The 216115-nt window shown below is 47.9% G+C and overlaps 4 protein-coding genes and 1 non-coding gene across 7 annotated transcripts; 1 reads left to right on the top strand and 4 right to left on the bottom strand.

The window, feature by feature from the left end:
• Nucleotides 1-1940: 1940 nt before the first annotated feature.
• Nucleotides 1941-155286, bottom strand: DTD1 (D-aminoacyl-tRNA deacylase 1). 3 transcript variants are annotated; one of them, XM_062202256.1, is made up of 6 exons: nucleotides 155143-155286; nucleotides 149983-150073; nucleotides 147492-147727; nucleotides 121189-121295; nucleotides 13733-13890; nucleotides 1941-2454 (listed from the first exon to the last, which is right to left on the bottom strand). In XM_062202256.1, the coding sequence occupies exons 1-5, from the start codon at nucleotides 155183-155185 to the stop codon at nucleotides 13738-13740; spliced, it is 630 nt and encodes a 209-aa protein (XP_062058240.1). In that variant the 5' UTR covers nucleotides 155186-155286; the 3' UTR covers nucleotides 1941-2454; nucleotides 13733-13737. The 3 variants fall into 3 exon arrangements, with proteins under 3 accessions (XP_062058240.1, XP_062058239.1, XP_062058241.1); XM_062202255.1 differs by having other exon boundaries at nucleotides 13738-13890; nucleotides 155143-155284; XM_062202257.1 differs by lacking the exon at nucleotides 155143-155286 and adding an exon at nucleotides 153357-153423 and having other exon boundaries at nucleotides 13738-13890.
• Nucleotides 84355-84458, top strand: LOC133769224 (U6 spliceosomal RNA). The gene has a single exon (XR_009867126.1). It is a non-coding gene; the product is annotated as a U6 spliceosomal RNA (small nuclear RNA).
• A 7993-nt stretch (nucleotides 155287-163279) lies between the features above and the next one.
• On the bottom strand, nucleotides 163280-164673 carry SMIM26 (small integral membrane protein 26). Its single transcript, XM_062202258.1, has 2 exons — nucleotides 164514-164673; nucleotides 163280-163631 (listed from the first exon to the last, which is right to left on the bottom strand). Exons 1-2 carry the CDS (start codon nucleotides 164626-164628, stop codon nucleotides 163444-163446), a joined length of 303 nt encoding a protein of 100 aa, XP_062058242.1. The 5' UTR covers nucleotides 164629-164673; the 3' UTR covers nucleotides 163280-163443.
• Nucleotides 164674-168587: 3914 nt separating this feature from the next.
• On the bottom strand, nucleotides 168588-169155 carry LOC133767817 (large ribosomal subunit protein uL23-like). The gene has a single exon (XM_062202259.1). It carries the CDS (start codon nucleotides 169123-169125, stop codon nucleotides 168658-168660), a length of 468 nt encoding a protein of 155 aa, XP_062058243.1. The 5' UTR covers nucleotides 169126-169155; the 3' UTR covers nucleotides 168588-168657.
• A 2560-nt stretch (nucleotides 169156-171715) lies between these two features.
• SEC23B (SEC23 homolog B, COPII coat complex component) lies at nucleotides 171716-209113 on the bottom strand. The gene is made up of 20 exons (XM_062203808.1): nucleotides 208701-209113; nucleotides 206546-206780; nucleotides 204362-204419; nucleotides 201854-201940; nucleotides 200764-201000; nucleotides 200573-200658; nucleotides 199529-199673; nucleotides 198975-199133; nucleotides 198540-198655; nucleotides 192612-192735; nucleotides 191091-191171; nucleotides 187829-187918; nucleotides 186597-186703; nucleotides 185309-185462; nucleotides 181210-181287; nucleotides 178600-178761; nucleotides 177695-177781; nucleotides 175611-175766; nucleotides 174828-174893; nucleotides 171716-172163 (listed from the first exon to the last, which is right to left on the bottom strand). The coding sequence occupies exons 2-20, from the start codon at nucleotides 206764-206766 to the stop codon at nucleotides 172074-172076; spliced, it is 2304 nt and encodes a 767-aa protein (XP_062059792.1). The 5' UTR covers nucleotides 206767-206780; nucleotides 208701-209113; the 3' UTR covers nucleotides 171716-172073.
• Between the last annotated feature and the right edge of the window lie 7002 nt (nucleotides 209114-216115).

The raw sequence follows: 216115 nt of genomic DNA on the forward strand, positions 1-216115 counted from the left end.
GCACCCGAAAACCTAATTTTAGCCCCACAGAAAGAGTTGGAAATGACCTTCAAGGGGAAAGTAACCCCCATCTGCGTCTGGCTGTGGGTGTGCAGAGGGTCTTCCTGAGCTGTCGCTGTCTCTCCATCACCTTGCCCTGTGTCCAGACGGAACCCCTAGAGCCAGTCTTCAATGTATTCCCTGCGGCTTCTCTGATCCTGAGAACTGGAGTGATCTCCAGGACGATGAAGAGCCTACTTCACGCCAGTGCTACCAACGTCTTCTGACATCTGCCTTGTTCCCTGCATACTGGGAGGGAGGGAAGATTTTTAAATTAGTCCACACAAAAGAGTACCCCCTCCATACACAGACTCAGAACTCCTGCTCCAACGCTAAGACTCCCAACATCACAGCCCACTTTGGTAGAAAAGTCATTGTCTAGAATGCAACTTATATCCATTGCTCCGATTTTTGTTCCAGGGCCAAGGGTCTCTTCCGTATCTGGTAGAAAGTGGTAGAAAGTCAACTGGTAGAAAGTGAGAGTCTAGAATGCAACTTATACCCATTGCTCTGATTTTTGTTTCAGGGCCAAGGGTCTCTTCCGTATCTTTCAAGTATTCAGAGGTTTTTTTTTTTTTTTTTTTTTCCCTCCAGAGCAGAGTGTCAGTTCCTTCAGCTCTTTTCTGCCTTAATGGTGGTCAGACTCTTCAGCAATGTTGACCACGTGCTGCTGCTCACACTGAGGGTCCCTGTCCCACTGAAACAGGATGTAGGCACTGGGCTGGGAGCACAGAGGGTCTTTATCACATCACCCCCACCCAGGCAGCAAGCATGTTAGCTCTTTACCCATGCAGTCCTCGTTACCCCTGTCCACAGCTGCTCTGCAAACATCAACTGGAGGTGATTAAATGCCACGGCAGGAAAATATATGACAAATCTGTTCAGGCCGAGCCCTGTAGCTGAGTTTATAAACGCATGGATTCCAGCCATTTCAGAGTGAACTTGCATTCGCTCTGTAAAACCCTACTTAGAGAACTCAGGCGGGAAAATCTCTTGGGCCTCACTGACCACAGAGCTGGGGAGCTGAGTGGGCTTCGTGTCTGGGGTGTGGAGCTTTCAGACCTATACAGATTGAAGCCACTGTGTGTGACACTGAGCCATCGGCACTGGTTCAGAATCTCTGTGATCTCCGCACCCTTTTTGAACTCTGTATTCCAAGTACTTGAACAGGCATTGGAGATTTGACTTGATCTTTTGGTTTTTGTTTTTTTCTCACATTTTCTAATGTTTTCATTTGAAGTAGACCACGGGGAAGACTAGAGGGACTCGGGAGTTATTGTAAAGGTCAGAGGTAGCCAGAGTTTCACACTGCAAAACTGCCAAGTAAGGCTGTCCCTTCTATGGCTGAGTAAGAAATATTTTAAGAGGAAGAACTGCTTATGTGAGCATGAATATTTTATATAGAAAACTGTTAACATGATGTCTGTCAAAAATAGCCACTGTGGATGCACCATTAATAGATAAAGCTTCACCGACTGAGAAACTCCTCCTGCAGCACTTCTTCACACAGCTCCGGGAGGAGAGACGGCCGTGCAGCTACAGGAGAAGCAGCTTTCTAACACGCTGGGCCTTCCTCCCACCTCCCGGAGATGGGCAAACCGGACGTGGCAGCCACACTTGGTCCCAGTCAGCACAGTCCGACCATTCTGAAACTGGACTCCCTTCCCAGTTATACTCCCCTGGCCGCCTACCTCACCTCCAAGTCAAATGTCATGGCTGTAAGTTACCACATACAGGCTCTCACTGCGCAATCAGAGGCCGAGTGGGCCACCCAGCACGGTCCCCTGAAAAGCAGTGTATGTATATCTAGGAAGGGGCCGATGTGTTGCATTTCTACAGATAACATCATTAAGCAGAAACACAGCAGGATTCATTTGATAATAAAGTGGTGCTTTTGAGACGTGGGTTTTATTATTTATTTTTAGAAAAGAGAGAAAGTTTACAAGATGCGAAGGTCTCCCAGGATACATCATCAGTGACGGTTGCTTTCCTGACACCGTGACACAGGCCCTGGTTATGAGCCAGTGTGGAAAAGAGCACGGACAGCGTGGAGGTGTTAGAGACCCGTGACACACATGCAGAATACACCACAGTGGACTGGGTGACAGAAGGTGGCCAACCTGTTCCAAAAGCAAGCCAAGGCATGGCAGGAGCCAACTGAGCCTTCCTGTGGGGATGGCACAGGCGTGGGCCTGCCGCCACACCCACTCCTCCACCAGAGCAGCAACCACGGCCTCGCCCACATGGCAGCAGCAGAAGATGGCAACGGGTCCTTGGGTGTCTTCTGCAGGGATTTCAGGGTCCCAATTTCTTATTTCTGTTTCCTTTTTCACGATTCAGTTCCAAATTCTTAAAGCAGTGTAGGGCTTAGCATCTTGAATTTTTCAGGAATGACTCTTGCCCAGTGACCATGCACTGAAAACAGTAAAGAGAAGACACATTACTAAGAAGGACTGCCAAAATGCGCCCTCAAATTCTGTAGACACAGGCATTCGGGACAACAAAACAGCTCAGGGTGTCCCTTCAAGCTCATACAACAGTCATGGAATGACAATGTTTTACATCACTGTGGAAAAACTGCCATCTTACCATGCATAAGCCCAAATCACCTTCTCATCACAGGGTGTCTAGTCTGTTATAACCCCATTCTTACGTCTCAAAGACACTAAGCCAAAGATCTGAACACACTTCTAAAAGGCTTCTGCGTCAGTGAGAAGTCACAAAACAAATTAAAAAATATTTTGAAGCAAACAAAAATGAAAGTACAACATATTAACCTCTGTGATATTCATATAAGACAGTGCTTAGAGAGAAATTCATAGCATTAAGTTAGAAAAGTGGAAAAAACTGTCAAATCAATAATCAGAGTTTCCACCCTAAGAAACTAAAAGAATAAAAGCAAAGTAACAAGCAGAAGCATATAGAAACTTGAAATGGAAAAAGGAAAGAGAAAATAAATGAAAAACATTTTGCCAGACTTACCAAGAAAAAACAGAGAAGGCATAAAGTTATCGGCATCAGGAATCAAAGAGGGAACATCAGACATTACAGACATTAAAAAGATAAAAAAGAATATATCACAAGTAGCTAATGCTCACACATTAGACAACACAGACGCAATGGACAAATGCCTTAAAAATAAACATAAAAGTCTCATGGCCAAATCCTCTTACCAGGGTGTGTGGGGGAGGGGTGGGAGTTAAGGAAAGCCCACAGAAGACTGAACACTGCTCTTGGGATATTGTCAATGCTACCCAAGGATGCCTGGTTCTCTGGTAGAAACTGCCCCAAGTGGCCCAGGTTTCCCTACGTAATTCTGAGGCTACAACACAGAAACCAGCTGACGGTGCCAAGACTGGTGAGGAGGCATCTGCCACCCAAGAGTTGAACTAAATCCTGAGCTTATCAGAATAGCTCCTCCCCCTTGGGTCTAACTTCTAACCGGCCAAGCTTCCATGAAAACGGAAGACACTGCCAACAGCAGGGACGCCTCGGCGGTGTCACTTCCGTGGAAGTGCTCTGGGTAAAAAGATGTATTATTTATTTGAAAGGCCATTATGGGGAGGAGAGAGAGACACACACACACACAACTTCCATCCACTGGTTCACTCCCCAAATGGCTATGAGGACCAGAGCTGGGTCAGGCTGAAAGCAGAAGCCCGGACTCCATCTGGGTCTCCAACATGGGTGGTAGAGGACAAAGCACTTGGGCCATCTTCTGCTGCTTTCCCAGGAGCATTAGCAGGGGGCTGGATTGGAAATGGAGCAGCCAGGACTCTAATTGGTGCTCACATGGGATGCTGGTGTTACAAGCAATATCTTAACAGGCTGTGCTAGAATGCTGGCCCCAGAACCTTTGTTTTTAAACTTAAGAAGATGAGCTTTCAGATCTTGGTTGAATGTATTTATCCTTTGTATTTACTTCAATTAAATATTCTACATTCTTAATTACTTTGGGATAACATGCTTATGCTCCAAATGATGTGCAGAAAGAATTTATGAAGTTTGCTATAGAAGAATAAATGGCCTAGAAATGTGTTATGATATTCTGTTAAATGATAAAAGCAAGTGGCATTTTATGTAAAGTAGATCTTCAGCTCTGTCAAATTAGAGAAATATAAAAATTACCTGTTTAGGAGAAACATTACAAAAGCATTAAGTCAATGATGGCTATCTTAGAATGATATTTTCTGTGTTAATTTTGTAATTAAAAATGGTTTTCAGAAGAAATTGAGGGGCTTGTGCTGTGGCATAGTAGGTTAAGCATCTGCCTGTGGTGCTGGCATCCCATATGGGCTCTGGTTCAAGTTCTGGCTGCTCCACTTCCAATTCAGCTCTCTGCTATGGCCTGGAGAAGTAATGGAAGATGGCCCAAATCCTTGGGCCCTTGCACCCACATGGGACACCCAGAAGAAGCTCCCAGCTCTTGGCTTCAGATTGGCCTAGCTCCAGCTGCTGTGGCCATCTAGGGAGTGAACCACTGGATGGAAGACCTCTCTCTTTGCTTCTCCCTCTCTGTATCTGTAACAAAGAAGAAGAAGAAAAGGAAGAAGAGGAGGAGGAAGAAGAAAATGAGTAAAAGGTGGAAGAAGAAGAGGAGGAAGAGGAAGAAAAGGAAGGAGAGGATGAAGAAGGAGAAGGAGAAAGAGAAGGAGAAGGAGCAATTGAATGAAAGAAAGTCAGTTTAGGAGACCAAGTTCCCTACTGGGGAAACAGAGAATTGGACAGGAGCCCGAGAAGTTGCAGCCCAGGCATTCCCAGAGGTTGTAGGTAAACTCAGGTGCAGGGACTTGATAAAAGAGCTTACAACTAAGTATGACTTCAGAATTAACTGTGCTACCTCTGGGAGTCCTAAGAGGTCTAAGCATTGCACTGATGTTAGATCATGAGTGATTAGCTCCCAGAATGTACCCCAGGAGTAGACCAAATTCCAGCTAAAAGCCACTGCCCACCATGATCCACCAAGCAGTTAACAGACGCTACTTCTAATCTCACTTGTTTAAAATGTTCCTTCTCATTCTTTTGAACATAATTATTAAACCAAAAACAAACAAACAAAAACACCTAGCATCCAGGTTGCTGATCTGGCTGGGAGTAGCTGAAATATCTGGGAGCTCACAGAGCTGAAAGCAAGAAGAGGGAGGTGGGAGTGAGCTAGCTGTCTGCAAAGTCCGTTTGCCAGATCAGAAGTGGAAGTGCGGGGCAGGAAGGCTGTGATCCCTCTGTGTCTCTCTGGTTCTTGGTTCACCATGTGATCATGATCAGCCCTCCAGCATCCTACAGCTTCCCCAGATGCCTGAACCTCCAAAACTGTAAGTGGAAATAAACTTTCTTCCAGAAGGAGGAGGAGGAGGAGCAACCCTGGGCAGAAGTAGTGTTGAAGCTGATAAACACTGATTCTCTAGAAAATGGTGAACCACTGAGGCCTGGAGTTTAGAAACCCTGGATAATGGGTAATGTGGCACCTGCTAAGAGCTGCCAAGAGGATGGGGTCTACTCCAAATGCTGCCTGAAGGCACATGGGACCCGCAGGCTGGAGGCACCTGCCTCCAGTAGTGTCACAATATCTCAGCCTTAAGATGGAAACTAGGGGGACTGCCAGCTCGCTCAGCTGTGGGCGTGGTTCTCCCTTACTGCCTTCAAGTGTCAGGGACAGTGGGGACCAGAAGCAAGGAATCCCTCCGTAGTCTGTTTAAACACTGAGTCTCAAAGATGCTCACTTCCAGTTTCAGGCTTCAGGCCAGTCAAGTAATCACAAAATATAAGACTTAGGACAGACACCACAGGTTTGCTCTCAAAATCGCTGTCAAAAGAACCAAGCTTTTATTTATTTCAGGTCACAGCTGGGAATCTCATCAGAATTCATTTACCTAGAAAATTAGGGCTGTTCTATACAAAAAAAACATGAGCATCACTGGGAAGTCTATGTTATCAAAGAAGGGTGCACGCTGGTCTGCTGGCACTGTTGGAGACCCCGGGAGCCCCTGCTGAGTGTCAAAGCAGACTCTCTTTGCTGGGTGCTGATGCTCCTGATTAACTGATGACAGGGGTGATTCCATTTCCTAATTAACAGTGGAAAGCTTGGTGCGGTGCAATTAACAAGACCCTGATGGTACCGGAAAGTGGAAGGAACAAACTCCGACAGCCTTTGGTTTTTATTTTCTGACTTCAGTCCTTGCCCTGTGCGTTTCTCACATAAATCTCTATGTATTCAATGCCGTCAGTCTTAGAGAACTTAAAGTGGTTCAGACAGTGGTCTGAAAAATAGTCATAACCTGATCCCTCTAGGTTAGTGCAAAGACAGAAACCTGCTGTACTGGCACTGTCCATTCGAGGTGGCAGCCACTAGCCAGGTGTGGCTCCTGAGCACTTGAAATGTGGCTCCTGTGACTGAAGCACTGAATATTAAATTTTGTTTTAGTTAATTTACATTTAAATATGCACATGTACTTAATAGCTACCATATTAAGTGGCACACTCTGGGTTTTTAGTAAGCTTAGCTCTGGACTCAACAATACACAGAATCGCTAATCACAATCAGCTTCTTGTCACCTCATTTTCTCATAAATGAGGCAACTGCTGGAGGTGGAGAGAATCCAGCCCCCCTGCTGGTAAGGAAAGGGATGCGATGTGCCTCCTCTGCGCCAGTGGGCGCGGAAGGCCAGCTCAGACAGTACCAGGAGCCCCTGCAGGTCTGCAAGCGGTGACCTCCTCCAGATGAAGAGAGGAGGGAGCAGAAAAAACACCTGAAGAGGTCCTACTTAAAATGTCCCAAATGAAGTGAAACATTTATGACTATGGATTCCAAAGTGGTCACTGGAATGAGACTCGGATATGGCACAGATGCTGGAATTATCAGACTGGGAATTTAAAACACTAGGATTAACATGTGAAGGGCTCCAATGGAAAAGGGCATTTGTAAGAACAGATAGGTGATTTGAGCAGGAAGATGGAAACTCTGAGCAGGAAACAAAATGAATAACAGAAATCAAAAACATTAACAGAAACTAAGGACCCCCTTGATGGGCTCATCCATAAACCAGACTCAGCCAAGGCAGCGGATTAGTGGGCTTGGAAGACAGGTCAGCAGAAACGTTCCAAACAAAATGCAAAGAGAAAAAGGACGGGGCAGGGAACAGACTATGCAAAACCCTAGGGCAACTGCACAGGGTATAAGATACACACTACTGGAATACTGAAGAAGAAGAAGGAGAAAACAAATATTTGAGGTTGTAATGGCCAAGAACTTTCCAAATTCAACAAAACACACCAAACCACAAATCTAGGAAGCTCAGAGGACATCCAGGAATATCTTATTCAAACTAAAGAAAACCAAAGAGAAAATGACAGGGAGGTGGGTTGGGAAAAATCCAACTTACCTCAAAGAAGCAAGGATGAGAATTACAGAAGACCTCTCAGAAGAAACCGTGCAAGCAACAAGAGACTGGAAGGCAATATTTAAATACTAAAAAAAAAACACCATTCTAGAATTCTTTTTTTATTCAATCTAAAAAAAATTTTTTTTAATTTTCATTTTCTTTGAAAGGCTGAGAGATAGAGAGAGCTTCCATCCACAGATTCATCCCCAAATGCCTGTAACAGCCAGGGCTAGGCCAGGATGAACCCAGGAGTGTGGAACTCAATCCATAAATACCAGTGAAATTATTCTTCAAAAGCAAAACAGAGCGGCCAGCATTGTGGCACAGCAAGCTAAGCTGCTCCCTGCAACGCTGGCATCCCATATCAGGGCTTTAGTTTGAGTTCTGGCTGCTCTGCTTCTAGTCCAGCTCCCTGCTAATGTGCCCAGGAAAGCACTGGAAGATGGTGGAAGCACTTGGGCCACTGCCACTGACATGGGAGACCCAGATAGAGTTTTAGGCTCCTGGCTTTGGCCTAGCCAACCCCAGACATTGTGGCCATTTTGGGAGTGAACTAGCAAATAGAAGAAGATTCATTCTCTCTCTCTCTCTCGTCCATCTCTATCTCTCCCATTCACTCACTCCCTCCCCTTAAAATCTTTCAAATAAAGAAAAAGAAAAATTAAGACTTCTCAAATGTCTGCTGTAGAAGAAATGCAATGTATGTCAGAAACTCTGATTCACATACTGAAAGGAAGAGCTGATGCCAGAGAATAAATGAAAGTAAAATAAAATATTTCCTTTTTCTTAATGCTAATTCATCCTGAAAAAAGTAATTTGAAGTGCTAATGTGACTGCGTACTTGGTGACTACAGCACATGGAAAGCGACACTACTGACAGCAAGTCACAGGTCAGAGAGAGGAACTGCGAATACGTGGTTACTGGAAGGCACCTGCGCTACAGGTGAGCTGGGACAGCATTACTAAAAGGTGAACTTACCTAAGTTAAAAATGTATACTGTTGGGGGTGGCACTGTGGCATAGCGGGCAAAGTCACCGCTGTGGCATAGCAGGCAAAGCTGCCGCCTGCAGTGCCGGCATCCCATATGGGCACAGGTTCAAGTCCCGGTTGCTCCACTTCTGATCCAGCTCTCTGCTATGGCCTGGGAAAACAGTAGAAGATGGCCCAAGTCCTTGTGCCCCTGCACCTACGAGAGACCCAGAAGAAGCTCCTGGCTCCTGGCTTCAGATTGGCACAGCTCCGGCCATTGTGGCCAACTGGGGTGTAAACCAGTGGATGGAAGACTCACACTCTCTCTCTCTCTCTCTCTCTCTGCCTCTGCCTCTCCTTCTCTAACTCTTTCAAGTAAATAATTTAAAAAAACTCTAGGGCCACCACTAGGAAAAATGACAACTGTTTTAAATTAAAAATAAATAAAAATACCGCTTCAGAGACACAGCTAGTTTAATACCATGAGTTACCAGCACATGGACTTGGAAAACTGATGTAAACATGACACAGGAAAGCAAAGACCTAGGAGTGAAGGAGATCCACCTTATAGATGGAAACAGTGGAAAGGGATCAAATACCCTTCAATAGAACATTCACACAAATACACACATACACACACTCACACATACATAGAGTACACACTCATACACACACATGCACTCACACATACACAGAGTACACACTCATACACACACATACACTCCCACATATAGAATATAAACTCATACACAGATATACACTCATATACTCACACATACACAGAGTACATACACTCATACTGAGTACACACACATACACAGTGTACATATGTACACACATACACACACTGAGTACACACACATACACTCATACACAGAATACATACTCATACATACACACACACTCACATATAGAGTACATACACACACTCACACACACATACACATACACTTATACAGAGTACATACATATACACACATACATACACAGAGTATACACACATGCACTCATACATAAAGTATACACTCATACACACATACATACACACTCATATAGAGTACACACACATACATACACACACACGCACTCACAGAGTACACACTCATACACACATAATATACACACATATATACAGAGTATACACACATGCACTCATAAAGTATACACTCATACACACATACATACACACTCATATAGAGTACATACATACATACACACATACACACACATGCACTCACAGAGTACACACTCATACACACATATACACACTCACAGAGTATACACACATGCACTCATACATAAAGTATACACTCATACACACATATATACACACTCATAGAGTACACACACATACATACACACACATGCACTCACAAAGTACACACTCATACACACATACATATACACACACTCACATACACACACAACTCATGCTCACAGACACGCATACACTCAGCCACTCCAGCTCATCAGGAAGCAGCGCGATCAGCCAGGGCACATCTTCCTATTCTGACAGAGGTCCAGTGGAAAAGCAAACAGATGGCAACTTCCAGAACACTTCCCTTGTTTGGCTCCCAGGGTGTGTAGGCACGTGCGGACAGAACTGTGGGGTGCCGGTCAGAAGCACGTTCTCGCACACCCTGACCCCAGCAGCTACGTGAAGGGAACCTTCCGGCAAAAGCAGAAACCACGTTCCTCGGCCAAGAGGCCACCTGGCGCCTGCAGCAGCAGCCAGGGAGGGGGAGGAATTTGGCGGCCTCCCAGCAAGGTGAGGGAGTCTGAAGGACGAGAGAGGCGACAAAAGCGTGAGTTAATTTTAGCAGTCTCACATCCGTGGGGTGAGATGAGAAGCGTGGACGCCCTGGGAATACCCTGTGAACCATCAAGGTCTGTGGCTGGCCTTCAAAGAATGATGCGCCCAAGATCCTGGGGCTTCTCATCCCCCTTTCTTCTGCCATTTCTTCCTCTCTTACTCTTTGGAAACTTAAAGCTGCTTCCCCAGGGCCTGCGAGGCTCCTGGGGGCTCTTGCTGTGTCTAAAGCAAAGCAAATGAAAACTGCGGCTCCCTTCATGGAGGGGGGGTGGCGCTGCTTTTCCGTGCAGCAGAGCAAACGCCAAGGTCACCCCTGATGTCATTACTTGATTCAGTTCTTCCGGACACCTGAGTATGAGGTGGTGATTTTGTGGTCCACTGGGATGACGTATTTCATCAGAAGGAGCAACAAGAACCCAACGCATCCCCAAAGTGCCGCTGTCACTTAGCCTTGGCTCCCTTTAGGGCCTCAAATCTGAAAACATGGCCAATGCCCCAGAGCAGGGGTAACTACTCCCCTCCCTGCTCCAGGGCTGGCTGTGGGTGCATCAGGCACAATCAGCAGGCAAGCTGAGGAGGACCCCACGGTGCCCTGACCTCATCCGTGCCTGGGCATGGGCACAGGTCCCCAGGGTCCACTGCTGTCGCCTCTAATGGGTCACTATAGATGGACACCTGCGTGACAGCTTTCACTGGGTGCTTACTCCAAAACCCAGACAGCACTACGAGGATCAAGATGACACGTGGCTTCTGCGTAGTCAGGGGCCGGCCTGCACCCGCTCAGGAGCTTCCCTGTGCTGAGCAGCACACGCAGCTGGGTCTCCTCTGTGTCAACAGCACGCTGGGTCCTCAGGGCCCTCTCTGGCTGGGTGCTGGTCGGGCCCAGTGCCTGCGCCTGGGTGCCACCACTGCAAGGTGGCGGGGCCGCTTGAGGCTTGGTTCTTCAGCCTCCCCTGGGCTCTCACCAGCACTGCAGACCCCTGAAAGTCATCCAGGAGACCGACAGAGTCTGCGAGTGCAGTGAAGAGCGGAGGCTGGGACACGTGGCCTCACAGTCTCCGGGGGAGGATCACCACGCTCCTTCTACCCATGCTCCGAGGCCAGCCCAGCCCTCCCAGCGCCTGTGCACCCCCGGCTGGTGCTGGAGGCGCTGTCAGGCCTCCCGGTACTGAGCCCCATCTTGCTGCCCCTTCTTCTCCCTCCACTGCAGCAGCCTCATGGAGACCTCACACCATCCCGCACAGCAGTCTCCCTCCAGATTTCCCACTAGGAACCTGAGCACAGGCCCCAGCATCGTGCTGATCTGAAGGCAGGAGCCAGGTGCTTCTCCTGGTCTCCCATGCGGGTGCAGGGCCCAAGCACTTGGCCATCCTCCACTGCACTCCCGGGCCATAGCAGAGAGCTGGCCTGGAAGAGGGGCAACCGGGACAGAATCCAGTGCCCCGAGGGGACTAGAAGCCGGTGTGCCAGCGCCGCTAGGCAGAGGATTAGCCTGTTGAGCCGCGGCGCCGGCCTTATTTTCTTTTTTAAACATTTATTTTATTTATTTGAAAGGCAGAGTTATAGAGAGGGAAACACACACACACACAGAGAGAGAGAGAGAGGGAGAGGGAGAGGGAGAGGGAGAGGGAGAGGGAGAGGGAGAGGGAGAGGGAGAGGGAGAGGGAGAGGGAGAGGGAGAGAGAGATTGATCTTCCACATGAATGGCCAGGGCTGGGCCAAGCCAAAGCCAGGAGCTTCTTCCAGGTCTTCCAAATGGGTGCAGGGGCCCAAGCACTTGAGCTGCCTCCTAGGGTCTGAATTAGCAGGAAGCTGTAATTAGGAGTGGAGCTGAGACTCCAATCCAGGCACTGTATCCCAGTGGGTATCCCACTCATGAGGCCACACACTTTTTGTACTCTTGCATATCAGTCTCTGTGCATCCTTGAGGCCATTTCACAGGCAGACTCCCAACACCCACTCCCTTTAAGAAGGAATGAAACGGCAGAAAACCACCTTACAAACATTTTCCTCTTGTAATGTGGTGCCTCCTGAGCAAACCTGTGTGCTGCCTGGGTCCTAACCACAGTCTATGAGTTGAAGTCTCCAAAATGTGCCCCTCAGCCCTCGGTCCTCAGCTCCAAACCCACAGACTCACAGACCACTGGCACCACCCTTGGCTCCCCATGGGTGCCTATTCTGTGTTCACCTGTCACTCAAATCAGGATCCCAAGTCATCTGGCGTGCTTTCTCTTCCACATGCAGTGGTCACTATGCTGAAATGATTCAATTTCCTCCATGCCTGTCAATCCCACCCTTTCCCCTCTATCCCCAGTGTAACGTGTTCTCCGGATTTCTGCAGGGGCCTCCTACTTGGCCTATCTGCTCCCAGCCTCACTCCTCAAGGCTGCTGGAGTGATCCCTTTAAACTCCGGATCTTGATTATGTCACAGGCACACTTAAAACCTTCAGAGGTCCCGTCAGCCCAGGATGAAATCCAAGTACCTCCGAGCTGCACGGCAGACTCTGTAATGCAGATCCCTCCCCCCACACACATTTATCTAACTTCAGAGGGGCTGCTGCCTGTCACTGGCACCCAACCCTTCAGCCAGTCTTCAGTTCCTGTTCCAAAACTCATCGGTCTGTGCTGCCCTGACCCCCACAGGTTGCACCTGCTCATCTCTTGGCCTGGGCAGCACTTGCCTGCCCTTGCCTTTCATTTCCCCAATGGTGTGTGTCCTTAGAGGTCTGGTTCCAGGGTCCTCTCCACCCCTCACCTCACTTACATCATGGCCACAACACATCACACTGTGGCTTGAACATTTACACACATCTCCCTGAACTTGTGAACTGCCTAGAAGAAGGTCCTGGCCCCTCACATCTGCGCCCTCAGGGTTTGGCCCAGTGCTCAGCAAACGGGAGGCTCCCAGAGCACGAGGTTCACCGAGAAGGGAAGCGAAGGGCTGTGGGTGGTTGAATCAGAGCAAACAGGCTCTGAGCTTCAGACAGAGACAATGTACCCAACACACTCCTGGGCATGGGGGTGACGAGAATAAAGCGCCATTTAGGAAAAGTCACTGGGCAGAGCCATGCGGGGGAAGCTAACAGTGGCAGAACTTGATGCTGGGAATTTCGAAGGGAGGCGGCCAATGCACAACTCAGTGTCCACCACTGGGGCTGCAGGGAGCAAGAACTGGGAGGGCAGGACAGTGAGCACGTGCATGCCCAGCAGCTGTGGGCCCACGCGTCTGTGTGTGCTCTGCACAAGCTCAGCACAGCAGCACCAGCGTGCACTGACACAAGCAGCTGAGGATGTCGGTGCTCGCAGAACCCCTGCTGGGAGAACACTCCCGGTCTGGGGGCGCCCCGATGTCCCACCTCCCGCCCGTATCTCAATGAAGAAAATCCCATGCTATCTGCTAATTTTCTCTCCACCCTGGCAGGCAGCAGATTTAAGGATGAATGTTCACAGGATGACTTCTGCCCCCTCCCCAGACTTGGGAGGATGATGGCCACCCAGGCGAGGAGGGTCTGCCTGGGTCCTCTGCTCACCGCACCTACGGCTCCCGCTCGGAGGACACGTCACCCTCGGCCCCGCTGCTGGCGCTGCGGTCTTCCTTGCGGGGTGCGGGTCTTTCTTTGCTGGACTCTGAGGGTCCCTTGGCTCGGGTCTTTTCTTTCCTCTGCTGTTGTTTTTCAAGCTTGGATAGCTGAAACAGACAGACAAACCAAAAACACAACACTTTATAAACAGGAACACGTGGCCATGTCCAGCACCCCCACTGCACCCCAGCCAAACCATGGCAGGAGCCAAACCACGGCAGGAGCTTCTGTCTGCGACACCGGCACACCATCAAGGTTCCCTCATGGCGCCGGCAACACCACCAAGGTTACCTCATGAAGTCCCATGCAAGACGTGACCAGACGGGCACCTAAGGCATCACAACAGACGTGTGGCTCACGCCGGCATCTTGGACTTCTCCCCACCCCTGACTTCTCCCCACCTGGCCTGGGCGGCCAGGCCGCAGTGCCCTTCCCCAGGCCTGGGAGGGCTCTGTGAGTGCTCAGGCATTAGGCTTGTTACTGCCTTCTTTCCATAGCTTTTGCTCACCAAGATAGCTTCCCACTTTCTGTTTCTAAAAAGTGTTCCCAACTCCCTACCATGTGCTGAAGGTAAGAGGGAAGGCTGGGAAATCAAGTACTGGGAGCTCCTGGCAGGTGGCACAGCAGTTACCCATGGTTGCAGGGCACCAGGACCTCTGTGTGCTCCCTGATGGGCCCGTGGGGATGTGCTGGTGACGCTGGACTCCACCGGAACCTTGTCCCCTGGGTATCTCCCCAGCTGGCTCAAAGGAACCAGAGGCTGGAGGTGGACAGACACATGGAGCATCAGTGCCCTAGGTAACAGCACGGCCACTCCAGAGGCCTAATGGGAAACCGGTCAGTGAGGGCTGACCATGGTTTGCACTACAGGATTTTCTTGGACCAAAAAAGGCCATCTGCAGCACAGCTCAGGAGCCAGCAACACCCAGTTTCATCTGCCTCCCAGACAGAAACTTAACGGAGGGCTGGCTTCTCTCTGCCAGTGCCAGGTCCACATGCAAGCTTTGCACCTGGAGGCTTCTCAACTCCCCATTAACACCCATGTGATGCAGAGGCGCCATCACCAGAGTGGTCAACATGGACTTGACCTTCCACCGCAGTGCCATCCCCTCCCACCATGAACTACACATTTAAATCATGTGCGATGATTTCTTCAAGCGACAAGTGTAGCCCACATGTCTGCCAACGATGGGATGCTGGTTCTCCTAGAGGATTTATCGTGAAGCGTCCCAGCCACAAGTGCTCCACGCTGCAGAGCAAACTTCTCTGTGAGAACACGGCCTAATAAATCTAAGCCTTTTCTCGGAAAACTTGAAATTCAAAGCAGCCAAAATGTGGAATTTACATCTCAAGGCAAGGGTGCAGCTGGATTTTTTTTTTTTTTTTTGGATGAAACAAATGAGCAAGAAAGAAAAGAAAAAAAATTCGTACTGCACATAGGCTCGAGTGAAAGGTCAACAGCTTTCAGATTAACAGCAGGTGCGTGTCCACGGAGAACATAAACACTGAAAATCTGCAAACTCACGACCTGTGAACCTCAAAATGCACTGCCTTTGCTTTGTTGTTTGCTTGCCTATTTTTAAGTTATTCTTTTTTAAAAGATATAGTTATTCTGTTTTTTTTTTTTTTTTTTTTTGACAGGCAGGCAGAGTGGACAGTGAGAGAGAGACAGAGAGAAAGGTCTTCCTTTACCGTTGGTTCACCCTCCAATGGCCGCTGTGGCCAGCACGCCACGCTGATCCAAAGCCAGGAGCCAGGTGCTTCTCCTGGTCTCCCATGCAGGTGCAGGGCCCAAGCACCTGGGTCATCCTCCACTGCACTCCCAGGCCACAGCAGAGAGCTGGACAGGAAGAGCAGCGACCAGGACAGAATCCGGCGCCCTGACCAGGACTAGAACCCGGTGTGCCGGCGCCGCAAGGTAGAGGATTAGCCTATTGAGCCACGGCACCGGCCAGCTATTCTGTTTTAAAATGTGTTTGAGAGGCAGACAGAGAGAGACACAGGGAGAGCAAGTGAGAGAGTGTTGACATCCGCTGGTTCTGTCCCCAAATGCCCACAACAGCAGGGCTGGGCCAGGGCTGAATCTGAGAACCTAATTCATCCAGGTCTTCCTCATCGGTGGCAAGAATCCAACCATGTGAGCCACCACTGCTGCCTCCCAGGGTCTGCATTAGTAGGAAGCTGGAATCCGGGGGCAAAACCCAGAACCAAACCCAAGCACTCCAATGCGGGACAAGGGCATCTGAATTGCTGTCTTAACCACTAAACATCCTCTCTTATTTTGCTCATTTATTAACCAACTGCTGAGAGTATCCATAGCAAGGGAGACACTGTCCCAAACCCTCCAAAGGAAATTCTGGGCACACAGACATGCCAGGGCCCAAGGACCATCCAATGGTCAGCCTGCACCTGTCACAGTGGAGCTGGGGAAAGTGGGTGCCAAAGACGGGGGGCAACCCCCACAATTCAGGTTTAGATTTACTGAGAAGGGTCAGGTGTTGTGGTGCAATGGGTTATGCCATTGCTTGCGATGCCAGCATCCCATATCACAGGGTCTGGTTCAAGCTTCAGCTAGCCAATGTTTCCAATCCAGCTCCCTGCTAATGCACCAGGCAGGCAGCAGACGATGACTTAAATACTTGGGTTTCTGCTTCCTGACATGGGAGACCCACATGGAGTTCCTGGAGCTGGCCTGGCCTGGCCTACCCCTGGTTGTTGCAGGCATTTGGGGAGTAAAGAGAAGATGGAAGAACTCGCTCGGGGCAGCGCTGTGGCATAGTGGATAAAGCTGCTGCCTGCAGTGCCAGCATCCCATATGGGCACCAGTTTGAGTCCCCGCTGCTCCACTTCCAATGCAGTTCCCTTCTTTTATATATATATATATTTTTTTTTTTTTTAATTTTTTGACAGGTAGTTCTAGACAGTGAGAGAGAGAGACAGAGAGAAAGGTCTTCCTTCCACTGGTTCACTCCCCAAATGGCCACTACAGCCAGTGCTGCGCCGATCCGAAGCCAGGAGCCAGGTGCTTCCTCCTGGTCTCCCACGCGGGTGCAGGCACCCAAGCACTTGGGCCAACCTCCACTGCCCTCCTGGGGCACAGCAGAGAGCTGGACTGAAAGAGGAGCAACTGGGACTAGAACCCGGCGGCCCACATGGGATGCCAGCGCCGCAAGGCAGAGGATTAACCAAGTGAGCCACGGCACCAGCCTCCCGATGCAATTCCCTTCTAATGCATCTGGGAAGGCAGCAGAAGACAGCCCAGGTACTTGGGTCTCTGCTGCTACCCACAAGGGAGGACACAAAGAAGCTCCTGGCTCCTGCCTTTGGAACAGCTTAGCTCCAGTGGTTGAGGCCATCTGGGAAGTGAATCAGCAGATGGAAGAGCTCTCTCTCTCTCTGTCTCTCCCTCTGTCTCTGTAACTCTACCTTTCAAATAAATAAATAAATATTTTTTTAAAATCTTTCCATCTCTAATTCTGCCTTTCAAATAAATAAATGAATCTTTTTTTAAAAAAATTCATGGCAAAATTAGGAGGATTTTTTAAGTAAGACACCTAAACTCTAATTACATGATGTAAAAATAAGCTTTAAAAAAAAAGATTTATCATTTACCTGACAGGCAGACGATAACGTATGGTTGAGACTGAGGCCTCACTCGATATGTTCCACCTTACTAAGGGCATTCTATTTTCTTTTGTTTGTTTGTTTGTTTTTAATTTTTTTAAGATTTATTTATTTATTTATTTGAAAGGCAGAGTTACAGAGAGGCAGAGAAAGAGAGAGAGAGAGAAAGAGAGAACGCACACGCAAACTTCCATTCACTGGTTCACTCACCAAATGGCTGCAACGGCCAGAGCTGTGCCGATCCAAAGCCAGGAGCCAGGAGCTTCCTCTAGGTCTCCCAAGTGGATGCACAGGCTCAAGGACTCAGGCCATCTTCTACTGCTTTTCCAGGCCATATTAGAGAGCTCGATTAGAAGTGGAGGAGTCAGGTCTCGAACTAGTGCCCATATAGGACGCCGGCACTGCAGACAACAGGTTTACCTGCTGTGCCACAGGACTGGCTCCCATTTCATTTTCTTTTTAAACATGTATCTGGGGGCCAGCACTGTGGCATGGCAGGTTAAGCTGCCACCGGCAATGCAGGCATCCCATATGCAGGCACTGATTATCAATGCAAGCACTGATTCAATTCCCGGCTGTTCCACTTCCAAACCAGATCCTTGCTTATGCACCTGAAAAATGAGCAGAAGATGGCCCAAATGCTTAGGTCCCTGTACCCATGTAGGAGACCCACATGGAGCTTTGGACTGGCCCAGCCCTGGCCATTATGACCATTTTGGGGGAGTGAACCAGCAGAAAGAAGATTCTTTCTCTCCCTCTCTCTCTCTCTCTGACTCTTTCAAATAAAATAAACAAATCCCAGGGAAAATAAAAACAACCCCAGTATGAATCACCTGTCACGGACCCCCACGTTGCACCTCCACCTCCCGTGTTCTCTTAGTGCAGCAACAGCTGCATTGCCTTCAGCATCCCACAGGGAAGCCAGTGCGTGCACCACAGTCAGGGCAGCTTCCCAGTGCCTTCCCGCCCCCCTGCTGGCACAGGCAGTCCCCGCTTCAGAGGTGACAGCGTCTGACTGTCACACGGCAGGTGACACAAGTCTCAGTCAACAGGACCCCAGGAGGCTGCAAGGGCTTCAGAGAAAGGTTTCCCTCCCTGATACACACGGGGGCACGGAGACACGGCCTTCCTGCTGCTCCTGGGCCACACTCAGGGGAGGAAAAGGTGCAGCTCTCAGAACGAGGAATGGCGTCCAAGGCTGCACCGAAGTCTAGACCGAGCTGGAGGGGTCCGCTTTGCAGCTGGGAGGGGTGATCACACCGCTTCCTGTTTCAGCCACACGTGCGCAGGTCTACAACACCCTCAGCTGAAAGTGAAATTCCTGCTACAGGAGCAGATGGATGCTCAGCGAGGCCACGTGACCTGCGTGAGGTGCCGCAGCCCGGGAGTGGCTGGGGTAGAACAAAGCCCCAGGTCTCCAGACCCCAGGGAGCGGTGCGGCCTCTCTTCCTTTATCTATTCAGCTCACTTCACGGCTATTTACTGAGCCTTGGCTGTCTGTCATGCCCCATGCTAGGTCCCAGGTACATGGCAAAGAACCAAGCAGAGGCCCTGCCTTCCTGGGCTGACTGTCCACCAGAGTAGTCACCAGCTGACCCCACTGTCCCAAGCACTTGACGGGTGGTCAAACCCTTATCTTAATGCAGTGGGGCCAGGGGTGCCTGGAAACCACAGCCCACTCTGCCTGGGCCCCACAGCCCTGCTGACACCCCTGCAGCCTCCTCCTTCACAGGTGTCTTCACTGGTAGAAAACACGCAGGTGCGCAGGGCCACCTCCATAGGCCAAATGCAAAACTGGACCTCACTCAGGTCTAGTGCCCTGGCAGTTCAACCACAGGCTGCTGCAGGACCTCAGTTTGCTTGTGTGTTTCTGCACGGATGGCTGATGGCATTAGGCTTGAACACAGTTACTCCAAGTTAACATAACAGGCCTGGATCAGAGGCAGGGTGGGAAAGCCCGGCAAGCAACAAGGGCCTAGCATTGGCTCCCTGATGCCCCTGGCGCTCGGCCTCAGAAAGGGGCCCCACACGGCCTGTCAATGGTGGTGGGCTGAGTGGGCGGAGGGAGCCAAGCCTGGCCTTAGGCCCAGGGCAGGGGCAGCCCAACAGATGGGGCATGGACTGGGAAGGCTCAGCTCCTGAGCAGGTGGCCTCAGAAAGCAGTCAGCGTCAGAGCATCACAGCAGGGAATGGGCGGCGAGGACATGGGGCCTCACAGGCGGGCAGTGGGAGCCCACGTGGGGTGGGGGTGGCAGGTCCAGGTCCTGGTGCAGCAATGAGAAGGAAATGGACCAATATGGCCCCTCCAGTGTTCACTGCCAGGCACACTATGGCGGCACACACCATGCAAGCAGACACTGCACACAGAGATGACCGAGGACCAGAGAATCAAGGGCCATGTGGGGAGAAGCTGGAGAACAAGAGGCCCAGTGAGGACAGGGCGAGCCAGGAAGGAATGAGGGAGGGGTCGGTGACAGCTAAGTGCACCACAGGCAGCAGCTGGTGGAAATCATCACCGAAGACACAGGACAGAGTGGGTGGCAGGGTGGCACAGCCAGCGACATGCGGGGGTTCATACACTGTGGCACTCAGGAAGCACTAGATGAATGAGTGGAGACAGGAAGGAACCAGCCCAGTTTTGACAGGGACAGTGGACCAGGAGACAGCTGAGCACCGGCTCCAGGGGAATACGGAACCTGCACAGCAGTGGGTATAAGCATCAGTGTGACAGGTGAGCAACCTGCTCCTGGGGCTGGAGCATCTGTCTCTTAAGTGCCAGCAGTCCCCAGGAAATGGAAAAACCGCCACTGGGGCAGGTCATCGAATGCCCCTGCCTCTGCCTGCTTCTCCGTAAATGATATAAAGAACATGGCCAGGACTATGAGGAGACAGCTTGGCTGCAGGATACACACATTCAAGGTGAAAGGCAGCAAATCAGCAGGGAATGGTTACCTGCCCCTGTTCCTGCACACATAGCCACATTTAAATACTGATCCCGGCCGGCGCCGCAGCTCAATAGGCTAATCCTCTGCCTTGTGGCGCCGGCACACCGGGTTCTAGTCCCAGTTGGGGCACCGGATTCTGTCCCGGTTGCCCCTCTTCCACAGCTCTCTGCTGTGGCCCGGGAGTGCAGTGGAGGATGGCCCAAGTGCTTGGGCCCTGCACCCCATGGGAGACCAGGAGAAGCACCTGGCTCCTGCCTTCGGATCAGCATGGTGTGCCGGCTGCAGCGCGCCGGCCGCGCTAGCCATTGGAGGGTGAACCAACGGCAAAGGAAGACCTTTCTCTCTGTCTCTCTCTCACTGTCCACTCTGCCTGTTTAAAAAAAAAAAAATACTGATCCCTTCACACTGAGAGACGATGACACAAAACACGACTTGAGTAATTCCAAGCTTCCATACACACTGATGAGCTGCAAGGAACATCACACTGAACAAACCAGGGAGCTCAGCACTTCCCGTACAGTTGGGCGCTGGGCCTCCTGGAGATCCCACTCACTGGGAGAAGGTGGCTCAGGTTAGAGGCCCTGCAGCTGTCACACCCATCCAGGCTGATAGGACTGAAGCTGCACCAGCAGAAGTGATCTGTGTCTGCTGTCCCATCACCCTCCTCCCCTCCAGGATTATCCCAACCTACAACACCAGGAAGCCTCAAGTCCAAGTTTGAAGGGATTCTAGAAAAACGACTTCTTTATCAGTCATTTCAAAACAAAACTGATGCTCAAGCATTCCTGGTGGGAGGACTACTCTTAGAGTATTTTAAACTTGCCTCCGTCACGATTTGGGGGAATGATGGTGGAAAATGGCAGCATCTCATGGATTAAGACATCTGTGGTTCATTTGGTAACAATGAACACAACTCCGGTCTTGATCTTTCCCTTACGTGAGTCCACCACTTATACCCTCCGGGGGCCCACGTCCATAAACCCAATGTTGTAATTTAAGCTCTTGAAGGTCCATCTTCATACCTGGGGAACAAATGATCCCTTGGGTCCTGACAGTCAATCCGACCCTGTTAGCATTCTCAGAAGGCTAGCGCAGATGTTATTCCTCCCAGATTGCTTCTGAACACTATTAGGTCAGTCAAGAGAGAGCCCGCCCAACACTGCACCCAGGCAGCGGCCGGTCTGGGGAGGGCGCCAGGTCTTGGGACTCCCAGCCAAGGCCCTGGGTGACCTGGCTCCTTTAGGAGCAAATGCTCACCTGCCAAGGGACTCCTGGGGACTGTCCCAGGTCCAGGGCAATGGACCCTGTGGTCCTGCATTAAGAGTAATTTTAATGCAGATTGTTTCCTGCCAAACGATTCTGCTCTGCATATGAGCAAAATCTAATTAGAGAGAGAGTGAAGAAAACAGCAAGAGGAAAGCTCAAGCCCCGTGAAGTCAGTTCCTGTGATTTTTATAGACCATAGTGTAGATGGAAAAGTTCAGCTCCAACCAAACCCTTACAGGGCTTCCAAGAAAGTCTCACGGTGCAAGTCATAAAGAGCAAATGTCCCCTCTGTGATCACTGTTTAAAAGTCTGCACGGTATTGCTACTCTGGGGGCGAGAGCCCGCACCTTGGCTCTGCACACGCTGGGAGGGACATCTGGGCAACCATAGGGTGCAACAGGAGTGAGGACGTGCCCAGCCAGGCCCCTCGGGGTACAGATGCAAGTTATATGCAGAAGCACAAAATGTCCCAAATAAATCAGTCCTTTTGCTCATTTCAATAGTTCCAGGAATTTCTACAATGCTTACTTTCTTTCCCAAGTGCCCACCAACTCCAGGGAAAACACCTTGACCGTCACATCCCATCACCTGAACTTCCCCTCAGGCTGGAGATAAGCACTACAAGCTGTCATTGGACGTGTGTTTTGTTGAACAGCTAACAATTTCATGGCAGTATACGAGGGTGCTTCAGAAAGTTTGTGGAAAACGGAATTTAAGTTTGTTTCAGTTCAGAACAATTTTGAAATTCACAGTATGCCTTTTTCATAAACTTTCTGAAGACCCCTCTGTTTTCTGTATAGATTTCACATTTTTTTGCACCAAAATAAATTTATCTTCTTACTACATTTTCCATGAATTTTGTGAAGCACCCTTGTGCAAGTAAAGCATGCTACGGAATACATAAAAATTAAATCAACAACGAGCCTTCTTGGGTTAGCCTGAAGTACTGAACTCCACACTGCCTCAGCTACCAGATGCCACAGAAACTTCTGGAAAGTAACCCTGCCCCACTACTGTGCAGATAAAATAAAGCCCCAAAGCAACTGGCGCAGCAACCCGCGAGTCCACAGCCCTTGGCCATGAGCCATGACACCTCTTTAAGGGAAAGACGGAGACCTTCACTAACTATGAGACGACTGGCAGGTCTAATAACCACACGACAGCCTCAGGTAGATTCAGACCTGGGTCACCCCTTGAGCTCTGGGCAGCTCTGTTGACCACCTTCTCACTGCTGCTTACAGGCCAGGTGGCGGCGGCAGCAAGGAGAAAGAAGGGAAGGCAAACTCTGGTCAGCAAACAATTCTGGTGAAGCTCAGGGGAATCGAGTCAGAGTCCACCACAACATTTGAAAAACGTCTGGGAAATTGACTTCTTCCTGTAGAGGCTAATCTCTAGTTGACTAAGCCACTGTTTTTGGTTTTGTTTTTGTTTTTTAAAAAAAGCAATTGTGGGGCTGGCGCTGTGGCGTAGCAGGTAAAGCTGCCACCTGCAGTGCCGGCATCCCATATGGGCGCCAGTTCAAGTCCTGGCTGCTCCACTTCTGATCCAACTCTCTGCTATGGCCTGGGAAAGCAGGGGAAGATGTCCTAAGTCCTTTGGCCCCTACACCACCCACCTGGGAGACTTCAAAGAAGCTCCTGGCTCCTGGCTTCAGACTGGCACAGCTCCAGCTGCTGTGGCCATTTGGGAAGTGAACCAGTGGATGGAAGACTTACTTTCTCTCTGACTCTGCTTCTCTTTAACTCTGCCTTTCAAATAAATAAATAAATCTTTTTTATTAAAAAAAAAAGGAACTGTAATTTATTTTTGGGGACAATTTGACCAAACTGCAGCTTGATATAATTTTGTATCATGTGATAATTCTGAAAGTTTTTTCTTTTAAATATGTTCTGATGTAATGGAAAACTTGACAGAACACTCACAGAGGATGTTTTCATACACAGTGCAGTCTGCCATTATGCCAATCATTGCACTGTGTTATTTTTAAATCAATGGCTGCTTAATAAAAACATTACAAAGCAAAGTGCACACTTGGTACCTAATTTTCATATATTATTAACTCTGAGGTTTTCCTGGGGGGTTAAAAAAAACCAAGCAGGCAAGCATCTGTCCCCATATGAAATCATGCAAGCTAATTTTATTTTCTAGTTTCCCATTGTTTATAAAAACCCTCCCAGGCATGCAAAAATAAAAGGCAGGGTGGTTCAGCTGCTCCCTGTTATATTCACTCAGCTCCATCTCTGGTTTATCCCTCCACTGCTCAGCACACGCAGGGATGACTCCAGCTTTCAGGCCACATGGATGTGGACGAGTTCAAGGCTGGTCCAGCCCAGCTGCAGCAGCCACTGTCAAAGCCCATGGTGTCCCCCAGCCCAGGGGTCACCTGCAACTTCCATGGACAACTGCCCTGCAGGACCGTGTCTTCCTACTCTGAGCACCTGGCCCTCTCTGTCGCAGGCACCTTCTGGCCACAGGAGGGGACCAGGGTGTCAGGAAATTTAATGCCTGAGAAGTGATCCCAAGTCATTAAGAAATGGGAGGCAGGGGTTACAACCCACATGCATTTTTCAATGAACCACCTCTTCAGGTACTCGCTCACTAGGTGTCACTTGGTTGTCATCTATTAACCAGAATTCTATGCTGGGTCACAGTCGTGGACACTGGTGGGCAATGGTGGATATTCAAGACGACCACCCCTTCCCCACAAGGCCCGGAAACATGCTGCAACAGCAAAGGTCTGTGGAGCAAGCCTGCATGGAATCCTGTGGCATTTGTACTATGCATGCGAATTCTTTGAGAGCTGGCAATCCACTTACAAGGCAAACCACACATGCCAGCAGCCATTCCCCAGCAAGTCCTGGCACTCCGTTCCCCAGCCCTGCTGGGGAGCACGGGAAGCCTGCATCTCTAACATACCCAGTGCTGCAGGTGCCCTCGCTTCACCACCTCTGTGGCCTGGGTGTTTCCTTCAACAGAAGCCAATCACCACATTTCAAGAGTGATGACAGAGAAGTTAACTGTTTCCCCTGCACAGGGAGAGAAGCAGGAGAGGGGGCATGGGGAGGCCAGGGGCTGCCTCCTTCCACTCCTTGCCTCCCTCTCCTGAAGGCCTGTGTGCATGGACCATGTTTTAGGCCATAAATCACTGGAAGGCCACAGTAATATGCACCTTCTCAGTGGATCTTGATCACACTGTTGGCACATGTCTAGTTAATAATCCCAAACTGCAGCACGTTGATGGAGACACTTAAACCATGTCAGCATTGGTATTCCAAGGCATAATTGGTAACAGACAACTGTCCATGAGCATTTTAAACTAATAGTGTTCCTTAAGTGATTCAAAATGTTTCTTCAATTTGCAGAAGTCTTAAGAAAAGAGGGGTAGGCTTTTCTCCCCTCCATTTGGCCTATATAAATGCCAAGAGGGCAGATTTGGAACAGGAAGAGTTATTGTACAAAATAACAACCAAGCAGAAAAGAGGAAGACATGGGATCCAGAAAAGCAGTGGCTGTGACCTGGGAGAGAAGTGGGAGCCACATCCAGGCAAGAGGAGTGCTCAGCACCCAGCAGAGAACTCTCTGGAACACTGGCCAGAGCTCCAGAGAGTTCCACGGGCTGGGGCACTAGACAGAATGCCTGGGGAACAGGTCTGGGAGGAAGGAGTAAAAATCACAGGACCCAACTTCTCTCTGTGGTGACCGACAGTGAGAGCCATGACATGAAGCTACCACTTCAATGATAAATTATGATGTAATGGGAGTGAACACTGCTAAGTCCTTATCTATGAAAAAATAACATCAAAATTCAATAAATCAAAACACAGTAAAAGGTTACTACATGAGGATACAGAAAAAAGTACCCAAAAAGGAGCTCAGAATTGGTTAAAGAAAAGGCTTTGGGGACAAGGACAAAGCACAGGGAGGAACAGGCAGGGCTTATGTTTCATTATAAACCTTCAGGCGTCACATAGTTTTTAATTAAGTGCATAATTACTTTAATAAACAATTGAAAACTGACTTAAAGAAAATGCATGTGACAGATGTAGTAAATAGATCCAGCACTATGGAACACAAAATTATTGACTCAGAAACACCAGTTCGTGTAATTCTTCCCATGGTCAGAGGAACAAAAGGTCAATGAAGGGAACAGAAGCCTGGAAATTCAACACAGGAAATCCAGGCATGTGTAGGACAGGAACTTTAAGAAGAGGGGCCAGAGCAGATGCAGAAAAGGCAATAGGTAAAGAGATTAGCGAAGGACATTCCACGAGCTGGAGAAAGGCTGGGGGCGTACCAAAGGCACCCAGGAGAGCTGCACTCGGAGTCCCCACTTTCTCTTCCACACCTCTAAAGGCCATCAGAGAGCCACAGCAGGGCAAAACATGGACAAACTCATGTTAAACGAGTGGGAGGGTAACTGCATGACAGGTGTGTAGAAAGAAGAAACAAGACCAACCAGCCATCGTGGGACAACATCTACAGAGCATGAGGGTGAAAGCTGGTGCCAAAGTGCTGGCACTGTGGCACAGTAAGATGGGCCTCCGACTGTGACACTGGCATCCCATGTGGGCGCCAGTTCGAGTCCCAGCTACTCCACTTCCAATCCAGCTCTCTGCTATGGCCTGGGAAAGCAGTGGAAAATGGCCTAAGTTCTCAGGCCCCTACACCTGCATGAGAGACCTGGAAGAAGCTCCTAGCTCCTGGCTTAGGACTGGCCCAGCTCTGGCTGTTGTGGCCATCTGGGGAGTGAATCAGTGATGGAAGACCTTTCTCTCTGTCTGTCCCTCTCTCTATCTGTAACTCTACCTCTCAAATAAAAAAATAAATATTAAAAAAAAGATGGTGACTCGAATATCCTATACCAAACAAGCCGTTCTAAAATAAGCAAGTATTCACAAAGTATCACAACCATTCCCATCTTTAACACATAAATGAACTACTCGTAAAAACACTCCAGCCCCTTGAAGAGTAATGAAGGAAATTATGTTATATAGCCAGTAAACAGTCATAGAAAGTCTAAAACTAATCCTTGAATAAGAAAATACAAAATGCAAATGAAAAACTAATCAAACTTATCTGTATCTAAAATGCAGATTCACAGTTGATGTTGTTTTTTAAGATCTATTTATTTATTTGAAAGCAAGAGAGGCAGAGGCAGAGGCAGAGAGAAGTCTTCCATCCGCTGGTTTACTCCCCTACTGGCCACAATAGCTAGAGCTGCACCGATCTGAAGCCAGGAGCCAAGAGCTTCTTCTAGGTCTCCCATGTGGGTGCAGGGGCCGAAAGACTATCTTCCACTGCTTTCCCAGGCCATAGCAGAGGGCTGGATCAGAAATAGAGCAGCCAAGACTCAAACCAGCACCCATATGGGATGTCAGTATTACAGACGTTAACTTTACCCTCTATGCCATAGTGCCGGCCTCCACAATTTTTAAAATGTGAAGCAATGCAAGTGCCTAAGGAGCTTATGACGAAAAGAGTTTGGGGCTAGCACTGTGGCATAGCGGGTAAGACCACTGTCTGCAGTGCCTGCATCCAATGTGGGTGCTGGTTCGAGTCCTGGCTGCTCCACTTCCAGATCCAGCTCTCTGCTGTGGCCTGGGAAAGCAGTGGAAGATGGCCCAAATCCTTGGGCCCCTGCACCACCTACATGGGAGACCCGGAAGAAGCTCCTGGCTCCTGGCTTCAGATTGGCACAGCTCTGGCCACTGCAACCACTTGGGGAGTGTATGGAAAACTTCTCTCTCTCTCTCTCTCTCTCTCTCTCTCTCTCCCTCTACCTCTCTATAACTCTGCCTTTCAAATAAATAAATAACCTCTTTTTTAAAAAAAAAGATTAAAAAAAAAAAGTTCAAGCTCACTAGCAACTAATTTGATACAAATAGGGAAACCATGAGAAATAATATATGATTCACCAAATTGACATGAATTAAATAATTACAATCGGGGCCAGTGTTGTGCTGCAATAGGTTAAGCGGCTGCCTGCAATGCTGGCATCCCGCATGAGCACTGGCTCGAGTCCCAGCTGCTCCACTTTTAATCCAGTTCCCTGCTAATATGCCTCTGGGAACGGCAGAAATGATCCACATACTTGGGCCCCTGCCAACCACACAGGAGACCTGGATGCAGTTCCTGGCTTCTGACTTCAACCTCGCCCAGGCCTGGCCATTTCAGTCACTTGGGAGGAGTGAATCAGTGGATAGAAGATATCTCTCTCTCTCTCTCTCCCACACTCCCCTCCCCTTCTGTAACTCTGTCTTTCAAAAAATAATAGTAATTACAATAGTCTTTTCAAGAGTTTGTAGAAAAGAAATTTATGTTGGTGACAGGGAGTATAAATGTGGACCTTGGGAAACACAACTCAGCAACATACATCTCAAAGCACTGGGTACATGCAGTTTATGACCCAGCAATTTCACCTCCTAGCATTGGTCTTGTGGTAAATAACTAGCTATCAAACACAGAGATACATCCAAAAGGACATCATTTCACTGGCTTTTTAAAAAATATGTTTATTGTATTTATTTGAAAGGAAGAGATAAAGAGAGATCTCCCGTTATTGGTTTATCTCCTAAATGCTCACCAACAGCCAGGGCTGGGCCAGGCCAGGAGACGAGGACTCAAGCCAGGGCTGCCATGAGAGAAGCAAGGACCCAATGACTTGAGCCCCGGGGCGCACATTAGCCGGGAGCTGGAATCACACACAGCCAGGACTGGCACCCAGGCATCCCTAAAAGGGATGCGTGCACCCCAAGTCGTGTCCTAAGCTCTAGGCCAAATACCAGCTCCACATTGCCTTTTGCAGTCATTAAAACCTTGGATCAATGGAAATGCCCACAAAAAGAGGACTATTTAAACAGACAGTGAGACATTCTTCACAGATGGATTTACTGTTTGAGATGCTGCTATGGAAAATATACGGGCTGCAGTAATCAAAAGTAGAAGTCCCATCTCTTCAATAATAAAAAGAAAAGACCATATTCGGGGGAACAGCAGACGGCCAGCCCGAGGGACTGAGGGGTGCTCTGGGCATAGGGTGTTGAAAAAGGTCAGCACACATAACAGGCACAGCCCAACGGGAAAGAACGAGAGGCAAAGGACGCCACCAGGAGGTACACGAACAAGAAAGCCAAATGATCTTGCTTAGGGAACACATCTCTGTGCTTACACTGTTTTGACAGAGAGAAGAAAGGACAGGGACAATAAACACAAAAATAGGGCAGCAGTCACCCCTGGGCGGTGAGACGGGGATGGCCGGGGACAGCCGGGGACGGCCTGGGACGGGAGGGGCATGGGGGATGCTCCAGCTCTTAGGCAGCAAGGCAGAGCCTTGGTATGTGCTCCTCCGTAAGCTTTGTGCACGTGTGTGTGCTACAGAGTTCTTTTTCAGCTATTGAGTATCATATAATAAACTATTTTAGAAAAACACTAAGTGATGACACTTCATTTTTAGTCACGGCTTTGCCCAAATACCTATGGTAATCTGGAGATACGAGACAAAAATCTACTGTTGAACTTAAGAGTTCTTAATATGCAGCCTGTCAGAGAAAATGAAGTGCTTTTCAAAAGTATTGCTATGCCACGTTTGTGAATTTAATGGAAAGCTCAGCGCTGAACTCCCTGGGTCACAGCTGAGCCTGTTTAGTCTAAGGATCCAATTGTAGATACCTGACAAGGAACTAGAAGTGTAGAAGGCAAAATTTCTAGAAATCTCACGCTTGCTATCATTGCCATTTACTTCTAAAAATAGAGGTGGCCGCTGTGGCACAGCAGGTTAAGCAGCATGCCTGGGATGCTAGCATCCCACATCAGAATGCTGGTTCAAGTCCTTGTCTTTCTGCTTCCCGCTGATCTATTCTGGGGAGCACCAGATGATGGTTCAGGTGTTTGGGCCCCTGCCACCTAAGAGAGAGACCTGGATGGAGTTCTGGGCTCCTGGTTATTGCTGGCATTTGGAGAATAAACAAATGGAGAGAAGATTTCTCTCTCTACCTTTCACATAAATGACAATAAATAAGCACTAAAAATATTAAAAATAAACGCTGGCAAGATCCTGCAAGTCTCTCAAGAATTCCATTTGTGTGGACAAAAACTGCATTGTATTTACAACAGCGTCAGCCACAATTTCAGCACCCAGCCCCAGGTATTTTTGTCAGTTGCCACAACTCATCTTTCATCCTGATGCTCTCAGGAATTACCACTTCCCCAGAGGAAGCTCAGTCACAATGGGACTGGAGAATCGATGCACCACTCACAGCCACCTTACTATCTTGCTGTTGCAGAGACCAGGGGGAAGCACACGGGAGCTTTTCCTGAACACATCAGCACTGCCCCAGACTATGAGAGAGACCCACTGTCATTACTTAACAGCAGCTGTTGTGAGGTTCTTATGCAACTGAGGTCCTGCAAGACCTGCCACTGTTAGACCAACCACGCTGGTTACACTGATACTCTCTACCTACATGTCCCAACATCCAGACCCCAAGACAGGGGCACTGAGGAAGAGCCCCGCCTGTTTGGAAGTGGGCCTGGTCCCCAGAGCAGCAGCAATCACCCGAGCACTGGTTCGTACGCAGACTCCCAGGCCCCAGCCAGACCTGCACCAGAGCCCCAAGGGACTCGTGTGTACCTCAAACTCTGGGAGCAGGCAAGCAGACTTAGCTTAAACTGAAGCTGCATGGGAGGATGGCACTCAGTGAGACTGCAGAGAGAGACTCCTAAGAGGGGCTGCCACCACCAACCAAGAAGCTGGGACCACCTCCCTCCCACTCCCATCTCCGCAGTGCACTCCACCAGCCTTCTACAGGCGCTCCTGAGGGGCTCCTAGTGTCCAGTAAGTGGCCTAAGCCAGAGAGGAAGACAGAGAGGTGGGGGAATAGGACTCCAAGTAAATAGGGGAGCCAAATACAAAACCTCCAGGCCCCCCTCCCTCCCTCCCTCCCTCCCTCCCTCTACCTCTCCCCCCCGACACACACACATACGTACCTGACATCCAGGCTCTTCGTTACCTGCGTCCTGCCTTCGCATGGAAAACAAGCCCCTCTTCTCCACTAACCTCCCTTGCCTTCCCTTATGCTGCCTCTCCCACTTGGACCCTGCTTTCTCTAAGGCCCCCAGTGCACGATTTCCTGGACCCTGTCCTCCTGCCCGTCACCCACAACAGGGCCTGTCCTCTCCCAATTCCCTCCCCTGCTGTCCCAGCCACATCGCTCCCCATCCCAGGAAGGTCTTTTTTTGAGTTAGTGAGTTCCACAGGGACTGGTGTTGTGGCACAGCGGGGTTAAGCTGCTGCGTGTGACACCAGCATCCCAAATGGGTGCTGGTTCGTGTCTTAGCTGCTCCACTTCTGATCCAGCTCCCTGCTAATCTCCTGGCAGAGCAACAGAAGATGGTCCCAGTGCCTGGACTCCTGCCCCCTATGTGGTAGACCCAGAAGAAGCTCCTGATTCCAAGCTTCAGCCTGGCCCCACCCTGGCTGTTGCAGCCATTTGGGGAGTGAACCAGCAAACTAGCCGATGGAATATCTGTCCCCCTCCCTCCCTTTCTCTCTCTGTAACTCTGCCTTTCAAATAAATAAACAAAATCTCAAAAAAGGAAGGAAGGAAAAGAAAGGAGGGAGGAAGGAAGGGAGGGAGGGGGGAAGGTCCGTCATTCATTCTACACCATCCTCTACCTTCACTGACCTCCACAGAGCCCATATCACCAGGTCTGTGGTCCAGGCCTCACTGTCATCCCAGGTGACACTCTTTCTGGTCCCATCGGGCTCCCTCACCTCACAGGTCATGGGGCCTGTCTTCTCCAGCGCCATCCCCACCAACCAGAACTGCTTAACACTCTGTTCTCTTAACCACAGCCATGATGCTTCCAGTTCTCTCAGACCCTCCCCCTCCCTGAGGCCAGCCCACTGCCCAGGAGATGGATTTAAGGGAGATACAGCCAACCTCTGGCCATGCTCTTTTTCTTTTTCAAGATTTATTTATTTATCTGAAAGTCAGATCTAGAGAGAAAGAGAGGGAGAGACAGAGAGAGGGAGATCTTCCATCCTCTGGTTCACTCCCCAGATAGGCACAATGTCCAGGGATGAACCAGACCAAAGTCATGAGCCAAGAGCTTCACTGGGATTTCCCCACATGGGTAACACGTGTCCCAGTACTTGAGCCCATTTTCCACTGCATTTTCCAGGGAACTGGACTGGAAGTGGAACAGCCAGGACATGAACCAGTGTCCATATGGGATGCTGGCATCACAAGTGGCAGCTGTAACCACTAGACCACAACACCAGCCCCAACCTTGGCCATTTTCAAAATGCCCAATGCTCCAGCACCCCCAGGGGAGCGGAGGCAGTGGGTGGGCTTCCAGGCCTCCTCCTCCAGTGTCACTAGTAGGCCCATTTTTACTTGCTTTATATACTTGAGTTCTACGTGAGATTTGGGTCAAACACCAGCAGTCTACCCTGAGAGACATCTGAAGACACTCACGGAGACCAGTGGAACTACCTAGTGAGGCTCCTTGCCTCATCTTGTCCCTAGAGCTCCTGAGCAACGTGGTCCAAGTGCCCACTCAATGGACAGCAATGTCACTCGCCGGCAGCATCATTCATCTGCACCCAAGAGTGGAAGCACCACGTGTGGCATTTCTAGACAACGGACTATCACTCAGGAAAAAGAACTGCAGCGCTGGCACCTGCTACAGCGTGGACCAACACTGATGACACTGTGCTGGGTACAGGTCAGGCGTGAATGACTCCACTTACAGGACATGCCCAGAAACAGCAGATCCATGGCCACAGCAAACAGACTCGCAGCAGCTAAGCGCTGGGGAGGAGAGTCCAGCTAAAGGCAGTTTCTATGTGTGTTGGTTAGAATGTTCAAAATCCATAGTGGTGACAGCTGCACCACCCTGTGAATACACTCCCACTGAATTGCACGTTTCAAGGGAGGAACTGTAGGGTGTGTGGGAACCTCAATAAAGTTATTTTTAAAAATAACGTCACTCTTGGCTGGTGCCGCGGCTCACTAGGCTAATCCTCCGCCTGTGGCACCAGCACTCCGGGTTCTAGTCCCGGTTGGGGCGCCGGATTCTATCCCGGTTGCTCCTCTTCCAGTCCGGCTCTCGGCTGTGGCCCGGGAAGGCAGTGGAGGATGGCCCAAGTCCTTGGGCCCTGCACCCGCATGGGAGACAAGGAGGAAGCTGGCTCCTGGCTTCAGATCAGTGCTGCACATTGGCCATAGTGGCCATTCAGAGGGTAAACCAACGGAAACAGGAAGACCTTTCTCTCTGTCTCTCTCTCTCACTGTCTAACTCTGTCAAAAAAAAAAAAAAAAGATTAAAAAAAAAAAAATCACGTCACTCTAAACCCTGCCAGGGCTCCCTATACTGTAAGAGGCCTATGTTCCAGCTTGTTTGGGAAAACTGAGTCAGCACGTGAGAACTGGCCACAGAAGGTGGAAGGTGCCATGAGACTGAAGAAAGAGGACAACTGCAACAGCAGACAGTGTCAATTACCAGGGGGACAGATGGACAGAACTGCAGCCTCGGGTCACCACAAACCACATGGATCTCCAAGCCCCCGGTCAGTCATAAGTTAGATAAAGGTGGCCTAAGGCTAACCTAAGTGGACCTGGACTCCCTCAAAAACATTACTATCCCAACCATTAGATAAGGGACAGTCCAGGGTCGGGCCCAGCAGACAAGCCTGGCTGGTTATCTCAATGCTTTCCTTTATCCCATAAACTGTCAGGATAAAAGGCAAGATGGTGGTCACAACCACGTCCAGCTGTCCAGCTGCTCAGCATGGAGCAGTGTCCTCCGCGGCCTGGCCTCTCCACCTGCCTTACCAGTTCATGTCCCAGTCCTTTCTGTCTTGCTAAGCTTCAGCAACTCCAAATTCTCCCACTCCTGCCACTGCACCTGTTCCCTCCCCAGGCTACGGCTGTGCCCGGGATTCCTGTGTCGCGTCCCCATTGGTCTTCACTCAGCTGGGCTGAGAGTCCCTCCTCTGGGTTCCTACTGCACAAGGTCTTGTACCCTGGGAGCTAAGGGTGCATCCACAGTCTGCAGCCCACAGTGAGGACCTTCTGAGTTCACCCATGGGCTCTGGATCCTGTATCTACCACGTGACCCCAGCACATCAGGGAAGGGCAGCACAGTCACTTGGCTCACTGTACGTGGAAACAGGCGCCAGCACCCATGTCCACACTGTCCCGGTGGACTCTTGATAAGCACGCTGGAATGCAAAATGGTCCCTGTTTAACCCTTGTCAGTGCCATTTCCCTTCTGTGGGGAAGGCAGTCAACCCCAAGGAGAATCCCTTCCGGCCCCCACAAATAATCAGCATCTTAGGAAAACAGTTTGTTCTCATCTCCCCTGTCTGGGCTGGGAGCCAAAGCGGAAGACATGACATGAGCTACCACAAGAAGGGAGAGGAATGTGACAGGCATCTTCCCCCGAGAAAGGGGACAGGAGAAACAATGAGGGCCCGGGGACCAGGTCCAGCTCTTCCTCCGCAGCCAAGGGATACACACGCCTTTCCACTGACACGGGCTAGACTTCCCTGTCATTCCAAAGGGGCTTCCCTCTGCATCTCCCGGATGCTCAATCTCTTCACATCCATGCTCAAAGCACCTAAATTCTGGCGACAGTAGCTGACATTTACACTGATGAGTAACGGGCTGAATTATGTCAGCAACCTGGGGAAGAAAAACCCCTCGGTGAAACATCCCCTATCTTTGCGGGATTTACGGCATTAGATGACTCGGACGGAGCAATCCCGTGAGCAGAATTAATGTAAATACGGGGCTCGGAGGCCGGCAAAGAAATCACGTGATGTTCAATTATTACATCAAGCTCGAGAACACTTCTGGACAAACAGATGAGCTTGACAAAGCATGATGAGAAAGTTCCCCCGCTGTCTCTAGGAAGGTCAGACTGTCACGATAAATGTTTAAGCCAGGTTCATCAGCGCCAGAGCCCTCCCCTCCCCCACCCCTGTAAACCCAGACACATCCCTGAACCCTTGCGGATCCCAAACAAGCAAAATTGACCTCCTCCCCGTAACAGTGAGTCACACACAGAGCCCAGGAGTCCAGAACCAGCTCAGGGCAACATCCCCCACCCACCGAGGGGTCCATCTGAAAGCTGAGACGCAGGATGCAACGTCCTGTCAGGCCTCAGCTGGGAGATGGAGCCCCAGGGAACACAGGTGCGGCGTGATGATGCTCACTGATGTCACTCAGCTGGGAGAACTTGGGGCACACTCAAAACCTGCTTGCTCTACCTCAACGATTTGCAAAGCATCAACCTGCCATGTGCCCAGCACCTCTACCCTGAAGACAGCTCAGGTTTCTTAAAAGCATATTTTGCGGTCTCAGCAAGTCCAGCCACCTGGTGTGCTGTCTCTAACTGTGCTCAGGAATGAGATGGCCCGAGAGTGCCCCTGGAAGACAAGTACAATCCCTGACCCACAGCAATACATTGAGACTGTAAACTTGAGTCATAAAATTGATGCAGTGACTGAGTCAATAAAAAAGTACATTTTGGGGCCAGCGCTATGGTATAGTAGGTTAAGCTGCTGCCTGCAACGCCGGAATCGCATATGGGTGATGGTTCGAGACCCGGCTGCTCCACTTCCAATCCAGCTCCCTGTTAATGTACCTGGGAAAGCAGTAGAAGATGGCCTAAGTGCTTGGGCCCCTGCACTCACATGGGAGACCCAGAAGAAGCTCCTGGCAGTTGCAGCCATTTGGAGAGTAAACCAGCAGATGAAAGAATTCTGTCTCTCCCTCTCATGCTCTATAACTCTGCCTTTCAAATAAATAAATAAATCTTTTTTAAAAGTACATTTAATCTAAGCCAAATGAACCCAACAGAAAACTGCAAATCCCTATCAACCAAGCATACACTCAAAACAGCTATCAAACATGGTGCAGTGTCTTAATAAATATAAATACAAAGTTCTTTTCTCTCCTCCACAACCAGCTTGGTCCCCTTTATTTAAATGTGATGTCCAACTCCACATCCCTCACCATGATGATAATATTAACTCAATTACAAAAGCTAAGCAAAAATGATAAATACCAATACAAAAATCCTAAACAAATTATAAACCAAAGCTAATAAAATGATGATATATTGTCACCAAATCTGACAAGAAATGCAAAGATAGTTTAACATTAGAAAATTGAATTGGGCCAGCACTGTGGCAAAGCATTGGTTCAAGTTCTGGCTGCTCTACTTCCAATCCAGCTCTCGCTGTGGGCTGGGAAAGTGGGGAGGAAGGCCCAAGTGCTTGGACCCCTGCACCCACATGGGAGACCCAGAGGAAGCTCCAGGCTCCTGGCTTCAGATTGGCGCAGCTCCAGTCATTGTGGCCATTTGAGGAGTGAACCAATGGATGGAAGACCTTTCTCTCTCTGCCTCTGCCTCTCTGTAACTCCACCTTTCAAATAAATAAATAAATCTTTGTACAAAAAAAAAAAAAAAAAAGAAAGAAAACTGAGTGTACTTCAGAACATTGAAGATTAAGAGGGGGAGGCCCCTGTGGCTGCCTCAGTAGATGATCATCATTTGATAAAAATCAATTTACAACATGGTCAACTGCCCTTAAAAAACCAGGTATAGGAAGACTTCCTCGAATCTGATTAAGATTATTCATTGAAACATAACAGGGGCCAGTACTGTGGCATAGGGGGAAAAGCCACCACCTGTAGTGCCAGCATCTCATATGGGCGCCAGTTCGAGTCCCGGCTGTTCCACTTCCGATCTAGCTCTCTGCAACTGCCTGGGAAAGCAGTAGAAAATGGCCAAAGTGCTTAGGCCCCTGCACCCACATGGGAGACCTGGAAGAAGCTCCTGGCTTCGGATCGGCGCAGCTCCAGCCATTGTGGCCATTTGGGGAGTGAACCAGCAGATGAAAGCCCTCTCTCTCTCTCTGCCTCTCCTTCTCTCTCTGTGTAACTCTGACTTTCAAATAAATAAACAAATCTTTAAAAAAAAAAAAAAGAAACTTAACAAAGCAAACCCACAGCAATCACCTCAGTGAAACAATAGACGTATTCCTTTTTTTTTAATTTATTTATTTTTTATTTTTTTGACAGGCAGAGTGGACAGTGAGAGAGAGAGACAGAGAGAAAGGTCTTCCTTTTCCGTTGGTTCGCCCCCCAATGGCCACTGCGGCCAGCGTGCTGCGGCCGGCGCACCGCGCTGATCCAAAGCCAGGAGCCAGGTACTTCTCCTGGTCTCCCATGCAGGTGCAGGGGTCCAAGCACTTGGGCCTTCCTCCCCACTTTCCCAGGCCACAGTAGAGAGCTGGATTGGAAGTAGAGCAGCCAGAACTTGAACCAATGCTTTGCCACAGTGCTGGCCCAATTCAATTTTCTAATGTTAAACTATGTTAACTATGTTAAACTATGGGTCATAGTCCTGGGTCATCCTCCACTGCACTCCCTGGCCACAGCAGAGAGCTGGACAGGAAGAGGAGTGACCGGGACAGAATCCGGTGCCCCGACCGGGACTAGAACCCAGGGTGCCGGTGCTGCAGGCGGAGGATTAGCCTGGTGAGCCGTGGCGCCGGCCCGTGTTCCCTTTAAAGAGAAGTGGAGGAGTGGGCATTCAGCCTCTCGGATAAGACGCTAACATCCCATAGTGGAGGGCCTCGATTCCATGCAGCTCTGGCTTCCGACTCCAGCTTCCCGCCAATGCAGACCCCGAGAGACGGTGGTAATGGCACAAATTATTGGGGTTCTGCCATCTCCATGGGAGATCTGGACTGCATTCCTAGCTCCCAGCTTTGGTCCTAGCTGCTGCAGGCCTTTAGGAAGTGAAGCAGCACATGGGAGTGCTCTCTCTCTCAAGTAAGTAAATAAAAATAAAATAAAATTAGGGCAAAACCAAAAACGTCTGCTCTCACCACTCTGTCCCACATCACACTTAAGTGCTACATTACGCAGTAAGACAAGAAAAAGAAAATGAGGGCATAGAGATCGCTGAGGCAGATGTAAAACTGTCCCTGTTGTCAGATGGCCTAACTATTCAATGGAATCGAAAGACATTAGTTTGTTTAGCAAGGAGGTGGGATATAATACCTACATGGACATGTGTCTTTAGAAGCACAATGGAGGGGGCAGACATTGTGGCACAGCTGATAAAGTTGCCGCCTTTGATGCCAACATCCCATATGGGTGCCAGTTCAAGTCTCAGCTGCTCTACTTCCAAACCAACTCCGTGCTAATAAGTCCGAGAAAGCAGTGGAAGATGGCCCAAGAGGCTGGGCCCCTGTGTTCGCATGGAAACCTGGAATATGCTCCTGGCTCCTGGTTTCTGCCTGGCCCAGCCCTGGCTGTTGTGGCCATTTAGGGAGCTCTGTCTCTTCCTCTCTCTGTAACTCTTTCAAATACATAAAATAAATCTTTAAAAAAGAAAGAAACACAATGGAGCCTAGGCAATGATTATATCCTAGTTTACATGTTTAAAAAAAAAAAACCTTTATAATACAATCTGTTTGAAATAGAGAAGAAAATGTGCCAATAGAAATGGGCAAAATGTAACAGGGATGAAGAAAAAACTTGAAAACTAAATTAGACAAGTGTTTGTGTACTCTTAGAAAGGTGATTTGGGGCAGGAGGTACTAGGTGTGCCTCATTCTGAGAGCTCAGGGGGGACGCCCCAGTTGATCCTGTGTGTCTGTCCCCTGCCATCAGGATTCAGCGTCCGGCAGCTCGATCTGCAGGCACTGCACTCTGATAACCACAGTCACTCCCTGTGTTCACAAGTTTTGTCCCAGAATGACCAGCTGTGTCATCACTGTGGCCAGAGTACAGGATTCAGACAAGAGGAGGGCGCAGGAACAGAGGCAGAGGACTGAGGCAGCTGGTGCATCAGGGCTCGATTCTCAGAGGAGGCTCCAGGAAGGCTTCTCCCGCAACACCCTCAGGGCCAGAGCACTGCAAACAACCAAGGGGGCAAGAGACCAGTCAGGGGCCAGCGAGCGGCACAGAGGGTTCAGCCGCCGCTTGTGACATCCCAGCTCCTCCAGCTCTGATCCAGTTCCCTGCTGATGCTGGGAAGGCAGCAGAGGATGGCCCAGGTGCTTAGGTTCATTCTATCCACGTGGGAGACCAGGATAAAGTTCCTGGCACTTGACCCCAGACCTGATTGTTGGGGAATGAGCCAGCAGATACAAGTTATCGTGTGCTCTCTGTCTCTCTGCCACTCTCCCTTTTCAATAAATAAATAAATCTTTTTTAAGAAGTAGTTTTGAGTCAGCTTTTTAAACATACAATGTATGAGACATGAGCTGCAAGCAGGAAGGGTCTCCTTTCTCTCCCTCTTCCACATCCCCCAACCCCTGCTACACAAGCCCCGGTAAACGGCATCTCGGGAGGCAGCTTCTTTCGGGGACTTTGCCTTCCCACCGTCTCCTTGACTTTTTACAGTAAGTAAGGCTCTCCTCTGAGCACCTCCCACCTGAGGCTGATTAGCTGGGGACACCCCAAGTGAACAGACCCTGTTAACAATAACGTGACTGCTCTTTGAGATCCACTTCGTGGGACGGTTCCAGCCACTCTAGCTGACAGGATTTAGTGGCTGATTCTTCAAATGCCACATTTACTGACTAAAACTAGGACATACCTTTAGCTCCGCCCAAGAAGCACTCTGCCTAATATCCTCCCACAAAATAGGTTGGGGGAGAGGGGCAGTGGAGCCCAGGTGTGAGGTCAGGGCTCCTGGACCCAAACCAAGGATCTGGATGAGAACCCAGGCTGCGCTAGGTTCTAGACAGCTCACCTGTGTCAGGTAAGGGAACCATCATAAGAGCCCACTCTGTGCCCAGTGGTGCCAGCTCCTGACAAGGAAGCAAAATGAAGGAGCAGAACCTGCCCTTGAAGAGAGAATACCACAGGCTGCCAGGGACCATTCCAGATGGAGGTACAGCTCCCAGGAAGGTATCACTGTTAGGAGGAGGGTGGGGCAGGGGTAGGAATGAAGGGCTGAGGGGAAGTAAAAGAGCGTCCAGGGAGGATGAGTGCTGAAGACCCAGCCTCTGCTGGACCAGGGAGTGACGGGCACAAGGGCTGACAGTGAGGATGGGGACGTGAGCCCAGGGCAAGCACCTTCCAAATGCATAGCCCAGCAGGGAGCAACTCTGATTTCTCTGAACAGAAAACACTGGGCTGCTCCACTCACATATACGCGTGTGGCCCCCGGGATCCTGTCGAGTACATTCTTCCACAGGAGACACGATGTACCACTGGACTAGGTCCCCCAATCACACTGGAGCGTCAAGTCCTCGACCAAGCACAGGAATCCTGGGAGGATTTTAACAAGGAGACATTTCTGAAGGAGCAAACAGGTTTGGGGAAGAAAGAACTGTCTAAAAATAAAGCTTTTTTATAGTCATTAGGTACACACCTACAGAGTCAGCCACTACATGAAACAGCTGCTCAAATGCCAAGAGGACACACACTAGGAAGAAAGAGCAGTTGGCAGAGGAGCACAGAAAAGGCATCTTTCAAAGAGCGACCTCTGCAAAGGACGCCGGGCTGGCCAGCCACAATGAGAAGCCCCCGGCAGGGCAGAGAAGCTGAGCGAGCCCTGGAGCAGCTCTCCGGCAGCCTCTTCCGGCCAAGGCCCAGGGAACAGAGGGAACACTGGGGATTGCAGGTTCAGGGCAGGTTAGAATGCTCACCCCATGACAGCAAGAGCCCAGGGAACAAAAGAAACACTGGGGAATGTAGGTCCAGGGCAGTTTAGAATGCTCACCCCATGACAGCCAGAGCCCAGGAGAGCCCAGGAGAGCCCAGGAGAGCCTGGTGCCTTATGTGGCTGATAAGAAAGGAGGTCCTGTATGCACAAAGACTTGGGTGGACTGAAGTCCAGTGCTGGCCCAGCTGCTGGCACAACAGGTCCCACGTGAGTGAGTGTGAGCTCAACAGCACTTGATGCTGAGAGAGAACAGGCCACAGTGGACAAGTACCCACTGAGCCTGCAGACCTCATGGGTCAGCACCTGGGGGCTTTATTTCCACTGGAGATCTATGCAGACACAGAGCACCCACTGCCTCTTTCCTAACAAGGCCGTGAGTAGGGAAGGATCTAATTTTGTGGAATTTGTCTCAATGATGAAGGTGACGAAGGTTTCGGATTCATGTGGTTCTCAGGGCACGCTCCATGCTTGTGGTCTGGTGACACCATGGCAACTGAAAGGCCACCTAAAACACAGCCTGGGAAAGCCTGCTGCAGGAACAAGGACAGTCTTGTTGACATCTGAGCCTGGGGTGACAACTTCATCCTCCCTCTACCCTGAACACACACACATACACACATACACACCCTCTGCACCCTTTGGCCATAAACACAAGAAATGTTCTTCCCTGTCAGGACCTGGCACCACTGGGCACAGAGTGGGTTCTTATGATGGTTCCCTTGCCTGACACAGGTGAGCTGTCTAGAACCTAGCGCAGTCTGGGTTCTCATCCAGATCCTTGGTTTGGGTCCAGAAGCCCTGACCTCACACCTGGCCACAAATCCAACAAGTGCTTGCTGATTCTTTATAGACTTAACTGCTGTGCTAGTTACTAAGAAGAGCATAAAAGGTTCAGAGAAGCTGGCTCGAGAAATCTGGGGAGCCATGGTTGACTTCCTATAAAGCTAAGATGAAATACTGCTGGACAGATGCCATGGACTACCAAAGTGCCCAGGTCTCCAAGAAAGGAAAAAACCATGCAAACTGGAGTCAGTTTTAAAATATCTATGAAGGAAGCTGGATTTGGGACAGGTCTTAAAGAAGGAGGAAGGGGTTTAAGGCGATCCAGACACTGCCCTTCATCCAGGAGGACTGTAAGCCAGTGCAGCTTGTTAAGAAAAAGAAGCTACACCAAATCATGTGGGTTTGTTTTTTTAAACACTATCCTAAGACTTTTGCTTCTATCCAAGATGGAAAAACAGGAGCCAAATTTACTCTCACAAGTGAATGAGAGAGAGAGAGAGAGAAGCATAAACAATCTATTTCCAAGTCACTGGACATCAGGCAGTGAAGGCGGGGAAGCAAGGTGAGCCCTACAGCAGCCCCAGTGATGATCTGAAGAGAGTTTACAGGTTGCAGGATGTGAGGGGAACTGAGACAGAGCCTAGCTGACTCCCTGAACAGGGGAGATGGAGTTGAGAGTGCTGGGGTGCACAGCAGCTCAGGTACTGGGGACAGAGCACTGGAGGGGAGAGCGCTGCACACAGAGAAGTGTGGGGCCGACTGAGGACACCATCTGAGGCTGGAGAAGGAATCACTCAGTGGGATCACAGCTCACGGTGCCTGGTGTTCACACGGGGTCAGAACAGTGCGTTTTCCACCAGCCAGACCAGAGAACCTTATCATACACCAGGCAGAGGGCAGGGTGATCAGAAGACACTCACCCTGTGAGTGGGGAATAATTAGCCCTGTTGACCACAGACCTGGACTCTCCAAACAATCCATAAAAACCAGACCTAAAAGAATTACACTGACTCCAAGTCACTTAACTAAAAGCTGGAGAATGTGTACAGGAATACAAGAACTGCCTGCCCAAGCTTCTTAACCTTCCTGTGGCTGCAGGAGAGAATAAAGGAAAACAGGCCCTGCCTCTGAGCTCATGGGGTTCCATTCTGACTCACCACAGGAAGGCACGTGGCTTTGGTGGCACTCTTGTCCAGGGCCATAGGGCATCCCAGTCTGATCACATCAGTGACATTTGCACTGTTGGTCACCTTCATTTAAGGCTTGCTACTTGAGAAGGAGCAGTCCTTTCCCCATAGTGTATTTAATCATGCAGTCATTTCTAAGACTGATACAATTTAAAATATAAGGATATGTCAGAAAGTTCATGGAAAAGTGGAATTTAACAGTAAGTTTATTTTGGTGCAAAATAAATTCTGAAACCATTGTATAGCTTAAAAAAATATTTATTTCTTATTTATTTAAAAGGCAGAGTTACAGACAGAGAGAAAGATCTTCCATCTACTGGTTCACTCCCCAAATGGCTGCAATGACCATGGCTGGGCCAGGCCTACCCAGGAGCTTCAGGGAGGTCTCCCACATGGGCGGCAAGAACCCAAGTACTTGGCCCATCTTCTGCTGCTTTCCCAGGTGCACTAGCAGGAAAGTGGAGCAGCCAGGATTCAAACCAGTGCTCATATGGGATGCCAGGGTCACAGCCTGGAGCTTCACCTGCTGCGCCACAGCACTAGCCCTACGTAGTTTCTTCACAGTACACATTTTCCATGAACTTCTTGAAGACCCCTGGTCACTGAGGTGTTGGCTTTTCCTTTTACAGCTATTAAGCTTATCATTTACTGGACATTTTAAACCAGTGGCTTACTTTATATGTGGATCCTTAACAAAATAAACACAGAGAAACCGTGACTGCAAGAGAGGGAAGGAATGACAACCTGTTTACCCAGACATAACGATGATTTAGAGGAGAAAGAGAAATAGTGGCCCTTTACAGAATGACATCACCCACACCAGTATATACCATGGAGCTCATGTAAGCACACACTTCACTGCAGATGGCTGTGTATACAAAACTGAGGCTTGGCAATGCTCAGTTGGACCATACCCAATTCCCACCACACGTGATGATTCCACAAGTAGAGACCTGCTCCTGTGTAGCACCAATTAGCACCCAGGAGAACCAAAACCAGCTCCTGCAAGGACATAAGGAAGGTGCAGACACCTGTGACTGAGAGAAGAGCCAGGGCCACCTGCGAAGGAGGCCGTTGTCACTCAGACACAACCGCTGCCATCAGGCTATCTCCACAGCCCAGGGGGCCACAGTCTTTGATTTGGGTGGAAAGCTGAGAATATCACCTTTTTATAACAGTGGCAATCCCATTTTAAAATACTGAACTTGACAAACTTGTATGAGCTCTCACTTTACAAATTTTGGTCTTATAAATTTGGGTAAACATGCTTATTCTACTAATATGGCTAGGTTGTTCTTGACCCATAAGTGAACAGCTTGGGTATTCAGCCTGTCTGATCAAATTCCCTAAAATAAAACTAAGACCAGTCCTCAAAATAGGGCCTTAGGAGAGTACTTCCATGCGTAACAGACCTATGTGAAGCAGGAAGCCAGGTGGGCAGACACTGCACATACCGCACAGAGTTGTGGAGGTAAAGATATGTGCAATGTGCAGACCTCCACAGAACCCACGTGGCTGCCAAGGCCAATCGCAGCATTCCAAGGAGACAGGAACTCTGGCTTCCCAGGAAAGCACAATAGCCAAAGGACAGCAGAGGGGAGGCCTCCTTAGACCATCAAGTATGCAAAATCAGTGCCAGCATGCAGGTGCAACGCCCATGTTTGTGGACAACTGCTCTAACTGCTCCAGCAGCAGAGCACATGCTTGGCGTGCTGAGCTCGCCATGGCCGTGAGCTTTCCAGTTCCTCCACAGGTGGACAGGATCAGAACGCGTAAGGAGCACCTCTGGTTCCAGGAGCCCCACCTGCCCACCCACAGACCTGGGCAGGGCTCTGATGCCAAGAGCAGAGCCAGGTCACGCTGATTACAGAAGCTCCTGGAACCCTGACGCTAAAGGAAATGGAAACAGGCTAGGAAGGAAAATACATTCCACCTTAGAGGATGGTGGGGGGTTTCACTGATTTGTTTGTAAGTTAACTTTTAACTATGAATCAGCTTTTACCTAATGACTGAGGAATATATGACGATGCCCTCTGAAAGAAAAGTCAGCCTCTTCTGCAAAATCAAAGCCACGCTTGGGCAACGGGGGGAGCAGGCAGGGTACAGTTATGGAAGGCTGTACTCTATAGCAGAGGCTGGGGCATGGCACACTCTCCACCCTGAAGTCTTCCCTGCAGAGCATGTGGGGATCCAAAGCATGAACTGGTGGGCTAGCAGCAAGCCCCTTTTATCCCACAGCAGACAGGGATGGCCCAGAAGTTCTCCAGAGGAGGGGCCTGGCAGCGAGTGACACTTGGGTTAGGGGAGGGGTGACAGGACAGTTCTGTCTTGAAGCTGCAAACCCATGCATCACCCATGAATTCTGAGTAGCCTGCAGGAGCCTACAGGAGGTGGGGCTGGGGAGTAGGAGCAGGGTGGGAGAGGGGGACTGCAGCTTTATCCTGACAGAGGTGCAGGAAGAGAGGGCCCTCTGCGACAGTGCTGCTCAGAGTGAAGGCAGCAGCCCGCACCACCCCATGCTGCTGTACCTGCAAGCAGGTGCTTATCAAAAGTAAGAGTGTTGGGGCCGGAGCTGTGGCATATTGAGTAAACCACCGCCTGCAGCACTGGCATCCATATGGGCACCAGTTCAAGTCCCGGCTGCTCCACTTCCAATCCAGCTCTCTGCTATGGCCTGCAAAAGCAGTAGAAGATGGCCCAAGTGCCTGAGACCCTGCATCCATGTGGGAGATCAGAAGAAGCTCCTGGCTCCTGACTTCAGATTGGCACAGCTCTGGCCATTGCAGCCGTCTGGGGAGTGAACCAGTGGATTGAAAACCTTTCTTTCTTTCTCTCTGCCTCTGCCTCTCTGTAACTCGGCCTTTCAAATAAAATAAATAAGTCTTTTTTTTTTTTTTTTTTGGACAGGCAGAGTGGATAGTGAGAGAGAGAGAGACAGAGAGAAAGGTCTTCCTTTTTGCCGTTGGTTCACCCTCCAATGGCCACTGCGGCCGGCGCATCGCACTGATCCGAAGCCAGAAGCCAGGTGCTTCCCCTGGTCTCCCATGCGGGTGCAGGACCCAAGGACTTGGGCCATCCTCCACTGCACTCCCGGGCCACAGCAGAGAGCTGTACTGGAAGAGGGGCAACTGGGATAGAATCCGGCGCCCCGACCGGGACTAGAACCCGGTGTGCCGGCGCCACAAGGAGGAGGATTAGCCTGTTAAGCCACAGCACCGGCCAATAAATAAGTCTTAAGAAAAAAAAAAAGTAAGAGCGTTTCCAAACTTCACGCACTTTGACATTCTTGTGCGTGTTTATTGTATTAGAACTCAACAGACCGGACATTTAAAAAAAAAAAAAAAAAGCGAAACCAGCAAAATCAACTATGAAAGCTAAGCCCTCCCCCCGACAGAGAGAGAAGCAGGGCTTCAGCAAGGCCTCTGTCACCTCCACTGCATCCTGACAGGACTCCAGCCTGGTCAGGAGGATGAGGACCGGGGGCTGCAGGAGTGGGGTGATGTGGGGCGGGACAGATGGCAGAGGAGAACCTGTGCCTCAGGTGGTCCTGAAACACCCACCTGACCCCCACCTGAGACTGCAAGAGGGGGAAGGGCCCTGCGGAAATGAACACTGAGTCTCTTCTGTGGGGAACTGGGAAACCAGGCCAACCACGGCAGGGGCCCTCTGGAGGCTGTGCTGAAGCAGGGTCTAGCAGCAGGGGACGGGACTCTGCTACCTGCTGCTTCCGGCTGAGTCAGACTGCAGACTGGAAGGCTGGGAGTGATGGAGAAATCCCAAAGATTATGGCTTGTCACTAACCAACTCATAGGGACCTCAGTGACCCCACATGAGTGCTCCAAAGCCAACTGGCCTCTCCCACCAGCCTGGCCCAGCCTCCCAGAACTCACAGCCAATGGGCTGGTTCCCTCACTAGCGAGTTCAGTACATCTTTGGTACCTGCTCACTGAACATTTGCATGAGAATCAGATCTTAACTCTTACAAACTTCAGTTTAATCATTCATATGAAAAGCTCTGTTTCCCTTACTGACCTCTCTCGGGTAGGCAGGAATGGATGCACCCTATTTACGCTAACAATAGCATGAAATTAACCAATTAGGACAAAGAGGAGACACAAAGCATCATCTTTTAAACAGATGGTATCATTGAAGGAAAAATCTTGAACCACATTCCTGTCCCTGTCCCATCAGTAAAATCACCTCCTCATGTGAAAACATTTTTATTTCAACAACATTTTATTTCGACAGTAAATGTACTTTCCTGCTCCCTGGAGATCCAAACACTTTACTACAGTAATCATTCTCCTGCAGTTTTCTCATAATACACCGTAAAGAGATGTGGCAAACAGACGTAGAGAGAAGAAAAGTTTAATGCTTACAATTAGGTTTCAAGTCATTTTAATCTCCGTATATGTACATACCCATGCAAACACACACACACACATATTCCTATTTCCGTGCGTTTTTCTGTTAACAGTGCCTAGACAAAGTGTCCTTTTTATGGAGACCCAGGGATGGGCAAATGTGACTCTCTGTCCAGAAGCACTGGTTTCAGCAGGCTGTCCCTACTAACAGCTAAAGCCCCAGGCCTTTAACCAGCACTGTCTCATAGAATAGAAACATAACACAAGCCACAGGTAAGGGCCACTCTCGAACCTGGAACGCACCATTCCTGCAGCCAGGCGACCAGGGCCAAGGTCAACAGTGCTTAGTCATGCCGATTAACCACATGGACACTGCACTCTGAGATCTCATCCCAGAACATACAACCCCAGCTGAACCGTGAGAAAGACATACGAAAAACTCCAACAGTGAGAAATCCTACAAATACTTGACCAGCACTCTTCAAAACTCCTCCAAGTCATCAAAACTACAGAAAGGCTAAGAAACTGTCACAGCCAAGAGGACTGTAAGGAGACAGACAACAAAATGTAAGAAAGAAAAGGGAGATTAATGTTAATACTACATATGTATTATATAAAAATTAGTAACAAATCTTTCATCTTCTCTCCATACTAAGTGTTTGAAATTCGGCATGTACTTTATTTCCACAGCACAATTCAACCAGGACCAAGCACCCATCAAGAGGTGGGCAGCCCTGTCCCCTCACAAGCTCCTGACTGCTCTCCTGCGTCTGAGCCACGTGCCCTCAAGCCATGCCCAAGGACAGAGTCAGCTGCACTGGCTGGGTCCGTACAGGTGCCAGGTACTCCAGGCACCACAATCCTCTCCCAGACACACTCATGAGGATGGCTCTGTCCTGGGAGGCCTGCACACCAGGGCACAGGTGCAGGGCCTTCCATGAGAAGTTCTGTCCAGCCGCTTGTTGGACATCAGGGTCCTGCGGACCAGCAGGCCGTGGGGGAGGGACAGAGGCTAGGCTCAGAGAGCTGTGTCCCTTCAGGCCTTCTCTGGTCAGGTCCCCTCCACTCTGAGGAAGAGGCAGCACAGGATTTGTGTGTGATTGGGAGCTTTAAGACTTCCCGTGGCAGAGTCCACTTGTTCAGAAAGCCCCAGCTGTAGACCCCTTGAAGCCCCACGCCTGGGGAAACTTGCTTGTAAACAGAGGCATGAACCCTTTCAGGCAATCAGGGCTCGCTCCCTTATCACATCCTCGGGTCACTGCATGCACAGTACCCATGGCCAAGGGCACTGGCAATTTTCCAAAGCATCTCCCACCACAGCTTGGAACCTTGGGTGAGACCGCAGGCATACATGAGAGACCAAGCAAGATCAGTCCCAGACATACAGCACTCAACAAGTGTCCACTCTAATGTATTCCAAAGTCATTTCACTCAGACAACAACCATGTGTGGTTTCTAATCAGCAAAAAAATATGGTTTGGACTAGAAAATCTTGAAAGGAGACCAAGCAGGTTGCTGGCTCTCCCCTCACAGATCATCCTGTGCTTAACTAACAAGCTGCTGTCTTTCTGGTTCTAGCAGAAACCCCAGTAATACCCATGGGAGCAGAGGAAACAGGAGTCATCCCAATCCTTGAGGCTACTAACTGCAGGCAGGTGGTGAACATCCAGGTGAAAGGCGGCCAGAACACAGGAACAGCAAGAGACGCGCGAGGTGCTCTGGGCAGCCACTCTCCCCACACCGCCCCTTGGCCAGAGGGCACGGGCTCTCCACAGGGCACACCTGACTGAACCGATGCCAACACTCAGAAATGCTTCACCTGCTGAATTCTGAGACATTCAATTAAAATATGTAAATGCGCCACTAAAGGGATTAAAAAGAACTCAATTGCAACAGCAGCAGTTGCTTTCAGTGGCTTAAATACCAAGACAGGGCTAATTACGGAGCCCTGAGGTATGCTGCGTGCCTTGGGTATAACGCACACGAAACGTTCTCTGCCCACAAACACACTCCACTTGGTCTGCCCCAGAGAACACAATGAAAAGGTCAACTCCAGTGTTGTTTTTCCCAGAGATTGGCTGTTAATCCAGCTCCTCGAGGGTGACTCCCCCCAGCATTGTGAAAGGATCAGCTCTCATATTTTACCAGCAGTGGGGTCTCCACGCATAAAGAAGTCCCAATACACCTGTTCCTCCTTCCCAAGCCAACCCTGAAAAGTCCTGGACTGCCCGAAGTCAGGAGCAATCCGGCCCACCTGACAGGTTACGTGTTTGGAAACCCAAAGAACATGGTCCTATTCCATAACATCGCCACAAGAAGAAATTCTGAAGCAGCAGCAAAGAGATTATCTTGTACTATTTATTTCACTTGTTTCTACCTTCTAATTCTAATGATGCTCTTCACAGACAGCTTTTTCCAGGTACTAAAGAACAGCAATGCCCCATATAGACTTCAGTTGAGGGAAGCAAATGTGGTGCCACGAACACAGGTATAACCAACCACTCCTCCCTCTACAGGCCCAGTTGCCTTGGTTCAGTCCCTGCAATAGCAGAATAGCTCACACTCCTTGGTTGGTAACAACCCCACGATTCCACATTCTAAGCCAGCAAATGCTAAATCTTCACATCAAACCACAAGTGTGGGTAGTAGCTCCCTCACTGTTTATCCTACTTGCCCAAAACTCAGGGAAAATAACTGAACAAGAACCACAGGTGCTAGGTCAACTCCCTTTACCATTAGAGCCTTAGCTAAGGGCTTGATCAGTCACGACTTCACCAGTCCACACAGCCAAGGAAGAAACAGATGAGGCCAGAAGGGTTCAAAGGACCACACATTCAAAAGGACGCAGCCTCAAATCCCAGGAAATGATCTTAGAATACATTGGGCTCCAGGGCAGAATCTCCCATTTCCAGATTATATTGAGGATGCCAGTGATTAATCTGTCTCTAACATCTGCACACTCATTCTCTGAAGTTCTTTTGAAGCCTACACAGTCTTTTCCAGGAAGTCTGCCCAAGGCAGGTGCATGCTTCTCACTGAGTGGGGTGGGGAAGCAAAGTAGCAAGTCCCTGAGTCTTTGCTTTGGTCCATCTCACACAGGGCTCCTTTGGTCCATCATGAGACATCCTGGGCTCAACTGAGGCTGGGATTCCAATTTCATCTGCGCCCTTGGCTCTGTGTGGAACATCTGTACCCTGGACCTTCCTGAAGAAAACTGCTGGACAACATCAAAAGCTGCCCTCACTCCCACTACCTGAGTTCTAGCCCTCTTCCTGTAGCAACTATGAATTAATAGTGGTGAAAAGGTATGGGTTGAAGGGAGGGGTTGCTGTGAGGGTACAGTAGCTTCTCTGCTGGGGGTGCATTATGGATGTGTAACGGGTGTGAGCATGGTGATAAATTCTGGTTAATCTGTGAAAATCCAGAATGCGTGCCAACTGGTAATTTGTTTCACACTCCTCTTATTCCTTTTTAAAAAAAAAGATTTATTTATTTATTTATTTGAAAGACAGAGTTACAGAGAGAGGTATAGACAGAGAGAGAGAGGGAGGTCTTCCATCCATCTGGGTTGTGGCCCAGATGGCCACAACACTCGAAGCTGCACCGATCCGAAGCCAAGAGCCAGGAACTTCCTCTGGGTCTCCCACGCAGGTGCAGGGGTCCAAGGACTTGGACCATCTTCTACTGCTTTCCTAGGCCACAGCAGAGAGCTGGATCAGAAGTGGAGCAGCCAGAACTCGAACCGGCGCCCATATGGGATGCTGGCACTGCAGGTGGTGGCCCCACCTGCTACGCCATAGCACTGGCCTCCCACCCCTTATTCCTTGATACTGGAAACATAAAACCTAATTTTTAAATATAATAATGTTCTTTCTAGTCTTCAAATTTCTTACAGTGTCACTAGTACCATCTAGACCAGCTCTATCCAAGAGAACTCCTGTGATGGAAATGTCCCACCTCTGCACTGTCCAGTACAGCTGTCCTACGTGGCTGTTGAGAACAGAAAATGTGACTAGTACATGTTGATTAAATTTGCAATTTTATTGCATTTTAGTTCATCTAAACAGCCACTAGTCACCACCATACTGGATGGCACCAGTCTAGACCATTTCCCTTAACAAGTTCTCCGAGAAGGAAACTTAGTTACCCAAGTCCCTGCCTTTGGCAGAGCAGAGCAAGCCAAACGGAAGTGACATGCCTCCCCTGCCCCAGCTGTCCTGAGCCAGAGGCCCATGCTTCTCCTTCACCATCTTGTCTGTAGTGGCATTTCCGGATCTCAGCACCCCTGACACTTAGGGCCAGGCAGTTCTTTGGTGTGGGAACCATCCTGTGCATTTTGGGATGCTGAGCAGCACCCCTGGTCTCCACTTACTGGAAGCCAGTAGCACTTTGCTCTCCTGTATTTACGATAACCAACAATGTCTCCAGACACTGTTAGATGTCCCTCGGTGCACAATGCTCTAGAGAGAACTGTTAACAAACAACAGGTACAACACAAACACTGTTCTCAGGATTAGAAGTGACATTAGCTGTTTATCTGACAGAACCAGCCTACCCTCTCCTGCTTGTTCCTTTCTCCACCCCTTGCATGGATTGGTGCACCTGCTCTGTATGGCTGACGTGCGTGCTCATGTGTGCACACAGCAAGTGCCCAGCTCTCCTTCTGTTCAGGGCAGAGGCTTCCTGGAGACCAGAATGATCCACCTATAACCTGGTCCACACTCTTCAGCATGACAGATAGCCAGAGACAACCAAACATTTGACAGAGCAGCTATAGCTCAGAAAAGAGGGTCAAGTAGAGGGAACAGAAAACTCATCCAAGAAAACAGAGATAATTCAGCAAATAAGAATGGTCATTTAAAAAACCCCAACTAGTATCTTCAGAAAGCATCAAGACACAGATTAACACTGGGCACAGCAGGCACAGTCCCAGGACTCTGGGAAGGAAACTGGTCCCATGACACAGGAAGCATGAGGGGCGGGAAGGGAATCTAAGGAAAATGGCACAAGCACGTGGTAAGCACATTAGTCTACAAATTCTTTTAAAAATTTTTTAAAGATTTATTTATTTATTTGAGAGGCAGAGTTACAAAGAGAAAGGTCTTCCATCTGCTGGTTCACTCCAGAAATGGCTGCAAAGGCCGAAGCTGGGCCCATCCTAAGCCAGGAGCCAGGAGCTTCTCCTGGGTCTCCCACATGGGTGCAGGGTCCCAAGCACTTGAGCCATCTTCCACTGTTTCCCAGGCCATAGCAGAGAGCTGGATCAATCTGAAGAGGGACAGTCAGGACTCAAACTGGCTCCTAGACAGAGGTTTAGTCTACTGCCACAGAACCAGCCCCTTTTTTAAAAGTTTGATAGACACGAGGCTGGCGCTGTGGGTTAACACCCTGGCCGGTTCAAGACCTGACTGCTACACTTCTGATCCAGCTCTCTGCTACAGCCTGAGAAAGCAGTAGAAGATGGCCCAAGTTCTTGGGCCCCTGTACCCATGTAGGAGTCCTGAAAGAAGCTCCTTGCTCCTGGCTTCAGATCAGTGCAGCTCTGGCCATTGCAGCCATTTGGGAAGTGAACCAGTGGACCGAAGATTCATATTTCTCTCTCTACCTTCCGTCCCTCTTTCGCTCTCCCTCCCTTCCTCTCTCTCTTCCCCTCCCCCTCTCTTTCATATAAATAAATAAATAAATCCTTTTAAAAAAACTTTATAGACAATTCTGACTTTTGCCTTCTCCCAGGCACAATTTCTTTCTTTTTTTCTTTCTTTTTTTTTTTTTTTTTTTTTTTGACAGGCAGAGTGGATAGTGAGAGAGAGAGAGAAAGGTCTTCCTTTTTGCCGTTGGTTCACCCATGCGGGTGCAGGGCCCAAGGACTTGGGCCAGCCTCCACTGCCTTCCCGGGCCATAGCAGAGAGCTGGCCTGGAAGAGGAGCAACCGGGATAGAATCCGGCGCCCCAACCGGGACTAGAACCCGGTGTGCCAGCGCCGCAAGGTGGAGGATTAGCCTGTTGAGCCACTGCGCCGGCCGACACAATTTCTATTCTAACAGAACTAGTGACACCTTTGCAATTGGATTCCCATCCTACCTGACAGGCATCCACTCTGCTTAGTATCCCTGGCCCACACAGTGTCACACAGCCATCTAAGACTGCCTTGTTCCTGGTCATCAGAGCTGACAGCTACAATCCCTGTCAGATTACACAAGACGTAAGTCTGATCTGCCTGCAGATCAAGGTCTCTCTAATCTCAGGTACTGACTCTACCTGCCTCCAACCTGGATCTTCAACCTGCATCACTTCATTTGAAATCAGCCAGCTTTCCCAGTTCATACTGAAGTCAACCAATGCCCAGTCTTGGAATCTTGGGAACCAGGAAATTTAAAATAGTGAGCCAGCTAACAGCACCCAATGGACGGACTCAATCACCAAGAAAATTAGAATTCAGGTAGGAGAGAAAGGAGAGACTGTTTCCAAGATGGGGACAAAGGGAACACCACACACAGCTGCGAGTTACTCAGGGACTCTGCAGCAGAAACCAAATCTTTCCTGCTTTGAAAAGGTTACCAGCCCTTGTCTGAGCTCAGGGGCCCAATGAAAGGGTCTCTCCTTTCAGCATTTCTGCCTTCCACCTTTGTGCTGTTTTTAAGGACATACAAACAGATGCTTAGTCTAAAATGAATGTGAATATGAGGCTCTCTAAGCATTTATTATGCAACAAATGAAAATGATTATACACAAATTCTGCCCATCATAAATAAGGTTACATAGCAAGATTTTAAAATAGACCTCAGTTATCATACATTAGCTCCATGCAAAATGAACAGCTCTAAATGGCATTTTAAATCAACCAGGAATGAATTCTGCCTCTATTCAGAATTATCAGTTTACTTTTACACATTTTATCTGACAGACAAATCAGAATATAAAAGACTAATTACTAAGTGATTCTTTAAAAGTAGAAGCCAAAACAAGCACATAGAATATTCACTCAATGAAATTTTAAAAGCTTATAATGTGATAGAAACTAACAAAGTACCACAATGTCTAAATGGATTTGCAGACCTTTATCTTAAAAAAATATATTTGAAAAGCAGTGAGAGAGAGAATAGGGAGGGGAAGAGGAAGGAGGAGACGGAGAGGGAGAGGGAGACGGAGAGGGAGAGGGAGAGGGAGCGGGAGAGGGTGAGCTTTCATCCAATGGTTCACTCCCTAATGCCAAGAGCCAGGAATGTTATCCAAGTCTCCCACCTGGCTGGTAAGAACCAAAATACCAGGTACACTTGCAAGACACTGGATCAGAAGCAGAGGTGGGACTCATTACTGATACAGAATAAGGGTGTCCCAGGTGGCAAATTAACCCACTGCACCATAGCTCTCACCTCACAGTGAATATTTATTTATTTATTTGAACGATTTATTTATTTATTTATTTATTTATTTATTTGAAAGGCAGAGTTAGAGAGAGGCAGAGAGAGAGAGAGGGAGAAAAAGAGAGAGAGAAGTGTCCTCCATCTGCTGGTTCACTCCCCAATTGGCCACAACAGCCAGAGCTGCGCCAATCTGAAGCCAGGAGCCAGGAGCTTCTTCCAGATCTCTCACACTGGTGCAGGGGCCCAAGGACTTGGGCCATCTTCTACTGCTTTCCCAGGCAATAGCAGAGAGCTGGATCAGAAGAGGAGCAGCCAGGACTCAAACCGGCACTCATATGGGATGCCGGTGCTGCAGGTGGCAGCTTTACCTGCTATGCCACAGCACTGGACCCCCAGTGAATATTTATTGAAAGCCTATGGCACCTCAGGCACTGCAAGAAATCAACGCAGATTCCTAAGGGCCTCATGGTTGCTCTGTCTCACTGCCCTCTTGGACACTGCAAGGCCAGATGGACTCCTTGCATATGTTCGGCTCATACAAGGGCAAACAGAACCCAGGGTAATGGGGATGTTCCAGCCTATGTCTCCCTACTGTCCACAGATTACATACAAGGAAGGGGATGCATAGAGCAAAACTCCTATCATTAAAAAGTCCAAAAAACTGCTGCCAGGGTCTAACCAGGGACATGACGAATTCATGAGAACTAACCTATTTAGGGAAGAACACTTGTATTATTTATTAGAGACATCTGCTACAAATTCGCTTTGTCAGGGTACCTGCTAGTGTGTCTCATTTGTCAGGAATTCATTTACCAAGTTCGTCGGGTAACATTTTCTCTCTCTCTACTTGTGAAGCTACCTGCCCACTCACTACCTGATACATGACAATGTCCTTGTGCAAGACCCCAGGCAGGGACACTCAATCCCTGAAACTTTCAGGGACAAGGGTGGCAACTCTCTGGGGCTTACAAGAGAATCCAGCATCCTTCATTTTATAATGAATGAAAAAATAGTCAGTTAACCTGTGGTTTAAGGATGTGTTGGCATTGTTAGGAATACTCCAGCAAACACCAGTGGCTTTTTCACCTCATAGCATTAGGCACCACTAGAATGCCCTCTCATCTGTGTGGGGCTTTGCACGGAAAGGCATCTCCCAGCAGCCTCCCCGTGAGCCTTCCCTTGCTCTGTGCCATCTCTTCACCACCCAACCCTCGAAACCTGAGCCTCGGTCCTCGCCTCCCCTCGCCCTCATTTGGATTTAAGCCTCGTTGTCCTCAGGGGCTGCTTGGTAGGCACGTGGGTTATGCCGTGAGACAGGCAGTTAAGGACTGGCGTACATCTGGATGCTTACGAAAGTTACTGACTGGGGCAGGTGCTGTGGCGCAGCGGGTTAAAGCCTGGCCCGCAGCACTGACATCTCATATTGGCGCTGCTCGGAGTCCTGGCTACTCCACTTCTGATCCAGCTCTTTACTAATATGCCTGGGAAAGCAGCAGGGGATGGCCCAAATCCTTGGGCCCCTGCACCCATGTAGCAGACCCGGAAGAAGTTCCTGGCTTCAGATCAGCTCAACTCCAGGAGTTGCGGCCATTTGGGGAGTTAACCAGTGATGGAACACCTCTCTCTCTGTCTCTATCTCTTTCTCTAACTCTTTCAAATAAATAAAATAAATCTTTAAAAAAAAAAAAAAGTTACTGGGGCCAGCGTTGTGGTGTAATGGGTAAAGCCGCCGTCTGCGATGCTGGCATTCCATATTGGGTGCCGGTCTGAGTCTGGCTGCTCCATTTCTGATCCAGCTCTTTGCTATAGCCTGGGAAAGCAGTAGAAGATGGCCCAAGTGCTTGGGCCTTTGCATCCACATGGGAGACGTGGAAGAAGCTCCTGGCTCCTGGATTCAGATCAGCGGAAGACCTCTCTCTCGCTCGCTCGCTCGCTCTGCCTGCTCTCTCCCTGTTACTCTGCCTTTCAAATAGATAAACCTTTTTTTAAAAAAAGTTACTATGTACATATGAAACGATGATAATGTCAAGACTCACTTCAGAGTAACGTGGGGTTTTCGGAGGGTTGACAAAATCAGGGATGCCAGAACTGGGCATTCATCAACGTTGGATGCTGGGAACATGGGGGTTCAGTGCTATATTCTGTTTGAAAACTTCCCACGATAGAAATTTGTTATATGAAGTTACTAATGCAGAACTAGGTAATCACTATTAGATATATATATTTATAAATATATCTTAAAAGCTTATAAGAATAGTAAAAATTCAACATGTGATTTGCCACTTGTTTACTGATTTGCTTTTTTATAAGTGTTCAATTTTAAGTCTTAAAATTTCTCTTTCATCAAAGGAAAATACTATCCAAATAAAAATATTCACTTTAGTATTACCTAAAACTGTGAAATAAAAATTCAGCTAGATGCCCAACAATAAAGTAAAATCGGTAGGTTATGTTAGTCTGATTCAATAAACAGTATACAAACATAAAAAAGGATGTATACAAAACTGAGTTACCCTCACTGAAAATGTTTAAGAAAATATTTAAGTGAAAAGTGTGTAATGATGCTATTGACATGAAGGATATGTGAAAATTTGGAAAGTACTATAAAGACATGAGAAATTTAAATAGGTGCGTTAAGATGAGTAAATTGGTTTACTGGCATGCAATATTTTGTAACCCTGTCTGTTCACTTTGATTAGATGTATCCATTGTTGAGTACAAGATCTTGCTCTAGTGTCAGATTTTTTTTTTTTTTCTTTTTAATGGAGAGTGACAGCGAGGGACACCCAGGAGCGCAGTGTCTCCTCCCCAGACTCTGCAGGCACCCACGTAACTTCCCTGCCACCCTCCATTTCTCTCACGCCCAAACCCCAGCCTAGACGGGCACCTCCTGAGTCCGAGACAGACAAGGAAAACGCACATGTCCCCTGTTCCGGGCTTGAGAAGCACCTCCAGCTCCCCGTTCTCACACATGCTGACACTGTCCAGGACAGGCGGCCTGACCTGCTCAGGGGTCCCAGGAACACCCAGGTTCCTCTCCCTCCTGGAGAAGCCTCAGGAAGACTGACAGGCACGGAGGACAGTGGGGCTGGGCACAGAGGGGGTCAGACAGGAGGCTGTTCACAACAAGGGAATGCGGTCACTGCTGATACATAGGGTGAAGCCAGCTGCACTTGAACCTGCTGCTCCAGCTTGCAGTAAAGGCTGCCCCTCCCCCTGACTCTAGCTGAAGCTGCTTTTTTTTAAAATTCCTAAACCATTTTTTACGACATATAAAAGGTTAGAGTAATAACAGCCTCAATTTATTTAATGCTGAGTGCTGAACAGGTTTCACCATTTTTCCTCTTTTAACCCTCACCACTGCTTTATAAGGCAGATACTAAATGCCCCACTATGCAAGTGGAGGAGAGGAAACTCAAAGAGGTGAAGGGGCTAGCCAAAAGCACATGTGGGGCTAATCCTGTTGGCCTGATCAGTCTCCTCTTCTGCTTCCTACGCTGCCTTCTTTGGTCAGCAAAGGGACGGGACCTTTTTCACCAGGATGCGTCCCCAGGGAGCAGTGAGCACAGGGCTGACACCCATTACATGGGAATGTCTGCATTAGTAGCTCATACCTCCTCCTCACCTGGCCCAGGGCTCCATGGGCTCCATCGGCTCCAGGCCTGGCCCTTCTGCTCCTCAGTGTCCCTGTGGTCAGGACAGGGCCTGACAAGGACAGCATCCTCGGCAATATCTGGTGTCTCACGCCAAGAATACCGACCACAGTGCTGTGCAGTGGGACTTCAGGTGGGATGGAAATGGGCTATTCTGTGCTGTCCTGCAGAGAGTAGCCAGGAGACACACACGGCTACCATGACAAAGCAAAATGTAGAGCTGTTCTTGTTTTCACGGCTTCCTTCTCCCTGGCTGCACATGGCAAGGTTCCATGCACCCCTCTGAACTACGCTAAGGGGGCTGCAGATCCTGGTTCCTGCACACGTCCACCTTCTGTGTGACACACAGTGGCTCCAAGAGGAGCTTAGGCTGAAACCAAATGAATGTCAAGGAAGCATGATTCATGCTGAGAGCATAATTTTTAAATTACAACAAAGCTGGTAGGAAACAGTGTTATTTGATGACCGATTCCTCTTCCTTGACATGAGTCATGAGAAGCACTGTTTGTTCCCTCCCTGTCTACCAACCAACCACCACAGAGAAGAGCAATAAAAGATAAAAAGGAAAAGCAGAGAATAATTTTGCTGCCAAATTCACTAGTTATCAAAAAACTTGAGTGTTCTCAAGGGGCAGGCACTGTGGCATAGGAGGTTAACGCCACAGCTTGCAACCCTGGCATCCCATAGCAGAGCACCAGTTTGAGTCCTGCCTTCTGCCCTCTAGATCCAGCTCCCTGCTGATGTGCCTGGGAAAGCAACAGAAGATGGCCCAAGCACTTGATTTCCTGCCACCCACAGGGGAGACATGCATGGAGGTCCTGGCTCATGGCTCTGGCCTGGCCCAGCCCCAGCTTTGAGTCATTTGGGGAGTGAACCAATGGATGAAAGATCTTTCTCTCTGTCTACCTTTCAAAGAAATAAATAATTTTAAAAAAAAAAAGTAAATGTTGTTTACTCAGAGGCCAGTTAGAAGCAGAGAAGATTAATAAACATGTCATGCTTCTAGAAAATGTACAAATGTACATGTAGCATCAAACTGAAAGACTTCAAGGTTTGACATACTTTAAGAAAATGCAGCTCTATCCTGCTTAGCAGGAAGACTGTTAGGATGATGTTTAGTAGTAAACACAGGCAGCCTGATGGTTAAGATTCCTGCTTTGCACACTGGAGTGCCTGGGTTCAATACCTGGCTCTAGCTCCTGACCCTAGCTTCCCAACAATGCAGACCCGGCCACACACATGGGAGACCTGGATTGAGTTTCTGGCTCCTGGCTTCAGCCTGGCCTAGCGTCAGCTTTTGCAGGCACTTGGGAAGTGAACCAGCAGATGGTTCCAGTTCTTTCTCCATGTCTTTCTCTGTCTCTCCTCTTCTCCTTCTCTATCCCTCTCAAACGATTAAAAAAAAAACTTTTAGTGTAACTTCTAGATCAATGGTGACAATTGCCAAGAATCAGCATGTGCCACTGTCTAAATAAATTTACCTCTTGATAGAAAACTTTAATCCAAGAGCAAACTGACATCTTGGGTTCATCAGTACTCAAATTAATGTTAAAAACTGGGGGCAAGGCTGGCGCCGTGACTCACTAGGCTAGTCCTCCGCCTGCAGCGCCAGCACCCCGGGTTCTAATCCCGGTTGGGGCGCTGGATTCTGTCTCGGTTGCTCCTCTTCCAGTCCAGCTCTCTGCTGTGGCCTGGGAAGGCAGTGGAGGATGGCCCAAGTGCTTGGGCCCTGCACCCGCATGGGAGACCAGGAGAAGCACCTGGCTCCTGGCTTCGGATCGGCGCAGCACATCGGCCGTAGCGGCTATTTGGGGGGTGAACCAACAGAAGGAAGACCTTTCTCTCTGTCTCTCTCTCTCACTGTCTAACTCTGCCTGTCAAAAAAAAAAAAAAAAAAAAAAACAGGGAGCAAGGAGAGAAAGGTTAGTGTGTATAATACTCTCTTCTCCTGTCCCCAAGAGAGACACAGCTGGGTCTGTATAAATGTGGAGAGAAAACTAATAAAGAATTCTATAACCCCTGGAATTTCCCAAAACATATGACGGGACTTCAAAATGCATATGGAAAAAGATAAAATTGAAAGATAAGTTTATTGTTGGTGCAAAAAAAATTTGAAAACCATGCAGTTTTTCTCATAATTCTCCACAAACTATTTGAAGACCCCCTCATATGCATGGATTTCTAAACTTTTTGCACCAACAATAAACTTGTCTTTTTATCTATTTTTTCACACATTCTTGGAAATACCCTCGGGCATACAAATGGGTGGGGCAGTTACCACAGAGCACACCGTTTTTTACACAGGAGAGACAAGGCAGCACGTTTCTGGTAGGCTCCACTTTCCCCAGACGGGCCGAAAATAGATGCTAACTTCTCTCTTTTGGTTAAGACTGGAAAACGGGGCCTTGGCGAGCTGTTCAGCTCTCTGTTAGGGTCCATGCATTAAACATTAACATGGCTACAGTCTTTTTCCTAGCAGAAATATTAAAAATGCATTCAATGTTTCTAATTTCAATTCCCATAATGGTCTGTAATGCTTTCAGAGGGTTCTGAATTTTTGATGCCTCATTTGGCCACCTTCTCCTGGCCCCTACTGGCTCCATCTGCTACATATCATGCATCCCCAACCCTCCTTCACCCAGGCCCCCCAGCCCCTCATGCCCTTCCCAGGGGAATAAAGGCTGGACTTCCTGCTCTCCACTCCAGGCTCTGCAGGCATTTCCTCCCAGGTGTATGGGTTACCTGCTCACTCAGGTGTACGGGCTACTTGATCAAACACCACTTCCCTAAGAAGGAAATCTTTGCTCATCAGATCAGTCTATGAATGCTGCATGGCTAAAAGAGCAAACATTAGAAAACAAGATTAGAGCAGGCAACAAAAATAACCCCCAGCTCTGAGGTGCCGCATAGTAGGATAAGGGAGACAGGTCAGGGTAGAGATCTTCCAGACACCTGCAGGGTGACTGTGTTTGCAGCGAAGTGTACCTAACCAAGTCCTATCCCTTCATGGGATAAAAACACCCAGCACTACCCTGCAATCTCCTATCTCAGGACCCTTGCACAGGCTGCACCTTCTCCCACTGTGTGCTCCTCCTCTCCTCTTCACCTTGCTAACACCCCTCATTCTGTAGCTCAACTCTGCTTCCTCAGGGACGTATTCCCAACATGACAGATGAGTCCAGGTTCCCCAGGTTCAACCGCATGCCACCCAGCCTTGGACTCGCACTTCAGAGCACTGATCACAGTCTGTAACTGCATACTTTGCTGTAGGATGAAGTGGAGAACTCTGCCCCACCCCCACAGTCTGAACACTCCGTGGGAGGTTCAGAGTCATTTTTGTTCAGCATCGATTCCCAAATGCCTGGTACCAAGTATGGGATAGCAAGCCATCGGTAATAGTCGACACACAAACAAATTGGTAAGTGATTGGATAAACATCTTTGAGAATCAGGAAAACGTGTATTGATATAACTTTAGCCTCAAATACAGAAGGCTGGGGCATGAGTTGAACTAACTGCAAGAGATAAGGATGTATCAGAGAGCCTTCTGCAGCAGGTTCTCTCAAGTTCTAGAAAACCATCTTTGTCCAAAGACTGTGCAACCCACCACTTAAAAATCTAAATAGTCATGTCTCACAAACATAACTCACTACCAACACCTCATTCTTCTTTCTCTACAGGATACCTTGAGAGGTTCACAGACAATGGAATGAAAAGGCAAATGTGTGCTCCCCACAACCCTCTGGTAGTAGGACCCTTGGATTTCGCCGTCTGGCCTGGGCTCTGAGCAGAGAAGCACCTGCTCCTTTACCAGGAGACCCTTCTGTGGCCCACAGCCCTAGACAAGTCCAGTCCCTCTGAAACAGTTAACTGTAAAGCAGTTCACGCTGGAGGCCTTGTTGCTGCTCTTACCTCCTTCCCACCATCACTCCAGGCCCTGTGTGCCAGTGGCCAGAGCCACACAGTCTCACCTCCACCTGCAATGCCTTCCCTGATTCCCCTGCATGGCTCCTCCCTTCCTCCCTCAGGCCTGGACTCCCACCAGGAGCCCCCTTGTTTCCCCAGCCTGACCTCTTCCATCACATTCACTGCCACCTGACACACACGTTCATTTCTGTGCTGTTTCCCAGAGGTCCACAATCACAAACCTCCCTGAATATGAGCTCTGTAGATTTTCTGGTATTCATTGCCATCTCCCGAGAGTCTAAAATGTGCCTGGCATAGAGTAGGTACTAAACAAACATCTGCAGAAGGACCAAGTGGGTCTACACTGCAGTGACTCACATTCTAATGACATCTCTTCCACAAGACTTTCTGCCCTCACCTGTTCTGAGAAGGGCCAAAGACATGGTCCACTACAAGGAAGAACATGGTCATGGCAGGGAAAAGATGGAACATTAATCAAGAAGAAAAAGAACACCTTGATTAAAATGAAAAAAAATGAGCCAAAAACAGGAACAGACACTTTACACACACACACACACACACACACAGTATATTTTAAAAGTTCAATCTCACATACAAGAAAAGATGTATAAATTACAGGTAGCTTATTTCTCACTCAAGAACTAATTTTTAAAGCATATACAAAATTGCTAAGAATCCAACAAAACCATTTTATCCATGTTAGGAATGTAAATTATAAACTTTCTGGATGACTAAAGGAGATATATATATATACACATATATATGTATGTATATATATATATATATATATATAACAAAATATAGGAAGAATTCCACTTCTAGCAATTTGTCCTATAGAAATCACCAGAGGATAGACAAAAATAGATGTGCAAAGACATACACTGCAGCATTTGGAGGAGAAAAAATGGAAACCACTCAATGCAGACTGGCTTTAAAAAGCTGGCAAATTTATATCACGGAATTCTCTGCACCCATTTACAATCATATTCAAGAATAATACTTGAAATGGGAGGAATGTTTGCAAAATGACTAAGGGAAAACAGGACACGAACTATGGTATACAGGAGAAGACACCCACGTCATTGGCACACATGAATAAGTGTCTCAGCCCAGATCCTGCAGCTTTAATGAGCGGGTGCAGACCCAGGGTGGCAAAAGGGAGGCCACTAGGAAAAGAGGCAAGAACGACGCGGATGAAATGCAAGACCACATGGGCGTTATAGCAAGGCTACAAAGCACAGGAAGTTTATACCACACATGGGACTTTCCCTAGGCAAACAAAAAGTGACCACGTATAGATGGAAGTAGAGAAGAAAGAGGAGAAATCTATTCGTTTGGCTTTCTCCCATCTCTTATTCCCCACACTTCTGGGATGCATCAAAATAAATGCCTTTGGGAATCTCCTATGAAAGCACAAGTTTTTATTTAGATATTTAGCTTTGAAAAAAGAAAGACAAGGGACCAAGGATGAAATGTGATGATTTGTTTTCTAGTCTCAAGACTCTGGGGGCTAAGCTGGAGTTCAACATGTAGCAACAACAAAAACCCAAACACACATATAAGGGTGAGAGCAAGAAAAACTGACACCCAAGTGTCTGCAGAAGGTGCTACTGGAGCAGGAGCAGCACCCAGGGCTCCCAAACATCCGTCTAAGTAGGGGAGGAAACAGACAAAAGAAGTCAGGGCTTCAAGGAAAGATGCAGAGAATGCCCCAGGCAGGGAAGGGGGTCAGCGATCGGGGAAAAGCAATCTCACGGCCCCAAGACCCAGGCCCATGGAAAGACAAAAGTTTGCCTGGAAGAATAAAGAATGCTCTACCTTCACCCACTTTACTGCCTCACCAACAGGGCTCCTGTAAGAAGCACCGGATGCAGCTGAAAGAGCTGAAGCCACAGACTTTCTCTGAGGAGGTGGACTCACAGAAGCCCAAAATCAAGACAGGAGAGAAACACATGGGCACCATGAGAATGTGAAGCCTCTGGCACCTGCAGATAGCAACTATTACACCGTTCCAACCGCTACGGCTGTGGCGTAGAGAGTGAAGCCACCGCCTGCAGTGCCCCCATCCCATGTGGGCACTGGTTCATGTCCCAGCTGCTCCACTTCCAATCCAGCTCCCTGCTAGTGTGCCTGGGAAAACAGCGGAAGATGGTCCAAGTCCTTGGGCTCCTGCACCAATGTGGGAGACCTGGAAGAAGCTCCAGGTTTCTGGCTATGGATCCGCTCAGTTCTGCTGTTGTGGGCATTTGAGAAGTGCACCAGCAGATGGAAGATCTCTAAATCTCTCAATCTCTCTCTCTCTCTCTCTCTCTCTCTCTCTCTCTCCTTCCTCTGCCTCTCTATAACTCTGCCTTTCAAATAAATAAATAAATCTTTAAAAAAATCCAAAAAACCCCTCACATTAAATATCTTTTCACCTCTGTCCTTATTTCCATATAAATGTAACTACCTCACAACAAAACCTTATCAGGTGTTCAGAGAAGGGTTAACACAGCAGGTCTGGGTTGCTCAAACCCTAAACATGGCTATTAAAGGTCTGTTTTCATAAGAAGCTTTGGGTGGCTGCTAGGAACTGAGCACCTAGAATCTTCTATACAGTAAAGTGCACAAGTTTGTCCAATGAGTTTATACTAATGCTCTGGCTGAAGGTGAGCACCTGTTTTTCCTCCAAGTCTGAAGCTTCAATGACTGTGCTGTTTGCCTACACAATTGCCCTCCAAAAAGCACCTGGACACTTAGGATTGAGTAAACTTCCTAGGCCAGCAACACTTTGCACAGGTTGTCACATCATTGCTGGGGGAACTGAACACTGACAGGGACACATGGAAGCTTGCACCTGCCTTATTCTAGGCTTCACCCCATGCACTTTTTGCCTTCCTGATTTTGCTGTATATTCTTTCATTGTAATAAACCCTAACAATGACTATAACAACTTCTGAATCCTGTGAGTTCTTCCAGCAAACCATCAAGCCTGTGAGTGGTTTTAGCAACCCCCAGCACATGCTATAGACAGCAGCTTCCTGGTGACCTGGAGGTAAAAGTTGGCTCACTAGATCCACACAGAAATGGGAAACAATGAGAAAGAGGCTACATGTATGACCCCTTCAGTGTTGTTAGCTGTGATACTAGAAGGGAGTACAGTGTGGGGACAGATCTCAGCACTGCACCAGGCCAATCTTGGCCTGTCTATGCCACACTAATAGCTTCACAGCCACCATCCAACAGAAAAGTTGTGCTGGAACAACACACAGCACCTCTACAACACGGGTCACCAAAGTGGTAGTCCAGGTCAAGGGGGGGGAGGGTGAAACCAGGGGGTACAGCCTTGGGGGTGGACACTGCCAGCTTCCTCATGAACCTTAACTAAAATCAGCTGTGCAGTTTGGCCTGGTTCTGAATACTGCAGAACGGAGCAGCATGCTGGGGTTGAGGCTGGCCCCACAGCTTGCTACTGAAGAACCACAGATGGTTTCTGCAAGATACAACACACAATGGCCTGCTCCCAAGAGGGACAGTCTGTCTGGCAGACTGGAGATAAGCGGCTGTAAAGTTTGTTTATCCTGGGCAGAGGAATGATCCTGCCCTCCTTTGCATGCCAAACAGAAAACCACATCTGAAGGAGCTGACAGCCTAGCCTACCACACTGAATTGACCATACGATGACTGGAACACCCATCTACTTGGTGTGTCCCTTATCCACATGCTGTGACTACAGGGTTCCCTTGTATATGGACCCTCCCCATCCCATGGGACTTCACTGGTGCAAAATCAAGGTACAGTTTGAGAAGTCACATCAGATCTGTCTCAGCTTTCCAGCACAGGTCTTCAAGATGCTAAGCGGATTTGAGTAGTTCCCAAGAGAATAGGGAAGGACAAAGGAGACAGCCACGGAACTCTTCCAGACAGAGCAGAAGTCTGTAAATGGTTATGGTTATTGAGGAATGGAGTGAACAAAGTCAACATGGATGGGGCCACAGGAAAGTGTGGCATTACTGAAGGCTGTGTTGACTAATGGAAGCCCCTGCAGACCCCCAGCACTGAGGGACCCTCAACAAATCTGTTTCATTCACTACAGTTTGCAGGCATTTTAAAAACCAGAAGGCAAGGATGACAATGAGATGCCTGACCCTGAGCCATGGGGGTGACTGTATGGCCAACTCAGCAGAATAAGGATGCATGAAAAGAGCTTAGTGCTGTGGCAGAATGGGTAAAGCTGCCAACTGCAGTGCCGCCATCCCATGTGGGCATCTGTTCGTGTCTCAGCTGCTCCATTTCAAATCCAGCTCCCCGCTACTGGCCTGGAAAAAGCAGGGGAGGATGGCCCAAGTATCTGAGCCCCTGCTGCCCACATGAGAAACCCAGAAGCAGCTCCTGGCTTCAGCCTGGCCTAGCACTGGCCATTGAGACCATCTGGGGAGTGAACCAGTGGATGGAAAATCTCTCCCTCTCTCCTTCTCTCCGTCTCTCCCTCTCCCCCTCTCTCCCTCTTCCCCTCTCCTCCTCTCCCCCCACCCCTCAGAGCCAGGATTTCTTTGCCTGACCCCTGGTTGGGGACCCAAGGCCAGGGAGTGAAGAGGAAACTTTTCAGGACCCCCCTGACATGGAAGCCCCTGCTCTGTGATCCAAACCTACTGGTGTGGCCTGAGGGAGCTACAATTAGGCTGGGGGGATACAGGGAGACATTGGTTGATGGGAATAAGACAAAAATTTGGAGGAAAAGTGGAACGTTTAGGCAGACTTTTTCTGAATTAGCCACATCTACCTAATCTGAATGAATTGTTATCAATGGAAATGACATATGACTGGTGGAAGACTTTTCCTTCCTAGTATCACTAATTTGACAAAACACAGAATACATTGTGGACCAAAAGAAAATATCACCTTAATTAATGACATGCTAGAAGTACCAAAAAATGCTCCATCCATTGGCCCTCCGAAAAGGGAATACAGCTCTGGAAAGCAACAGTACATCATTGAGGTCTGAATAAAGTACCTCCACCTCTAGCAGTCTCTGATATGGTTTTGATGTTCCAAAAATGCAAGGTAAAAAAGCCTAGTACCCAGTGATGAAATCGGTAAATACTTTTTTTCCCCTCAATACCTATCTCAAAAAAAAGAGGCAACTTACCTTCACAAGAGAAAGATCCCAGTTCAAGTTTACTGAGCTGCCACACAGTTCTCTGAAATCATCAGCTTCGGATAGAAGGTGCCAAGTGTGATGACATTTGACATTGATCATATCATGGTAATATCAGCAACCAAAGAGCACACTAGGCCTGAATTAAACACAGTTGTGACACACATTACTAACAGAGGCTGGCTGATGAATACAGCAAACCTCCAAAGGGCCTAGCAAACCAGTACAATTCTTTGGAATAACTTGAGCAGGAGTCCCCTGTGATATTCTGCAGACAGCCAGAAATAAATTGCTGTCATTGCCTACCCTTGGAACCAAGCAAGAAGCACAGCACCTACTCAGGTTGCTCAAATTCTTGGAGTATGCATATCCCACCTCTGGGAATACTGCCAACTGCTCCTAACCATAAAACCCCAAAATGGCTACATTACAGTGGGGGCCTGAACGCCACTGGGCAACATCTGAATTGCAGAAAGCCAGGGCTCAGTCAATGCCTGCGGGCCCTGTGATCCACACCCAGACTTCGTGTCTTCAGTCTGCACTTACCCAAACTGAAACTTACAGCAAAACCTGAGTGCGCCCAGGAGCAACCATGGGAATGCTGAACCAGAAAAACTTCTAGACACGCTGGTAGATACTATTATTGGCTTGTTACTGGGTATTAATGAAAATTGTCCTGTGGTTGAAGGACACACAACAGTCCTGAAATCTGAAATACTTTAAGTAATGTCCAAAAAACACTCTAATAAGGAAGGTCGTTGCCAGAAGAGCTCCATGATGAAATGGAAAGAGAAGTGGGAATGTGGTCTAATGGTTCAGATGTCCATCAGGATGCTCATATCCCATGTGGAAACAACACTTTGGTTCAAGTCTCAGGCTCCACTCCCAATTCAGCTTCCTGCTAATGCAGACCCTGGTGGCTTCCACAAGGACAGACCCCACATGGGAGACCTACACTGAGCTCCTGGCTCTCAGCTTCAGCCTGTCCCAGTCCTGACTTGCAGGCATTTGGGGAGTGAAGCAGCACATGGGAGCTTTCTGTCTCAGTTTGAAAATCTCTCTCTCTCTCTCTCTCTCTCATAAATAACAAATAATTTTATTTAAAAAATTTGTTTTGACAGGCAGAGTTAGACAGTGAGAGAGAGAGAGAGACAGAGAGAAAAGTCTTCCTTCCGTTGGTTCATCCCCCAAATGGCCTCTACGGCCAGCGCGCTGCACCAATCCAAAGTCAGGAGCCAGGTGCTTCCTCCTGGTCTCCCATGCGGGTGCAGGGCCCAAGCACTTGGGCCATCCTCCACTGCCTTCCCGGGCCACAGCAGAGAGCTGGACTGGAAGAGGAGCAACCGGGACAGAATCCAGAGCCCCAACCGGGACTAGAACCCGGGTGCCGGCGCCGCAGGCAGAGAATTAGCCTAGTGAGCCATGGTGTCAGCCTGTATTTTAAAATTAAAGTTTGAAACTCTCTCTCTCTCTCATAAGTAACACTTAATTGTATTTTAAAATGGAAATGGTTTATGAAGCTCATGCTAACAGAGGAATGCAAAGAGGCCCTCAGGTACTCATGAGCAGGGAGCCTGTTTTCCCCCAGGGCTACCCTGGAACCACCTAAAGAGCTGGCAAATCCTACTGCCCTATGTACAACTCCGAAGAGATCAGCATAAAGCTGCCTGGCTTATGGATAACACTCTAAGATGGGTGGGCAGCATTAGCCAGCTGATGGGAAAACCCTGATTAAAGAAGGTTAAGAACAAATCAACTCAGAGGCCGAAACTGCATAATACTTTCCTTATAATGATGCAAGAATTATAATATGACAGGTGTTGAAGTTTGAGAGTATACAGACTCTTGGGCAGCAGCCATGGCTTACCACATGGGCAGGCAGATGGAAGGGTGTCCATGTGGGGCCTGTCCCTATCGAAAACACTATGGTAATTTTAGTGGCTTAATGTACACAGTGATGCCCATGAGAATCCTCTTCCAGGATGGAAGGTGACTGAGACTAACAAGTGGACATCTGGACCCAGGAAATGAACAGGCACAGGGGAGATAAAGCAAGGCAGAGATGGGCTGATTGTCAACATACTACTCTTGCCTCCCTCTAAGCACAAAATGCTACAAGGACTGCCCTGTTTGTCGGCAAGAAAGAGACCCCAAGAGAAGGCCCCACACACAGCCAGCAAATGGACGCCAGACAAGGGACCACCTACTGCAGATGAACTGTGACGTGAATAGGCACTTGGTCTAGACTGGCCTTTGTATACTAGGTGGTAGATCTAACACTCAAAATGCTGTTAAAGCACTAAAAAGACCTGTGTCCAGTCGACCACCACATTATGTTTCTTCAAACCATGGAATACACTGATAGCACACTGTGTCAACAGTGGGCCAAGAAATAACCCATCAAACGGACACAGGTCACGTCACCCATCACCCTCAGAGCATGCTGCCTGAAAGGGAAGGACTTCACCAGTAACTGCTCGCACTCTCCACATATCAATAACCCTGCCCTATAGCTTACATGTGCATCTTTTACTAAGCTGATCAGCACACTACACTCTAGAGGTGGTGACACCAGTTATTCACATCTTGGAAGGGCATAAGGGGCATTCAGTAATAAAATTAGTGATTCAGTAATCTGTACAATGGTATTAGAAATGGGGTTTTTTTTTACAGTTAATTTTTTTCTTTAAAAAAAACTTTTATTTAATAAATATAAATTTTGAAAGTACAACTTTTAGATTATAGAGGTATTTTTCCCCCCATAACCACCCTCCTACCCGCAAACCACCCCATCTCCTACTCCCTCTCCCACCCCACTCTTCATTAAGATTCATTTTTAATTATCTTTATATACAGAAGATCAACTTAGTATATGCTAAGTAAAGATTTCAACAGCTTGCACCCAGACACACAAAGTATAAAGTATTGTTTGAAGACCAGTTTTACTGTTAATGCTCATAGTACAACACATTAAGGACAGAGGTCCTACTTAGGGAGCAAGTGTACAGTGATTCCTGTTGACGATTTAACAATTGACACTCTTATTTATGATGTCAGTAATCACCCGAGGCTCTTGTCATGAGCTGCCAAGGCTATGGAAGCCTCTTGAGTTCACAAACTCCAATCTGATTTGGACAAGGCCATAATCAAAGTGGAAGTTCTCTTCTCCGTTCAGAGAGAAATGGGTTTTTACCAAAGAAATTGATGGTATTCATAAAATGCAGATTGGTTACCATATGTGAAGCACACTCCCCACCCACGCATAAACGGGGTAAATGAATTCACCTAGGTTGGCAGCATCTAGGCACTAGGGAACGTATCCAAAGTCTAACTCCTGAGCAGTGTAAGCGTACGTCAACCCTGAATCAGGGAACTCTGAGTGCTGAACGCAGACCCTAGAAGGATTTATCTCCTGCCTCTGAGCATCTGCCTAGAGAGCTGGAGTGTGAACCGGCTAACAAAATAGGCTGTAGGACCGCTTTGTGCCTGCTTGTTAATGCACATCTTCTTAACAAATCCTGCAGAGTAGAATTCGGTCAGATCCTTGTTTCGGTCACCTCTGGCAGTGAGATTGTGGGGGTAATAGCCAACCCACCCATCTCAAACATCCTGGCAGTGACTCTACCAACCAGACTCTGAGAGCTGTGTACATCCAAGCTGATTAGGTCAGTTCCCATCAAGACAGGTCAGTGTTATATATATATCATACCAGAAAGCATAATTATCTGAAATCTTATTTTTAAATCTGTTCATCAATGACAGTATTGCCAAGTTCCCAGACTGACTCTTTATAAAAGTGAAGGGGCCAATGCTGTGCTGTAGTAGGTTAGGCCTCCTCTTGCAGTGCCGGCACCCCTATGGGCACCAGTTTGTGTCCCAGCTGCTCCTCTTCTGATCCAGCTCTCTGCTTATGGCCTGGGAAAGCAGTAGAAGATGGCCCAAGCGTTTGGGCCCCGGCACCCACATGAGAGATCTGGAAGAAGTTCCTGGTTCTGGCTTTGGATCAGCGCAGCTCCAGCTGTTGCAGCCATTTGGGGAGTGAACCAGTAGATGAAAGATATCTCTATCGCTCCCTCTCTGTAACTCTGCCTCTAAAATAAATATATAAATCTTTTAAAAAAAATAAAAGGAAAGTGAAGACATAATGGCAAATTATAATCACTTTGGATGGAAGTCATATAGCCCCTCAGAATACAGTGAGACAGGAGCATGGGGTTCGGTAAGTCATTTTTATGTGCTTTCCAACAGCATGCATGCCATACCACGAATAAACAGGAAACTGATTCTTTGGATAACGGTGACTGCCAATAGCACTACCCACCAGTATCATTCCCATAGCAACTGTTGTCAGGCCAACAGGCCTTGTCAGAGGCAATCAAAGGCAATGTAAATCAAGAAACCCTTTCACACAACTCCAAAGTATGGTCTTGGGAAAACCAGAACTAAGTTGCTGCCTCACTCTGGGACCAGAATAAGCTGAATTCTGAATACTAAGGGAATGCCAAATCTACCAGCAAAGAGGACCTACCAACAGCAGCTTCTCCTCCCACTCCCCACCCACCACAGCACAGAGCACAAACAGAAAGGAATTTCTCCCTGGAAACCAAGGCACTGGGCACTGAGAAGGCTGTGAACGGAAGAGTAGTAACTGCAAGCCCAACATACACGGAAAAGAAATAAAAGGCAGAGCTGGCAACGCAGGAAGAGGTGAGGAGGCAGTGACAGGGGCTGGACAGGAATGGGGAGGTGGAGAGAGAAAATGAATATGAGACCAAAACGGGGAAATGAGCCTTCCTGGGGAGGGAAGAGTTATCCTGGACAACTTTTTCTCAACATGGAACATTTGGATAATATCCACTCTAAACTCCAAAAGTTTGTTTTGGATTTACTTTTTGGATCTCTTCTTTCAGAAGATCAGTTACACAATGGTCTCACCTTTAATCAAGTTTCAAAATATAACTCCCCTTGAAATATACCAAAAATCAACTTCCAGAAAATGACCAGTGCCACAAATCAAGAGACATCCATCTCTAATGAGATATGGGGGAGAACAGGCAGCAGATTAACCTAAACAAATTTAAGTTCCAGTGAAATAACCACTTCCAGAGAATGAAGCCCAATTATCAGTGGAGGTGTTAACAACCAGTCCCTCACTTAAAAGCCTCTTAAAATCAGCCCTATCTCCTCCCACCCAGGTGGCTGGGCTTGATGCACCTGCAGACAGATGGCAGAGGTAGCTTCAGTCCCTCTCAAGGTGCCCATCACCCCAAGGCTGTCACACGAGGCCCATCCAACACCCAAGCACTCTCACTTCCTTCTCTTCTTCACTGTTTTACGTGTCCCTACTGGCTTCAGAGGACCTCACCATTTCAAATCTTTTCTAAGACTTTTCTTTTACTTTTCTACTCACAGGGCCCTCATAAGGATACACCTATAAAGTTGCATTTAAAACTTATTCCCCAAGAGACCACAGAATCAAGAAGTGCAGTGTTTTAGAAACACATTTAAGAGATCATACTCATGTGTCCATACGAAGAGCTAGGTTTGATATTTAAAAGGAAACTACTCTGTCTCTCAAATTCCTGCTTGAGACTCGAGGAGAGTGGCTGCTCCTGCATTTTGTCTTTGTTTGCAGATGTATGACATAAGAGTCTGGTCAAGTCCAGGAGAGAGAAGAAAACAAAGAGAACGTTCAGCCTGGTTCTCGGTCTCCCTGTCCTCTCTCCTCCTTATCAGGAAAATGGAGGCAGTTCTCTGACATGGGGGAGGGAGGGACAGAACCAAACAGCACCTGTGGAAGGCTCTCAACACTTTGGAGAGTAAAGATCTTCACTGAGCAATGCCTGCTGAATACCCACGGCACAGGGAAGGGACCGCAGGAAAAGCGGTCAGTCGGGGCTGTTTTCCAGGACATGCAACCCCAGAGCACGGTGGGCAAGCAGGCACGGTGGCCAGCCCCCACTGCCCTCCCTCAATCCCATGCCCAGCTTTCTTAAGTAACAGAAAACAGCTGGGAAGAGAAAAAGCCCAGCAAAGTGAAGCAAGAGCCCTTCTGCTTTGCAGTGCTTTCCCAAGTCCCTCCGAGCTGCAAACACAGCATGGGGTCTTCAGCCACCAGTTCAACGGCCGACAGGGCATCATCCGCTCCATGGAAGAAGTCGTGTGTGTTTTCTTTAGGTTTGTGGAAACAACACACTGAAACCTCAAACCATTTAAAATGCATGTGGGCTGTGAAGGGTTGTAAAGCTCTAAAATCCAGGCAGAGAAAACAAAAGCCCTGAATGAGAAAATATTTACTTGCTCATAAAGTTCACATGTAAGAGCAAGTACACGAAATGCCCGTTTCTGTTCTTGGGGAGGGGCAGTGAGAATATAAACAACAGACCTGCTTGGAAGTCGGAGCCAGACGCTGAGCAAATGTCAGTTCCTTCTCCCCTTCCCTTCCTTGCCCTTTTGGGGGCCTTGGGATGGAATGACTAAACAACAAGAATGTGGCAGTGCCCACGAGCGTGAGGCCCTAGGCTGGGATCCAGAGGTCTGCCAGTGGCTGAGCCTAGGTTAGCCAGCAGCCAGCAGAAACTAGGAAAAGATCTGTCCAGAACGCAAACCCACCGAGCAGCAGCAGTGGGCAGGGGCAGGTAGGACACCCTTAGCAAGCACTCTGGGAGTGAGCCCCCGTGCCTTTGCTCTCTTCTCTTGCCTGCTGTACTGCTTGGCAGAACCTTCAGATTTGGGGGCATGAGGGGATGGTGGTGGCAGAAAGAAATGAGGGTTGAAACATAAAACAGTTGGCCGGCACCGTGGCTTAACAGGCTAATCCTCCACCTTGCGGCGCCGGCGCACCGGGTTCTAGTCCCGGTTGGGGCGCCGGATTCTATCCCGGTTGCCCCTCTTCCAGGCCAGCTCTCCGCTATGGCCCGGGAAGGCAGTGGAGGATGGCCCAAGTCCTTGGGCCCTGCACCACCCGCATGGGAGACCAGGAGAAGCACCTGGCTCCTGGCTTCGGATCAGTGAGATGCGCCGGCCGCAGCGGCCATTGGAGGGTGAACCAACGGCAAAAAGGAAGACCTTTCTCTCTGTCTCTCTCTCTCTCTCACTATTCACTCAGCCTGTCAAAAAGAAAAGAAAAAAAAAAACATAAAACAGTCAATTTTCCAATGTATTGGCTACAACACGAGGCGGAGGAAACAGCTTCTCCAAGGGGAGACTGCCTAGGTTCTGCCTGAATTGATTGGCGGCTACAATTCGACCAGGACATGCTACTCCCCACCCCTCCCCTTCTCTCCCACCCAGTTTCTTCGGGCAATTAGCAATTAGCTGATTTTTTTTTTTTTAATGAAGCATACTCTAGATAAACAAAATTGCTGTATTATTCTATTTTTCTAAATCTTCAAAATTGGCAAAGTTTCACAATGATACGCTGAATCCAACCTGTGCACTCTGCCAATTACAGATAAACTGTAGGGGCTGGTGTTGTGGCTCAGCCGGCTAAGCTGCCACTTGTGATGCTAGCATACCATGTAGGAGCAACGGTTCCAGTGCTGGCTGCTTTCCTTCCAACCTGGCTTCCCACTAATGTGGCAGGGAAGGCAGCAGATATTGGCCCAACTATTTGGGCCCTTATCACCCATGCAGGAGACCTGAATGAAGCTTCTGGCTCTTGGATTCAGCTTGGCCCAGACCTGGCTGTTGCAGCACTTTGAGAAGTAAACCAGTAGATGGAAGACCTGTTTCTTTCTCTCTCTCTCTCTCTCTCTCTCTCTCTCTCTCTCTCTCAGATTTATTTACTTGAAAGGCAGAGTTACAGAGAGGCAGAGAGAGAGAGAGAGGTCTTCCATCCATTGGTTTACTTCCCAAATGGCCACAATGGCCAGAGTTGGACTGATCCGAAGTCAGGAGCCAGAAGCTTCTTCTGGGTCTCCCACCTGGGTTCAGGGCCCCAAGGACTCGGGCCATTTTCTACTGCTTTCCCAGGCCATAGTAGAGAGCTGGATCAGAAGTGGAGCAGCCAGGAACTGAACCGGCCCCATGTGGGATGCCGGCACTGCAGGCAGCGACTTTACCAACTACGTCATAGCACCTGTGTGTGTGTGTCTCTGCCTTTCAGGTAAAAATGAAAATTAATAAAATTGAAATTCAGCTTGGAAAAGATTCTTTGAAGAGACATGAAGATGTCTATGTTATTATAAGTGGAAAATCAGGTAACAAAACAGTACAGTGTAATCTCATTTGTAACTATATAAATAGCTAGGGAGGGAATATTTACTACATAAAGGCACAGGGGAAAAGGACTCCAGAGAGAAAGGACTAAAAGCTTCCAGACTGTGGAGGGTAGAGTTAAAGGTGAGCATACTTGCTTCTTCGTGGAAACAAGAGTGAGTGTCACCACTGGTGTAAGAACAGGGTTTGGATAAAGCACGTACACCACACACTCGGCAAGCACAAAGCCTCTTCCGTGGAGGCAGCGCCCGGCACCATTCTCCAAAACAGCGGGCACTAGCCTCCCACTCTCTCCGCACAGAGCTAGCAGGCTGCCCGCCTGTAACCTGAGGATGGCACACCGACAGGATGGATCTTAGCAACCGGAAGGCATGTTCCGAATTGCATGGCCATCAGCCTTTGAGACAGGGTCCCCAGTGATTCTTGTCTCCTGGTCGTCATGACGCTGTGAGGTCACGATGAACAGGGCTGACCCATAGAACCAAGAGGATATTGTAGCAACGGTAGCGTGTGGTGCCTGGGGGAAACCAACAGCCATGCTGTGAGGATGCTGGAGCAGCCTGTACAAGAGTCTAAGTGGCAAGAAATGGGGGCCTCCTGCAAACACACCAGCCAACACAGCAGGCCACTTGGAAAGCAAGGCCTCCTGCCTGCTCACTGCTGGTGTGCTGCAGCCCTGCCAACTGCAATCCCACAAGACCCCAGCCAGAACCACCCAGTGAAAGTGACCAATTTCCTGACCACAGAAGCTGTGTAGATGCTGACTGTTGTGCTGAGCTGCCACATTTGGGGTAATTTGTCAAGCAGCCCTGGGTAATAACACAGATGGTAGGACCTAGAGTATGGGCCCATGGGACCCACATTGAATTCCCTCCTGGAGCAGGGGCCAAGGGTCTTCTCCAGCATTGCTGCAGGTGAAGGCTGGGAGCCCCTTGCACAGGCACCAGCCCACTGCTCTGCCCAGTGTGGGCTGGCACCAGGGCTAGGAGTGCACTTCCATCCTCCTGCAGGACAGTCGGGAAACCTGCTGCCTCCCAAAGACAGGGAGGCAGGGATGTGGTCCCCCCGAGGAGGCAGCATCTCACCTCATCAGTGGACACACTGGAACGGGTCTGGAGTCACAGGTCCACACATGGCCCCAAAGTGAGGTGCACCCACAAAATGCACAGCCTTCCACAGAGTGACACTTGAAACTGCACGTGCTGCCCAGCAATTCCCGTGACGTGCTTTTAAGTTCATGGGGACTTTTTGATATTTCTTCTTGAAGTCCCTTCCAAGTAAAATTATTTTTAACTCTCAGTATTATGAGCACATTTTAAGTGACTTGGGTTAACTGCCCTCCCTGTGGGACTGCTACAAACAGTCTGTAATTTAAACAGCATTTTTTCCATCTCCCCACTCTACCCCTCTCTTTTTTTTTTTTTTCAACCATAAACTCTTGGTAATGATCTCAGGGTTGTCAGTTACTTTAAACACTGCAAGCAACCACTAGAAATCAGGACAGCCAGGCTTCCAAGTCAATAAAATTATTATTGCTCAGAATATTTCAACTGCAACAGTTTCTGGATATGTTTATATCATCAAATCAAGTTAATAAACTGGAAAAAATCACCAAAGTAGGAGAGAAGTACTTCTTATTTAACTCTACATAGAAATATAGAAACTTGACAACATAATTACCAGAAAAATATATAAACCTGAGACATTTAATTTGGAAATTTAAGAAGAGAAATTAAGCATCTTCTTCACTTCACTGCCAATACTTTGGAAAAGGTGATTCTGAAACTGTGTCGGAGTAGATCACGTACAATAAAGGTTTTACATTTTGAACTCCAGTTGGAAAAAATATCTTAATATTGAGCTTTATTTCATTTGAGGTTCAAACATTTCTGACAGAGAAAAACTCATCGAGTTGCAAGGGTGGTTTAGTGGGAGGGTTGGATGGAGAACATCTCACTCAGGCATCAAAAAATCCAGGTAGGGCAGCTGCACTTGTCTCTCCAGGCATAAGCCAGAAACATCATTTCACTACCATGTAAGGGCAAAGTTTGAGTGTCATTCTAGATAGGAACAGGCTTTAAAGAGTTAAAGCTCTCTGGAAGATGCTGAGTGACAGTCTATCAAAGGAATCACCCTTTTATTTCCTAATCAGCTGGGACAGACTCTATTTTGCAAAGGTCAGGGGTCATAAACTTGACAAGAAAAATGTTCGTCATTCTAGACCTTTCCCTCTGTGTTATGTAAGACCCAGAACCTGGTAAAAATTAAAGTCTTCCCATCCACTCATCCAGTAACATGCAAAAAATGAATGACAGTCACAAAAGAAGGTAGGAGTCCTACATACACTCTGCCATGTGTCTGGTTTGTAGCACTGTTCACACCTGAAGAGGTTCAGTTTTGTTAACTGTAAGGTGTTTAGGTGGGTACAAATTAGAAAGGACAAAAAGACTGGTCAGTTGATCCCAAATGGTTGAGACATTAAGTAACAAGTTACACTATACCATCACAGAAAATCTTAGAATTTCAACTCAAGTCTTGCACACACTGGACAGATTAAACATTGAGGCTGTCAGCTAACATTCATGGATAACAATAAGACGGTAGAAGCCAGATGGTATGCCATTAATAAGCTATTCTCCATGTTCAAGGACACCGAGTCAGTTAACCAGTTGTACAGTTAATTCAGCAGTTCTCTCAACGGACCACAACACACATGCTCATTTCCTGGTTCACAAGCAAGAGATTTCTACAACTATGAAGTCTAATTATGAACTGAGCAGCGCCTATCTGCTCCCTATAACAAATACCTTCCACCCAATCCTGATAGGACTGCCCCAAACCAGCTAATGTGCCACTTAACTAAAGAAAACTTGCTGGATGCGAAGGACTCAGCACGGCTACTTCTGACGATGAGAGCTGGTTAACGAATGAGGTATCTGGCTTTAGGTTCAACCAATGTAGTTCTCTCATCCATCCAAATTTTTGAAAGAGGAGAGATGATTCAAATCATATCAGAGAATAAAGAATGCTTAAAATAACCCTTCCATCCTTATAGACATTTTCAGGATCCAATATCCTTCAAAATGTTGAGTTAATTATTTTTGCAAACATTGTTAGGAAATAGTAATTTTGGAACTGTATCTTGACCCAAACACAGAAACAAATCTTTTTGCTTTAGTCAGTATGGATAAGCTTTTCTATGAATATCCAAGTTCAAAAAACCAAAAGTAGCCATTTAATTTCACTAGATTATTTAGCTATGGCATGTGAAACAAGCATTGTGTTCAAGTCTGAAGTTAGTTAACTATTGCATAAACATATGGAAGTTGTGAATGCCTTGACTGGTTCATAAGCTCTAATCAGGTTGACACTTTTCTTTTTGATTTTTAAGATTTATTCATTTATTTGAAAAGCAGAGTGAAAGAGACAGAGATGAGCCGGCGCCGTGGCTCAACAGGCTAATCCTCTGCCTTGCAGCGCCGGCACACCAGGTTCTAGTCCCGGTTGGGGCGCCGGATTCTATCCCGGTTGCCCCTCTTCCAGGCCAGCTCTCTGCTGTGACCCGGGAAGGCAGTGGAGAATGGCCCAAGTCCTTGGGCCCTGCACCACCCGCATGGGAGACCAGGAGAAGCACCTGGCTCCTGGCTTCGGATCAGCGAGATGCGCCGGCTGCAGCGGCCATTGGAGGGTGAACCAACGGCAAAAAGGAAGACCTTTCTCTCTGTCTCTCTCTCTCTCTCACTATCCACTCTGCCTGTCAAAAAAAAAAAAAAAAAAAGTATAAAAAAAAGAGTTGGAGAGACAGATTTTCCATCCTCTGGTTCATTCACCAAACAATTGCAACAGTCAGGTCTGGGGCAGGCTGAAACCAGTAGCCTGGAGTTCCACCCAGGTCTCCCACATAGGTGGCAAGGGCCCAAGCACTTGGGCCGTCTTCCGATGCCTCCCAGGTGCATTAGCAGGAAGCTGGATCAGAAGTGGAGCAGCCAGGATTTGAACCTGACCTCTGATGTGGGACACCAGCATTACTGGACCCATAATTCTGCTTACCTTAAAATAATGGTAACAGCTTTTGTAGTGTTAAAAGCCATATTTCAAGGCAGTTAGACAGACTGTCCCACAGACGGTAAGTGGAGTAGTCTCTGCTGCTGCCCCGCTTTCCATGTTGCTGCCTGCCCTCCAACTTCTTCCCCAGCAACCTCACTGTCTCTCCCAGCCAGGTCTGGGGAGGGCCATAGGGTTGCTGTGCTCCCACAGCCTACAGCTCTTTTTCAAAAAAAAAAAAAAAAAAAGGCAGATATAAATGTCCTGCAAGGCATCAGAAAATAAGCAAATAGAGTCATGCCAAAATATTCCTTTTAAAACATCTGTTCTAACAACAACCAATTAAAGTGATGACAGAGCCTATGAAAAGTAAAACAGATGACCGTGCTGGTGCTGTTTTTAATGCCTTGTGCAATAAATAGCACAGGAATAAGTTATCCAGCTCACTCTGGCTTCAGCCTCTTGGTTATGAAGTCAATGCTTTAAAAGTAGCATAACTCAGAATACAATCAGCCAGAAACATTAAGCTGTTCCACGCTGATGGAGCCAGGCTAAAAGCCTTGAGAAGTAATGAAAAGGGGGCTCCTTGCCCAGGAGTTGTATTCGTTCATCCCAGGGATCAATTAAAACCTCTGCTTGACCCCAGATTCTTTACAACTGCAATCTTTTAAACATTTCTTTTATTGAAACATTCTCCATGAAATAAGACGCCCATGTGAGAGAATAAAATGCACACTGCAATGAGACCACAGTCTCAGAATGAGAAAGGGAGCCCAGCAGACCGAGAATGTCACAGGAAGCCATGGGTCTCCCTGTCCCCCTCCTTGATTCTCCTAAGTAGCAGGAGCCCCTCTACTACTCTCAGGAACGCTAACCAAGGAGTGACAAAGGATCCCTCAGCTCCCAATTCCACAAGGATGTAAGCCCCAACCACTAGGCCAGCACACCCAGAAGCCGTACGGTTGCTCCACACGACCAACAGGGAAACAAATGATGCAAAACCATTATGAATGTCAGTGGCACTCACATTTCTCTGTTGTTAGATAACACGGTCCTGATGTACAGAACCCATGGGAAGTTTCGCTCCACCAGCTTCTCCATTCTTCTGTTTGGTTGGCTGAGTGCATTTCTCATTAGCCGACTAAGAACAACAAGGCTGCATTACACCGCAGCTTCATGCCAGCCACACAGAGCTTCTGCTCTAAGTGAGAGCAAATATTTGCTGACCGCCAACTCTGCGATGGGTGCTGCAGGGGGGGAGGGATTTTTTTTTTAAGTTCTGGTTCTTGAGTTCAAAATTTAATTGCAGAACAGAGATGAGCTCTTGAGAAATCAAATGGAAACTCACATTTCAAGGCAATGAGAATGCAAACAAATGGCTATGCACCAGCAGTACACACAGACACACCATGCCTGCCATTCTCATTGTGAAGCAGACCCAAGGCCAGGCTAGTAAGGCGAGGACAGCAAGGTGTACTGCATTGCAGCTGTATAGGTAAGAGAGTTAGAGCATGAGCCTGGGACCGGAACACACGCGTGCACCTGTTACAATTCCCACAGGGAGGCAGTGGGAAGCAGGACTGCAGCCACAGACCTGTGTGGGTTCAAGTTTGATCTTCACCCTAAGGGAAGAGGAGCCAGCACAGACTTGCAGAAGGGACTGCTGTGATGAACGTGTTCAAGAAAACACTAAGCAGACCGTGGTGTACAAGATGCACCACAGAAACCCTTGGCAAGCAGACCGCCAGCAGCAAGCAGAATACACCTGGTTTGAAGTGATATCGCCAAGTTCAGCGAAACATGGAAAATATAGGTCATCTGCTCCGAAAATTTAGAGGCTGGGTAAGGGATGCGTAAAACACTCAAAGTCAGCGGAACAAGCGCCCAACCAACGGGGGCCACTGATTTCATTATTACAATGATGTGGATGAACACATTGGTAACAGATGAGGAACAGGAAATCAGCCTGAGCCGATGACAGAATCCAGAACAGGTCGGGGGGGAAAGAGGAACTCAGCAGAGAAACACTCAGCCTGACTGCCTGCCGCACAGAAATACCTGGGTGCCACTTAATGCTGGCTCAGAGTGGGTTACTGGCCTAGTGAGACCCTGGAGGAGACAGCATCTGGGATAGACCCTCAACCAGCACAAGGAGGCCCTGCCCCCAACACCTGACTCCAGAGCGTCCCCCACAGGCCCCCGTCTTCTCACAGCTCGGAGCCCTCTAGCACCTGGCTATGCCCCAGCCCCTGTCTCCACATCAAACAGCAGCTCATGTGTTGTTCTATTGGCATCTGGATACAACCATATGTCTGCAAGGTCATCCCCTGCTAATACAGCTTGAAAACTGTACAGTAGCCTCCGCTGACTGTGAATCAGGACAAAGCCGAGCCCCAGTGGTGAGCTGTGCCTCACAGACACTCCCACTCTAGTGGGAGGCTGTGCCTCTGAGATGCTCATGAGCCAAGACAAAGGGAAATAAACACCTGCAAAAGAGGGGCCAGAGCTGCAAACATGTTCCACTCAACAGCATCAAAGCTGAAAGGAAAACTTTCACACCCTCTCATGTTCAGCCACGAAAAGCCAAGAAGCAGAGAAATCTGGCAAACAGCAAGCAAAGCTGCTTAAGTTTCCACGTGAAAGCAAGGGGGAAGTTCAGAGGGGACTGCCCTGTGCAAAAGGGAATTCTCTGCAGCTCATCTCACTGGGCAAATCCACGATGGCTTGGGACACACCAGGCACTAGCCCAGAGGGGCACAGCTCCTCAGAACCATGGGAGGACAAGTGTCTCCCCAGACTGTGAACAGAGCGCTGGCTGCCAGCAGGCCTGTGTTGCACACACACAGGACATGCTTTACCCATGAGCATGGATCAATCTGACACCCACAACAGAGAATAGCAGAATTCGGCTGCCATTCCTCAGGTCTCAAACTTTCACTCTGAAAGCCCCAGAGAAGGTAAGTGGGTGCTGGTGTTGTGGTGCAGCAGGTTAATCTCATATGAGTGCTGTTCAAGTCCTGGCTGCTCCACTTCTGATCCAGTTCCCTGCTAATGCTGGGAAAGCAGCAGAAGATGGCCCAAGTACTTGGGCCCCTGCCACCCATGTGGGAGACCCAGATGGAGTTCTAGGCTCCTAGCTTTGGCCTGGCGCAGCCAGGAGAGAACCAGCAGATGGAAGATCTCTTTCTCTGTTTCTCCCCTTCTCTCTCTGTAACTTTGCCTTTCAAATAAATAAATACATAAGTCTTTTTAAAATAAGAGAGCTGCTAGGAACTGAACCATTTACAATTTGTGTACTTAACCCACTGGAGTCCCATAGTCAGATATTCACCAAAATGTAAAACTCCACAGAGCTTGTCCAACTACAGCCCACGGTTAGGTAGCACTCAGCACTTGCTGCTATGGCAGTATCCCAAAATATACTTTTAAGTTTCAAAACAGGATTCAAAAATAGATAATAAAAACTGGCACTATGGACATCTGGTATCTTCACAACATAAACACATGGACAAACATATGTTGTTCTGTTCAACAGTTTTACAAGAACCAAACACAGACAGTTGTAACACCTTCCGGGAGCTATGTTAAAAGCGACGCCTCTTGTTTTCTCAGGAAGAAAGACTTGCCAATTTGCACACATGCAGATACTGCAGTGCCTTGCCCTGGACATCTCTGTGCTGTGGGCATTGTTTATGTAGGACACACAGTCTTGTCAGCCAGAAGAAGGTGTGTGTATTCATGCCCCACAGGTCTGGCAAGGGTCTTCTACAGGTCAAGGGGTGTGCTAAGTACCAGGGGAGAAAGGACAGGACACCCAAACCAATGGGCACTAGACCCCCTGGGGCATGCTGGAGGCTCTCTACAGAGACCTGGTAGGAGTCAGGCTCTGTCCTTCATGAAAGCTGATTCAAAGAAGAATGATGAGTGACTAGAGTCGTGAACACAGAAGACAGTGGGCAGTTCAAGTAAGCTGGACGGATTCATGTCACAGTCGCTGAGTATTACCTGAAAGTGTAGCCAGGCAAAGAACGAATGCCTGCATCTGACTGACAAATGTTTAATAGAATGCCTACCGTGTGCCAGCCCGGATCTCACCTTCAAGCAACAGTACCCTCCCAAGTGCCATTTGCCTTTCCCGTGGACTGGCAAGAAGGCTCTGTGGCCAAAGCAGCCACAGTTAGCACACCCAGCCCCTACACCTGCCGGGCCCATCAGTGCCTTCTGCTTTGCACAAGCGTGGGCAGGGCTCCTGGGACAGTAGTGCTCTCTTCTCCAGGAGGAACTGAGCTGTCTTTGAACCCCACAGTCCCTCCTGCTTCCTGGGGCACCTGCTGCTGACAAGCAGGCCTGACCTGATGGGCACCAGCTGCCGGGAACAAAATGTCCCAGGTAGCCGTGGCTGCAGAACTGCTGCTTTACCGAAAAGCACTACCACCTCATGGGCGGGGCAAGCACCCAGGAAGCAAGGGCTCTGGGTTTCTTTGGAAAGCAAAGGACATAGATCCCTTCGGCATCCTCACCACCCCAGCCTCTGTCACTGCCACATCTGTTCAGAATTCGCTCCCACCTGCTACAAGTTTGGCGTCCTCAGCAATCCCAAGGGCCTCACGCTGCCAAGTCTGATGGACTGCATTTGCTCACTGATGCTTCAGCCTCCTGGGGCTGCTTCAAGGAATAAGGAACACTGGTGTCTCGCTCTCCTGCCCCTCCCACTATCCGCACTTGGAAATTCAGCATCAGTCTCTTGTTTCCTTCAACTCTGGGTTTCATTTATAGGGGTTGGAAACTAATGTGCTTTTTGGCTCATGTTATAAGAAAAAAATCCTTTGATTAAAACACACACACAAACTAATTCCTTTTTAGAAGCAAACAAAACTATTTTCCATGTTTCTTTAAAAGAAAGTTAAGTAGACAAAGTGCAACTGCTAAAGTATATCAAACTCTGCCACAGATGACAGAAAATGGGAAGAAAACCACACCAAGAAAATGGTGAATTCAAACTAAAATTCCAGTGTCCAGGAGAAGAGACTCATCCTTCTTACAGAAGAATTCCAAATAATGAGAGTTGCCAGGTTTAACAAAATACAGGACACACAGTTAAATCTGAAGTTCAAATATTCCAAGAGACATACTTACACTACAAGATTATTCCTTGTTTATCTGAAAATCAGATTTATCTTGGTGTCTGCAACCCTACAAACAACATATGTAGATACTTATCCCTCCACGAGACAGGCTGAGTCCTCCCTACTCCGAGGGTGGGCTGTTCCTGTGACCCACTCTCCAAAGGCAGAAGAGGGGAAGGGAAAAATGTGGCTTGACAGGGGAGAACCCTGGCCAGCACGACAGTGGACAGGTGGTCACGGTTAACATCGCCAGGTTATTGGAACGATACAGAGAAGATTAGCATGGCCCCTGCACAAGGATGACACGCAAATTCGTGAAGCGTTCCATATTTAAAAAAAAAAAATTGCCAGGTGTCACGGGGATGTCACATCCCATACTGTACCTTTGGGCTCTTCCCATAAAACCCAGGCATCACCCAGCCCCAGAAAATCCTGGACATTCTATAGGGTCCGTGGCCTGGTACTCCTCAAGACATCAAGGTCATGAAAAATAAGGAAAACTGAGAAACACCCCAGACACTGAAATGCAATGTGGTTCCCCCAGCCTGGATCCTGAAATGGAAAGAACTCACGGAGGGGAAAGCTGGTGAATTCCCAGTCACATTTAAGATGGATGGAGCTGATGTCAGTTTCTCAGTGTGGACAACGTGCAGTGGGAATGTAAGACGGTAACAATGGGGAAGGCCAGATGAGGGATATGCTGGAACTCCTGACCGTGCAACATTTTTCTAAGACAAAGTTGATTTTTACAAACTTCAAATGTGAAGAAATTAGGAGATGAAAATACCAAGGAGTTGCATCAAACTCAGAGAAAGGGTTTATAATACAAGAATGATAAAGTGTTGATAACCATAGTTTTAAAAATAAGGATTTCTTTTAAAAAGAGACTTGAGCAAATAGCAGAAGACCATGACTAGAGACCTCATGCTAAGGGTCTCTAAGGCGTCCCCACCCAACTTCACTCACTGGCAGAAGTAGCTTCTCTAGGGTACCAACCACGCCTGTTTGCAGAGGACCATCCCAATTCTTGCACATCCTATACAGCCTCACAGCCCAGAAAATCCCTTGGTCCTGGGCACACTGCCTCCTCTCCACCTCTGCCCCACCCAGGTGTGGGGCTGCACAGGTTGCTGGGGACAACTTGAGTCCAGGTAACTAATTCACTTTTACGGAAAGCTCTAAAATGAAGCCATCTTCCGTCCCCTGCTACCTACCTACCACGGATGTATATGAGTATGCCCAATACCAACTCAGGAAGATGGGGGTTCTTTGCCCTCATCTGTGAAGACACAGAGTGCCAGTGTGGCACGTATCCCTCCGCAAGGCCCCAGGAGAATCAGGGAATGTCACGCCAGGGCAATGAGGACGATGTGCACAGACCTCAACATCGAGATTGAGGTCCTTGCACCAAAAGAACCTGTAGGAAGGAAAACAGTGCCACAGGGCATCTTGGGGCTGCAAGCAGATGCTCTCCAAGTACAATCTGAGGCCCTCCCTTCTGCACAGCTGCACTCAGAAACCTATGTCCAAAGTACACTGACAGCACTTAGCCACGGTGCCATGTGAGGAGTTCAGTGATGAACTCCTCGGCAGGCTAAAAACACCACTGGCGTACCCATGGCCGGGCCCCCAGCTGCTCAGCAATGTCTGTGTGCTGGGCACCCAGCCACCATGCCAACCCAGGGAGCCTAGTCCTAGCCGGGAGCACAGGGACCTCGAGAGGACTCCATAAGACTCTACAAACCCAGAGGTACCCAATGTGAGGACAAAAGCACTGTCCCAGCACACTGGGCCTTAATACAGTGGATGCTCAGAATGTTGGGTTAATGAATGGATGGGTGGAAGAACTGAATGAAGGAAGACAGCAATGGGGAGATGAGATGGGAGGAGAAAGGGGTAAAGCACAGACAGACAGCTATGAAGGGCAGACAGAGAAGACGAAGGAGTAGAGAGAGAGAAAGGGATAAAGGGGAGAAGCACAGGTAGCTATGGAGGGTGATACAGAAGATGGGGTGGGGGGAAGGCCGGAGAAAGGGGCCCAGACCTGGACTGCTGAGCTGGAAAAGGCAAGAGCACCCCAGCCCATCAAAGCATGACAGTCTTGCAAGAGCTTTGGCAGGTGCACGGGGGTAACTTCTATATCCCTTAGACGAACACTAAATCGCACCATCAAAGAAACAAGAAGCCCTTTCTGAGTCTGCTCCCGAGCCTCCTCTCTCCGCACTGTATCTCTGTGGAGAACAGTGCAAGCAACCGCAGGAAGCGGAGTTGAGACACCGCCATCCAGCCCAAAAGCAGAGCGTGGAGGGGAGGCAGTGCTAAAACGGCCAGTGTCCTTGTGAAGACACCGCAGAAGCCTCTCCAGGGACAAGGACGCGTCCTCACGCTCAGAGCCGCTCGCGCAGATGCTTGCTGTATGATTTCCTCTTCCGAGTGTTAAATTAGAACTCACAGGAAGAACTGTTGGGGGGGGCGGGGGGGGTTGTGCAAAGAACATATACAACACACACTCTGCTTGTGCAATTCTATTCAGAAAGGTTTATGGAAACAAAATCATGTGAATTATTAAGTTAAATGAGCCATTCCTTTTGGTAAGAATACAGATCAAGACACTTAAATGACCTGTTCTACAGATACTCGCTATGAACCTCTCTCCCACAGCGGATCGTGAAAACAAGACTTCCTCAAGATGCCGGCCCTTCCAGACCTTTCTCAGAGAGGTGTGCGATGCCCGTCTGACCTGAGCAGGACAGCAAGGAGCTCAGGAGGACGAGGCCCCTCAGCACAGCCAGGGACACATCCTCTCTGCTGAGTCAACACTTCATCCCCAGGCCCGAGGAACAAGGTCCCGGGGACACAATGAAAGCAATAAAAATGACTGTGAGGTAAGAGCTATAAAAAGAAAGATAATTCATTGGGATTCTCACCTCCCTAAGTCACACGAAGCTATCGGGAGCAGCTGTGTCAGTTCACGAAGGTGACAGGAAGGCCAGGACTGACCAGCGGCTGTTCTGCATCTGCTTCAAAGGAACACAGAATCTAAAGGGGAGGGGTGCTATTTGACTTCTCTACTTATCTATTTGGAAATTTCAGTATTTAAGGGTAGACCTCAGTGTTTTTAACAGGTGCACAGGTATTCTACACCATGGACAGACACCATCTTCTACCCTCTCCTCTATGATTAGCATTTCAGCTGTCTCAGTAGCACTGTGGTGTTGAGAGTTATGTGCACACACAATTCTAGAGAGACCCACAGCACTGGCATGGCTTGGTCAAATTACGGCTATTCTAGTTTTGGTCCAGGTCCCAAGTGCCTTCCAAAACCAGCTTGCTCTCACCAACGGTGCACCAAGATGCCCATGTCCTGGCACTCTCACCCATGGATAACATCATCAAATTTCAATTTCCACCAATCTAAAGAGGCAGAGCAACAGGATATTCCTGGATCATCAGTAAGATCCAGCACCTCCAAGTCTTAAAGTCCGTTTGCATTTCTTCTGGGAATTACCTGTGAGTAGTCTTTTCTCACTTTCCTTGGCCTTTTTTCCTATTGATTTGTAGATGCTCTTTAGGAATTCCAAATATTAGTACTTCAGGAAAAAAAAAAAAAAGGAGGCTTAATAAATGGAGAGATACACCAGGATTAGAAGACTCAACACAGTGGGCCGGTGCTGTGGCATAGCAGGTTAAAGTCTCGGCCTCCAGCACTGGCCTCTCATAAGGGTGCTGGCTGTTCACTTCTAATCCAGCTCTTTGCTAATGGCCTGGGAAAGTAACAGAGGATGGCCCAAGTCCTTGGGCCCCTGTACCTGGGAAGACCCAGAAGAAGCTCCTGGCTTCTGGCTTCTGATCAGCTCAGTTCTGGCCATTGCAGCCATTTGGGAAGTGAACCAGCAGATGGAAGATTCTCTGTCTCTATCTCTGTAACTCTTTCAAATAAATAAAATCTTACAAAAAAAAGACAAAACAGTAAGGAAGTTAAATCTGTAAATTTGGCATAGGTTTAACCCAAGTCATCTCAAAATCTCAGCAGAGTTTTTGCAGAAACAGACAGCTTTTTCTAAAATTTGTATGGAAAGGAACAGACCCTAGAAGAGTTAAAACTAGTCTGCAGTGCCGGCATCCCATATGGGCGCAGGTTCGAGACCTGCTGCTCCACTTCCGATCCAGCTCTCTACTATGGCCTGGGAAAGCAGTAGAAGATGGCCCAAGTGCTTGGGCCCCTGATCCTGCATGGAAGACCTGAAGAAGCTCCTGGTTCCTGGCTTTGGATCGGCACAGATCCAGCCATTGTGGCCATTTGGGGAGTGAACAAGTAGAGACTTTTCTCTCTGTCTCTCCCTCTCTCTGTAACTCTATCTCTCAAATGAATAAATAAAATCTTTAAAAAAAAAAAAACAAAAACTAGTCTGACCAAAGAAAATCAAATGGGAGCAACATGAAGGCTTACTACAGAGCCACAGTAATCAGGACCATGCAAGGAAGGACAGAGGAGCTCAAAGCCTCCACACATGATATAAGGTGAGGAAGTGCTAATTACCTGTTTTGGTCAGTATACACTATATACAATTATTAAAATATCACACTGTATCCATAGATATACACAACTATTCAGTGTTAATCAAAATGTGCTTAAGTGTTTAGGAGACAGAAATGCTAACTAACCCTGATGTATCATCACACACTGAACATAGAATTCAATCATTAAAGGGAAAAAAAAATCAGTGGAACAAAATCAAGAACCCAGTAACAGATCCATACCAGTAGGTTTAACTAAACTTTGACAAAGGCATAAAAATGGAGTGAAGAACACTGGACAAATGAGATATCCATAGGCAAAAAAAAAAAAAAAAAAAGGTTGAGGATGAACCTTGACCTAAAAATTAGTAGACCCTATGAATGCCAATACCCTGACTAGGGATACGGCACTACAATTTTGCAAGATGCTTCCATTAGGAAAAGCTAGGTGAAAGGGACACGGCACCTCTGTGTTATTTCTTACAATTGTGTGTGAACTTAGAATTAACTCAACAAAAATTTGATTTAATGGGGCCAGTGCTGTGGCATAGCAGGGAAAGCAGCCACCTGTGATGCTGGCATCCTGTTCAAGTCCCAGTTGCTCAACTTCTGATCTAGCTCCCTGCTAATGCTCTTGGGAAAGCAGTGGAAGACGGTCCAAGTCCTTGGGCCCCTGCACCCACATGGGAGACCCAGAAGAAGCTCCTGGCTCCTGGCTTCAATCTGGCCTAGCCCTGGCGGTTGCAGCCATCTGGAGAGTGAACCAGCAGATGGAAGACCTCTCTCTCTCTCTCTGTGTCTTCTCCATCTCTCTGTACTTCTACCTTTCAAATAAATAAAATACATCTTTTTAAATTTTTTTATTTAAAAAGTTACAAATATTTTTCCTAGTCTAACTTCTCTTTTTTAAAAAGATTTATTTATTTATTTGAAAGGCAGAATTACATAGAGAAGAGGCAGAGAGAGAAAGAATGGTCTTCCATGCACTGGTTCACTCCCTAATTGGCTGCAACAGCTGGAGCTGTGCCGATCCAAAGCCAGGAGCCAGGAGCTTCTTCTGGGTCTCCCACATAGGTGCAGCAGCCCAAGAACTTGGGCCATCTTCTATTGCTTTCCTAGGCCATAGCAGAGAGCTGGATTGTAATTGGAACAGCCAGGTCTCGAACTGGCGCCCATATGGGATGCCAGCACTGCAATCAGAGGCTTAACCCACTACACCATAGCACCAGCCTCTCTGTTTTCTTCTAAGTTGCTGTTTTTTGTTTATTTGAAAGTCAGTAGTTGGGCCCCCCACCTACTCATGTGGGAGACTTGGATGGAGTTCCTGACTCCCCACTTCAGCCTGGCTCAGCCCTGGCTGTTGCAGTCATTTGAGGAGTGAACCAACAGATGAACAATCTCTCCCTCTCTGTAACTCTGCCTTTCAAATAAATAAATCCTTTAAAATAAATAAAACAGTGGGCTCCATATATTTACAGTAGTCCAGACCTTTCTTGGATCTACATCTTCAGGAATCTCCACCTGACAAGGCTGTAATCCTACTTAGGTGCTGAGTGTCACTGGGGATACCACAGCGTCAAACGATTAAGACATTCATGCTCCCACCTGTTCTCCAAGGCCTGTGGCTCAGAACACCCCAAATGTTCAGCCATACACCCTGTAAACCACCATTAGGGTGTGGCCCCCAGTGAGTCCTCGCCTCCTCATAACAGAACAGTCAGAGAGGGGATGCCTTACTTGAAGCACTGATCTATAAAAGGATATCTGAGGGCCGGTGCTATGGCACAGCAGGTAAAGCTGCTGCCTGCAATGCTGGCATCCCATATGGGCGCTGGTTCAAGTCCCAGCTGCTCCACTTCTGTTCCAGCTCTCTGCTATGGCCTGGGAAAGCAGCAGAAGATGGCCCAAGTCCTTGAGCCCCTGCACCTGCGTGGGAGACCCAGAAGAAGCTCCTGGCTCCTAGCTCCTGGCTTTGGATTGGCACAGCTCCGGCTGTTGCGGTCATCTGGGGAGTGAACCAGTGGATGGAAGACCTTTCTCTCTCTCTCTCTCTCTCTGCCTCTCCTCTCTCTGTGTAACTCTATATTTCAAATACATAAACAAATCTTTAAAAAAAAAAAAAAAAAAGGATATCTGAGGCAAAATGTCAGGATTGGCCCCATGAGTTGTCAGGCACGGTAAGGTCCACATGCAGACACAAAGGTGCTGAGGGACTCGCCCTGGGGGCTGTTCGTGGGGCGGGACCCCACACAGAACTGTGATGGCTCCTCCCTCCAGTGCCTCTGTCAGATGTCACAGCTCTTCATTCATAGCCACTGAAATGCTCAGCCAGCACAAAAAACAAAACACAGTGCAAGCCTTAAACATTCAGCTTGGGAAAACACACCCAGTTGGTTCTAGGTTTAAATACTGAGAGGACTTCAATGCATTTAAAAACTCTCTTCATTGTCGTCATTAACATTTGATACGCCTATCAGAGAACCCAGGTACCCCTCTCACGGGGCTGCCTCCTCCATTCCCACCTGGGAGGTGTACAGCCCAGGCATCTGCATGGCCCTTTCAGGGAGAGAGCCTCAGGAGACGCAGAGCTCCTGCACACTGCCCCACAGCAAGCAGATCATTGCTGCAATCCAAGCCTCCTGACTCAAACTCTACTTCTACCCACAAAACCCCACTGCAGACAGGAGAGGCCCACCTTGGGCCAGCGTTGAGGGCAGCATGTAAAGCACTGCCTGCGACGCCAGCATTCCATACCTGAGCACTGGTCTGAGCCCTGGCTGCTCTGCTTCCTGATCCAGCTCCCTGCTACTGTGCCCACACAGGAAGCAGAAGATGGCCCGGGTGCTTGGGCCCCTACCACCCACACTGGAGACCCGGAAAGAGTTCCTTGTGTCTGACTTCAGCCTGGCCCAACCCCCAGACACTTGGAAAAATAAGCCAGCAGATGGAAGATATTTCTCTCTCTGTCTCTCTTTGTTGCTCTGCCTTTCAAATAAGTAAATACATAAATACATCTTTTTTAAAAAGAGAAAGAAAAGGATCACCCTTTTTCGGTTTCAAATTTGGTTTGGTTTTTCATTAAAACCCCAAACACCACATTAGCCACAAGAACCATACCTCCACTATTCCATCATTTTCATGAATGTTATCTTCAATAAGCCGATGCCCAGAGCCTTGGCACTTCTCTCTCCCACAAGGCAGTCAGCCTCCAAGAAGGCCCCCAGCGTCCTCCAGTCCTGGGATCCAGGCCTGCTGTTCTCCCCTCCAACGCTGAACAAGGCGGCCTGTGCGGCCAGCAAGTGACTGTGGAAGAAGGGCTTGCGTTGTGTCTGCCGAGGTCTCCACCTCACTCTCTCCTGAACTGCTCACTCTGGGAAAGTCAGCCTCGTGTTACAGTCACAGGCAGCAGCCCTGCGGGGAAGCCCAGAAGAGAAGAGCCGGGGCCTCCTGTTGAACAAACCACCTTGGAACCAGCCCTCCAGTCCCAGCCAAACCTTCGGAAGGCTGCAGCCCAGCCCACTCACAAGGAGCCCTGAGCCAAACCACCCCGCTGAGCCTTTCCTGGATTCCTGGCTCACAGAACTTGTAGGAGATGATATTCACTTACTCTTTTAGGCCACCGAGTTTGGTATATCTGTTACACAGCAATAAGTGGCTGGTCTACCTGTGTTTTTCCCAAGATTCCAGGCACTCAGTAGACAATCAGTAAGTGCTTATTGGCTTGAATTAAGGCAGTAGCAAGAAATGTTTCCTGCTGACTCATCAAACACTTCACTCTGCACCTTTTATGCCAAGCCCAGACCTGGGTAACACAATTAGTTAAGATTAGGGTTGCTATCCAAGGCCATAGAGGAGTGAGACTACTATGGAAAAGTGATGGTCCAAGTTTCATTCATATTTATCCTAAAAGTCTCCAAGACTAATGGAGGGTCTCATTTACTTTCCACTATGTAAGAAAGGCTCTCTTTCCCCTCGTTTATTTCAACTCATTGTTAACAGAGTAGTCTGCACTGGGTCACACATTACTCAGCAGAGAAGGGCCCAGACTGGAGCTCTTTGAGGACTCTCAGTGCATCCTGCTCATCTGTAAAGTAAGGGAACCTGTGGCTAAAGAAAGACGACCCTGGGTGACAGGGGTGTGCGTGGGTGACAGGGATGTATGGGGTGGTGGGGGTTGTGTGTGAGTGATGGGAATGTGTGTGGGTGACGGGGATATACACTGGTGACAGGGTTGTGCATGGATGACAGGGATATGTGTAGTTGACAAGGATGTCTGCAGGTGATGGGGCTCTGAGTGGGTGATGGGGCCATACATGGATGACAGGGATATGCATGGGTGATGGGGGTGTGTCTGGTTGATAAGGATGTCCGTGGGTGATGGGGATGTATGTGGGCAATGGGGGCATGTGCAGATGATCAGAGCGTACATGGATGACAGGGATGTGTGTGGGCGACAGGGATGTACACAGGTGACAAGGTTGTGCACAGGTGATGGGGATGTGCAAACGGGAACCTGAGAACAGTTCTGGCTTGAGATTATTACCTTTGACAAAATTTAGGTAAATTCTGTAGATCAGCATTGTATCAATTATTAATTTCCAGATATAGACCTTTATGTTACAGTTACGGAAAAAGCAAACATTAAGAAAAGCTGGGAGAAGGTATAAAGGTACTCAGTGTAGTATTTTTGAAACTTATTTATGTGACAAATTGTTCAATATAAAAAAGATTAAAAATAAAATTTGGGAGCCAGCATTTAGTCCAGCAGAAACAATGGCTGCTGAACGCAGCCTCCTGCCAACACAGACCCTGTGAGGCCGCAGAGAGAGCTCAGTTGGGTTCCTGCCACCCACGTGGGAGACCTACTACATCCACGGCTCCTGACTCTGGCCAGCCCCAAGTCATTGTGGCCATCTGATGAGTGAAGTGGATGGGAACCCTGTTTCTATCCCTTTGACTCTCAAACAAATAAAGTGGTAAAAACTTTAAAAAAAAAAAAAAGCGCCATTTAAAGCAACAACAAAAAAGAGAATTTCTGTTAAAATTCACACGTACCTAACCCCGTTCCCCGGAAGGCTCTGATGCCAGGGTTCAGCCATCCTTGGAAAGGTAGCTGAGACACATGTGCAGTCTGAGCTCGATTTCAAACCTCCCATTCCCTGGTGAGGAAAAGACTTCCAGGGTTTGGGCGTACAGTGCGTGCAGGAGGAGGGCGGCAGGGCCCAGAGCTGTCCACGGACAACCACACACCACTGATGACTGCAGGAGGGGAACAGACAGTGCTCCCCAACCTTCCCAGCCTCCCACGGAGTGAATGATTCAGGGGCGGGAGGGCACAGACAGAGGTGACGGGTCAGAGTAAATGACCGCCCCCGCCCTTCCCCATCCAGGGGAGATGGTGACACAAGCCAGAAGGAGTCCGGATTCCTGGGGCGGCAGATGGAGTAGACCCCTCCCAAACTATGTAGGCCCCGGGTGAGAGGAACTGCGACTTTGTCAGGCCACAGAGATCTGGAGCAGCCAGCCCTTTCTCACCATCCCAACAAAGATACTTCCACTCGCACTACAGAAACCTAGAACTTCCACAAGAAACACGACAGGCCAGAAGTTCTCAGGTCCTAACAAAACCTTCACGGAGGAGAAGGAAAATATCCAAGCCTCCATTCTACTCCAGAAAACCAGAAGGAAGCAAACATGGACAACACTGATTACTGCCACACCATCAGTGCTAGGAAAAAATAAATAAATAAAAAAGATGATGACAAATTAAATGCCCATATATCAGTAAAGAATATGGTCATTCCTTGGAGTATCCTCCTGGGGCCCCACACGTGCCCCACGAGTGTCCTGCCCACACTCCTCCTCTCCAGCTGAGCCTCTGGTTGGTGGTGTCGACAGCACTGCCCCTCGCTCAGGGACACCCATGAATGTGTCTGCTCTGTGGTGACACACGATGATGGGTACACAGCGGCATGTTACACTGTCCTCTCTACTTCTGTGAGTTCGAAAGTTTCTGCAACACAAAATTTTAAAACTCGATATTTCAGAAAAATTGCCACAATGAAAATAGCCTAACCCTGGAGATAAACGGAAATGACTGCACTCACTCAAAGAAACACAAACGCTAACTCAGGCAGATGAAGTGACTGGCCAGGCACAGCAGTGGTTAGAATGGGGTTGCTAATGGATTAACTCGTTAGTCTACAATAATCACTCCCATAAATTCTGTGGAAATTGAAGCTATTTGTATCTAGACTAATTTAAGAGGGTTTGTAAAAACAAAATACAGAATTAGATGCTTTCACACTAGACCTTGATTTCCTAGACTTTATGGAAACTAAAATTCTGAGTTCTCATTCTGTTGTTAATATTAAATTTAAATGAAATATCACTGCACAGCCTAGCTCTTCAATAACCAAAATGCTCTTGAAAATAACTTCGTATTTTAAATTACAGATTAAAATAAAATACAGAAGCATGGTCTATAAATATTTATTCACGGGGTCGGCGCTGTGGCATAGTAGGTAAAGCCTCTGCCTGCAGTGCCGGCATCCCATATGGCCACCGGTTCAAGTCCCAGCTGCTCCACTTCCGATCCAGGTCTCTGCTATGACCTGGGAAAGCAGTGGAAGATGGCCCAAGTCTTTGAGCCCCTGCACCTGCATGGGAGACCTGGAGGAAGCTCCTGGCTCCTGGCTTCAGATCAGCCCAACTCCAGCCAATATGGCCACTTGAGGAGTGAAGCAGCAGATTAAAGGACTTCTCTCTGCCTCTGCCTCTCTGTAACTCTGCCTTCAAATAAATAAATAAGTCTTTAAAAATTTTATTCATTTTCCAAGTCATACTTACTTTGTAAAAAAAATTTTTTTTAATTTATTTGACAGATAGAGTTAGACAGTGAGGGAGAGAGACAGAGAGAAAGGTCTTCCTTCCATTGGTTCAAGCCCCAAATGGCCGCTACGGCCGGAGCTATGCCAATCTGAAGCCAGGAGCCAGGAGCTTCCTCCTGGTCTCCCATGTGGGTGCAGGGCCCAAGGACCTGGGCCATCCTCCACTGCCTTCCTGGGCCACAGCAGAGAGCTGGACTGGAAGAGGAGCAACTAGGACTAGAACCCAGCGCCCATATGGGATGCTGGCGCCGCAGGCAGAGGATTAACCAAGTGAGCCACGGCGCCGGCCCAGTAAAAAAAATTTTTTACTTATTTATTTGAAAAGCAGAGATAGAGACAGAGAGCCCTCATCTACTGATTCTCCCCCCAAATGTCCTCATTTTGGCTCCTGGCTGAAGCCTGCAACCAGAAACTCAATTCAGGTCTTGACCTGGGCAGCACAAACCCAGCTCTCCAAAACATCACTGGGGCCTACCAGGACCTGTGCCAGCAGGAAGCTGGAGTCAGGAGCCAGAAGCAGGCACTGAAACCACATACTCCAATAGGAAACGTGTCCCAGCCACTAAGCTAAATGTCTGCTCCATGATTGCTTTTTAAAATAATAGTAAATAATCTCACCAAAAGAACAGAATTAATATTGGTTTATGCTCAAAGCAGGAGGTTCTTCTCACGCTGTCAGAAACTTTTACTTGCAAAATGTCTAACACCAAAGCCTCCTATGTTAACTTCACCTTTTGCTCACAGATTTTTTTTTCCCAACCTGTCAAACATTTAGAATGTTTCCAACAGTGAGATATACAAGAGCTTTTCCTGGAAAAATACTGCAGGATGGGTAAGTCCTGAAGAACAGCTTTGCCAGCAGGTACTGAAGGACTCCCATCAGCACAGGCCTGCCTTGGGGACAAAGGCAACACCCTGAGCTACACACCCTGACCTGAGCTGTGCGTGTAAGGCCGCATGGCAAGGACATGAACACTGAATGGCACAGTGAACTGTTGAAGTGCCACTCCCTGGCCTGAGCAATCGTGGGACTCTAACTGCTTACACAGGCCGTATTATAAATCAGAAAGATCATATTATTTTTTGCTTTATTTTCTTTATTTGCAAGGCCGAATGACAGAGAAGGAGGGAGAGGTACATAGAGATCTTCCTTATCTGCTGGTTCACTCGCCAAATGGCTACAAGGGCCTGGGCTGGGTCTGGCTGAAGCTAGGAGGCTGGAACTCCATCCAGATCTCCCAGGTGAGTAGCAAGGGCACAAAGACTCAGGCCACCTTCTGCTGCTTTCCCAGGTGCATTAGCAGGGAGCTGGATCAGAAGGGGAGCAGCCAAGACCAGAACCAGTGCTCTAAATGGAATGCCAGCGTTGCAAGTAGGGGCTTAACCTGCTGTGCCACAAGGCAGGCCTCATGAAAGATCACATTTATAGAGATTCTCTGAGTCTTCTATTAGAGCCCTGCTCTCTTATTCAACAGCCCTGTCATTTAACTTTGAACAAGTCATTCAAGAGGATAAGCATGCTTCTCCCTTCTTGCAGTGGCTATGAGGGTCGCACGCAAGGGAGTGGAACTTAGAAGTTGTTCTCAAAAAATGTTTTTATTATGGTACGCTATTTATTATAATCCTCCGTCATATGTAATAACTTCATTTTCCAAAGCAAGATTTACTGTGAGTGTGAGACCTTTCCAAAACACAGTTTCCTAACATTTCATTTAAGAAAATAAAATAAACTTTCGGGACAAATGCCAAGAGCTGCGTTCTGTCATCTGACCAGGGCTGGCGTGCGTTCCCCAAGGGTTTGTGTGTTGGAGGCCTGGCCCTCCGGGTGGTGATGCTGGGAGGTGGTGCAGCTCTAGGAGGAGCCTAGTAGGAAGTGATACGGTTGGGAATGCTGTCCAAGGGAGGGATCAAGGGAGTCCCTGAGTGAGCCATGTCAGAGGCAGCCAGAGCCCTGGAGCTCTCCCTGGCCTCCTGCTCAGAGATGTAATCTCTGCCTCCCACGCACACGCCTGCTGTGTGATGCCATCGCCGTGATGTCCTTTCCAGAGCAAGCACCACGCTCCTGGATCTCCGAAACGCTGAGCAGTAAGCCTCTTCTCCTTACAAAGTGAGTCTGCCTCAGGTACCTCATTACAGTAACAAAATACACTAACCTAACAATGAAGGCAGATTAGAAGTTCACGATTTTAAAAGGGGTGGGGGGCAGTGCTGTGGCACGGAGGGGAAAGCCGCCACCTGCAGTGCCGCTATCCCATATGGGCGCCAGTTCCAGTCTTGGCTACTCCACTTCCAATCCAGCTCTCTGTTATGGTGTGGGAAAGCAGTAAAAGATGGCCCAAGTCTTTGGGCCCCTGCACCCACATAAGAGACCTGGCTTAGGACTGGCCTAGCTACAGCTGTTACAGCCACTTGTGCAGTGAACCAGTGGATGGAAGACTCTCTCTCTCTGCCCCTGCTTCTTTGTAACTCTGCCTTTCTTTTTTAAAAAAAAAAAAAAATTATTTATTTATTTGAAAGTCAGAGTTACACAGAGAGAGGAGAGGCAGAAAGAGAGATAGAAATCTTCCATTCGCCAGTTCATTCCCCAATTGGCCACAATGGCTGGAGCTGTGCCGATCCGAAGCCAGGAGCCAGGAGCCTTGAGCCTCTTCCGGGTCTCCCAAGCGGGTACAGCAGCCCAAGGACTTGAACCATCCTCCACTGCCCTCCCAGGCCACAGCAGAGAGCTGGATTGGAAGTGGTGCAGCTGGAACTCGAATCGGCACCCATATGGAATGCTGGCACTGCAGGCAGCGGCTTTACCCGCTATGCCACAGCGCCAGCCCCATGCCTTCCAAATAAATAAATAAATCTTTTTTATGTATTTGAAAGTCAGAGTTACAGAGAGAGGTCTTCATCTACTGGTTCACTCCCCAGATGGCTGCAATGGCCAGTGCTGGGTTGATGCAAAGCCAAGAGTCAGGAGCTTCTTCTGGGTCTCCCACATGGGTGCAGGGGCCAAGCACCCAATTTTATTAAATTAATTATTAAATAGGATGGCACTCACCCAAGACCACTGATTAAAAGCTGTAACTGCACCCAGATGCCCATTTGCCTCAGAGATTCTCAGACGTGCTGGCAGAAACCTCTGTTGCAAGTGAAGCCAGCCAACACCTGCCCCAAGCACCTCTCTCCTGGAATCCCCCCTGCCACGGAGTCCTCACTCAGGGGCTCCACCACTCTTCTCTAAATTCCTCCCAGCAAAAATCTCCCATCAGTCTTAGTACTTCTCTTCCCACCCAGCATTCAACACAGAGGTTTGCAATCTATAAAATATTGTTTCTATCATATTCCCATTCTTACTGCTTCCAACTGATGCAAATTCAGGTGCTGTTCCTCACATCTGAAACAGGTCTGCAAACTCAAGTGGGCGGCGCCCATCCAAAATGAGGCCCAAGGGCCCCTGGGAACACGGCACCCACAGGGCCTCTGTCCACGGGCATATTTGACCTCAAAGTTTAAGGTAACACACAAGATGAGCTAGCCTGGACAGAGGCACGCATCACAAAACCAGAGCCAGGAGCATTGCTCACTGTGTCCCTGGGAGGGTGCTCCAGCCCCACAAGCACAGAATTCTGGGGCCCTCATGATGCTTAGGCTCAACAACAGTCAAATCAAGCGTGAGACAGACCCCTTACTCTACAACTGAGTAAGGATCCCAAAGGGTCACAGTACCATCTGAATCAGAACTTGCTCTGAATAGAGCACTGTGTCTAAGAAACGTAAGAGGTGGTGGAACCCCTTCATAACTCTTCCTACTCATGACACTTCCTGTATTAGCCACTGCCTACCCTGAACACAACAAGGAAAGGGAAATGCAAGGCGGCCCATAGCTCTTTCCCTGGCCATCCTCCCTTACTCATCAGTGAACCACAGAAGAGGGTGTAGGTAGGATGTACACATACCAAGAAGAGGAGCAAAAACAGGTAAGTTCATTTCCAACATTCTGGTGAGAATGAAAGCCCCGTGCATGCACGAGCTGCAAAATATGGGTAGTGTAATTTTGGTAATCCACTTGGGAGTTAAACTTGCATTTAAAGCTGGCACTGGGTAATGTAAATGGTAAAATCCATGCTAATCATTTATGTTTCCGTGTTAGAATGAACACTAGGCCGGCGCCGTGGCTTAACAGGCTAATCCTCCGCCTTGCGGCGCCGGCACACTGGGTTCTAGTCCCGGTTGGGGCGCTGGATTCTATCCCGGTTGCCCCTCTTCCAGGCCAGCTCTCTGTTGTGGCCCAGGAAGGCAGTGGAGGATGGCCCAAGTCCTTGGGCCTTGCACCCGCATGAGAGACCAGGAGAAGCACCTGGCTCCTGGCTTCGGATCAGCGAGATGCGCTGGCCGCAGCGGCCATTGGAGGGTGAACCAACGGCAAAAAGGAAGACCTTTCTCTCTGTCTCTCTCTCTCACTATCCACTCTGCCTGTCAAAAAATGAAAAAATTAAAAAAAAAAAAAGAATGAACACTAAACACAAAATAAAAAGCACCTTGACAAGTTGAGAGAGAGACCATGAAAGAAAAGGAAAAGTTTTACATTTTGGTACCTAAAGGCACTGTTTGAACTGGGAGCTCAGCGTTTTCACCTGCACTGAGCGCTGCCAACGCAGATGCACTAGGGAAAAGATCCCTACTCTGCACTGAGCCCAGTTCTCCATATGCACTAGGGAAAAGGATCCCTCCTCAGACAATGCGCCAGGACAAAAGCTGTCCTCCTGGTCCCGCCCTGAGCACTAGAGGAAAATTATCGGCACTAAAGAGAAAGGATGCGATGAACAAATGTAACAGCTGGTCCTGTGGGACCCACGGTGACTCCAGAAACAGAAGAGCCCCTTTTAAAGCTACTGCTCCTGGAGTGGCATTCAGGCCAGCAGCTGAGATGCCCACAGCCAGAGGGCTTGGGTTGGATTCCCAGCTGCAGCTCTTGCTAATGCAGGGCCTGAGAAGCAGCAGGATGGTTCAAGGAGTTGGGTTCCTGCCACCCTGGGAAGACCTGGATTGGGTTTCCAAGTCCCAACTTCAGTTCTGGCCAGGAACCTATCCAGGAATTCGGGGAACGACCCAGCAGAGCGGAGCTTGCTCACTCTATCTCTCTCTCTGCTTCTCAAATAAAAAATAAATAAATAAAAGGAGTGCTCCTGATGTGGACCCCCTGGGTGGATGATGCCACACTTCCCTGTCCTATACTCACCTGGCTCCCACTCTGCTGCTCTCCAGCCTGGCCTAGTGCACTAATCACCTCTCGGCCCCTCCCTATCCCCTGTCCTCCCCAGTCTGATCTCTCCACCATCCTGCCACAAGAAGGTCACAGCCACGCTGTAAACCTGCCCGTCCCACCCTGCTGAACTCTCCTTCCTGGCTGCCCACTGCCCAGGGGCCAAGTTCAAGCTCCTCCCAAGGGTGCAGCATGTCGTCATCTGGCTCATCGTTCTCCCCCAGCAGACTCAACTGCTTGTTCCCCTACCAGCAGTGCAAGCCTCCCTGCCTTTGTCCGTTTTCTTCCAGGAATGTGCCGCCCCTCTGCAAGCTTTCAGACCTGGCTACCTCTTCCTCCCCCTCCAAGGCTCAGGTTGGCTGTCTGCTGGTGCGCACCTGTGCTACCAACCATGTCCCTCCCAGGTCTCCGTCCATTCCATACCCCTGCAAGCAAACAGCACCCCCTCAGATCTGCCCCAGTGTGACTTCCTTCTCACTCAATAGGAGCCTCCTGAAGGGAGAAACCGTGCCTTATTTCTCTTTCTAGTACCCATGACACAGACTCTGGCACATGAAAAGTAGTCAACAAATATTTATGAAAAGGAACCAAGTGCAGGAAACTGCCCACATTTTTACATATCTAGTCAGGGGTCAAGTGTAGAAATTAGCCTTCCTTCAAAGCCAATGAAAACAGCAATACGTCTTGGAAGATATAAACTCCCGATGCAAAAGTTAAGTTGTTTGCATTTGTTATTTCTACAATGCTTGGCCTTTGAGACTTTTGGGGTTGGCTGATTAAAGAAGAAAAAGCTGGAATTCCTTTCCCCCATTGTCAGGGCTTTACTTTGTTCTGCTGGGCTCAAGTTAAAGCCAAGTGTAAGTGGTTCAACTGGGAAGGTCAGGGCTGATGAGCCTGAAACGCAATCGGGCCCAGATGGCTCATTACCATACACGCCTTCCTCTTCTGACATCTGATTTCCATCAAGGTGCACGGAGCCTGACGCCTGCCGAGCTCCTAAGAGTCCCCAGTGGAGATTTCAAAACCACTTTGGGTTGTGGGTTTCTTCTGAAGTATAAAGGCCTCAGGAAAAGCGGCGTCAACAGACAGCGCCCAGGAGGGCAGGTGAGGAGGTGGTCCTCCAACAGCCAAGTGCCGGCACAACAGCCCCCCAGCTCTGTGGCACCAGGAAGGGCCCAGCCCTCTGACCTGACAAACACCCAGAATCCGAGGGGCTCTGTGACGTGGCCGGGGTCCAGTCAGAATCCCCAGGCACCTGACTCCCAGCCCTGCTGTGGACGACCTTCCCTTCCTTCCCACTCCACAGAGGCCCCCAGGAGGGACAAATAAGGAAAGGAGGAAGGAGCTGCATGTGGCATCGAGCGTGTTCCCCCAGACTTTCATGAAGGGGCCGCTGGGGACTCAGGACGACAAGAAGCCCAGGCGCCCTCTGCCCTCCACACCGAGAGGCTGCCCACAGGCTCCACGGCCAGGTCTGGGCTCACCAGCATGCATCTGCAGCACGGGAAAGCCCTTTCTTTGCAAGCCCATAATGACATTTATCTTGTACGATGCACACTGTGGCCTCCTACTCGACAAATCGCCAGACCACACTCAGCTGCTAACTAATGGCCACAAAGACACGGTTCACAGTGGAGGTCTGGCCAGTGGAGGTCCCGCCTCGTCCAAAGAGCCTCACTTCCACCTTGGTCTCCTACAGGGCCTTAGGGACAGGTGTGAGGTCAACATCTCCCTAAGGTCTCCAAGCCCCACAGCCACAATGTGAGGCTCTGTATGGCACCACCTGCAATGCCAAACACTGAAAAAAGCAGGGAAAAACACCCTCAAACTGACGATGTATGCTCTCCACTCAGCACCCCAGACTGATTATACAAAGACGTCCACCTGCTCGCTGCTAGGACCCTGTCATTTCATTTTCACAGCTTTGAAATAGATAGTGCTTAAACCTGATGGAAGATGAGCCCACCAAAGCCTAGCTGTCTCCTGCTGTGGTCACTGCTGTGGCTGTTGTCTTTCAGGCTGGAGACAGGTTTTTTATCCTTACCCACCATCCAGGCATCACAACATAAAAACAAAAGTCACAGGGCCGGTGCTGTGGCGTAGCGGGTAAAGCTGCCACCTGCAGTGCCGGCATCCCATAGCGGCTCTGGTTCAAGTCCCAGCTGCTCCACTTCCAATCCAGCTCTCTGCTATGGAATGGGAAAGCAGTGGAAGACGGCCCAAGAAGATGGCCCCTGCACCCACATGGGAGACCCGGAAGAAGCTCCTGGCTCCTGGCTTCAGATGGGCTCAGCCTCAGCCATTGCGGCCATTTGGGGAGTGAACCAGCAGAAAGAAGACCTCTCTCTCTCTCTCTCTCTTTTCTGCCTCTACGTCTCTATAACTCTGCCTTCCAAATAAAATAAATTAATCTTTAAAATAAAACAACTCACATTCTGGCCAAACACCGTTTCAGCCTGGAATGGAATCCCGATGTAGTGTAAAGGTTAGGAATCTCTGTGGTTCCTCTGATTTCTATTAATAGACAAGCCAGGAGGAATTTTCCCAGCCATGCTCTTTAGCATTAAAACCAGAACCTATGCAATCTCCGCCCACAGGAGCACAGAGACTGCATCTCTAGGAACGGAGCCCCGTCTGCAGAGCTCGCAGGAGCCGGTGTCACCGTGTGCCACGAGCTCCAGAACTGCTGCAGAGGCAATGCTCACAAGCTACGCTTCTGGCCGAGGACTCCGAGATCCCTCTCCGCAGGGGTCTGGCTTACGAGACAGGATCTTCCTTCACTTCTTCAGGAAAAGAACAAGACACTTCAGCAAAACGCCTGATACTGCCTATTGTCATCACCCCTCATCAGGTCCAGGATTTATCTGTCGTCTGTCTTTAGGGAACTGCATCTCCCATGCTGGGGATGTAAGCTGGGCTGGGACCTGACCCATTTCCCTCTCCTGCACTTGATTTGCCTCACACCCTGCATGCGGGCAGCACTGATTTATCACACGTCTGCCCTGGGTACTGAAGCAGCCTGGGAATGAATTCCCGAAAGCACTTCTCATCTGACCCGACGCCAGAGCCAAGTCAGGGATCCAAATGAGAAATGATTCCACTCAGGTTCCAAGCAATTCTTCCAGGTTTATTATTCTTAACCTTTGGTGAGTCCTCCTCCTGTTTCATTTTATTAAATTCTATTAATAAAGACATGAAAGAAACCTAAAAGTCGAGCTGGCTGAGCCCACCTGGTGTTTTATTCACGGGTCACATCTGCGAGGTAGGCCTCCAGTTTCTGTTTTTCAACCCTGGCTGGTTTTCCCAAAAATCTCTCTCTTGGGAAATGCCACATACTTTTGAGATCATGTAATCATTAATATTTATTCTCACTCAGTGAAACACTAACTACTGAAATCCCATGTAAGGCCCCCTCAATTTAGCCATTTGTTCAAAGGGATGACAATTTTATCAACTCAAAGATTCTAACAGTGTTAACATTTGCTAAAGCTAGGTGCTGTTACATTAGTCTCTATACTTTTAGTATGTTTGAACTATATCAGATTTTTAAAATAATAATAAGGGCCAGTGCTGTGGCGTAGCAGGTAAAGCTGCCACCTGAAGTGCTGGCATCTCATATATGCACCAGTTCGAGTCCTGGCTGCTCCACTTCCCATCTAGCTCTCTGCTGAGGCCTAAGAAAGCAGTAGAAGATGGCCCAAGTGCTTGGGCCCCTACATCCACATGGGAGACTTGGAAGAAGCTTCAGATCAGCACAGCTACGGCTGTTGCAGCCATCTAGGCAGTGAACCAGGGAATGGAAGAGCTCACTCACTCTCTGCCTCTACCTTTGCCTCTCTGTAACTCTGCCTTTCAAATAAATAAATACATTTTTTAAAAAATAAAAAAAAAAATAATAAGCATAACAGAGGAGCAATTTTCTATTGTCTAGGAAATCTAGATTCACAAAAGGAAATGTAAACAAGGATTTTTGCATCATGAATTCATGACAAGGAGAGGAGCTAAACAAAATGCAATATATTCATATGACAGAATCTTATCTTGTAGTTAGAAATGAATGAATTGGCTGCATAAATAAAAATACAAATGGTACTGGATAAGAAAGGAAGCATGTTTCAAAAGTATATATACAAGTACATTACCATTTAGGTCAAGCGTGCATGTTGCTATACACAGGCACACAACACACACAGATGCACACACACACTCCTGAATCTAACCCTGATGGGTCTACCAGAGAAACCTAACCTGAGGGACAGACTTAAGAATAATGCCTCTCGGCCGGCGCCGCGGCTCACTAGGCTAATCCTCCGCCTTGCGGCGCCGGCACACCGGGTTCTAGTCCCGGTCGGGGCACCGATCCTGTCCCGGTTGCCCCTCTTCCAGGCCAGCTCTCTGCTGTGGCCAGGGAGTGCAGTGGAGGATGGCCCAAGTCCTTGGGCCCTGCACCCCATGGGAGACCAGGAGAAGCACCTGGCTCCTGCCATCGGATCAGCGCGGTGCGCAGGCCGCAGCGCGCCTACCGCGGCGGCCATTGGAGGGTGAAGCAACAGCAAAGGAAGACCTTTCTCTCTGTCTCTCTCTCTCTCACTGTCCACTCTGCCTGTCAAAAATTAAAAAAAAAATTTTAAAAATTTTAAAAAAAAAGAATAATGCCTCTCCTCTTCCAAAGAATAAGGTCATTAGAGTCTAGGAAAGTTGGAGAAACTGAGTTAGAATAAAGGACACTAAAGACACATGACTGGGGCCAGTGTTGCAGTGTAGTAGCTTAAGCCTCCATCTGCAGCACTGGCATCCATAAGAGTACCAGTTCCAGTCCCGGCTGCTCCTCTTCCAATCCAGCTCTCTGCTAATGGTCTGGGAAAGCAGTAGAAGATGGCCCAAGTCCTTGGGCCCCTGCACCCACATGGGAGACCCAGAGGAAGCTCCTGGCTCCTGTCTTCAAACCAGACCATCTCTGGCCATTGTGGCCAATTGGGAAGTGAACCAGCAGATGGAAGACCTCTCTCTCTCTCTCCCTCTCTATGTCTGTAACTCTACCTCTCAAGTAAATCATCTCTTTTTTTTTTTTTTAAAGATTTATTTATTTATTTGAAAGTCAGAGATACACAGAGAAAGAAGGAGAGGTAAAGAGAGAGAGGTCTTCCATCTGCTGGTTCACTCCCCAAATGGTCACAACAGCCGGAGCTGTGCCGATCTGAATCTAGGAACCAGGAGCTTCTTCCAGGTCTCCCACGCAGGTGCAGGGGCCCAAGGACTTGGGTCATCTTCTTCTACTGTCCCAGACCATAACAGAAAGCTGGATCAGAAGTGGAGCACCTGGGACTCGAATCGGCACCCATATGAGATGCCGACACTGCAGACAACAGCTTTACCTGCTATGCCATATAGCACCAGCCCCACAAGTAAATAATCTTTAAAAAAAAATTCATGACAGCAATGCAATGCACGATTCTGAACTACAACCTTTTATTATAAAAGTCCTATACTGGCCGGCGCCGCGGCTCACTAGGCTAATCCTCCGCCTTGCGGCGCCGGCACACCAGGTCCTAGTCCCGGTCGGGGCACCGATCCTGTCCCGGTTGCCCCTCTTCCAGGCCAGCTCTCTGCTGTGGCCAGGGAGTGCAGTGGAGGATGGCCCAAGTCCTTGGGCCCTGCACCCCATGGGAGACCAGGAGAAGCACCTGGCTCCTGCCATCGGATCAGCGCGGTGCGCAGGCCGCAGCGCGCCTACCGCGGCGGCCATTGGAGGGTGAACCAACGGCAAAGGAAGACCTTTCTCTCTGTCTCTCTCTCACTGTCCACTCTGCCTGTTAAAAAAAAAAAAAAAAAGTCCTATACTGGTAAAATGTCAATGGGTTTGAGTAGTGGATGCTAATGTCAGTGGTGACTTTCTGTTTTTGCTGAGTGTTTTGGGGGTTCTGTAAGAAAATGTCCTTGTTTGCAGGAAATATACCATTGAGTTCAGGGGCAATGGGGCATCAGATCAATAACTTACTCTCAAATGGTTCCATAAAAAACGTCCTTGGTACTGTCTGTTCAACCTGTCTACAAGTCAAAACTTAGCACTTACCTTATACCATGTATGAAAATTATCTTAAAATGGATCAAATAACTAACTCAATGAAAGAGCTAAAACTATAAAACTCTTAGAAGAAAACATAAGGGGAAAGTCTCACAGTTTTGGATTTGGCAATGATTTCTTGAACATGACATCAAAATCAAAAGCATAGGCAGGTTGGGGCCGCCACTGTGGTGCAGCGGTTTAACGCCCTGGCCTGAAGCGCCAGCATCCCATATGGGTGCCAGTTTGAGTCCCGGCTGCTCCATTTCCAGTCCAGCTCTCTGCTATGGCCTGGGAAAGCAGTAGAAGATGGCCCAAGCCCTTGGGCCCCTGCACACACGTGGGAGACCTGGAAGAAGCTCCTGGCTTCAGATCGGTGAAGTTCTGGCCGTTGTAGCCGTATGGGGAGTGAACCATTGGATGGAGGACCTCTCTCTCTCTTTCTCTGCCTCTCCTTTCTCTGTGTAACTCTGACTTTCAAATACATAAATAAATCTTTAAAAAAAAAAAAAAAAAAGCATAGGCAGGGGCCGGCACCGTGGCTCATTTGGTTAATCCTCTGCCTGCGGTGCCGGCATCCTAAATGGGTGCCGGGTTCTAGTCCCGGTTGCTCCTCTTCCAGTCCAGCTCTCTGCTGTGGCCCAGGAGGGCACTGGAGGATGGCCCAAGTGCTTGGGCCCTGCACCCGCATGGGAGACCAGGAGGAAGCACCTAGTTCCTGGCTTCGGATCGGCACAGCTCCTGCCATAGCGGCCATTTGGGGGGGTGAACCAACAGAAGGAAGACCTTTCTCTCTGTCTCTCTCTCTCTCTCACTATCTATAACTCTACCTGTCAAATAATTTTTTTTAAAAAAAGCATAGGCACTAAAATTAAAACAAAATTAAAGTGGCTAGTGCTTGGCATAGGGGGTAAAGATGCCACCTGCAGTTCAGGCATCCCATATGAGCAGGGATTCAAGTCCTGGCTACTCCTCTTCCAATCCAGCTCTCTGCTATGGACTGGGAAAGCAGTAGAAGATGGTCCAAGTGCTCAGGGCCCTGCACCTGCGTGGGAGACCCAGAAGAAGCTCCTGGCCCCTGGCTTCAGATAGGCACAGCTCCGACCATCGCAGCCATTTGGGGAGTGAACCAGAGGATGGAAGACCTTTCTCTCTCTCTCTCTCTCTCTCTCTCTCTCTGCCTCTACCTTTCTGTAACTCTGCCTTTCAAATAAATAAATAAATCTTTTTCTAAAAAATAGACAAATTAGACTTCATCAAATTTTAAAACTTTTGGACAGCAAAGGACACTATCAACAGAGTGTAAACACAACCCACAGAATAGTAGAAAATATTTGCAAAAATGGGACTGCATTGTGGCATAGTGGGTTGATTAAGCTGCCATCTAAGGATACCAGCATCCCCTATGGGCGCAGGTTCATGTCCCAGCTACTCTACTTTCGATCCAGCTTCCCACTAATGGCCTGGGAAAGCAGCAGAAGAAAGATGGAGCAAGTATTTGAGGCCCTGCCACCCATGCAGGAGAGTCGGATGAGGCTCCTAGCCAATGGCTCAGGCTGGCCCAACTCTGGCCATTGTAGCCATTTGGGGAATGAACCAGTGGATGGAAGATATTCTCCCCCCCTCTCTCTCTTCCTAAGTCTGCCTTTCAAATAAAACAAATAAATCTCTTTTAAAAAATCTGTAAATCATAAACTCGATAAGGAATTAATGTACTGAGTAAAGGGGTGGGTGTTGGATGCCTGGGTTCAAGTCCGGACTCCACTTCCAGCTACTGTGGACCCTGGGAGGCAGGAGGTGATGACTCAAGTACTGGATCTCTGACATGCATATGGGTGACAAACCTCCCTCCCAGGTTTGGCCTGAACCAGGTGATGGAAGGTTTCTATCTGCTTTTCAAATAAATATTATATACATATATAAACATGAATGTGTGTGTGTATAATATATATATAGATATATATAGATATATATCCCATGACTCAACAATAAGAAAATGTACAACTCAGTTCAAACATGGACAATGGACATGAATCAAAACTTTTCCAAAGAGTGGCCAATAAGCACGTGAAAAGATGCTTAGTCACTAATCACCAGGGAAATGCAAATCAACTCCACAATGAGATGCTACCTCCCCTCTGTTAGGATAAATACAAGGTGTGAGTGAGAAGACAGAGAAACAGCACTCTTGTGCATTAGTAGTGGGAATGTAAGATGGTGCAGACTCTGTGAGAAACAGCATGACGGTTCCTCAGATGTGAAGAGCTACTGTATGACCCAGCAGCTCCACTTCTAGGTACACACTCAAAGTATTTAAGAGATCTTGAAAAGGTATTTGTTTGCCAGTGTCACAGCAGTACCATCCACAACAGCTACAAAGTAGAAATGACCCAAATGTACAGGGTGGATGAATGGATAAACACATGTGGCATATATACTGCGCTGGAATATTACTCAGCCACGAAAAGGAACCTCTGGTACTTGCTATAAACATAAAGTTCAACAGGGATGAACCTTGAAGACATTAGGCCATGGCCGGTGCCACGGCTCACTAGGCTAATCCTCCGCCTGCGGCGCTGGCACACCGGGTTCTAGTCCCAGTTGAGGCGCTGGTTCTGTCCCGGTTGCTCCTCTTCCAGTCCAGCTCTCTGCTGTGGCCTGGAAGGGCACTAGAGGATGGCCCAAGTGCTTGGGCCCTGCACCCTCATGGGAGACCAGGAGGAAGCACCTAGCTCCTGACTTCGGATCCGTGCAGCGCACCGGCCATAGCAGCCATTTGGGGGAGTGAACCAACGGAAACAGGAAGACCTTTCTCTCTGTCTCTCTCTCTCTCACTGTCTAACTCTGCCTGTCAAAAAAAAAAAAAAAAGACATTAACCCAAAGAGGAAGTAAGCTAGTCACAAAATGAAAAATACCGAGTGGTTTCATTCGTATGATCCTTAAAGTCAAAATTAGAAGAAGAAATCGGAATGGTGGTTGCCAGGGATTGGAGGAAAGGGAGAAGGGGGAGTTAGAATTTGATGAGTACAGCTTCAGCTTTGCAAAATGGAGAGTCTCACGTATGAGCGGTGGTGATGACGACGGCACAACAATGCAGTACCTCTGAAAACGGCTGCAGTGGCAAATGTTATGCTGAGTATCTATTTTTAAACCTTATGACATATACACACTCTGAGATACCATGTATTTGTCATGACTATGACAATGTAGACAAACATTTTTATTAAGCCTGGAAGGAAATACATAGAACTTATCAATGGCACTACCTCTGAGAAAGACTGCCACCAAAAGTATTTTTACTGTACCTCAAGTTGCTAAATTTTCTAAAGAATACTGATTTTATGTATCACATGTAACAGAAATTGATATAAAATGTTACTTTATAGGCTCATGAGAAAAATAAAAGACAGGAAAAGAACTGTTTCTATAAAAATGCCTTTCTACCCAAAAACGCTATAAAAGCTTACTATTAAAAAATAACATTTCTCAATTGGTATTTTCCAATTAACACACTGCCCGTTTGCCTGAAAAATTTTTTTAAAATAATAATAATAATTACAATGCTAACAGACTTTTCCCAGGAGAAAATGAAGGGGGCAAGTGGACAATCGAAAACTGCACACAAACAAACAAAAAAATCCATAGCACCCAAGGTCCGATGGCATCTGGATTTTGAAGTGAAACTCTATAGATCCTATTGCTATCCCCGGAAGGTTCCATGACCCAGCACTGACACCAGAGTTAATACCCACCTCTGCCCTCCCTGTGCAGTCAACAGCGACACAATCCCCGACCAGGGCCACTGCTCTGGGCTGTGGGGTGGGGAGCATGCTCCTGACTTAGCAGACGCAGTGGAAGACGGAAACAGGGCCCCAAGCTCAGATCTTTCCATTACACAGAAATGGAGGCTTCCGGGCTTCACTTTCATGACTGAAAATAGAAAAAGAAACTGACTTCCCGTTTTATGGAAAGCAGTCAAAGGAGGACACTTTGCGTCAAGGATCTTCACAGAAGTGAGATTCTTCCGTGTTTCCTATCCACAAAAAGAACTAAGGCGGTGGCAGGAGCCAGGGCGGGCTCGGAGCCACCAGCAGCACAGGCAGAGTGGGGGCCCCGGGATTCAGCCTCCTCCAGACCTGGGTTTCCGCTCCGCCTCGGGAGCTGCTATTCCAAGATCAATGGACACCAGGAAACATACTTTTCCAGAAATAGACCTCTCTTGTTTCTGAGAAGCTCCCAAGACTCAGATGCAGAAATTTCCCTGACACTAATTAGCTAAAATGGTATAGAGAAATCCAATGTAAGTGAGGTTTCTTGGGCTTGTGTTTTACAATTTGTTTTTAATAATTCAGGTTTTCTGAATTTGGGGGAAACTGGCTTCATGCTGACCTGGAGAAGGATGATGCCTCCCCCGCTACCCCCACAAGAACCTGATTGCTTGTTTTATTAAAATCTCACCAGGCGGGTGCTGGCTGTGTGTCCCCACCATGCCCAAGGCCACTCAGAAGCACTCAGAACCACACTCTCAGCTATCCAATGTCTGATCTCATCACAGGAAGCAAGATCGGGGTCTGTGCAGAGTGGACCCGCGGCGGGTGAGACTATGGTACGGCTTGGTCACAGAGGGCACCACCGACAGAAAAGCTCTATCGTGCCCGGCAGATCACCAGAGGGGTTAAGAGCCCCAGCGCGTTCCCAGCGTCTCACCACCTGTCTCAGTCCCTTGTTGCAGAGCTGCCACAGGCACTCTCTGCTGCCCTGTCCTGGGGCCACTCATCGCCACCCTTCTTCCTGAGCCCACACTACAATCCTGCCTCACCCATCTCCATTTACACCCATCAGAGCTCTCGGCGTGCTGGTAACCCTCCAGCTCACTACCAGTGGAGGCTACTGGCGAGTGAGCCTCCCCCTGCCCAACCTCCAGACCCAGCCCCCTGCCCAACCACCAGGCCCAGCCCCAGCTCTGGCCTCACGCCCTGCCCAACCTCCAGCCACAGGGGCCTTTCCTCCACCAGTCACCAGAGCTCTCCCCTTGCCGGCCATCTCTCTCTGTCCAGCACATTCTTCCCTTAGTCTTCACGTGCCTGGCTCCTTCTCAGCTCGATGACCTTCCCCCATACTTGTCCACTAGGCAGCCTCCGCCCCAACGGCATTCTCTACGTCTGACTCCTGTTTGACTTCTTTACATAATCACAACTTTAATTGTCTGTTTTTCTGCATGTGTTGCACTAGAATGTAAATGCTCTGAGAGCAGGCCTTGGCTCAGGGCTATGCACAGGCAGTACGGAGCAGGCACCCTGGAAGCGTCTGCTGGATGAATGATGAGCAGGGGGTTGTCTGGATGGATGGGTACACAGGTATGGCCGCACACATCGGGGGATGGAGAAGTGGATAAAGGAACAAGCAAACAAAGGGACACATGAAGGAGCACAGGCTTAGTTCAAGTGCATTATCACTGAGACGCCCACACCACACCACGCAGCGGGACTCAGGCAGGCAGGATGGGTACTGGGGTGAGCGCTATGAATGAAAAGCTATGTGAAAGGGACCCCCAAGACAGGGAAGACACTCACAGGAGGGGACTCATGTTAGGTGAATGAACAGAAACACAAAAGCGAAAAAAACTGACACTTATTCAAGAAACAGTAAATAATCTGTAGGAAACTAGGCTGTGATCCACCGTGAGAAGCTTTTACCATGTGCTTAACAGGTAATAGCACACCATAAAATATGAGCCCTCGAAGATTTGCCACGGGTATTTAAATAGATAAAATCAGCCAACTGCCCATGGGAGCAGGGACATTCATGCATTTCATTAAGTTGCAATTTCTGTGCAAAGGCTGAGATGTCAGCTGTCCTGGGTTTTTATTCTAGGCCCATTAATATACTGACAGGTGAGTATGCCACTCGATGTCTGGTAGTCAAGAAAGCAAATGAGGGGCTGGCATTGTGGCACAGTGGGTTACAGGCATTTTGGCTGCTCCACTTCTAATCCAGCTCCCTGCTAACGGCCTGGGAAAGTACTCGGGCCCCTGAGGCACATGAGAGACCCAGAAGAAGTTTCTGGCTCCTGGCTTCACCCCAGCCCAATCCCAACTATTGTGGCCATTGAGGAGTAAACCAGGAGATGGAAGATCTCTCTCTCTCTCTCTCTCTCTGTGCCTCCCTCTCTAACTCTGCCTTTCAAATAGATAAATCTTTTGAAAGCAAGGAAGGAAGGGAGGGAGGGAGGGAGGGAGGGAGGGAGGGAGGGAGGGAGGGAAAACAAAACAAAACAAAAAAGCCGAAAGAACTCTAAATTACTTTTCAGCCAAAAGTCCTAAGAAGCTACACCACCACCAGTCTTCCCAGCCCCGCCCCAGCTCACATGCTCTGCTCCTCTCTCCTAAGAAACAGATTACTCCGGCAGCACATGCCTGGGTGTCACCAGCACAGTGGCCGATCATCAGTCACTGTTGTCAATACGATAGCTCTCGCTGCTCTGCCGGCTCTCCCGGGCACCTCCGTAAGTGTGTCGAGAAGGCACCATGTTCTGGGAACATTTCCACCACTGCATCAGTGGGGGGTGCTGGGAGACCATCTTGCTTCCCAGCAGCAGCAGTGACACAGGTTGTAAAGTATTTTTAGACATTTGGGGTGGGGAGGGGAGGGTAGAGTGGGCCAGAGGAAACCAGGGCCTGGAGCAGATGATAATGGCAATGTCAGATTTTCTCTGGTCCAGCAGTTTTCAAATGCCAGTGTGCTTACAGAGCGCACGAGACCTGCACAGAAACCTAACCGTGCTGCTCTTCTGCACGCCACAGCCAGACGTGCTGAGAACGCTGATTCAGAAAACCCCGGTGGGGGCCCAGGACTCTGCATTTTGAATAATTCTCTGGGTGGCTCAATGCCAAGCGTCCTTAGGCCACCCCAGGAGGAACACTACTATGTGCCCCGGGTGACTTTGGCAGAGAGAAAAATACACCATCCCTGCACACAGCAGCTTCACTTCTTCAGACTGATGGAAGTGCCGCACCTTCTCTCCAGGAAAAAGGCACTCAAGGGCATGTATGCACATGTGCACACACACATGCAAAACACAGGGGATGAGTGCAGTTCACAAACCGCTAAAAGCCACTTGATCCAGTTCACGCTCCACTCACTCACCCTCCCCTTCTCTTAGAGACAACCTGGACTGAAAAAGGTGAAGACCGTGTCGGCCATCAGGGACTGCACCTGAACTGCAACATGTGAGCAAGCCCCGTGCACAGGCAGCAGACCTTGAAAGCAATCACCCAAGGGCTGCATTTCCTTATTTCTGTCAGATCACTCTTCTCTCTCCACTACTGACACAAACGTTTGAACGAGGCTTTCTACAAGACACCACCAAATGGCAGAACATTTGCTACAACTATCTGGGACTACGAAGCACCTAATAAATTATCTAGAACACTAAGAACTCTCCATCAAAACCTTGAGTCTGCATAATTAAATTATTGCTCTACTCACTGTATCAACCCATGGAAGGATAAACCTTCCCTCCCCTCCCCTGGGAACACAAGCGACCCTGTTCACCTTTGGCAAATCAAGCCAGTAAGGTAAGGGGTTTACTCCTCTTTAACACACCCACAAATGGGAGGAGATTACAATAATGAAGAGAGCTGCCCAATACATGTACACAGGAACAAACCAATAAAGCCCATAACCCTGACATGCCTGAACCCTTTAGTGTTCTCAGAACTGGTTTAAAGCAAAACAGATGCTCTGCCCTGATGGGCGGCCAAAATGTTTAATGTATCAAAGGTGGAAGAAGGGCCGGCGCCGTGGCTCAATAGGCTAATACTCCGCTGCGGCGCCAGCACACCGGTTTCTAGACCCAGTCAGGGCGCCGGATTCTGTCCCGGTTGCTCCTCTTCCAGTCCAGCTCTCTGCTCTGGCCCGGGAGTGCAGTAGAGGATGGCCCAAGTCCTTGGGCCCTGCACCCGCATGGGAGACCAGTAGAAGCACCTGGCTCCTGGCTCCTGGTTTCGGATCAGCGCAGTGCGCCGGCAGCAGCGGCCATTGGAGGATGAACCAATGGTAAAAGGAAGACCTTTCTCTCTGTCTCTCTCTTTCTCTCTCACTGTCCACTCTGCCTGTAAAAAAAAAAAAAAAAAAAAAAAGGTGGAAGAAGGGGCTGGAACTGTAGCATAGCGGATAAAGCCGCCACCTACAGTGCAGCATCCCATGTGGGCGCTGGTTTGAGTCCCGGCTGCTCCACTTCCAATCCAGCTCTCTGCTATGGCCTGGGAAAGCAGTGGAAGATGGCCCAAGTCCTTAGGCCCCTACACCTGCATGGGAAACCCCGGCTCCTGGCTTCAGATCTGCCTAGCTCCAGCTATTGCAGCCATCTGTGTAGTGAACCAGTAAATGAAAGAGCTTTCTTTTTCTCTCTCTGCCTCTGCCTCCATGTAACTCTACCTTTCAAATAAATAAATAATCTTAAAAAAAAAAAAAAAAAAAAAGGTGGAAGAAGAGCCAGTCATCTTTCAGATTCCACAGCACACCTCACTGAAGAGGCAGCCCCTCTCTGGAAGCAAACCCATTGGAACTGTCTTCCCATCCCCCTTCCTACCCTACATATTTCTTTCTAATCCCACAGAGGCTATGCATGTCTCAATCTTGACATCCCAAGGTCCAGCACAGGGATAGATGTTTGCTGCTAAGACACGTACACAGAGAAAATTATAGATATAGCCATGAGGATATTCAGAGAGGCATAAAATTAAGAGCTTCATAGAATCAAATGCACCATTTTTCACTGGCCAGTTCATCCCAGTGGTCTGTCAATAAACACATCAGTTAACTCAGAGACGTGTATTTGAAAGTTCATTTTTTTCAGCTCTTTCCAGCATTTCAATTTAGTGAGGTTTTCAATTGCTCTAAATAAATGAGAACATAATTAATGGCAACACTGTGAACTAGACAGGCCCTGGGCTCCAGGGACGAGTCCCTCAAATCAAAACTTCCCCTTGTCACCAGGAAAAAGCATCCATCTGCTCTCACACGTGTGAGGCCCAGGAAGAGAAGCCCCCACTTAGGATTAAAACAAGAGCAAGAGTCAGCTTATACCATAGGAAAGGCAGGCGAGGGGTGCAGCCTGCCCATGTCTGGCTGCGCCTGGGAGAAGTCATGTCCTGGCAACCACGTACCAGGTAATCATCAGAATGTTCCAGAAACATGTTTGTTCATGGAAATGCAACAGGGAAACCAGCTTCTGCCCAGTGGTTCAGCTACTGCTTCCACGCCCTGCTCCTCTAGAAATGCATCTTTCAGAGCAAGACTGTGATGTTCTTCCACCTTCTAACCACATACAGCTTCCAAAAGGAGGACAGAGCTGTAAGGCAGGCAAATCGCTGGTTACCTGGACCAGCCTGGTCTTTACCAGCAGCAGCTGTGTCAGCTGTTAAGAGAGCTGAGACTCTTGAAAGAATCCAGTGTTTGAAGTACAAGTTTGCAAAGAACCACTGCGAGTCCTTTTGCCTCTATTCACCCTCAGAGGTCAGCTAAAAGCTCCAGTGCCCTGAGCAGCCTACCCAGCTCGCTGCAGCAGGGGTAGTACTGGCTTTCACAGACAGCACAGCCCAGGGCCAGGTCGCCATTCCTCCACGAGACGCACACCAGGTCCACCTCCCAGTGCAGCTGGACTTTTAGAAGAGGTGCACACCGAGAAGAAACAAGGGAACGAGCAGGTGGGGAAATCAATCATCAAGACATGGAATTGAGAGAAGAACCCCAGGGCAGAAGAGAGCTCAACCCACCGTCAGGATGGAGAGGAGCCGAGAGCGGATGAGGCACCGGGACTTGCGGGCAAGCCAGCTGGCGAAAGCTTAGAGCGCCATCAGCACGCCGGTGGAAGGCACTAAGAGGGTTTTAAGGAAGGGCATGCACTGGATGGCCCTAGCCAGTTCCTCAGTTACCTGATCCTGTGCTTCACCTTTGTCCCTGCTGCTAACCTGTCACAGGAACTGGGTGACAGCACCCCTTCTCTTCTTCAAAGAGCCAGGCATACCTCTAACGCATCCACACTTCCACACTTGCACAGGCATGCACATACACACTCCCACGCACAGGCACACTCATCCACACTTCCACACCACACAGGCACATGTACACACTGTTCACCTGTGTGGACAGTTTAAAAAGGCCACTTTTTCTTATATATATATATATATTTTTTTTTTGACAGGCAGAGTGGACAGTGAGAGAGACAGAGAGAAAGGTCTTCTTTTGCCATTGGTTCACCCTCCAATGGCCGCCGCGGCCGCGGTGGTGCGGCCGGCGCATCACACTGATCCAATGGCAGGAGCCAGGTGCTTCTCCTAGTCTCCCATGGGGTGCAGGGCCCAAGGACTTGGGCCATCCTCCACTGCACTCCCTGGCCACAGCAGAGAGCTGAAAAAGGCCACTTTTGAAAACAACTAGCATGAAGAACCATTCTTCTATAGTGTACTTGTAGCAGTTTGGAATATAATGGGAAAATAAAACACTTAGCATTAGAACATCAGCGGCTGGAGATGGACGCATATTTATCAATAAAACAAATTTGCTTGGACTCCATCCTATCAAAACAAAAGCAAGCAAATTAACATTTGCTCCAAGAGGAGGCACCTTCTCACTGAGTAGAGGCAGAGAGGCCACAGGCAAAGGCCAGTACCAGTCACTGTGGCCCTTCTGTGCCCACTGGCTGCCACCTACTGGAGAGCTGTGCACCAGACTCCAGGGTCAGGAAACACAGATAACTGACACTAACACAGGACAACACATGCATTTCAAGAGACAGCACCAAAGGATTCAGAAATAACTAGACGTTTGCTATGCTAATAAGTTAACACAGCTCATTAAACATTATAAAAAATAATGCGGGCTGGCATTGTGGCGTAGCATGTAAAGCCGCTGCCTGTGATGCCCACATGCCACGTGGGCACCAGTTTGTGTTCCGGCTGCTCCATTTCCGATCCAGCTCCCTAGCGGCCTGGGAAAGCAGCAGAGAATGGCCCGAGTCCTTGGGCCCCTGCCACTCATGTGGGAGACTTGAAAGAAGCTCCTGCCTCCTGGCTCCTGGCTTCAGCGTGGCCCACTGCTGGCCACTGTGGCTATTTGCAGAGTGAACCAGTGGATGGCTCACTCTCCTCCCCCCACCCCCATCTCTTTGTGTCTTTCTCTCTCTGTAACTCTGCATTTCAAATAAATAAATAAATCTTTCTAAAAAAGAGAGAAATATTTAATTTTGATTTTGATTTTGTGGCTGTTTTATTGTATATACTTAAGATATACAGCTTTTTTATTATTATTTGAGAGGCACAGAGAGAGGGGGAGAGAAAGAAATCTCCCATCCCCTGGTTCACTTCCTAAGAGCCAGCAATGGCTGGGCCTGCACCAGGCTGAAACTGGGAGTCTAGCCCTCAGTCAGGGTCTCCCACATGATTGGCAGGAACCCAGATACTCAAGACATCCCCTGCTGTGTCCCTGGATCTGCATTAGCAGGAGACCAGATTCAGCAGGTGAGCTGGGACTCAAACTTAGGCACTCTGATGTGGGATACAGGTATCTCAAGTGGTGGGTCAATCTCTGGGCTGAATGCCCGTGCCAACACGATGCTTTGATACATGCACACACGGTCACTACAGCCAAGAAAACGACATATCCATCAACTGACAGTTACCTTTATTTGTGTGTGTGTGTGTGTGTTGTGAAAGTATCTAAAATCTGTTCCCCTGGCAAATTTCCAGTATATAATACAATATAGGACTAAAGTCTTCAAACTGCACGTTAGATCTCCAAACTTATCCGCCTCGAATAACTGCCATCTCTGCACCCTTCAACCTAAACAAGACAGCAGCAAGAGCTGGAAAAAAGCTGATAATCCCAAAGGTGTACTGTGTACTCTAACATTTCCAGAAAGATACTTAGACTGGGGAAAAAAAATAAAATTTTTCTCCAAGTAAAGCAGACTAATACATCAAAACCAGAGGCTAGCGATCAAATTAACCCAGAGGGAGTAGCCAGAGACAAGAAGCAAACCAGAAGAGAAGGGTATCCTGGAAAACAGGGCCACAGCGGCTTCCAGGACAAGAGGGCCACGGGGGTAGGGGCTACTGAGCCAGCCAGCAAGGAGGCACGGAAGACAGCCACAAGACGAAGCAGTGCAGACGCCACTGGGGATCTCAGCGACAGCCCTCTCAGAGCAGAGCACCAGGGCAGATGGTTGAGCAGCAGGCAAGCCATCCCTTGCAACACCAGCAGGTTCGAGTCACAACTGCTCCACTTCTGATCCAGCTCCCTGCCAAATGCACTCGGGGAAGCAGTGGAAGGTGGCCCAAGTGCTTGAGTCCCCGCCACCCATAAGGGAGACTCAGATGGAGTTCCTGGCTTCTGGCTTTGGCCCAGCCTGGCCCTGGCTGTTGCAGCCATCTGGGAAGTGAACCAGAGGATGAAAGATCTCTGTCTCTCTCTCTCCCCTGCTCCCCTTTTTCTGTTGCTCTTTCAAGTATAGCTTTTAAAATGAATAATGTTAGCAGAAATATGATGCGTGAGTAAAAGACACAGACCTAACAGGAGGACAGAGGTTGCTGAGAAGGTAGAAGGGATGGTTCCAAGCCCAGGCCAGGGGGGCTCCACAGGCCTAAGATCTCTGTGGCCTCACAAGTTTTGCAGGCAGTCCTAGCCTAGGTAGAAAGGTCGGCCTTGCCCAGGGAAAAACATCCCTGGTATTGTGGGGGAGAAGCAGAAAGCGAGCTGTCGGCCATGATGAGTAAGAAGACAAACAAAGGGAGAGAGGGCAGAAGTCTTGTGGGATGGGGAAATCTAGCAGATTCCACCCTCACTAAGTGATAAGGTTAACACCACCTATAATAAGACAAATTGACACAAGTTCATGTTTGTGCTATATGCTATTCCTGCCAAATGCAAAGCCTTAATATAATCATAGAAACCCCATGTTGAAAAATATTCCACAAAGCCGAATAGTCTCTGAGGGTCAAGATCAAGGAGGACAAGGAAAGACTGAGGAACTGTCCAAGACTGCAAATTACAAAGGAGAAATGACAATTAAAGGAAACATGGGAACCCACATTATCCCTGGACAAAAAGAAGAACCTTAAAAGATAAAAACCTAGTAAAACCCAAACACAATAATGTAATTAATACTGTGTCAATATTAATTTCAGTGTTTGATTTTTATACTATGACTATGTAAAATATTAAGATTAGGAGAGGCAGGAACTCTATCTTTTCTCTAAGTCTCAAGTAATTGCAAAATAAAAAGCTTATATTTTCATGCAGATATTTCATTTGTGATTTTTTTAATGTTACTGGTAATTCCAGGGCCCTCAAGCACTACCATATCGGCCGTGCCCCTACTTCTCCCCTGACACAGCATCAGTAACGGAAAAGAAAGGGTCTGTTCCACCTAGAAGACACGGCTATGCACCAGTCACCCAGCTCTAAGTCTCCACACATCCCTCACCGACTGCGCCCTTGCCCCTCACAGCGTCCCAGGAAGAGAGGAAGGCGAGCAAGCAGAACAGGAACGTCCCTTCAGTCCTTACTCCTCTGCCTGCCAGGCCCACACATCTCATCCAGTGTTAATTAAAGCCTTTTAAAGTGTATTAAGCCCATGTGAGACCAGATAAATGCAACGACATTAACACATTTCCTTTCTTTATTTTAATTACCTGTTTTTCTGGAAGCTCACAGAGGTGGTAGTAAATCTAGGTCAGATGCTGATTTAGAAAAATGAAGGCTTCCAAAGAAGATGTGGCACATCTACCCACACCTGGGACATTATGTCACATGGGGAAGGTACATGGGTAACAAGATCTCACATGGGGACAACATACTGCAGAGAACAGGGGTGACAAATGTCACCTGGATGTCAGGTGGGGAAGGTACACTGGACAGAATGTGGGTAACAGGATGTCACATGCAGATGATACACTGTAAAAAACAGGTTACTAACTGTTCCAAACCAGAGAACCGTCCAGTCCTGGGCCACTACTCTGCTGCCACCCAGTGGCAGGTGAACACCATGGCATCTGGCCAAGGAGCAAGAACCCAGAGGAAGGGGCTGCACAAAGAACATTTCACAGGAATCCAAAGGCAGGAGGAGGCCAGGGAAATGGGCAGTCCCATCCTGCCACAGTACTCAGGGCACGTGGTGCCAACATGCATTGTTGGAAAACGAAGTATTAAAATAAACACAAGGCCACAGCCATGAAGGTCTCTCCACCTCAGACTAAAGATTACTGCAGGGTCTAAAACAAAACTGAAGAGAGACTACAGTCACCCAGGAGACACCCGAGCCCTGTACTCCAGACTCACCTGCTTCGGGTCAGAGGCAGCAGCGCCAGGTGCCGGAGATTCCAGCTCTATGGTCACGGGTCCGTCGTTCTGAATGTGCACTTGCATGTAGGCACCAAACTTGCCATCTGAAAGAGCATTTCAGGCAGTTACCAGAGGTGAAGGGCCACATTCCCCTACCAGGAAGCTCACCCAGGTGGATGAAATCAGAAACCCAGGGAGGAAGACCAGCCCCACAGTGAAGGAAAAGGAGGCTAATACCACAACAAGCGAGAGACGGGCAAGACCAAACAGCACGGAAACTGCCGCCTGCCCAATCGTGCGGAGAGAGAAGGCACGGTCACTCCAACAGTGGAAGAACAGAGGCAACAGGATGTCACCTGGGGAGCTACACTGGGAGAACGTGGATGACAGGATGTCATATGGGGAGGTACACTGGGAGAACACAGGTGACAAGGTGTCACATGGGGAGGTACACTGGGAGAACGCAGGTGACAGGCTGTCACATGGGGAGGTACACTGGGAGAACGCAGGTAACAGGGGGTCACATGGGCAGGTACACTGGGAGAATGCGGGTGACAGGATGTCACCTGGGGAGCTACACTGGGAGAACACGGATGACAGGATGTCACCTGGGGAGCTACACTGGGAGAACACGGATGACAGGATGTCACCTGGGGAGGTACACTGGGAGAACGCAGGTGACAGGGTGTCACATGGGGAGGTACACTGGGAGAATGCGGGTGACAGGGTGTCACATGGGGAGGTACACTGGGAGAACGCAGGTGACAGGGTGTCACATGGGGAGGTACACTGGGAGAATGCGGGTGACAGGGTGTCACATGGGGAGGTACACTGGGAGAATGCGGGTGACAGGGTGTCACATGGGGAGGTAGCCTGGGAGAACACAGGTGATAGGGTGTCACATAGCAAGGTACACTGGGAGAACGCGGGTGACAGGGTGTCACATGGGGAGGTACACTGGGAGAATGCAGGTGACAGGGTGTCACATAGCAAGGTACACTGGGAGAATGCAGGTGACAGGGTGTCACATGGAGAGGTAGACTGGGAGAACGCAGGTGACAGGGTGTCACATGGGGAGGAACACTGGGAGACTGGGTGACAGGGTGTCATATGGCAAGGTACACTGGGAGAATGCGGGTGACAGGGTGTCACGTGGGGAGGTATACTGGGAGAATGTGGGTGACAGGGTGTCACATAGCAAGGTACACTGGGAGAACGCGGTGACAGGGTGTCACATGGGGAGGTACACTGGGAGAACGCAGGTGACAGGGTGTCACATGGAGAGGTAGACTGGGAGACTGGGTGACAGGGTGTCATATGGCAAGGTACACTGGGAGAATGCGGGTGACAGGGTGTCACATGGGGAGGTACACTGGGAGAACGCGGGTGACAGGGTGTCACATGGGGAGGTACACTGGGAGAACGCGGGTGACAGGGTGTCACATGGGGAGGTACACTGGGAGAACGCAGGTGACAGGGTGTCACATAGCAAGGTACACTGGGAGAACGCAGTGACAGGGTGTCACATAGCAAGGTACACTGGGAGAACGCGGGTGACAGGGTGTCACATGGAGAGGTAGACTGGGAGAACACGAGTGACAGAATGTCACATGGGGATCTACACTGGGAGAACGCGGGTGACAGGGTGTCACATGGGGAGGTACAATGGGAGACTGGGTGACAGGGTGTCATATGGCAAGGTACACTGGGAGAACATGGGTAATGGGATGGACCACTGGAAGATCCCTGGCTCACCCCCTGTGGAAGGCCACCTTAGTGCTATATCCTATAAATCCTGCCTCCCCCAGATTCTCCTGGGCCTTCTGGGCTCAGACCAGCTTCATGCTGTCAGACCCCAGACCACCTAACAACCCTAGGAGCAGAGGGCCCCCTATCAGCCTCTGATCCTACCACTGCATCCCCCTAGGCCCCACCTCTGACTCCTGCTACCTCGTGTGTCCCCGCTGAGTCTTTCTCTCAGAGGCAAGACTGGCCCCAGTGGTTGGTTTACTCCCGCCAGCAGACAGGAGCCCTGGAAACATTGGAGGCCCTCACTGTTTGCCATTTGACGGGCAAGAGGCATTCCTCCTGGGTCGCCAGGTCTGCTCAAACAGTGGTGACTCCACGTGGCTTCCCATCATGTTAACATGGCCATTCACATCAACAGGGCTTTTGTTTCAACCAGGAGAAAGACATCAGCTGGGAAGGAAATCATGTGTTTAATTGCATGCTAAAATTACGGCTACAATTAGTAGCAAATTTCAGCAGATGCACTCCCCAGGGAGGCTGAAGGCAGACTCAGGAGGGAAGGAATTATTTCCGACCTTGAATTTCTGTTGCCAGGATATACGGCATATGCCTCACCGTGTTTACCATTCCAAGGAGCAAGAAATTTATGTTCTTTGCTTGTTTTTCCTCAGTTAAGAACAGAACTATTATCTGAATTTCCATTTGTACATACAATAAATCTACGACACCCTTTAAGAGGTCTTAAAATGGTACCATTTTTTCCAGTCCAGATCAAAGGGTAAAGCCCCCAAGAAAAATTACATTGGCCAGGGAAAATAAATGTTTTTAAAAAAATAAAAGACAAAAGCCCATCAACAAAACAGTATGTGGGCTGCTTCAGTGACATCATCAAGCTATTCTCAAATCTAAGCCCCAGGCTTCTAACCAGAGCTGCAGGCTAGGCACGTGTCAAACAGCTTGGTGCCACATGTTCCAAGCAGGACGACCCCCCCTCTCCAGAGCCCAGGCAGCCCTGAACTGGTCCCCAGCAGAGCTGGCCCAGACCCTCACCAGAGCGCCTCATCCCAGGAGCCCTCATATGCATGTCTCTCTGACAATGCCCACTGACTGGCATCACATGTCAAGGTGTTCTGGGCTGTTCTGTTCAGGACAGTCACCCTGGGACAATAGTGAGGGTGCACACGAGTCAGCACATAAGTGTGAGGGAAATCTCAGCCACTATCATTATCATGACACCTGCCACTGGCCAGGGTAGTATGTAGACAAATGGAGGGGCTGGGACATACAGCTATATCCAAAAAGCATGGTCTGCTTCATTTCCTGGCTCTGGCCCCTGGCTCCAGCTTCTTGCTAATGTAGAGCTGGGGAGGCAGCAGCGATGTCTCAATTGGGTTCCTGCTACCCACATGGGAGACCTAGATTGATTTCCCAGCTCCTAACTTTGGCCCTAGCTCAGCCCTAGCCATTATGGGCAGTTGGGGAGTAAACCAGCAAATGGAGAAACAATCTCTGTCTCTCTTCCCCTCTCCCTCTCCCTGCCTCTCAAATTAATTAATGACTTAAATTAAAAGATGGGTTGATTTTAGCAAATACCTCAGTAACTATAGACCATAGGTGGAGGCTAACAGTAGTGGGTGAGCATGTGTTGAGTAACAGACAGTTGCATAGTCTCAAGGTATCTCTACAGAAAACATTGACCAACTGCCAAGAGCGAAACAGTAGCCTGAGAGAGAGAAACCAGGTACCTGCTGACGTGAAACACAGAGAAAGGCCCAATGTCAGTTCTGCAGTGCTCCTTCCAAAAATGCATAACCTCAATCCAACCATGAGGAGACATCAGGCGGGCACACACAGAGGGCACCCTGTAACTGACCAAACAAGTGACTCTTCACAAGTGTCAAGGTCCTGAGAGTCACACAGAGACAGGGTAGGGTCTAAGCAGGTGCCACAGCCACCTGCAATGTGGGGTTCTGGACTGGATCCTGGACCAGAAAAGGGCATCCGTGGCCAAACTGGCCAAGTTTGGATGACGTATGTCATTAAGTCATAGCTATGCCATCAATTTCATTTCCTGGCTCTGTTAAATGTCCCTACCACATAAGATGCCACCAGCAGAAGTCAGATGAAGTAAACTATTTCAGTAACTTGTTTGTATGTCTAAATTATTTCAAAATAAAATGTTTTTAAAATAAAGGATTTTCTTTTTTTAGATTCCACGCAGCATTTTAGTCAGTTCAGTTGAGCGGTTTTTGGCCTAAGCCAGCGTGAAAGGTTGGCATTGCCACCAGCTGGGATGGAGAAGCCTGCAGGCAGCCTGGTCTGGTCTGGGCCAGGGAGTAAGCCCTGAGATCGGGTCAGGCAAGTCTGACACCCAAGTGGTGATATGTAAAGGGACAGCTGGCAGATGAGAATGGAGGCCAAGGTGTGAAGATCCAGCCAAGGAGAAATCTGGGAGTTGCCAGTACACAGCTGGTCTTTGAAGTCCAGAAAGAGGTCACAATGAGCAAGGATGGAGGATAAATGAGGAAAGGCCAAAGAACAGAGCCCTGGCCAGTGTTGTGGCACAGCAGGTTAAGGGCCAGCTCCAGTCCCAGCTGCTCCACTTCCATCCAGCAGCTTCCTGCTAATTCATCTGTGAAAGTAATGGAAGATGGCCCAAGTGCTTGGGCCCCTGTCACCCACGTGAAAATCCAGAATGGAGTTCCTGACTCCTGGCTTCAGCCTGGTCCAGATCTGGCTATTGCAGCCATTTGGGGAGTGATCCAACAGACAGAAGAACAATCTCTCTCACTCTCCCCCACTACCTCTTTCTCTCTCTCGCTGATGCTCTACCTTCCAAGGAACGAGGAAGGAAGAAGGAGGAAGGAAGGGGGAGGAGGAGGAGAAATAATCTTGAAAAGAAAAAAAGCACTCAGCTGTGTGATGTCAAGAAGCCAGTGGGTAGGAACCAGCAGCCACAGAGCCACGAGCTGGAAGGGAATGTGGGTGAGGCAGATGAAAGCAGCGGTGTGAAGTCCTAAAAGTCAAGTGCATTAGTGTCGAGGAGGAGGGAGGAAGCAACAGGATCAAACCCCACTGATGGGACCCTGAGCTGGGACGTGAACTGACTCAGCAAAATGAAGGCCATGAGCCTGGCTGAGGACAGTGTGGGTGGAGGAATGGGGACAAAAGGCTGACTGGGGCGGGTCTATGAAAGCACAGAAGGAGAGGAGTTAGAGATGCGTGACACAGAATCTGCTGTCCACAGGAGCAGGGGAGGGGCTGGCCGCGAAGGTGGGGTTCACGGCCCACTTGAAGCAGAAGGGAGCAACCTAGGCAAGAGGAAGCCATAACTGATGTGGGAGAGCTGGGAGGACAGGAAGGAAGCCCAGGTTTGGTGTGCAGCCCACGGCCAACCACTAGGAGAGGAAAGCTGGTTTCAAGGCAGACACTGGCTGGGAGGGGAGACTTCTGAAAGTCCTCTTCTAAGGGCTTCCATTTTCCTCTGGGAAAGGATAAATAAGGTCAACATCCAGGAGAAAAGGCAGGGGAGAAGGAGCTTGAGTAGAGACTACAGGCAGACAAAAGGATCCCAGAATGAAGGAACGGGTCAGTGAGTTACAACTGTGGTCCCACCTGCAGGCCACGGTCATGGACATGGAGGCAGGATCTCTGCAGCCACACTCAACTGCACAGACGCAGAGGCAGAGCAGGTGGAGAGCTGGCACTACGGTCAACAAACCTCAGCCTTTGTGAGGGAACATGCTAGAAGGAGATTATTGTCATGGACCACAGGATTTACAAATCCATGAGCTTAAGGCACTCCAAATAAAACTAACATAGACTGCTTCCTGGAAGTAGACAAGCTGATTTAAGACTCCATACAGAAAAAAAAAAAAAAAAAGAATAGCTGAGAAAACAGAGAAGAGCTGTGTGAGGGGCCGGCGCCGTGGCTCACTTGGTTAATCCTCTGCCTGCGGCGCTGGCATTCCAAATGGGCACGGGGTTCTAGTCCCGGTTGCTCCTCTTCCAGTCCAGCTCTCTGTTGTGGCCTGGGAGGGCAGTGGAGGATGGCCCAAGTGCTTGGGCCCCTGTACCCGCATGGGAGACCAGGAGAAAGCACCTGGCTCCTGGCTTCGGATTGGCACAGTGCCGGCCGTAGCAGCCATTTGGGGAGAGAACCAACGGAAGGAAGACCTTTCTCTCTGTCTCTCTCGCTGTCTATAACTCTACCTGTCAAATAAATAAATTAAAAAAAAAAAAAGGGGGGGGGCTGTGTGAGAGCAACTTGCCTTACCTGGCGGAAAAGTGTAGGAAACCATCAGTAAGTAAAACAGTGCGGCACGGCATACAGACCGACAGAAAGAACAAACAAAACATACGAGTGCATAAAATACACATAAAAATTCAACAGGAGATCAAGCCAGGATCTCAAATTAGTGAAACAGACGTTTTGTTTTGTTTTGTTTTCCTACATTCCTTTTTTAAGATAGTTTTTTTAAATAAATGATTTTAGGACTCTATTGAGTAAACACCTGGATGAAAGATAAATTTCAAGCCCATGCTTCATATTTACACAAGATAAACTCAAAATAGATCAAAAGTTTAAAGTTAAAAATGAAAGCATAAAGGCACTGGGGGGAAAAAAAACGCTGTATTTCTTTCTAACTTTGGAGTGGGAAATGTCACAGGAGTCACAGAAACCAGGATTCAAACTGCAGCAGACATTTCAAAAAACTGCTTCTATTCTGTTGTTTCTATCAACCTGTGCAGCAAGGTCAAAGGGCAAATGACAACAGATGGAAAGTATCTGAAACTCACAGCACATCGAAAAAGCTCAGAAATAAAGAACTTGACAAATAACAGAAAAACAGACAAAGAACATGAACAGTTCACAGAAAAGGAAACTCAAGTCACTTAAAAACATCTGAAAAATGTTCAACACATTGAGCACCTTAAAACTACAAGAGGGGGCCAGAGTTGTGGTGCAGTGGGTTAAGCCACCACCTGTGATGCTGGCACCCCATACCAGAGCACAGGTTCAGGCCTGGCTGCTCCACTTCCAAACCAGCTCCCTGCTAACATGCTTGGGAAAGCAGCAGAAGATGGCTCAAGTGGTCCCTGCCACCCACGTGGGAGACCTGGATACAGATCCAGGCTCCTGACTTTGGCCTGGCCCAACCCTGGCTGTTGTGGTCATTTGGGGAGCAAACCAGCAACTGGAAGATATGTCTCTCTCTCTATGTCTCTGTCTCTGTCTCTCTCTCTCTTCCCTTATCTCTGACAGTCTGCCTTTCAAATAAATAAATCTTAAAAAAAAAAAAAAAAGGGCAGCACAGTGGCACAGTGGGTTAATGCCCTGGCCTGAAGCACCAGCATCCATATGGGCACTGGTTGGAGTCTCAGATGCTCCACTTCTGATCCAGCTCTCTGCTATGGCCTGGGATAGCAGTGGAGGATGGCTCAAGTGCTTGGGCCCCTGCACTGCGTGGGAGACCCAGAAGAAGCTTCTGGCTCCTGGCTTCGGATCAGCGCAGCTCCAGCCATTGCGGCCAACTGGGGAGTGAACCATCAGATGTAAGACCTCTCTCTCTGCCTCTCCTCTCTCTGTGTAACCCTGACTTTCAAATAAATAAATTTTAAAAAAAAGAACTACAGTAAGATCTCTGTCCCATGGGTAAAATTCTAGAAGTCCACATACACTGCGTCGGCTAAGCGATGAGGCTGTGGCACCTGCTGCTGCAGAGCACCATCCACACAGCTCCCAAGGCTCTTTCCCAAAGCTGAATCGGCCGGGACGTGAAGTAGCGAATGTACAAAAGTATTCAGTGGTGTTTTAAGGGAAAAAAAAATTAGAAACAGGACAAAAGAGCCACACAAGCATTGTCAGTCAGGCCACAGTACACTCCAGAGCTATTAAGGAGATGTGAGGAAGTCTCTGTGAACTCTGGAAAGAATCTCTGGAATACACTGTGAAAATTTTTAAAAAAACAAGATGTAAAACGGTGTGTCACATGCCACCTTCTGAAGGAAATATAAAACTATAGATTCATATTTGCTCATATTTGCATAAAGAAACGGTAGATGAGAAGGAAAAAAGTAACAAAAGTGATTACTAAAAGCATGGGAAGCGGGCAGGAAGGGGACAAAATGAGAGGCACACTTCCCAAGGTGGACCTTCTCCTGTCATCTGATGTCTGGATTACCTGATCACATCATCCATTCAAATGTGAACTGAAAGGCTGCAGCACTCACTGCCTAATTGCAAAACCCACTACAAAGTTACAATAATCCAAAGAGCACATAGGGGCCGGGGCCAGGGCCGTGGTGCAGTGTATTAAGCTCCTACCTATAGTGCTGATATCCAGTATGTGCGCAGTTCAATCCAGGCTGCTTCACTTCAGATCCCACTCCCTGTGAGAGACCCAGATGAAGCTCCTGGCTCCTGGCTTCAGCCTGGCCCAGACTTAGCTATTGCAGGCATCTGGGGAGTGAACCAGTGGATAGAAGATATCTCTCTCTCTCTCTTTCTCTAACTCTGCCTTTCAAGCAAATAAATCTTAAAAAAAAGAGAGAGAGAGAGAGTATACAGTACTTCTATAAGGACAGACACAGAGAGCAATAGAAGAGAACTAAGGGTTCAGAAATAAGCCTGCACATATGCATACAGTCACCTGATTTGCATCAAATGACAGAGACCATTCCAAGAAACAACAAACAGACTTTTCACCAAAGCTGATGAGGCGACTAGATGTCCACAAGCAAAGAATAAAGCTAGACCCTGCTGGCACTGTGGCATAGTGGGTAAAGCTGCCACCTGCAGTGCCAGCATCCCATTTGGACACTGGTTCGAGTCCCGGCTGCTCCACTTCTGATCCAGCTCTCTGCTATGACATGGGAAAGCAGTAGAGGATGGCCCAAGTCCTTGGGCCTATGCACCCCTGTGGGAGACCAGGAGGAAGCTCCTGGCTCCTGGCTTTGGATCAGCATAGCTCCAGCTGTTGTGACCATCTGGGGAGTGAACAAGCAGATGGAAGACTTCTCTCTCTCTCTGCCTCTGCCTCTCTGTAACTCTGCCTTTCAAATAAATAAATAAATCTTTAAAAAAAAAAAAAAGCTAGACCCTGACCTCACACCATATGTAAAAATTAATTTAAACTAGATCAAAGACTTCAATGGAAGAGTTAAAACCATGAACTTCTGAGAAGTAAATATGGGGTTAATCTTCAAGATACCAGAGTCTGGCAAGGCTTTCTTAGATAAAATGCCAAAAACATAAACAACAAAAGGAAAACAAAGAGAAACTGGATTTCATCAAAATTAGAAACTTTGTGCATCAAAGAACACTATCAAGAAAGTAAAAAGACAACCACAAAACACAAGAAAATATCTGCAAATCATTTATCTGATAAGGGTCTGGTATCCAGAATATATAAATCATTCTTATAACTGAACAAACAACTCAATTTTAAAATTAGCAAAGAACTTGAATAGACATTTCCCTGGAGAAGACGTGCAAATGGCCAACAAGCACATGAAAAGACGCTCAGTCTCATTAGTCATTAGGCAAATGCAAGTCAAGATCACAATTACATACTACTCTGCAACCCATAGGATGGTTATGATTTTTTAAAAATCAGAAAATAGCAATTGTTGGCAAGGATGCAGAAAACTGGAACCCTCATACATTGCTGCAAGGAATGTACAATGGTTTGGCCACTGTGGATCAATTTGTAGTGCCTCAGTAAATTATACCATGTGAGCCAGCAATTGCCCTCCTGGAATCACGACAGAATTGAAAACAGGAGTTCAAACAAAAACATGTACACAAATGTTCATGGTGATACAACACACAGTAACTAAAAAGAGGGAAACAACTCACATGTCCATCAGGGTATGAATGGATTAAACAATATACACTATATTCATGAATGGAATATTATTCCTAAGAAGGAGTGAGGTTCTGAAACGTGCTATACCACGGAGGAACCCTGAACACACTGTGCTGAGTTAAAGAAGGCAAATGGGAAGGCCACATAGTATGATTCTATTTCCATGAAACATCCAGGGTAGGCAAAGCCACAGAGACTAAAAGCAAATTCATGGTTGGGGCAGGAGAGAATGGGGAGTGCCTGCTTATTCCTCCAGGACTAATGAAAGGTCCTGGAACTAGACAGTGGTGATGGGCGTACAACATTGTGAATTCATCAAATGCCACTCAGTTCTGCACTTAATCAGGATTAGTTTTATAAGTATTTTACCACAATAAAAAAAAATTAATTTAAGAACAAATCAATACTAGAAATGAAATGGCCTGCGCCGTGGCTCAATAGGCTAATCCTCCGCCTGCAGCCCAGCACACCGGGTTCTAGTCCTGGTCGGGGCGCCGGAATCTGTCCCGGTTGCCCCTCTTCCAGGCCAGCTCTCTGCTGTGGCCTGGGAGTGCAGTGGAGGATGGCCCAAGTTCTTGGGCCCTGCACCCCATGGGAGTCCAGGAGAAGCACCTGGCTCCTGCCTTCGGATCAGCGCTGTGCGCCGGCCGCAAACGCCGGCCGCAGTGGCCATTGGAGGGTGAACCAACGGCAAAGGAAGATCTTTCTCTCTGTCTCTCTCTCACTGTCCACTCTGCCTGTCATACACACACAAAAAAAGAAAAAATCAATACTAGAAATGAAAAATATATGATTGACTTAAAACTCAATGACAGGCTAAGCTCTATACTGGTCTTAATCAAAGAAAGAATTAGGAAACTGGAAGGATTCATCAGGACACAGAAAGGAGAAGGAACGGGACCAGCACTGTGACTTAGCGGATAAAGTAGCCGTCTATGGTGCCAGCATCCCATATGGATGCTGGTTCGAGTCCAGGCTGCTCCATTTCTGATCCAGCTCCCTGCTAATGTGCCTGGGAAAGCAGCAGAGGTTGCCCAAGTCCTTGGTCCCCTGCACCCATGTGGGAGACCCAGACGAGGCTTCTGGCTCTTGGCTTTGGCCCAGCCATTGTGGCCATTTGGGCAGTGAACCAGCAGATGGAAGATCTCTCTCTCCTCTCTCTCTCTCTCTCTCTCTAACTCTTTCAAATAAATAAATCTTAAGGAAGGAAGGCGAGAAGGAACAACTGAGAGATTAAACCACCTATTCATTTGCTCAACAAACCTTTCAAATATAAAAAGGGCGCCAATTAATTCATCACTATTTCTGGATTTTTAGGCCCTGAGTCAATAAGGCTTTGAATTCATCCTACTCCTCCTGCAGAGTGGGCAGTCCAGACTTCTCTCTCATCCCAGGACATTGCAGGCATGTGAACTTGACTGTGACACGGCCGAGCAGGAGCTTCACCCTACGCCTGTATCTCCCCTATACATCTGCCTCTATTGCTTCCAGCTGAGCCGCCATAATAGGCTCTGTTGGGCAGAAAGAAAGACGACCCTGCAATTCATAATCAGAAGTGTGGAGCGAGCTCAGGAAATGAGATAAAACAGAGGGAAGAATAAGGACAGAGAAGGAGTCCAGACAGGAAAGGAGGGATGGAAGGGACAGCAAAGCCACCGAAACAAGTCTGTTCTCAGCTCCCTGGACCCAGAGGCACTCACTGCACAAAATAACTAAGCATCGACTTTACATAAAGCAGCCTGCCCACTGCAGGGGCACAAAACACCACCACACTGCTGTACTATAACTGGAGTAGGGGAGCAGAGGGGTAAGATCAGCTTGCTGTTCACAGTGATAAGGAAGCAAAAAGATGGGATATAAACATGAAAGTGGATATTGCTTCTCATTTGGGAAAAGGGAGACTAAACTTTATGAAGCTGATGTTAAGAGTAAGAGCAAAAAAAGACAGGCAGGAATAAAGAAGTGGATAAGTGAATTACTGAAAACGATGAAAGAATGACAGAACTTATTAACCAATTTAGCCAAAGTCAGCCACACGCCTGTATCAAACATCTACATAGCAGCATTAGCCTGTGCCACAGTTTGCTGGCCCATCAGTCACTAACAATGAGGATGCAACACCACAGTGTAACTTCCTAAATTTACATTAAAAAGAATGCCTTTTGGAGGCATTTGGTCAAATGATTAAGCCAAAGGTTAGGACATCTCTGTCGCACATCAGAGTACCTGGGTTCAATTCCTGGCTCGGGCTCCTGATTCCTGCTGACGAGGACTCTGGAAGGCAGCAGTGATGGCAGAAGTAACTGCGTCCCTGATACCCACATGGGAGACCTGGATGGAGTTCCCAGCTGCTGCAGGTATTTGGAGAATGAACCAGCAGACCAGAGCTGGAAGAGCACTCTCTCTGCCTCTGTGTGTCTGCCTCTCTCTTGTCTCTCTTCCTCCCTTTCCCCACCTCCCCCCATCTTTCTTTCTCTCTCTGGCTCTCCCTCTCCCTCTCTCAATAAGCTTCTATAAAATATAATAATGCCTTTGGCATCACAGTCCTTGCCAAAGTATATAAAACAGGATTCCTCTTTAGCTCACTCACATTGCTAAAATGAGTTAAGTGTAAAAAGAGTAGAAACTTAAATAAATCCATAGAAATCAATCACTAACCATGCAGCAAGGTCTACACGTGGTCTTCCAGCTCCTGATGCCTTCCTTTCGTGGTAGCAGCAACAGGGCCCTGCATACAAAGGCCAACCCAGGCAGCACACAGAGCTCATGCCATCACCAGCGGTCATGCTCACGTGTCTGTCCACATTACTCCAGCTCTCATTGAATGGCCACGACAGCTCAGAGCCCACAGAGAGCACACAGGTAGCTTTTTATTTATTTATTTATTTATTTAACAGGTAGAGCTTTACAGACAGTGAGAGAGAGACAGAGAGAAAGGTCTTCCTTCTGTTGGTTCACTTTCCAAATGGCCGCAACAGCTGGAGCTGTGCCGATCCGAAGTCAGGAGCCAGGAGTCTCTTCCTGGTCTCCCATGCAGGTGCAGGAGTCTAAGCACTTGGGACATCTTCCACTGCTATCCCAGGCCACAGCAAAGAGCTAGACGGGAAGAGGAGCAGCCGGGACTAGAACCCAGGGGCCATATGGGATACTGGCACCGCAGGTGGAGGATTAACCTAGTACGCCATGGAGCCGCCCCCAGGTAGCTCTTTTTAATACCATAGCAGCTTCTGATTTGCACAGGTGAGTGCTCTCTTGGGCTCACTGAAAACAGCTCAGAGCTGGAAACAGAAGTCTGAGAATGGAGGGCCTTCTTATCAGATGTTTCATTTTGGTGTAACATTTGTCTTTTCCTAACTATGAACACAAAGCATGTTCCACACTCAACTTGGAGAGCATTTAATGTCTCATATCAAATGGTGCTTTTAGCCTTCATTCAAGGCTGGAAAGCCTGGGGTGGTGGTGGGGCCTGCAAAGCCACAAGGGACCCAGTTTCCTGAGCCCACTCAGTTAGTCTGGGGGCCCAATTCCAAAGCAGAGGGGGAAAACTGACAAAGCTGTGCTCTATATTTTTTTTTCCCCTGAAGGATTTATTTGAAGACGAGCCAAAGATTGAGCAAAGTTCCACCCACTGGGAGCACCAGAGTTATGAGCTGGAAGATTAGAGATAGCTAAAGGCTCATTAGCACTGCAGAACGGGACTATGTCCCCTCCCCTGGCATCTGGGTGGCATATGCCAATAGTATATGGCAGAGGTGAGGATGTACACTTTTCAAGCCTGAACTTAAAGGGCTGACACCTCCACTTCCTGTCTTGGAATGTCCTCAGAGCAGAAGTAAATCCAACTACCCTGACAGCACCCGGTTCTGAGAAGTCTGAGCAACATGGAGAGGCTTCGGAGGATGAGAGGATGTGGGGAGGAATGGAGGGAGGGCTGCAGGAGGGGTAAACAGGTACACCAACATCATTTTAGAAGGAAAGAAGAAGGGGTCGGCGCCGTGGCTCACTTGGTTAATCCTCCAACTGCAGTGCCAGCATCCCATATGGGCGTCAGGTTCTAGTCTCAGTTGCTCCTCTTCCAGTTCATCTCTCTGCTGTGGCCCAGGAAGGCAGTGGAGGATGGCCCAAGTGCTTGGGCCCCTGCACCCGCATGGGAGACCAGGAGGAAGCACCTGGCTCCTGGCTTCGGATCGGTGCAGCGCCAGCTGTAGCAGCCATTTGGGCATTTGGGGAGTAAACCAATGGAAGGAAGACCTTTCTCTCTGTCTCTCTGTCAAATAAAAAAAAAAAAAAAAAAAAAAAAAAAAAAGAAGGAGGGAAAAGGTACACCCGTCTATGGAGCTTGCTGGGCATAGCAAGAACCTCTGAATGGATCACACACAACACTCCCGATACCACAGTTTGCATCTTTTCTCATTCTTCTGGTCTCAGCTTAAACATCTCTCCCAATTATCTTTGCTGCTAACAGACAGAAGCCAGCCAAGGCACAGCAAATGCCCAAGATGTCCAATTGCCAAGGACATTTTTCAGCACCGCGGTCTCTCTTCCACCCCTTCCAAATCTGCCTCTGAACCCCTTGGGTACTCACAGGCCAGTCATACACCTGTTACAGCTGGGCATTCCTGCATCTTTCCTAGGCATTCAACTGTCAGCAGTACCATTCCTTCTCCTGGGTTGACAGTCATTGCTCCCGCCCTGATGTTCATCCTAACCCCTAGCTCATCTCCCACACAAAAAGAAAAGCATTTTTTGCACACTGCACTGAGAACACCCTCTGGTCCTGGCTGCACTGAGGACTTCCCTGCCACAGAGCTGCTTCTCAAGGCCATAAAGTCATCCTGGTCTGCACAGCCCTGAAGAGCTCCAAGGGTGTGGGTTCTCTCAGTGCTCAATCAGAGGAGCCCTCGGCAAATCTGAACTCTGCTCTGAGACAGAAGGCGAAGAGGCCCAGGAAGTTTGGAGAAATGAAACAAGGGGGAATGTTCCCAATCTGAGTAGCACACCCCAGTGTATGCTCAGGTGAAACCATATTAACAAACAACAAATCAAGAAGATTCGACATGGGGTGGATGTGTGGTGCAGAAGGTTAAGCCGCTGCCTGGGATGCCCACACCCCATATCAGAGTGCTAGTTCCAGTCCTGGCATCGCTGCTTCTGATTTAGCTTCCTTCCAATGCATCCTAGGAGGCAGTGGATGATGGCTCAAGTACTTGGGCCCCTGCGACCCACGCTGGAGATCCAGAAGGGATTCTGGGCTCCTAGCTCAGGCCTAGCCAGCCCTGGCTGTTGCAGGCATTCGGAGAGTGAACCAGTGGATGGAAGACCTCTGTGTGTATGTCATCCTGCCTTTCAAGTGTATGAAAACAAATAAAACAAACTCTAAGAAAAGAAGGTCCAACAAATGACCTAAACACACACCAGAAGAGGAGAGCCTGAGCACATCCCCCACCACCACCACCTTCGCTCTTGAGCCTGCTATCCATCCTCACGCTCCCTCAAAGCATGTATCACACCAGTCGCCTCGGAGGGTTCTGACAACACTTGTTTCTAAAGTGAGAATTCACTCACGCACGAGCGGTCAACAAGAGGGTGAGAGTGCCTCAGAGGCTGCGTCGGGGCAGGAGCGGGTTGTCTTAGGCAAGGAGGGCCAGAGTGGTGGGAATAAAATGACCCACTTGGGCAGAAAAGCAAATGGCCTCAGTTTCAGCAGAAGCCCCTCTGACTCTCTTACAAAGTGAGAACCACGTGCCGACTGGCACCGAGCCCAGCCGTGGGGCCCAGTGCTCCTCCGTCTGCCCCATTTCTCCCAGGGCTCTGAGAGCTTTGCTGGTGGTCTTGCAGGAGGTGAGGTTTCTAGGAACAGGCAGCGCGCTGCAGGTGAATGGAGCCACGTGCTCAGGATCTCCACTGCATACACTGTGATGAGCTCCTTTAGGGCAGGGGCAGCAGCTGCGGCTCAGCACTGTACACCTGCAGTCTCATCCCAGGCTTGGTGGGTAAACAGTGCCTTACAGAGAGAGAAATCACCAAAGCAGGACTTTAAGGGAAGCCCATAAAACGTCCCATGGCAGAAACAAAACTAAAACTGTGCATTAAATCCTGCTCCAAGATAAAGGACCATCTGGCTACAAGGTGTACTGCTCCCCTCTCATTAAACCCACCGGATGTCCAAAACCCCAGCTAACTTCCTGGAGCATAGTCAAGAAGGCGGGGAAGGTCCATGAGGCCCGATGAATACAGAGGGAAAACAAAGAAAGCTAACAAGGCAAGAGGGTGTGAATGTCACAGTGCAGCAAACACCACCACGAAGCTTGGGCTGTAGCAAGGGCTACTGTCTCGATTTCGGACACTGCCACTTACATGCTGGGTGACCTACAGATAGCCAGCCACACCTCAATGTACTCGGCTGTAGAATGGGGTAATCCTAGTGACCACCTGACAGAGCTGTTAAGAGTACCGGTACAGCGATTACCGCTCGGGACATCCACAATCCATAGCCAAGTGCCTGAGTTCAAGATCCACCTCTGCTCCAGACTCCAGCTTCCAGCTAATGCACACCCTGGAAGGCAGCAGAGGATGGCTCAAGTACTTGGGTACCTGCCACCCACATGGGAGACCCAAACTGAATTCCTGGCTCCTGGAAGCAGCCTGGCCCAGCCCCAGATGTTACAGGTATTTGGGGAATGAATGAGCAGGTGGGAGCCCTCCATCTCTGTTTCTGTGTTTCTTTCTACTTTTCAAATAAAATGAAAACAAATAAATAAATTTTTATAATATTTTATTTTTATTTGAAAGGCAGAATTACAGAGAAAGAGAGAGATAAAGAGATCTTCTCCAGTGATTCACTCCCTAAATGGCCACAACACCCAAGGCTGGGCCAGGCAGGAGCCAGGAGCCAGGAGCTTCATCCAGGTCTTCCTCGTGGGTAGCAGGGGCCCAAGTACTTGGGTCATCTTCTACTGTTTTACCAGGCTCATCAGCAAGGAACTGGATCAGAAGTGGGGCAGCCAGGATTTGAATGAGCACCCATATGATGCTGGCTTTGCAGGTGACAGCTTAACCCATCACGCCACAACACTGCCCCAGTAAATAAAATTTTAACTAAAAGAGGATTCAACACGATAAAGAATGGAGAGTGACGACTATGCACAGGGCCTGGAACATACAAAGCCTGGACAGGTACACCCTGACAGGCCACACAATACCAACAGCCACGATCTTACCCTCCAGGGTTCCTATTCCATGTGGAACCAAGAAACAGCTTGAGGTCATATCACCAAGCAGACCACAAAGACAGTAGGCTCTGCTGTCCAGCCTGTCAGCTGCTGCTGGGTCCGTGCAGGAAGAGCTATGTTTGGTTAGGAAATGCCTGTAATCATATGGGCACTAGGTGGGGGAGGGAAGGTACACAGAGAAGAACTCAAAGGGACAACAATCTTATCGCTACACAGGCTTTAACAACAAGCAAGAAAACAAACTAAAGGGAAATGTAAAATAAAGCTTCAGTTCTGAAAGGAGAAGTGGAAGGAAATGTTCAATCTTAGGGCACACATCAGTGGGTTAAGCCACCACTTGGGATGCCCACATCCCACATTGGAGGTCGGCTCAAGTCCCAGCTGCTCCGCTTCCCATCCAGCATCCTGCTAATGCTTCCTGGGAGGCAGAAGACGGCCCGAGTGTTCTGGCCCCTGCCACCTATATGGGTGACCCAGATGGAATCGCAGTTCCTGGCTTCAGCCTGGCTGTTGCAGGCATTTGAGGAGTGAACCACCACATGGAAGACCTCTTTCTCTCTCTATCACTCTCTCTTTCTGTTGCTCTCCCTTTCAAGCAGATGGAAATAAAATAAACACTTTTTTAAAAAGAAGAAATGTTAAATCTAATTAAACTACTTTAAATTTTAAAATTGCTGAAGTGGCTCAGAAAATCCTCAACAAAGAAAGCATATTGGAACAGGTGCTTGGCACAGCAGTTAAGACGCTGCCTGGGACACACCAACATTCCACATCAGAGTGCCTGGGTTCACGCCCTAGCTCCACTCTCGATTCCAGCTTCCTGTTACCACACAGCCTGGATGCAGAAGGTGATGGCTCAAGGTTGGGTCCCTGCCACCTACAGGACAGACACAGACGGAGTTCCTGGCTCCTGGCTTCTGCCTGGCCCAGCCCTAGTGAGCATCTGGGAAGTGAATCAGCAAATACAAGATGTCTCTCTCCCTCTCTCTCTCTACCAAATAAATAAAATAATAAATAAATCAAAAATTTTTAAAAGAAAAAAAAAGCATTCTGATCACTGTGCATTCCAATTTCCATTCAGCTCACAGAGATTTTCCATACTGGAGCTGGAAGCCAAATTCTCAAAGTTAGCCTGAAGCCAGCAACTGTATAAAATATACTCTGCGCATTTTATTCCACTAAAGGCTGTAAAAGAAATATAAGGCCAAAAGAGCAAGTGATGTACTCATTCTTAACATAAATTTTGTCACTCTTCAAATCCAAAAGCTTTGGAAAGAAATTTTTTATTATCCCATAGATTTTTCATGGAAATGATCAGATATACCATACCCCATGAGTTTCCATTCTGATCCAATACAAAATTATATGGTTTACAGTATGCTGCTCAGACACTTCATATAATTACCAGAATAAAATATACATCATTTTTCAAAAAGTAGAAGGTGTTTTTAGGAACACGAAGCACCTAATAACACATAAAACCCTCGTGTCTAAAGACTTGGGCGAAAGCCGCTCTGCTTCCTCTCGAGCCCTCCTGACAGCCGTCAGTGCCGCCCCAGGTTACAGCGCCTTGTACCACCTAACGGTGCTCGTCCTGTCAAGGCGCTTCAGTGCACCCTCCAGTACATCCACAGGCAATCGGAAACAGGATCATTCCAAACACCCCTGCAGGCAGGGAGGACCACATTGGCTGCATCTAATCCTTGGCACAGCACAGAGGACTTAACTGAACCGAAATTCGCGCAGCAAAGCTGTGCCGGGGATCCCAGAGGCCATGGGGAAGGATAAAGCACTGGAGGTACCCACGACTGGACTTGTGAATGGAGCTCACAGTTGGGGTATCTCCAGGAGAAGCAAACATAGTCTGCTCTCTCCGGACCCACACGAGGAGCCGGAGTGCCCTGCCCAAGGGCAAATGGATACTTTTCACCAGGAGAGAAGAATTATAATAAAAAGAAATGCCAAGAGGTAGGAACCTTGCTCAGCAGAACACTAGCAGACCTGAGGAACTGACAAGCCTCCACGTGGGGCTCTGCTACAGAACTTAAAAAAATCTCATAACCGTTGATGTTTAGTGTTGAAAATAGGCCCAACTCCGGCGCTGTGGCACAGTGGGTTAATGCCCTGGCCTAAAGCGCCGGCATCCCATATGGGCGCCGCTTCAAGATCTGGCTGCTCCACTTCCTGTCCAGCTCTCTGCTATGGCCTGGGAAAGCAGTGGAGGACGGCCCAAATCCTTGGGCCCCTGCACCCACGTGGGAGACCCGGAAGAAGCTCCTGGCTCCTGGCTTCAGATCAGCGCAGCTCCGGCCATTGCAGCCATTTGAGGAATGAACTAGCAGATGGAAGACCTTTCTGCCTCTTCCTCTGTCTATAATTCTACCTCTCAAATAAATAAATATTTATTTAAAAAAAAAAGAAACTTAATCAATAATTAAAAGCCTTCCAAGAGAAAGCACCAGGTTTATATGGATTCATTGGTGAAGTTCACCAAACATTTAAAGAATGTTTATTCTCTACAATCTATTTCATAACAGCACCAATGGGAATTCTTCCTAACTCACTTTACGAGGGCAAAACCATCCTAATACCAAAACTAGATAGACAATACAAGAAAACTACAGCCCAATACCTCTCATGAACATTAAAAAAAAATTAGCAAATCAAATTCAATAATACATAAAATAATTATACATAATGTCCAAGTAGATTTATCCCAAGTACACCAGACTGGTTCAACATTTATACATCAATTAATCAACATGCTAATGAAGAAAAATCCTATTATCAAATCAGTAAATCCAGAAAAAAAAAATCTAACGCCATTCACGACAAAAATTCTCAGTAAAATAGGAAGAGAGAGGAATTTCCTCAATGTGATACAGAATATCTACAAAAACCCTACCATTAACACCATATTTTTTTAAAAAAAATTTATTTATATATTTGAAAGGCATTTACAAAGAGGCACAGACAGAGAGACAGAAAGAGAGAGAGAGAAAGAGGTCTTCCATCCGCTGGTTTGTTCCCCAAATGACCACAATTGCTGGAGCCGATCAGAAGTGAGGAGCCAGGAGCTTCTTCCAGGTCTCCCTCGTGGGTGCAGGGATCCAAGGACTTGGGCCATCTTCTACTGCTTTCCCAGCAGAGAGCTAGATTGGAATTGGAGCAGCCAGGACTCGAACCGGCACACATTTGTGATGCCAGTGCTACAGGCAGCAGTTTTCCCTGCTATGCCACAGCGCCAGCCCTTTAACCATATTTAACAGAGAAACTAGAAGCTTTCCCATTAAGATTAGGAACAAAACAAAATGTCCTCTCTCACTACCCACTCTCAATACTGTACTAAAGTCATACCTAATACAATTAAAAAAAAAAAAAAAAAAGAGGGGCAGACACCATGGCTCACTTGGTTAATCTTCCACCTGTAGTGCCGGCATCCCATATGGGCACCGGGTTCTAGTCCCGGTTGCTCCTCTCCCAGTCCAGCTCTCTGCTATGGTCCAGGAAGGCAGTGGAGGATGGCACAAGTGCTTGGGCCCCTGCACCTGTGTGGAAGACCAGGAGGAAGCACCTGGCTCCTGGCTTCAGATTGGCATAGTTCTGGCTGTAGCAGCCATTTGGGGGTATGAACCAACAGAAGGAAGATCTTTCTCTTTGTCTCTCTCTCTCACTGTCTAACTCTACCTGTCAAGTAAATTAATTAAACATATATATATATATATATATATAATTAAAAAAAGAAAAAGTATATTGATTAAAAAGGGAAAAAAAAGTCTTTGTGACATGATTATCTATGAAGAAAATCCAAATGGAATCAACCAAAACACTCCTGGAATCAATAATCAATTATATCCAAGTTGCAGAACATAAAGTTATTATACAAAAATCAGAGCGGGCATTTGGTGCAGTAGTTAAGATGCTGCTTGGGAAACCTGCATCCTATATCTGAGTGCCTGGGTTTCAGCTCCAGTTCTGTTCCCAATTCAAACTTCCTGCTAATACAAACCCTGGAAGACAAGCAGATGCTGGCTCAAGTTCTTGGGTCCCTGTCCACACATGAGCAACCTGATTCAGCTCCCAGCTCCCAGCTCTAGCCTGGCCCAGCCTTGGCTACTGCAGGCATTTGAGCTGTGAACTGGCAGATGAGAACTCTCTCTCCCCCTTTCTCTCTCTCTGCTTTTCAAACAAATAAAAAATTGCTTAAAAATTAATCACTGGCCGGCGCCGTGGCTCAACAGGCTAATCCTCCACCTTGCGGCGCCGGCACACCAGGTTCTAGTCCCAGTCGGGGCACCGGATTCTGTCCCAGTTGCCCCTCTTCCAGGCCAGCTCTCTGCTATGGCCCAGGAGTGCAGTAGAGGACGGCCCAAGTGCTTGGGCCCTGCACCCGCATGGGAGACCAGGAGAAGCACCTGGCTCCTGCCTTCGGATCAGTGTGGTGCGCCAGCTGCAGCGCGCCGGCCGTGGTGGCCATTGGAGGGTGAACCAACGGCAAAAGGAAGACCTTCCTCTCTGTCTGTCTCTCTCACTGTCCACTCTGCCTGTCAAAAAAAAATAATAATAATAATCACTTTCCTATATACCAGCAAGGCACAACTCAAATTTGAAATTAAAAACACAATACCAGGGCTGGCACTGTGATGTAGTGGGTAAAGCCGCTGCCTGCAGTGCTGCCATCCCGTATGGACACTGGTTCAAGTCCCAGCTGCTCCACTTCCGAACCAGCTCTCTGCTAAGGCCTGGTAAAGCAGTAGAAGATGGCTCAAGTTCCTGGGCCCCTGCACCTGCATGGGAGACCCAGAAGAAACTCCTAGCTTCTGACTTCGGATCAGCGCAGCTCCAGCCGGTGCAGCCAACTGGGGAGTGAACCAGCAGATGGAAGCCATCTTTCTCTCTCTCTGCCTCTCCATCTCTCTCTGTGTAACTCTGACTTTCAAATAAATAAGTAAATCCATTAAAAAAATCCCCAATACCATTTACATTAATGCTCCCCCAAAATGAAAAACTTAAGTTTAACAAAGTATTACAAGAGATATTTGAGGAAAATACAAGATTTAGAAATAAGAAAACTAAATAAATGGTGAAATGTTCCACATTAGTGGACAGGAATATTCAATAGTCAAGATATCAGTTCTGAAGGCCGGCGCCGTGGCGCAGTAGGTTAATCCTCCACCTGCGGCGCCGGTATCCCATACGGGTACCAGTTCTAGTCCCGGCTGCTCCTCTTCCAATCCAGCTCTCTGCTGTGGCCTGGGACAGCAGTGGAAGATGGCCCAAATCCTTGGGGCCCTGCACCTACGTGGGAATATTGGGAAGAAGCTCCTGGCTCCTGGCTCCTACCTTCAGATCGGCACAGCTCCAGCCATTGCAGCCATTTGGAGAGTGAACCAACGGAGAGAAGACCTTTCTCTCTGTCTCTCCCTTTCACTGTCTGTAACTCTACCTCTCAAATAAATAAAATATTTTTAAAAAATAAAAAAGATATTAGTTCTTCAGGGCTGGTGCTGTGGTACAGCAGGTTAAGCCTCCACCTGCAGCACCAGCATCTCATATAGGCGACAGTTTGAGTCCCGACTGCTCCATTTCTGATCCAGCTCCCTGCTATGAGCCCGGGAAAGCAGTGGAAGATGACCCAAGTACTCGGTCACCTGCACCTGTGTGGGAGACCCGGAAGAAATTCCTGGCTTCAGATTGGCCCAGCTCCAGCCATTGTAGCCATCTGGGAAGTGAACCAGCAGGTTGAAGAACTCTTTCTCTCTTTCTTTTTCTCTTTCTCTCTCTCTCTTCTTCTTCTCTCTCTCTCTTTGTAATACTGCCTTTCAAATAAATAAATAAAATCTAGGGAAAAAGATATCAGTTCTTCTTAACTTGGTCTACACAATAAGTGCAACCCCAATAACAATCCCAGCAAGTTATTTTGGGGATATCAATAAACTGATTGTACAGTTATATGGAGAGTCAAAAGACCACCAGCATAGTCATCATAGTATTGAAAGAGAAGAACAAAGTTGGAGGACTTACTTTACATGACCTCAATACTTACTATAAAGCTATGCTAATTAAAAGAGCATGGTATTGGCAAAACAATAGACAAATAAATTAACAGAACAGAAAAACAAGAGACCAGAAATAGACTCAAGGAAATAAGTCGACTGATCTTGGACAAAAAAAAAAGGTAAAAAATGGAGAAAAGGGGTTTTTCAACAATGGTACACTATGATTGGAAGGAAGACCTTTCTCTCTCTCTCTCTCTCTCTCTCTCTCTCTCTCTCTTTTGCAAATAAATAAATAAAAGATCTCTAAAAAATCCTTTAAAAAGATGTAAATTATAACTTTTACACTGATTACATTTTGGACATATTGAGTGAAATAAAATATATTTTAATTAATTATTTATTCCAGAAGCAGAGAGAAAGCGTTCCCATCACTGGCTTACTCCTCAAATGACTGCAGTGGCCCCTTGGCCAGGGCCAGGGCCAATGCCAAGAGCCCAGAACTCATCTCAGTTCTCCCATGTGAGTGGCAGCAACAAGATTACTTGAGTCATCACCACTGCCTCCCACAGACTGCATTCACAGGAAGCTGGAATCAGGAGCTAGAGCCAGCTGTCGAAGCCAGGTACTCTGACATGGGACACGGGTGTTTTAACATGTAGTGGAGAGGGGCCGGCGCCGTGGCGCACTTGGTTAATCCTCCTCTGCTATGGCCTGGGAAAGCAGAAAAGATGGCCCAAGTGCTTGGGCCCCTGCACCCACATGGGAGACCGGGAGGAGACTCCTGGCTCCTGGATTTGGATCGGTACAGCTCTGGCCGTTGCGGCCACTTGGGGAGTGAACCAACAGAAGGAAGACCTTTCTCTCTGTCTCTCTCTCTCTCACACTGTCTGTAACTCTGCCTGTCAAATAAATAAATAAAATCTTAAAAAAAAAAAAAAATGGTAGTGGAGAAACTGCCAGGTCTGTTCTCAATCCACTCTGCCCAGCATCCACTGCTGCCACGGCAGTGCAGGCAGATGATCTCCCCTAGGGACGTGTGCAGCTTCCCGAGGCAAGGCCAGAGCCACATGGTGCACTACACCAGGACAGAAATAAGCCCTTCAAGTTTCTGCAAGATGGGGCTGGCGCTGTGGTGTGGCGTATAAAGCACCACCTGCAGTGCCGGCATCCCATATGGCGCCGGTTTGACTCCCAGCTGCTCCACTTCCGATCTATCTCTCTGCTATGGCCTGGGAAAATAGAAGATGATCTGAGTCCTTAGGCGCCTGCACCTACGTGGGAGACCCCAAAGATGCTCCTGACTCCTGGCTTCAGATCAGTGCAGCTCTGGCCGTTGCAGCCACTTCGGGAGTGAACCAGCAGATGGAAGACCTTCCTCTCTGTCTCTGTCTCTCTCTCTCTCTCTCTCTCTCTCTCCCTCTCACTGTCTATAACTCTGCCTGTCAAATAAATAAATAAATCTTAAAAAAAAAAAAAGTTTCTGTGAGGTGAACAGGAGACTATCTGAGGTTGGGAGAAAGGTGGTACCTGGATGATGTGAGTCAGGGAGCCAGATGGACAGTCTCTCCAGACCACAACTACAACACCATTAAGGAATCGGCACTATCCTATCATACATCTCTATCATCTTTGACATGGAGCTTGCAAGTGAAATAAGAGGGAAGGGCCTCCTCCCCTAGCTCCCTGTTCTTGGATCTGTCCCAGTGGGGTCTGGTGCCTCCAGATGCATGCATTTGAACCCATGTGGAGCCTCTCCTGATGCTCCCCCTCACTCCTTAAAAGAGCATCTGCCCAACCAAGTATGTGTTACCACCAGCTTTGCTTCTACCACTTCTGCTTCTCCTGCACCTGTGTTCACCTCAACACTATGCCATAAACCTCAAATGACTCACTTCACTTCATTTTTTGGAGGTGAAGACAGTCAGTTTCAGTCTTTTGGATCCAGGTTTCCAATTAAGTATATGGTCAACTTTTAACAGCACCAAGGATGGGTTAACTTTAGAAGGAGTTAGCCAGGAACTGGTGTTGGGGGTAGGGTTTACAAGACTCTTTCTTGTACTTTACTTTGGATGAAGCTTTTATCTACTACATATTAAACAGTTTTGCCATGGTACTGTGGAGTCATAGCAGATTTGAGACACTGCTCAGGGCTGGGTTATTCTCCAAAGTGAGAGACAATCTTGTGTTAAACTAACAGCTCAGCCCTAAACCTGAAGTCGGCAGGGGGAGAGCCTTGGCCTCCAGGAGCCCTAGCCCCCCTCCCCTGAAACCTTCCACCTTTAGAAAGCAGTTTCCCGCCACAGGTGTCTGTCCATGGGCCAGCAGGGGTCTCCGAAGCCTTCCCTGCCATCTGGCTCAGTATTTTTTCGACCCTGTAGTTTTGCTAATGGATTTCTCAGGACTTTTGTTGTCTCATAGCATCCAAACTCCAACACTTCCTGCATTTTCAGAATTATACTGGACAACTTCAATGGAAGGTGCTGTCTGTAGATGGAACACCCGGTGAAGGCCCTGCTAGCGTGAGAGATCCTTAGAGTTTGCTTGACAGAAGGATGCTGCTCACCACAGCATCAACATCACCTGGTTTGGGAAGCTGGGCGCTCTCTGCTGATCTCAAACACCCTGGCTCCTCCCCCTGCCGTTCCTACCCCTTTGACATCCTGTGCAGTCATTGGTGAGACCAGCACTATGGTGCAGTAGGCTAAGTCTCCATCTGAGGCTGCAGCACTAACATCCCATATGGGCACTGGTTCGAGTCCAAGCTGTTCCTCTTCCAATCCAGCTCTCTGCTGTGGCCTGGCAAAGCAATGGAAGATGGCCCAAGTGCTTGGGCCCCTGCACCCACATGGGAGACCCAGAAGAAGCTCCTAGCTCTGGGCTTTGGATTGGCCCAGCTCCAGCAGCTGCAGCCAACTGGGGAGTGAACCAGTGGATGGAAGACCTCTCTCTCTGTGACTCTGCCTTTCAAATAAATTTTAAAAATCTTAAAAAAAAAAAAAAAAAAAAAACATTGGTACCCACCCTCCAGTGGTTATTTGTTATATATTTGTTATACATGGTTATTTGTTCTTGCTATAACAGTGCTACATGTTAAATTTTCTCGATGAAAAATCAATTTCATCTGTTTCATTTTACTTTATTACGGCTGCTAGAAATTAAAGGACACCTTTGGCTCGGATTCAAGGCTCACAGCAAAATTTCTATTCAGTGTGGCTGATGACGCAATCAAAGGGCCATCACTGTATCAGACAGAGCACGGGGCCCTGAAACGTTCTCACAGCGTGAACAGATGAACACAGAGGGTGAATGGTGTCAGGAACAAGCAGGGAACCTGTGTTAAGTGCGACAGCAGAGGCGGCAGCCACGCGGTGCTGAGTAGGTAGCAAGCATCAGCAACGACCTGCTTGTCCAGATGCTGCGAGTCCAGGCTCCTCGGCCCACCTGCCTACCTTTGATGAGCTCCGGCCGGTACGCCTTCCGCAACTGCTCCAGGAAGCTGTTGTAGAAGCCCTCCGCCTGCTCCGAGGGCATGGCCAGGTGGAAGTCAGGCTTGCTGCCCTTGAGGACACACTGCAGGGTAAACTGGCTGACGCATAGCACCTCGTACTGCTTGTCCATCACGCTCTTCGACCAGTGCTTCCCACTCTCGTCCTCAAACACACGCAGGTTTAAAATCTTTCGGACCCTACAGGGGAAAAGAGCAGTAAAAGGCACTTGAAGGATGGGAGCCCCCAACACAACACCGGGCCTCTAAAGAGCCATCAGCATCCTGCAGAATAGGGACATGGGGTGACCCCATCGCTTACAGAAGGCACGACTCTGGGCAAGTCATTTGGGCACTTCCTTCTTTGCTGCCCACCCCTCCAGTTCACAGCGGCTACCAGTCGGAATGGGGATAGAGGACAACCAACCACTGAGGGTCCTTCCAGGCGGGGGAATGTGTCAAGACATGGGTCCAGTGCTAATCTCCTACGGAAGAATCCAATCTCTACACAAGGATGAGCAATAGCTCTTTTCTACAACCTCTCCTTGGAGCTATTCCAACTGAACAGCTCAGGAAGTGCTCTGAGAGGAAACTCCTGGTCACTGCATAAATAAAAGATCTGGGGAAAGGCACCTTGACAACTACGTCACCTGCTCCTTACGCCGGGATGACAAGGAAGCCCAGGCAGCGTTTACAGGGTCAGCTTGGAGGAGCGTGGCAAAAAATCAATGCATAATAGCTGCAAGTCCAACTCCCGAGCCACCCTTTTGGACAATGCTGAAGGCAAAGACGTGCCCAGGAGCATGATACGAATCTCCTGACTCTTCCTAAAAGGCCCTCTGTGGTGGGAACTCTTCATTACCCCCTCCCCACAGCCAGGACAGTCTTATGTTGAGCCACATCTCTTACCCACCAAGTTAAGCATTGCTATCTAGTATGTCACAGCCACACAGAGATCAGACCCAGAGCCCCGTCTTTTACCATCACCATCTCCACTGCCTCCCTGAGTGTCCAGGGACAGCTATGAGAATACCAACATCCCTGAAGCCATACAGAACTGTCCTTATCAGTGGCCAACACCTTAGCAGGAATGAAGTTCCACATCTGATCTCCAATTTCATAGAAAAGGGACAGCTGGGTTCCAGGTACCAAGGGGCAGCATAAACAGCTCACAGCATCTGAAGCAAATGTGCCAAGTGGGGCTGGGGAGGAAGGAGAGCATGGGAGGGGCTGACTATACTGAGAGAGCCAGGCAGGAAACAGCAATGGGAAACACTCCCCCCCCCCCCTTAGTATAAAGAGCACCTGCTTCAAGATCAGACAGCCCAGAATCTAATGCAGGTCCAGGTTTCTTACTAAGTTTATGTGTATGACCTACAGTGAGGACTTTACCTCTGAGTTCCAGATCTTTAGATGTATCATGAACAACTAGGCATTTTAAAATTATCATTTTGGGGGCCGGCAGTATGGCATAGCGGGTAAAGCCACCACCTACAGTGCTGGTATCCCATATAGGCACTGATTTGAGTCCTGGTTGCCCCACTTCCAACCCAGCTCTTTGCTATGGCCTGGGAAAGCTGTCAAAGATGGTCCAAGTCCTTGGGCCCCTGCACCACATGGGAAAACCAGAAGAAACTCCTGGCTCCTGGTTTTGGGTCGGCCTAGCTCTGGCCAATGCAGGGGAGTAAATCAGAGGATGAAAGTCCTCTCTCTCTCTCTCTCTCTCTCTCTGCCTCTGCCTCTGTCTCTGTCTCTCTCTAACTCTGCCTTTCAAATAAATAAATAAATCTTTTAAAAAAATCCAGCTTTTTAAAAAGTAAATAAATAAAATAAAATCATTTTATCCAAATTAAAAAGAGAAACCACCCCTAAAAAAAAAAACTGGGCTCTTGCATTAAAAGAAAAAGAGGCACAAGCCTTGCAAGTAGCATCAACTCAGGATGAAAGCTAAACTGGGCTCCTCTTGCTCCACCACTGTCTCAGCAGGTGAAGTTTCCAGATTACTCTTCTTCAGTCTCCATATCTGAAACTGGGAGATAACCAAACCACCTCAAACGGGACGAACACAAACACTGTGGAAGTCCCAGCATGGTCACCACATACCCCATTCCAACTCAATGGCTTAGCAATGGACATCTTAGGGCTGGCGTTGTATCCCATGTGGGCACTAGATAATGTCCCAGCTGCTCCACTTCTGATCCAGCTCCCTGCTAATGGACCTGGGAAAAGCAGCGGAAGATGGCCCAAGTGTTTGGGCCCCTGCCACCCACATGCGAGATCCGGACGAAGCTCCTAGCTTCAGCCTGGTCCAGCACTGGTCATTGCAGCCATCTGGGGAGTGAACCAGTAGATGGACAATCTCTCTCCCTCTCTCTGTCTCTCCCTCTCTCTAACTCTTTCAAAATAAATTCAAAATAAATCTTTTTTAAAAAATGATAAAGAAGCAGGCATCTTACATGTGCTCCAGTTCCTTCTGTGTATCTTCCAGAGAAATCCCCAGCAACACACAGATGCCCCGTCCAATGGCGCTTATCTGCTCACCTCCAACTGAAAGGAACCAAAAGGCAGAAGAGACTGAATCAAGCAGGCCGCAGGAAAGGCTTCTAAGTGCCCACAGGAGTGTTTTCAGCATCACGTGGATTTCTTACAATTTCTCTGGTTCATGTCAGTAGGCATTCAAAACAGACAGGGGTCAGAGAATGTAGTGTGAAGTCAATGGTATCCACCCTTCCTGACTTCACACAGGCAAAGAACAGGAGCTGCACAGTGAGCAACCACCAAGCAGGATTTCAGGGCTACATTTTCACCTGCATCACCCTGGGTAAGACACCTGAAACTCCACTGTCGAACACGCCCAGGTATAAAAACAGAACAGTGTTTTCCTCCCCCAGGGAGTCCAGTTCAACTATATTAATTCTCAGGCAGGAGAGATGCACTTTTCTTGGAAATCAGCAAATCTAGTAACACAACACAAACAGCACAAAGTAGAAAATGTTCACCTCGTAAAAACCAGTGTTTTTCCTATTTCCTGCAGACAAGATACACCTAGGCATAAAAATTCTGCTTTACATGTTACGCTTCACCTCAGCAAGCTGCTCTGGTTCCCAGGGTAGCAGTAACATCACGTGCTGGTCAGGGTTCCCCAACTCTTTTCAAATCATGAGCATCACTCATTAAAAATGTCTAAGCTTTGTGTATTTATGGCCAAATATGTGCCCCACTACCATCAGACAGCATCTCAGATGCGGGCACAGGACTTGAGCTGAGATTCATCATAATAATGGCGAATATAAACCAGATTTCAAATGGAGATCTTGATGATGTTTGACTTTTTTTTTTTTTTTGCGAACTTGTTGCCAAGTCTTATTACTGTGCTATTTCATCGTGTACCGATCTAACATTCCAATCAGTAATAAAAAGGTCAACTCTGCCATTTTCTTGTCATAGGCTTCTTTTGGATAATAACATCTGTAAATATACCTAACAAGGCAACACAGACTATGCCACGTTGCAGCACATGGCAAGTCAAGAAGAGGAACTCCACTCGTATTTCACACGTATGACGAGGGGCCACCCCACACTCAGACTCCACAGGTGCCTCAGCATCAACTCATGCTGAAAATACAGTAAACTTAATTTTTTTTAAGATTTATTTTACTTCTTTGAAAGGCAGAGTTATAGAGGAGAGAAACAGAGAGAGAGAGAAAGTTCTTCCATCCACTGGATCACTCCCCAAATGGTCCCAACAGCAGGGGCTGGGCCAAACCAAAGCCAGGAGTCTTGAGCTTCTTCCAGGTCTCCTACGTGGGTGTGGGGACCCAAGCACCTGGGCCATCTTCTACTGCTTTCCCAGGCCATTAGCAGGGAGCTGGATTGGAAGTAGAGCAGCTGGAACTCGAATCGGTACCCATGTGGTATGACAGGGTCCCAGAGAGCATCTTAATCTGCTGTGCCCCAATGCCAGCCCCAATTTTTATTTGTATACTAAAATAAAAATCCTGATTTTCCTTTCTGTGCTGCTTTTCTTTTATAATGGACTGTGTGTGACCTACTGACCTTGGAGTCCTGACTCAAAAGCTGAAACAGGGGCAGGTATTTGGCAGTGATTCGGATACCTATCAGAACACCTGCATCCCCTATCAGAGCACCTGGGTTCAATCCCCAACTCCGTTCCTGAGTCCAACTTCCTGCTAATGTAGACCCTGTAGGCAAAGGTGACGGCTCAAGCAGTTGGAGTCTTCCTACTGCCCACATGAAAGACCTGGATTCAGTTCCCAGCTCCTACCCAGTTCAGCCCCAGTTGTTGACAGCTTTTGGGGAGTGAACCAGTAAAAGAGGGAAGATCTTACTTCCTCTGCTTCTCTCTCTCTGCATCTCAATTTTTTTTTTTTTTAAATTGGGCTTGCTTTGCTTATTTGCATTGCTTTACAAAGTGTTTGGCTTAGTTTCTGACAATGTCAATATATTTTTTCCAGAAACTGTGTGGCGGGCACTGTGGCATAGTGGGTAAAGCTGCCACCTGCAATGTCAACATCCCATATGGGCACCGGTTCGAGTCCCAGCTGCTCCACTTCTCATCCCTCTCTCTTCTATGGCCTGGGAAAGCAGTAGAAGACGGCCCAAGTCCTTGAGCCCCTGCACCTGCATGGGAAGAACCGGAGGAAGCTCCTGGCTCATGGCTTCAAATCAGCACAGCTCCAGCCACTGCGGCCAATTGGGGAGTGCACCAACAGATGGAAGATAACTCTCTCTCTCTCTCTCTCTCTCTCTGGCTCTTCAAATAAGTAAAAAATAAATTTTTAAAAATAAATAAATAAATAAATGTTGGGAATTGTCACTGTGGTATAAAAGGTCAAGTCTCTGCCTGCAGTGCCAGCATCCCATATGAGCATCAGTTCAAGTCCTGGGTGCTCCACTTCTGATCCAGCTCCTGCTTATGGCCTGGGAAAGCAGTAGAAGCTGGCTCAAGTACTTGGGCCTCTGCACCCACGTGGGAGATCTGGAAGAAGCTCCTGGCTCCTGGCTTTGTCCTGGCCCAGCCCCAGCCATTGAAGCCATTTGGGGAGTGAACCAGCAGATGGAAGATCTCTTTCTCGCACTCTCATTCATTCATTCTCTCTCCCTCTCTCTCTCTCTCTGTCTCTCTCTCCTTCTGCCTTTAAATAAATAAACTAAATTAATAAAAAAAAAAATAGCAACAGCCTCTAAAAACAACTCCTTTCAATCCATCATTTTCAGATCCTGTCATAACATCATACACATCAGATTTTAGCTGCTGAAACAGGAATGGGGCCTAAGAGTCCTAAAGAGGACCTAATTGTCCTCTTTCAGCTACGTCGTTAAGTGCATGTGTCTAAACTGTGCTGCAACCAACTCTGAAAATCGGTGACCGTGTCTCAGCAATCTTAGAAGGGGAATCTGTCACATAATAAGGTGTGTGACTTGTGACAGTCTACTCCATCCTGACCATAACACCTGTTAGAAGTTTCACGTTAGAACCCATAAAATGAAATGTCATCTGAACACAGCCACATTTCAGTGCAATCAGCTATGTTTCTAAGGAATCAGAAAAACCCTCTTCCATTAACATTCATTTGCAGAAGGCCTGCAAAACTAAAGGGTCCCTCAAATACTGAGAATTCTATGGTTCCCCAACCTAGAATTCCCAAGCTTTTAACACCTTCCCGCAGTCAACATCTTTACCTTTTCAATTGGAAGGATTGTCTGACTAAAAGCATACAACTTGAACAAAACACAAAAGTAACTCAAACTCAGGGCCAGCACTGTGACACAGTGGGTTAAGCCACTGCCTGTAACAAGGGCATCCTACCTCTGAGCATCCCTGGAGTCCTGGCTGCTCCACTTCCGATCCAGCGCCTTGCTAATCCACCTGGGAAAGCAGTGGAAGATGGCCCAAGTGCTTGGGCCCCTGCACCCGCATGGGAGACCCTGAAGGAATCCCAGGTTCCTGGCTTCGGCCTGGTCCAGCCCCAGCTGCTACAGCCATTTGGGGAGTGAAGCACTAAATAGAAGATGTCTCTCTGTCTCTCCCTCTCTCTGCCTTTCAAACAAATAAATCTTACCAAAACAAACAAACAAACAAAAAACCTCTTGTGTTATTTCACAGGTTTTCAGTATTCCAGAGCAGCAAGAAGGGGAGCCAGGGGAGAGAAGATGAAAATCTAAATTTGTTGGTGCTGACCACATACAGCTGACTCCAATATTCTCCTTAAAAAAAGTGAAAACAGGCCGGCGCCGCAGCTCACTAGGCTAATCCTCCGCCTGCAGCGCCGGCACCCCGGGTTCTAGTGCTGGTCAGGGCGCCGGATTCTGTCCCGGTTGCTCCTCTTCCAGGCCAGCTCTATGCTGTGCCCCGGGAAGGCAGTGGAGGATGGCCCAGGTGCTTGGGCCCTGCACCCACATGGGAGACCAGGAGAAGCACCTGGCTCCTGGCTTCGGATTGGCGCAGTGCACTGGTCGTGGTGGCCATTTGGGGGGTGAACCAATGGAAGGAAGACCTTTCTCTCTCTGTCTCTCTCTAACTCTGCCTGTACCAAAAAAAAAAAAAAAAAAAAAAAAGTGAAAACAATCTTTCATCTTTGAATTGGCCAAGTCTATGTGAACTTAAGTACTTACTGAAATGCTACAAAACCTTTAAAATTCCATCAACTCTAGTACTATCCTATTCCTTTTTATCCCAGGACCAATTCCCAACCTGAAGTTACCAGAACAGTTCTGAAATCACTGGACAGGGTTGAAAAAGAGAACCCAGGGACCAGCGCTGTGGTGCAACAGGTAAGGCCACCACCTGCAATGCCAGCATCCTATTTGGGCAACGGTTCCAGTCCCGGCTGCTCCTCTTCCCATCCAGCTCCCTGCTAATGCACCTGGGAAAGCAGTGGAAGATGGACCAAGTGCTTGGACCCCTGCACCCACGTGGGAGACCTGGAAGAAGCTCCTGGCTCCTGCTTGGCCCAGCCCTGGGCTTGTTGCAGCCATTTGGGGAGTGAACCAGCGGATGGAAGACCTCTCTCTCTGTCTCCTCTCTCTCTGTGTAACTCTGCCTTTCAAATAAATAAATCTTTAAAAAAATAGAGAAAAACTTGTCACTTTAAATTTTTTCCAAAATAATCTTTCCTACGGAGGCTTGCGTTTGTCAAACGGCCACAGGCTCTGGTCAGTCACCTGGCCCCTGACGCTCCCCCGGAACGCTGAGGGGACACACGCCGGCCGGCGGCCCGAGCACTGGAAATGACAGGGGGAGACGAAGTACTTCAGCTGGGAGTCTCCCGGCTCCGCCACCCGCAGGGTCCGGCAAGTGAGGGGGCGGCGACGGGGCAGGGCCGCGTGCGGGGCGCCCGTCACGTGGGCACACTCCGTCAGCTCGGCGCGCCGCAGCCCGGCTCTGCAGAAACGGGCAAAATGGGGCTCCGGAGACGCTCCCCGGTGACAAACCACGGTGACGGCGAGCGCAGGGCGCGCTCTCCCTGAACCCAGAACAGAGATGCTGCACCGCGGACGCGCCGGGGCCCCACCCGGCACGTGCACGGTGCTCTCCGGCGCGCCGGGAGCCCCACGCGAGACCGCCGGTCCCCGCCCGGCCCCGCCCGACTGACCTGTGACGCTGGCCCGGGTGACGCGCTGCACCACGGCCTTCATGGCGGCGGCTGGGGCGAGCGGGGCGGCGCCGCGCTCGGTGCGGCCTGGCGATTCAGCGAGCGGCTCCGCGGCCGGCGCCCTCTGGAGGTGACACCCGGAAGTGCGCGCCGCGGCCGGGTCCGACCCGCTCAGCGGCCGCCAGTGCCGCGTCGGCCACGCCCACTCTCAGCCTAGCGATAAGCCCGCCCACCACCCGTTAGCCCCGCCCCGCCCACGTCGGTCACGCCCACCTGCAGCCTAGCCTTCACCTCGCCCTCAGTGATAGGCAGCCCTGGCCCCGCCCCCACTCCCTGTCCACACTCAGGTCGCTGTCTCCTCCCACCCCGGGTCTTAGAGCCCTTCGGGTCTAAATCCTAGTGTTGTCCTGAGTCATTTTCCTGATACTCATCTGTCCTCAGATTGTTCCAAATTCTTAGACACAAAAGGGTCAGCTGCCTGAAAAAGTTTATTAATTTAATAGTTAATAATTAACAGTAATTAATTTTATTTTGTGATAGTAAATAGATTATAATTCTGATTCCTCCTGTGATATAAATACCTCTCCCTCCCAAAGGGCTGTTAGGATATTTACATGTAGTAGAGGGGTCTCCGTGTGGGGCTGTAGGATAAACCACTGCCTGCCACGCCTGCACCCCGTATGAGCACTGATAGATTTGATAAAGGCGTGAGGTTAATCTGATGTTTGTGGAAGACATCATTCTTGTTCTTTAGAAACGACATATTGTTAGAGGTGAAAGGACATTGTAGCTCCAATTTTGTCGCAAACACCAGGGTTCGTTTTTATATTTGTTAAACCTGAAAGGGTCAATTGCAGTAGAAAAAAGTATCTAGTGGGGCCAGCGCTGTGGCGTAGTGGGTAAACTGCCACCTGAAGTGTCGGCATCCCATATGGGCACTGGTTTGAGTCCCGGCTGCTCCTCTTCCGATCCAATTCCCTGCTATGGCCTGGGGAAGCAGTGGAAGATGGCCCAAGCCATTGGGCCCCTGCACCCGCGTGGGAGACCAGGACAAAGCTTCTGGCTCCTGGCTTCAGATCAGCCTAGCTCAGGTAGTTGAGGCCATTTGGAGAGTGAGCCAGCGGATAGAAGACTTTCTCTCTCTCTCTCTCTGTAACTCTGCTTTTCAAATAAATAAATAAATCTTAAAAAAAAAAAAAAAGCCTCTAGTGGCATCTCTTCAAGTGGCCTTGTCCCCTCGTTTGACTTCTAAATTTCCATTTTTCCTTGGCTTCCTTCTTCCGCTGCTCAGCTTCCTGCACCCACTTTGAGCGTGGGGATCCTCCAGGGCTCAGGCACAGGCCCTGGGTTTCTTAGCCTTGCTCTTCATTCTCATCTAAATTCCACCTTCAAGCCCTTGACTCCTACATGTCCATTTCTACCCCCACACAGCTCCTCTGAGCTTGGGCTTCCAAGTGCCTTCTTAACACCTCCACTGCCAAGAATTGCAGCCATCACAAAGTTAGCAAACTTAAAACAGAATCCGGGATTCCTACCCTGCTGTGTAATAAAGATTTCAGGTGGACTTTCTTCAGGACTTTCTGTTATGGAGCTTCCAAACTCTTGGAATTTCCTGAGTGAAAGTGAACTGAGGGCCAGCACTGTGGCACACTAGGTTAATCCTCCGCCTGTGGCACCAGCATCCCATATGTGCTCTGGTTCTAGTCCCGGTTGCTCCACTTCCGATCCAGCTCTCTGCTGTGGCCTGGGAAGCCAGGGGAGGATGGCCAAGTGCTTGGGCCCTGCACCCGCATGGGAGACCTGGAAGAAGCACCTGGCTCCTGGCTTTGGATCAGCTCAGCTCCAGCTATTGCAACCGTTTGGAGAGTTAACCAGCGAATGGAACACATTTCTGTCTGTCCCTCTCTCAGTCTATAGCTCTACTTCTCAAATAAATAAAGTATTCAAAAATTTTTTTAAAAAGTGAAACAGCCTCCATCCCTAATACCTTTGATGTAGGCCCTATACTCTCTCTCCCTGAAACTGGCAGTTCCTCTGTCTTCCCTTTGATGATGACAGGTCAGCTCCTAACTAAAGATTATCTCACCGAAGTAAGGGAGCGGGGACGGGCATTTGGCTTAGGAGTTAAGGTGTTGGCTAGGATGCCCAGATTCCCTATCAGATTACCTGATCCCAGGAGGAAGTGGTGATGGTCAAGTAGTTGGGATTCTGCTGCTACCATGAAAGACTTGGACTGAGTTCTGGGTGCTCGGCTTGGGCTCCATCGAGCCCAGGGCCAAGTGGGCATTTGTGGACGAAACTAAAAGATGGGAGCTTGCTATCTCTGTCAATAGATGATAAATAGATACAGATAAATATATAGATATAGGTAGAAAATGGATATAAATGGATAGATGGATGTGCAAAGCTATACAGACATAGATAGCTCTGCCTCTGAGAAATTTTTTTATTTAATTAAAAAAAAATAAAGGGATTGGTGCATAGCTCAGGCTGGCCCCATGGACCTGGGATCACAAGACTCAAAATTCACTGGTCAGCACTGTACTTACCATCCTAATGTTAGATTCATTTGAGATGCTACACAGGAACCCCCCAGCCCAGTTCAAACAAAATAATAACCCATCTACCCTTGGACCCCAGACAGCTCACTTTGCCACAATAGCATCTTCTGAAGAAGAGGCCAGCTTCCTCTTGCTGAGCAATCCAAGGAAGGCCCTGAGCACTATGGACCAGAGACCCGCACACAAGCTCATCACACACGGCTCAGCCCCAACTTGAATCAGTGAAATACCCCGGGGGAGCTTGGGGATTGAGCCATAGCTGACTGACTCCTAGCTCCACACACTGCAAAACAAATACCCACCGTTGTCTACCACCCCTGTGTCAGCGATGGGCTCACTGTGCCTTAGACAAGGGAGCCCAGGTTCTGTTGCAGGTGCTGTGACCACAGGAGTGTCTTTGTTATTCATCAGTACCTTGGTCACACCTGAATGTATACAGATGGGACAATTCAGACTGGGAGCAGGTGACCAGAAAGACAAATCATGGGATCACAGAGACTTGAAGATTTTCATTTACTTTTTTTTTTTTAATTGATTTACTTTATTTGAGAAGCAGAGAGACAGAGATCTTCCATCCACTGGTGCATTCCCTAAATGCCCCGAACAGCCGCAGTTAGGCCAGGTCAAATCCAGGAACCAGGAACTCAATCCTAAGTCTCCTGAGTTGATGCTAGGGACCTAAGTACTTCCACATCACCTGCTGCTTTCCAGAAAGCACATTATCAGGAAACCTCAATGATAAGACTCAAACCCAGACCCTCTGCTATAGGATACACACATCCCAAGTGGCATCTAACCCCCATGCGCAGTGCCCACACCGGGGATGTTGCTTTGAGCCAGTTCCACCTACAGGAAGGAAGGAGTGCTAGACATTGAATTCATCCTCGTGGTCAACGATTCAATCATTCGTGCCACATGATGAAGCCCCAGCCCCAGCCACATGATGAAGCTTCTGTAGAGGCGCCTGGTGAACAGCTCAATGTCCTGCAAGGGTAATGAGCTGAGTCCTCGGGTAGGGGGAGACACAGGAGCTTGGTGTTTGCGACTCTTACAGACCTTGCCTGGTGTCTCTTCCTTCGCAGCTCCTGCTTTCTCCCCTTTAATCATAAAACTGTGCGAGTATTGCCCTGAATCTAGTGGGTCAATCTAATGAATCATGAACCCTGAGGGAGTCACAAAAGCTTCCAGATTTGTAGCCAGTTGATCAGAAGTACAGGTGGACTGGGGGATACCCATGTGTGGCTGGCTTCTGAAATAAGGGCAGTCTTTTGGGGACACTGTGCCTTTAAATTTGTGGGATCAGAGGATTAGTGCCATTAACTGAATTGTAATATATCAGTTGGTTTTAGGATAACACCCTCCCCTAGCCCTCCCAATTACAGCCCTCAGGTTATTGCTATTTAAATAAATATCCCCATTTGTTTCCTGGAGCCAAAGCAAAATTGTATCAGTCCATGTTCCCTTGCTATGACAAATCACCTGGGACTGGTCACATCAAAGAAAAGAGGCTTGGGGCCGGCACTGCGGTAAAAATACCACCTGCAGTGCCAGCATTCCATATGGGAGCAGGTTGGAGTCTGAGCTGCTCCATTTCCCATCCAGCTCCCCACTAATGTGCCTGGGAAAGCAGCAGAAGATGGCCCAAGTACTTGGGCCCCTGCCACCCATGTGGGAGACTGGGAAGAAGCTCCTGGCTCCTGGCTTCGGGTCGGCCTGGTTCCAGCTGTCGCGGCTGTTTAGGGAGTGAACTGGCAGATGGAAAATCTCTGTCTCTCCCTCTATCTCTGTCTCTGTAATTCTGCCTTTCAAATAAGTAAAGAGGATTGTTTACTCACAGTTCTGGACACTTAGATGACATCACGGTTGTCTGCTGAAGAAATGATTTTTCCACTGAGAAAATGATAATAGCAGTTTAAGAATTCAACTCACTCGCGGACATTAGCTGGAGATCTAGTTCTGCCCTTTCTTTCTCGGATGCCTAAATAATCCCTGCTCCTTTGTTCTTCGAATCAGCTTTACCATCCTGCTGGCTTTCTCGGTAATGAGTTGAACAAATATTTGATATTTGCTTATTCTATGTTTGTATTAGATTCACATTTTTAACTTTCGAAAAATATATTTTGACAATCCCAGCCTCTATGCTTCACCTATGTAGCAAAACTACAGCAGCCATCTCCTTCCATAGTGAGATGCACTTAGCCTGGATAGTGTGTCCAGAGCACCTGAGACCACACCCAGATTCAGTGACTTGCTTAAGGCAACTCATGGAACTCAGCACATAGTTATCCACATGTCTATGACTTACTTTAATAAAGGATACAAAGCAGTATCATCAAAAACAAAAGGGGTCGCCGTGGCTTAACAGGCTAATCCTCCGCCTTGCAGCGCCAGCACACCGGGTTCTAATCCCGGTTGCCCCTCTTCCAGGCCAGCTCTCTGCTGCGGCCCAGGAAGGCAGTGGAGGATGGCCCAAGTCCTTGGGCCCTGCACCCGCATGGGAGACCAGAAGAAGCACCTGGCTCCTGGCTTCGGATCAGTGAGATGAGCCGGCCGCGGCGGCCATTGGAGGGTGAACCAACGGCAAAAAGGAAGACCTCTCTCTCTGTCTCTTTCTCTCACTATCCACTCTGCCTGTAAAAAAAAAAAAAAAAAAAAATCACTATTTGATTTCTTAATGGATTTGTTGCTTTGATAAAATATTTATTAAAAATAAAATAATTTACATATCTGGAAAGCAGAGTAGCAGAGAAGAGAAAGATAGAGATCTTCCATCCAGTGGTTCACTCTCCAAATGGTTCCAATAGCCAAGGCTGGGCCAGGCCAAAGCCAGCAGCCAGGAACGCTATTCTGGGTTACCCATGTGGGTGGCAGGAACTCAAGTACTTGAGCCAAAATCTGCTGCTTCCCAGGTGCATTAGCAAGAAGCATGTTCAGAGCAGAGTGATCAGGACTTGAGCCAGCACTCAGATATGGGATGCAGATGCCCCAATTAATGATTTAATCCACTGTGCCATAATGCTTGCCCCTGTTGATACATTTTTTTAAAATAATCATGTTAATAGTGTTGAAACTGCTGTAGGGGACTATAAGTAGAGACAGGGGAAGACTAGGGATTTGAGGACACATGAGACAAGAGGATGGAGGATCATAGGAGGATGGAAGATTACTATAGAGGATGGAGGCAAGGGGGATGGGAGAAAGGGATAGAGTAGAACACAGCCATGCAGAGCACAACAATGTTTCAGTCAATGACATTCCCCATATGTGACCACTATGGTTCGGGTATTAATTTGAGTATCTTCCAAAGGCCTTTGGCTCCCTAAATCTAACAGAGTGGAAAGTTAAACCAATTAAGGTGTTTAGAGAAGTGTGGATTACGTGACTGGGTGGAGCCCCATGACTGGACCACGGTGGCCTTATTAGGAAAGACAGACATCAGTACTCCCTCTTGACACGTGCTACTGCCACTGCCTTAAGACGGCCAGTGAGAAGGCCATCACCAGATGCTGAACCAACAGGGCTGCCCAATCTTGGACTGTGAACCTCCAAAACTGTGAGTCAAGGTAAGACTTTTCCCTTTCCAAGGTATTTGTTGTAGAAGCAAAAAGTTGACTGGTTCATACAAGGACAGTGGTCCTGTAAAACTATAATAGAGCTGAAAAATCCCTGCTACCATGTGAACACACAGCCTAAGAAGAGGCAAGAGAAAGGAAGGCTGCAGGAGGAAAAAAAGGAACCCCTAAGAAAATCGACAGTGAAAGTTTTGGCAGAAGCTTTTGTAGATCTGAGCAAGCTCTTTCTTTTTTTTTTTTTTTTAAGATTTATTTATTTATTTATTTGAAAGTCAGAGCTACACAGAGAGGAGAGAGGTCTTTCATCCGCTGGTTCACTCCTCAATTGGCCACAATGGCCAGAGCTGCGCCAATCCCAAACCAGGAGTCAGGAGCTTGTTCCGGGTCTCCATGTGGGTGCAGGGGCCCAAGGACTTGGGCTGTCTTCCATTTGAGCAAACTCTTTTGGATAAAGTTTGGGGCAGGCACTTGACATAGCAATTGGGGTGCTGGTCGGGATGCCTACATTCCAGATTAGAGTGCTTGTGTTCTATGTTACTGCAGACTGTCATTCAGGCGATCAGGTTTCTGCCACCCATATGGGAAACCTGGGATGAGTGCCCCCAGTCACAGTGGTTCACTGGGGTACACCCCTACCTGGCATGTCCAATTCCTTTTTTTGTTAGTTTGCTTATTTATTTCCATCTACTTGAAAGGCAAAGCAAAACAGAACTCGAGCAAGAGCCGAGAACAACAGATCAATCCTCCATATGCTGGTTCATTCTTCCAAATGTCTCCAACAGCCAGGAGCCTGGAAATCCATCCAGGTCTCCATGTTGGTGACAGGGGCCGAAGCACTTAAGCCATCATCTGCTGCCTCCCAGGATACATTAGCAGGAAGCTGGATCAGAAGACAGCAGCCCACACTCAGTCTGGCACTCTGATATGAGATGTGGGTGTCCCAAGTAGCCACTTAATTCTTCTGTGCCAACAACATGACCAATTCTTGATCTCTGATACTCCTTGGGAAGCTGAGTCTCTGGGGCTGACCATCTGGAGCTCTGTGACATACTGCCTTGCAATCGACTGTCCCAAACACTATTCAGGACACCCATAAGATGGAACTGGCACCAAAGAGAAATCACGGTGAGGGTTTAAAGGTGATAGTCACGTAGAAGAAACCAGAACGGCGTGATTCTTATCCCACTGCACATCCACACTGGGTCTCAACCAGCGACGCACAAGAAACGTGACCCAAATGAGACCCAAATGCCATTTTATTAATAACTGAGGCAGCACTCAATGATCCAGAAAACAGGAATCCGAAGAAAACTCAAATGAGGTTCTCACACGGTGGAAGCCAAGCGCTGTGCTGGGGAGAGGAGAGGCTGATCAGATTTCAAGGCTGTAGCTGTGAAGTAGTATCTTCTAGGGCTGTGTCTAGGAGCCACAGAAAAGGGGGAAAACCAACAGGACAGCCCAGGGAGGCTCTGAGCAGCTACCTACATTCTGACTCCTGGAGTCAGGCCCTCTGCAAACCTCAACATACTTTAATTCTGAGCTGCTGAAACACACTTTTCACAAACATTCCCTTTCGATTTAAGCTCTCCTGGGTGAGTTTGTTGCATGCAACCCAAGAGACCAATCAGGAGACCAGTGAAGCAGTAATGATGGTGTCCTGACATTGCAGCCCAGCATCCAGACTGGCACCAACGGCAGGCGACCCACAAGCCAGGCCCACCAAAGGGATGGGGGGGAATCTGTAATGGAACTGAAGAACAGGGCAAGTCTATGCAACTAAGGAATTGTGATCACATGCACCACTCCACAGGGATCTGTGAATCCCAGACTCAACATGGAGACTTGCTGACTCTAACCTTAAGGGGACTGCTACAGCTGAGTCTAATGGAAACATAAAGCCACATTAACTAGTTTCAGAAAACGGGCTAATGGAAGCTGAATGTGAAACTTCATGCCAGCGTCTCATTCGGGTATAAAGAGAGGAACACATCTTGAATATGCAAGTCCAGTTTCTCTCAAGGAAACATTTATTGCACATAATCAGTGATATTTTTACAGAAAAAAATCATATTAAATATATACTTTTCACAACCATAAAATGGAAATCAAGTCATCTATCGAGTGTCAATACTGAACCCGAGTCCTGATTTTCAGAATTTAGCACTCAATCATGATTCTGGACCACGGCCACCAGTCCACGATTTCCAATAGTTGAGGATCTTTTCAGTAATTGGAACAAAATCTTCTCGATAGGTGACAATTGTTTCCACATAAAACCCTTTGGGAGCCTCGAGTATTTCATTTGTTTGAACGGAAGTTTCCTGTGTTGAGATATCCTTTTGTTCTACTTCATTACCTTAAAAAGAAAAAAAAAAAAAAGATTAGATACAGTATTATAGTCATTTTCTCAAAAAAGAAAAAATAAGGGAAGGGAAAAAGAACAGATATGGCCACTACGATATTAAAATGTTTTTAATAAGTACTTAATGCTAGATATGTGTATTTTCAGGCCACTGACAATTTTTTAAAAATGATTATTTACTTGAAAAACACAATTACAGAAAGAGAGAGAGAGAAAGAGAAAGATATCTTCATCCGCTGGTTTATTCTCCCAAAGACTGCAATTCTCAGGCGGAAGCCAGGAGCATGTAACTTCATCTGGGTCTCCCATGCGGGTGCAGGGGCCCAAAGACTTGGGCCATCCTCCACTGCCCTCCCGGGCACATTAGCAGGGAGCTGGGCTGGAAGAGGAGCTGCCGGGAATGGAGGCAGCACCCACATGGGATGCTGGTGCTGCAGGCAGTTTAACCCTTGTGCCCCACAACGCTGGCCTGACCACAACGAGTCTTCATCACAAAATGAGAACCTTCCGTTCTCTCACAACGGCTTTACTGAGCTTCTTAACATACAAAACAATCCACTTCAAATGTACAATTCAGTGCTTTTTAGTATATTCAGATTTGGGCAACCAGCAAAACATCAGACTACCTCCATCCACAAAAGGAAGACCCCATACCTTTAGCCTTCTGGCCTATGACAACCTCTCTAGTCAACTTCCTGTCTCTATAGGTTTCCTTTTACACCCAATAACTAGGAAGACCCGATCCCACGCGGGTGCAGGGGTGCAAGATCCTTCTTTGGCAACTACAAGTTCTGCAGAATAAACCGGCACGACCCCCAGGGCACTGTCCACCCGAAGTCCGAGGGTCTAGAGGAAGGCGCCGCCGGAGAGCACTACCTGACGGCTTCTTTTTGCGGTTGAGGAAAAACACGGAGCCCATTAGGGTCCAGGCGCCCACTGCGTAGACCACAGACATCCGCCGGTACCAGCTCGCGGCCTGCTTAGGCTGCATGCTGCCTCTGGTTGGAGGCCTGGATCCGCCGAGGCCCCCGTAGGAGGCGGGACTTCCGGCTGGCGCGTCGCAGCCGCCGCCACTGCAACCAATGGGAAGCCGGCCACTACGGCCGCTTCCTGCTCTGGCCCCGATGCTTCATGGGACGTGTAGTCCCAACGGTCTGTCTCGGCGTGGACCCCGAGATTGCGAGTCGAGGTGGGACTTGGTCCTGAGCTGCGGGAGGAGGACCCTGCATACCACGCGAAGGGCACCAGATGGCAGCTTCTCTGAGCAGCCACTTGTCATCTGACAACGTGTAATGCCTGCTTGGCAGGATTTGACGAGGTCACCTCCATCTCTTGCAAGCTCTCAAGATGTGCGGCGACCTCTTGTCTCTAAACCGCACCTCTCGCTCCTCCCTGCTTTCCCTCCAGGAGGTCAGTTTGGGTGAACTTTGGGGACGCCCAGGCCAACGTGGTCCCTCCGCTGTGCTCGGGGTTCCCCTGCTTTCCTGCCTCCATCAGTGACACCTGGCTCCCACCCCACGCCCCTATCAATCCTGGCTGACTCTAAGCCATGCACACGTGCGTGTGCACCTGCTTCTCGCTTTCACCTTTCTCTCGCACTTCTTCACAGCGTGATCTCCAACGCTGCAATAGCGGGGCTGAGCTCAGTACATCCCGGTTACCTGCTCCAACCGCACTCGGAAACTTGATTTCTAAAGCATCTGACACCCTGGCTTCGAAGACGTCACTTTCCCGGGAATCTCGCAGGGATTTTTTTCTTTTTTCTTTTTTTTTTCTTTCTTTTTTTTTTTTTTTTACTTATTGATTTTATTTTATCGAAAGCCAGAGCTACAAAGAGGCAGAGAGAAAGAGAAGGGGGGGGGGGGATCTTCCATGTGTTAGTTCACTCCCAGATGGCCTCAACGGCAGGAGCTGCGACGACCGGAGGCCAGGAGCCTCCTCCAGGTCTCCCAAGTGGGTGCAGGGGCCCAAGGACTTGGGTCATCTTCCACTGCTTTCCCAGGCCATAGAGAGCTGGATCGGAAGAGGAGCAGCCGGGACTCGCAACGGCGCCCATATGGGATAAGGGCACTACAGGCAGAGGCTGCTCCTCTCCTTCCCTCCCCCACCCCCGGGATGTTTTTATGTTGCCCACCCTTTAAAGGTGGTTCTGCCCTACAGAAATCCACACCTACAAAAATTAACTCTAAATGGACCACTGGCTTGCTTAACATGTAAAAGCTGAAGCTAAAAACCTGGAAGAAAACGTAGGAGAGAATCTTTGTCACTTTGAGATAAGCAAAGATTCCTAACGTGACGAAAAGCATTGAACCATATGCAAAAAACTGATCTTTTCAAAGTTAAAACTTTGGCTATTTGAAGTCACAGTTGAGAAAATGAAAAGATTGCCACTGAATTAAATACTCAAAATACATATATGTGACGAGGGATACATACCCAGGATATATGAGGACCCCTTATGGAAGACAACCCATGTGACTGGGCCTCAGTCACCACCAAAACGTAAATTACGCATTCTGGGGCCTTTGTGGGGTGGTGCAGCAGGTGAAGCTGCTGCCTACAATGCTGGCATCCCATATAGGACAGCCGGTTCCAGTCCTGGCTGCTCTGCCTCCCATCCAGCTCCCTGCTAATGCACCTGGGAAGGCAGTGGAAATTGGCCCAAGTGCTTGGGTCCCTGCCACCCATGTGGGAGACCTGGATGGAGTTCCAGCTTCCTTTGGCCTGGCCCAGCCCTGGCCATTGTGGGCATTTGGGGAATGGAGCAGCAGCTGAAGATCTCTTTCTCTGTCTCTCCCTCTGTCACTCTGCCTTTCAAATAAAGTAATTTTTTTAACCACATATTTTACAATGGGACACATCTACACACCTATTAGGATGGCTAAATTTAGACTGAGAATACCAGTTGTAAGAATTTGGGGCAATTGGGGACACTTACTAGTGGAAACATAAATGTTACAACATGTTTACAAAACCGGCAGTTCCTAGAACCGGAACATATACCTACCATACAACCCTGACATTCCATTCTTAGTTGTTAACCCAAGAGAACTGAAAATCTATGTCCACATGAAGACATCTACAGATATTGTTTTATTTTTAACAGCAAAAAATAGAAACCACGTACATGTTCATCAGGTAGAAAATGGATAAATGAAATGTGACATATCACTTTGCAATACAAAGGAACTACTGATAACATGCAACTCACAGATGAGTCTTAAATGGGTTATGCTGAGAAGAAAACCAGATAAAACAAACGGGTGATAGTGGTAGAAGGTTGACCAGTAACTGTTGCAACCAGGATACACATGGGAAGGACTAAAGGGGGTTTGAGTAAGTTTTGGGGGCTGTTGAAATGTTCTGTATGTTGGTGGGTTCGTGGGTGGACACATTTATTAAAACTCATTGTAGGGGCCGGTGCTGTGGCGCAGCGGGTTAATGCCCTGGCCTGAAGGGCTGGCATCCCATGTGGGCGCCGGTTCGAGACCCGGCTGCTCCACTTCAAATGCTGCTCTCTGCTAATGGCCTGGGAGGGAAGTGGAGGATGGCCCAAGTCCTAGGGCCCTTGCACCTATGTGGGAGACCAGGAGGAGGCTCCTGGCTCTTGGCTTTGGATCGGCGCAGCTCCGGCCATTGCAGCCAATTGGGGAGTGAACCATTGGATGGAGGACCTCTCTCTCTGCATCTCCTCTTTTTTTTTTTTTTTTTAACTCATTGTACATTCTAACTGGCTGTATTTTTTTAAAGGATGCTAGTTTTACTTTTTTTTTTTTTAAGATTTATTTATTTGAAAGAGTTACACACAGAGAAAAGGAGAGGCGGGGGGAGAGAGAGAGAAAGAGAAAGGTAGGTCTTCCATCTACTGGTTCACTCCTCAATTGGCCACAACGGCTCGAGCTGAGACAATCCAAAGTGAGGAGCCAGGAAATTCTTCCGGGTCTCCCACGCAGGTGCAGGAGCCTAAGCACTTGGGCCATCTTCTGCTTTCCCAGGCCATAGCAGAGAGCTGGATCAGAAGTGGAGCAGCTGGGACTAAAACCAGTGTCCATGTGGGATGCCAGCACTGCAGGCACTGGCCCCATTACTATTTTTTAAATAAAGATTTATTTTTTTGAGAGACAGAGTTACAGACAGAGGGAGAGACAGAAGTCTTCCATCCACTGGTTCAACCCTCCAAATGGCCACAACTGTCAGAGCTGAGCTGATATGAAGCCAGGAGCCAGGAGTTTCTTCTGGGTCCCCCATGTGGCTGCAGGGGCCTAAGCACTTGGGCCATGTTCTAGTGCTTTCCCAGGCCATCAGCAGGGAACTGGATTAGAAGTTGAGCATCTGGGGCCAGCACTGTGGTGCAGTGGGTTAAAGCCCTGGCCTTCAGTGCCAGCATCCCATATGGGCACTGGTTCAAGTTCTGGCTGCTCCACTTCCAATCCAGCTCTCTGCTATAACCTGGAATAGCAGTAGATGGCCCAAGTGCTTGGGCTCCTGTACTGCATGGGAAACCTGGAAGAAGCTCCCGGCTCCTGGCTTCAGCTCAGCTCAGCTCTAGCCATTGTGGTCATTTGGGAAGTGAACCAGAGGTTGGAAGACCTCTTTCTCTGACTCTACCTCTCTCTGTAATTAAAATTCAAATAAATAAAATAACTCTTTAAAAAAAGAGTTGAGTAGCTAAGTTGAACTGGCACCCATATGGGATGCCAGCACTAAAAGCAGATTAAAGGCAGAGGCTCCCTCGCTGCAATCTATTGAAAGTCAACCCTTGACACAAGGGTTTGTAAAACAGAAAGAAAAAAATAAATAAAATAAAAAATAATAAAAGGCAGAGGCTTAGCCTACTACACCACAGCACTGGACCCAACTGGGTGCATTTTATTTATGTAAAGTATACTTAAGGGTCTGGTTGAAGCATCAAAGTTAGTTTACTTGGGTAATCAAATTATTTAAACTAGGAAACAGTTTGCCCAAGCTGGCTGTGTATGGTGGGAAAACATATATTTAGAATTAGCCAGCTGGACTCAGTTCAGATGATCCCAATTTTGTTGGCAACGTCCAGAGCATCATAGTCAGGAGCCAGCCGCACATAGGCCTTCTTCTCTCCGTCAGGTCTGATCAGGGTGTTGACTTTGGCCACATCAATGTCATAGAGTTTCTTCACAGCTTGTTTGATCTGGTGCTTGTTGGCCTTGACATCCACAATGAACACCAGGGTGTTGTTGTCTTCTATCTTCATAGCAGACTCCGTGGTCAGGGGGAACTTGATGATGGTATAGTGGTCAAGCTTGTTTCTCCTGGGGGCGCTCTTCCGAGGGTATTTGGGCTGCCGTCGGAGGCGTAGTGTCTTGGGCCGCCGGAAGGTGGGGGATGTGCGGATCTTCTTCTTCTTGTGGCTGTGGACGCCTTTCAGCACTGCCTTCTTGGCCTTTAAGGCCTTTGCTTTGGCTTCGACTTTAGGAGGGGCAGGAGCTTCCTTCTTCGCCTTCGGCGCCATCTTGGTGAAAAGGGAGTAACAGGTTTTTATAATTTTCTCACAAATTGATTAAATGCACTGAATCGAGTTTAAACAATCCAGATTTATGTATTGTTGTTATCAATGACATTGAAAGCCAAGGGGCCCACGCCGTGGTTCACTTAGCTAATCCTCTGCCTGTGGCACCATCATTCCATATGGGCACCGGGTTCTGTCCTGGTTGCTCCTCTTCCAGTCCAGCTCTCTGCTGTGGCCAGGGAGGGCAGTGGAGGATGGCCCAAATGCTTGGGCCCCTGCACCCGCATGGGAGACCGGGAGGAAGTACCAGGCTCCTGGCTTCGGATTGGCACAGCGCTGGCCATAGCGGCCATTAGGGGAGTGAACCAACGGAAGGAAGACCTTTCTCTCTGTCTCTCTCTCACTGTCTAACTATAACTCTCTCTCTTTCACTGTCTTAACTCTGCCTGGCAAAAAAAAAAAAAAGAAAAAAGAAAAAAGAAAAAAAGAAAGCCAAGGAACAATTGGTGTTAGTGAATAGTGATTGATTAATGATTGAGGCATGTTACATTCCCACACATTATGTGATCTGTATGTATGGAAAGGCAACACTGGCCGCTGATCACTCTTCCTACAATGGGCCTGCAATGACAAGTTCACGCCGTAAAGCACACAGATGTTTGCTTGGTCAGTGCAGGGCACCCTGGCTGACTTAAGCCTCCGCATCCACCACTTGAGTCCATACCTCAGTAACACTGTTACAGACAAAACAAATTGGTAATCTGCCTCGAGCTTGCTTCTTTTCCCATCTCATCAGCCTTGCTCCTGTCACCTACTGCCCTGTTGGTCTCTCCTGAAAGCCAAGGCAGGGAATTTTCAGCTTGCAGATCCCCCAAGCTCCTTCAACTCAAAATATCCAGAACTGAACTTACCAACACCACTCCCAAAAGGAAACAAAGCTTCTCTTTATTTTCCTCATTTGGAGACTAGGAATCATCCATGGACTTCATTAGGTAGAATAAGCAGCTGGAATTTCTTTTTTTCAGATTTATTTAGTTATTTGAAAGAGTTACACAGAGAGAGAAGGAGAGGCAGAGAGAGAGAGAAATCTTACATTCACTGGTTTACTCCCCGGATGGCTGCAACGGCAGGAGTTGAGCTGATCCGAAGCCAGGAGCCAGGAGCTTCCTCCAGGTCTCCCACGCGGGTGCAGGTGCCCAAGGACTTGGGGCATCCTCCACTGCTTTCCCAGACCATAGCAGAGAGCTGGATTGGAAGCGGAGCAGCCGGGACTCAAGCCGGTGCCCATATGGGATGCTGGTACTGCAGGTGGCAGCTTCACCCACTATGCCACAGCGCCGGCCCCCAGAAGCTGGAATTTCTTAGAAGAGAGCAAAGTATTTTTTCCTATTAAGAAACAAGGGGCTGGCGTTGTGGTACAGTGTGTTGAGCCAGTGCTTAGGACACCCACATCCCATATAAGAGTAACAGTGTGTGTTCTATTACCTCTAATTCTGGCCCGACTTCCTGCTAAGGTGCCTGGGAAGCAGTGGAAGATGGCTCAAGGACTTGAGTTCCTGCTACCCACCTGGGAGACCAGGATGGTGCTCCTGGCTCCTGGCTGCACCCTGCCCAGCCCTGGCTGTTGTGGCATTTGGGGAGTGAGCAAATGGGCGACCTCTGTCTCTCCTTGCCTTTTAAATAAATCAATACATAAACCTTTTTTAAAAATAAAAAATTAGGAACTCTGGGGAAAACAACAGCAAATCTAAAAATTCATAATACAAAAAGGAAGTAAGCCAGGATGCAGCATTATGGCATGTGAGGACATGGACTGACTCTGTCATCTGGAATGTTCTCCTTCAAGTGGGACAAGGACAGACTGGGCCATCAGAGTCCTGGAGGAAAAGGTCCCGCTCCTACCTGACTCAGACGTGAGTGACACTGACATCAGCAAAATGCTGGAGATGCTCTTTATTAGTTTTCACTCCCACAGCCAACTCAGAGAAAAAAAGATAGAATTATGGTACAGGCCAGAATTTAGATTTTGCCAATCTTGATAATATAAAAATAAAGATAGAGCCGACCAAAAATGGAGGGTGGAGAGAAAGGTCTTAATATCCACATTCTATGAAAATGGGAATTGAGAAATAGCAGCTAAAATAGTATTCTACAAGAACAACAAAAAGTGTAAAAAAGATTAAAAGCAATTCTTCTCCCTGAAGAGGAGGTTAGGATGAGGGAGTGTGGGGACCGAGGCTATCTGTTCTCAGCTCTTAGGATAAGGTATTTCTTTTTGTTTGGGGTTTGTTTATTGGACTGTGCAGTTGTATGACTCTGATTAAAAAAGAGTATTTGTTCAAGTTATTTTATTTGATGCCCAGGGTGCATGTGTCCTGACTGCACTGGAGCCCCTCAGGCTGACAGCCACGCCTGACGTTTCCCCGGCCACGCGTGTCCAGCCGCTCGCCTCACACACTTGCATGCACTGTGGACTGCTTCTTGGCTTTCCTAACATCTAGGCAGTATTTGAGTATTATGTTCAGGAAGTGCTTCTTAAGACTTATAACACACACACACACACACACCTCAGAAGATCAAATCTATATTAGCATTGTTTTAGTTGGTGCTTTTTCCGGCCAGATTTATTTCCATTATGATGATTAAGGTTTCCATTTAAACAAGCTGCCAAAATACATGACCTCTGATTTCACACAGGTTATAAAAGTTAGGACAGAAAAAGAACATAAACATCTACAAGTAGCACAACAGTGATGACCTTATAATTGCATGGTACAGGAAAAAGGGCACAGAAGAGGAATACAAATAACTTATAATCGAGGGCTGCAGTCAGAATTTCCTTTGATGACCTCTTAAAACCCACCAGAAGAGTGAAAGGAACGTTACTAAGCCTTTACAAACAACCGTGCACACTCTCAGAGTGCGTCCTCCCCTCCCGGGCACATCGTCCCTCAGCAGGCGCCGGACACTGCCAGCTTCTTCAGATGATCCATGAACACCTGCAAGCTGACGTCATCAGTGAGGATGGGGGCTCCGGTCTCCTGCAACATAACGAGAAGGGTTTATTGGCACCTCCCTTAAGAGCTGGCTAGAATTCCAAAGTGTTAGGGATCTTCTGCCTCGGAACATTCACAGGTGTCCCCCGCCCTGAGCATCTGCTATTGTCCCTCTCCCCTGCCTGTGAATGACTTCTTCCAGCAGAAAACCTGTTTCTGGATCCTGATCCACTGAGATCAGACCACTCCTGCCCGCAAGAGTTTTGAGCACCTGCCTTTCAGTGGTGTCCCTTCTCCACAGTCCTGATGACTCAGCCGGCCCACGCTCCCCGGCAGGAGGGAGCCTCCTGAGACCCATGACCCCCTCCCAGCCTCCTCGCCCTTTGCCAGCACCTAGTCCCCGAGTTCTGAAGCGCTCTGCACACAGCAGCCTTGACACAAGGGTACACTCACAAAAGAGTGAGTGTGTGAGGGAATCAGGACCTCCACAGAACCGTAGGTGCAATATCAGAAAACACCTATGATTTCATTAATTTTATAGGAAAAGATCTGACTAGAAAGAAATCTGTAGTGAAATCTCGAACTTGTAAAGAAAATAAATATACACGGGGCAAGTCTTCAAAATGCCTATTAGGAAAACACCATGCATGAATTTCAAAAATTCTGGCACCAAAATAAACATCTTCTAATTCAATTTTCCACACACTTTCTGAAGTACCTTCATACATATACGATACATATACTTTATGACAGTCATTATGTAAACTCAATTTCTTTTTTCATATTTTTACAGCATACAGCCTTGGTGTGTACTGAAGCCACACCATCCAGGCTTGCGGAAATGCACACTATAACGCTTGTCAAAAGAAAAAACCGCCTAGTTAATGCACTTCTCAGAACATTTCCCCATCATTAAGCAAAAGGTGGCTGCATCATGCAAACATTCATCAAGGGAGAGAAATGGCTACAGTAATATCAGATAAAGTACAGTGCAAAAAAATTACCGTAGACAGACAGGGGCATTATATAATGATAAAAAGGTCAATCCATCAGGCAGAGACAGCAATCTTATGTGTATATGCCCCAAACAAAGCTACAAAACGTGTGAAGAAAAAATTGAGAGAACTTCAGTACCCCAACTCAAAACTGATGAAGCTAGAGGACCAGCAAGGGCATAAAAACAATTCAATAACTATCAGACACTTGCAGGACGTTCCATCTAACAGCCACGGAATACATATTCTTTTCAAGTGACCATGAAATGTAAGCCAACACAGACCACATCCTGGGCCACAAAACAAACCTCAGCAAACTTACAATAATTGAAATCATACAAAGTACATTCTTCAACCACAATGGAATCAAAACAGAAATTAGTAATAGACACACAAGAAAATACCCAAATACTTGGACTCTAAGTAATATGCTGATATTCAAACTCACAGGACAAAGCTAAAACACTGCTGAGTGGAAAACAGCAGCAAATCTACAAATTAGAAGAGAGGAAAAAGTCTCAGATTACTATATAGTCTCCCACTTTAAGAACCTAGAAAAAGAATAAAAAAAAAAAAAGAAACCAAAAAACCTAAAGCAAACAGAAGGAAGGAAACAATGTCTGCAGACAAACTGATGGAATTAAAAAGACAACATGGAAAAGCCAATCAAATGAAGAGCTGCTTCTCTGAGAAGATCAGTAAAATTACCAAAACTTAGGTAAGACTGAAAAGGCGAAACAGAGGACACATGTGGATCGCTATCAGGAATGAAATAGGGGCACCACTATAGACTATATGAAGATCCAATAGATGCTAAGCGAGTACTACAAGCAATTTTACACCTTAAGTTTTATACTTAAACAAACTGGACTGATTTCTCAAAAACCACGGCAGCCAAATCCATCCAACAGGAGTTCAAGTCTTGGCTACGCTGCTTCCAATCCAGCTTCCTGCCAATGCACTTTAAAAGGCAGTGGTAGAGGCCCAAGGACTTGGTCCCTGCCACCCTTTGAGAGACCAGGATGGAATTCCTGGCTCCTGGCTTTGACCTGGCCCAGCCCTGGCTGTTGTAGGCATTTGGGGAGTGAACTAGTGGATAGAAGACATCTCTCTTTCTTTGTCTCTTCTTCTTTCTCTATCATTCTGCCTTTCAAATAAAATAACCTAATCTCAAAGGGGTGGGGGGCAACGCAATGGGGGCAGGCATTTGGCACAGCAGTTAAGCCACTGCTTTGGGTCACCCATGTATCACACTGGAGTGCCTGGCTTGAGTCCTGGCTACTTCGCGTTGACCCAGCTTCCTGCTAATGTGCATTGCAGGAGACAGCAGATGACAGCTCAAGTACCTGTGTCCCTGCCACCCACGTGGGAGACCTAAACTGAGTTCCTAGCTCCTGGCTTTAGCCTGACCTAGTCCCCTGGCTGTTGTGGGTATCTGGGGAATGACCTAATGGATGCAAGATTTCTCTGTCTCTGCTTTTCAAATAAAAGGAAAATAGAACAACACAAAACAAAACAAACAGGGCGACATGAGAGATGCTGGCAGTGATGGGACCCACACAGGGGCAGCCCTCTCTCCACTCCTCTCCAATGTGCTATTAAAGTGCACACCCCCCAACAAAATACCCATTTTTTTCTATCTATGGGCCAAAAGAGATACAACTGTACAATTTTTCAAACAAGTTTAAGAAGCAAACACTGGACAATTTCTCACCTGGCCCCAGGCAAACAGGTTATTGTGTGTCTGAGATGGGTTCACTTTGGACAAAAGAAATCTAGCCTGTAAAAAAAATGAATGGTGACATTAATATTAGTATACTAGGAAAAAATATGAGGTCTTCTCAGCTCTTTGGTTAAATCTGAAATTTTGTTTACTGCACAGAAACCTATTTCTTTAGCTTAAAGCCCACTGTCTCTCCATTTCTGAAAGATCATAAAACATGAAATGTGTATCTTATTCTGGCAATTCTCTACTTTTACAGCAGCATATTTTGACCACTCATTTTAAAAAGTCACAGCTGGAGGATTACCTGAATGCCAGTTTACGTCACTATGTAAGACAGTAACCACCTGTTTGGATTTGGAGCTGTAAAAGCAGATCACAGGACCGGCGCCGTGGCTCAACAGGCTAATCCTCCGCCTAGCGGCTCCGGCACACCAGGTTCTAGTCCCGGTCGGGGCACCGGATTCTGTCCCGGTTGCCCCTCTTCCAGGCCAGCTCTCTGCTATGGCCCGGGAGTGCAGAGGAGGATGGCCCAAGTGCTTGGGCCCTGCACCCGCGTGGGAGACCAGGAGAAGCACCTGGCTCCTGCCTTCGGATCAGCGCGGTGCACCAGCTGCAGCGCGCGGACCACAGCAGCCATTGGAGGGTGAACCAACGGCAAAGGAAGACCTTTCTCTCTGTCTCTCTCTCACTGTCCACTCTGCCTGTCAAAAAAAAAAAAAAAAGCAGATCACAAAGTGAAAAGCAGGTCAGAGCTGGAGCTCGCTTACCCACCTGACTGCCTCCGTGCTCCGTGTTGATGTAACGCGGCATCGGGAAGCGCGCTTGCAGGATTTCTTGCGCATCATCCAGGGGTGCCTGCAGGAGGTGCTTGAAGTTTTCGTACTCAGGCATGTCCTGATATCCCGCTTTCCGCCACTGGGCTATCGTCTGCACCAACACAGAATCACCAAAACTCTTGTGGACATGCTGTGACAACAGCCTTGGGTGTCCCGTCCACCCGGAGTTACTTGTTTCCAGTGAGGAAGTCCTCTGTCAAAAGTGACCCATTGTGGAGGGAGAGCAAAGCAGAACTGACCAGGAGGAGGAGAAACAGGAGCTCGCAAAGACAGTGTAGCTAGGACACCATCACCTGCATGGTTCTCCCAGAAACCTCACCCATCAGTCACACCTCTTGCTTTCCCATCTGTATAAGTCAATTAGTTCACAAAGGCCACGGATTAGTTAGCCTAAGGAGCCAGCCTAAAGAACCGTGGCCTCCCTTTTCTATTTCCACTGCTATCGGCCAGTCTAGCGTCTCTTCTCCCCACACCTTGCAGCCAAGGGAGTTGTTAGCTGCCTACCTGGAACCTCTGTCCACTTCTCTTTTCCTAACAGCACACACATTACACTTCTCATACAGACCAGGCAGCTGCCCTGCTGGGCCCTCAGGTGGAACCACTCTTGGTAGGGGAGATCACAAGCTGTACAGATCAATGTATGGGAGTTATTTAGGCTACAGGAAGAGGTAACAGAGTAACATGTGGAAAGTGAGGATGATTTTTCTCTCCAACTAGGCTAAGAACCACTTTGTGTCTCATTCCTCAACAAGCGCTCCAGGAAATATTTATACACACAGGAAATGAAGAAGTATTCATTAGCTGATTTCTGTACCTTTATAATTAAACTGCAGTGTAATCACATGTAATGTAGGGAATACAACAAGAGAACGAGAAGGAAGAGAGAGTAAGAAAACATAACCAGTGCACTAGTGTGTTTTAACAGAAGTACTGATAGAAGCATACTTCAAAGGGTTTATGGAAAATGGAATTAAAAGTAAGTTTATTTCAGTGTAAAATTTTTTGAAATCCCTGCACATGGTCTCCAAAAAGTTCATGAAAAGTGCAAATTATGAAGGAACTATGCATGGATCTCAAAAATATTTTGCAGTGAAATAAATATCTTTTAACTCCATCTATCGTGCTTTTTTTGAAGTGGCCTCGCACGATACTAAATCTCTTCAGATGTCTCCTCCTGTAGCCTGCTCTCCCCTTCTCAGAACTGCCAGCTGCCATTTTCTGGGTGTTAATTTTTGACTGATGGGTGAACTGGAGAAAATGCCTATAAGCTCACTTGAATCCAGGAGTTCTCTTGGACTCCCATTACTGACAGTCTAGCATTTGGGGCAAGTGGCTGGCACCAATACTTCCTAAGCCATTGAGGAAATCCTGAAACACAAGTTGCATCTTTTCAGGACATCTGATGTCACTTCTAATGTTCAGGCATTAGAAAGCCAAATCAAGCCCCAAAACAATCTACTACAGGTAAAGAAGGCACAGTACGGGAAGAAGCATCACTGAACATAATGCTCAATTAACGGATTTTTCCATGATGATGCAAACAATTCAGAGGTCTGACTCCTTTCTCAGATCATGAGCCCCTCTGGGAAAGAAAAGACTCCCTGAAAGCCACCAGGGCCATCATAGTGTAACATTATTGGGGTCACATCACGTTATGAGAGGAAAACTTTAGTTCCAACCTTAACTTCAACATAACTCTGAGATAGATGCAAGAGTGTGCAAAAAGTTTACTGAACAAACTAGTTTTGCCTAGAAGTCAGAAAGTAATAAGTTATGGTTTCTTAAAAGAACCATGTAAAATTTACATACAGCAAATATTATTTATTAAACATACAAATACCCCAGGGCACCTGGCAAAGATGTTATTCATTAGACTAATGGCCAATGTACTCATTAGAATAAAGTTTGGATTTTTGAAGCTCAAATTCTTGTTTCACATGTCATTTTTAGAAAGCCTTAAATTAATAAATCTGAAGAAAACAAAGGCAAGAGAAAAGAAAGGCATCACTGTCCTCTTACCTCACCCAGGTAAATGACAATCTGGAAGAAGGTGTCCATCAGCAGAATTCTGTCGGCCAGGATGCTGCTGCTGTCCAGGAGCACTGGCTGCAGACAAAGGGAGAGAGATGGCCCCGCACTGCCCCAGTGGGAGGGAGATGGCCCCACACTGCTCCGCTCCCCAGACAGGGCGGCGGTGGCTGACAAGTGCTCCCTGCTTCACACCACACTCCCACCTTCCGTCCCCCAGCTCAGTCTAAGGCTCAAGGGCACAGGGGAAACAGCTCCAAGTAATCTCTCAGCAAGTGGAAGGGGTAGCATGGAATCTTGTGATCTGGAGCCTGGAAATCTCTTCAAACACTCTCAGTTTTGTGCTGAAAATGCATTTTGTCACCTAGAGATATTGCCTCTCCAATCTATTACAGCTGTAGACGAGATAGAGTATGGATGCTGATACACAAAGCAACACTTAGCACAAGTTCTTCAAGTTCACTACAAAATGTATTTTGTTCTGCACTCACATAAACAAATATTGATATTTTGGTTTCTTTTCATAAAGTTCTTTATTTTTGCAGGATTCTTGAAAAACATCATTTAGAAAAGTTGCTGTTTCAATTTTTTTCAGTAACATGTTGTTACATAATTTTTGTGAATATTTCATAGGTTACTTATTTTTCTACTATGAAACACTCAGATTATTATCTAACTCTATTTTAATAGTTTATAAACAGCTTTATATGTCCATCTTTTTCCTATGGATATTTTTAATACTCAAAAATAAGGTTAAGTTGCTACAGAAACTCAAAGTTTTCAATATATTTTTTTAAAGTTCTGTTCTAAAAGTAAATTTGCTAGGGGAGAATAAAAAAAAAACCAGACATATGAGGTGACTGCAGTTCTCCAAAAAGCCCCCAAGTAACACCTACCTCGGGGGGCCCCTGGAACGAGTAGGAGTAGAGGATCGGCTGGATCATGATGAGGGACTGCGTCAGATCCTGCCGTGCAAAGTGGTGCCTGTAATACGACGACTCATCGGGGCTGTTGTTAAACACCTGGAGGAACGGCGATCTTCTGAGGTGGAACATGAACTGCAAACACAAAGCGAGAGACAAAGGCACAAAGCTGCAACCCTGCTGCGGTCCGGCAGAGGAGGCCACCTCAGCACCGACACAGCAGAGCCCCAACTTCAGGAGAAAGGTCTCTATGTTCACATAAACAGGAAGCAGAAAGTGGTGCCTGGGGTCTGGGGAGAGGGCAATGAAGAGTTTTGTTGAATGGGTTGAGAATTTTGGTTTTCTTGGGGCCAGTGCTGTGGCATAGCATAAAACTGCCACCTGCAGTGCCGGCATCCCACATGGGCGCCGGTTCGTGTCCTGGCTGCTCCACTTCTGATCCCTCTCTCTGCTATGGCCTGGGAAAGCAGCAGAAGATGGCCCAAATCCTTGGGCTGTGTGGGAGACCCAGAAGAAGCTCCTGGCTTCAGATCAGCACAGCTCTGGCTATTGTGGCCAATTGGGGGAGTGAACCAGTAGACTGAAGATCTCTCTCTCTCTCTGCCCCTCCTTCTCTGTGTAACTCTGACTTTCAAATAAATAAATAAACCTTTAAAAAAAAAAAAGAAAGAGAATTTCGGCTTCCCAAGATGAGACCCTCTGGGATCTGCTGGGTAACAATGTGAATAAACACTACCCAAATGTACACTGACAAATGGTTACCGTTTCTGGGTACATTTTAAAGTTACATGTTTTTGACTATGATTTTAAAAATATTTAAAGGTCCTCGGGATATGGCAGAGCTTCCACATGAAAAGGAAAAGGTCAACAAACAATTTCCAGAGCACCTGGGCTGTGGAGACAGAATGTCTGCTCTCTGAGAAGTCAGGTTCCATGGGAAAAAAGCCCTCTGGGGCATCCTCACATTACCAGCCACAGCACTGAAATAACTACAGCAGGTGGGGGTGGTGATGGGCCAGCCCACCACCCAGAGCTGTGGAGTTGAGGATAGATCCTGAAAGACATGAATGGGATGGCTGGAGGTCAGGGAGAGGGGACTGCAGGCCTAGGAAGGGCAGATGAGAGCTCAGGGCACAAGCTGGTCTTGGGGCTGGAGTGACAAGCACAGGGGAGAGACAACGCTGGGGAGGTCATGGTCCTCACCCCAAGAATTACAGGGGAGTGGGGAGCGGAGTTTTTGCTCACTGTGCAGAGCTGCCAGCATGTGACAGTGAGCTGCCTTGAGAAGTACAAAGTTTCTTGAGGCTCAGAATTAAACCACAGGCTACTAAAGACTAATGTGGTTGACATACAATAGACTCTATGTGCAAGGTATGATGTGCTTGCCAAGAAGAATTGAGTCCTTCCAATAAACCCACGAGTTCTCCTTATTTACAGGTGAGGAAACTGAGGCAGACAGGTGTGACCAACTTGCCCCAGGTCACCGCACTATGCAGTGGCAGCGAGGGACTCTCCTCCAAGCCACTGGCTCTAGAGATTGGGCTCCCGATGTCTATCTTGGAATGCCTTGCCCGAAAGGCTCCTTAGGAAAACCTCATCTGCTGGTTTTCTAACTGCTCTTCAAGAATCAGTGAAGCGAATGCTAAGGGCACTGTTAGGGGGAGCCACTGGGTGGTTGCATGGGCACACTGAGTGGCATCCAGTCCCTCTACTTTACATGCTAGCTTCTGAGGAGGGGCCCTTGGAGAAAGGACTGTACGGTTTTGACTGCAAATCACTTCTCCAGACCAACTCCTCCCTTCTAAACTGAAATCCATAGGGCTTGGGACCTCATCTGCGATAGCAGTGGTGGGGTGAGAGCTGCAACTCCGCTCTGATCTTCTCAAACTCCACCTGGCCTCAACCTGCCAGGCACAGACCCCGGCAAGTCCCAGGCTCCTGCTGTCAGCTGGTTCACACAAAGCACTGAACAGGTGGCTGGCACCGCACCAGGTTTCAGTACTTGATGGAGCCCTCAAAGCCAGCCACAGAGCTCAGCTCTAGCTCACTCACAGTCTGGGAAACGTGGAAACCTAGGTCCATGAGAGCAGCTTCCTGCTCCATCCACTTCTCTCCTCTCTTCCCTTGTCCAGGGGCAGCTGTGTGCTTCATTTCACGCCTTCTGTAGCTACTTTCAGAGCTGCTTACTACCGATGCCTAGATAGGATGCAGCCGGATAACCACAGATTCATTGTGAAACACTTGTCATGTTATGTTAATAACCTGTCATACTAACTGTGGCTTTGTTCTGTTAAATCATCTCTGGTGCCCTCACTTTCCTGGTTTACTGCCGAGGGAACTAAACTTCTGCAAATTAGAGATCTGGTTGTGGCCTACTGCTAAAGACTCTGCTTCGCCTTCTCAGGACACTAGATGCACTTGTTTTCTGACTGTCCTTGCTGTCTCCTTAGGGCCTGGGGTCGTGCTGCACAGACACAACTTGGTCTTCAGTTAATAAAACTACAGCTCCTCATAGAGGTTGGAAATGGGACACACTTCACTTTACTACAATGGTTACTCTGCAGGAATTCTTAAAATACTTACCTGAGGATATAGAGAGAAGGAGTCTGATAACCTGAAAGAAGAGGGGTCTTCTTTGTTATACTGTCCAAACTTCTGACACTGTGGAAAGGAAACATATTATTAAAAACAAACAAACAAAAAAGTAAGATACTGTCAGGTGTTAAAATGCAATCTTCTTCTTCTTTTTTTTTTTTTTTTTTAAAGATTTATTTATTTGAAAGAGTTACAGAGAGAGAGAGAAAGAGAGAGAGAGAGAGAGAGAGAGAGATGGAGGTCTTCCATAAGCTGGTTCACTCCCCAAATGGCCTCAACAGCTGGAGATGAGCCGATCCAGAGCAGGAGCCAGGAGCTTCTTCTGGGTCTCTCAGGTGGGTGCAGGGGCCCAAGAACTTGGGCCATCCTCTGCTGCTTTCCCAGGCCATAGCAGAAAGCTGGATCAGATAGTGGAGCAGTCAGGACTCAAGCCGGTGCCCATATGGGAAGCTGGCACTGCAGGCCTTTAACCCGCTGTGCCACAGCGCCAGCCTCTATGTTCCAGTCTTAACTCTGCCACCTACTGAGTCTAGACTAGTGTCTCTCAGGCATCAAGAGGCAGACGACCACCACTCACAGTGGGGGGAGGTGGGGGTTCAGATGCAGACTCTGGAGAGGAACTGCAGCTCCCCTCCTGTAGCAGCTCCCACTCAATGCTGGCCGAGGTCATCCCGGCCACAGGGGGACTGTATAATCTCTCTCAGGTGCCTTTTCCGTAGGAAGACCCTCCAGGATCACAGAAACGGCAGTCAGAGATACACTCTGATGCTCTCTCAAGTTACCACTCAATTCTCTTCCTTTCCAGGGCAGGTTTCTGAACTGTCATCTTTTTTCTTTCTGCATTTAGTGTCCAGTGCTCGCCCCCGCCTGAACCCCAGTGGTGACTTTCACCCAACTACAGGACTGCATTCCTTTGACGTACTTTTCCCAGTTAGTCCACATTCCACCCATAAAGATAACCTATCACATCCAAAACAAATAGATTAACACGCTCCCACCCTCCAGTTCTAATTCTCCCATTTGTCTATCTCACTTTTCTTGTAGTTGCCTTCAATTGAAATGTGAGAGAACGCTGACTTTTTGGCTTTTGGTTCTGCCTACAGTCATTTTACCAAGTTTTATCGATTCTTTATTTAGAGTACATCCTAGTCCAAAACCTTCTCCTGTCTTTGTTAATACTGCCACTACCTTCATCTCAGCATCATGAGCCTGCAAAATCCTCCATCACAGCAGTAGCTTCTTCCCCCTGAAACTTCTCTTATATGATGATAGTAGATGTAAACTGAAGCATCACACTGATCCCATACTCCTGCTAAGAATCATACCCAAGGGGCCAGCGCTGTGGCATAGCGAGTAAAGCCACTGCCTGCAGTGCTGGCATCCCATATGGGCGCCAGTTCAAGTCCCAGATGCTCCACTTCCAATCCAGCTCTCTGCTTTGGCCTGGGAAAGCAATGGAAGATGGCCCAAGTCCTTGGGCCCCCGCCCCCGTGTGGGAGACCTGGAAGAGCCTCCTGGTTTCGGACTGGACCAGCTCTGGCCATTGCAGCCATTTGGGGAGTGAACTAGCAGATGGAAGACCTCTTTCTCTGCCTCTCCTTCTCCCTCTATGTAACTCTGACTTTCAAATAAATAAATAAATCTTTAAAAAAAAAAAAAAAAAACCTCTCTCTTTCTCTGCCTCTCTACCTCCACCTTTTAAATAAGTAAATCTTAAAAAAAAAAAGAAAAAAAAAAAAGAATCAAGTCTCCCTCTCTCCCTGCAGCTGCAGCATTCCGGTTAGGGTGTACCTTCACTGTCTCTTTTCCCCACTGTCCAATCTGGTTTCCTGTGACAGTGGTCTTTCCAACATTCCCAGCATACAAATGAAAGGCACAGCTACCTCCCCCAGGCTTGTTCATGCTGGGCCACTAACCAGCAAGCCGTGCCTTCTCCTCTATTATCCTACTCTTTATAAAAAGGTCTGGGGCTGGTGTTTGGCATGACAATTAAGACACAGCTTGGGACACCAGCATCCTATATCAGAGTGTCTGGGTTCAAGTCCTGCCTCTGATTCCAATCACAGCGTCCTCTCTCTCTTTTTCTCTTTCTGTCTGTCCTTCTCTTTGCCTTTCAAATAAATAAAAACAAATCAATGGGAAAAAAATGTGCTTCAAGGCTCACTAGGCAAAAAGGTTTTGCCAACCACTTGGACAGTCATCTCTTGCGTCTTTGCAATTCTAGAGGAGCAATTTTCAATTTGAGTTTGAAAATGGTTCCATGCAATGGCAAGGGCAATTACTGAGCTAAACAAGGTGAAACAGTTTTCCTCACTGGGTTTTGCAGTACCTCTGCCCACTAACACATGCTATGCACTCCAAGAAGACAGGATGATGTGGTACGCCAATTGTTAATTTGTTGCCTCATGCTTCCAAATTCATCCCTTCTGCCTGCTGCAAAAACCATGTGGGCATTTTAACCAGTATTCCCCTGCCAGCTGCCCCAGTGTTCTACAGTATGTCAGTGGAGGCTGCAGGAGGCAAGTGTTTGCTGGGGCCAGGTGCTCACCCAGCAGCCTCCCCGATGCCAGGTTGCTGCAGCTCTGTGGCTTGCCCAGTACTGAGCTCCTGGAGCAGACGGCAGCTAGCAGCTAGCTACCTAAGCACCCTCACGTGCCTCTGCAGAGACACTCCCCTGGGAACAGCTTTCCCCAGCACTCCAGAGGGTGTGGTTTTGTCAAATTCTAGTAAGTTCCTCAGACATATTACCATGGCAACTTCTTTGCTAAGAAAAATTTACTGAGCCATGGCCATGACCGCCCAATTAGGTCTGGATCAGCCCTGGGTGTGGGGTGGAGGAGGGCTCTTCTCTGTCCCAGAAGTAGTGGCTGTGCCCTGTTTTATTTATTACTCACAAGTCCCTCAAGCTACTCATCTGTTGTAGTAGCCAATCTTTATATAAAACTTTCCCTACCTAAAGTATTCAGTGTGATCTTGACATTTGGCCTAGTGGTTAAGATGCAGTTAGGATGCCCACATCTCATTACGAGAGCCTGGATTCCAGTTCCAGCTTCACAATTTCCAGCTTCCTAATGGCCATTGCAGGAGGCTGAAGTGACAGCTCAAGCAGTTGGATGCCTGCCACTCACACTGGAGACCTGGATTGAATTCCCAGCTCCTGGTTTTTGGCTGGCCCAGCACCAAGCCACCGTACCAGTGGCTGGGAGCTCTCTGTCTCTGACTCTCAAATATTTAAATAAATATTTTTTAAAAATTACAGTGTGATTTCTTGCTCCTGGTTGGACCCAGACTAATATACGAAGCATCTCCCTAAACTCACTGGGCCTGGACTTTTATTTCCCAAAACCACCTTCCAGATATGGGGGAAAATACAACTCAGCTCTTAACATGCACAGATTTGCATCACTCCCCAAATGTGTGTTGCTTCTTCCCAATTAAAACATCAGCCCTTGAAGGGAAAATACAGTATTGATCACTTCTTTCATACCACTCTCAGAACATCTAGTGCTTGGAATAAATGTTTGGGCCCCTGCCACTCACACAGAAGACTCAGATGAAGTTCATGGCTCTTGGCTTCAGCCTGGCCCAGCCCTGGCCACTGTGGCCATCTGGCAAGTGAACTAGCAGGTGGAAGATTTCTTCTGCTTTTCTCTCTATATAAGTCTTTCAAATAAATAAATCAACCTTAAAAAAAAAAAAATAGAGCAGAGATCAAGACAGAACCTGGCCGGTGCCGTGGCTTAACAGGCTAATCCTCCGCCTTGCGGCGCCGGCACACCAGGTTCTAGTCCCGGTTGGGGCGCCGGATTCTATCCCGGTTGCCCCTCTTCCAGGCCAGCTCTCTGCTATGGCCCGGGAAGGCAGTGGAGGATGGCTCAGGTCCTTGGGCCCTGCACCCGCATGGGAGACCAGGAGAAGCACTTGGCTCCTGGCTTCGGATCAGCGAGATGCGCTGGCCGCAGCGGCCATTGGAGGGTGAACCAACGGCAAAGGAAGACCTTTCTCTCTGTCTCTCTCTCTCACTATCCACTCTGCCTGTCAAAAAAAAAAAAAAAGACAGAACCTAATGCCTTTGTTCCCAACTTACCAGTCGGATGAGCTGTCGATCCAGCCACCGGAGCACGTCGGGCCCCTCCTCGGACTCCGCTCGGAACACCCCAAGCCGCGCCATCAGAACTGCTGCAGCCTCCTGGTCGAATGCGGCTTCAATGTGCCTGAGCTGACTCTGTGCATCTGCCCAGCTGACAATGCCAGAGGCAGGGCCACGGTTATGTGCAGGAGAGACACAAAAGCCAGATATCCACTTAGATAAACACAGATCCTGCTCCTTCCTCTCAGACCACACAGATGTGAGCTTCATTTTCAGTAATGAATCACAGGAATTCTATGTACGTTTTCAGTCACCCTTACGTGATCTCTGAAAACTATAAACTCAAGAAAATTACAGAGCAGAACTTCCCCATGTCCTCAGGACATTATGCAGGCAAATATTCAACACAGCACTGCTTCCTCTTGTTCAATCTTAAAAAAACTAAATGTTTACAAATTCACAAAATGACTTCCCAGCATCACATGCCCAGAAAAAAAGAATTAGTACATATACAAAAGTTTTCCAGATGGGTAAATACATCATGAACAAAATTAAAAATCAACATAGGCCAGAAATAGATGTATGCAACAAACACAATAATACCTATGTCCAGAATTCCTACAGTCTCTTCAATGCAGTAAACAAGAACAAGAAGTCTATTCTGCAAAAATGGGCAAGGCTATCACAGAAGAAATACATATGGCAAATAAACATGAAGAAGTACTCGACTCATTGATAAATGGGAAGAGACAAATGACAGTGAGAAATTGTTCACGATTTGCATGTGAAACATTGAAAATATCCATTGTTATTCAGGAGACAGGGCACTTTCCTTCCACTGTTTGCAGTATCAAAATTTAACTACCGTGAAGTTGACTGGCAGGCAGGACCTTAAATGTCCTTTAACAGAGGAATGATACTTCCTACACACGCCATGCAATACTATGCAGCCATGGAAAAACATAAATGGGCTTGCAAAGTGACATATATTGGATACCGATACAGCTATTTAAACATAAAAAGCTGTTGCACATGCACAAGATTATTTCAAAAAGGTGTGGAAAATGGAAAATGAGTTTATTTTGGTACAAACTTTTTTTTAAATCCTACAGTTTTTTCATAAAATGCATTTTCCACAAACCTTGAAGCACCCCCATATATATGGATATATGGTAGTTAACTTCAAGGACTGGCAAGAGCCAAACAATGGAAACCATAAAGGCAAACTAACATTAAACCATCTCTTCAGAGTGAAAATGCCAGTGAGGAACGTGGGAATACTCACTTTCGGGCGATGGTGGTCACACGGATGCGTCTCTGGGTGCTGGAGTGTTGATACTGAGTGACAAACTGGATGGCGCCTCTGCCTCCTTGGGGAATTGGGGCATTGTGCTGCAGGGACAAGAAGCCAGACATCTTGTTACTGTTACAGGCATGACTTCAACACAGTGGCATAGCCTGCTGTGCCCTTCTAAAGTGACTGCCACAGCCAGGACAGTATGGTTCTGGATGCACTTTGAATGGTACATTTAAGATTTGCATATTTTTCTATACAGAATGTTCACTTCAAAAAAAATAAATAACTAAAATAGCACATTCAACAAGGAGTTCAAGTTAATGATATGCATGCTGAAGTGTTTAGGGTGAATTTACACTGATGACTTTCAATTTGCTTTGAAATGCATCAAAAATAAGAAGGATGAAATCAACACATATGTTAACAAAGTAAATACAAAGGTGGTGGGCACAAGGGTGTTAACTATGCAGTTTTATCAGTCTCCTGTAATGTAGGTTTCTGATCTTTTTTTTTTTTTGAACCCAAGAAAATATTGGGGAAAGACTGAAACACTGAAAAATCCAACATTACAATGGCTGGTACCAGTAATTACTCTCCTAAGTTTATTTTGGTGCAAGAAAAATTTTGAAATTCATACATATAAGGAGTCTTCAAAACAGTCACAGGAAGTATGTCTTATGAAAAAACTATGTACAGATTTCACTTTTCTTTGTTTTTAAATTTACTTATTTATTTTAAAGTCAGAGTTAGAGAGCTCTTACATCTGCCGGTTTGCTCCTCAGATGGCCCCAAAAGCCAGGGCTGGATCAGGCTAAAGCCAAGAGCCAGATGCTCCACCTGGGTCCCCCAAGTAGTTGGTAGGGACCCAAACACTGGTGCGATCTTCCGTTGTTTTTCCCAGGCCATTAGCAGGGAGCTGGATTGGAAGTGGAGCTGCCGGGATTTGAACTGGTACCTATATGGGATGCCAGAGATGCAGGTAGCAGCTTAACCCACTGTACCACAACACCAGCCCTGATTTCAAATTTTTTTGCACCAAAATAAATATCTTTTAATTCCATTTTCCATCAACTTCTTAAAGAATCTCATACAATATCAAAATGGTATCAGTTCATGGAGGAATTAACCAGATGTCACTGGTTTGTAATAAATATGAAAAATAGGACATTAAGACATGAAAATGTAACCAAAAAAAAAAAAAAAATAAAAATCCAGCTCACCTGATTGACAACTTCAAAGTAGATGCCAAGCGTAGAGGTAGGATCCAGGCCACAGATTTTCCACTGACTTGTGCCAGCAACACCAAGCTCCTGGGGTGGGCAGAGGGATGATCAAACACAAACATCACCCTCAGGGTGAGCTGCTGAGCAGAAGTCCTGACGAGATACTCTCAGGACAGGTCACTTAGAATACTGCCTTTTAGGTGGAAATTTAAATCTAATTAAAAAGTTTTTTTTTTTTTTAACTGAAAAAAAGCACAATTACTGACAAGAAGACATAATATTTACATCTATAGTATCTTAAAATTAAGCTTTTTATTATGTTGGTAGTGTGACCAGTTTACACTACATCATATATATTATACAAATGGTACATAACACTGAAGTCAATAACAAATCAAGCCAGGTTTGGGGAAGAAGTAAATAGTAGGAGAAGGAGTTATCTAGTTAGCTTCAAGTTTTATGTACTTCTTTCATTATCATTATTAAAATCAGAAATAAAGAGTTACAGAACATTAGTTATAAAATGTTAATTTTCTATCCAATTGTTTTAGGTAAAAGCTATATATAAATTGTAACAGAACTGAGGAGATTGTAGTGGTATGAGAGGTGTATTTTACAGACTACTTAAAAGGCTTTCAGTGATAAACATGAGGTTCACTAAAATATGAATACAAACATCACTTATTTTTATTTAAAAGGCAGAGAGAGTCAGAGATGCTAGGGGGGAATGGTTGGGGGCAAGGAGAGACCCTGAGAACTCCCAACTGCTCTTTTACTGATAAAATGTCCCTAACAGCTGAGGCTGGCCATGCCAAAGCCCATGTCTACTTAAGCCATCACCTGCTGCCTCCCAGAATGCAAATTAGCAGGAAGCTGGAATGAAGAGCAGAGTAGAGACTTGAACCCAGGCACTCTGAAACATGGAATGTGGGTATCCCAAATGGTGTCTGAACTGCTAGGCCAAGTGCATCTGCCCCAAGCACTACACATTCTAACACCTCACATCACTCTGCAGAACACCAGGCTGGGAAAGTGACATGATTATGCACTTACAGAGTCGCGCTATTTCTTCATTCACTCCAACTTCAGCCACACTGCACATTGTCAGCTGACCCTAGTATGTTCTCTCCACAAAGCCATGCCAGGAGCCTACGTACCTGGCCACAGAACCAGTGATGGCCAAAGGGGAAAGGAAAGGTTCTTTCATAAGAGATTTATTTATTTATTTGAAAGGCAGAGTTACAGAGAGAGAAGGAGAGACAGAGAGACCTTTCATCTTATGGTTCACTCCCCAAATGGCTACAATAACCAGGGCTGGACCAGGCCAAAGCCAGGAGCCAGAAGCTTCTTCCAGGTCTCCCACGTGGGTATGGGGGTCCAAGGACCTGGGCCATCTTTTGCTGCTTTCCCAGGTGCATTAGCAGGGAGCTAAATAGGAAGTAGAGCAGCTGGGACTCAAACCGGTGCCCATATGGGATGCCAGCACTGCAGGCAGTGGCTTTAACCCACTGTGCCACAGCACCAGCCCCAGGAAAGGTTCTTAAGTGAAATCAACCAGGAGCTGTACAGTGGAGAGCTATAGAGAGCACACTGCTTTGTTCCAACAGTGCTTCCTAGGCACAATCATGAGACGGACAGATTCAGAGGTGGTTACCCACCCCATCCCTTTCATGGCCTTTTTAAAACACCTGCTGGAAGCTGAAGGACTACACTAGAGAAAAGCATCAAAGAAGTGAGAGGAGTTCGTGTGCCTCCCCTTCCTGCCTTGTTAACCCCTTCTCTAAGCACCAGGCCCAGTGGGGCCACAAACCTTCCATTTTCTTACTAACACACACTTAAGCATTTAACCTTTAAATGCCTTTACTGGTGGAATTATAAAGACAGAACCAGGGAATCATCGTTTTATAACCTCCAATTAAATAAGCTGATTCCAGTGATAACGGATGAGGCTAAAATCATGAGGCTGTCGGCAAGAAAATCTTCATATTGCACTGCACTCACATTCAAAGGGGAAATGTTCTTTTATAATGGAAAGACTTGGGGCAGTCGCCACCTTCCCCACGAGATCCAACTCAGTACCAGTAAAGGGGACAACGGCACTAAGTGCCTCCAGATGCGACACAGCACGGACTAAACATCAGCCAGGAGGTACGCCTGCCCGAAAGATGACCCTGAATCTGCCCCATCTTCAGAGCTAACCTCCGTTCACAAGGAATCCACGGAGGACAGACATAAGCTAAACACCAGTTCAAAGAAACAACCAGGCACACTGAGTGTGGGACATTCCACTAGAGAAGACATCAGGCACTGTCTCTTCAACAAGTCAGTGTCATCCAAGTTTTTTAAAAAGAGCAAAAAACATGGGGCCAGTGTTGTGGCCCAGCAGGTTAAGCCTCCACCTGCAATGCCTGCATCCTATATGGGCATCAGTTCAAATCCTGGTTGCTCTACTTCCAAGCCAGCTCTCTGTTAATGCCAGCACTGCAGCCTGAGAAAGCAGCAGCAGATGGCCCCAGTGCTTAGGTCCCTGTACCTACGTGGGACACTCCACAGAAGCTCCTGGCTCCTGGCCTTGGTCTGTCCCACCTGTATATGACCCACTGAGGATAAAAGGGAAGGACATAACTGCATAACAGCAGCCCTGCAAAGGCCTCATCGGGACGAAACGGCTTGTGCCCTGGCAACTGAGGTACATTCAGAAGGTGAGGGCCACCAGCAAAGCCACCAACCTGAATGATAAATGAACACTCAAAATCTGGTTTTAGTGAACACAGCTATCTCCATACACGACAGTATTTTCTGCTGTTCAACAACTCAGGCTGATCTCGCTGTATAAAGCTTGTTACTAGCTAAGAGTGAGATAAAGGTATCACTTCAAGGGCAAAGAGCACACAGGTTTATTCCTGAAGGATCTGTTGAATGGTTCCCTGGCACTGAACACAACACCCATGGCTTTTTGGCACAGTGACCCAAGCACAGGCAGTGGAGTCAGGGGAACCTGGGCTCCAGCTCCTCCATGTCAGCTCTGACCCTTAGGCAAGATACTTACCTTCTCCATGCCTCCTCTCTTTTAGATAAACAGAGGACAGATGGAAATGACGCTAGCCCCCAGACCTGTGGTGGTCAGCGAGGATTAGCCCTTCTCCCCTCCCACAGACACTCTCTACTGTGACATACTGCAAGGCTTCACATCCCAACACTTCTAACCAGTTACGGCTACGGCAGGAGGTGAGGGTGATGAAGGAAGAATTTCCCTTACATTTTCTGACACACACGGTCCTTTCACATTCAGGGATACACACGGACCAATGGCTCCTGCAATCTTCAGTTCCCGAGAGGTCTAAAAACAAATGATACACAAGTATAAAGTTAAAACTCACTGAGACCCACTCTGTCCCCATGATGGCTACAACACAAACTCAGAGGGAAAATACGACACTATGCTTGCCCCCATACTCAGATTTTTAAATTTGAATTCATTTTAACAACGCCCATTCCACTTCATATTAAAAAGGAAAAAAAGGGGCCAGCATTGTGGCACAGCAGGTAAAGCTGCCGCCTACGATGCCGGCATTCCATACAGTTGCTGGTTCAGGTCCCAGCTGCTCTACTTCTAATCTAGCTCTCTGTTAGTGCACCTGGAAAGGCAACAGTGGATGTCCCAGGTGCTCGGGCCCCTGTACCCATGTGGGAGAGCAGAATAGGGCTCCTGGCTTTGGCCATGCCCAGCCCTGGCCATTATGGCTATTTGGGGAGTGAAGCAGAGGTTGGAGGATCTCTTTCTTTTGTCTATTTCTCCCTCTCTCTCTGTAACTCCATCTTTCAAATAAATAAATAAATCTTCAAAAAAAGAAAAAATTCAACCATGTTATTAAACCATGTTATTAAAGTTGAACCTAAATGACTTAATGATCATTGCCAATTCTGTAAGTATTAGCTCCACCCGTATTTTCTAAAGGCATCTTTTAAAGTTTTCTCAGTGACTTAGAATCAGCTGTGTAGAGGGCCAGGAGTCCTTTCACGGAGAAACAAACCAAAACTCACAATGCTGTCTATTCAACAGTCACTAAATGAAAACCAGAGCTCTGGGAAGTGTGGACACCAAGATTGCTGGGGGGACACTGCCCACTGTGCGGATTCCCCTGTCCTTGGATTTCAGTGCTACTCCTAACCCCTACCCCAACACCAGCTCTCCTACAGTGGAGAAGACAGATGGTCTAACTCCAGAGTGCTGCAAGGTCTGCAGGGGAACTAGATTGCTCTGTTTTGAGTACTAACACACAGGCAGGTCAGCCTGGAGAAGCAAAGGGATGATGTGAATAATCTCTATGACAGCCACTGTGGTCTGGACACTTACATCCATGTCCAACAAACTGAGGTGGCTGGAAGCCTAACCACTGAGTAAGCAGGAACACTGCACAGTCATCCCTCAGTACCCAAGACGGACTGGTCCCAGATGCCCCTACACACACCAAAATCCATGTAGAAAAGAACGTGGTATTTGCATATAACCTATGCATTTCTCCCCAGATAATTTAAATCATTTCTATGTCACTCTAATACCCCAAACAATGTAAATACTATGTTACGCTGTATTATTTAGGAAATAATGTAAAAGCTGTTAAACTGCATTACTTAGGGAATGACAAGAAAAGAAGGCTACATATGTTCAGTACAAATTTTCCCCCAAATGTTTTGAATTCAGCTTGTTAAATCCCTTGCTGGGGAAATGTTCAGATACAAAGCTGTGAGTCCATTAAAGTTTTAAAGTCTGTCCTACCTTCACTTCTAAAGTAGCACCGAATGCCATTCGGAAATCTCCATTAAAATCCTTACTAAAAATTCTTTGGAATGTCTGCTTGAAGAGGGAAGTGTTGAAAGAATCTCCCATCACCATGTGGCCTCTAGGTAAGAAAAAAGAAAGCGAACATTAGCATTGACAGAAACCATTCAAGTGCCCCCTCAGTTCGTACAAACAATGGTTTAAGGAAGATTACCAGAAGAAATCACATCCACAAAACAGCAAGTTCAATTTGTGTACTTTAGGAAAGAAACTACTCCTAAAGCATTAAGCATAGAATCCTTAACAACAGTTTGATGTTTTGATCACTGTGATAATTATACAATTCAATAGAGTTGATAAAATCTCAGAGAACTCTATACATACACGTAGAAAAATGAATGCATGTGAAACTGATAAAACCCAAGTAAGGTCTGTGTGCCAATACTATTATTAAGTATTCAGCCACACATTTAGAAATATGTTTGACAGAACAGTGACTTTGGTAGAGTAAACAATAATAGAGGCTTAAATCCTCTTATTTTTTAAATTACAGGACTTGAACCTATCCCTGAGAACTCAAAATTCTCCGTGCCATCACATATACCACACTAAAGCAAGGTCAGCTAAAAGAGCTGAATGGCCCAGTACAGTTAATTGGTCCGCAGTACTGTTAACTGCTTAGCGCCAGTATCAGTTTCCCGGTACTGATACTATCACTGGGAGAAACCAGATGAAGAAAACAGAAGCATCATCTGTATTTCCTGTACATTTACTTTCTCTCAATCTATAATTACTTCAAAATGAAAGTGAAAGCGGGGCCTGCAGCGCCGGCATCCCATATGGGCGCCGGGTTCTAGTCCCGGTTGCTCTTCTTCCAGTCCAGCTTTCTGCTGTGGCCCAGGAAGGCAGTGGAGGATGGCCCAAGTGCTTGGGCCCCTGCACCTGCATGGGAGACCAGAAGGAAGCATCTGGCTCCTGGTGCCAGATCGGCGCAGCGTGCCAGCTGTGGTGACCATTTGAGGGGTGAACTAACGGAAGGAAGACCTTTCTCCCTGTCTCTCTCTCACTGTCTAACTCTACCTGTCAAATTAAAAAAAAGAAAAAGAAAGTGAATGAAAAAGAACCCTTGGGGCCGGCGCTGTAGCACAGTGGGTAAAGACGCGCCACCTGCAGGGCCGGCGTTGTGGCATAGCAGATAAAGCTGCCGCCTGCAGTGTCGGCATCCCATGTGAGAGCTGGTTCAAGTCCAGCTGCTCCACTTCGGATCCTGCTCTCTGCCATGGCCTGGGAAAGCAGTTGAGGATGGCCCGAGTCCTTGGGCCCCTACACCCACGTGGGAGACCTGGAGGAAGCTCCTGGCTCCTAGCTTCAGACTGACTCAGCACCGGCTATTGTGGCTATTCGGGGAGTGAATTAGTGGATAGAAGACCTCTCTCTCTCTCTCTCTGCCCCTGCCTCTCTGTAACTCTCTTTCAAATTAAAAAGAAAAAGAAAAAGAAAAAAAATCCTTGAATAGAAACCAGTTTATAAAAAAAAAAAAAAAAAACAAAAAACAAAGTTTGTTTATTGGAAAGGCAGAGTTACAGAGAGAGACAGAAAGAGAGATCTCTCAACTACTGGCTCACTCCCCAAATGGTCGCAATGGCCAGGGCTAGGCCAGGCCAAAGCTAGGAGCCAGGAGCTCCATCTGGGTCTCCCCCATGGGTAAAGGGGCTATTGTCTGCTGCCTTCCCAGATACACTGGCAGGGAGCTGGATGGGAAGTGGAGCACAGGACAAGAAGCAGCACTCTCATAGGATGCTAGCATCACAGGTGGCAGCCGAACCCACTGTGCCATAATGCTGGCCCCAGACCCACCAGTTTGAATAATTTATCTACTGGGAAAACATCTCCAATCCTTCATACAGTTCTTTGGGATAAGAAAATAACCAGCCCTGTGGGAAACCCAGATTTTTGCCTCAAAACTTTGAATGCTTGACAAGAATTATTTTCCTCATTTTTCAATACGATAGTCACCCATTATTGAAGATGAAGGAAAACACTGTTCAAAATGTCATGCATGTAGGCAGAGAAGCACAGCTTGGTGCAAGCTGCGCATCCAGAAGCCATTTTAAAGCAAGATCTCTGAACAGGGACGAGCACAGGAACAATCACACGGTCCACCCGTCTCGGAGTACCTGACCCTTCCAGTGAGGGGTCAGCTATCTGCCCCAAGTAATCACTCTCCTCCTCTTCCTTTATCGCGTACTCCACAGCCACCTGAAATACAGACGGCATTTCCTACCCTGCCATCCATGTGGCCCCGTGACTTGGCTCTGCTTGCTCAAGCGTCCTTTATGATGTGTGGGGCGCACTCCTGTGGGAAGGGGCATGCCTGTCTTTGACCTTTCCTGCTTCTTAGTGCTGAGACGTGGCTGGAGCTCCAGCAACCAGCCTGAACTACAGACCGCAGTGAAGTGGGCAGGGACAGCTCAGGAGCCTGTGACATTGCGTATCTGTGTTTTGATTTTCATCAGTGGTTCCTGGCTCACAACATCCACAGATCTTGTTATTACCTAAGTTTCTAGAAAAGGGTTGGTGAGTTGGGCCTCGTGAACAAGCCTCAGGAAGCAACATCCCTCTCTCTGACCTTCCCGCCTTTTCACTAGCTTCTTTCTCTCTCCAAGGTAGGCCTTGGAAACTATTCTTCTTCCCCAAAGTGGCTCAGAGACATGGAAATCTTCCCCACCTTTCCATCTTGGAGATGACTATGAAGTCTCTGACCTACGCTTGTCTGATCCTAAAACGCATTTCAGAAGGGAGCTTGCCCATACCAGTAAGGAAAGGATGCTGGCCAGAAAGGCCAAGAAGGATCTGGACGGGCCCGGCTGGGCTTCTCCACTGAATCTGCCAGCATTTCATCAGACCCTTTTTGTCCAATCATGTTTCTACTGCTGTCCAAGATTCAATAATGTCTATGCAACGAGGTCTCCATAAAAACCCTAGGACAGGGTTTGGAGAGCTTCTGGATAGCTGAGCATCTGGGGGTTCTAGAGTGTGATGCAACCAGGGAGGGCAGGAAAGGACCGCACCCCTTCCCCACACCTTGCTCTGGCCATATCCTTTGTGATATCCTTGTTAAGAAGTCACAGGGAATCCTAAGTTCTTCCCTGAGTTCCAGGAGTCACTTGAGCAAATTAATCAAACTTACAGAGAGGGGGTAGGGGGAATCCTGACTGATAGCCAGCCAGCCAGTCAGAAGCAACGTGAAACCAACCTGGGGGCTTGTGACTGGCATTTGGGGAGGGTGGGGTCAGTCCCAGGGTCTGAGCCTTCAAATTATGCAGTCTAAAAGGACCCCCAGTAGGTTAGGGGACCTAATTAAATTAGGGGTGTGCTGCTGCAGCATGCCTGTAGGCAAAAACACACGTGGCGTCAGAAGCGACCTGAGTTGTGAGGGCACAGGAGAAACTGAGCCTGAGTTTGTTTTTCCCTCTACATCCTCTATATAATCAGAGAGCCTCAGCTCCTGATGATGGTAAAACCAGGGTGCCAGCCCTAGGCTGGCCACCTCCATGACAGAGAAAGCTGTTGTAGGTTTTCGTCATATTCATATAAATCAGGACCCACCCCCAACGACATCTGAGTACCTGCCAAGTCACCACAAAGATGAGGCTTCCACCCCGGGTAGCAGGGAGCGTAAGCCCTTGAGAAGCTGCCTCTCCGTGTCTGGGACACTGACTGTCAGGAAGGGGGTCTCCATACTGAGTGACGTTCTGCCCCCCAGCAGCTGCCAGCCCCTGGTTCTGGTCTACCCTTTGCCCACAAACAGAACATATCTGATTCCCTCTCCACAGAGTAACCCTTCAAAACTTGAGTTCAGTTCTTGTGTGCTTGTCTGTCTCCAGCCTAATCTGTACTAGCTCCTTCAATGATTCTCCCCAAGGCTGAGTTTCGGGTGCTCTCCCCCATGCCCTCTGCTCCCCTGTGAGCATCACCAAGCCACTGATCCAACCTTCTCAGCAGAAATGCTCTGTGTGGAAACAACATAATCTTGGAGACCGTGATGGAAGCAACGGCACCTCCCCACAGAAGAAATACACACGCATGAATGCCGACAGACCATCTCAGGAAGTTCACCAATGCACTGCAGCTTTCCTGTGGCTCTCACAGCCAAGAACTCACGGTGGGCCCTGGCAAGACTTCATCATGAGATCTGGCTCGCTGAGACAGTGCCATCTGTGTCATCTGGGCACTTACTCTATCCCCTAACACATCTGCTGCTCTCTAGCACAGCTGAAGTGACCTGGGCTCCCTCTCTGACTCCTTTTTTCCAATGAGGACCAGCAGTATCACCTGGGAGCCTTTGACAAACGCAGAATCGCAGGCCCACGCCATGGCTCAACACCGTTTCTCCTCAAACTGTCCCGTGCATGCAGATTCCCTGGGGATCTTGTTCGAATGCAAGCTCTGATTCAGCAGACTTGGAGCAAGGCTCAAGGTGCCGCATTTTTAACAAGCTCCCTGGTGTGGCTGCTGCTGTGTGACTCAAACTCTACTTCATGTGAGAATCGCTGGAGGAACTTTCCCACATGCAGATGCTCAGGCCACACCCCATGCAAGGAAATCAGAAACTCTGGAGGACAAGACCCAAAGCGAGAGTAGCTTTCCAAGTTCTCTAAGTGCCTCTAGTGTGCAGCCGGCTTCAGACCAGTGCCCCCATCAGCTGTTCTTACCCTTTCAGGTGCACTGCAATCTCCCGGAGCACTCATCCCCAGAGCTTCTGACTCACCAGGTCTGGTACAGGGCGCGAGCAGCACATTCCTAATCAGCTCCCAGGAACCCCTAAGGCTGCTGGTCCAGGCACCAGTGCACACTGAGAACCACTGCTTTCCACCTTGACCTGTGAGTACAGTTCAGCCTCAGGCTCCGATCCAGCACCCTGTAGTTCGCCCTCTAGGCTTACAGTGTACTTGGTACTGGTCACAAAGTATGGTCCCTCAGTCAGGTCAGGTTTGCTCCTCACTGCTCCAGCATTCAGACTCTATCCTTCCACTGGCTCACAAGGAAGTACCCTGCTGAAGGCCACGCATTCCCCACTTGCCGGCTTTCCTGGCCTGCTCTCTGTGAATCTAACAACTTTAAGGAAGAAATGAAGTTACTCTGGCGTAACTTCTTACAGCAAACCCTTGGGACCTCCTGCTAATCTGCTTCTTCCTCTGAGGGGCCAACACCCCCTCCCCAATTGATGTGGTACCTGGCTTAGGTCTGCTTGAGCTGGAAGTCCTACAAGGCGCCATATGTAATTCTACCCTCTTACTCGTCAATCAAAACACCCCCTTTCCTGGGATGTACCTGCTTCATCTGGGACCTAAGGTGGGGAATGTCATGAAAATATGGCTATCAAGCTCCACATGGAACTTGTAGAGGTGCCAAAAAATTCCTAGGTAGCTTCATACCTGCAGAGGTCCCACCCCCTCCTTCATAAAAGAGGCCAATAAATGGGAGAAGCTCTCTCTCTTTGGCAGGGCCCATAGCTGGAGGTGCTACCCAGGTACCCTTTCTCTACCCACTGCACCCTTTGCCACCCCACCTCTCTTCTGGCAATCCTCTGGCCTGCTGCCCATTTGGGATGGGAATTTCTCTGTGTGGGGCGATCCATGCTCATGGGTGCATATCTGTTCACTTTCTCACTTTCTGAATATATTTTCTTACCACTTTGAGCACCTTATGCATGTGCATGTCTACATTTAGAATGCTTGTCTCTGAGCAAGACAAGAGCCTGGAGTAAGATTAACACACACTGGCCCACACCACAGTCACTGAAGCCACAGCCCAGGGCTACCTGAAAGCTCCTCTGGGTTGACCTTACCCATCCCCATGTCCCCATCACTGATTCCTCTTTCCTTACCCCTCACTTTCCCCAGATGCCTGCGGTCAACATACCCAGTGAGGTTTGTACAACACTTCATCTCCAAAAGCCCAGTCTGATCAAGGGCACAGGCATAAATATCAATGCAGTGGCCGTTTGCAGCAGTTCGATTAGCAAGCATCTCATAATGCTGTGAAGAGAGGAAATAGTAACGTGATGCCATGGTACGCCTTAACATCCCAAAGGATATAGGAATGGAGATTGTTTTCTTTAAAACACACAGGGAAAATAAAGATTGAGTTTCCAATTATAAAGCACTTTGAGGTCATCTGCTCCGACGAAGGTCTGACAGTAGAAGTAGTCTAACAGCAGCCAAGACGTGGCAACAGTCTCAGGAAGAGGACCTTGCTGACCGTGATGGGGGTCTCAGCACAGTAGCTGTCACTCCAGAGCAGCCCAAAGCTGGCACTGGGCTCCTCCCATTATAGCCCGTGCCCATGAGTACCTACCTTGGTTGCCTTCTTCATGAAACGTGCATTATCTTTCTCAATGTCATGCCAGGAACGAATAGGAACCTTTAGTTCATCGCCAACGACCATGCCAGGCCCTTGGGTGGGAGGACCGCCTGTGAACAGCATGATCCGGGCTCCGGTGTTAGGAAACGTGCCCTGGAATAGGAAGCAGCAGCATTTTAGAGGTATAGGCCCACCTCCAAGTGGTTCAACCTCCAACAGAAACGTTCCAAAGACAGAGTCTTCCCAGCTGCCCCTGACCACATGGAGCTGCAGATCGACACAGAGGATGCTGCCGAGGAGCAGCACCAGCCTGAGGGTTCTGCACACTGGTATTACCTTACGGCGAGCACTTCCCATTGCTCTAATGCCTTTACGCTTTTCCTGAAAACTTCTGCTACTCTCAGACATCCAGGGGTTCCTTCCACGTGGACAGCAATAATGACTTACATTAACATGGGCATCTGGTTGACTTACGTCACAACTGGTTTTCAAGCAAAGCCAACAAATACAATTTCTGAGGACAAGTTTCCCAGTGAATTGTGAGTTACCTCCAACAGGCCAACAGCAATGGACAGGGCAACCCCGGTGGAGCGCAAGGGTCTCTTCCCCTGAGTTACTGGCCACGGGTCTCTCTGCAGCTCTCCCAGAAGATCAGTGAGGGTCATGTCAATCTTGTGAATGGGCTGCAGAAATCTGCAAGTTTTGAAGAGAAACATCAGTCCTGGCTTAACAAAGCACTCTGGTCTTCAACTCTAACGGGCTCCTAGTTACTGCTCTTCAAACAATTATTCAGAGTAGGAAAAAACAACTGTCATTTTCTTCTTTAAGGTCATCTCTAACTACACACACAAAACAACTCAAGGAAATTTTACTAGGGAATATAAAGTCCAATATTTAGCAATCACATATGAGGCAAGGAAAAATAGCAGTTTAAAGAGAATAAATGAGTTTAACTAATTATTAAGCAGCAAAGGGATGCTAAGGACCCATCTAATGCAATTCAGTACATGGAAGGTCCACTGATGTGGCCAAGCTTCACCACTGAAAAGGTTTACTTTGTTTCTCTTCAGCCTGAGGAGTAACACAGAGAGAAATGTTCTAGTTTCTTCTCAGAGGAAGAAGTTCAGCCCAGCCTGCATGTGATGCATTTTATTGAATTTGCTGGCCACTACCATCGCCCATTCACTCAGTAGCCTGAATGAAGTATCTTATTTGTGTGCATTCAATAAGAAGTCTTTTCGCTCTTTCTCTCTGTCTCTGTCTGTCTCTCTTACACTCTCCTCTTCCTCTTTTCCTTCTTCACCTCTTCCCTCCAGTCTATCAGGTTTCCCCCAATAAACTCTTTCCCTTAAAAAAAAGTCTTTTCAATTTTTTCAGTTTTACATAAGGATTAGAAAGGGCAACAACCATAAGTCTAAGAGGAGGAGAATGACTGAGTAAAGTGGTGTCAATACCTTTTTGACAAAATGTTAAATACCAGTTAACCTGAATTTTCTTTAACAGGAGAATAAAGTTCTAATAGTGTCCTTCCTGACTCCCTTGGACTATCCTGCACACCCACTATGGCATGTGTGTGACATCGTGTGTCTCACCTGCTTGAAATAAAAGAGTGCTCCTGGGCTTGAGCAGGTCTTGGTTGCTGCATGGGCATGGCTGACTTGGTCAGGCCCAGCATATCCTAAAGAAAACAGAAACAAAAAGGCTCATTTCCTATACCATTAAGAGCAAACAACTAATTCACTTCTAAGAAACGTCTTTGCTTCTGTACAAGCGAGACACAAACCTGTATTTGTTTTGCAGTTAAATCCTTGGTCCCTCGGAAGACATAACTTTTGGAGATTCCTTCACAGCTTAGCTCGTGCACCTGCACCATCCTCCCGAAAGTGATGAGCCCCACCAGGGCATCTGGAGGAAGGAGACTTAGGGACATCTGCAGGGACTCTTTGAGTGCTTGAAGGTCATCTTCTTCCAAGCATGTGTCGACCACATAGAGAAAGATCAGAGGGGTCTGGGGACCTCGCTTTTGGAAAAGAGAACAGCAAAATGATCAGTATTCAGATACACGTGACCAGCTCTTGTTTGACTGAGTGTTAAAATACCAAGTCTTCATCTACATTTACTGTCAGGGGATAAGGACATCTACACAAACCTCCATTTATTTATTTCATTGGATGACTAAGATTTGTTTTTTGTAACAAATTATACATAAAAACTGTTCCCAACAATTTATTCAACATTTTGGAATACCCACTATGTACTGGGCATGATTCCAGGACCCAGGTACATCAGTGAACAGAAAGAACAAAGGTCCCTGCCTGCCTCATGGAGCAAACTTTCTGGAAGGCAGAGATTAAGGGGGGCTGTGAAAGCCAGGAGTGCAGGCAGGGGGCAGGTTCAAGGATTGAGAGGGGCCAGGCAGCCTCATTAAGAAAGTAACATAAGAGCAAGGAGGGAGCCACACACAGAGGAGACAGTTGCAGCCTGAGGGAAGAGCACAGGCTGTTGGGCTGCAGTGTTCCTGGCACGCTAGAGGCCCAGCCGGCTGAACAAGGACCCCAGCAGAACTGAGGTCAGAGAGGTGGCACACAGGGCTTTGGAAACAGTCTTCTACGCTGGGCCAAAAGAGGAGCTCTTTTCACCACTGAAGGCTTCTAAACAGAGAAGTAACGTGATACGCATTTCCTAGATGTACTCTGGCTGCTGGGTTAAGAAGCAAACGTAAATGGGCAAGGGCAAACTCAAGGAGGAGACTGCCGGTGTGTGCACACACACCATAATCTAATGTTTAGGATCCAGCTGCCCTACTGGCTTTAAATCCCCTGGGCAGCTAAGACACATGAAAAACAGGGTTTTCAGAGAACTCAAGGAGTTACCTGCACCACGTACTCAATTGTAGAAAACTGGGGCATCAGCTCGGCAGGCTGATTCACCTCAGATACGCCTGTATAAGCTGGAGGAAACTGAAAAGAAAACGAAGTGTTGCTTTGTTAGAGCTGAAAGACACTTCCACTATACATTTTATTTTCCATTTATGAAAATGGCTAATGACCATATATTAATTTTGAAAGCACAAAATATAAAACAATGGGGCCAGCACTGTGGCACAAGCGGGTTAAGCCACTATGCAATGACAATATCCCATATCAGACCACCAGTTCAAGTCACAACTGCTCTGCTTCTGCTCTAGTTCCTCAATAATGCATCTGGGAAGGCAGAAGAAGATGGTCCAAGTGCTTGGGCCCCTGCTACCCATGTGGGAGACCCAGAAGGAGCTCCAGGCTCCTGGCTTTGGCCTAGCCTGTCCCAGCTATCACAGCCATCTGGGGAGTGAACCAGAGGATGGAAGTTCAATTTCTCTCTCCCTTCCATTCTCCCTCTCTCACCAGCACTCTACCTTTCAAGGAAGTAAAATAAATTTTTAACAAAATACAGAACATTCATAAAAATTAAAAATCATGATTTAAAACTTGTAAGTCTGTCTTACGTCATTTTGTAACTTAAAAAAAAAAAAAAAGAAGGAAAAAAAGCAAATCCTGTGAGCTAGAAGCAGCCACTGATAACTTCTTGGTGTAATTTCTTCCAGAGCACAGTTGAGACCATTATTTATTTATTTAACTTATCTGAATGGCAAAGAGACAGACATACAGATGGACAGAGAGCACCCATTCACTGGTTCACTCACCAAATGGCCACAACAGCCAGGGTTGGGCCAAGCTGAAGCCAGGAGCTTTATCCAGGTCTCCCACATGGGTGGCAGGGGCCCAACTACTTGAACCGTCACCTGCTGTCATGGTGCAAATTAGCAGGATATTGGAATGGACAGCAGAATTAGGAGTGGAACCCATGTACTCCAAAATGGGATGCAGGCATCCCAACAGTGGCTTCAGCACTGTGCCAAATGCCTACCCCTAGCTCTATGTTAATTATCAAGTTTAGGTGCTGGGGTTGTGGTGTAGCAGGTAAAGATGCAGCCTGCAACACCAGCATCCCATATGGGCACGGGTTCATGTCCCGGCTGTTCCACTTCTGATCCAATTCCCTGCTGATGACCTGGGAAAAGCAGCAGAGAATGCCCCAGATGCTTAAGACCCTGCTACCCACATGGGAGGCCTGGAAGAAGCTCCTGGCTTCAGCCTGGCCCAGCACTGGCCGTTGAGACCATATAGAGAGTGAACCAAGGGATGGAAGATCTCTCTGTCTCCCCCTACCCCACCCCCGCTCTGTATCTGTGACTTTAACAAATAATTAACACACACACCCACACACAAAGTTTAACTGCAGCTCACCAAGTTTAGCAGGTGATCACTCCAGGACAATTACCTCAGGACAACCACACACAAATCCCACTGGGAGGCTGACAGGCAATTCTAAAGGGCCAGTGGCCAGAAAGGGTATCTCAGCACGATAGCAAGACCTCTATCCCCAAACTGGCCTTGACTTTCTCCCGGGGTCTGCACTGGCAGGAAGCGGGAGTCAGGATCAAGCGCTGGGGTGCAAATTCAGGCATCTGAACTGCTAGACTAAATACTGCCCCAGATTGTATAGAATTCTGAATCTCTCAAGGAGATACATAGTGAATGTCACCTGCTTAGTTTCTGAACATCCAGTTAGTCAACAACTGTACACTGCTTATGTCATCACTGGCTATGTGTCATATCTGGGAATGAGATTAATTATAATTATCAAATAAATGAAAAAATAAATGCAGGTTATCAATACCTTAGGGACTGTTGGGACATAGTAATACCTTAGGGACTGTTGGGACAATGTACAATAGGATGGGCAAGATTTTTTTCTAACAGCTTTATTGAGGCATAGTTTACATACCATAAAATTCACTCATTTTAAGTGTGTAATTCAATGATGCTGGTAAACACACAGAGTTGTGCAACAATCACCATAACCCAAATCAAATCATCATAGGCACAGGAAATTTTAAAAAGCAGTCTCTCGTGGTTTGTGAGCTCCTTCTAGTTTGGTAGTTTAAAAGTTTTTTTTAAATCAGAAGGAGCTCAATACTGACACTTGAATCCCAAAAGATCAGAAAATAAGAATTTAGAAACGTACACTATCCATTTCAAATACACTGAAATTAAGTGAAATATGAGCTACTGGTCTATTATAGTAACAGATTTCCTGTCTTTAGCAGCTTGCAAGGAAAGAGAACTCCACATTTCCTCCACAGCAAATGACAAGGACTCAAATAATGGAACCATCAACAGAAAAATCACACATGCTCAACGCTCAGTATTGTGCTAAACAAAAGCTATCACTTTGAGTACAGCAGAAATTGCTGACTACCAATGTAGACACACATTCAACCCCACTTTTTTCACAACTAAAAATGCAACATACAACATTTTTTAAAATAATTCACATACCTGGTTTCTTTGGAAACAGAAATTACAGGCCCAAAGTTTTGCACGATAATCAACCTGACTGTAAGAAAAAATAAATATCACAACTAGGTACTTTATATTTATTGGAGAGGGAGAGAGACAGAGAGACACAGAATTCCCATTCAGAGGTTCATTCCCCAAATGCCCACAATGGCCAGGGCTGGGGCAACACTGGGAACCAGGAACTCAACCCGGATGTCCCATGTTGGTAGCAGGAACCTAATCAGCTGAGGCACCGTGGTGGCCTCCCAGAGTCCACATTATCAGGAAACTGGAGGCAGAACACAGAAGCTGGTGCTGAATCCAAGCAGTCCCATACCGGTCAGGAGCATTCTGACTGCTAGGCCAAACTGCCAAACACCCACCCCTATTCATTTTTAAGGTGGAAAGCATTCAAATGTAAATTTCAAGGTCAGTAAAGCTCATAAACAGGTTTCTATGTGTATGCATAAACAAAACTGCTGGTTGCAGTTAGAATTTTGGCTATTAACCACACCAGAAAATGTCCTTTAAAAAGCTACAATGCAGAATCAGTAGATCCCTTTCATTTTCCTAAGATCCTAGAAAATTTTTTAAATTTCATGATTTATATAAATTATAGGCTATTTCTCTTTGCCTATTAACATTATTTTCATGATTTTTTTTCCCTAATAATTTTACTGTCCAGCTATGTGACATTACCAAATGTCCATTGTACTTGAAGAAATGTAGGGCAGTCTTGCTTCTACACTTACCACCTCCTACAATTCATTCTAAATAGTGCTTCAGTTGCTTTTCTCTCCTTTCAATGTTTAAAAAATTTAAAAAACAGGGGCAATGATTTTTTAAAAACACAACAGCAGCATTCTTATATATGGGTGCGTTAAATAAGAGGAAAGTGAACAATGTCCCCTCAAACAGAAATGATATATTTCCCACCTGTTTAACAGTTCAACTAGCACCCACTTCTCAGAGAAATATCATAGGCTACTCTTCAGGTACAAAGAAAACTACGTTAACAAAATCACTCAGAGCTAAAATTTCTTCTGTCTACTATTGCGTCCAGCTACATACCTTCATCATACCACGTAAAGTATGAGAAAATGTTCTAAAGCTCTCAAAGTTTTTTGAAAAATACTTTAAAAGGCACCAATAACATCTACAGTTAAGTTAATAATTGGCAAAAAAAAAAAAAGTGAATGACAAACCTCTTTTCTCTACCTTCACTTAATTCCTATAAGATTCCAATTTTTTTTTTTTTTGACAGGCAGAGTTAGACAGTGAGAGAGAGAGAGAGAGACCCAGAGTTATAGACAGTGAGAGAGAGAGACAGAGAGAAAGGTCTTCCTTTTTCCATTGGTTCACCCACCAAGTGGCCGCTATGGCCAGTGTGTTGTGGCCAGCGCAGTGTGCCGATCTGAAGCCAGGAGCCAGGTGCTTCCTCCTGGTTTCCCACACGGGTGCAGGGCCCAAGCACTTGGGCCATCCTCCTCTGCACTCCCAGGCCACAGCAGAGAGCAGCTGGACTGGAAGAGGAGCAACCAGGACAGAATCCGGCACCCCAACCAGGACTAGAACCTGGTATGCCAGCGCCACAGGCGGAGGATTAGCCTAGTGAGCCATGGCGCCGGCCAAGATTCCAATTTTTTTTTTTTTTTTTTTTAATTTTTTGACAGGCAGAGTGGACAGTGAGAGAGAGAAAGACAGAGAGAAAGGTCTTCCTTTTGCCGTTGGTTCACCCTCCAATGGCCGCCGCGGTAGGCGCGCTGCGGCCGGCGCACCGCGCTGATCCGATGGCAGGAGCCAGGTGCTTCTCCTGGTCTCCCATGGGGTGCAGGGCCCAAGCACTTGAGCTATCCTCCACTGCACTGCCTGGCCACAGCAGAGAGCTGGCCTGGAAGAGGGGCAGCCGGGACAGAACCGGCGCCCCGACCGGGACTAGAACCCGGTGTGCCGGCGCCGCAAGGCGGAGGATTAGCCTAGTGAGCCGCGGCGCCGGCCAAGATTCCAATTTTATCTGGGGTATTAGGCCAGGTAGATTTCTACCAGCATTCATCCCCTAAGAACCATCTACTACTCATCTCAAATCTGACACCTTGCCCAAACTGAATGATATTTATGAGAATCACATAAACGTGGTAATTTATCATATTCAATATTTTTACCAATGTTTAAAAGAATCCATACCAAAGAGGATTGAGAACAGCTTTGCAAGTCGGTCTGCTACAGAGCACAGGCTCATACTGTACAGGGGGCAGGTCGGGCCGTTCTTTCAAAGGCGTGAGGAGACAAGCCAAAGGAACAACCATCCTCGTGGCCTCCAAGCGGCTGGAGGGCCACACATTCCAGCTGAAACGCACGCCATCCCGCTCTTCGTTCTGCTGAATGAACTCCAGATACGTTGCCATAGTCTGAAAGGGAACTGAAGATACAACTTTAATATAGTGTAACACTCTCAACTGAAATTCCAAAGACGGTCATCTGACTCTGTTTGGACGTTGGTCTGGAAGAATCTGTTGCTGCGGATGGATGACATTACCTACCTTCTCTCTGACCCCAAAGCTGGCTGACTCCCAGTTGTCTGTGACACTTCCTGCCTCAACACTCCCCTCTTTACTCCTACCTTCCCACTGGCCTCAAACGTCAGTTGACTCCCAGCTGATGGATTCTTTCTCAACTCTTCCCTCTATAGCACTTAAAAAAAAAAAAATCACACAAAGGAGGAGGTTCATCACCATCTGATTATCTCTAAGCTGCAAGCAGTCAAAACATCCACTGGAATCCTCCTCATGGACCCCACATCATCTCAGTCAAGCCGATCTGGACCCTTGCCCAAGGGTCAGTCCCAGCACTGTTTCACAACCCAACCCTTCCTTAACTAAATTAGATACGTTATTAAATGTTACATTTCAAGTGATGTTGTTTTGGGGCCTTTCTCCTCCCCAGCTTGGTTAACTGTGAAGAATGAGTTACTAATCGGCCAGTCCAGTTCACAATGGGAACCAGTTCTGAGCTGAAGTAGTTCCGCTTGGAGTTAACAAAAACAACCGAGGACGAATGCCGTTCTGCTGAGCCTCATCAGGACCTTTCTGCACCCAGTCGCAGGTGCTCAGGCCTAAAGACTCTGGTCAGTGATACAGTACTGCAGACTACGCTTTCAACCCCAGCAATCCCAGCTTCATTCAGTGCTTAATATACACCATGATCACACATCTACAATACTGGGCAACATACACCTCAGGATGTGGGGTTCAGGGGAACAAGCCCTTCAAGAAAAGCAGAAAAAGGTAAGTTAAAGAGTCTGTGGGGCCGCTGTGGCATAGCAAGCAAAGCTGCCACCTGCAGTGCCGGCATCCCATATGGATGCTGGTTCAATTCCCCGCTGCTCCACCAGCAGAGGATGGTCCAGGTCCTTGGGCCCCTGAACTTATGTGGGAGATCCGGAAAAACTGCTGGTTCCTGGCTTCGGATAGGCCCAGGTTCAGCTGTTGCAGCCATTTGGGGAGTGAGCCAGCAGATGGAAGACCTCTCTCTCTCTCTTTGCCTCTCTGTAACTCTGTCCTTCACATAAATGAATAAATCTTTGTTTAAAAAAAAAGGTGTGGGTTCTACCTCAGGTCCCCAGATGTCTACCTATTGTCACCTGCTCTCCTGATTTCACACCGCCTCTTGACCTATCTCCTCCAAAACACAGATTTTTGACCTTGGCCATATGAACCACGGGGGACTTCGCGCGCAGGGGGGGGGGGGGGGGAGCACGAGTCCTCTGACGTTGCTCGGACAACTGTGAACCAATGTGCATTTTCCTAGGGAGCCGGGTCTGGGCTTACCCAAATTCCCCAAAGGGCAAGGCTATGGGAAGAAGTTACCAGCCGAATGAATGAACCGCTGAAGGAATGAAAGGCCCGGGAAGATACCATTAGAGGATCCGCAAGAAAAAAAAAAAAAAAAAAAAACAAAAAAACCCGGAGCCACTCCCAGCTGCCTAACATTTCAGGACATAGCGAGACCATCCGTAGCCAGGATTAAGCGAGGTTTAACCTCGCAGGGAGCCCGAAGATCTGGGTTCTAGTTCTCCATCCCAAAGCAAAAGTCCTTTCAGCTAGGCTGCTCAACTAAAAGGGGTGACTGGCGCACCCCAAATCCTGAATGCTCAGGACCCCAATACCGGTCCTCTGGCTGCCCGGCCTGGCCCGGGAGCGTCACAGCCGACTCCGGGTCATCAATTTCCTCCCGAGTAATCTATTTCTCTGCTTGCCCCATCCCAGGAGCAGACCACTAGGCTCCCGGCAGAACTCGCGACCGCGTCCTCCGCTCTCCCTCACCTAGGATCACAACTCACCTGGCCACCGCCGTCCAAACCCACAGCTGGAAAAGCCGGGCTCTCGCTCCCACTTCCAAGTCCAGCTCAGCTCTCTACGGATTGGCCGGCGCCCCTGCACGTCACGCCACGGCGCCGTCCGCTGGCCAATCAATGGGGGGTTTCAGCGCGGACGAGCGGAAGCGACACGGTCAGAGACGCCACGCCGTCATCTTGGACCCGGGCAAGACGGTCACGCCTCCACTTCAAAGATACAGTTTCTCACAACACGTTTCTCTACATCCACCGAGAAACGTTTCTGCCCCAGGGACCCCGGCGCCTTCCAGACCCGCACCCTCGTCGCTACTAGCCAGCATGCCCCGGGGGTTGGCCCTCACACAAAATGACATCCGCTCGCTTCCGTGGGAAATCCCTCTCATCGCCTTAGTTACCAGGAAGCGAGAACGATGACGTGTGCTTCCGGAAGGCGGGGCGCCGGCCGGAAGGAACGGAAGTGCCCGGAAGTGGCGTCAGCACGCCGGCAGGGGGCGCATGTGTGTTTGCTGGTGGGGGGGCGGGTGCAGGTCCTCTCCCTGTGGTCTCTGGTGGCTGATATTTGTCTATCCGCCAAGGTTTCCTCCTCAGCCTCGTTCTAATGGCCCCTCTCGGCACATCCATCCCCTTCTCAAGGAGGTGAACGATTGCGCTCAGGCCCTGAAGGAAACCAGCAAGGCTCACCTCTCCACAGAACCCACTGTCCCCGCGCCATGTCTTTTCACACTTTGTTGACAGCTAACAGAATGAGCGCTTTGTAGTTCTGACTCAGGCGTGGCATAGTAAAACAAGCAGAAACTGGATGAGCTTAAAATTAGGCCGGAACACACCCAGGCACTCAAGAAGCAGCCACTAATTAGCTCAACTAAGTACAAAGTTTTAAATTCCTTATAGATAATGGAAATTAGTCAATGCACTATGAAATGTAATTCATGTAAGTTATTGGATGATTGTTGAAAAACTTTGGTTTTTAATCTTAAACTCGATGTTAATGTTAGCTTATTTTAATCAGTAAAGTTGTATAAGTTTAAGAAATTTAATGGAAAAGGCCAATTAAAATATACTTGTATTTTATACTTAACAGAGAAAGGACTTAACTGGGATTTTTCTTTTTACACCAAAAGTTAGCATAATATTATTTACCAAAGATTTGTCTTAATTATTAGAACCTACATTCTTTCCATACTAGCAATTTATGTAGGAAGGACTTCTAAATTTATTAATGAAGTTTAATTATGATTTAGAAGAAGGTTAAGCAATTTGCTCTGAAAAATATATTGACTCTGTATACTTAATGTACTGCGGGGAGGGACTGGTAAATCTAATAACCCTATTTTGTATTCTGAAAATGAGAAAAATCCCATTGCCAATTTGGGTATAAAGGTACATGTGCCCAAATGGCTAAGGAGAAACACAGTGAAAAAGATGAAAGCTGTGAAGGAAAAGCATATGCAATAGGGGGAAATGCCAGAAATATCTAAAGTGGCAACAAGGAACATTGGCTGGCATTTGAAGTTCAGTTCAACGTAGTTGACATTTGCTTTTTTTACAATCAGTGCTCCATTGTGCACCTGTCCACCTCCTCATCTATAAACCCATCTTCCAGTCGTTAGCAGCTTCCTCAGTTCATCTTCCTAAATGGTGCCAGTTACTTCTTCACCAAATCAAGCGAAAGCATTACAGATTTTTTTAAAGATGTATTTATTTACTTGAAAGAGTTACATTGAGAGAGAAGGAGAGGCAGAGAGAGAGAGAGAGAGAGAGAGAGAGAGAGAGGTAGAGGGAGATGGAGAGGGAGAGGGAGAGGGAGAGGGAGAGGGAGAGGGAGGGAGGGAGAGGTTTTCCATCCACTGGTTCACTCCCCAGATGACTGCAACAGATGGAGCCAGGAGCTTCTTTCAGGTCTCCCACGCAGGTGCAGGGGCCCAAGGACTTGGACCATCTTCTACTGCTTTCCCAGGCCATAGCAGAGAGCTGGATTGGAAGTGGAGCAGCCAAGACTTGAACTAGCGCCTATATGGGATGCTAGCACTGCAGGCAGTGACTTTACCCACTGCGCCACAGCACCGGCCCCTACAGATTTTTTTTAAAAGATTTATTTATTTATTTGAAAAGCAGAGTTATAAAGAAAGAAAGGGCAGAGACAGAGAAATCTTCCAACTGCTAATTCACTCCCCAAATGGCTGCAAGAGCCAGAGTTGGGCTGATCTGAAGCTAGGATCCAGGAGCTTCTTCTGGATCTCCCACATGAGTACAGGGGCCCAAGCCCTCGGACCATCCTCCACTGCTTTCCCAGGCAGGTTAGCAGGGAACTGAATTTGAAGTAGAGCAGCCAGGACTCAAACTGGCACCCATATGGGATGCCATTGCTGCAGGCAGCAGTGTCACTTATGCCATATCACTGGCCCCACAAATTTTATTTATTTGAAAAGCAGACTTGGGGGTGGGAGTTCCCATACTCAGTTCGCTCCCCAAATGCCCACAGCAGTTGGGAGTAGGTCAGGGCTGAGGCTGTGAGCACAGATCTCAATCCAGGTCTCCATCATGGAAGGCAGGAACTCAGCTACTTCAGCCATCACAGCTGCCCCCCAAGGTGTGCATTAGCAGGAAGCTGGAGTCAGGAGCAGAGTCAGAAATCAGACCTAAGTGCTCTGATGTAGGACACAGGAGTCCTACCTACCAGACTGAACACCTGTTCCCAGTAAGACCATTTCTTCCTTTCTCTCTCTTTCTTTGTTTCTTTGTTTCTTTCTTTCTTTCTTTCTTTTTTTTACAGTTATTTATTTGAAAGGCATAGCCAAAGGAGAGAAGTTTCACTCCCCAAATGGCCACAGTGGCCAGGTGTGGGCCAGGCTGAAGACAGGAGCCTGGAACTCCATCTAGGTCTCTCACATGGGTGACGGAGGCCAAGTACTTGGGCCATTTTCCACTGCCTTCTCAGGCACATCAGCAGGGAGCTAGAACAGAGGAAGAGCCGCTGAGACTGAAACTGGCATTCATCTGGCATGATGGCGTCGCAGGCTATGGCTTAACCCACTGCACCACAATGCCCAGCCCCAATAAAATCCTTTGTGATGACATCTTCTGGATCTTTGCTGTTTTAACTTCTCACTAAACATTGTGAGAAATGTGGTGAAATTGATAGGGTCTGGAGCCTCATTCATCATGACATCCCAATACTCATCAGTTGTATTTTTCTGCAATGAGGCAAGCATATGCAAATCTTTCTTGTTGATGAGACATCTCTGTACTGATAAATCATGGCAAAGACCTCTGAACTCCCGAATCTGTGACTGGTCAAACATGGCAGACATTGGATACTGTACATGGAGGGGACTTCTGGGTGTCCATATTCTTTGCCCTTTTGCTTGACACAGTATGGTTAAATCCTGGCACTGTGTGAGCACCTGGCTCCTGGCTTCGGATAGCGTGCCAGCTGTAGTGGCCATTTTGGGGGTGATCCAACAGAAGGAAAACCTTTCTCTCTCTCTCTCTCTCTTTCTCTCACTATCTAACTCTGCCTGTCCAAAAAAAAAAAAAAAAAAAAGACATTACAAGTATTAAAGAGAACACAGCAGATTTGTGATAATTTTTTTTTGACAGGCAGAGTTAGACAGTGAGAGAGAGACACAGAGAGAAAGATCTTCCTTTTTCCATTGGTTTACCCCCTAAGTGGCCGCTAAGGCCAACGCGTTGCAGCCTGTGCACTGTGCGGATGCGAAGCCAGGAGCCAGGTGCTTCCTCCTGGTCTCCCATGCAGGTGCAGGCGCCCAAGCACTTGGGCAATCCTCCACTGCCTTCCCGGGCCACAGCAGAGAGCTGGACTGGAAGAGGAGCAACCGGGACAGAATCCGGTGCCCGACCGGGACTAGAACCCGGTGTGCCGGCGCCACAGGCCGAGGATTAGCCTAGTGAGCCGCTGCGCCGGCTAGATTTATGATAATTATATACTCTCAGCAATCACTGTTGGCATGAGCCATCTGAGAAGGGTGAGAGTTGATGCCACTGCCTTTTCTCCCCTTCTAGAAGGAAGATGAGCAGATCTTCAGGAAGGTCTCATCCTTTTGTAGCCCACAGTTCCTGTAGAGGAAGTGTCTTTGTTTCTTAAACTGAAAACCATGTGGGTACAGAAATACCCTGCTTATTTTTTTTTTTAATTTTAAACTGCTTTACTGTTTAAAACAAGTGAGACACATTCAAGCTGTATAATTTGTTTAGTTTTAATCCCTATCACCAAAACAGAGATATGGGCATATGTCACCCCAAAGTTTCCTTCTGCCCCGTGCATTTTTCAGAGTTTCATACAAATGGAGCCTTAATGTATGTGCTATTTTTTGGTCTGGCATCTTTCACTCAAGATTATTATTTTGTAATTCATCTGCGGTATTGTGTATATCAATAGTTCATTGTTTAAATGTGTAAGTTTACATTGAAGGTTGAATAATATTGATGTTTCATTAATATTATGATATACAAGGTATCTTCAAAACATTCATAGAGAAGTCTATTATGTTTTTTAAAAATTTTTATATATTTATTTGAAAGAGTTACACAGAGAGAGGAGAGGCAGAGAGAGGTCTTCCATCCACTGGTTTACTCCCCAATTAGCTGCAACAGCTGGAGCTGTGTCAATTCAAAGCCAGGAGCCAGGAGCTTCTTCCTGGTCTCCCATGAGGGTACAAGGGCCCAAGAACTTGGGTCATCTTGGATCCGAAGAGGAGCAGCAGGGACTAGAACCGGCACCCATGTGGGATGCCAGTACTACAGGTGGCGGCTTTACCCGCTTCACCACAGTGCTGGCCCCCATTATGTTTTTTTTTTTTAATATTTATTTTATTTATTTGAAAGACAGAGTTACAGAGAGACGTAGAGACAGAGAGAGAAGTCTTCCATCTGCTGGTTCACTTCTCAGATGGCTGTAATGGCCAGAGCTGTGCCGATCCGAAGCCAGGAGCCAGAAGCTTCTTCCGGGTCTCCCACGTGGGTGCAGGGGACCAAGGACCTGGGCCATCTTCTACTGCTTTCCCAGGCCATAGCAGAAAGCTGGATTGGAAGAGGAGTAGCTGGGACTAGAACCAGTACCAGTATGGGATGCCGGTGCTTCAGGCCAGGGCTTTAACCCACTGCACCACAGTGCCTGCCCCCACACATTATATTTTAATTCCATTTTCCTATGATCTCTGTATGTTTTGGTTTTTGTCCATGGTTCCTGGCCCATTATTCCATAGCCCTGTTGTTTCTTTAAAAATAGAGCAGTAAGGTTAAAATATTCGGCCTTCTTTCATTGGTTACTGAAGCAGCTTCAGAACAGCTTCAGGGTGCTGAAGGTGACAGGCAGTCTTCTGTTAAAATGTTGGGGTGCTTTAGGCCTCAGAAAACCAAATCTCTCACCTTCTCCTCTCAGCTTTTCTCCTGACCCATTTTCTCCCCAAGCCAGGTCATATAGAAACTAGAATTTTTCATCCACAGGTGGGTTGTAGACATTAACCATAATCTCCCCCTGCCTTTCTGTATTGGAGCTGGCCCTGAGGAAACCCTCTGACTTACCTTTTCTAATAGAAGATCGTAAGTCCTTCTTTTCGGAAGGATCCTCTCCTGTATCTGTCGGGGAAGAAGGCACAAAAAGACCAGGAGGAATCTGGACAGACAGGCTGTGCTGGACTTCCCCAGTCTACTAACATGGGATTATATCCTTTATTTAAAAAACAAACAAAAACAAAACAAAACAAAAAAAAACCTTTTGTATTGGGGTCGGTGCTGTGGTGCAGCAGGTTAAAGCCCTGGCCTGCAGCATCAGCATCCCATATAGGTGCAGTTCAAGTCCCAGCTGCTCCACTTCCAATCTGGCTCTCTGCTAAAGTGCTTGGGAAGGCAGTGGAAGATGGCCCAAGTCCTTGAGTCCCTGTGCCTGTGTGAGAGACCTGGAAGAAGCTCCTGGCTCCTGGCTTCAGATCTGTTTAGCTCCAGCCATTGTGGCCGTCTGGGGAGTGAACCAGTGGATGGAAGACTCTCTCTCTCTCTCTCTCTCTCTCTCTCTCTCTCTCTCTCTCTCTTTCTCTGGCTCAACCTCTCTCTGTAACTCTTTCAAATAAATAAAAATAAATATTTTTAAAAAAAGATGTATGTAAAAGAAAAAAAAAGATGTATGTATTTAAAAGGCAGAATTACACACACACTCAGAAAGAGAGGAGAGTTCTTTCATTCATTGGTTCACTTCCCAAATGGCCACAAAGACTGCTTTCCCAGGTGTATTGGTAGGAAGCTGGATCAGAGGTGGAGCAGCCAGGACTCAAACTGGTGCCCATATAAGATGCTGGCATCATAGGCGACAGCTTAACCTGTTATGCCACAGCACCAGCCCAAGATTATACCCTTGAAAATATCCTTGCTTCTTTTACAATATCCTTTTTAAAAAGATTTTATTATTTGAAAGAGAAACAGAGAGATGAAAGGAGGTGGGGGAGACTATGATAGCCAGGTCTGGGTCAAGCCAAAGTCAGAAACCAGAAACTCCATCCCAGTCTCCCACACAGATAGTGGGAGCCCAAGTACTTGGGCCACTTTCCACTGCTTCCCTGGGTACATTAGCAGGACTCTAACCGGCACTCCAAAACAGAGTGCCAGTGTCACAACTCTGACCCCTACAATATCCTTTGCAATAAACCAGTAAATGTGTTTCCCAGAATTCTGAGAGCCATTCATGCAAATTAGCCAGGCCTAAGAGGGAGTTTTGGGAACCCCAGTTTGAGGCTGGTGAGTCAGAAGTTCCAGAGACCCAGAATTGGGACTGGTGTCTGAAGAGGGGCCAGTCTTGTGGGACAGAGTCCTAACCTCAATACTATCTCCAGGTAGAGTGTAAGAATGCAACTGGATCGGAGAACACCCTACTGATGTCTACTGCAGATACCATGGCTGGCTGGCTAGTGTGAAAGACATCCTCTCACTCTGTGATCTGTCTTGTGAGTGGGTAATAGGAGAAACAAAGTTTGTTTTCCCTCTATACCCTTCAGAGACTTAAGAAAATTTAGAGGGGCCAGCGCTGTGGTGCAGCGGGTTAAAGCCCCAGCCTGCAGCGCCAGCATCCCATATGGGCTCCGGTTCATGTCCTGACCGCTCCTCTTCCCATCCAGCTCTCTGCTTTGGCCTGGGAAAGCAGTAGAAGATGGCCCAACTCCTTGGGCCCCTGCACCCATGTGGTAGACCCAGGAGAAGCACCTGGCTCCTGGCTTCGGATCGGTGCAGTTCTGGCCGTTGCGGCCATCTGGGGAGTGAACCAACAGAATGGAAGACCTCTCTCTACCTCTCCTTCTCTCTCTGTGTAACTCTGACTTTCCAATAAATAAAATAATTCTTAAAAAAAAAAGAAAAAACATTCAGAGTCCAGGTTCAAGACGAAAATGTGT

The sequence above is a fragment of the Lepus europaeus genome, chromosome 10, assembly GCF_033115175.1.
Source record: "Lepus europaeus isolate LE1 chromosome 10, mLepTim1.pri, whole genome shotgun sequence".
Classification (NCBI taxonomy): domain Eukaryota; kingdom Metazoa; phylum Chordata; class Mammalia; order Lagomorpha; family Leporidae; genus Lepus; species Lepus europaeus.

Coding starts and splice junctions, on each gene's coding strand:
- DTD1 (XM_062202256.1), bottom strand. CDS start 155,185: ATGAAGGCCGTGGTGCAGCGCGTCACCCGGGCCAGCGTCACAG. Junction 150,074..155,142: donor CACCCGGGCCAGCGTCACAG/GTCAGTCGGGCG, acceptor GGTTCCTTTCAG/TTGGAGGTGAGCAGATAAGC. Junction 13,891..121,188: donor CTGCCTCTGACCCGAAGCAG/GTGAGTCTGGAG, acceptor TGTCTGTTTCAG/CTATCCAAGCTTGAAAAACA.
- SEC23B (XM_062203808.1), bottom strand. CDS start 206,766: ATGGCAACGTATCTGGAGTTCATTCAGCAGAACGAAGAGCGGGATGGC. Junction 199,674..200,572: donor CACTCTTTTATTTCAAGCAG/GTGAGACACACG, acceptor CAAAACTTGCAG/ATTTCTGCAGCCCATTCACA. Junction 177,782..178,599: donor CGTTCCAGGGGCCCCCCGAG/GTAGGTGTTACT, acceptor CTTTGTCTGCAG/CCAGTGCTCCTGGACAGCAG.
- LOC133767817 (XM_062202259.1), bottom strand. CDS start 169,125: ATGGCGCCGAAGGCGAAGAAGGAAGCTCCTGCCCCTCCTAAAGTCGAA.
- SMIM26 (XM_062202258.1), bottom strand. CDS start 164,628: ATGCAGCCTAAGCAGGCCGCGAGCTGGTACCGGCGGATGTCTGTGGTC. Junction 163,632..164,513: donor CCGCAAAAAGAAGCCGTCAG/GTAGTGCTCTCC, acceptor TTTCTTTTTAAG/GTAATGAAGTAGAACAAAAG.